This window comes from Pan paniscus, chromosome 5, assembly GCF_029289425.2.
Source record: "Pan paniscus chromosome 5, NHGRI_mPanPan1-v2.0_pri, whole genome shotgun sequence".
Lineage (NCBI taxonomy): Eukaryota > Metazoa > Chordata > Mammalia > Primates > Hominidae > Pan > Pan paniscus.
In genome coordinates, this window is record NC_073254.2 from 179,700,555 (window position 1) to 179,966,698 (window position 266,144).

General features: G+C 43.4%; 7 protein-coding genes, 3 non-coding genes and 1 pseudogene across 16 annotated transcripts; 4 read left to right on the forward strand and 7 right to left on the reverse strand.

Moving 5' to 3' along the window:
* Nucleotides 1-77,672: 77,672 nt before the first annotated feature.
* On the reverse strand, nt 77,673-91,917 carry SOD2 (superoxide dismutase 2). Its single transcript, XM_008959502.4, has 6 exons — nt 91,711-91,917; nt 91,227-91,429; nt 86,692-86,808; nt 83,424-83,603; nt 81,035-81,199; nt 77,673-77,855 (listed from the first exon to the last, which is right to left on the reverse strand). Exons 1-5 carry the CDS (start codon nt 91,731-91,733, stop codon nt 81,054-81,056), a joined length of 669 nt encoding a protein of 222 aa, XP_008957750.1. The 5' UTR covers nt 91,734-91,917; the 3' UTR covers nt 77,673-77,855; nt 81,035-81,053.
* A 5,360-nt stretch (nt 91,918-97,277) lies between these two features.
* LOC100967368 (heterogeneous nuclear ribonucleoprotein H2-like) lies at nt 97,278-123,410 on the reverse strand (annotated as a pseudogene).
* LOC112440268 (U4atac minor spliceosomal RNA) lies at nt 118,061-118,186 on the reverse strand. Its single transcript, XR_003028443.1, has one exon. It is a non-coding gene; the product is annotated as a U4atac minor spliceosomal RNA (small nuclear RNA).
* Nucleotides 123,411-123,551: 141 nt separating the features above from the next.
* WTAP (WT1 associated protein) lies at nt 123,552-153,986 on the forward strand. 4 transcript variants are annotated; one of them, XM_003807392.6, is made up of 8 exons: nt 123,552-124,971; nt 133,962-133,999; nt 136,644-136,699; nt 139,727-139,785; nt 141,307-141,434; nt 145,847-146,025; nt 151,129-151,283; nt 152,702-153,986. In XM_003807392.6, the coding sequence occupies exons 2-8, from the start codon at nt 133,970-133,972 to the stop codon at nt 153,283-153,285; spliced, it is 1,191 nt and encodes a 396-aa protein (XP_003807440.1). In that variant the 5' UTR covers nt 123,552-124,971; nt 133,962-133,969; the 3' UTR covers nt 153,286-153,986. The 4 variants fall into 4 exon arrangements, with proteins under 4 accessions (XP_003807440.1, XP_008957752.1, XP_008957751.1 ...); XM_008959503.5 differs by lacking the exon at nt 123,552-124,971 and adding an exon at nt 125,185-125,397; XM_008959504.5 differs by lacking the exons at nt 151,129-151,283; nt 152,702-153,986 and adding an exon at nt 146,246-147,075.
* A 3,932-nt stretch (nt 153,987-157,918) lies between these two features.
* On the reverse strand, nt 157,919-160,612 carry LOC117980748 (uncharacterized). Its single transcript, XM_063605058.1, has 2 exons — nt 159,830-160,612; nt 157,919-159,311 (listed from the first exon to the last, which is right to left on the reverse strand). The coding sequence occupies exon 1, from the start codon at nt 160,311-160,313 to the stop codon at nt 159,936-159,938; it is 378 nt and encodes a 125-aa protein (XP_063461128.1). The 5' UTR covers nt 160,314-160,612; the 3' UTR covers nt 157,919-159,311; nt 159,830-159,935.
* Nucleotides 159,847-176,908, forward strand: ACAT2 (acetyl-CoA acetyltransferase 2). The gene is made up of 9 exons (XM_003807391.6): nt 159,847-159,978; nt 160,754-160,888; nt 164,849-165,030; nt 166,355-166,472; nt 173,037-173,180; nt 174,018-174,140; nt 175,174-175,328; nt 176,041-176,151; nt 176,516-176,908. Exons 1-9 carry the CDS (start codon nt 159,924-159,926, stop codon nt 176,684-176,686), a joined length of 1,194 nt encoding a protein of 397 aa, XP_003807439.1. The 5' UTR covers nt 159,847-159,923; the 3' UTR covers nt 176,687-176,908.
* On the reverse strand, nt 176,809-188,114 carry TCP1 (t-complex 1). Its single transcript, XM_008959506.5, has 12 exons — nt 187,238-188,114; nt 185,892-185,977; nt 185,577-185,705; nt 183,748-183,845; nt 183,234-183,344; nt 182,514-182,695; nt 181,797-181,923; nt 178,794-178,969; nt 178,300-178,423; nt 177,753-177,945; nt 177,486-177,649; nt 176,809-177,118 (listed from the first exon to the last, which is right to left on the reverse strand). Exons 1-12 carry the CDS (start codon nt 187,299-187,301, stop codon nt 176,902-176,904), a joined length of 1,671 nt encoding a protein of 556 aa, XP_008957754.2. The 5' UTR covers nt 187,302-188,114; the 3' UTR covers nt 176,809-176,901.
* On the reverse strand, nt 178,107-178,238 carry LOC112440254 (small nucleolar RNA SNORA20). The gene has a single exon (XR_003028429.1). It is a non-coding gene; the product is annotated as a small nucleolar RNA SNORA20 (small nucleolar RNA).
* Nucleotides 183,442-183,581, reverse strand: LOC112440258 (small nucleolar RNA SNORA29). The gene has a single exon (XR_003028433.3). It is a non-coding gene; the product is annotated as a small nucleolar RNA SNORA29 (small nucleolar RNA).
* Nucleotides 188,115-188,341: 227 nt separating the features above from the next.
* MRPL18 (mitochondrial ribosomal protein L18) lies at nt 188,342-196,273 on the forward strand. 2 transcript variants are annotated; one of them, XM_003807395.6, is made up of 4 exons: nt 188,342-188,473; nt 188,775-188,961; nt 195,131-195,362; nt 195,896-196,273. In XM_003807395.6, the coding sequence occupies exons 1-4, from the start codon at nt 188,422-188,424 to the stop codon at nt 195,965-195,967; spliced, it is 543 nt and encodes a 180-aa protein (XP_003807443.1). In that variant the 5' UTR covers nt 188,342-188,421; the 3' UTR covers nt 195,968-196,273. The 2 variants fall into 2 exon arrangements, with proteins under 2 accessions (XP_003807443.1, XP_024784772.1); XM_024929004.4 differs by having other exon boundaries at nt 195,131-195,213.
* Nucleotides 196,274-197,526: 1,253 nt separating this feature from the next.
* Nucleotides 197,527-226,517, forward strand: PNLDC1 (PARN like ribonuclease domain containing exonuclease 1). 3 transcript variants are annotated; one of them, XM_003807396.6, is made up of 19 exons: nt 197,527-198,225; nt 198,514-198,670; nt 198,951-199,024; nt 201,114-201,153; nt 201,808-201,931; nt 202,387-202,475; nt 203,822-203,922; nt 206,587-206,663; nt 206,862-207,005; nt 207,866-207,935; nt 209,541-209,626; nt 211,427-211,482; nt 213,798-213,862; nt 214,471-214,524; nt 215,036-215,078; nt 216,485-216,584; nt 216,876-217,051; nt 217,184-217,282; nt 218,384-226,517. In XM_003807396.6, the coding sequence occupies exons 2-19, from the start codon at nt 198,570-198,572 to the stop codon at nt 218,445-218,447; spliced, it is 1,563 nt and encodes a 520-aa protein (XP_003807444.1). In that variant the 5' UTR covers nt 197,527-198,225; nt 198,514-198,569; the 3' UTR covers nt 218,448-226,517. The 3 variants fall into 3 exon arrangements, with proteins under 3 accessions (XP_003807444.1, XP_034819080.1, XP_003807445.1); XM_034963189.3 differs by having other exon boundaries at nt 198,545-198,670; XM_003807397.6 differs by having other exon boundaries at nt 198,613-198,670.
* Nucleotides 226,518-266,144: the final 39,627 nt, after the last annotated feature.

Consider the following 266,144-nt stretch of genomic DNA (forward strand, 5'->3'; position numbering starts at 1 on the left):
TGGCTACTGTGTGAAAAAGTGGTTGTAGGGCCTGTGTTTTTTGCTAGAGCTGCTGTACCAAAGTACCACTACCTGAGTGGGTTGAAACAACAGATACTTATTTTCTCACTGTTCTGGAGGCTTGGACTTCAAAATCAAGGTGTTAGCGAGACCATGCTCCCTCTGAATCCTCTAGGGGACAATCCTTCCTTTCCTCTTCCTAGCTTCTAGTAGTCCCAGGCAGTCCCTGGCCTGTGACAGCATCACTCCGATCTGCCCCATTGTCATGCGGCCATCTTTCCTGTGTAACTCTGTCCCTTCTCCTCTTGCTGTAAAGACACCAGTCCGATCGGATTTGGCCCCACCCTCATAACTTTGTTTCACCTTGATTATATCTGCAAAGGTCCGATTTCTATAACTAAGATTACATTCAAAAATCACCTGAGAGTTAGGACTTGAAGATAGCCTTTGGGGGACATCATTCAACCAATAACAGGGCCAGAGGAGCAGAGGCAGGGGCTTTTAGGAGGGAAGGAAGAGGTGAGATTCTAAACACATTAAATCTTGACTATGTTTCATAACTCTACCCACAAGACTTGTGGAGGGTGAAGGCAAGAGGACAATTGAGAGCGACTTCTAGAATTTCGGATAATGCAACTGGGAAGATGGTGATGCCACTTACTGAGATGGGAGAGTAGGGGGTAGGTCAAGCTTGGAGGGCAAATCAACAGCTCTATTTGGGACATGTTAAATTTCAGATCCCTTCTAAACACCCAAACAGAACTATGAAGAATGTGCTTGGGAGTAACGTCTAGACCTCAGGTGAGGGTCTGGACTGAAAATGTAAATTTGGAAATTAGTAACATGCAGATCTTCATTTTGATTTGAATTCCATCATGAGACCGTTGAGATTTTGAATAAGGAAATAATATTAAAACAAATGATTAAAACTATTTTCATCATCTCATATGTTTCCCAAGAAAGTCATTACTTTAAACTTCCAAGCGAAAAGAATATTTTTTAAGGTGAGTAGATGCCTTGGTTTATGTTGTGTATTTGGAAAAGTGATTGAACCCTGTGTTGCTGGCTTTGTTACTCAAGAACTTCTGAACTCCTGGATTTGGTTATCTGTCAAGGATAGGTATATCTTGTCTGGCACCAATTTTTTTCATATTTTGAACAAATATTTATAAATCTAAAATAAGCTGTAATAAAGAGTCTGGCTCCGTGGATTGGTGGGGCTTTTAAGCCTCACCCATCCCTCTCCAGCTCCCACATCTGAGCAGGCTGATAGGAAGCCTGGGTGTTCCCTCTTTGGCACCAGCAGGACACGCAAGCCGTGCAAGCCCCTTCCCATGCACTGGAACCCTCACCCCAGCCCCACCCATGGCCATAATAAAAACCTCAAGCCAGTCTCCTTTCCCTGCTCTCACAAGACATTTTCAGACCAACCTGGGAAGCTTGCCTTGCTCTCCCCAAAAGCCTGATTGTGTGTGTAATAAACCTTTTTACAGTATCTTTGTATGTGTGTGGCGTCATCAGTCTCAACATCCAAATTTTGGGTGCAAGTCTATCCTGCTTCTTCAAAGCTAACCTCCCAGAAATCAGGGATGAAGCATTGTCTAGGAAAGAAAAGACATGCTTAGCATTACAATATAAAAGAAAAAAGCAGCTTGGGGCCTGATGAAACAGCTGGATCCATGAGAGAGGAATCTCATGAGCCTGGGGTCACTCAGTAAGACCCCCACCTCCTTAGCCTGGCTTTTCCATGAGGCAGTAAGACCCTCCCAACTAGCCACTGCTACAAAAGCCATCGGAGGGAGCCATTCTCCACGGAGCAGCAGCAGCAAAGCATGGGTGGAAAGAGGACGGGGGGCTGGCTGGCCTTCCTTGGGGAATTCTTTTCCAATACAAATCAAAATCTACTTTGCAAGCGAAGTGTTTGTAAATTGTAGAAATTCACCTCATGGTATAGGGGCCAGAGGATGAGTAGGGGAGAAAAAGAGATGAAGAAAGGATTATGAAGCCTTGGCCAGAGTGAGAGGGCCAAAATGACACCCTCTAGCTGGTCGGAATATGACAAAGGATCGAATTACCTGGAAAGCATATGCGTCTGTGGAGTGAATATTCTTTCCTCTAAACCACTCAGAGTTTTCAGGGGAAGTCCTCGGAGAATCAGTAACCTCTAAACACATTACATCTTGACTATGCACCTGTTTCGTACTTGTTAGCAGGAAATGTGCACTAAATTACAGGAACGCACAGCCAGGAAAGAGGGGTCGTGGTCTGAGTGCAAGTGGCAGATGTAAGGGCAACGTGGACAAAACCCATGCAGGTCGCAAAAGACACAAGAAAACACACCCTTTGGTCTGGTTCAGAAGGAAGCAGGAAGGAACACACGGGGACCTTTGGGTGCTATAGAAAGAGGATGAGAGAGCTGGGACTGCACCCTAACGACGGGAAACTCATTGAACAACTCTCTTCCTTGATTTCTCTTCTATAAAATAATGAGGTTAAATTGGATGATCTCTAAAGTCTGAAATCACTACCTTTCCATAATTCATGGTCCCTAAATCAAAAGCATCAGGCTTAACAATCCGAAAGGAGGCAGGGAGGGAATATGACCAGATTCAGTTCCCTTCCAGCAGATCTTTATTATTATTTTTTTCTTTAATCTGTGAGTCCATCTGAACAAGATGCCAACCTTCATACCCCAGGAGTAAAGTAAGATCCCCCACTGAGTCCCGGGGTCCCTGGGAATCCACTGCCCTCCCTGGGGCTGGAGCGCTGGGTGCCAGTCTCCACTCTCCACCACACTCCTCTTTTGACCCCACCACCAGTCACGAGGCCGCTGGGAAATAACTCAATCCCTTCAGCTCCTGGCGATAACTTATACAGGGTTTCTCCACGGGAACTGCCAAAAACATCTAAGCTCCTTCCCGCAGTTGGGAATCGCTGCCCTGCAAACGAAAAAGGAGACTAAACAAGAGCAGGGAGGCGGTGCAGGCCCCCGACAGCGCAGAAGCCGCTGGACCTGCAGCCGACTGAAGCCCACAAAATGCGCACCAGGAAAAGGCTGGTTTCCGCTCTGTTTTTAAAGCATGAGAGAAGCTACTGAGAACTGAAAAGTCAAGTCAGAATGCTTTGAAGGATATATATGTTAATGTTTTTACATTATGCTTTTGGCCAGCAAGCCACCAGAACATCTGTTTCTAGCTAGGAGACTGCTCTCGGGAAACACTTTGGCAAATGTTCCCCTCCCACCTCGGCAGCCCCACCCTTAGGCCAACCTCTCCTCACCGCCAGCTCCACGTAAAAAGCAAGAACAAGGGGCACGAAGTCCAGGAGGTCTGTGGTCCTGGCTGCTGGAGCCCGCGCCTGGCTGTCGGTGCTCAGCGCTGTTTCCATGAGGCTCCCCAGGTGAGGACCTGCCAGAGCACAGCAATGCGGCATGGGCAGGCACCTCCAGGCCTGGCTGGCAGCGCACTGGGAGTGGTCCCCTGGTACCTCTGCGGCAGAAAGAGGATAACAACAGGCTTCCTATCTGAGGCTCACCCCTAGGTCGACGTACCAGGTCTCCAGCTATTATTCTGACTGCCTCCATCTCCAGCTGCTGTGTGATTGCTGGAGCCCCCGTCCTTCACTGTCGGCCCTGGAAACTTCCCAGTGAAAGATACAAGAAACAGGGAGAGGTGGCCGGCTTAGTCCGATTTGTGCTGCTCTAACAGAATACCTGAAACTGGGTAATTTATAAAGGAACAGATATTTATTGCTTACAGTTCTGGAGACTGGGAATGCCAAGATCAAGGGCCTGCATCTGGTAAGGGCCTCCTTGTCGTGTTATCCCATGGAGGAAGGTAGAAGAGCAAGAGAGGAAGGAGGCCGAATTTATCCTCATGTCAGGATCCCATCCTCAATAATGAACCCACTCCCTCAGGAACAGCATTCATCCACTCACTAGAGCAGAGCCCTCATCTTCTAATCACCTCTCTTAAAAGTCCTGCCGCTCAACACAATTGTGTTGGGGATTGAGCTTCCAACACATGAACTTTGGGGACACGTTCAAACCATGGCAATGGCTGTCCTCATGTTGAATATTAACTGAGATAAAGTCTATCTACTAGACTTGAAGACCCTGCAAGAATTACCACTAATTCATATGTCTAAACTGCAATAAATTATAGCAGGAAATAAAATGGAATTTCCAGGAGCTAAATGAGAAGATCTTATGAACACAAAGAAGAAAGCAACAGACACTGGGGTCGGCTTGCATGGGGAGGGTGAGGGAGGAGAGGAGAAGAAAAGGTAACTATTGGGTACTGGGCTTAGTACCTGGGTGATGAAATAATGTGTACAGCAACCCCCCGGGACACGTGTTTACCTATGGAACAAACTTTCACGTGCGCCCCCAAACCTAAAATAAACATTAAACAAATAAAAATAGAAACAGGATGGAATTCTGCTTTGCCTCCTTAACATTATGAGTTTTTTCATAATCTTCTATTTTGTGTGTCTGATATTTGGATCTTTGTAATGTTTGATCATTTCAAACACCAGCTGTATCTTCTCCCTCATCATGGGTATCATGTTATGGAATTCACTTCTCCCTTCTTCTCTGCACACTTAAAGGTCTTTACAAAAATGTTTAAATCTCTTTACCCCCTTTTGTCTATGAAGTTCTTCATCCCATAGAAGGGGTGACAGGCTGGGAGGCTGAAGGACATCATGCATTCTGACAGAGAAATAACACTTTCACTACAAACTGAAAAATGTACCCTCTCGAGTCAGTATTTCCCTCGTGCTATTTACACAGTCCTATGAAATAATGAAACGTGGAAAGATCACTCCACCTTGAGGGCCCAGAAGAGTGAGCGATGGCCCTCTGGCTTCAGGGGAGCCCATGGTTAGCAGGCCACTTAACAGGAGAAGCCCTTCCTGGTTTACAACTTCATCTGTTTCATGTTATCCTCATTTCTTTCCAGACCATTCTTCACCCTCCTTGCCTTCTCCCTACTGGCATCTCAGGCCTGACGTCACGGCTGTGTGTGAGGTGTAAATGTGTGTAGTGTGAATGTGTGTGTGGCGTGAATATATATGTGGTGCATGTGTGGTGTGTGGTGTGTATAGTATGTATGTGTATGTGGTGTGTGGTGTGAACGTGTGTGTGGTGTGTGTGTGTGGTGTGAATGTATACGTGGTGTGTATAGTATGTATGTGTGTGGTGTGTGTGGTGTGAATGTGTATGTGTGTGAGTGGATGGTGGGTGTGGAGTGTGTGGTATATGTGTCTGTGTGTGTGTAGTGTGTGAGTGCATGGGTGGCTGTGGTGTGTGGTGTGAGTGTGTGTGGTGTGTGTGATATATGTTGTGAATGGATAGTGAGTGTGGTGTGTGGTGTGAGTGTGAGTGGATGGTGGGTGTGGTGTGTGAGGTGTGAGTGTGTGTGTGGTGTCTGTTGTATGTGTGCAAGTGGATGGTGAATGTGGTATGTGTGATGTGAATGTGTGTGTGGTGTGTGAGTGGATGGTAGGGGTGGTGTGTACATGGTGTGGTGTGTGTGTGTTTGTGGGTGGGTGTGTGTGTGTGTAGGGGGATGTTCCTCTGGTTCTCACAGCCGCCATGTCAATGTCTTGTTGACGCAAACCTCTGTCTTGGAAGTCAGCTTCTGTCTCCACTGCCAGGTTTCTCGGAGCTTTTAATATGCCAGTGTGCATCATGGAATGTAGTACTTGACACAGGTGCTTATTGGCGGGCAGGGGCCCTGCTGGTCCCGGCCATCAAGTTATCTCTTCTTCTTTAATGTGATTAATACACCTCTTTTGGAAGCCCTATGTTGCCCTCAGAATCACCAAGGAGCATGCAGTTAGTGAGCAAAAATTAAATACCAGCCTCTGGCAAACCTAAATCCAAATATGTCCCCATTACTAAGTACAGTATAGTAGCCCTATAGGCAATGGATGGGACTAACTGCATATAAATGACCGGCTTTGTCACCCAGGTTAGAGTGCAATGGCATGATCTTGGCTCACTGCAACCTTTGCCTCCTGGGTTCGAGCAATTCTCCTGTCTCAGCCTCCTGAGTAGCTGGGATTATAGGCATGCACCACCATGCTTGGCTAATTTTGTACTTTTAGTAGAGACGGGGTTTCACCATGTTGATCAGGCTGGTCTAGAATTCCTGACCTCAGGTGATCCACCTGCCTCAGCCTCCCAAAGTGCTTTCTATCAGAGCATTTTGGAACTTAAAAGTTGTCCTCACTGTTGAGTTGTAAAGATACTTGTCTCAATGGATTAGCATCCTACATGTTCTGCCCTGAAATGTAACCTTAGATAGAAATCTAAGCTTGAACACCCATTGCTCTGCAAGTCCAGGACAAGAGTCTATTGCCAAAACCCTAGCTGAGTTTTCCAGAAAGAGCCCATCTGAAGACTAGGGATGTTCTATCTTCCTCTAATTGCCTGCTAACCTCTTCCCCATTCCACCCTACCAGATCATTCCAAAATGGAGGAGATGAATGCTTTTATAATCCATTAGAGGAAACCCATAGAGGCCTCACCCAAAGCAGATCTGCAGTGAGCATTTGTGTCTAATAAAGATGCTGAAAACTGCCAACTCACCCTCATCAGAACCAGGTGAACAAAAAAAGGGGAAGGGTACTTAATGTGTTTAAGCAGTGCCAGGCAGTGACATAAGATAACTTGTTTGTACCACAAACAGTTTCAAAACATAGGCTTCATTATCTGTTTTACAAATAAGAAAACTCAAGCTCAGAAAGGCTATTTATTTACTTTTTATTATTATTATTATTATTATTATTATTAGAGATGGGATCTCACTGTGTTGCCCAGGCTGGTCCTGAATGCCTGGATTCAAGTGATCCTCCTGCCTTGGCCTCCGAAAGTGTTGGGATTATAGGCATGAGCCACCATGACCAGCCAAAAAGGCTACGTAATTTGTTTATGATCACAGCATTAAAAAAGCCATAATTTGAATTGAAGTTTATTTCTCACCTAGAAGCTTAAACTAATTCCACTATATCCGCTGCTCTGTGCGGTACTTGTTTACGAGGCAAATGAGAATAGAAATGGTTTTTTGGATCAACATCTTTAACCAGGTTGGAGTTTCCTTCTATTTCTAGTTAACTGAGAGATGTTATCATAAATGAATACTGAATCTGACAATGCTTTCTCTTGGTCTATTGCAATGAAAATATGATTTGACTTTAGGTTTTTTTTTTTGTTTTTGCTATGATATTTTGTTGTTTTTCTTTTAGTTTGTTAATGTGGTGAATTATACAGTTTGATTTTTACATTTTAAACCAATTTTGCACTCCTAGGATAAACTCCAGTTGGCTATAACATGTCATTCTTGTTATATATTGTTGGATACAATTTACTAAAAATTTGTTAAGAATTTCTGTAACTATTCTCATGATGATATTAGTCTGTAGTTTTCTTATAATGTCTTTGTCTGGTTTTATTATCCTTTATCATTTATTATAAGGTAATGCTAGCTTCATAGTGTGATATACGAAGTACTCTCTTCTTTAATTGTCTGGAAGAATTTGGGTAGAACTGGAATAATTTTTTTTTGTAAATAATTGGTATGACTCATCAGTGAAACCATCTGTGCTTGAAGTTTTCTATGTGGGAAATTTTATAGCTACGAATTCAATGTTTTTAATACATACAGGACTATTTAAATCATCTATCTCTTTTTGAGTGAGCTTTGGTAATTTACATCTCTCAAGGAATGTGCCCATTTCATCTAAGTTGTCAAATTTATTGGCATAAAATTGTTCACAATAGTCCTTTATTATCTTTTAATATCTGTAGAATCTGTAATGATATCACATCTCTCATTTTTTCTATTGGCAATTTGTGTCTTCTGTCTTTTTTTCCTGGTCAGTATGGCTAAGATTTATTAATTTTATTAATTTTTCTCAAAGATAAATATTCTCTATTGTTTTTCAAGTATATATTTTATTAATTTCTTTATTATTTCCTCTCTTCTATACTTTGAAATTAATTTGCTTTTTAAGAAATCGTTTGTTTCCTGAGTTGGAAAGTGAAGTCATTGATTTAAGACTTTTCTTCTTTTCTGATATAATTTAGTGCCCTAACTTTCCCAAGTACTACTTTAGTGTCATGTCATAAATTGTTATCTGCTGCATTTTCATTTTAATTCTGTTGAAAACACTTTTGAATTCCTCCTTTGAATTCTTTTTTGATTTATGAGGTTTTTTTAGAAGTGTGTTGTTTGATTTTCAAAGATCTGGATTTTCTAGAATTTTTTTTGTTACTGATATCTAATTTAATTTTATTAGATGACAGAACATTTACTGTATAAGTATTCTTATTTTCAACGTATTGAGACTTCTTTTATGGCTAATTATATGATCTATCTTAGTAAATGCTCTGTGTGCACTTGAAAAGAATGTGTATACTGCTATTGTTATGTGGAGTGTTCTATAAATGCCAATTAGGTCAGGTTCATTAACAGTGTTGTTCAGGTCCTCTTCTATATCTTTGACAATTTTTCTGTCAACTTGTTCTTTTCATTATTAATAAAGAGGTATTGAAATCTCTAACATGCTTGTGGCCTGGCTATTTGTCCTTGTAGTTCTATCAGTTTTTGCATTACATGTTTTGAAGCTCTGTTATTAGGCACATAAGTGTTTATAATTGTTATAACCTCTTGAATTGACCCCTTTATCATTATGAAATGATCTTCTTTATTTCTGTTAATTACTTTGTTCTCAAATCTACTTTGTCAGATATCATTATAGCCATCCCAGTTTTCTTTGGATTAATGTTCCCATTAGCATAGTGTTAGCATCCTTTTTTCAATAGTTTTACTCCAATTTGGTGAGAATTAGAAATCTTCTGGACATTTTTTTTTTCTTTTTTAGAGTCTGATTCTAAAAGACAATTGACATTGCCTTTCCTTGGTCTCAGCTACATGGGATACAGTGGAGGTGGGAGGACTTTTCAGGTTCTTCCCAGCCTGTGACACTTCATATCAGTGAGCCTGGTGAGGCTAGGATAGCTCCGTAAGTTCCCATACAGTTAGTTCCCTACTAGAGTTAGAATATTTGACCTATGAACCCCATCTCACCTTTTATCCTATTTGCTTCTGAATCTTCATATTCAGCCCAAGAAAACTCTCTCACTTTCCTGATTGGTCTCACTCTTCTAACTGTAATCATGGCGTATCTAATTAGACAGTACCCAAAGGTAGTATAGGGAACAGGGTGGGGGCCCTTTTATTTGAAGTGGGCTTACAATCATGGGAGAGATTCAGCTGTGAGTGCAGTCAACTCTAAATGATCAACTGGTTGAGATACAACATAAAAAAGAAATTGGAGTTTACTGAGGTAGTGAGGCTGGGGAGGAAGAGAAAGGTAACAAGGTGCCCTGAAGACAATTAGTTAATAACTACAGACATTTATCTTTCTGTCTTGAGAGAGCTAAAAGCACTACCCAGGAGTAAATATTTGTCAGATGTTGGCATTAGCCAACGCTTCTTCTAAGCTCCTCTTCAGCCATTCATCAATGTGATGCAAGCTCTCTGGTGGCCATGGCTCCAGATCTTCTCTTATTGGAACTCACTTTTCGCCTCACCTACTTCTACCCACATATGCATTGCTGCATTCTCTGACTTCATCTTAAAGTTGTCTCTCATTCTTCCCACTAAACTGCTGGAAACAGAGATAGTACAAACCTTACTCCCCAACCCTGAAACCCCAATGTATCTTGATGAGTACTTGTCCCATCCTTTTGCAAGGCCAGTGGGGCTCTGCTGCCACCTAACTTTTCAGACCAGCAGCACACCTTGCAGACCAGAGATTGCAAACTCATAGCCCCAGGCCAAGTCTGTCCTTCTAGGGTATTTATCGGACGATACATTGTACTTGTATCTTTAATTTAAAAAACTTTAAAAGTCAGGATATTTTACATTAAAATGTTAATTTCCAGTGTATCTTGAAGAATCAGAACCTCTGGCAACACAGGATTGGTCTTTCTAAATGGCAACTCTCTTTAAATGGGCACTTGCTCTTCTGGTGGTCACAGTTACCCCCAGCTGGCTTCCCTCACATTCTTTATCTTCTTGGTCCCTATGAACATTTGGCGCTGTTACTTCTGCTGCAGATGGAAACTTGTGCAGGATAAATATGGGCAGATGCTTTTTTTCCTCTTTGTTGGATGTCACAAACATAATGTCCAGATGTAAGAATTATTCTTAAAGGAGCAGGCGTATAAGACATTTGGACTAAATTATAAACTGTAATGACAAAACTCATCATTTTGCTTTGAGAAATATTGCTTTAAGCCATTTCCTTTAGGCTGCTCACCTGCCTCAATTCTCAGAACTATGATTCAGCCCTGTGTTCATCCTTCAGAATTTTTGTTTAAAAGATTTGTTTTAAAACACTTAAATACTGACATACAAACTTTTTTTGGCCACAGCATTTTAAACTAAAATAGTATGGAAAGTACATCCCAAGGAAATTCTGAACCTTAAGAAAATGCATATTTTACCACATGTTTTCAATTATTTTGGAATGAAGTTGAAGCTGTGGAGACCAAGCTTGGCACTGGGAACCATTGGCCTGGTCACCATCCCCACAGCTTTCATCATATGACACACACCAGCCTTCCAAACAGAGCCTTCTGAGGTCAGCTTCCAAGTGTCATCTGGCCCAGTCCAGGACTTTTACAAAGAGAGGAAAATATGTATTATCTACCCTCAAGCTCATGCCCCAGTGAATAAACCAGGATGTGAGATTCAGATGCTTCATTTGTCTTGCACATCGACTCTCAGAGGTGCCAGCTGCCTTCCCACCATCTTCAGGTTTCATTCTTCATTGGAAACAGAAAAGCCTATTAGGGTAAAACTTTATTTTTCTACATGTGTTGGCTTTGAGAGATGGTTTACTTTGAACACCCACCTAGGTTGAATGAGAGTCTTTCCTGACTCAAAAATGGCACAGTATTATTTATGGCCAAGTACAAAGTTTCTTTGGATGAATTATAGCAGAGGGATTCCATGAACCAACACTACATTCAAGGGACACTCGAATGGTCCAGTAGCAGTCGATTTAGTGTGTGCCAGGAGATCTCAAAGAGTCACTCCTTTAGATGTGTAGGGGAAGAATATTTTTTCTTCAACCCCCATAGGTTCTTAGTTGGAATGGACTCCTTATAACAAAAGACAGATTAACAAGAGAAAAACAAACAGAAGCTTATGAACATGTATGTCTTATATATACATGACATGTAAGACACCCAGAGAATGAGTAATTCTCCAAGAGGTAGCCTTGAATTCAGCTTATATAGAGTCTTCAACAAAGAACAGTTAATTTTTAGAGAAGTGACAAAACAAACAAACAAAAAGGACAAAACAAAGGAAAAGTCCCTAGGGGCAGCAACTAGTAAAAGGCAAATAAATGGCAGACAAAGGCTAGTTAGCAAAGCTTGCTCCTATAGATTCTTCTGGTACTATCTACAGACAACAAAGGTCTAAAGTTGTGTTCAGTGGTTAACCTTCACTCTCTCTGGTAGAAGAGCGGCAGGACGCCTTTTGTCTTTGCAAACCTATGTCCCACTTTAGGCAAATCGAGGCGAGCAGAGAGCTCTCCTGCATCTGCTTTCTCTTGTCTTCAGTTCAACAAACCTTCTTGTTCTGGGCTGCACGTTCTGGTCTCCCACAAACAGATGGCATTCCATCCACTCCTCAAGAGGCCTGGCAGTTCTGCAGAAGTGTTCATGGGCTGCCTCAAGGAGGAAAAGCCAAGAATGAGGGCTCAGCCCCCAACCCAGGCCTCAACTAAAGCAGCTCTGTCTTCATCTGATTTAATATTAGTCTTTAGAGTAATGTTTCATTTAAAGAAAAAAATCCATGAACGAAACATTCAAAAACCACTGCTTAGGTACAGATAATATTTGGACACCTAAATACACTCCCACAAAAAGTGTTGTTGTTTTTGAGACACAGTGTCACTCTGTCCCCCAGGCTGGAGTGCAGTGGCATGATCTCAGCTCACTGCAACCTCTGCCTCCTGGGTTCAAGCTATTCTCTTTCCTTAGCCTCCTGAGTAGCTGGGATTACAGGCATGTGCCACCGCACTCGGCTAATTTTTTGTATTTTTAGTAGAGACAGGGTTTCACCACGTAGGCCAGGACGGTCTCAATCTGACCTTGTGATCCACCTGCCTCGGCCTTCCAAAGTGCTGGGATTACAGGTGTGAGCCACCGTGCCTGGCCTTTATTGTTTTTAAACAGCATGCAAGACCTAATATAATCATCCCTCACTCTTAGAGCTATTTATTTCCTGAATTTAGTCATGGAAGTCGAGATTGACGTGTAAGGCTGCTTCTATTGAGAGACTGCTACCAGGCTCACAGTGTCAAATTTCCACTACAGCTTCAATTAATTATATATTTTTTGAGATTTTCATGTTTAACACCAAGCTACAAACATGAAATTTAAGAAAGATTACTGACATACAGAAAATAACATGAACAAAGATTCTATGTATCTGACTCATGTTTAAGCCACATCTAATACTCAAAGTCCCTCAATTCATCATTCTAACAAAGGGAATGGCAACAAATGCACACACATTTGGATTTCTGATCACCTGGCCCACCACTGAAAACATGAAAACACTAGGTTACTTCTGAGTTGAGAACCCGACTAATCTGTTAAAAATGTGAATCCTCCTGTAACTTGCCCCAACAAGCTGTTCTTCAGCTCTAGCTCCTTAATAAGGCGAAGCAGAAAGCTGAGCTCCGAATCCCAAGGGATGCGTCATTTCGGGCCAATGGGATGCCACTATGTGGTTTATTTGTTTTTTTGTTTTGTTTTGTTTTGAGACAGAGTCTTGCTCTGTCACCCACGCTGGAGTGCACTGGCACAATCTTGGCTCACTGCAACCTCCACCTTCCAGGTTCATCAATTCTCCTGCCTCAGCCTCCCGAGTAGCTGGGACTACAGGCACGTGCCACCGCATCTGGCTAATTTTTGTATTTTTAGTAGAGATGGGGTTTCACCATGTTAGCCAGGATGGTCTCGATCTCCTGACCTTGTGATCCGCCCACCTCAGCCTCCCAAAGTGCTGGGATTAGAGGCGTGAGCCACCACACCACACCACACCACACCACACACAGCCCTACGTGTTCTGTAAATGTTTCTCAAGTCCAAAACTAGAACCCTTGGTCTAACACATTTTCCTGTGCTTTGGGGAATATTTATGCTGAATATTTAAAATCTGGACTGTTTAGAAAGTTCTGGTTGTACTTCCACCAAAAGCCCAGTGTCCCAGTGGGTAATACGGAAAGCCAGAAGACAAAAAAAGATGGGCGCCCCAGCAGCAAGGCAGACATATACATCGCGTGCCTCACCACTCACTCACCCTGAGTGCTGAGCTTCACCACTGCTTCTTCCCACAGGTAGCGGAACTGGGGACAGGTGTTGGATAATGTATTAGTCCCTTCTCACATTGTTATAAAGAGCTACCTGAGACTGGGTAATTTATAAAGAAAAGAGGTTTAACTGACTCACAGTTCCACAGGCTGTACAGGAAGCATGGATGGGGAGGCTTCAGGAAACTTACAATTATGGCTGAAGGTGAAGAGGAAGCAGGCATGGCCTTCACATGGCCAGGAGATGGGGGGTGGGTGCTATACACTTCTAAACAAGCAACTCTAGGAGGATGGTGCTAAGCCATTAGAAACCATCCCCATGATCCAATAACCTCCCACCAGGCCCCACCTCCAACACTAACGGTCACAACTCGACATGATATTTGGGTGGGGACATGGAGCCAAACTACATCCACTACATTGGGAAAATGCCCTGAGCTGCTCAGAAACACCATCAGGACTTGGGCTTAGGAGCCAGTTTCTAAAACTATGCCACAACGCAGAAGATCCTATACGATTTCTTTCAAACAGAATCAATATTTCTCACTTTATTTTCCTTTTTGCCAATGTATAAGTTTCTCTTCAATATTTTCTATGTGACCCAACCTCACTTAATTCTGTAAACATTTCTGTTTGACTTTAGCAGACACTCACCACACACAAAGCAACAATAACATGCACACAGGGTGAGCTGAGAGAAGCACTGATACAGAAGAGCACAGGACAAACCAAAGGATGGAGGCTCCATGGGCCCCCACTGCCTGGGTGACAGCAGCTGGAAGGCAGAGGCTATGGACAAAGGGAAGGCCTCTGGAGGCCCCTTTCCCAAACCACAGCCAATCACCAATTTCTACCTGTGTTTAAGGTTGTTCATGTTCTTCTTATCGTAAAGGATGAGTGTGGAAAGATGACATCCTTGAGTCCTGCTAAATCCACCCTCTGTGAGTATAGTTTCTCCATGCAGGAGTAGGCACAAATATCCCAGCCCCTACTACAGGGAGCATAGTGCAGATATCTGCATTTAGCTAGAGGCTAGTCATGTACTTTCTTAAGTCATTACATAGAATTATCAACACATAGGCACTAAGGAAACTTGGTGAAAGTTCAAGGGGGAAAATTATCGAAGTGTAAATATTCCATCTTGTCTTTATTCTCCCATTTTATGAAATCATTTGTTTTCCTTCCTTTTGTCTTTCACTCAGTGATCATATATTTAATCATCATGCCCCAGTGGGGAAGCCAGAGACTCTAGAATGAGGATAGGAGTTGATGTAAAATTTCCAGACATCCATGCACTCACTTGTTCCACTGGACCCAGAAGAGCTGTCAAAAGGCCTCATTGCCCTATAAGTCACAGAAAGGAAGTCCTAGATCCTTTTTTCCTGGGTCTGAAAATGAATTTTGTCAAGAAAGTCTTTCCAATACCATAATGAAGTTCCTTCTTCAACTGTTCAGCCTAGCAGTTGGCTCATAAGGCAAAAAGGAAACAGAGATGGAAAAGTAGCAAGACAGGCTGTTTCTCACGGGCCCCAGGTCCCCAGCACACAGACACTGTTTCACAAAGTGTTGTGGGTGGTCGAAGGGAAAATAGAGCACAGGAAATAAAATTAAAGAAATGAAAGGATTGCCATTTTATCACATCAAAGTTAGGAAAATATATTTTATTTCTTGATTTTACTAAATGAAATGCTTCCACAGCTAACGTTGTTAATTGCTTTTTTTCTATTGATATTTCCATTCTGTGGATTAGTGCTAGAATAGAGCTATGAAAGCAAATAAGCATGTGTGTTGAATGTCACAAAATGTTAAATATTCCTTCACATATTTTTATAAATATCTATGATAATTTATAAATATAATTAAATATATAACTAAAAATAAAACTACCATTTGATCCAGCAACCCCACTACTGGGTATCTATCTGTATTAATCCGTTCTCACACTGCTGCTAAAGACATACCCAAGACTGGATAACTTATAAAGAAAAAGAGGTCTAATGGACTCACAGTTCTACTTGGCTGGGGAGGCCTCACAATCATGGCGGAAGGTGAAAGGCACATCTTACATGGTGGCAGACAAGAGAGAACTTGTGCAGGGAAACTCCCCTTTATAAAACCATCAGATCTCATGAGACTTATTCACTATCACAAGAACAGCACAGCAGAGACTCACCCCCATGATTCAATTACCTCCCACCAGGTCCCTCCCACAACATGTGGGAATAATGGGAGCTACAATTCAAGATGAGATTTGGGTGGGGACACAGCCAAACCATATCACTATCCAAAGGAAAAGTAATCATTTTATCAAAAAGATACCTGCACTCATATGTTTAACACAGCACTATTCACAGCAGTAAAGATGTAGAATCAACCTAAATATCCATCAACAGATGATTGGATGAGGAAAATGTGGTATATATACACCACGAAATACTAGTCAGCCATAAAAAAGAATAAAATTGTGTCTTTTGCAGCAACATAGATGGAACTAGAGGCTGTTATCTTAAGTGAAATAACTCAAACAGAAAGTCAAATATCACATGCTCTCACTTATAAGTGGGAGCTAAATAATGTGAACACATGGACATAGAGTGTGAAATAATTGACATTGGAGACTCAGAAGGGTAGGAAGAGGTGAAGGATGACAAATTTCTTAATGCATACAATGTACATAACACAGGTGATGGTTTTACTAAAAGCCCAGACTTCAACACTATACAATATATCCATGAAACAAAACTACACTTATACCCCTTAAATTTATACAAATAAAAAACATACATTCATTATGTCTTTATGTATATTAGCATGTTTATAAGTTATTGTTTATAAATTAATATAATTAATTATATCATGTTTATTGATTAATAAATTTGATATTAATTATAAGTATTCATGACAGCTTTATAAATATTAGTATACTAATTTTAAAATAAGAAGAGTAGAGAAATAGAAAAATATGACTGAGGGCACATCAGAGGCTTCCCCTATTTCCAGAGGGGCAAAAAAATTGGGGAAATAAGAATGAGGAAGAAGGAGGATGGGTAGCTGGGTGGATAGAAGCAAGGTCCAGGTCTTTTTGTTCTCCTGGCATCATCTCCACTGATGGCAGCAGCCAACTTCTCATTCAATGTCATTCTCCATCGGCCCAGGTAGGGCCAGTGCATTTCCCCTAGAGGAGCATCTTCTCTTGGGAATAGTTCATATTTCAATGCAAAAAAAAGTGATTGTTTATCCTCTCAAAATATGAACAAAGAAAAACTAAGGGTGGGAACAGAAATTTGCAAGTGAAAGCCAGATTGCAGCCTCTTAAGAGTTTTCAAAAGATGATATCATCTCCATACTATGTACTAACGAGCTCTTGATAATCAGTACTATTTCCATTCTTATAATTACAGCAATCTCTTCAAGCTGTCAGAGCTGTGAGCCTCTGATCCCAGTGGGGCTGTGGAGTTACTATCTTCTAGCAGAAAATCCCCATGCCTATAGACAAAACAAGTAAATAAAGTGCTATATGTACCACTGTTTTCAAATGTATGTAAACACTTTGTAAATCATAAAATATAAGGTTATGTAAGGCATTACTAAAATTAATCTGTTTTTATCTTTACTTTTTTTCTGAGTGATTCAACATAAAAAGTATAACTACTACAAAGCAGATGCACTGGAAATGTCATATTTACTTTCTTTAACTCAGCTTAATTCCAATTCTGAGTTCCCATCCCTCTGGACAGGCAGGAAAATTGTTTTCTCCCAAGTTCCCCTCACTCAGATGCAGTTCTAGTGTTCCCTCATCAGTTCTCATTCATTCTCCCCAGAGGTTTCATCAGATGCGGAACTCTTCAGTGAGTCTGGGTAGCAGATGGCTGGAGTCCAGCCCCAGTGGGTGCAGCTGGCAGCTTCTAAGGGCATGCACCTGTTAGGGCCAGCACCACAGAGCTCTGAGCTCCTGCCAGTCTCCTGAACTCTCCCTACTCTAGGCTTCAAATGAGAAGGAAATAAATTACATATGGGAACAAACTCGACATGTCTATCAATTATGTACTATCATCTTATATCAGTTGGGGTCTAACTCGGAAACAAAAGAAACCACACAAGAGTTTTAACAGGGAAACTTTAATATAAAGAAATGCTAATTATAACAGAGGATTAACTACATCCTAGAGATAAATAGAACATAAGGACAAAGATGGGGTTTAATAAATATTTCACTGAAAATTTGATTGAGTGTCATATATGAATTTTTGTCAGTCATAGGGGTAAGGAGAACTTTAAAGAATCCCCAAGGGATGAAGGAGAGTCCTCAAAGAAAAAATCAAAGCTAAAAAGGTGAGGACCCACCTCTCCAAGGCTGGGATTCAGATCTCACTGGAAGAGGTGTGCTTGCAGCCCACAGGATGGTGGAGAAACTCACTGTGTTTTCCTGAGCCAGAGCCAGTCCACCAGAGCTAGGCAGAGGGTGGCAGACAGAGTAACATGAGCTGGGACTGGCAGGCTAGAAGCCTCCCATTGGCTGCTGGTGGTCCAAGCTATGGGCAAGGAGCTGCAGCTGGGACTGGCAATCAGGAAACACCCTGCTAGGGTGAAGGAGGCTCAAGGCTGAGAAGCTGACCACTAAGGTGCCTGCTAGACTCACTGAGAATCTGCCTGTGCGGAGGCCCCTGAAACTCAATGAAGGTGGGCTCCACTGGATGTCCTCCATTCATGCCACAGGCTGCCACAGTAGGATTTAAAAGAAACAAACAGACAAAACCAGAACACTGGAACCTGGAAGTGATGCCCATTCTTCTTTACTGTCCATCTAGTGCCCTCTGCTAACAGAGCTTAACAATATGCCAGCTGCAAAGGGGAGATACTCACAAGGCCCAGCTCCATTATCATAGAGCAGGCAATGAAGGGTGGGGTTAGAGCTGAGAGGCCATAAATAGGTAACTGGCACACCTATAAAGAGATCTAAAAATGTCTTGTGTTACAAACAAGTCCTCATGTTCAAAGCATTCATCATAGACTTTTCATCCTGTTGTCTATGTCTGAGGCCAGGGCCCCAGCTCCGGTGGATATCATGTCTATGAACCGCCATCTCTTCCCAAAAAGACCTACACCACAGACTCCTATTTTCTTTTCCAGGATCCAGTCCTTGTCCCACTCTTCTCCCAGGAACCAGCCTGTTACATGGACCAGATGCCCAAGAACCCAACATATTTAACAAATATGCAACTTGAGGATTAAAAGGCAAAGACTACAAAAGTTCATATATGACACTTAATCAAACTTTCAGTGAAATATTTATTAAACCCCCTTTCTGGTACAGTTGTTCTATAAATATAACTTCCAAAAGTAACTTACATGCTGGAATATATGCTTCTCTGGTAAGAAATAAAATTGAATTATGTTAAACTGCTGCAGCCATCTACAAAGAACACACTTCATCATTACATATTATGCATCCACATACCCAAATGTATCATATTAGTTCTAATGGAAATAAAGTAAATTTTTGGCACTTTTTATAATTTGAATTAAAAGTCTCCATTGAGTTACAAAGTGCTTAGAAATTTTATTCAGAGATATAGATATTGCAAATAAAGAGAAAAATTCGCAAATGACAGTATTATGCCACAAAGGGCAGAAACATTTAAACTATTTTCCCAGATACCAGCAAAAAAAATTAAGATATAATGAAAAAAGACATTATATTATGGAAGTATCAGTAATGGTAAATACTTAAAAAGAACTCTATACCTTTTGCAAGAATAACTAGTGTCCAAAGGGCATTGGTAAAATGATAGTGCTTGAGCCAGTGCCTGATACACAGCAGACTCCCCAAAACATTTACCACATTGACTGAAATTGAAAACTTAAGACATTTTGGCAAACTGACTTTGATTTATCCAATCATATTTAAAGATAAGCAGAGTTGGCCAGGCGTGGTGGCTCACGTCTGTAATCCCTGCACTTTGGGAGACCAAGGCTGGTGGATCACGAGGTCAGGAGTTCAAGACCAGCCTGGCCAACATGGCGGAACCTCATCTCTACTAAAAATACAAAAATTAGCCAGGCGTGGTGGTGCGCATCTGTAGTCCCAGCTATTCGGGAGGCTGAGGCAGGAAAATTGCTTAAACCCAGGAGGCGGAGGTTGCAGTGAGCCGAGATCCTGCCATTGCACTCCAGCCTGGGTGACAGAGCAAGATTCTGTCTCAAAAAAAAAAAAAAAAAAAAAAAAAAAAAGATAAGCAAGGCTAACCTTTAGTAAATATGTCATCTGCAAAGTTTTGTCCACGAGGATCTATGCTTGACAATGTTGTTAGGGGCTGGCTCCCTCTGATAAAGGAGAACTGCCTGTGGCATGTGACTGAAATAGCACGTGTGCAATGTTGAGCGGCATGCCCCCTCACAGCCCAAAAAGGCCAGGGCAGTTGCCTGGGCGGAGTATAGGAGTTGGGATCGGGGGAGGGCGTGAAGGAATCTTTATAAAGCTAGGAAGGAAATCAGACTTGGGGGGTATTGTGGAAACTGATGGAAAGCCCATCGAATCAGAAGCCGCGCGCTTGTGTCTGCAGCAGCACAAGAGGCAGGGCCACTCACCTGGCAGGACTGAGAAGCGCATCTAGACACACTGACACGGCGTGCAGTGGGCAGGCTTATCTAGAGTGTGGGTAAAACTAGAGGCTCCTCAAAGCTTCGCCCGTCTATGGGTGCCAACAAGATCACATTGATTGTAAGAATTCCAAGCAGCACTGGGGCTGGCCTACACTTCCCAACACGAGACCCACCCCCACTCCGCACCTCCAAATCCCACCAACCCCCTCAACCGGCCCCCAGCCCTGCCCACCCACACAGACCTCCCCCTCACTCCCAGGCTTCATATTTCCTGGGGTCCCCTCGGGGTCTCTCACATGTGCCATAAAACGCCCAACCCTCCCCTGCACATTGGTTGATGCCCGGAAGCAGCTCTCCCCTCCAGTGCTGGAGACGCGCAATCCTGCTTCCCCTCCTGCGGAAGGTGAGCATTCTCCCAGACTCAGGCAAACATGCTGGCCTCGCATCTCCCATCATCAATTTGCCAACATACCCAGGCTCCAGTGGGGTCAAGGTTCAGATTCCATCCCAGGAGGCACCTCTTTGGTGGGGACTCCACAAAAGACTGAAGGGATTGGCTTCTGTCCCCCAACCCCACCCACAGCCATCAGCAGCTGCCCTCTTCTGCATTCTTTGATCAGTAAAAGAAGTAACATCTGAATCTTGTAGGAAGCCCTACACACAGGCAACTGTCAGACACACCTCCAGCTACGCCTTCTAGCTTGGTTGCCATCCTTAGGCCCCTCCTACATAAAATTCTGGCATCTCTGCCTCCCAGGATCCCCACCCCGACGCCCACCATAAAGGCTTCTATGTGGCCCATCCTGTTTGGTGATAAATTTGTAGGCACACATCTCCAGCTTTCACAGATTCCAGCCAGGACCCTCGAGCACCTACAGCATAATGCCCCACCAGTCACTACTAGATACTTTCTGAAAGAACAGGTAGGCAGGAAAGCAATCACCTCCCAAACTCTTGCTCCCTTTCTAATGCTATTTCTAAGGTGAACCTTATAAGAAAAAGAATTTTATAATAATAAAGAGCTGGAAAAGATAATGAGCATTTAAAGGATACGAATTTCTCAAGAATTACTCATATAAATTTTCATTTGGCTTTTTTTTTTCAGAGACGTACCCTCTATTTACAGCAGGAGGAATTAGGCAAGAGGATCATCTGGATTTGATCCAAAGTGAGGACCTGAGTTACCTGGACAGGTTTTTTGTTAGATTCAAGTTTTTCGGATCATTTTTCATTTTTGGGGGATGAGTTGGTTGGTTGGTTGGTTAGTTAGCTGATATTTTAAATTGTGAAGGCTAGTTTAGTTTTGACAGAGCAACCATGCTCACGGGTGCTAGCTTTACAAAACAAACAAACAAAAACAAAAAAACTCAGTGACTCAGGGATCAGAAGGGAACATAAATATATCCACCCACCTCTCAAACTTCTAGGACAGACATTAAGGGATTATTTTCCCTTGAAACACCCTAAAAAACAAAAAAAGAAAACAAGGGATGGATGGAGGGAGAGAGGGAGGGAGGGAAAAAAGGAGAGAGAGAGAAGAGAGAAAGGAAAATAAAAGAAAGAGAGAGTGAGAGTACTGGTTTGTGAGGGATTTTTTTAGATAGGAGTGGGGAGACTTCTTTTAAAAATCATTAAAATATGCATATATTCCAAAAGCATAAACAGATGTTGGAGGAGGATTAAGAATTTAGCAATTTGCTATTTTAAAACTTTAGTCCTGTCTATACAAGGCTTCTGGGGGAGAGAGAGAGAGAGACAGAGAGAGAGAGAGAGAGAGAGAGAGAGAGAGAGAGAGAATTGGATCTAAACTCAGAATAGGCAGCTGGGTGGCATGGCCAGAACATTAAAATAAAAGTAGGGTTTGTTCTAAACACAGAGAAAAATGTTTAGAATAATAGAATTATACTCAGCAAAGAAATAAGAGCACAGCTGTTTTATATTCATATTTGAAACACATTACTGCTTTGGGGTTTACTTTTTACTGGACTTTATAAATTGCGAAACTCAGGATTAATTGCCTTTCTACTTGACAATGATTTTGTTCTTTTGTTAAAACACAGGCAGCTTTTGCTCACAGAGAAGTTCTCAACAGAGCAGTCAGCTCCTGAAAGTTGATCATAGCCTCACCGGCTCCAGTACAACACAGTGTATTAAGTATTTAACTAGAAAAGCAAGTTTCTTTGTCCATAATCCTACCGAAGCTGAGTAAAAGTGGAAAAATAATGGTACCCACCTCTTAAGGTTGTTCTGAGAATGAAATGGGTTATCAGCTGTGCAGCAAATGGCTCTGTGTCTGACACATAATAGGAACCCAATAAATGCTAGCTCTAACCTTACTTCTGTCTGGCTACTCTATTTCAAAATTCTTCAAGACCATTCACAGCATTTTCCAACACTTCCTACAAAAGTGGAAAATCTCAGCAATCGGAAATTATAAAATCTCTTTTTAAATAATTTTTTAAACTTTTTTTGAGACAGGGTCCCACCTCAGCCCCCTAAGTAGCTGGGACTACAGGCATGTGCCACCATGCCAGGCTTTTGTTTGTTTTTTGGTAAAAAGGAGGCCTTGCTACTTTGCCCAGCCTAGTCTCAAACTCCTGACCTCAAATGATCCTTCTGCCTTGGCCTCCCAAAGTGCTGGGATTACAGGCATGAGCCACTGCATCTGGCCATCATCCTAAAATGTCACATATCCCATAGGAAAGTGAAAAGTCTACCATATCGGAGAGCTTTAAGCAGTGTACATGCACAAGTATCTGTAAGCAAATCATCTAGAAGAAAATACCAACCAACTGTCTAATAAACTGTTCCTAAACTCCATCACATTTATCTCAAGCATCAAAAAGGAAAATTCTTTTTTCTAAAAGAAAATAGCTTTTTTGAAAATAAGCCTTCCATCAAAAGTCTCCTATTTTAATTATTATTATTATTATTTTTTGAGACAGAGTTTCACTCTTGTTGCCCAGGCCGGAGTGCAATGGCACGATCTCGGCTCACTGCAACCTCTGCCTCCCAGGTTCAAGTGATTCTCCTGCCTCAGCCTCCCAAGTAGCTGGGATTACAGGAGTGTGCCACCATGCCCAGCTAATTTTTTTTTTTTTTTTGTATTTTTAGTAGAGGCAGAGTTTCACCACGTTGGCCAGGCTGGTCTCAAACTCCTGACCTCAGGTGATCAGCCCGCCTCCGCCTCCCAAAGTGTGGGAATTACAGGTGTCAGCCACAGCATTCAGCTAAATTCTTAATTTCAAAAAAAGAAAAGCAGTAAACTCTTCTTACAGTTACCCAATGAAATAAGCTAAGACATCTGAAAGACATATTGTCTTAATCTGTTTTGTGCTACTATAACAGAATACCACAGACTGGGTAATTTAAAAAGAAAAGAAATTCATTCTTTTTAGTTCTGGAGCCTGGGAAATCCAATATCAAGGTACCAGCATCTGGCAAGAGCCTTCTTGCTGTGTCAGCCTATGGTAAAAGGGCAAAGAGAGGGTGAGAGGAGAGCAAGAGGGGACTGAACTCATCTTTTTATAAGGAACCCATTCCCACAATAATGGCATTAATCCATTTATGAAGGCGGTGCCCCCATGACCCAAACACCTTCCATTAGGCCTCACTTCCCAACACCACTGCATTGGGAATCAAATTTGCAACACATGAACGTTGGGGGACACATTCAAATCATAGCAGATACACTGAAATTTCTCTTGCATTTGCACAAATCTCTTCTATCTATTTACCCAGGGGAATGTTTTTCTCACATGGGCCATTAACATGTGAGGAAGAAAAAGGAAAGAAAACAATAAATGCGTAAGTTGAAACAAAACGTATAATGTAGAAATGCAAATATTTGAAAGTCCGCTGCATTTAAAAAGCTGTATTGTGTATAGATGGAGATTTTTCTTTACTCCACTTTCTCCTCACCAATATATGATGCAATATTTTTCATTCAATGTTCACAAAGTAATTTATCATCAGATTGTCAAGTCCTTCACCAGCCTACCATGAGGAATTTGCAACTGCGCATTCTGAATTTGGAGAATCTTATAAACCGATGACAGGAGACTATGATCATACAAGCAAAGAGACAGCTTAGATTTAAGCCAACCAGGGGGATGAAAAAAGAAACAGCTTAGACATCAAGTCACTGTCTTCAGAGCCTCTAACTCCTCTGGCTCTTCAGATGCTCCCAAATCTTCTTCCTCATTGTGGTATTTATCTTAACTGATTTAAAATATGAAAGAAATATTCCAGCTTTTTACAATATTTAAAATAGAAAAAAATGAAAGAGCTTGAACACACAAAAATTGAAGAATAGTTAAATTATGGTTCACCACCCCAGTTGAGTACCAGGAAGACATTTAAAATGATGGTGATTGATACAGTTTGGATATTTGCCTCTTCCAAATATCATGTTGAAACATAATCCCCAATGTTAGAGGTGGGGCCTGGTGGGAGGTGTGTGGGTCATGGGGGCAGATTCTTCATGAATGGCATGGTGTCATCCCCTTCTTGATAAGTGGGTTCTCACTCTATTAGTTCACACGAGAGCTGGTAGTTTAAAAGAGCCTAGCCCCTCCTCCCCTCTCTCTTGCTCCTTCTCTCACCATGGATATGCCCGGCTTCCCCCTTTGCCTTCCGCCATGATTGTGAGCCTCTTGAGCCCTCACCAGAAGCAGATGCTGGACCTGTGCTTCTTGTGCATCCTGCAGAACCATGAGCCAAATAAACCTCTTTTCTTTATAAATTACCCAATCGCAGGTGTTCCTTTATAGCAAAGCAAAATGGACTAATACAGTGATAAAGACTATGGAAAGTGGGAAAATCAGAGCACCTCACACCTTGGGACGTGTGATGGCCATAGTCTGGAAACATAGACAAATTAACATAAGAAATGATGCATTGATATTACATTATAATACATGAAGTGTGAAATAACGTCACATATTATGTTCACTTTGTTTCCTGTCACCGTGATATGCAATCCATCACAGTGCACACAGTGCTAAGGCTGCATTTCCACCTGTACCTGCATCGGTGATGCACTGCCTCAGATGATTTCTGTCTGATTTTTATGACGAAACCTGTGCTGGGCACAGTGGCTCACGTCTGTAATCGCAGCACTTCGGGAGGCCAAGGCAGGAGAATCACTTGAGCCTGGGAGTTTGAGATCAGCCTGAGAAACATGGTGAAACTCTGTGTCTACAAAATATATATATTTTTAATTGGCCAGGCACAGTGGCACATGCCTATAGTCTGAGCTACTCAGGAGGCTGAGGTGGGAAGATCACTTGAGCCCAGGAGGTTAGGATGCAGTGAGCCACGATTGTGCTACTGCACTCCTGCCCAGATAATAAAGTGAGACGCTGCCTCAAAACAAAAAGTTAAATTAAAATTAAATTAACTAAAATTTTAAAAGCCTGTGCTTTTATCTCATTATAGAAGTAATCAAGGGCCTTCAGATCTAGCAAACATGGCACCCTCTCCAGTTGGCCACATCATTCACCAGTTTGGGAAATTAATCATCTCACCACTCTGGCATAATGGGTGCTGTACATTCCTGTTAAAATCATTTCAAATGACTTTCTCCAGTCATTTAACAACAGGCATTAGGATCACTTGAGGCCAGGAGTTTGAGACCAGCCTGGCCAACATGGTGAAACCTCATCTCTACTTTAAAAAATACAAAATTAACCAGGTATGGTGGCGCATTACTGTAATCTCAGCTACTAGGGAAGCTGAGGCACAAGAATTGCTTGAACCCAGGAGGCAGAGGTTGCAGTAAGTTGATAAGGTGCCATTGCAATTGCACTCCAGCCTGGGTGACAGAACAAGATTCTGTCCAAAAAAAAAAAACATTGGCATTAATTGACCACTTTAAAGGGATCAAATACATTGGATGATTGCCTGTATTATCAGACTTTATGGGGCTGTCTATTGACCCAAGGATTCTGACATATCTCAGTGTGGCTTCAGCAGTCTTCAGGGACTCACAAGCCTCCTGGAGAAAGACTTATCCTTAAGGAGAAGGAAATCAGTGTTCAGAGCTTGGCCAAAGAAAAACTCCTTAGATTTAAAGGAAGGTGCAGTTATGAATACAGCCCCTCTCTCTAATTGTCCTCCAAAGAGCTCTCAAGAACAGACTTTCTTGAGACCTAAAGAGAACAGGGCCTTGAATAAAATTGACATTTTTATGAAAATCCTGGGGAGGTACTGAGACACAGCTGTCTTCAGATCATGTAAATGGGGCAGATCCATTGCCCCTCTGAAACAATGGCTCCAAACGTCCTTGGGTAATGAACAGGAAGAATCACAGAGACCATCTGGCTGGCGGAATCTTAGAAGAAGCATATTATGAGAGTCAAGAAATATTTGAGGGTTTCTTACACCATTTGTGAACTCCAAAATTACAATAACGTCCTCCACCATCTTACACATATTTCATCGTCATCTCAACAAACACTGTGACTATGACTGGGAAGTGAAAGGCACCGGGACAGGTGCTTACAGATATCATGAGTATATAATTTATCACCCAACCCAGGAAATTTCTGAAGCTGTAAAAAAGACGCTATCAAGAATGATTCCAGGACGGCAGGTGTAAAAGCCAGGACTGACAAAGGGAAGTCAGTATACAAGATCACCCCATGAATCTACAGGCTGCAGAGAGAAAGCTTTAATCTTTAACTTTAGCCTTTTGTTCTCATCAGTTTTTTTTTAATCCTCTCAGCTCTTGCTCTTGTACGCATATCTTTAGTCAAAGAAAATATGCAGGCTGGCCGGGCATGGTGGCTTACGCCTGTAATCCCAGCACTTTGGGAGGCCGAGATGGGTGGATCATGAGGTCAGGAGATTGAGACCATCCTGGCCAACATGGTAAAACCCCGTCTCTACTAAAAATACAAAAATTAGCTGAGCGTGGTGGCACGTGCCTGTAATCCCAGCTACTCGGGAGGCTGAGGCAGGAGAATCGTTTGAACCCGGGAGGCAGAGGTTGCAGTGAGCTGAGATCGTGCCACTGCACTCCAGCCTGGGCGACAAAGTGAGACTCCGTCTCAAAAAAAAGAAAAGAAAAGAAAAAAGCAGGCTTTCCTAGACATCTTAACCTGCCAAACTAGAAAATCCCTAAATAATAGTCCTATATACATACATTATTTTTATTTTTAAAAATTTTTTATTCTTATTTTTTGAGACAGGGTCTTGCTCTGTCACCCAGTTTGGAGTGCAGTGACACAATCTTGGCTCACCACAGCTTTGACCTCCCGGGCTGAAGCCATCCTTCTGCCGCAGCACCCCCAAGTAGCTGAGACTACAGGCGCACACCACCATGCCTGGCTAGTTGTAGAGACGGGGTTTCGCCATGTTACCCAGGCTGGTCTCAAACTCCTGGACTCAGCCTCCCAAAGTGCTGAGATTACAGGCATAAGCCACTGCACCCAGCCTGAAAAAACAAACAAACAAACAAAAAACAGTTCTTAAATGCAAGGCACCATCCTAGATGTTGAGGAACATGTCACTTGGCTCTTGGAGCTTGCACTCAGGGAGACAGATGATGACTAGGTGGCAAATAAATCATTGAAGAGGTGCCTGATTAAGGTATTACCTCTGGGCATGGAAGAGTCTATTTATTTATTTATTTTAATTTTTTTTTGAGACGGAGTCTTGCTCTGTTTCCCAGGCTGCAGTGCAATGGCACGATCTCGGCTCACTGCAACCTCCACCTCCTGAGTTCAAGCCATTCTCCTGCCTCAGCCTCCCAAGTAGCTGGGATTACAGATGCCCACCACCACACCCGGCAATTTTTTGTATTTTTAGTAGAGACAGGTTTGCCATGCTGGCCAGGCTGGTCTTGAACTTCTGATGTCAGGTGATCCACCCGCCTCAGCCTCCCAAAGTGCTGGGATTACAGGCGTGAGCCACCACACCTGACTGGAAAAGCTTACTTTTAAAAAGAAAGGTCAGGAAAGACATTTCTGAGAAGGTGACATTTGAGAATGTGACATTTGACCTGACTGCAGGACAGCACTGACCAGTCTGACAAACCCCTTCCACAGGCCTACAGTAGTTTTGTTTCCAGCCCTACACCACTTTTCCTGTTTCCTCCCTGCTTTCTTAGATCTCATGGAGTGATGGCAGTAGAAGTGACCCTTCAATGGTTTCCTCATGAGATGGAGTGAATACAGACAAAAACAAAAGAGCTTTCCGTTGCAGGCTTAGGAAAACCATGGGGAATAGAGTTATCACTACCAATCAGCATTGAGCAGCCATAGGGGTGCCTGGAATGAGATGCGCCTGAGTTTGCTTTTAATCATCTACAAAATTATCATGATCTTCCAGGAGTCCTTCGCTTTGAGATCAGTAAAGGAAATTTATACTCAGAGAAAGAGGGAGGACAGACTGTCCTGAGCTGGACTTAAGTGATCACAGTATTCTCTCAACTTTGAGTTCATGTTTACACTGAAGCCAGTGTGTCTCTGACCCCATAAGACTCCTAGCACTATTCCTAGCCTCCGCTGGCCACAGGTCCCACTGACAGATACGTTCTTGTGGTAAGATTTTCCTAGTGGTCAATACGATTCCTCCCACAGGCATATTACATTGCAGTTTCTTATCCCACTGTTCACGGCTAATTAGAATAATCAATGTCTCTCTCTTCCAAACGTTAGCCACATGGGGTCAAGTCAGCATCAAGCTAGTTTTTTATCATAAACTATCCATATTCCTCTTTTCTTCCACATACCAGGTCAAGATTGCTACACCCCTCTCAACTTTTTCCAACATATGAATTTTGGAAACGTAACAAGAAGGAAGAGTGAATAGACTTTTCAACTGCGGACCAGCAAGAGCCAGAGGAAATGGAATAATGAAGCATGTTCTGCTATTGAGCATGGGTCTGTGACCATGTCCAAATGAGGCTTTTGCTTTTTATAGGATGCAGATCACGTCATTCACTCATGCTCCATAAGACCATAAGATTTATCCATGAGACTTATCCATAATATTTGCTCCAAAAGATTTATCCATAATAGCCTATTCTACTCCCCACTTTCTCACTCACTCTTTCCCCCTTTCTCTCTGTGAACCTTCTACTCAAAGCCAGGTTTTCATAAGGGCACATTTATGAGGCTATTGTTCACAGATGATTTACCCAATTTTTCTTTATTAATTCTCCTTTGATTGCTTTCAGATGTTGTCTCCCATTTTTCCAGATAGGTAATATGTTTTTCAATCCTCATCCATACAGTAAAATATTGTCATTTGCCATATTATTTGGATCCTCAATAGATTTTTTTCAGGTATATTTCCTACTACTTGACATCCAGGCAATACCCAATAATAATAGTAAACTCTTAAATAGTATTTACTGTCTTCCAGGCACTGTTTCGAGCACTTTACATTTATTAGCTCATCAGATTCCCCAACAGCCTTGTGAAGTACGTGGTGTTATAACAATTTACAGATGAAGAAACTGAAGCACAGAGAAGTCAAGTAAGTTGCCCAGTGTAAATCCCATACAGGTCTATTGTGTTTGTTCCTTGGCACTCAAACTTAGTAAAATTGCGTAATGTTTTTGTCCATGTTAATTTATCAAATTCCTATTTATCTCTTTCCTGAAACAGAAGAAATAGGTCAGTTCAAAATAATCATTAGGCCGGGCACAGTGGCTCACGCCTGTAATCCCAGCACTTTGGGAGGCCGAGGCGGGCAGACCACAAGGTCAAGAGATCGAGACCATCCTGGCTAACATGGTGAAACTCTGTCTCTACTAAAAATACAACAACAACAACAAAAAATTAGCCGGGCGTGGTGGCGGGTGCCTGTAGTCCCAGCTACTTGGGAGGCTGAGGCAGGAGAATGGCATAAACCCGGGAGGCGGAGCTTACAGTGAGCCAAGATCAGGCCACTGCACTCCAGCCTGGGCGACAGAGCCAGACTCCATCTCAAAAAAAAAAAAAAAAAAAAAAAAAAAAATCATTACCAGTCAAAATGGAACCAGACATCTTTTTCTGATTGACTGATTAAATTGGATTGGTTGTAGCTCTGCTCTTCCAGGAGAATGGATGGGTAGCTCCCTTGTAGGGAAATGACTCTGATTAGCTTTTCCAGGCCACTGAGCTAACTCATTAACATTTAGGATATTTTTTCTGTCCAAATTCTATAGCTTGGCAAAGTGCACTTTTCAAGACCTGCCTCCAGCTTCCTTCCTTCTTTTTTTTTTTTTTTTTAATAATTTCAGCTTTTATTTTAGATTTGGGGGTATATGTGCAGGTTTGTTACCTGGGTATACTGAGTGATGCTGAGGTTTGGGGTACAATTGATCCTGTTACTCAAGTTGTGAGCATGGTACTCAATAGTTAGTTTTGCAGCTCTTGCCCTCCGCTCCATCTCCCCACTCTAGTGGTCCCCAGTGTCTATTGTTGCCATCTTTATGTCCATGAGTACCCAAGGTTTAGGTCCTACTTATAAGTCAGAACATGCTCTATCTGGTTTTCTGTTCCTGCATTAATTCACTTAGGATAATGGCCTCCAGCTGTATCCATATTGCTGCAAAGAACATGGTTTCATTCTTTTTATGGCTGCATAATATTCCATGGTGTATATGTACCAAATTTTCTTTACCCAATCCACTGGTGATGGGCACCTAAGTTGATTCCTTGTCTTTGGTGAATACAGCACTATTTGATGAAGAGTGCTGTAATCCCAGCACTTTGAGAGGCTGAGACAGGCAGATCACCTGAGGTCAGGAGTTTGAGACCAGCCTGGCCAACATGGTGAAACCCCATCTCTACAAAAAATACAAAAATTAGCCGAGCATGATGGCGCACACCTGTAATCCCAGCTACTTGGGAGGTTGAGGCAGGTGAATCGCTGAAATCCAGGAGGCGGAGATTGCAGTGAGCTGAGATCACTGCACTGTACTCCAGCTTGAGTGACAGAGTGAGACTTGGTGAAAGAAAGAAAGAAAGAAAAAGAAAGAAAGAAAGAAAAAGAAAGAAAGAAAGAAAGAGAGAGAAAGAAAGAGAGAGAGAAAGAGAGAGAGAAAGAAAGAAAGAAAGAAAGAAAGAAAGAAAGAAAGAAAGAAAGAAAGAAGAAAGAAAGAAGAAAAGAAAAGAGAGAAAGACAGGCCAGGTGCGGTGGCTCACACCTGTAATCCCAGCACTTCAGGAGGCCGAGCCAGGCATATTGCTTGAGGTCAGGAGTTTAAGACCAGCCTGGCCAACATGGTGAAACCCCATGTCTACTAAAAAATTACAAAAATTATCCAGGCGTGGTGGTGGGAACCTGTAATCCCAGCTACTCAGGAGGCAGAGACATGAGAACTGCTTGAACCCAGGAGGCAGAGGTCACAGTGAGCCTCAGCTCACTGTGATTGCACCAGTGCACACTCCAGCCTGGGCAACAGAGCAAGACTAGTCAAAAAGAAAAAGAAAAAGAAAAAGAAAAACAGCACTCCCCTGCCCCATTTTCCCACCCCCAAGTCTTAGCTCTTTCAACTCTTAATTGTGTCTTCTCCATATTTCTAAACAATATGTTTGTTAAATGAATTAGGATTATGTTCATTTGCAAGTAACAGAAACCCTTCTACAGAGACTTAAACAAGTAAAGAGTGTATTTGTCACACACAAAAAGAAACCCAGGCATGAATCCCAACAGAGCCTTCAGAAGCCAAGCTCCTTTCACCTTTCTATGATGCCATTCTTGGCTTGTGACATTCATTCACATGGTCACAAGGTGGCTGCTGTATCTCCAGGCATTGTGTCCACATCCCAGGAAAAACAGAATGGGGAAGGACAAAGGCATCTTTCCTAGAAAAGCTCTGTTTTTCGTTTGAAAAGGAATACCCACTGCAAAAACTCCTGCCTGTGCCTTCTTTAGTCTTTTCAAGATTGCAAGCTGTTGGGGCTTGTGGGTGGGGTGCGGGTGGGAGGAAGAGTTTTCTGCTCCTTTATATAGCGTCTCTATTTCCTCCAAATTCTTTTTTTCTGTTTGTTCATGTCTTTGCCATTTGTTTCTTACTGATCTGTCTCTAATGTTCGAAACTTTCCCCGAAGTCTTGTGATCTTTGCCTCCTCACTCACGTTTAAGAGTAAATCTCAGACAAAGTGGTTGGAATTACTACGTGCTTGGACAGGACATGTGGACAGAGGTTTTCACTGCAGGGAGAATAAGTGTACATTTTTACTGGACATACACTGTTATCAGTATCTGTAGGCCTTTCACTTGGGCTGCTCAGTTTCCCCAGAGAGAACTCCTCCAGTATCCCGCTGGTGACCTAGGAGCCTGGTTGACATCGTCCTAAACAATGAGTGGGGGAGGCTTTAGGGGATCTCACCATCAGCAGATTTCTCACCTTAACTGTGCCTGGCGTCCCTGAGTCCAGAGTTCTTGTGGTCCAGTCTCTTCACAGAGAACCACACAGTCTTCTGCCAGGAGAAGGAAGGGTAACTACCTGACCACGTTGAACAAAGGGACCCACTTACTTCTGCAGACTTTCAACCAGTCCCCCAGCTTCAGCCCCACCTGCGTCTTCAGAGGATCCTGGGTCTCTGGGTCCTGAGCCTCTCCAGGCCCTGCTGCATGGGCAGCTTTCGCCTGGGCTTCCTTCCCTGCTGCTGTACCTGCTCTGCTAGGTCACTTCCCACTCATCCAGAGGTTTTCTGGCTTCTAGAATATCTCAGCTTCCTCTCTACTCCTGCTTTCTCATTTGCAATGTAAAGCTCTTCAAAATCACTATGTGGTTGTTTGAATGGGAATTCCAGAGAAAGGAGAGGTGCATCCACTAAGTTTATCCAGAAATCACTTTTTCCATATCATGAATGCAGTCATCCCTCGAGGACCAGTGCAAATGTCTGCTCCTCTGTGAAGCTGTCACCAACTTTCTTTCCATCCTTCTCCACCCTAAAGTTAATCCCTTCCTCTCTTACATTTCCACAGCACTCAGCACAATACTCCCATCCTCCCTCTGATCACATCACATCACATCAGGATTAGGGATGCTAGCCCCCAGCTAGAGAACAACCTCGTAAAGGCAAACACATTTTAGCAGTCATCTTTGTATCCCTACCTCCTGCCTGCGTGCTTGACCTAAGTAACTTCTTAACTTTCTGTTTTTTATAAATTAAAAAAGGCTGATATAAAAAATAATGGACTAGGGCCAGGCGCGGTGGCTCACACCTGTAATCCCAGCACTTTGGGAGGCCAAGGCAGGCAGATCACGAGGTCAGGAGTTCAAGACCAGCCTGTCCAACATGGTGAAACCCCATCTCTACTAAAAATACAAAAATTAGCCAGGCATGGTGGCACGTGCCTGTAATCCCAGCTACTTGGGAGGCTGAGGCAGAAGAATCACTTGAACCCAGGAGGTGGAGGTTGCAGTGAGCCAAAACCGCACCACTGCACTGCAGCCTGGTGACACAGGAAGATTCCATCTTAAAAAAAAAAAAAAAAAAAAAAAGGACTAGGAGGCAAGACCTACAGGATTTCAATCCCAGCTGCTGTGCTGAGAGTTATTATCACTTTGTGTGCATTCTCCTGGTTCAAAGCCAGTGCTCAGTAAATGATATTATTCTTATTGTCAGTCTCCCTAAATGGCGCAAATGTCCGTATCTCATAGTAAGTATAATAGGACAGACAACACACTTACCAGGAAGGGGAACTCTAAGATTAGGAAGACACAGCAGGTAGCTTTCAGCCAATATCTCAAGAATAGAATAGGAAAAATTCTGGCATCAGAGCTGGCTTGAGCACTAAGATGGCCAGTTATTTTTATTTTTCAACAGCTTTCTGTGTTGTAAATTAAAAGTAATGTTCACTTTTAGTCAGTAGGTTTTTCTTTAGCCTAAATTACAGTCTTTTAATTAAAAGTATTAGCATGCCTTCCTTAAAATTATTACTAGTTAGTGACTTCAGTTATAAGAAATTTTGTGTAATTATTTCTATGACACACTAGTCTTGTGGATGGCCTCATTTTACAAAAGAAATACAAAAGGCAAAAGCGGTACCTCAGTGGCCAGGATGTACAGAAACAGACATGCCCAGCCTCTCGATGCAAATTCTTTCCTCTAGGTGGCACTGGGGTACGATTGTATTCTAGGAGCTACATCTCATATTTTTAGCAATGGGGTTCATGAGCACTTGTTATTAAACTGAACAATCACACTCATTTACAAGTGATAAGGACCAGAACTGATATCATCTGATTAAATATTGTGCTTACCCTAAAAACCATCCCAGGAAAATGATATGAAGTGATTTGAGAGTCGTTGGTTCCAGTTTTATATGCCGTAATACTCTCAATTCACTTCCACTATAATTGAGCTCACATATTCAAATAAAGAAGAAAGAACAACTGGGTATGGTGGCTCACACCTGTAATCCCAGCACTTTGGGAGGCCGAGGTGGGTGGATCACCTGAGGTCAGGAGTTCGAGACCAGCCTGGCCAACATGGTGAAACCTCATCTCTGCTAAAAATACGAAAATTAGCTGGGTGTGGTAGTGTGCGCCTGTAATCCCAGCTACTAAAGAGGCTGAGGCAGAAGAATCGCTTGGACCCAGGAGGCGGAGGTTGCAGTAAGCCGAGATGACACCACTGCACTCCAGCTGACTCTGTCTCAAAAAAAAAAAAAAAAACAAGTCACAGAAAATTGAGCTCTTTCACTGAAGTTTCACCAGCTATTACAATGCCATAAAATGACGGATCGCTTAGCCCACACTCTCTGAGGATAATGTTTGGACTTCCAGTGGAGATCCCTCATCCGCATTCTTTCTTCTTCAAATGCATAGAAATCTGGGTAAAGTTAGTTATTCACTAGTATATACCCGAGCTCAAAAGCAAGAAAGAGAAAGTGCTAGAAGAAAGAGAAAAGAAGGAACCTTACAGAGTGGGCAGGTTGGAGGAAATCTCCAGCTGGCCTGTAAGGGAGGAAGCAGAGGCACATGGAGAAACACCCTGGGGCAGGCCACCCGAAGGCAGAAACTGAGGATGAAAGAGCCAAGGAGTGCAAGCTCCTGCAGTGGGCCTGGCCCAGGGTGGGGAATTACTGTTACTACTTCAGCAAGAAGAAAATTTAGCCCAGAAGGGAGAAGAGTGCATGAAGCAATGAGCTTAAAACAAACAACAGAAAAGTTGGAAACTCTAAATAAACACCTATCTCAAATATAAAAATAACAACTCCTTTTGAGATTACAAACAAATGTGGAACTAAAATAATAGATAACAACATGGAAGATGATAAGTGGATTCAAAGGGAAGTTGCAGCATTCTAAGGTCGCTGTTCATGAGTAGGATAAAGATATTTATTAACCTTAGACTTTGTTAGAAAAATAAAAATTATATATATGTGAATAGAAATAGAACTTACATTAATAATTTCCAAATCCACAGAAGAACAAGGGAAACTTTTTATAAAAAGAAAGGAAAGAGAAAGAGAGAAAAAAAAGAAAAAGCTCTTTTAGTTCAATAGAATGCAGTAAAGAAAAAATAAGAACTTGGCCAGCATGGTGGCTCATGAATCTCAGTACTTTGAGAGGCTAAGGCAGGAGGATTGCTTGAGCCCAGGAGTTCAAGACCAGCCTGGGCAACATGGCAAAACTCTGTCTCTACAAAAGATAAAAAAAAAATTAGCTGGGCGTGGTGGTGCTTGCCTGTGGTCCCAGCTACTCAGGAGGCTGAGGCGGGAGGATCACTTGAGCCCAGAAGGTTGAGGCTGCAGTGAGCTGTGTTGACGCCACTACCTTTCAGCATGGGTGACAGAGCAAAATGCAATCTCAAAAAAAAAAAAAAAAAAAAAAAAAAAAGAAAGAATAAGAACCAAAGAAAAACATAGTTGACACAAAATAAAATGATAGAAAGAAGTCCAAATGCATAGTAATTATAGTAAATATAAATATATTTTGACTCACTAGTTAAAAGACAGAAACTCCCAGAGGTTTTTTATAGAATATCTAGGCTTTTTATTCAAAAACTGGGCATAAAAATTTGAAAATAAGGCCAATTTAATAGTATTAATTTAGTCCAATAGAATTAAGGCCAACAATACTAATAAAGATAAAAAGGGAGCTAATAATAAAAGGAAAACATAACTAATAAGATGTAGAAATCATAAATTTGCTTCACCTAACAAAATACCCTTGAAATACATATGCCAAAAATTACCAGAATGTAAAAGTACAAATTGACAAATACACAATCATAGTGGTTTTTTTCAACACATCTCCATCAGAAACTGTTCCATTAAGCATGATAAGAGCACAAATGATTCAAGCAATACAATCAATAGCTTGATATACATCCCAATAAATACAATATACAGTCTTTTGTGAAAGCAATTCTCAACGCAGTTCAAAAAAAAATTATATCACATAAACCAGGTCCTGTAATTACAATAACATTACAAACAATAGTAGTTTTTTAATTGAAAAAATAAAAGTACCTTTAGAAATTAAAAGGCAGATTTCTAAAATAATTTATGGTTTAAGGAAAAGCTCACATGAAAGTTACAAATATTTAGTACTAACAACAAAAACGTAAGATATCAACATTTATTTGATGCCACTAAACCAGGAAGCATATTTTAGGAAACAAAAAAGCCAAAACAATGAGATAAAAATCTTCAATCAAAAAGCTAGAGAAGTCACAAACTGAAAAAAATATTTGAAAATCACATATATGGCCGGGCACATATAATATATATAATTACACACCTGTAATCCCAGCACTTTGGGAGGCCAAAGCAGGTGGATCACGAGGTCAGAAGTTCAAGACCAGCCTGGCCAAGATGGTGAAACCCCATCTCTACTAAAACTACAAAAATTAGCCAGGCGCGGTGGCAGGTGCCTGTAATCCCAGCTACTCAGGAGGCTGAGGCAGGACAGTCGCTTGAACCTGGGAGGTGGAGGTTGCAGTGAGCCAAGATTGCGCCACTGCACTCCAGCCTGGGCAACAGAGTGAGACTCCATCTCAAAAAAAAAAGAAAAAAGAAAGAAAATCACATATATGATCAAGTATTTACATCTAGAAAACATAAAGGACTCTCAACACTCAATAATAAGAAAACAAACAACCCAGTGAAAACACTTGGGCAAAGTTGAACAAACGCCTTACCAAAGAGGATACACAGACAGCAAATTAGCATGTGAAAAGAAGCTCAACATCTTTGATGCTGTTTTAATTAGCATACCTAATTAAAACTATAATGAGAGCCTGGGCAAATGGCAAAACCCCATCTCTACAAAAAAATACAAAAATTAGCTGGGCATGGTGGCACACGCTGTAGTCCCAGCTACTCAGGAGGCTGAGGTAGGAGGATTGTTTGAGCCTAGGAGGTCAAGGTTGCAGTGAGCAGAGATTGTGGCACTGCACTCTGGCCTAGGGGACAGAGTGAGACCCCCATCTCCAAAAAAAAAAAAAAAAAAAAAAAAAAACCTATAATGACATGTCACTATATACTAAATTAAAAGAATTGATCATTCGTAGTGTTGGTGATATGTGAACAAGTGTTGGCAGAAAGTTTCTTTAGGAGTCATTCCATGACTAGATATTTATTTATCCAAGAGAAATTAAAACATATGTCCAAACAAAACTTGTACACAAATGTTCATATCACCTTTCTTTATAATAATTAAAAATCTAGTGAATGAGAAAAAAATATTTTCAGCCCACAAAAGTTTGTAGTTAGGCCAGGTGCAGTGGCTCACGCCTATGATCCCCACACTTTGAGAGGCCAAAGTGGGCAGAACACTTGAGACCAGGAGTTCGAGACCAGCCTGGCCAACATAGTGAAACCCCATCTCTACTAAAAATACAAAAATTAGCCAGGTGTGGTGGCACACACCTGTAAACCCAGCTACTCAGGAAGCCGAGGCCAAAGAATCACTTGAACCCGGGAGCCAAGATCATGCCACTGCACTCCAGCCTGGGCCTCAGAGCAAGACTCTGTTTCAAAAAAAAAAAAAAGTTTGCAGTTGGGACAGACTTTTGTAACCAAAGACAGATTAACAAGAGAAAAAGAAATTACTAATGTGCGCAGTGCCTCAGTGGAAAGTGACTTAGGCAGTAGTTTAGGTGTGTGGCTTATATAGTATATCTAATGAAAAAACAATACATTTTAGAAAAGTGACAAGACAAAATAGAACAGTCTCAGGCTTCCAAAGGCAGGAAACTGTGGGAAGGTAAATATAGGAGAAGACAATAATGGAGTAAAGTCTGTTCACAGGTTTCTCTAGTGCCATATCTGAGCTAATAAGGGTTTATCTAATAAAGGAGAATGTACATCCTGTCTTTAGGCAGAAAAGTTGGGGAAGGGGAATAGAAAGACCTTTTGTCTGTAAATTTCTGTCCTGTCTTTTTTTTTTTTTTTTTGAGATGGAGTCTCACTCTGCTACCCAGGCTGGAGTGCAGTGGCACAATCTCAGCTCACCGCAACCTCCGCCTCCCAGGTTCAAGAGATTCTCCTGCCTCAGCCTCCCAAGTAGCTGGGATTACAGGTGCCTGCCACCACACCCGGCTAACTTTTTTATTTTTACTACAGACAAGGTTTCACCATGTTGATCAGGCTGGTCTCAAACTCCTGACCTCAGGCGATCCACACCCCCTTGGCCTCTCAAAGTGCTGGGATTACGGGTGTGAGCTACCACACCCAGCCTCTGTCCTGCTTTTAAGCAAACAGAGAGAAAGCAGAGAACTCTCCTGCATCTTAATTGTCTTTAGCTCAACCATCTTTTATATTTTGGAGAGTTATATCCTGGTCTCTCACACCATAAACAACCCTAATGTCCATCAGTAAATGGATCAACAAACTGTGGTACATCCATACAATGGAATACTGCTATGCAGTGAAGAGGAATGAATTCCTGATACACACAACAGCATGGAGGAATTTCAAAATAATTACACCAAGCAAAATAATCTATACAAAAAGAAATGCCTACTGTATGATTCCACTGATACAAGTTCTAGAAAATACAACCTGCACAGTGATGGAAAATGCTGGAACTCAGATAATGATATCCAAAGTATGACACTTTGACATGCTGAGAGCTTTGAACTAAAGAAGCAGCCTCAGAACCAAGGTCTCTCTGACCTTTCTCCACCCTGCTGTCTATCCTCTTTCTCTCTCAAAGTATGAGAAGGGGCTCTCTCTGAAGTTTTCTTTCTCTGACTAAGGGAAGCTCCTCCAGAAGGAGTGCCATTGTCATGAACTCCTTCCCTGAAATCTGCATTAACCAGAGAAGTTGAACTTGTATTGCAGGAGAGGAGGCAAAAGGTCTCCATCCAGGTCACATGCCCAGACTCTTCACCTATTCTTCTGAAGGCGGCTACCTGAGAGGTTGCCTGCATAATAAGACAGCCTTTGTTTGCAGTGCAGTTCCTCCCCCTATTCTCCCATAGCTTGTCACCATTGCTCTCCAGGAGCCTCCAAGCCCCATTTCTTTCTGTATCTCAAAATGCTATTTAAGCTTCAACCATCTGGCCCATTTTTGAGTCTAATATTCTGTGTGGTTGCTGTGTGCATGTGCACATAATAAACTTGTATGCCTTTTCTCCTGTTTGTCTACTGTCAGTTGATTCCAGAGACTTAAATTATTGAACCTTTAGAGGATGGAAGGAAAGGTCCCTCCACCACTATGAAAGCAAATCATCAGTTGCCGGGATCTGGAGTTGGGAGAGGCAGAAGGAAGCGATTGCCAGGGGCATGAAGAAACTTTCAGGGGTGATGATGCGGTTGTGATTGTGGGGATGGTTTCATGGATATATAAATCAAAACTTATGAAACTGTAAACTAAATAAGTGCAATGTATTGTATAATTAACAATTATACAATATGTGCAATGTGTAATTGACAAATTATACCTCAATGAAACTTGTTTGAAAAAACAGCTTGGTGTCTGTGCAAGCGTTGATTAAAAAAAGATCAGTGAATCAGAACAGTGAGCCCATAAATTGATCTGTATATGTATAAATATAAATATATAATGTATATGTTATATATAAATATACATATATGTATATTTAGAAACTTGGTATAGGAGATAGATGGTATTACCGACAGTGGAGAACTGATGAATCATTCAATTAGTGGTATTGAGGCAGCTGGCTTTTCTTATTGAAAAGTTAAAGTAGATGCATACTTCCAAAATAAATACCAGGTTGATCAAATACTCAAATGTGGAAAGAAGAGGTTAAAATTATCAGTAAAGATGAGGAGCAATGACTCATGCCTGTAACCCCAGCATTTTGGGAGGCCAAGGCAGGAGTATCACTTGATACTCATGGCTGGCCATGAGTTCAAGACCAGCCTGGGAAACATAGCAAGACTCTGTCTCTACAAAAAACAAATAAACAAAATTAACTGGGTGTGGTGCTGCATGCCTATAGACCCAAGTTACTCAGGAGGCTGAGGAGGGAGGATCCCTTGATCCTAGGAGTTCAAGGTTGCAGTGAACTATGATCACACCACTGCCCTCCAGTCTGGGCAATAGAGAAAGACCCTGTCTTAAAAATAAAAAATAAACATGTTCGTGACTAATCCCTTTCCCCAGGCCAATGCAGAGTGAATGTTTAGGGGAAAAAATCTAAGTTGGCAAGTTTCTCACTTTTCTGCAGTTTTTGTTCTCTCTTTAGTTTTCCTTTGGGACTTTCAGGATTAGTTGATCCAGAAGGCAAACAAAAGGATTTCGATAGAAGATAATATAACTGATTCCTAGGAAATAGGACAGAGACATGCATCAGAGTTACAGCTGGCCTTGACTTTCAGCTGAGAGCCTCTTGAGCACCGGCAGGTGACAAAAGCACAGGGATGAGTTGGTGTCATCTTACTCCCACACCACCTCCTTCTTTCCTGCAGGAGCACTTTTCTGCACCTGGGGGAGCAGGACCACTAAGTCTCCATTAATAGAAGCACTCACATGCCCTGAGGTCACATTTATTGCAGTGCCCTCTATGAATCAGATCCCTGCTGGGCTGGCCTGCCCATAATTCAACTCTTATTTTAAAAACTTACAAATCAATAATACAAAGAAAAACTGCCCAATAAAAATATGCCAGGCAATAAATGGGCAAACTTCTTGATTTTCTTTTAGCCAGAACCTCCCAACACAGCCAAGTGCAAGCAGCAGGGTAGCCAGAACAAGGCATTTGGAAGCACCTCAGTTGTCATGTGCAAACTAAAGGAGAGGCCTCCTCTGGGTGGATAAGGTTCAGGGCTGGACTCCACAGCAGCTGAGCTCAGCACCACTCACCCTCTCTGCCAGGTGCCAGGTGCCTTTTGGCCATGCAGAAACGTCATCATTTCCCATTGTATCCCTGGTCAGAATCCCTCTTCCTCAGGTAACAGACCATTCATTAGCCCAGTTTTTCTCATTTGCCATCCTTCTCTCAAGAAGCCTTTTAGACATTGTTTTCCTAATCACTCCCTCCCATAAAGTGGTAATGATACAATAGATAGAAATTATTTAGGCAGATAGTGAGGGCAAAATAGTCCTCAGCAAAACTTCCCTTCTTACGAAAAGCAGCCCAAGAAATCATTTTCCTCTTACAAAGATCAGCCAGAAAGATCGAGCTCCAAACATAGATAAGGAAGCTGGTAGCTTGCATGGGGGAATGCCAGCAGCTGCACCAATAGAAAAAAACCACCTGGGGCCAGGCATGTCCATCGTGGAAGCTCCACCTTCCCTTTTTTGTTAGCATGTGTACAGTAAGGAAGAAATGGGCAACATAGAGAAGCTCAGGCAGAGAACCCACCTGCATAATAAAAGATTGGGGTGGGGGCTGCCAGAGATTCATACCCTATGTAGTTGGCACATCTGGTTCTAGCCACCTCCCCACTAGCTCATCTATAAAAACCCCTGTATTTCCCTGAGGATCAGCAACCAATTTTTTCCCAGACCCCTCTCTGTAGCAGAGAGCTAGTCACTTTCTTTCACCTATTAAATTTCCACTTTTAACCTCACCCTTTGTGTGTCTGCATCCTTGATCTCCATGGCCATGAGAAAACAAACCTCGGATGTTGCCCAGACAATGAGGCTGCTTCAGTAATACACAGATATACTGCATATTGGTCACGGACTGAAGGACTTTAGAGGGCCATAAACCATTGGCATTTCCAAGATTTTTTGCCCCAACTTTTGAATAAACTTTTGCCCCCATAGGGTGATGTTACCCTGTTGAGAGTTCATGCATTAGCTGTTAGCTGTGGAGCCTGTCCTCTGTCACTGGAGGAATCCACTCACCTGCAGTGAGGTTGATCACAGCCTTCACACTGATGGCACTAAGACAACTAGCCGGTACACTCCAAGACCAGGCACCCAGTAACGGTCCTCTGGTACCACCTGCAGGCAGCAGGAACCTGGCATAGACCCCACCGCCTGCTGTGCCCACTCCTCATGCTCCCTCCACCTCACTAACCTCCACTCTTACCTGGTTTTCTTCTATTCTCACACACTGCTTCCTGGTTTGCAGGGAGAGAGAGAGAGAGAGATTCAGCTCACAAGAGAATCTCATGATTTTTGAATGCTTGATGAACAAAACCTCATAGTCTTTAAACTGGCCAGCTGATAAAGTAACAAATTCATTCATGTGCTAATTTGCTCATTCAATCAATGACAGCAGAAGAAGAGGACCCTGTGCTAGGCTCAAGGCTGTGTGTGGGGGAACAGGAGGTTGTCCCGAAACACAGGACAGTGGGGTGTGAGAGGTGCAGCGTCAACTGCAGAAAGAGCTGATGCTTGAGCACAGTCTTGAGGAATGAGCACAACTTGGTTTAGTGAATAATTGGGGACCTTTGTGCACAGACCAGGAAAGCAGATGGGCTTGGGAAACTGCATCATAATACAACAGCCATCGTGTAGAGTAAAGGCATGGAAACTGAGGGACTGAGGATGGTGGACAACGGGCTGGGAGACGCAGGCTGTGCCCAGTTGGTTTGTGTTACTAAATGGATAAGAAAAGATGTGGTGGCTCTTGACAAGTGATGCCTCAGGCTGTGCCCACAGAGAGGGGCAGGACTCCTGGGCCTGCAAGAGTTAAGCAGGGCTCTGCTGGAGGCTGCAGAGAGAGAGATAGCCTGTCAGGCTCAGATGGGACAGGACAGGCTTACAGGGAGACAACTAGACCAGAATCCATCCAGACCCATGGGGCGGATGAAGCCTGAGGGTCTAAGCCTAATGCACTGTCTGATTTTAATAAGTTCAGGAAGTCAAATAGGCATATGCACTTGAAAGTAGATTTGAGCCCATCAAGATTTAGGAAGAAAAGACACAGAAACCACTGGCCAAAGGCCTAAGCTGATTCTAATATGTCTGGTATTTAAGCAGCGACTGTGCAGGAAATCATCAGAGTTCAAATGGACAATCCATCTTCAGACCAGAATGGAGGAGCAGTGGGAATAAGCAGCAGCCAGAATGAGCACATGAGCTTCCAAACAACAGCTTTCTGCATCCTCCTCAATAGGGAAAGAAAAAGAATGGAAAGAAATGAAGTGAAAAATAAAGTCTGGGTCTTCAGTTGGATTTGTGCCTTTTGCTAAAGAGTAGTATTCTATCTTTCCTTCTTTCCCTCCCCATGCTGCAGCAAATACATGGAGAGAGGGTTGACTCCCCCACTGTGTTGCAATAGCATGATTTGAGGGGTTGATACCAGCTCCATGGATGGACTCTCTGGTCTACACTAAACAATTGTAATTTGGTCCTCTAAGTAGAGATTGGTTCAGGAACCTAGGCCTAAGCCCGTTAGGGAATGGATTGATTCAGAAACGGGCATGTGGCTCAATTCAAACCAACGCAATGCAAGAAGTCTGGGTTTCTGGGTTTCTGCTCTTCAGAGAACCACAAGACATAAAACTCTCTCCCACTGGATGTGAACAGAGAAGCACGAAGCCCTGACTGAGCTGCCGCCAAACCACGACTCCTCAGAAAGCTAGTTTGTGGATGAAACTGATATTGCAAATGTCAGAAGATACCTGGATGCTTGAAGACCAACCACACTGAGCTGCTGGATCAAACAGCCCCGGAGTGCACCATAACCTTGGATTTCTGTATGCAAGTCATTTCATTTTCTCTTAAAGCTGACTTGAGTGGAGTTTCTTTTTCTTTGCAATTAAAACACCCTAATGGTCCCCCCTCAATTTGGACGAACCCTCAGTCTCATGGTTCAGCATGCTTCTCACTCAATGATCACCTAAGTGCGGGTGCTTGTCTATTAGCACCTTAAAAATGCAAAATGTGAATTGAAATTTCTAACATGATATTTTTAAGTTTGTTCTTTTATAATCTACAATGTTTCAACAAATTAGTGTTGCACACAATAAAAATTGTGCAATTGCAAGTACACAAACACACAAATACATTATTCCCTCCAAAACGTTGATTTTTTTCCCCCTCGTTAAGATTACACTAAGTAGACAGTAGGGCTCTAGTAAAAACAGTGAGCAAAAACCATAGTAACAGGCATGACACCAAGGATATCACAATAGCCCACATTCTACATGAGTAAATAGTCTGTTTGCTGCGCTACTCTGTGGCCAGGTCTGCTCAACGCTAAACATCTGGTTGAAAACTAATCAAGTAATAATGAGGGTCTCCAAATAGTCATGGCTTTCGGATATGAAATAGAATTTTATATGTTAAAGTTTTCATCCCACAATCTACCTATAACACAGTTTGTTGGAATTAAATTAAAATCTAAATTTTAACATTTGTGTACTTTGCAAATTAAGAGTTAACATATTGTATTCCTCAATTACTCCATAGACCAGAACTAGAAAATAAAACATAAAATTGAAGTCCCTGTACTTTTCCTTAATAAGGTCATCTAAATTTTGAGACTCCTATACATTTTCCAGATGTAGATTCTACATTAATTTCACAATTTAACTTTGAAACATACATTTATTTCAAATGTTCACAGATGTTAGAATTCAAATACTCATATTTAAGACACATACATTCTCTGGCAGTAGTAAATATATACTATATTTTTGAAGAATTCACAGAACACTTCAAAAAATGTTTGTGTAAGGTCGAGGAAAAAAGTAACGACATTTTAACTGAAATCTGCCTCATGACAATTATGAAAGAACAAAAGCAGATAATTAACCTGTTTATTGTAATATAAACACCAGTAAGTTTTAGATAAACTATCTAATGAATGGTCTAGAATATAACAATATGGTAAACATCATCTCCAAACAAATTTTTAAATATTTGACTTAAGTGGAAAATAAAAAGCAATAGTATTGGCATTTGCCCAAGACACTCACTTGCAAGTTCCTGTATTTATTTTCTAGATCGACAGAGTATCTTTCATCTCAAGAATTCCAATGTAATGTCAAAAATCTTGAAAATAACCAGGGGCTAACACACTGCCTAGTTCTCCTCAAAAAACTCCCTAAGAGATTATATATCCATCAACATGTAAGAATCAGCTTAAACAATTATATTTAAAGAATAACTCTTGGAGGCCAGGCACGGTGGCTCACGCCTGTAATCCCAGCACTTTGGAAGGCCGAGACAGGTGGATTGCTTGAGCCCAGGAGATCGAGACCAGCCTGGGCAACATGGCGAAACTCTGTCTCTACAAAAAATACAAAAAATTAGCCGAGTGTGGTGGTGGGCGCCTGTAGTCCCAGCTACTCAGGAGGCTGACGTGGGAGGATCACCTGAGCCAGGGAGGTCAAGGCTGCAATGAGCCATGATCGTGCCACTGCACTCCAGCCTTGGTAACACAGTGAGACCCTGTCTCAGAAAAAAAAAAAAAAAAAAGACTCCTCTCTCTCCCTCCTTCTCTGTCTTTCTCTTTCTTTCTCTCTCTTTCTCTCTCTCTCACACACACACCCCACACGCATGACCACGTACATAAAGAAAAAAATACCAAATTGATTATTTGGATCTGAATAAATAGGCAGTAACTAACTATTTAGCCTAATGTTTTTAAGCTACTATCATCTGATTTATTTTTGGAGACTCTCAAATTTTCTGCCTAGATTATTAAATTTTCACTTCTTCATTTCAGTAATAATCTAACACAGTGAATGCAAGCATGCTCTGGGTTATTTAGATGTGTGATTTCATTTGTGGTTGTGCTTCTTGATTACATGGTCATCAGGTAACATCACTTTAAGTTTGGTGGGCTATGCACAGATAGACTTAATAGATCAAGGTTTTTTTTTTTTTTTTTTTTTTTTGTTGAGACAGAGTCTAGCTCTGTCACTCAGGCTGGAGTGCAGTGGTGCCATCTCTGCTCACTGCAATCTCCCCCTCCCAGGTCAAGTGATTCTCCCACCTCAGCCTCCCAAGTAGCTGAGACTACAGGCATGTACCACCACACCCGGCTAATTTGTTTGTATTTTTAGTAAAGACAGGGTTTCACTATGTTGACCAGGCTGGTCTTGAACTCCTGACCTCAAGTGATCCACCCACCTTGGCCTCCCAAAGTGCTGGGATTATAGACATGAGTCACCGTGCCCAGCCTAAGGATTATTTTTAACTCAGTGAAGGTAAATTTCCTTGCAGACCACAGAAGAAATACATATTTTGCAATATTCTGAATAAAGAAAAGTGTTAGCAGAATTGCACCGCCTCAAGAGTGGAGCCTGCCAAAGACCACAGAGAAGGGGAGGGGCAGACAGGAAGATTGTCAAGGTTAGGTGCAAATTTGTTTCACTGATGCTGTTAATTTGAATTAGATTGGTTTCATAACTTTGTTTGGATTAAATGATACATTAATCTTATTTTACAATTGAACAAGATCTGTGTAAATAGAGACGTATAGGTTTGTATTTTTACATATTCATATTAAATACAATAAAAAATAATTTAAGGTTAAAAAAACAAACAGCTAATTGAGTCTCCTGAATTCTTTCATTTACACACACACACACACACACACGTACACACACACACAATGGGTTTCTTATTAAAATTTACCATTTCTCTGAAATTTCACAACAAATTAGCAGAGTGGGAAATTCCAGACAACTGCTAAATCATGGCCTACCCCAGGCTCCGTGGCCTGCATCTTGCTAGCACAAAATGCAGTCTTACGACATATTCTTAAATACACAGATTTTCATTCAACAATATGTCTGCTTATAGCTCTCCAAACAGAGGTTTCATAACATAGGTTCTCGCATTAAGGGAATAAAAAAATAAAAATAGTCACTCTGATTCAGTTCATTCATTCAACCAATATTTATTAAGTGTACAGTACACTGTAGCAGGTTCTGGGGATACAATGCTAATTTTCTTTTCTTTTTTTTTTAGACGGGATCTCGCTCTGTCTCCCAGGCTGGAGTACAGTGGCACGATTACGGCTCACTGCAGCCTCGAACTCCTGGACTCAAATTATTTTCTCACCTCAGCCTCCCAAATAGCTAGTATTATAGGTGAGCCACCATACCCAGGTAATTTTTTTTTTTTTAAGAGAGGATGTCTCACTATCTTGCTCAGGCTAGTCTCAAACTCCTGGGCTCAGGCAGTTCTCTCACTTTGGCCTTCCAAAGTGCTGAGATTATACGCATGAGTCCCCGCACTCAGCCACAATGCTGATTTTCGAAACAACAGCAAGCCTTGTGCCTTCATGAAGCTTGTGACCAAGTGGAGGAAATAGCTATTAACCACACAATCACATAATCAAGAAGGTAATGACTAACTGTGGTAAGTGCTCCAAGGCCACCTAGTACTTTGAGAAAGTTATACAGACAACCAAGTCAGGCTTCCTCAATCTAACAGTCTATTGCCAAAAAGGAGCCCTTGCTTTGATCTAGGAGTTGATTTAGACTAGCTTTCTGGCTGACAACACAATGAACACAGCTTTAGAAATCACACAAGTCACACTTTAAATAATCTTTCATAATCTTCTCTCTCAACTCTCAGGAACACAGCTGACCCTTACATTGCAATTTAAGGAAAAAAATTTCATGTTGATCCACCAGGAGAAGGAAAAAGAGAAGAAGAGGAAAATGAAGGGGAAGAGGAAGAAAAAAAAGAGATAGAGATGAAGCCTGGCCAACATAGCAAAACCCCATCTCTACTAAAAATACAAAAAATTAGCTGGGCCGTGGTGGCGCACACCTGTAGTCCCAGCTACCCTGGAGAGTGAGGCACAAGAATCACTGGAACTCAAGAGGTGGAGGCTACAGTGAGCTAAGATCACACCATTGCACTCCAGCCTGGGCAATAGAGTGAGACCCTGTCTCAAAAAAAAAAGGGGGAGAGAGAGAGAGAGATGAAAGAAAAGAAAGAAGGAAAAAGGAAAGAAAGGAATGGAGGGAGGTTAAAAGGAAGCAAGGAAGGAAAGAAGAAAGGGAGAGGGTGGGCAAGAGGAGAGAAAGGGAGAAAGGGAGCGGAGAGAGAGAAGGAAGAAGGATGGAGGAAAGGAAGGGCAGAGGGGAAAGAAGAAAGCTGTGATATACAAGCTGAGCAACGTACTCTCAACTCACACCCCATCCAATGGCTCCCATCTCATCAGAGCAAAAGCCAGTGGCCCTCCAGAGGCCAATAAGGCCTCAGGGAACCACTTCCCTAGACAATCTCTCCACCTTGAGCCCTGAGTGGGGATGATCTTCCCTAGATATCTGTGTGTCTCACCCCAACTTTCTTCAAGTGTTCACTCAAATGATGCCTCAGGGAGGCCTATCATGCACCCTTCGTATAATGCCCCCTCTTCCCCACAGTCTCACTCTACTCTGCTCCATAGCACCCTCGCCCTCTCCTGTATTCAGTCATTTCCTTAATTTATTATGTTTCCTGCCTGCTCACCCAATGTCAACTAGAATACAAGCTTCTTGAGGGCAGGGGTTATTTAATGTTTTGTTCATTGCTCTATCACCAGCAAGTTAAATTATGCCTGGCATGTAATAGTCAATCAACAAATACTTATTGAATAAATGAATGAATGAACATTTTGGCAACAGCCTTACCATAATACCACAAGGGACCCCTGTCTTACAATGTTACCCCCATGCAGGCCAAGGACAGTACACAAATGTGCAGTTAATAACTATGTTAAAATAATTTTTAAAAATACATTAAAATATACCTCAGCTGGGTTAGGTGGCTCATGCCTGTAATCCCAACACTTCAGGAGGCCAAGGCCGGAGGATTGCTTGAGCCCAGAAGTCTGAGACCAGCCTGGGCAGCATGGCGAGATGGGATCTCGCCATGTATATATGGAGAGAGAGAGAGTACTTACTATGGGCCAGGCACTGTGTTAAGTGCTGTCCATGAATTATTTGTTTCATCATTGCCACAACCCTGTCAAGGGTATCTTTAACCCATGTTACAGATGAGGAAACTGAGGCAGAGAGGTCAGGTAACCTGCCAGTGGTACACGGCTGGCAAGAGGAAGAGCCAGGATCAGAGCAGGGTTCAGATCAGGGCCATTGGTCTCCACAGCCCAAGCACTCAGCTACTTTCTTCTCCCCACCTGTTCAGTGAATGGAGGCCTACAAAAGGCCGCAATAACTCAATGCACATGGGCAGCAGCCCAGTGGTCTGCCCAGTTCAAGAATAATTTCTAGAGCATCTAGCAAAGTCCAGAGAACAGATAGAATTTATCATCATTATAAAAAAGAAGAGGAAGCCCATGTTGAGGGTGGGGAGAGAGCAAAATCTATCATTTATGGATTACTGTGTAATGTACTAGGCAGTCATGCTTCAGACAAATTCCTATAAGTATTATTTCCTAAATTTGTATAAATATTGGTCAGCAGTTTGGGGTTTTGCTCTGACAATTACCCAAAGTAAAATTACAGTATATGTTACAAATTACGGACAGGTCTACCCTCCTCGTGAACCAATAGGGTTGAGGCAGGGTCTCCAGAATAAACTACAATGTGCCATTCACTCCACAGGAGGTAGCCCGGGATGGCAGCCAGAGGCAGAGCCATCATTTCCCAGGGGATGGTTCCAGGACCCCTAAACACACAAATGGACCCTTGAAGTCCAAGCTGTAGGCCATTAAGGATACCCACAATAATTCTTACCAGGCAAGTGTTTTTAAATGAATTTTACCAAATACTATTTGTAGCTGGGTTTTTTAAATCTTAGTAAAGAGCCAGAAATGTCTTTAAACATTTTTACTTTTCAGAAGCTTAAATAAACTGAACCAATCATGCAGTGTGCTTAGCAACGAGCCTTCAGAATGACAGTCAGGCTTTGGAAGGGGCTACCTTATGTTACACTCCATGATGATCATGAGATGTCTATTTAGACAACTCCTTGTTATTCATAATAAAGCCATCAGCATATGGGGTAATGCTTTCTAGTCTGTTTTCCTCAACTAAAAATATACGCCATCTTAACTGGTAAAAACGATGGACTAAAATAAAATGTGAGAAGGAAACACTCAAGGTGACAACTGTTAGGTTCTAAGTATTCCCCATTTTAAATTGACACGCGCTAGGCGTCAAGCCCTGCGATAAGCTTTCAGGACACAAAAGTGAATAAGAGCCCCATTCCCACCCTGAGAAACTTGAAGTTGTGGAGAAAACAGACCTAGAAGCAGATTAAACCAGCAAGTACCAGAAAGAGAGAGGAGCAGAGGGAGTGATCGATTTGGCCTGGGACCTCAAAAAAAGGCACCATTACACCGAATCACAGAAAATAAGGGGATTTTCCCAGACAGAAGGCACAAGAGAAACATTGGAGGAATCAGGAATTGAGAATTATAACTTACACAAATCGGATTACCTTCTTGTGGGAAGAAACTCCCAGGCAGGAAGTGAAGGGAATAAAATAAAGACACACCATCATGATTGGCATTCGCACGGGCGGTTACCCTACTGCCCCTTCACATGTCCGAAAACTGACTACGGCAACCTGATAACCTAAGTAAGTCAGAACAAAGGATTCAGAAAAAAAAGAACTTGAAGCACGAGCTCTTGCCTTAGGAAATGTTTTCTAGATGGGTAAGAGAAAGGAGAACTATACCAGTGCATTCAAATTGGCATATGATAACAACTGATCCCTGGCAGATTGAGGCTGCCTGTGCAGTACTGTGTATGTAGGCTAAATACTCTACTCAAATGTATCATACAAGACAAATGGAAAGAGTGTTTTTCCATGGTTCCCACTTGCACGGGTCATGTCACGGGTCATGTCAGCATCTAATGCAGGTTTCAAGCCGGTTTTAGTCCAGGTTGTTGGAGGCCAGAGCCAAGGCCAGCTTCGTAGACAGTGGGACCTGTGCAGATGCACGGGGACCATACACAGAAGATCTTTACTTTGTTTAATGCTCTACTGGCACCATCTGGAAATCCTTAATAATTTTATCTTTGAACTTGTGTTTTGGACGTGAAGCCCAACATGACACAGAACATGTGAATGAGCAGAGGAGACAGGCACAATGCCCATGTCTGCAGTTCCCAGATGTCACATGCATAACATTGGCGATGCCCAGGAGCACAGAATTCCTGTAGCCCATGATGAGTGGCATTCGGTGACACCCAAACCAAGTACACAGCAAGTACATGCCACATTTGTGTCAGAGTAACAGGGCACCGACAGCTCCAGGAGCCACACTCTGCATTTCAACTAGAACCTTTTTCCAAAGTAATGAAAGGAACACAAAAGACCAAGGAACCCTATCATGTTCGTTATGACTCGTGTTATTTTGTTTTAACCAGCCAGCTACACAGAAAATAGTGAGGTAGAAGGAAAAGCAAAGAGAGGGCTCCACATCATTCCTTGTCCTTTCCATCCTCCCTTACTCATCAGTAAGCCAAAGGCAGAGAGTGTCATAGAATGTGCATATAACAGGAGGAAATAAAAACAGGTGAGTTAGTGCTGTACGGTGTTTCCACCTTTCTGGTAGGAACAAAATACTCCTGTACGATCCGCAAATTATGCATTGTGTCATTATCAGTGAGTCCCCATATGAGTTAAATGCTCTTATATTTGCATTGAAAACTAGCATTACGGCAAGGCGTGGTGGCTCACACCTGTAATCCCAGCACTTGGGAAGGCTGAGGTGGGCGGATCACCTGAGGTCAGGGGTTCGAGATAAGCCTGGCCAACATGGTGAAAACCCATCTCTACTAAAAATACAAAAGTTAGCTGGGTGTGGTGGCACACGCCCATAGTCCCAGCTACTTGGGAGGTTGAGGCAGGAGAATCGTTTGAACCTGGGAAGCAGAGGTTGCAGTGAGCCGAGATCATGCCACTGCACTCCAGCCTGGGCGACAGAGCAAGACTCCATCTCAAAAAAAAAAAAAAAAGAAAAGAGAAGAAAAGAAAACTATCACTGCACAACATAAAGATGAATGTTAAAATTAATGCTAGTAATTTAAATTTTAAATTATTCTTTCCTTAGAATGGCACTAAATAGCAAACGAAAATACTGTGAAAAGCTAAGAGAGGCTGTGAAAATACAGCAAAGGTCTATATTTCAGTATCTTTAATGGCCCTTTTTTTCTGCTTTTTGAACAAAGGACACCACATTTTCATTTTGCACTGTGCCTTGCAAATTATGTACACAGCTCTTGTGTGAATTCATGGTTTTCAATATATATAAATATAGAAATAAATGTAGCTGTATTTGTCTGATATATGTATATCTATATATGTATACATATATGTATATCTATACATATATGTATACATATGTATATCTATACATATATGTATATATTTTTGTATATGTATACGTACATATAAAAATATCTGTAAGTATGTGTGTATATGTATATATGTATAGCTATACATGTATATCTATATATCTATATAGGTATTTAGCTCTGCCCATCAAAAAGACCCACAAGCAATGATACTCTAATAGCAATGAGCTCACTCGAAACCACTCTACACAAAAAGACCCAGGGCTCTGAGGAGAAATGGCTGCTTTGGGATCAGAGGAAATACAATTTGAACTTTGAACACGTTGTGCCAGAAATTATTGATGGGCATATCAAAAGGTCATAAAAGACATCTCGAAGTACTTTCCACTGACTAAATCTGAAACAATTTGAGCATCAAAATAACCTATTGAAAGAAATAAAAATTCGTCAGTCTATAAATAAATAAATGAATAATTTGAAAGTTTGATAATAAACATGATACATAGTCTCAAAGTAACTCCTCACAAAAGTCCTATTAGCTACAAAGGGAAAGAGAATCTGTTTCCAATGGAGAAGTCTGGCAGACACGAGGAGAATCAAGTGATCAAAGTTAACATCACTGATAATGAGACAAATCAACACGGTGTGCCATCTGATGGTATGCAATAAGATGTCTGCCAAATATGCGTAACTTGAATCTGATATTACAAAATTTAGACAATCCCAAATTGAGGGATATGCTACAAAATAATGCGTGTAATCTCAAAAGTATCAAGGTAATGGAAGACAAGGAAAGACTATGGAGCCAGTCCAGTTTGAAGGATGGTAGGAGATATGATAAGTAAATACTCGGGGTGATTGTGGACTGGGTTTTGCTACAAAGAGCACTATTGGAACAATTGGTGAATGGTATCTGAATGGTATCTGAGGATTACAAGATGGTAATGTATCAGCGTAAATTTCCTGATTTTGATGGCCATATGGTGGCTATGGAGGAGAATGGCCTTGTTTGCTGGAAATGCACATAAAGTATTCAGCGGTGATGGGACGTCACATCAGCAACTTACACCCCAGTGACTCTGGAAAAACTAAGGTTCTTGTACTATAATTGCAACTTTTATGTAAATTTTAGATTGTCTCAGAATAAAAATAATTAAAAAGTTTGATAATGAAAATAAAGTAAAAGATGATCAGTTCTCAGTGAACAAAAAAAAAAGTTCTGGGTAGAGCTCCTGTAATCTCTAGGGTTTACACCTGTAATCCCAGGTACTCAGAAAGCTAAAGCAGGGGGATCTCTTTAGCCCAAGAGTTCAAGACCAGCCTGGGCAACACAGTGAGACTCTGTTTTATCAAAAACAAACAAACAAACAAACAAACAAACAAAAAAAACAACTTCTGGGTAATATGTGTCTTAGGAGAACTCCTTTAAGACTGTTCCAACACCCTGAACCCACTCTGCTTTTAGGTAAAGCTTATTACATGAAAGGCAGAAAAGTGTAGAAATACTGCCACCTACCGGTTATGGAACAAATATATTTAAGTTAATAGAAAAAAAGAATTCTGAGATTTACTTGGTTGATGGAAAATGGAGCTTTTTAGGGACATTAACCTTAGAAGTTGTTGGAGAGCAATGGAAACAGAGGTCTTTTAACCTTGAGGCATGCCTAGGAATTAAATCTGAAACTCAGAGCAGATGGCAGATGGTTTTTTGATTTTCAGATGAGCCCCAGGGCATACTCTAGAATGGGGAATTTAAAGAGAAGAGGTTCATCTAGAGGGTATAATAAAGACAAAATAATTTTTCACTCCCCACCCCAACCTCAACAGCCTTGGCAAAGATGAATTCCCTAGAAAAGAGAAGAAATGGGAGTAGGGTACCAGGCCAGGACTCAAGGAGGGAGAAGACTGCTAGCAAGGCCTAAGCTAACTCGTGGGGCAACTTTGTAAGACCCAGAAGAGGAAGAATATCCTCTTCCTCCGAGCAGGTGCAGCTCCACGGGAGAAGTTTCTGACCTTACCTGGAACTGAGTCAATTTAGAGAGCTGAGTGAATTACAGGGGTAGAAGAAGCAGCGGAAAGGCGCTGGGAGCTCACTGGCCCCCAAGCAGGCCATTCGTGCCTGGCACCACCAGGCACCCTTCGGGAGGGTGGCCGGAGACATGGTGGAGGTGGGGGAAGGATGCCACAGGGAGAAGGAAGTCTCCAGCTGAACTTTGTAACAATTTGAACTGGGTGAGAAGCCTCCTGGCCAGAACTCGGGGGAGGGTGCGAATCTGGTGTGCAGACTCCACAGGCAAGGAAAGAACCAAACCCTTTTCTTTCACAGCTGGGAGGTGGGTAGCCTGGGGCAAATTCTGAAGCCCTGCTGGGGCTGTTGGTGGGAACACTGTGGGAGTGAAACCAGCTCTTCGGATTGCATGGGAGCTGGGTGAGGCCTATGACTCCCGGCTTTCCCCCACTTCCCTGACAATCTGCATGACTCTGCAGAGGCAGCCATAATCCTCCTAAGAACACAACTCCATTGACCTGGGAACCTAACTCCCAACCCCCACAGCAGCAGCAGCAAGACCTGCCCAAGGAGAGTCAGCTCAGACACTCCTAGCCCTGCCCCCACCTGACGGGCCTTCCCTACCTACCCTGGTAACTGAAGACAAAGGGCATATGCTCTGGGGAGTTCTAGGGTCCCGCCCACCGCCAGTTCCTCTCCATACTACCACCACTGATGCTCTCTAGAAAGAGCCACCTCCAGCAGGAGACCAACCAGCACAAAAATAGAACATTAAACCACCAAAGCTAAGAACCCTCACAGAGTCCATTTCACCCCCCTGCCACCTCCACTGGAACAGGTGCTGGTATCCACAGCTGAGAGACCCATAGATGGTTCACATCACAGGACTCTGTGCAGACAACCCCCAATACCAGCCGGAATCCAGCTAGACCCAGAAGAGAGATAACAATTACTGTAGCTCAGCTCACAGCAAGCCACATCCATAGGAAAAGAGGGAGAGTACTACATTAAGGGAATACCCCATGGGACAAAAGAATCTGAACAACAGCCTTCAGCCCTAGACCTTCCCTCTGACAGAACCTACCCAAATGAGAAGGAACCAGAAAACCAATTCTGGTAATATGACAAAACAAGGTTCTTTAACACCCCCAAAAAAATCACACTAGCTCACTAGCAATGGATCCAAACTAAGAAGAAATCCATGATTTACCTGAAAAAGAATTCAGGAGGTTAGTTATTAAGCTAATCAGGGAAGCACCAGAGAAAGGTGAAGCCCAATGCAAGGAACCCCCCCCCCCAAAAAAAAAAAAACAATACAAGAAGTGAAGGGAGAAATATTTAAGGAAATAGATAGCTTCAAGAAAAAACAATCAAAAATTCAGTAAACACTGAACACATTTATAGAAATGCAATATGCTCTGGAAAATCTTAGCAATAGAATTGAACAAGTAGAAGAAAGAAAATCAGATCTCAAAGACAAAGTTGTTGAATTAACCCAATTCAACAAAGACAAAGAAAAAAGAATAAGAAAATATGAACAAAGCTTCCACAAATTCTGGGATTAAGTTAAACGACCAAACCTAAGATTAATTGGTATTCCTGAGGAAGAAGAGAAATCTGAAAGTTTGGAAAATATATTTGGGGGAGTAATCAAGGAAAACTGGCTTTGCTAGAGACCTAGACATCCAAATACAAGAACCACAAAGAACACCTGGGAAATTTATCGTAAAAAGATCATCACCTAGGCACTTTGTCATCAGGTTATCTAAAGTTAAGATGAAGGAAAGAATCTTAACTGCTGTGAGACAAAAGCACCAGGTAACCTATAAAGGAAAACGTATCAGATTAACAGCATATTTCTCAGTAGAAACCCTACAAGCTAGAAAGGATTGGGGCCCAATCTTCAGCCTTCTCAAACAAAACAGTTATCAGCCAAGAATTTTGTATCCAGTGAAACTAAGTATCATTTGTGAAGGAAAGATACAGTCTTTTGCAGACAAACAAATGCTGAGAGAATTCACCACTACCAAGCCACGAATATAAGAACTGCTTAAAGGAACTCTAAATCTTGAAACTAATCCTGGAAACACATCAAAACAGAACCTCTTTAAAGCATAAATCACACAGGACCTATAAAACAAAAATACAAGTTAAGCAAAAACAAAACAAACAAACAAACAAAAAACAAGGTATACAGGCAACAGATAGCATGATGAATGCAATGGTACCTCACGTCTCACTACCAACATTGTAAATGGCCTAAATGCTCCACTTAAAATATACAGAACTGCAGAATAGATAAGAACTCACCAACCAACTATCTGTTTCCTTCAGGAGACTCACCTAACGCATAAGGACTCACATAAAGTAAAGGGGTGGAAAAAGGCATTTCATGCAAATGGACACCAAAAATGACCAGGGGTAGCTATTCTTATATCAAAAAAAACGAACTTTAAAGCAACAGCAGTTAAAACAGACAAAGAGGGACATTATATAATGGTAAAAGGCCTTGTCCAACTGGAAACTATCACAATCCTACACATATATGCACCTAATACTGGAGTTCCCAAATTTATAAAACCTAATAGACCTAAGAAATGAGATAGACAGAAACATAATAATAGTGGGGGACTTCAATACTCCATGGACAGCACTAGACAGGTCATCAAGACAGAAAGTCAACAAAGAAACAATGGATTTAAACTACAGCTTGGAACAAATGGACTTAACAGATATATACAAAACATTTCATTCAACAACTGCAGAATATACATTCTATTCAACAGCACATGGAACTTTCTCTAAGATAGACAATATGATAGGCCATAAAATGAACCTCAATAAATTTAAGAAAATTAAAATTATATCAAGCACCCTTTCAGACCACAGTGGAATAAAACTGGAAATCAACTCAACTCCAAAAGGAACCTTCAAAACCATGCAAATACATGGAAATTAAATAACCTGCTCCTGAATGAGCATTGAGTCAAAAACAAAATCAAGATGAAAATTTTAAAATTCTTCAAACTGAACAACAATAATGACACAACCTATCAAAATCTCTGGGATACAGCTAAGGCAGTGCTAAGAGGAAAGTTCATAGCTCTAAACACCTACATCAAAAAGACTGAAAGAGCACAGATTGACATTCTAAGGTCACACCTCAAGGAACTAGAGAAAGAAGAACAAACCAAACCCAAACCCTGCAGAAGAAAGGAAACAACCAAATCAGAGCAGAACTAAATGAAATTGAAACAAACCCCCACAAAAAATATGAAAGATAAATAAAACGAAAAGCTGGTTCCTTGAAAAGATAAATAAAGTTGATAGACAATTAGCAAAAGTAAACAAGAAAAGAAGAGAGAAAATCCAAATAACCTCATTAAGAAACAGAATGGGAGATATTACAACTGACACCACTGAAATCCAAAAGATGATTCAAGGCTGCTATGAACACCTATATGCACATAACCTAGAAAACCTAGAAGAGATAAATAAATTCCTGGAAAAATACAACCCTCCTAGCTTAAACCAGGAATAATTAGATACAGACCAATAACAAGCAGTGAGACTGAAATGATAATTAAAAGCTTACCAACAACAACAACAAAAAGTCCAGGACCAGATGGATTCAAAGCAGAATTCTACCAGACGTTCAAAGAAAAATTGGTACCAATCCTTTTGACTCTATTCCACAAGATAGAGAAAGAGAGAACCCTCCCTAATTTATTCTATGAAGCCAGCATCACCCAAATACCAAAACCAGGAAAGGACATAACCAAAAAAGAAAACTACAGACTGATATTCCTGATGAACATAGATGCTAAAATCCTTAACAAAATAATAGCTAACCGAATCCAACAACATATCAAAAAGATAATCCACCATGATCAAGTGGGCTTCATACCAGGGATGCAGGGATAGTTTAACATACACAAGTCAATAAATGTAATACACCACATAAACAGAATTAAAAACAAAAATCACAAGATTAACTAAATAGATGCAGAAAAAGCATTTGACAAAATCCAGCATCACTTTTTTTTTTTTTTTGAGATGGAGTCTCACACTGTTGCCCAGGCTGGAGTGCAATGGCACAATCTTGGCTCACTGCAACCTCTGCCTCCTGGGTTCAAGTGATTCTCCTGCCTCAGCCTCCTGAGTAGCTGGGCTTACAGGTGCTCACACCAGGCCTGGCTAATTTTTTGTATTTTTTAGTAGAGACAGGGTTTCACTATGTTGGCCAGGCTGGTCTCGAACTCCTGACCTCGTGATCCACCCGCCTCGGCCTTCCAAAGCACTGGGATTATAGGTGTGAGCCACCGTGCCCAGCCCAGCATCCCTTTATGATTAAAACTCTCAGTAAAATCAGTATACAAGGGACATACCTTAATGTAATAAAAGCCGTCTAGGACAAACCCACAGGCAACATAATACTGAATGGGGAAAAGTTGAAAGCATTCCCTCTGAGAACTGAAACGGGGCAAGGATGCCCACTCTCACCACTCCTCTTCAACACAGTTCTAGAATCCCTAGTCAGAGCAATTGAACAAGAGAAAGAAATAAAGGGCATCCAAATCAGTAAAGAGGAAATCAAACTGTCCCTGTTTACTGACGATATGATTGTTTACCTCAAAAAACCCTGAAGACTCCTCCAGAAAGCTCCTAGAACTTATAAAGGAATTCAGCAGTTTCTGGATACAAGATTAGTGTACACAAATCAGTAGCTCTTATATCCACAACAGCAACCGAACAGAGAATCAAATCAAGAACTCAACCCCTTTTACAATAGCTGCAAAAAAATAAAATAAAATACTTAGGAATATACCTAATCAAGGAGGCAAAAGACCTCTACAAGGAAAACTACAAAACACTGCTGAAAGAAATCACAGACAACACAAACAAATGGAAACACAGCTCATGCTCATGGATAGGTAGAATCAATATTGCGAAGATGACCATACTGCCAAAAGCAATCTACAAATTCAACACAACCCCTATCAAAATACCACCATCATTCTTCACGTAATTAAAAGAAACAATTCTATAATTCATTTGGAACCAAAAAAGAGTCTGCATAGCCAAACAAGACTAAGCAAAAAGAACAAATCTGGAGGCATCACACTACCTGATTTCAAACTATACTATAAGGCCATAGTCACCAAAACAGCGTGGTATTGGTATGAAAATAGGCACATAGAGCAATGGAACAGAATAGAGAACCCAGAAATAAACCCAAATAGTTAAAGCCAACTGATATTTGACAAAGCAAACAAAAACATAAAGTGGGGAAAGGACACCCTTTTCAACAAATGGTGCTGGGATAATTGGCAAGCCACATGAAGGAGAATGAAACTGGATTCTCATCTCTCACCTTACACAAAAATCAACACAAGATGGATTAAAGACTTAAATCTAAGACCTGAAACTATAAAAATTCTAGAAGATAACATTGGAAAACTCCTTCTAAGCATTGGTTTAGGCAAGAATTTCATGACCAAGAACCCAAAAGCAAACGCAATGAAAACGATAAATAGTTGGGACATAATTAAACTAAAGAGCTTCTGCACAGCAAAAGGAACAGTCAGTAGAGTAAACAGACAACTTACAGAGTGGGAGAAAATCTTCATAATGTATACACCTGACAAAGGACTAATATCTAGAATCTGCAACAAACTCAAACAAATCAGTAAGATAAAAATAAGCAATCCCATCAAAAAGTGGGCTAAGGACATGAATAGAAAATTCTCAAAAGAAGATATACAAATGGCCAACAAACATATGAAACAATGCTTAACATCACTAATGATAAGGAAAATGCAAATCAAAACCACAATGTGATACCACCTTACTCCTGCAAGAATGGTCATAATCAAAAAATCAAAAACAATAGATGTTGGCCTGGATGTGGTGATCAGGTAATACTTCTAAACTGCTGGTGGGAATGTAAATTAGTATAGCTGAGAGATGAAGCCAGTTGAGCTTCTGAGTCAGATGGTGACTTGGAGAACTTTTGTGTCTAGCTAAAGGATTGTAAATGCACCAATCAGTGCTCTGTGTCTGGCTAAAGGATTGTAAATGCACTAATCAGCACTCTGTAAAATGGACCAATTAGCACTCTGTAAAATGGACCAATCAGCGCTCTGTAAAAATGGACCAATCAGGAGGATGTGGGTGGGGCCAAATTAGGGAATAAAAGCTGGCCACCTGAGCCAGCAGAGGCAACCCCCTGGGGTCCTTTTCCATGATGTGGAAGCTTTGTTCTTTTGCTCTTCACAATAAATGTTGCTGCTGCTCACTCTTTGGGTCTGCACTACCTTTATGAACTGTAACACTCATCGCAAGGGTCTACGGCTTCATTGCTGAAGTCAACGAGACCATGAACCCACCAAAGGAACAAACAACTCTGGACGCGCCACCTTTAAGAGCTGTAACACTCACTGCGAAGGTCTGCGGTTTCACTCCTGAAGTCAGCGAGACCACAAACCCACCGGGAGGAACAAACGACTCTGGACACACCATCTTTGAGAGCTGTAACACTCACTGCGAGGGTCCGCGGCTTCATTCTTGAAGTCAGCAAGACCAAGAACCCACTGGAAGGATCCAATTCCGGACACACAGCCACTATGGAAAACAGTGTGGAGATTCCTTAAAGAACTAAAAGTAAAACTAACATTTGATCTAGCAATCCCACTACTGGGTATCTACCCAGAGGAAAAGAAGTTATTGTATGAAAAAGATACTTGCACATGGTTTTTTTTTGTTTTTGTTTTTTTGAGATGGAGTTTCACTCTTGTTTCCCAGGCTAGAGTGCAGTGGCATGATCTCAGCTCACCGCAACCTCCACCTCCAGGTTCAACCAATTCTCCTGCCTCAGCCTCCCAGATAGCTGGGATTACAGGCATGCACCATCACACCCAGCTAATTTTTGTAGTTTTAGCAGAGACGGGGCTTCACCATGTGGGCCAGGCCGATTTTGTACTCCTGACCTCAGGTAATTCACCCAGCTAGGCCTCTCAAAGCCCTGGGATTACAGGTGTGAGCTACCGTACCTAGCCCAAGCACACGCATGTTTATAGAAGCACAATTTGCATTGCAAAATTGTGGAACCAACCCAAATGCCCATCAATCAATGAATGGATAAAGAAACTGTAAAATATATATATATATATATATATACTGGAATTACAGGCATGAGCCACCGCACCCGGCCCAAGCACACGCATGTTTCTAGAAGCACAATTTGATTGTGGAACCAACCCAAATGCCCATCAATGAGTGGCTAAAGGAACTGTGATATATATATATACACATATATTCCATCATATATATATATTCCATCATATATATATTCCATCATATATATACCATCATATATATACCATCATATATATATTCCATCATATATATTCCATCATATATACTCCATCATATATATATTGCATCATATATATTCCATCATATATATATTCCATCATATATATATTTGCATCATATATATTCCATCATATATATATTCCATCATATATATTGCATCATATATATACCATCATATACATATATATTCCATCATATACATACATATATATGTATGTATATATATGTACGTATATATGTATGTATATGATGGAATTCTACTCAGCCGTAAAAAGGAATGAATTAACAGCATTTGCAGTGACCTGGATGAGATTGGAGACTATTATTCTAAGTGAAGTAACTCAGGAATGGAAAACCAAACATTGTGTGTTCTCACTGATATGTTAGAGCTAAGCTATGAGGATGCAAAGGCATGAGAATGATGCAATGGACTTTGGGGACTTGGGGGGAAGGGTGGGAGGGGAGCAAGGAATAAAAGACTACAAATACGGTGTCGTGTATACTGCTTAGGTGATGGGTGCACCAAAATCTCACAAATCACAGTAAAGAACTTACATAACAAAATACCACCTCTACCCCAATAATCTATGGAAATTTTTTAAAAAAAAGATTAAATGAAGTCAGAGTAGAGCTTGAATCTGATAGGACTGTAGCTCTCTCTCTTTCTCGCTCTCTCTCTCTCTCGCTCGCTCTCTCTCACTGTCGTGTGAAGAACACAGCAAAAAGTTAGCCAGCTTTTTGCACACCAGGAAGAGAGTCCTTGCCAGGTTCTTGGACGTCCAGCATCAAGAACTATGAGAAAATAATTTTCTCTTGTTTAAGCCACTCAGTCTATGATATTTTGTTATTGCAGCCCAAGCTAAGACAAACACTGTTAACTTCCTGTTGGAAAACTTATTCCATGGAGACAGCTACAACTCCAAAAGACATGGCTATATATCTGTCACTCCAACCTACATGATATTAATTGAGATATCATATTTGATATGCTTTAGTTCAGGAGAATCATAAACCCTGGAATCAATAGGGACCATAGACAATTTCTAGTCTGGGGATTTCAAACTGCATTGTTAGAACCTCTCAGGGCCTGCCACAGGCAGAGGAGAGTTTATATTTGAGCAACTACTACGTACTAGACACAGTGCCTGGAGAGTCACCTACGGTACAAGGTTCCTGTCATCTTGAAGCTTACATTCTAATGGGGAGAGACAGATAATAGACAAATAAAAGAGTAAATAGCCAAGATAATGATAGACTGTCCTATGAAGGAAATAATAGGTTAAATAGGATGGTCAGGGGAGGCCTCTTTGGGAAGTGGGGCCATGAGAAGAAAGAGGAGTAACTTCTTAGGTGGAGGGAACAACAGGTTCCAAGGCCCAAATGTGCAAAAAGGCTGCAGGTGGCCTAGGAAAGATGGAATCCAGAATACCTAGCACATACGGAGCAAAGGGGAGAGGGTGTGAGATGAGACTGCAGAAGCAGGCAAGAGCCAGCCCATGCAAGACCGTGAACATCTTGGTAAGAGGATTTTAGGCTTTATGAGCAAAAGAATGACACTGGACATTTTTCAAGCAGAAGAATGCACAACTGTAGGATTCTCCTGGTTGCTATATAAGGAATGAGTTAAGGGGAGGCAGGAATGGAAGCTGGAAGACCATTTTTGGGGCCTTTGGAGAAATGCAGGTGAGAGAGTATAGGGAGGAGAAGGTTATATTCTGGAGGTAGACTTGCTGCTAAATTGGATAAAGGAAGGGAAAGAAAGAGAAGACTTAAGAGTAACCTAGGCCGAGCACGGTGGCTCATGCCTGTAATTCCAGCACTTTGGGAGGCCAAGGCGGGTGGATCACCTGAGGTCAGGAGTTCGAGACCAGCCTGACCAACATGGAGAAAACCCATCCCTACTAAAAATACAAAATTAGCTGGGTGTGGTGGCACATGCCTGTAACTACTCGGGAGGCTGAGGCAGGAGAATTGTTTGAACTCAGGGGGCAGAGGTTGCAGTGAGCCGAGATTGAGCCACTGCACTCCAGCCTGGGCAAAAAGTGAAACTCCATCTCAAAAAAAAAAAAAAAAAAAAAGAGTAACCTAAATTCTGAGTTCAATCAATTAAGTGTTACCACTCACTGAGGAGAAAGACTCAGAGATGAGCAGATTTGGGAACTGGCAGAATCCAGAGTTCACTTTGGAGCAAGCGAGTTTTGAATGCCTATTAACCACTCCAGTGGAGCAGTGAGATAGGGTGTATGAACTACGAAGTCCAGAGAGTGGAGGCTGCAGCTGGAACTGGAGTGGGGAAGAGTGTAAGTCAGTACTCTTTTGACTGCAAGAGACAAAAATTCAACTCAAGTAGCTTAAGCAAAATAAGTAACTAAACAAAAATTGAATACAATAATATTAGTGAACTTTCAGCTCACATAACCAGTAAACCCAAGGATGGGCTTCAGGCCCAGCTGGACCCAGAGACTCATATAATGCCATGGATGATGCCTCTCTCCATTGCTTGGTTCTTCCTTCCTTGATATACTGGATGAGGTGGCACCATCTCATAGGTCCTCTACACAGGAGTCCAGAGAAAGGGGAAAACACTTTCCCACAGACCATATGCTGAAGCTTCAGGACAATTCTCATTGGCACAAATTGAGTCATAAGCCCATCTCTGAACTTATCATGCATTCAAAAAATAAAAGGAGAACATGACTAGTGTGGGTTGTGAGCCAGTGCAATGGGTCAAACTGGGGAAAGGAAGCCACAGAGCACAGAAATAAACAACCTTACCAACCTCTGATGAAGGGAAAAGTAGTTGCTCCCCAAAAGAATAAGTAGGGTACTTTATCAGACAGTGGGGATGGCTGCTAGATGATGAGTAACGTTAGTTATTGTAACAAGCAAATCCCAACATTTCTATGTCTGAACACATTAAAATGCTATTTCCTGCTCACATAATTTTTCTTTTTTGAGAAAGGGTCTTGCTGTGTCACCCAGGCTGGAGGGCAGTGACATGATCTCAACTCACTGCAGCTTGGCTCTTCCTGGCTCAAGCCACCCTCCCACCTCAGCCTCCTGAGTAGTCGGGACCACAGGCATGAGCCACCATGCCCAACCACTCACGTAATCTGCGTGTTCTTGATCTGGCAGCTTTCTTTGAAGCAGTGATTTGAGGAAACGGGTTTCTTCTCTTCTGTATCTGTGCCAGCTTCAACAAGTGGCTTCTAAATTTCTAACAATAAGCCAGGCATGGTGGCTTATGCCTATAATCCCAGCACTTTGGGAGGCTAAGGCAGGCAGATTGCTTGAGCTGGGGAGTTCGAGACCAGCCTGGGAAAATTGGCAAAACCCCATCTGTATGTAAAAAATAAGACAAAAATAAAATAAAAATTTAAAAACAAACAAAAAAATAAAATAGTAGCACTCACTCCTCTCAAGCCAGCAGAAACGCGTGAAGAAGATTAAGAAGACACACCCATTTCTTCACCACCTCTGGTCACATACAGAACTAGCCATGGGGCCCCACTATGTGAAAGGAAGTCTTACAAAAGTCATACCTGGCTGGGCAACCACTCCCAGCAGCCACTCTGCACAATGGGAGGGAAACCTAAGCCTTTGGTGGACAGCAGCCATGTCTCCCACAGGTGCTGAGCAGACAAGGAGCAGATGTCCATCTCTAGCATCCATCCAGCAGTCCTGCACAGGACGCAGAGTGATCAGCCTGGGCTTACTCCATGCTTTTCTGGGCTGGTCTCTCTCACAGTGAAGCTCCATGTTTATGATTCTTGGCCCTAGATGTATATTAGAATCACTTGTTGCCGGGCGTAGTGGCTCATGCCTGTAATCCCAACACTTGGGAGGCTGAGGTGGGAGGATCACTTGAGCTGAGTTCAAGACCAGCCTGGGCAACACAGAGAAACCTCATCTCTACTAACATTAAAAAAAAAAAAAAAAAAAATCAGCTGGGTTTGGTAGCACATCACATCCCTATAGTCCCACCTACTTGGGAGGGGTGGGCTGAGATGGGAGGATAACTTGAGCCCAAGAGGTTAAGGCTGCAGTGAGCCGTGATTGTGCCACTGCACTCCAGCGTGGGTGACAGAGCAAGGCCCATATCCATGTTCAGACTGATTGAATCAGTCTTTCATGGGTAGAGCCTGGCATCATTATTTGGGTAAAACTCCTTTGAAGTGGCTCTAACGTGTACCCAGGAATGAGAACCATTTGGCTTAAATAAAAGAAAGACACTTGGCTGGGCACAGTGGCTCACGCCTGTAATCCCAGCACTCTGGGAGGCCGAGGTGGGCAGATCATCTGAGGTCAGGAGTTCAAGACCAGCCTGACCAACATGGAGAAACCCTGTCTCTACTAAAAATACAAAATTAGCCAGGCATGGTGGCACATGCCTGTAATCCCAGCTACTCCGGAGGCTGAGGCAGGAGAATTGCTGGAACCTGAGAGGTGCAGGCTGCAGTAAGCCAAGATCGCGCCATTACACTCCAGCCTGGGCAACAAGAGCGAAACTCCATCTCAAAAAAAAAAAGAAAAGAAAACAAAAGAAAAAAAGAAAGACATTTAATAGTTCTCAGTAATAAAGAGAGGAACCAACTGTCTTTTAAAACTGTAGTCTTAAAAATTTGAAGGAAGAAACCCAGTGAATCCCATCTTGGAACAGGTGGCCATCACTATACTGGGGACCATAGCAAAAAAAAAAAAAAAAAAAGAAAAATGTGTCAGACAAAACTACAAATGTTCAGCACGGTGTTCAAACACACACTGGGCATGGCAGCAAGATCAGAGGATGGGAGATGAGAAAGAAGCGGGACTGAAGCCTACACGTTCAAGGAGTTTGTCTCACAAGGAAACTGCAAAATAAAGACCATCCCTGACATGTTGACATTGATGCTGAAAGGGAGAGAGAGCCCTGAAGGCTGGGCGTGGTGGCTCACGCCTGTAATCCCAGCACTTTGGGAGGCCAAGGCGGGCAGATCACCTGAGGTCAGGAGTTAAAGACCAGCCTGACCAACGTGGAGAAACCCCATCTCTACTAAAAATCCAAAATTAGTTGGGTGTGGTGGCGCATGCCTGTAATCCCAGCTACTCTGGAGGCTGAGGCAGGAGAATCGCTGGAACCTGACAGGCGGAGGTTGTGGTAAGCCAAGATTGCACCTTTGCACTCCAGCCTAGGCAACAAAAGTAAAACTCCACCTCAAAAAATAAAAAAAATAAAATAAAAAATAAAAGGAAAGCCCTGGAGGAGTGACTCTTGAGACAGAAGGTTTGACACACTCAAAGTGAGAAAATCGATCACTCAGTATACACCATGCACAGGCCCGAATCTGGCCCCAAATATCTCATTTTGTCTGAAAAAAATGAAAATGTCACTTTCGACACCCCCCCAACCAAAATCTCAATTTGTTTACAAGAACCACTTAAAGAATCTTATTCCTTAACCATTTGATGGTTGAGTTCCCCAAAAATAGAAACTAAAGCCACACACTGTCTTTCATCTGCCCTCTTTGCAGGGGTACATTCACTTTGGGCTCATCCCAGGCATTCTTACAGAAAAGCTTAACCAAATAAAAATAAGCTTTTTAGGGGGTAAAAAACTGTTTTGTAAACAATGATGTACTTTGGGACTAAGGAGAAAATGAAAGGATACATTTAAAACATGTATATCAAGAAGTAAATAAAAACATCAGTGGAATTACTTTATTAAGTCAGAAAATTACAGCATTTTTGTACATGAAAAAGCTTTCCCCCTACAACTAATAAGGTATAAATACAAGGCATTCTGTAGGAATTATCATGCACTGTGGTGGAAAGAACACTAAGGCAGGAAGTGGGTTCCAGAACTAGTCTGGTGAATGTTCCATGTGCTGATGAAAAGAACGTGTGTTCTGCAGCTATTAGAGTGTTCTGCAGCTATTAGAATGCTCTGTAAATGTCAGGTCCATTTGGTGTAAAGTGCAATTTAAATCCAATATTTATTGGTTTTATGTCTAGAAAATCTGTCCAATGCTGAGAGTAGAGTGAAGTCCTCAACTACTATTGTATTAGAGTCTATTTCTCCCTTTAAATCTAATAACATTTGCTTTATATCTGGGTCATCCAGTGTGGGGTACATATATATTTATAATTATAATATCCTCAGGCCTGGCACAGTGGCTCATGCCTATAATCCCAGCACCTTAGGAGGCCAAAGCAGGAGGACTGCTTTGAGACCCAGAGTTTGAGACTAGCCAGGCAACATAGCATAACCCCATCTCTAAAAAAAAATTTTCTTAATAAAAAAATATGATTATATCTTGCATGAATTGATCCTTGTATCATTACATAATGACCTTTTTTCTCTCTTTTTACAGTTTTTGACTTAAAGTCTATTTTATCTCATGTAAGTATAGTTATTTCTGCTCTTTTTTGGCTTCCATTTGTATGCAATATCTTTCTCCATACCTTCACTTTTGGCCTGTCTTTACAGGTGAGGTTTCTTGTAGGCAGCATATAGTCGAGTCATGATGGTGGTTTTTAATCCATTCAGTCAATCTATATCTTTTAAGTGGGAGAATTTAATCCATTTACATTCAAGGTTATCATCAATAGAGGTGCAGACTTTTTAAACAAATCTCTTCCCAGGAGAACCACTTGTTTTTTGAGAGACAGGATCTCTTTCACCCAGACTGGAGTGCAGTGTAGACTCACACTGTAATCACAGCTCACTGTAGACTCCAACTCATGACCTCAAGGGATCCTCCCAACTCAGCCTCTCAAGTAGCTGGGACTATAGGGGTGTGCCAGCATGCCCAGCTAAATTTTAACTTTCTGTAGAGATGGGGTCTTGCTTTGTTGCCCAGGCTGGTCTCAAACTCCTGGACTCAAGAGATCCTCCTGCATTGGCCTCCCAAAGCACAGAGATTACAAGTATAGGCCAACACACTCAGCCTTGATAGGTGAAGACTTACTTGTGTCATTTTTTAAATTGTTTTCTGGTAAAAATGCTAACAGTAACTAGGAGCTAAAAGATTCATTTGCTTTTTTCCTCCAGGCATCCACTCTGAGCCCCAGTGAAGAATGGTGGCAGCTGTAAGCACTACCAGCAAGTATAACCTACTGGTTGGAGAACTTTGTTTAAAGGATATAAGTTGTGTGCCTTCTGTAAATGACGATTTAATAATATCAATATCCATTTATCCTCTATAATCATAGTCAATACACAGAGAAAACCAAAAAATGCCAGACTTGGGTTGGGTTCCAAGATGGCCGAATAGGAACAGCTCCAGTCTACAGCTCCCAGCGTGAGTGACGCAGAAGACAGGTGATTTCTGCATTTCCAACTGAGGTACCAGGTTCATCTCACTGGGGCTTGTTGGACAGTGGGTGTAGGACAGTGGGTGCAGCCCACTGAGCATGAGCTGAAGCAGGGCAAGGCATGGCCTCACCCGGGAAGGCAAGGGGTCAGGGAATTCCCTTTCCTAGCCAAGGGAAGCTGTGACAGACGGCACCTGGAAAATTGGGTCACTCCCACCCTAATACTGCGTTTTTCCAATGGTCTTAGCAAACGGCACACCAGGAGATTATATCCTGTGCATGGCTCGGAGGGTCCCACGCCCATGGAGCCTTGCTCATTGCTAGCACAGCAGTCTGAGATCGAACTGCAAGGTGGCAGTGAGGCTAGGGGAGGGGAGCCCACCATTGCTGAGGCTTCAGTAGGTAAATAAAGCAGCCGGGAAGCTCGAACTGGGTGGAGCCCACTGCAGCTCAAGGAGGCCTGCCTGCCTCTGTAGACTCCACCTCTGGGGGCATGGCATAGCCGAACAAAAGGCAGCAGAAATCTCTGCAGACTTCAATGTCCCTGTCTGACAGCTTTGAAGAGAGTAGTGGTTCTCCCAGCACGGAGTTTGAGATCTAAGAACGGAGAGACTGCCCCCTTAGGTGGGTCCCTGACCCCCGAGTAGCCTAACTGGGAGGCACCCCCAAGAAGGGCAGACTTACACCCCACATGGCCGGGTACCCCTCTGAGATGAAGCTTCCCGAGGAATGATCAGGCAGCAACATTTGCTGTTCAGCAATATTCGCTGTTCTACAGCCTCCACTGTGATACCCAGGCAAACAGGGTCTGGCGTGGACCTCCAGCAAACTCCAACAGACCTGCAGCTGGTGGTCCTGACTATTAGAAGGAAAACTAACAAACAGAAAGGACATCCACACCAAAACCCCATCTGCAAATCACCATCACCAAAGACCAAAGGTAGATAAAACCACAAAGATGGGGAAAAAACAGAGCAGAAAAGCTGAAAATTCTAAAAATCAGATCACCTCTCCCCCTCCAAAGGAACATAGCTCCTTGCCAGCAACAGAACAAAGCTGGATGGAGAATGACTTTGACGAGTTGAGAGAAGAAGGCTTCAGATGATCAAATTTCTCCAAGCTAAAAGAGGAAGTTTGAACCCATCACAAAGAACCTAAAAACCTTGAAAAAAGATTAGACAAATGGCTAACTAGAATAACCAGCATAGAGAAGTCCTTAAATGACCTGATGGAGCTGAAAACCATGGCATGAGAACTACGTGAGGAATGCACAAGCTTCAGTAGCCAATTCGATCAACTGGAAGAAAGGGTATCAGTGATTGAAGATCAAATGAATGAAATGAAGTGAGAAGAGAAGTTTAGAGAAAAAAGAGTAAAAAGAAACGAACAAAGCTTCCAAGAAATATGGGACTATGTGAAAAGACCAAATCTACATCTGATTGGTGTACCTGAAAGTGACGGGGAGAATGGAACTAAGCTGGAAAACACTCTGCAGGATATTATCCAGGAGAACTTCCCCAACCTAGCAAGGGAGGACAACATTCAAATTCAGGAAATACAGAGAACGCCACAAAGATACTCCTTGAGAAGAGCAACTCTAAGACATATAATTGTCAGATTCACCAAAGTTGAAATGAAGGAAAAAATGTTAAGGGCAGCCAGAGAGAAAGGTCAGGTTACCCACAAGGGGAAGCCCATCAGACTAACAGCTGATCTCTCGGCAGAAACTCTACAAGCCAGAAGAGAGTGGGGGTCAATATTCAACGTTCTTGAAGAAAAGAATTTTCAACCCAGAATTTCATATCCAGCCAAACTAAGCTTCATAAGTGAAGGAGAAATAAAATCCTTTACAAACAAGCAAATGCTGAGAGATTTTGTCACCACCAGGCCTGCCTTACAAGAGCTCCTGAAGGAAGCACTAAACATGGAATGGAACAACCAGTACCAGCCACTGCAAAAACATGCCAAATTGTAAAGACCATTGAGGCTAGGAAGAAACTGCATCAACTAACGAGCAAAATAACCAGCGAACATCCTAATGACAGGATCAAATTCACACATAACAATATTAACCTTAAATGTAAATGGGCAAAATGCTCCAATTAAAAGACACAGACTGGCAAACTGGATAAAGAGTCAAGACCCATCAGTGTGCTGTATTCAGGAAACCCATCTCACGTACAGAGACACACACACATAGGCTCAAAATAAAGGGATGGAGGAAGATCTACCAAGCAAACGGAAAACAAAAAAAAAGGCAGGGGTTGCAATCCTAGTCTCTGATAAAACAGACTTTAAACCAACAAAGACCAAAAGAGACAAAGAAGGCCATCACATGATAGTAAAGGGATCAATTCAACAAGAAGAGCTAACTATCTTAAATATATATGCACCCAATACAGGAGCACCCAGATTCATAAACCAAGTCCTTAGAGACCTACAAAGAGATTTAGACTCCCACAAAATAACAATGGGAGACTTTAACACCCCACTGTCAACATTAGACGGATTAACGAGACAGAAAGTTAACAAGGATATCCAGGAATTGAATTCAGCTCTGCACCAAGTGGACTTAATAGACATCTACAGGTATCTGCACCCCAAATCAACAGAATATACAATCTTCTCAGCACCACATCGCACCTATTCCAAAATTGACCACATAGTTGGAAGTAAAGCACTCCTCAGCAAGTGTAAAAGAACAGAAATTACAACATACTGTCTCAGACCACAGTGCAATCAAACTAGAACTCAGGATTAAGAAACTCACTCAAAACCGCTCAACTACATGGAAACTGAACAACCTGCTCCTGAATGACTACTGGGTACATAACAAAATGAAGGCAGAAATAAAGATGTTCTTTGAAACCAACGAGAACAAAGACACAACATACCAGAATCTCTGGGACACATTTAAAGCAGTGTGTAGAGGGAAATTTATAGCACTAAGTGCCCACAAGAGAAAGCAGGAAAGATCTAAAATTGACACTCTAACATCACAATTAAAAAAATTAGAGAAGCAAGAGCAAACACATTCAACAGCTAGCAGAAGACAAGAAATAACTAAGATCAGAGCAGAACTGAAGGAGACAGAGACACAAAAAAACCTTCAAAAAATGAATGAATCCAGGAGCTGGTTTTTTGAAAAGATAAACACAATTGATAGACCGCTGGCAAGACTAATAAAGAAGAAAAGAGAGAAGAATCAAATAGATGCAATAAAAAATGATAAAGTGGATATCACCACCAATCCCACAGAAATACAGAGTACACAGAGAATACTATAAACACCTCTATGCAAATAAACTAGAAAATCTAGACGAAATGGATAAATTCCTGGACACATACACCCTCTCAAAACTAAACCAGGAAGAAGTTTAATCCCTGAATAGACCAATAACAGGCTCTGAAATTGAGGCAATAATTAATAGCCTACCAACCAAAAAAAGTCCAGGACCAGATGGATTCACAGCCGAATTCTACCAGAGGTACAAGGAGGAGCTGGTACCATTCCTTCTGAAACTATTCCAATCAATAGAAAAAGAGGGAATCCTCCCTAACTCATTTTATGAGGCCAGCATCATCCTGATACCAAAGCCTGGCAGAGACATAACAAAAAAAGAGAATTTTAGACCAATATCCCTGATGAAAATCAATGCAAAAATCCTCAATAAAATACTGGCAAACTGAATCCAGCAGCATATCAAAAAGCTTATCCACCATGATCAAGTGGGCTTCATCCCTGGGATGCAAGGCTGGTTCAACATACACAAATCAATAAAAGTAATCCAGCATATAAACAGAACCAAAGACAAAAACCACATGATTATCTCAATAGATGCAGAAAAGGCCTTGGACAAAATTCAACAGCCCTTCATGCTAAAAACTCTCAATGAATTAGGTATTGATGAGACGTATCTCAAAATAATAAGAGCTATCTATGACAAACCCACAGCCAATATCAGACTGAATGGGCAAAAACTGGAAGCATTCCCTTTGAAAACTGGCACAAGACAGGGATGCCCTCTCTCACCACTCCTATTCAACATAGTGTTGGAAGTTCTGGCCAGGGCAATCAGGCAGGAGAAAGAAATAAAGGGTATTCAATAAGGAAAAGAGGAAGTCAAATTGTCCCTGTTTGCAGATGACATGATTTTATATTTAGAAAACCCCATCATCTCAGCCCAAAATCTCCTTAAGCTGATAAGCAACTTCAGCAAAATCTCAGGATACAAAATCAATGTGCAAAAATCACAAGCATTCTTATACACCAATAACAGACAAACAGAGAGCCAAATCATGAGTGAACTCCCATTCACAATTGCTTCAAAGAGAATAAAATACCTAGGAATCCAGCTTACAAGGGATGTGAAGGACCTCTTCAAGGAGAACTACAAACCACTGCTCAATGAAATAAAAGAGGACACAAACAAATGGAAGAACATTCTATGCTCATGGATAGGAAGAATCAATATCGTGAAAATGGCCATACTGCCTAAGGTAATTTATAGATTCAATGCCATCCCCATCAAGCTACCAATGACTTTCTTCATAGAATTGGAAAAAAACTACTTTAAAGTTCATGTGGAACCAAAAAAGAGCCTGCATTGCCAAAACAATTCTAAGCCAAAAGAACAAAGCTGGAGGCATCACGCTACCTGATTTCAAACTATACTACAAGGCTGCAGTAACCAAAACAGCATGGTACTGGTACCAAAACAGAGACATAGACCAATGGAACAGAACAGAGCCCTCAGAAATAATACCACACATCTACAGCTATCTGATCTTTGACAAACCTGACAAAAACAAGAAATGGGGAAAGGATTCCCTATTTAATAAATGGTGCTGGGAAAACTGGCTAGCCATATGTAGAAAGCTGAAACTGGATCCCTTCCTTACACCTTATACAAAAATTAATTCAAGATGGATTAAAGACTTAAATGTTAGACCTAAAACCATAAAAACCCTAGAAGAAAACCTAGGCAGTACCATTCAGGACATAGGCATGGGCAAGGACTTCATGTCTAAAACACCAAAAGCAATGGCAACAGAAGCCAAAATTGACAAATGGGATCTCATTAAACTCAAGAGCTTCTGCACAGCAAAAGAAACTACCATCAGAGTGAACAGGCAACCTACACAATGGGAGAAAATTTTTGCAATCTACTCATCTGACAAAGGGCTAATATCCAGAATCTACAAGGAACTCAAACAAACTTACAAGAAAAAAACAAACCCCATCAAAAAGTAGGTGAAGGATATGAAGAGACACTTCTCAAAAGAAGACATCCATGCAGCTAACAGACACATGAAAAAATGCTCATCATCACGAGCCATCAGAGAAATGCAAATCAAAACCACAATGAGATACCATCTCACACCAGTTAGAATGGCAATCATTAAAAAGTCAGGAAACAACAGGTGCTGGAGAGGATGTGGAGAAATAGGAACACTTTTACACTGGTGGTGGGACTGTAAACTAGTTCAACCATTGTGGAAGACAGTGTGGCGATTCCTCAGGGATCTAGAACTAGAAATACCATTTGACCCAGCCATCCCATTACTGGGTATATACCCAAAGGATTATAAATCATGCTGCTATAAAGACACATGCACACATATATTTATTGTGGCACTGTTAACAATAGCAAAGACTTGGAACCAACCCAAATGTCCATCAATGATAGACTGGTTTAAGAAAATGTGGCACATGTACACCATGGAATACTATGCAGCCATAAAAAAGGAAGAGTTCATGTCCTTTATAGGGACATGGATGAAGCTGGAAACCATCCTTCTCAGCAAACTATTGCAAGGACAAAAAACCAAACACCGCATGTTCTCACTCATAGATGGGAATTGAACAATGAGAACACCTGGACACAGGAAGGGGAATATCACACACCGGGGCCTGTCGAGGGGTGGGGAGAGGGGGAAGGGATAGCATTAGGAGATATACCTAATGTAAATGACGAGTTAATAGGTGCAGCACACCAACATGGCACATGTATACATGTAACAAACCTACATGTTGTACACATGTACCCTAGAACTTAAAGTATAATTAAAAAATAAATAAATAAAAAATAAAATGCCAGAGTTGGCACCTTAAGATCCTCTTTCACAGCAAAGGAGCAGGACTAAAACCAGGCACTTGACCAATATCCCACAGGTGCTTCGGTAAAATCTCCAAGACCAGGACCCAGGTCTTCCAGTACCTAATTCAATGTTCTTTCCATGCCCACACAAAGGCAAGCAGCAGAAGGAGGAGCAAGCATAAGGCCTTCCCAGTCACCACAGCCATGCTGTCAAACCTCTCTGTGGATATGCTGTGTTAACTTCTGAGCCTCGGGGATACCCATATTTACAATATGATAAATACAGTAAGTCACACTGTTTAATATTTGGATATGGGCCCAGACGCACAAATGAACAAGAACCTCATGTCCTGGGACTTCATGGAGCACAAATTATAGTGGGCAGAGAGGCAAACTTGGAATCACCGTGACGCTGGGCATCGAGACTACTGGGTGCAACAATGGGACACACTGAAAGATGACTAGCATGTCACAGGAACTTGAAAGCATTCGTGATCCTTCCTTTTCACAAACTGAGAAATCTTAAATTTTTTTTAATGTGTCCCAGAAGCATCTTGACAACAGAAGCACTCTCATTACTGTAAAGCCCACAATGAATAGCAGACAGCATGACTTCACCCTAGACAGGTCATGCCAACTTCACATCCCTTTCCAAATAGTACGCCAGTACTATATCAAATAGTATACCACTTTAGGAAGAGTGGTACCAGGTGGTAAGCTCCTATATTCCAATGACCAGAGTAAAATATCACCAGAACTTTATGTAAAATACATGTTGTAAAAGTATGATTACTTTATTTTTCAGAGTTAAGGCAATATTCTGTGGTTGGTTAATGTTCTAAGATGTTACAAGGACTTTAAGACACAGGGTCTCACACTGTCACCCAGGCTGGAGTGCAGTAGCACAATCATAGCACACTACAGCTGCAAACTCCTGGGCCTGTGATCCTCCTGCCTTAGCTTCTTAGTAGCTGGGATGATAGGTGTGAGTAACCACACCCAGCTATTATGAGAAATATATAAAATACTATTTGTGATCATGTTATTTATAAGAAATATATATATTGTCTCAATCCTTGCTTGGTCTCTTGGCTCCTAAACCCCTTGAAGTATCTTTTGTTTGCCAATGAAATGATTGGTGGCTGGGAGCCTCTAGGTAGCTTCAGGACGGGGGGCTGCTTACCAGAAAGACCAAGGCAAGATTGGAGGGTTTGGACTCCCAGCCTCAGCCCCCAACCTCCAGAAAGGGGAGAGAGGCTGAAGGTTGAGTTAATCGCCAATTGCCAATGGTAATGCTGACATAATGAAGCCTCTTAAAACCCCAAAGGGTCGGGGTCCAGATGAGCTTCTGGGTAGCTGATGATGTGGAGAGAGCATGAAAGCTCCATACCCCTTCCCACATGCCTTGCCCTGTGCATCTCTTCCATCTGGCTGTTCATCTGTATTCTTTGAAATATCCTTTACAAGCCAGAGGCAGTGGCTCACACCTGTAATCTCAGCACTTTGGGAGGCTGAGGTGGGTGGATGACTTGAGGTCAGGAGTTTGAGACCAGCCTGGCCAACAGAGTGAAACCCCATCTCTACTAAAAATACAAAAATTAGGTGGGCGTGGTGGTGCACACTTGTAATCCCAGCTACTTGGGAGGCTGAGGCATGAGAATCGCTTGAACTCAGGAGGTGGAGGTTGCAGTGAGTTGAGACTGCGCCACCACACTCCAGCCTGGGTGACACAGTGAGACTCCATCTCTAAATAAAAAAATAAATAAATGAAATCTCCTTTACAATAAATTAGTATTGTAACCAATATGTAGTTTTAATAGAGTAATAAAATTAAAAATGGGTAAACATAAGTAGAGTGTTTCTCTGTGTTCTGGGAGCTGCTCTAGCAAATAAATCAAAACCAAGGAAGGGGTCACGGGAACCCCACTTTATAGCCAGTCAGAAGTACAGGGACTTGAGATTGGTATCTGGAGTGGGGGCAGTCTTGTGGGCTGAGCCCTCCACCTGTGGGATCTGACTCCAATTCCAGGTAGACAGTGTCAGAATTGAATTATAGGACATCCAGCTGGTGTCCACTGGACAACCTGGTGTAAAAGTATTGAGTGATATGTGACAACAGCAAAAACACTTTGGTTTTGTCGTATATCCCTAATACTATACTTTTAGGTTATCAGATGATGTTATTACAGATATGACTGGAGATACAGGTCTTGGTCTTAAGAGTAATATTTCAACTACCCATTATTTACTATTCCTTTCCCATGGAAACTCAGTGAAAATGATAGAATATTATAGGATTTTTAATGTTTTTGACATGCAAGCATAATGCAGACCTCTTTGATGGTTGACAGATTCTTTTATTAACAGTCAAAAACTTCACACAATTGGAAAATAAATGTTTCTTCAATGAATAATCAAACAAAAATTATCCAGGACCTTATAGGATTTTCAGTATGTACCAGGCTTGATGCACATCTTAGAAGACAGGACATTATCTTGCTGGGATCATTAGGGTATGACTGAAAATGAGAAACAGTAATTTTTAAAACATTTACCTAATAATAGCTTTCCCAAACAGTAGTTCCCCTGAAATTAAAACAGGAAATACAATTTATGTTTATACCTGGTTTTAGATATGACTCAATATACATAAATTTTAACTTTATGGTTTGGTATTACTTTTTTAAAGGCGCTCAATAGAAATTCAAATCTCACTTTAAGACCATGAATTTCAAGTTGCAATGAAGTGTACAATAAAGTTGTAATTTCTCAACATCAAAGTTTAATTATTACAAAATAGTTCAAGCAACAGATAGAATTTCAAAAACAGTATTTGCTTTGCTTCCTTGTTTTGCTCCAACACTCATCATGCTAAGGTTTTTGAAGCACAGCTATGACTAGGGCAGGCACTGCTGATTCAGTCACAAAAACCCTTCTTGGATGAACAATACTTGTTCTTTTCAGAAGAAAAGCAATTTTACTTTTTCTATTTCTATTATGAAAAACAGAGCTAAACAATTTTTGTATTTTTAGTAGAGACAGGGTTTCACCACGTTGGCCACGCTGGTCTTGAACTCCTTCAAGTGTTCTGCCTGCCTTGGCCTCCCAAAGTGCTGGGATTACAGATGTGAGTCACCCCGCCCAGCCCTAAACAATCTTAAAGTCTCCTTTTCCACCAGATGACTAAAATCTTTAGTGTGTAAATTCCCTTAGTCTCTTAAAATCAATCTATCCAGAAGACAAGAAAGACAAACTTAGTCAAGGAAAGAATGCTTCCTCACTCTCTCACCAGAAAGCCAAAGCAAAAATAGAGCCCCATAGAAATTTCAACATTGAACATTTTTTAAATCTTAAAGCTTAGTAGGAATCAAAAAGCTTTATATAAGTCAGCAGATCTGCAAACCTTGTTAGTTCAATACAAACCATGATCTAGCAGACAACTTATATTCAAAAGCTCATCTTTCAAAAGGTTCCACCTTGCCCATCTATTTAAACAGTCACGACCTTCTTTAGAGAGGCAAGCAGTAATCTTACATGACACATAAAAGCTGTTTCACTGTGACACATATATAATGAAAAGTAATCAGTCTCCAAAGTTTTTCCAATCCACAAGCATGCATACACACACACACATACACACACCACTTTGGTACTCTTGTCTCTAATAATTTTTAAAGCCTACTTTTCTAACTGAATTTTAAAAGTACCTTGAATTTAAATTTTTTTTAAACTTCAGTCTTCAATATTGAAACTGCTAAGTTACCCCATTTTTCCATGAAAAAAAAAAAGAAAAATAAACTTGGGGAAAAAATTAAAAATAAAAAATAAACTTGGGAAAACATTACTAAATAGGTTTAAGAAAAAAGCCTATATAGGCCAGGTGCAGTGGCTCACACCTGTAATCCCAGCACTTTGGGAGGCTGAGCCAGATGGATCACTTGAGGTCAGGAGTTCGAGACCACCCTGGCCAACATGGTGAAACCCTGTCTCTGCTAAAAATACAAAAAGTAGCCAGGTGTGGTAGCATGCACCTGTAATCCCAGCTACTCAGGAGGCTGAGGTGGGACAATCACTTGAACCCGGGAAGTGGAGGTTGCAGTGAGCTGAGGTCGCGCCACTGCACTCCAGCCTGGGCAACAGAGCAAGACTCTGTCTCCAAAAAAAAAGAAGAAAAAAAAAAACGCCTATATAAAGAAAATATTCCAATAGGAGATAAACCTATGTACACAGAGTTGCTCACCCCAGCATTATCTGTAATAACAATTAGAAACAAATGAAATATTCAAAAACAGTAAATTAGGCAGATGATGAAACAACATGGGAAATGCATGAGGCTAAGCCAAATATACAAAAAGATCCCTGTGAGACAGAGCAGGGACCCCTCTTTGGGGTGTGCCAGGGGGATTCCCACAAGCACAGAAATAACGGAGAATCTTGAGTTTCCTTCACAGAAAACTCCAGGCACCCAGCTCGCCCCGAGAAGGAAACCAGCAACCTGATAAGCAAGAAGGTCATAACAGTTTCAAACAATAGCCAGGGAAGTTAGAGTCACCTAGAGACATCCTTAACACCTGCCCCTGAGCTACTTTTCAGAAACCCAGACCCCCACCAAATGGATTCACACAGACGTCAGATAAGGGGGAACACCAGGGACTAAACTCTGACCTCCATTCTTTGCTCTCAGTTTCTTCCTGAGGGGCCTGGCCAGACCTTAATGTTCCTTTCTGCGGACCCCAAGTTTTTAGACAGAGCTTTGCTTCCTTAACCAATCACAAATCAGGGAGTCTTTGAATCCACCATAACCTGTAAGCCCGCCTCCTGCCTACCCCACTTCACCTTTCAGGCCAAACCAATATATAAGCTTCATGTAGTGATTTACAATTTTGGTATACAGCCATACCACCCTGAAGGCACCCGATCTCGACTGATTTACAATTTTGCCTTTAACTTCCGCTTTCCTGAAATTTACCACTGCCTTTAAAAACTCTAGCTTGTAGGTCATCATGGAGATTGGGTCTCAAGCATGAGCTGCCCAATTCTCCTTGCTTGGCGCCCTGCAAATAAACATCCTCCTTTCTCCTGCTGCAAAAACCACCTTTTTGCAGTTTTGCTGTTGAAGTTTGCCTTTACTGTGCAGGTGGAGCAAACCCCAGTTCAGTTCATCTGCTACATTTAAACAGTATACAGCTCTATTTGCAAAAACTATACAGGAACATTTGACCATAACAAAAACCACTGGGTGACATCTACCAGAAGTATCACTGCAGAGGATTACTCGACAAAAAGTGCAATTTTCTATAGAAAGCCGAGTGTTTCCCTTGGGAAAGTGTTAATATTTTATTGTTAAGTAACTGGGGCAGAAGACTAGATTTTCTATAACTGCAACAGAATAGGACTAGAAAGGCATCCCTACAAGTCCCCAAAGTATACGGATGGAATATTTTTGATGGTTTTATAAATGACAATTGTAATTTAGCTCTCTGAAGAAAATGTCCAATCAGATTCAATCACACAAAGCATTTACTATTTTCAATCACTTGCCCAATAACAAAATGTTTAGTAAGAAATTATTCAGAACATTAAGTTGTTTATGAAATAAGTGACTAAGCAACATCAAGAAATGCTACAATAGAGCAGCTTACTGTATTCTGCAGTACTCTATACCACTACAAAAATAGTCATAAAGAGCTTAACATACTCAGCATAACGATCGTGGTTTACTTTTTGCAAGCCATGTATCTTTCAGTTACATTCTCCCAGTTGATTACATTCCAAATAGCTTTTAGATAATCAGGCCTGACATTTTTATACTGAAGGTAGTAAGCGTGCTCCCACACATCAATCCCCAGCAGTGGAATAAGGCCTGTTAGAAAGAAGGGGAAAACAAACCAACCATCAGTTTCAGTCTAAAACATTGCATCTTCTCAATTTCAACTTTTATTATTCTACCCACACAAAATTACCCTTTGTAACAATCTCATTCACTTGTTTTTTTTATATAAGTAGGAAATCTAGATAAGAATGAATATTCCTATAAAATATTTTTAATTCACTGTTTACAAAGAAAATGTGACAAATACTAACAATAAAATAGACTTGGGAAAATTAACAACAGTACTTTAATAGCTATTCTTAAAAATACCAACAAATTAATTCAAGAGCCAATTCCCAGCCTTCCTCATGGTGGTCTTAGGAGCAGCAGGAAGGGTATGTTACCTCTGTGGGAGCAGGCAAAAGCCCACTGAGAACCTCCTCCAAAGGGTCTGGGCACTCACAGGGGTTTACGAGGAACCAGCTCTGCTCCCCAAGGCTAATTTTAATCTTTGGGAATACAGAGCAGTTGGAGGACACAGTGTTTTCAGAAATTAAGTGAGGTAAATGAAGAATTTAGTTCTATCTGTAAAACATCCATTTAAAAAAACTTTTGGTCTGGGCGCAGTGGCTCAGGCCTGTAATCCCAGCACTTTGGGAGGCCGAGGCAGGCAGATCTCTTGAGGTCAGGCGTTCGAGACCAGCCTGGCCAACATGGTGAAACCCCGCCTCTACTAAAAATACAAAAAATTAGCCTGGCGAGGTGGCAGGCACCTGTAATCCCAGCTACTCAGGAAGCTGACGCAGGAGAATTGCTTGAACCTGGGAGGCGGAAGTTGTAGTGAGCCAAGATTGCGCCACTGCACTCCAGCCTGGGCAACAGAATGAGACTCCATCACGCACACACAAAAACACTCAAAATAAATTACAGCTCTCTCTACGAAAACAATTCTTAACCAGTATGTCTTGATCAGTTGTGAGGGAGGTCACTAGTAATTTATTATTAATAATTTCAAGTAGCAAAATTTATTAATGATTTTTATAAACAAAAGGCCATGACATTCCCTTATTTTCCTTCTAATGTGCTTTCCACAGGGAGAGGAAGGAGTGTAGCTGGGACTCACTTACAAATATCAGCCTTTCTGGTCATGCAGCTCTACAAATAACCTGACTCTACAGATCGGTGCTTACAAATTTTTTGTGGCTTTTACAAATTGTTATGCCATTTCACTGTCCCAAAAGAGCTGTTCAGATTCTGCCAAAATCTGAGTCTATCCTGTGAAGTGAGCCACAGATCAAGAGTATTCCAATGTCAGGGGTAGAAGAAGGGGCAGAGAATGACTGTTGTTGATGTGAAGGTATCACTTTAAGTTCAAAGTCCCAACCCTCTGCCAGACAACTCATGGCTCTATTTCCCATACTCTTCAGTGACATTTTTTAAATCCAATTAGGCTCAACAGCAGAAAAGTATTTGGTGAGCCCAGCCTGGCACTTCCAAGCCGAATATTTTCATATACTCTACCAAAGAGCCCCAGAAAGGCAGAAGGTCTGGAAACCTGAGATCTAGTCCCAGTTTAACCTCAAATGCTCAGCAGAGGAGGTAACAGTACAAGCTCTGAAATCAGTCTCTGCTTGTATTTCTTTTCCTCACTCTTGTTCTATAGCTAATTTTTTTTTTATTTTAGTACATATAATTATCTAAGCTGATATTAATTCTCTGTAGAATGAAGCAGGGTTAATAAGTAAAACATTTGGCTGGGCATGGTGGCTCATGCCTGTAATCCCAGCACTTCAGGAGGCCGAGGCAGGCAGATACCTGAGGTCAGGAGTTCAAGACCAGCCTGGCCAACATGGTGAAAACCTGTCTGTACTAAAAACACAAAAATTAGCTGGGCATGGTGGTATGTGCCTGTAATCCCAGCTATTTGGGAGGCTGAGGCAGGAGAATCACTTGAACTCAGGAGGCGGAGGTTGCAGTGAACCGAGATCGCACCACTGCACTCCAGCCTGGGCAACAGTGAGATCTGTCTCAAAAAAAATAAATAAAAATAAAACCTGTTTGTTAATGTACCTATAAAATTACGTGTACTTAATTTTATGAAATATCAGGACTTCTAAAACATTTTTACTTACACAAGACTCTGGGTGTTATCTGTTAAGATTTGCAAATTATTACATGTTCTTAAGTTAAAACACTGTTAGTTTTCCTTATTTCTAGTTGAATGCTTTACAGTAGAGCATCTCTCCCAAATGAAATCACAATTTTTAAATCTAACCTGTTGTTCCTTGCAGTGGATCCTGATTTGGACAAGCAGCAATTTGTAAGTGTCCCCGTTCCTTATTGAAACCAAGCCAACCCCAACCTGAGCCTTGGACACCAACAGATGCAGCCGTCAGCTTCTCCTTAAACTTGTCAAAGGAACCAAAGTCACGTTTGATGGCTTCCAGCAACTCCCCTATTAAAAAAAAAATCCAAAAACACCCACAAATGAACAGATTTCAATAATTACAGTAAAATGTTATATTACATGTATTAAAATATTTTTGTCATAGGGCCCAAGAAATTAGACATCATCAGAATGCGACACCTGGATCTAAGTTTCACAATTTTAATTCACGTTTTTGTTTTTTATAACTTCAACTTTTTTTTTTTTTTCATTTTTTTTTCATTTTTTACCTTTTGAGACGGAGTTTCACTCTTGTTGCCCAGGCTGGAGTGCAATGCCATGATCTCGGGTCACTGCAACCTCTGCCTCCCAGGTTCAAGCAATTCTCCTGCCTTAGCCTCCCGAGCAGCTGCGATTACAGGCATGTGCCATCACGCCCGGCTAATTTTGTGTTTTTAGTAGAGACAGGGTTTCTCCATGTTGGTCAGGCTGGTCTCAAACTCCCAACCTCAGGTGATCCACCCGCCTTGGCCTCCCAAAGTGCTGGGAATACAGGCGTGAGCCACCGTGCCCGGTTCAAATTTTATTTTAAATTCAGAGGGTACATGCACAGGTTTGTTACATGGGTAGCATATGATGCTGAGGTCTGGGGTGCAATTGATCCCATCACCCAGGTAGTGAGCTTAGTATACAACAGTTTTTCACCCCCTCCCCTTCTTTCTCCCTCCCTGCTCTGTCCCCAGTGTCTGTTGTTGCCATTTTTATATCCATAAGTACTCCATGTTTAGCTTCCACTTGCAAGTGAGACATGTGGTATTTGGTTTTCTGTTCCTGGGTTAATTCGCTTAGGATAATGGCCTCCAGCTGCGTAGTTCACATTTTTTAATGAATCGTGTTAGAGGGATTTCCCCACTCACTGTACTATTTTTGTTAGGAAAGAAATACTACTTTCTGTTAGCTTTTTCTTTTCCCTGAATAGAAAATTTTCCTTTGACTTCTACCCTCCTTCTTCTACGCCTCCATTTGGGAATAAAGTTATTGTTCTTCTCCAAGGCAGCCCAGCTCTTCCTGTCTTGATGGGCAGTTTTCTCTATGACTGAACTAAGGGTATACCGTAAGAGCTATAATCCTTTTATTCTGTAGCAATACAGAATATAATTCTAGATTAGTCACATCAACTAAATCAACTGGGTCAAAATCTCACTTCTCTTATTCTACGGGTTTAAAAGTAATCATCTTTGTAAGCACAAATGATGGAATGTGGTACAGATTAAACAAAAATGGCAGCATACCAAAACCACTGGTTGCATATGAATATATCTGATATTCTGGTAACTGACAAAACTTCAACAGTATTAACCGATAGTCTAGAAGACTGAACTCAGAAAAAAAATAAGTTGGCCAGGCACGGTGGCTCACACCTGTAATCTTAGTACTTTGGGAGGCCGAGACAGGTGGATCACCTGAGGTCAGGAGTTCAAAACCAGCCTGACCAACATGGAGAAACTCCTCTCTACTAAAAATACAAAAAAATTAGCCGGGCATGGTGGCAGGCACCTATAATCCCAGCTACTCGGGAGGCTGAGGCAGAGAATCACTTGAACCCGGGATGGGCGGAGGCTGCAGTGAGCCAAGATCAAGCCACTTCACTGTAGCCTGGGCCAAAGAGCTAAACTCCATCTCCAAAATAATAATAAATAAAAACAAAAATAAAGAAAAAGTTGCCCAGTTTCCCATGCTTACTCTCCTCATTCATCATTACCTTAAAATGAAATTGCTTATTTCAAGTGCATAAGATAGGCTGCCTTCCATAACACTGATTAAAAATGAACAATAAAACCATAGAAACTTAGGGTGCATATCCGGAACCCAGAAACAAGAGACAAGAACTACATTTACGCCTCATGCCCTCCCTGGGTGAAGAAGATAATTAAAGTCATCTGGGCCTCCACAAGCTACACAGGAAGTCAAGGAAACAGTGATAGCGAACAAGACCATCTAGCCCTGTACTCTCCTCATTCCCTGAACACTTTTTAAAAATACCCAGAAAACCTAATTTCCTGGAACAACTGACTTTTTATCAGTTAGGAAGAGTGAAAAATAGCAAATGACACTATAATTTAATTCTCAAAACAACACCATTGTTATCCCTGTATCACATAGATGAAAAAAGGTACAGACGGTTAACTATCTAATCCAGGCCCTAGAAACTAGTAGACAGAAAGTTCATCTTTTCTAGACTGGCGCGGTGGCTCACATCCATACCACAGCACTTTGGGAGGCCAAGGTGGGTGGATCACTTGAGGCCAGGAGTTCGAGACCAGCCCCGCCAACATGGTGAAACCCTGTCTCTACCAAAAATATAAAAATTAGCCGGGAGTGATGCCACATGCCTGTAATCCCAGCTACTTGGGTGGCTGAGACACGAGAATTGCATGAACCTGAAAGGCGGAGGTTGCAATGAGCCGACATTGCACCACTGCGCTCCAGCCTGGGCGACTGTAAGACTCCGTCTCAAAAAAAAAAAAGTTCATAAAATGAAGTTTCTCAGTCTTTCCCTAATATGAAGTACCATCCAGAAACCAGAAGGTGGAGTTCATGTGATATTCTATGTGTGCGTGAACATAAAATCTTATGACATAACCCCATGAAAGCATTCTCCATTCCTACTTGTGTCCTTTTGAAAGTTACAACTTTTATCATACTCGTTGTTATGAAAAATATGCCACTATGATACCTCTGGTAAGAATAAGGTAACTTAGGCCAGGCACGGTGGCTCATGCCTGTAATCCCAGCACTTTGGGAGGCCAAGGTGGGCAGATCACGAGGTCAGGAGTTCAAGACCAGCCTGGCCAACATGGTGAATGAAACCTCATCTCTACTAAAAATGCAAAAATTAGCCGGGCGTGGTGGCGGGCGCCTGTAATCCCAGCTACTTGGGAGGCTGAGGCAGGAGAATCACTTGAACCCAGGAAGCGGAGGTTGCAGTGAGCCAAGACTGCGCCACTGTACTCCAGCCTGGGCAACAAGAGCAAAACTCTTGTCTCAAAAAAACAACAAAAAAAACAAAAAACAAGTATAAGGTAACTTCAGTAAATCAACAATCGATTCCTACTGTGCACAAAATGTAGATAAGGGTGCACCAATATATACCAACCTTTGGGTTCTCCACCACCGTTAGGGCTGAGGTTTGTCCAGAAAATGCTATGATTGATATGACCACCACCATTGAACTTCAGTGCAGGCTGAAGAGCTATCTGGGCTGTAACATCTCCTGAAAAGTTAAAATGCAAACACATTTTTTTATAACTCCTACTTTTTCAACCACTGTATACATTATATTTTTTTCTTTGTAAGCTATTAGATAATGGGACCAGCTTATCTATAACATCCGTTTGTCCTAAAATTCAGCACCCCCCCGCCCCAAAATTATTTGTCCCAGACAAGCTGAACAACTGATGAAGGACCTAGCAGAGGTGGAAAAGCTAGAAAATTCACTCCTGGCTGCTAGGCTCAGGGTTCTCTTAGATAGAAGAGATTTTAGGAAATGAAACACCAAAGAGGACAATCAAAATAATAGAATGCTAAAATGTATGGCTCAACATACAGACTGTACAGAAAACCTTCAACTCTCACTTTCAAGACAGACAACGATTCATTGGGAAATATCTCCAAGTCACATTAACAAGAAACTCAACATACTCAAAATTGAACTCCTGATGTTCTACCCCAAACTTACTCCTCCTATTGTCCTCCACGTCTCAGTAAATGCCAGCTCTGTCCCTCAGGACATCCTTGGGAACCTGATGTCATTTTTGACTCCTCTCCCTTCACCCCACATCCAATCCACCAGCATATCCATTAGCAAAGCCAGCTCTACCTTTAAAATACATCCAATCTATATAAAAGCACACAGAGAAAAATAAAAGAAAAAAATAAAACACAAGCAGAACCTAATCCCTTCTCCCTAACTCTACTGCCACCTCATTGGGACAGAGGACCAGTATCTCTCACTGCACTGGTGCCACTATCCCCTCAGTTTTGGGGGGTGGGGGTGGGCCTTGCCCCCTCCAAAGGCTCCCCTTCTCACTGGAGCGAACCCTAGGTGTTTACACTCAGCTACTCTTACTACCAAGAGGCGCTGCACTTGACCCCGTCATTGAGCACGTGCTCACCCAGCTGCAGCCTCACTGGCCTTTTTGCACTCACATGACCAACTCGGATGTTCCCCTCAAGGCTAGCTGAGCACTGCTGCCTCTGCTGAACACTATTCCCCAAGACAGTCTCATGCTGCGTTCCTGTTCCTCCTTCAAGTCTCCACTGAAACATCAACCCCATCAGTGAAGCCTTCTCTAGCCACCATACATGAATTAGCAACTCCCTGCCACCCCTCCCAGACCCTTTACTCCTTCTCAATAGGCCCTGTAACTCCTGGCATACTGCATGGGTACCTTGCCAAACAAGTAGGCAAAATAAAATACTCTTTTCTATGCCTTCAAGAAGCTACAGATTAAATGAACTATTAATATTAGAAAAAAATGGAAATCCTCTTGTTTAATAAATATTTTGTGCATATTATCCACAAGATACCAAGAGAAGCAAAGTAAAGGACACAGAGACCCACTGAGAGCTTTGCTCTCAAGGAGCTTACATTTTGGAAAAAGTTCTCAACTGCTGTTCTGAAAGTGTACGTTAAGAACATATGTCTGGGCCGGGTGCGGTGGCTCACGCCTGTAATCTCAGCACTTTGGGAGGCCGAGGCGGGCAGCTCTCTTCAGGTCAGGATTTCAAGACCGGCCTGGCCAACATGGTGAAACCCTGTCTTCACTAAAAATACAGAAATTAGCCAGGTATGGTGGCGCGTGCCTATAATCCCAGCTACTCAGGAGCATGAGGCAGGAGAATGGCTTGAACCCAGGAGGCAGAGGTTGCAGTGAACCAAGATCACGCCACTGCACTCCAGCCTGGGCGACAGGGCAATACTCCGTCACAGAAAAAAAAAAAAAGGAAGAAAAAGAAAAAAACGTACATACAAGGCCAGGTGAGGTGGCTCACGCCTGTAATCCCAGCACTTTGGGAGGCCGAGATGGGCGGATCACTTGAGGTCAGGAGTTCCAGACCAGCCTGGACGACATGGAAAAACCCTGTCTCACAAAAAGTAGCTAGGCGTGGTGGCGTACGCCTGTAATCCCAGCTACTCAGGAGGCTGAGGCAGGAGAATTGCTTGAACCCAGGAGACGGAGGTTGTAGTGAGCCGAGATCACATCACTGCACTCCAACCTGCGGGACAGACTGAGATTCCGTCAAAAAAAAAAAAAAAAAAAAAAAAAAAGTATGTCTGACTAGGCACGGTGGCTCACACCTGTAATCCCAGCACTCTGGAAGGCCGAGGTGCGTGGATAGGGGAGCCCAGGAATTCAAGAGCAGCCTGGGCAACGTAGTGTGACCCCGTCTGTTTTTTTAGATAGAATTAAAAAAAAATTTTTTTAAAAGGAACATACGTAGACAATGCTGCTTTCTGAAACAAGCTCCAGTTGTTTAGCGATTCAGAAAGGAGAGAACCAACTGATATCTGAATACACAGCTAATCTCAAAGGGTTTTTTAAAGACACCCACTTTTTTTTTCCTTTGCTAGGTTTACAAACAGTTTTTTTATAGATCTGTGTTTCCCTTATTAAATTTTCTTGAGAGTCACTCTAAAAATAGATGTAACTTTTCTATTGTTTTTTAATAAATCAATAGTAACTAAATTTTTAAAATGGGAAAGATACATGCTTAATGAGAGATAATTTAATAATCTTAACATCTTACAGTTTGCTTACTCATTTTAAAATTAATAAAAATTGAGGGCTTAATATCTGCTTTTAAGAACACTTTTCTGAAATTCAACATTTTATTTGGTTTCAGTTTAGTTTTTGCCTCAAATAATAATAAAAGTCAAATGCTTTTTGTTGAAAAATATTCATATTAGTCAGTTAAATGTGATGAGATTATGACATTGTTTTATCTTTTTTCCCCAAGTTTTCAAACATGAAAATCTTTTTAATAATTTTTAAAATATGTTTAAGTAAAAGAAAGCTCTGCAGGTACTCAATCACTTATAAACAATATAGTACAATACAATAAAAAGCTTTTTTCCAGTGGGTTGTATTACATAAGTAAGGCTCTGATTCCACAAGTAAAGGACTGAAATTAAGTTGTTTTTAAAATACTGAAGAGAAAGGTTCCTGGTGTCAGATGTTGCCTTACAGGAAGTACTTTCACAACTGGGGTATTCCCCAGTCTCTCCCCATTACATGTTTCCCAAATTTGTTATTTCCTAAATCACGGGGCCTTTTCCCGTAATTCAAGGTTCGTCTGTCTCAAGTAAATCTTCCAGAATGTGGTAACTTCCTCCTCTTTTAGTCATTTACTTCAAACACAATCAGGCTGAAATACTGCATTTTTCCACTAGATGCCTCCAGTCAACAAGATGTGACTGTCTAAAAATTACTCAACAAATTTCATAACCCCGAAATTCAAAACATTTAAGGAAAAGTAAACATTTTTTACTACGTAGCTTACCAAGCAATACAGAGAGTCTAAAAAACATGACTATCGATTATCTTCCTTGTGCAAACCCCTAACGAATAGATTAAAAAGACAATACTATTTTGTAAAAAACGTTAAAACATAACATTCCCATACACACCCCCAAAAGGCACAGACTCAAAAAGTCCACATACCCCTGGTTTTATCAACCGAGCTCTTGAGAAAAAAAAAAAAACAGTTAACACCATATATTTTAATTGCATTACAAATATGAGTAAATAGTAAATAAAAACAAGCCTGTTTCAGTTTCCCACTAAAGGGCTATTTTCCTTGTGAACTTTGACCCCTAAGGGAAATCAAGAAAAGTATCAAGTCTAAAGATCCTGAACTGTTCCACAGTTAGGTTACTGCTTTTTTGGTAACGCACACCATAATGGTGTGCCTCCTCCTCTCCCACCTGAAGTCAACAAGTGGGCTCAGTGAAGTTTCACCTGCAGGGTAGCTGGGGATGCAGGGAGTCTCCAAGTCCTAGGCTGGAGTCCCGACCCCGTTTGCTCTCAGGAAGATGACAAGGACCATGGTTCCTAGCACGGAGTAGTGTCCTCCTGTCTCCCACCTTCAGTGTGACCTGGCAGTAAGACACCACTCCCACTTCTATCAGGAGGTGACCCTGACACTCAGAGACACCTGCGGACCCGATGATGTCTGGCCACCAGTGGACAGGCGCTCTCAGCCCTCCTGCAAACGGCTGGCACACCTACCTGAGAGACCAAACATTTCCCCAAAGCACATTATACAACAAGAACAATTTCAATTTGCAAAAAAAACGAGTGACACAGTAGAGCTTTCTTTTCAGGCCCTACAATTCACCAGTGCTGGCAATATGTGTAACGGAATGTGGCTCACAACAGTAAGGCAAGCTCCTTCGCAGGACCCCAAGTTCCCTGAGATGACAGAAGTGTGTTCAAACCCATCGAGGCACTCCTTCTACAATGAGGTAGACCATGTGTTTAAAAGAGAGACTATCGTGCCTGGAAAACTCGGAACCGGTACAAATACGAAGCGAGTTCTCCTCCGCGGAGAGGCCCGTCCGTATGGGGCCTGGCTCCCTGGGGTCGCCTCTGCCGGGGACTGCCTCCCGCCGCTCAGCCTGGAACCTACCCTTGGCCAACGCCTCCTGGTACTTCTCCTCGGTGACGTTCAGGTTGTTCACGTAGGCCGCGTGGTGCTTGCTGTGGTGCAGCTGCATGATCTGCGCGTTGATGTGAGGTTCCAGGGCGCCGTAGTCGTAGGGCAGGTCGGGGAGGCTGTGCTTCTGCCTGGAGCCCAGATACCCCAAAGCCGGAGCCAGCTGCCTGCTGGTGCTGAAGACGCGAAAGCACAGCCCGGTCAGTCAGCGCCGCGGGACCGTCTACGCAGGCTGGGCTGCCGAGGAACGGCAGCGCGCGGCGTCCCCCGAGTCCCCGCGTCCCCTCCCTGCGGATCCCCGCTCCAGCCGCCGCGCCGGGCACTCCCGGGAGAACCGCCCGCAGGTGCCCCGGTCCCGCCAGGCCCGGTGCGGCCACTGTCGCCATTGCCGCGGAGGCCCTGCCCGCCGCGAGCCCCTTCGCCCTTGGGGCCGTGACCGGGTCCCCTTTCTTCTCACCCGCACACTGCCCGGCTCAACATGCTGCTAGCGCTGGTGCTACCGCTGATGCCGCCGATCTGCTGAAGCCGCTGCCGAAGCCACCACAGCCACAAGTGCCGCTCCTGCGCCGCCCGCGGGCCTTAAGAAAGCGCGGGGAGCAGCGCCGCGACCCCAGCTGCGCCGCAAGGGCACCGCCGCCCCGCCCCCCCCCGCGGGCCCCGCCCCGCGCCCGCCGCGCCCAACCCCGGGGGTGCCCTGCGTGCCTGTCCCGCCCGCCCGCGCTTGCCGTACACCCCGCGCCCAGGGCACGGGAGAAAGGAGGCTGCAGGCTAGCCTCGGCCTCGGCAACCTCGCTGCCTGTCTGCCGTACTTGAGTGGCGCGCGGCCGAAGGGAGGCGGCCCCTGCCCCCGTGGAGTTGGTACGGCCCGAAGGCCCTGCCTCCGGCTCCGCCCCCTGCGGGTGCCGGCGGGGATCTGGCTGCACGAGGCGGCTGCGGCGCCTGCCCCTGAGTTTTGGTTGAGCTGCGTGGGGGCCGCGGGGTCCAGAGGCCTCACTGCAAAAAGACATTCGTACCCTCCCAGGGCCCCCGTGGCCGTTCCTAGGGAAGACGGGGCCTAGCTGCTGGTCAGCGCCGCCCAGCCGGCCTATGAGCTGAGGGTAGAGCCAGCGCCCTTCCAACCCGTATTCAGTACTCTTGCGCCGTACCCTTGCTTTGCAAGTAAGCCGACCTTGGGACCTATTCCAGGACAGGAGGCACACAGACTTTGTCCCCACCGGCTGCCTAAGAACAGTTCTTGGACACCCACGACGTGCCCGAGACTGCAGGCAGGATTTGCACACATTTATCTTTATTTTTACCCCTAGGGTTGGTATTATTGATTCTAGTAATAGTGAAATCCTTTGAGGTTAAGCAGCTTCTCCTGGGCACAGTTAACTGAGTCAGGACTAGTTCCCACTTTCCTCACTACTAAGCCCTGGCAGTCATGTTTTGTGTGTTTACAGTAACTCTGTGAACCAACTGTTCAGGATAACATAAAAGGACAACAGAGGATTCTTTCCTGCGCTGTCTTGTAGCCTAGTAAGCTGTTAAGCATCAAGTGCTCTCTCAACAGTTAAACAACAATCCTGAATGGTGTGAATCTTCCATGTGTAGAGGTTAGGAAATCTACACTGCCATTGGCGGGAGTTGCCCCTTTATTGAAAAGAATATGATGGAAGGTAGCAGGTGCTGAACCGTTTCCGTTGCTTCTTGCAACCCCTGTACAGCCCTCCGAAGGATGACTAGGCTTCCGGTAAGTGGAATGGGAAAACAGTCAGGCGAAGAGGAACCACCTGAACTTGGCTTCACAACAGGAAGGGCTGGGCTTGTTTACAGACGTCAGAAGAATGTAACTAGGGCTACGTGTTGGGGTGAAAAAGGAAATTCAGGCTGGGACCAGGTTATAGATACTCTTATTTTTTAAATTTATTATTTATTTATTTTTGAGACACAGCCTCGCTCTGTCGCTCAGGCTGGAGTACAGTGTCGCGATGTCGGCTCACTGCAACCTCTGCCTCCCGGGTTCAAGCGATTCTCCTGCCTCAGCCTCCCGAGTAGCTGGAATTACAGGCGTGCACCTCCACGCCCCACTATTTTTTTTTTTTTTTTGTATTTTTGGTAGAGATGGGGTTTCACTATGTTGGTCAGGATGGTCTCGAACACCTGACCTCAAGTGATCTGCCCGCCTCAGCCTTCCAAAGTGCTGGGATTACAGGTAGGAGCCACGGCGCCCGGCCTATAGATACCCTTAAAACGCAGACAAGAGCAGTGGTTTGATGTGGTTGTTAATTGGAAGCTGAGAAACATTTCTGCTGAGGTGAGACACACTGAAAGTGGTTTTTCAGGCAAGGTGGTCTGGCACTGACTTGGGGGGATGAAGGGAGTGCAGGCTAGTTAGGAAGCTGGTACATTCGTCTCAGCAGGAGGTATTGCAGGTCACTTTTAGGGCACTAGCTATGAGAACTGGAAGAAAAGGGCATTTTGAAGGATGAATCCACAGGATTCACAGACAGATCAGTCATTGTAATGGAAAGACTTGATCTAGTGATAATGAAATATTCCTATTAGGAGGCTGAGCTCAGGCTACTTACTTGCACTTCTTGTTTGTATAGAGAGTGATACTTTGAGAGTTTAAAGCGACTCCTAGGACATGCCCTTTAGAACAAGCACCAAACATTGGGGGCCGGTAGGACTGATAGCAGCAGTCAGGTAGAAGAATCTCCAACATCACACCTGTCATCAGCTACATCATTACAAAACACTACCATGACTGTGAGCACATCCAAGGTTGTGGGATATGGGAGGTAAAGAAAAGTTTACCTTGTCTACCACACCCAGTGAACAGGCTCCGTTTTCTTTTTCTTTTTGTCGCCCAGGCTGGAGTGCAGCGGCGTGATCATGGCTTATTGCAGCGACTTGCTGGGCTCATGTCATTCTTCCACCTCAGCCTCCCAAGAAGCTGGAACTACAGGTGCATACCACCATGCCTGGCTAATTTTTTGTATTTTTTGTAGAAACAGAGTTTCTCCATGTTGCCCAGGCTGGCCTCAAACTCCTTGGCTCAAGTGATCCTCCCACCTCAGCCTTCCAAAGTTCTGGGATCTATATAGGCTTGAGCCACCGCACCTGGCTGCCTTTTTTTTAGGTGGCCACTGTAGAGGGTACTGAATGGCCTCAGAAGTTAGATTACAGTCGATTGACATGTGTCCCAAGTTACTCCAGCCAGCTCAGGATGTCCTCTGCAACATCAGGACACCATGAATATGGATTTCCCATAGATAAACTTCCTAAGGCTACATCACAGCCATCCTGAGACCCACCACAGTACAGACCTATATATTGTTTGGAAGAAGCAACCAATGTGGGTTGAGATGAAGTCATTTTGAGCCAGTTATTAACTGCATTCATATTCCAGTAACAGATCCAGCCACAGTTTCTTAAACACAGAAGAGTGTATTCCCTCATGTAACAAAGATCTGGGGCAGTCCTGGGTTGGGATGAAATTCCATTGAGTCATCAAGGATGCAGGCTTTCTGTCTTCAAAGCTGCCTCATGGTCCATAATAGCTTCCACAGCACCAGCAACCTCATCTCCCTTCTAGGCAAGGGGAAGGACAAAAGACTGGGCTCCCACTGTCTCCCCCAACCTTTTTTTATTTTTTCTTTCCGAATCAAGAGTCTTGCTTTGTTGCTGGGCTGGAGTGCAGTGGTGCGATCTCGGCTCACTGCAACCTCCACCTCCTGAGTTCAAGTGATTCTCCTGCCTTAGCCTCCTGAGTAGCTGGGATTACAGGTGCGCGCCACCATGCCTGGCTAATTTTTGTATTTTTAGTGGAGATGGGGTTTCACCATGTTGGCCAGGCTGGTCTCGAACTCCTAGACTGAAGTGATCTGCCTGCCTCAGCCTCCCAAAGTGCTGGGATTACAGGCATGAGCCACCATGCCTGGCCCCACTATCTCCATTGTAAGGATCCTTTGTGGTAGATTCATCCAACAAATTCCACTCGCTGCTCACTGGTCAAGATTTAGGTACAAGGCTACCTAGCACAGCCTAGCCACAAAGGAAGCTGAGAAATGTAGTCAGGTATGGGGCCAGGTGCAGTGGTTCATGCTTGTAATCCCAGCTCTTTGAGAGGCTGAGGTGGGAAGATTGCTTGAGGCCAGGAGTTTGAGACCAGCTTAGGCAACATAGCAAGACTCTGTCTCCACCAAAAAAAAGTAGCCGGGTGTGGTAGCATGTGCCTGCAGTCCTAGCTACGCCAGGAGGCTGAAGGCAGGAGGATCACTTGAGCCCAAGAGTTCATGGCTGCAATGAGCTATGATTATGTCACCTTACTCCAGTCTGGGCAAGAGAGGGAGACCCTGACACACACACACACGCAGTCAGCTGTACACATTTGAAGTCAGAAAAAACTTGCAATTCTGTACCTACAGGAGAAAATGAGTTTAAAAAAATCGTTGTTGCTAAATATCCTCCTATAAGGCATTATTTCCACATGCTTTGACATAAACTGATCATTAATGGAATTACCTTAGCTACATTCTCTTGTTTTTCTTTCTTCCTGCCTGTGGTTTGTGGGTTTTCTGCTTTTTTAAAATTTGGGGTCACAAATCTTATCCAGGCAGGAATCTGAGAATTGGTTGTACCAACCTGTCCTTTGCAAGAGTGGTATTGTTAATAGGACCAAAAGTAGTACTTAAATTGCCAAAATGAAATGATCTAGGCTAAAAGAGAAAATGATTATAGAGCTATATTAAGGTTTCAATGTGAGCTTAATTTTTTTCCCCACTTCGGGCAAAATTGCGATTAGATTGCATCCTCAAAGAACACATTAACTACTGGAAAGGAAAGGATGAGCTTGGTTCAGAACAAAAGTGTTCTGTTAAACAAAGGGATAAAGTGGGCATGTGTGGCAGGTAATCATGAGTTGATTACATCCATAAAGGGCAAAGGGAGTCAGCATCATTGAGCAGATCCTCCATGTTGCTAGCTACTAAGTCAAATGCTTTATTCCTGCTGTAAGCAAAGACAGTGACTTGACCAAGGTCACACATAGAGCTAGTAGGTAGTAAGGGGGATATGAATGTACGGTTGACCCCTGAATGATGCAGTGTCAGGGGTGCTGGTCCCTTCACAGTCAGAAATCTGCGTATAGGCCCAGCACCATGGCTCATGCCTGTAATCCCAACACTTTGGGAGGCCGAGGTGGGCGGATCACCTGAGGTCAGGAAATCGAGATCAGCCTGGCCAACATGGTGAAACCCCATCTCTACTTAAAATACAAAAATTGGCAGGGCCCAGTGGCTCACGCCTATAATCCCAGGACTTTGGGAGGCTGAGGCAGGTGGATCATGAGGTCAGGAATTGGAGACCAGCCTAGCCAATATGGTGAAACTCTGTCTTTACTAAAAATACAAAAATTAGCTAGGCGTGGCGGCACGCACCTGTAGTCCCAGCTACTTGGGAGGCTGAGGCAGAAGAATCGCTTGAACCCGGGAGGCGGAGGCTGCAGTGAGCTGAGATCTTGCCACTGCACTCCAGCCTGGGCGACAGAGTGAGACTCAGTGTCAAAAACAAACAAACAAACAAACAAACAAACAAAAAACAAAACAAAAAAAACACTTGAACCCAGGAGGTGGAGACTGCAGTGAGCTGACATCCTGCCACTGCACTCTGCACTCCAGTCTGGGGAACAGAGCGAGACTCCGTCTCAAAACAAACAAAAAATTAGCCAGGCATGGTGGCAAGCACCTGCAGTCCCAGTTACTCAGGAGACTGAGGCAGGAGAATCGCTTGAGCCTGGGAGGCAAAGGTTGCAGTGAGCTGAGATCGCGCCACTGCACTCCTGCCTGGGTAACAGAGTGAGACCTTGTCTCAAAAAAAAAAAAAAAAAAAAAAAAAAATCCAATAAAACATTTAGAAAAAAAAAAAAAGAAAAGAAATCTGACTGTAACTTTTGACTCCCCAAAAACTTAACCACTAATAGCCTGCTGTTGACCGGCAATATCATAAAGTTTGTACATCACAGAGAGGACAATAACAAAGTTGATTAGCACATATTTTTTATGTATATTGTGTTCTTAAAGTAAGCTAGAGAAAAGAAAAAAATAAGAAAATCAAGGAAGAGAAATTACATTTACTATTCATTAAGCAGAAGTGGATCATCATAAAGGTCTTCATCCTCCTCATCTTTATGGTGAGTAGGCTGAGGAAGAGAGGTTGATCTTGCTGTCTGGAGGGTGGGGGGCGGGGGTCGAGGCAGAAGAAAATCTACATAGAAGTGGACCCATGCAGTTCAAACCCATGTTGTTCAAGGGTCAAGTGTATTGCTGTTAAACCTGTGTAGCTCTGTGCCTTTAAACAGCCGCCACTCCCTCTCCCACATTTTTCACACCCAAAAGAATTGGGCCCAGCCTTATCTAATTGGAGCCCAAGATTTGAAACTTTCTTCCTCCTTCTGTCCCTACACAACTTCCCAACTTATCCCTGTCTCCTCAAATCCTGATTGGCCCGCTGTCCCATCTCTTACACATGACTCTGGTCATCACTCTTGGACCTAAAGCTTGATACTGCTTCTCTGCCCTGACCTTGGTCCATCTGCCCCTTAGATGGCATTTGCTTTGTAGCCTCAGTGAAGACCCAGCTTCCTGGAGTTTCCCTTCACAATGGCCCAGCTCATTCTTCCCAACCTAGTCTAGTGAAAGACTCAGACTTGCTGGGGACCCAGGAGGCCAAAAGAGAAGGCTTGTCCCATATTGAGAGTCCGGCAGAGCCCTCCATAAGGTCCTTTCATGAGGACTTCCTGCAACATCCTGCCTCCTTTATGGAAATGGACACCACCTCTTCCCCATTACTACTCCACGAGAAAAAAAAACAAACAAACATGGTCACTGCATTCTATGTAAGGGTGGGATCTGTCATTATTAAACTGCCAACTTCTAGTTCATATCCCAGGATTTGTCATGGAGTAAGATTGATTTCAGGTGCACAGTTCCAAGAATGACTCTCAAGGGCTACTCAAGCTACTAAAGAGTAGCCCAGACCACTGAGGGCTGTGAGCAAGCATAAGGATCTTGGCTGGCTGAATCTCTGGGCCAGCACAACCCAGGGGCTGCACTCCACACTGTACATCTACTGGGAGCAGCCAAAATAGGTACACAGGAGGAGTGGCCTCGCATACCACCCAGGTCCATGCCAGATTGTGGTCCACTGAGAACAGTATTGATATCACAGTATTTCTGGGAACCTATGTCCCATCTCAGGCAACTCCCAGGACTCAATCCATCTTGGCCTGCATCACCCTCCTCTCGTGCCAGCTTACATCTGCATTTACCCTTTGGTGAGAAATTAGATAAAATCGCATAAAATAAAACTTCATTTTCATGCTAAAGATATTTAGTTTGAGGAACTAGTCAGCTATATGTTGGTACACTAGAGGTGAGCCACTAAAAACGATCACTGTTCAGTTAGATGTGGACAAAACATATTTAAGAGTGGGACAATTATTAAACATTTAAGGGATCAGATTGGTTTGCAGGTGTCTTTAAATGCCACTCCACTTTAGAGAATTAATGGAAATTAGAGACAACACATTACTAGTGTGGTGATGCAGTAGCTCCAGTAATTTTCTGGTTCTTCATCTGAATTCATTTATGTGGTTTAAGTTAAAATGCATTGTTGGCCAGGCGCGGTGGCTCACGCCTGTAATCCGAGCACTTTGGGAGGCAGAGGTGGGTGGATCACAAGGTCAGGCGATCGAGACCATCCTGGCTGACACAGCGAAACCCCATCTCCACTAAAAATACAAAAAATTAGCTGGGTGTGGTGGCAGGCACCTGTAGTCCCAGCTACTCGGGAGGCTGAGGCAGGAGAATGGCATGAACCCAGGAGGCGGAGCTTGCAGTAAGCCAAGATTGCGTCACTGCACTCCAGTCTTGGTGACAGTGCGAGACTCTATCTCAAAAAAAAAAAAAAACAATGCATTGTTAACATGTGTGGCATGTTTTCCAACTCCCATTTTTTTGATGGCATGGATAAGACTTAGTCTCTAAGTACTAAATGAAGAACAAATATCTCTCTGAGTGCACTTTGAAAGTAATGCTTAAATGTCTGGTCTCTGGGACATAACATCTATCTTTGTTAAACTCTGACTTTTTACTGACCTGATTTTCATTTAGGTTCAGTCTAAGCTTTCCAAATCAAGCAGAGACCTAATTTTCTTAAGCTTCCCTGGAACACAATGTAGGATCTCGGCTTTTAGACTGAACTCTAGGAGACAGAAATTCTCAGTGATGGGGTGGTCTGCAAAACCATGAGAAGGAGTCCACTTAAAGCAACTGTCAGGCAAGACAATATGTAAGATTTCCCTGTATTCCACCCACATGCCACCACTGTGAGCAATATAAATATAACCCCACACCTGCTTCCTCTCCAGGCCAATCCCTGGAGATGTGAGAAACCATGGTTAGCATGCTCAAAGATGAGCAGCAGCAGCAGAAGGCAAGACGCTAGAGAAGGCACCTGCCAGCTGCCAACATCTTTCTCCCTCTGTAGGCTGCTGGCCTGCTAGAGGCCTGTGATGAAGTTTTGACTTTAAATCACTTTCAGAGTTTTGGTTCTCACATGGGAGCATTTTGGATAGTGAATTGAGCCTGTGTTCTAACTTAAAGTGATTATAAGACTTTTTATTACTAAAGAACATATATTTTTTAAAAGGTCACGGGACCAAGCTGGGCGTGATAGCACATGCCTATAGTCCCAGCTACTTGGGAGGCTGAGGCCCGAGGATCACCTGAGCCCAGGAGTTCGAGGTTGCAGTGAGCCACGATCATGCCACTGCACTCCAGCCTGGTGACAGAGTGAGACCCTGTTTCAAAAAAAAAAAAAAAAAAAGTCATGGGACCAGCATTTGATCCAGGGACGAAGGAAAAACAAGCCCATGAAGCAAATTTAATGACCTATTGGGCAATAAAGGAATATCACTTCATGATCTCATCCATGAGTCATTGTTACTGTTAATAGTCACACATCAGTGCTATGGTGGAATCTCAAAATCTCCCACATTTTTGGTATTTGAATGGTACCCAACATTTCCAGCTTGAATGTGGACTTTTCCCCAGCAATTTGTATATTCTATGAGTCATTTCAGTGGGGATTTTAGGAGAGAACCTGTGCTCATTCCCCTTCTTGCCGGAGGATCACCCACCCCGTCAGCCCAAGTGTGACCTTTACAGTTAGAAAGTGCTACACACAGCTGCTTTTCTCTCACTTTTTCCTAGAGAACAAGAACAAAATCTCCCTGCCTTGTATCTAAGGTTTTTCCTACTGAGAAAGAGACTTGTTATTCAGTTCAATGGTTTATGGGCATAAAATATGGATGCCCCAAATAAGGGACCTTACTTTATCATATAAATCTGATGAGCTTAAACATACTTTAGATTACATTCTCTGTAGTTAGTTGTGCCTTTATGCTGCTACGCATTTGTAGTGGCTAACACCTGTAATCCCGGTGCTTTGGGAGGCTGAGGCGGGAGGATCCCTTGAAGCCAGGAGTTCAAGACCAGCCTGGGCAGCAAAGCAAGACCCTGTCTGTATAAAATTTTTTTTTTTTTTCTTGAGACTGAGTCTCACTCTGTCACCCAGGCTGGAGTGCAGTGGTGCAATCTCAGCTCACTGTAACCTCCGCCTCCCAGGTTGAAGTGATTCTTGTGCCTCAGCCTCCCTAGGAGCTGGGACTACAGACGTGCACTGCCACACCCAGCTAATTTTTGTATTTTAAGTAGATGGGGTTTCACCATGATGGCCAGGCTGGTCTCAACCTCCCAACCTCAGACAATCTGCCCACCTCCGCGGCCTCCCGAAGTGCTGGGAATACAGGTGTGAGCCACCCTGCCCAGCCTATAAACAATTTTTTAAAAACTCAGCCAGCAGCAATACAGGGAGACTCTATCTCTCCAAAAAAAAAAAAAAAAAAAAAAAAAAGAAAGAAAGAAAGAAAAAAAGCCAGGCATGGTGGTGTGCGCCTGTAGTCCCAGTTACTGAGAGGCTGAGGTGGGAGGATCACTTGAGCCCAGAAGGCAGAGGATGCAGTATGTTGTGATGGCACCACTGCACTCCAGCCTGGGCGACAGAGCAAGACCCTATCTCGAAAAAAAAAAAAGCCAGGTGTTGTGGTATTTGCCTATAGTCCCAGCTACTCAGGAGGCTAAGGTAGGACTGCTTAATCCCAGGGGTTCGAGGCTGCAGTGAGCTCTGATTGCACCACTGCACTCCAGTCTGGCCAACAGTGAAACCTCATCTTTAAAAAAAATGGCTTCCGGCCAGGCATGGTGGCTCACGCCTGTAATCCCAGCACTTTTGAAGGCCGAGGTGGGCGGATCACCTGAGGTTGGGAGTTCGAGACCAGCCTGACCAACATGGAGAAACCCTGTCTCTACAAAAAATACAAAATTAGCCAGGCGTGGTGGCGCATGCCTGTAATCCCAGCTACTTGGGAGGCTGAGGCAGGAGAATAGCTTGAACCCAGGAGGTGGAGGTTGCAGTGGGCCGAGATTGCGCCATTGCACTCCAGCCTGGGCAACAAGAGTGAAGGGCTTCTGTTTTTGTATGTATGGATGGAAATTCTGTTGCGTGTGTTTCAAGGAGTGGACAAAGAAAGCAGCTTACTACATGGAAGTTGAGGCTTTACCTCTTTTTTTTTTTTAAAGGAAGATTTAACAAGTTTCACTTAGTACAATACTTCTAAATGGAAATCACAAGGAAAGATTTAAACCAAAGCCTCAGAATTCCATACAAATGACATGACGAAACTCCTAAAGTATTAGTATTACATCTTAAAATTGTCCCATATGTTAAAAAAAAAAGTAAAAGTATACACTCAAGTGTACACTCACATGCCTTACAGGATATTAAACCAAAAAGCTAGAATTAACAAACATGCCAAATGTTTTCACTTTGAATCGCATACACAGCCCCTATATTTGATGAGCATCCAAACTTTTCAATGTATTTATGGGGTATAAGAGCAACATTTAACACAAGTGAAACTGCATCAACCTAAATATGCTTACTGCTTAGATACACTCCTACAACATAACTAACTTGAAGAAAGCTGAAAATTGTTTTAATAGTTATGGTCAATACTGAACTTTGTTATGTCCTAGATGAATGTTTCAGTGTTCAAAATTACTGAGCTCGAAGTTTTAAAATAATCTTCCACTGTTACAGTAAGCATGAGACACAAGCCTGTAATGCAAAACTGTTAAACTTTTGTTTTCTTTAAAAAGGAAAGGCTGGGCACGGTGGCTCATGCCTGTAATCCCAGCACTTTGGGAAGCTGAGGCATGCAGATCATGAGGTCAAGAGATCAAGATCATCCTGGCCAACACGGTGAAACCCCATCTCTAATAAAAATACAAAAATTAGGAGAGGCGGATCCAAGATGGCCGAATAGGAATAGCTCCAGTCTACGGCTCCCAGCATTAGCGATGCAGAAGACGGGTGATTTCTGCATTTCCAACTGAGGTACTGGGTTCATCTCACTGGGGCTTGTCGGACAGTGGGTGGAGGACAGTGGGTGCAGGGCACTGAGTGTGAGCCGAAGCAGGGCCAGGCATCGCCTCACCCGGGAAGCACAAGGGATCAGGGAATTCACTTTCATAGCCAAGCAAAGCTGTGACAGATGGCACCTGGAAAATCGGTTCACTCCCACCCTAATACTGCGCTTTTCCAATGGTCTTAGCAAACAGCACACCAGGAGATTATATCCTGTGCATGGCTCAGAGGGTGCCACGCCCATGGAGCCTTGCTCACTGCTAGCACAGCAGCCTGAGATCGAACTCCAAGGCAGCAGTGAGGCTAGGGGAGGGGCGCCTGCCATTGCCAAGGCTTGAGCAGGTAAACAAAGCAGCCGGGAAGCTCGAACTGGATGGAGCCCACTGCAGCTCAAGGAGGCCTGCCTGCCTCTGTAGACTCCACCTCTGGGGGCAGGGCATAGCTGAACAAAAGGCAGCAGAAACCTCTGCAGACTTAAATGTCCCTGTCTGACAGCTTTGAAGAGAGCAGTGGTTCTCCCAGCACAGAGTTTGAGATCTGACAACAGACAGACTGCCTCCTCAAGTGGGTCCCTGACCCCTGAGTAGCCTAACTGGGAGGCACCCCCCAGTAGGGGCAGACTGACACCTCACATGGCCAGGTACCCCTCTGAGAGGAAACCTCCAGAGGAACGATCAGGCAGCAACATTTGCTGTTCAGCAATATTCGCTGTTCTGCAGCCTCCACTGCTGATTCCCAGGCAAACAGGGTCTGGAGTGGACCTCCAGCAAACTCCAACAGACCTGCAGCTGAGGGTCCTGTTAGAAGGAAAACCAACAAACAGAAAGGACATCCACTCCAAAACCCTACCTGTACGTCACCGTCATCAAAGAACAAAGGTAGATAAAACCACAAAGATGGGGAAAAAACAGAGCAGAAAAGCTGAAAATTCTAAAAATCAGAGCACCTCTCCACCTCCAAAGGAACACAGCTCCTCACCAGCAATGGAACAAAGCTGGACAGAGAATGACTTTGACGAGTTGAGAGAAGAAGGCTTCAGACGATCAAAGTTCTCCAAGCTAAAGAAGGAAGTCTGAACCCATCGCAAAGAAGTTAAAAACCGTGAAAAAAGATTAGACGAATGGCTAACTAGAATAACTAATGCAGAGAAGTCCTTAAAGGACCTGATGAAGCTGAAAACCATGGCACGAGAACTATGTGACGAATGCATAAGCTTCAGTAGCTGATTCGATCAACTGGAAGAAAGGGTATCAGTGATTGAAGATCAAATGAATGAAATGAAGCAAGAAGAGAAGTTAAGAGAAAAAAGAGTAAAAGAAACAAAGCCTCCAAGAAATATGGGACTATGTGAAAAGACCAAATCTACGTCTGATTGGTGTACCTGAAAGTGACAGGGAGAATGGAACCAAGCTGGAAAACACTCTGCAGGATATTATCCAGGAGAACTTCCCCAACCTAGCAAGGCAGGCCAACATTCAAATTCAGGAAATACAGAGAATGCCACAAAGATACTCCTCAAGAAGAGCAACTCCAAGACACATAATTGTCAGATTCACCGAAGTTGAAATGAAGGAAAAAATGTTAAGGGCAGCCAGAGAGAAAGGTCGGGTTACCCACAAAGGGAAGCCCATCAGACTAACAGCTGATCTCTCGGCAGAAACTCTACAAGCCAGAAGAGAGTGGGGGCCAATATTCAACGTTTTTAAAGAAAAGAATTTTCAACCCAGAATTTCATATCCAGCCAAACTAAGCTTCATAAGTGAAGGAGAAATAAAATCCCTTACAGACAAGCAATTGCTGAGAGATTTTGTCACCACCAGGCCTGCCCTACAAGAGCTCCTGAAGGAAGCACTAAACATAGAAAGGAACAACTGGTACCAGCCACTGCAAAAACATGCCAAATTGTAAAGACCATCGATGCCAGGAAGAAACTGCATCAACTAATGAGCAAAATAACCAGCGAACATCCTAGTGACAGGATCAAATTCACACATAATAATATTAACCTTAAATGTAAATGGGCTAAATGCTCCAATTAAAAGACACAGATTGGCAAATTGGATAAAGAGTCAAGACCCATCAGTGTGCTGTATTCAGGAAACCCATCTCACATGCAGAGACACACATAGGCTCAAAATAAAGGGATGGAGGAAGATCTACCCAGCAAGTGGAATACAAAAAAAGGCAGGCATTGCAATCCTAGTCTCTGATAAAACAGACTTTAAACCAACAAAGATCAAAAGAGACAAAGAAGGCCATTACATAATGGTAAAGGGATCAATTCAACAAGAAGAGCTAACTATCCTAAATATATATGCACCCAATACAGGAGCACCCAGATTCATAAACCAAGTCCTTAGAGACCTACAAAGAGACTTAGACTCCCACACAATAATAATGGAAGACTTTAACACCCCACTGTCAACATTAGACAGATCAACGAGACAGAAAGTTAACAAGGATATCCAGGAATTGAATTCAGCTCTGCACCAAGCGGACTTAATAGACACCTACAGAACTCTCCACCCCAAATCAACAGAATATACATTCTTCTCAGCACCACATCGCACCTATTCCAAAACTGACCACATAGTTGGAAGTAAAGCACTCCTCAGCAAATGTAAAAGAACAGAAATTATAACAAACTGTCTCCCAAACCACAGTGCAATCAAACTAGAACTCAGGATTAAGAAACTCACTCAAAACCGCTCAACTTCATGGAAACTGAACAACCTGCTCCTGAATGACTACTGGGTACATAATGAAATGAAGACAGAAATAAAGATGTTCTTTGAAACCAACGAGAACAAAGACACAACATACCAGAATCTCTGGGACACATTTAAAGCAGTGTGTAGAGAGAAATTTATAGCACTAAATGCCCACAAGAGAAAGCAGGAAAGATCTAAAATTGACACCCTAACATCACAATTAAAAGAACTAGAGAAGCAAGAGCAAACATATTCAAAAACTAGCAGGAGGCAAGAAATAACTAAGATCAGAGCAGAACTGAAGGAGACAGAGACACAAAAAACCCTTCAAAAAAATCAATGAATCCAGAAGCTGGTTTTCTGGAAAGATCACAATTGATAGACCGCTAGCAAGACTACTAAAAAAGAAAAGAGAAGAATCAAATAGACGCAATAAAAAATGTTAAAGGAGATATCACCACCGATCCCACAGAAATACAAACTACCATCAGAGAATACTATAAACACCTCTACGCAAATAAACTAGAAAATCTAGAAGAAATGGATAAATTCCTGGACACATACACCCTCCCAAGACTAAACCACAAAGAAGTTGAATCTCTGAATAGACCAATAACAGGCTCTGAAATTGAGGCAATAATTAATAGCTTACCAACCAAAAAAAGTCCAGGACTAGATGGATTCACAGCCAAATTCTACCAGAGGTACAAGGAGGAGCTGGTACCATTCCTTCTGAAACTATTCCAATCAATAGAAAAAGAGGGAATCCTCCCTAACTCATTTTATGAGGCCAGCATCATCCTGATACCAAAGCCTGGCAGAGACACAACAAAAAAAAGAGAATTTTAGACCAATATCCCTGATGAACATTGATGCAAAAATCCTCAATAAAATCCTGGCAAACTGAATCCAGCAGCACATCCAAAAGTTTATCCACCGTGATCAAGGGGGCGTCATCCCTGGGATGCAAGGCTGGTTCAACATACGCAAACCAATAAATGTAATCCAGCATATAAACAGAACCAAAGACAAAAACCACATGATTATCTCAATAGATGCAGAAAAGGCCTTGGACAAAATCCAACAGCCCTTCATGCTAAAAACTCTCAATAAATTAGGTATTGATGGGATGTATCTCAAAATAATAAGAGCTATTTATGACAAACCCACACCCAATATCATACTGAATGGGCAAAAATTGGAAGCATTCCCTTTGAAAACTGGCACAAGACAGGGATGCCCTCTCTCACCTCTCCTATTCAACATAGTGTTGGAAGTTCTGGCCAGGGCCATCAGGCAGGAGAAAGAAATAAAGGGTATTCAATAAGGAAAAGAGGAAGTCAAATTGTCCCTGTTTGCAGATGACATGATTGTGTATCTAGAAAACCCCATCATCTCAGCCCAAAATCTCCTTAAGCTGATAAGCAACTTCGGCAAAGTCTCAGGATACAAAATCAATATGCAAAAATCACTAGCATTCTTATACATCAATAACAGACAAACAGAGAACAAAATCATGAGTGAACTCCCATTCACAATTGCTTCAAAGAGAATAAAATATCTAGGAATCCAACTTACAAGGGGTGTGAAGGACCTCTTCAAGGAGAACTACAAACCACTGCTCAACAAAATAAAAGAGGACACAAACAAATTGAAGAACATTCCATGGTCATGGATAGGAATAATCAATATCGTGAAAATGGCTATACTGCCCAAGGTAATTTCTACATTCAATGCCATCCCCATCAAGCTACCAATGACTTTCTTCACAGAATTGGAAATAACTACTTTAAAGTTCACATGGAACCAAAAAAGAGCCCACATTGCCAAGTCAATCCTAAGCCAAAAGAACAAAGCTGGAGGCATCATGCTGACTTCAAACTATACTACAAGGCTACAGTAACCAAAACAGCATGGTACTGGTACCAAAACAGAGATATAGACCAATGGAACAGAACAGAGCCCTCAGAAATAATACCACACATCTACAACTATCTGATCTTTGAGAAACCTGACAAAAACAAGAAATGGGGAAAGGATTCCCTATTTAATAAATGGTGCTGGGAAAACTGGCTAGCCATATGTAGAAAGCTGAAACTGGAACCCTTCCTTACACCTTATACAAAACTTAATTCAAGATGGATTAAAGACTTAAATGTTAGACCCAAAACCATAAAAACCCTAGAAGAAAACCTAAGCAATACCATTCAGGACATAGGCATGGGCAAGGACTTCATGACTAAAACACCAAAAGCAATGGCAACAAAAGCCAAAATTGACAGATGGGATCTAATTAACCTAAAGAGCTTCTGCACAGCAAAAGAAACTACCATCAGAGTGAACAGGCAACCTACAAAATGGGAGAAAATTTTTGCAATCTACTCATCTGACAAAGGGCTAATATCCAGAATCCACAAAGAACTCAAACAAATTTACAAGAAAAAAACAAACAACCCCATCAAAAAGTGGGCAAAGGATATGAACAGACACTTCCCAAAAGAAGACATTTATGCATCCAACAGACACATGAAAAAATGCTCACCATCTGTGGCCATCAGAGAAATGCAAATCAAAAGCACAATGAGATATCATCTCACATCAGTAAGAATGGCAATCATTAAAAAAGTCAGGAAACAACAGGTGCTGGAGAGGATGTGGAGAAATAGGAACACTTTTACACTGGTGGTGGGACTGTAAACTAGTTCAACCATTGTGGAAGACAGTGTGGCGATTCCTCAGGGATCTAGAACTAGAAACACCATTTGACCCAGCCATCCCATTACTAGGTATATACCCAAAGGAATATAAATCATGTTGCTATAAAGACACATTCACACGTATGTTTATTGCGGCACTACTCACAATAGCAAAGACCTGGAGCCAACCCAAATGTCCAACAATGATAGACTGGATTAAGAAAATGTGGCACATGTACACCATGGAATACTATGCAGTCATAAAAAATGATGAGTTCATGTCCTTTGTAGGGACATGGATGACGCTGGAAACCATCATTCTCAGCAAACTATCGCAAGGACAAAAAACCAAACACCACATGTTCTCACTCATAGGTGGGAATTGAACAATTGAACTTGGACACAGGAAGAGGAACATCACACACTGGGGCCTGTTGTGGGGTGGGGGGAGGGGGGCCGGATAGCATTAGGAGATATACCTAATGTAAATGTCGAGTTAATGGGTGTAGTACACCAACATGGCACATGCATACATATGTAACAAACCTGCACGTTGTGCACATGTACCCTAGAACTTAAAGTATAAATACATACATATATATATAAAATACAAAAATGAGCTGGGCGTGGTGGCACATGCCTATAGTCCCAGCTACTGGGAGGCTGAGGCAGGAGAAATCACTTGAACCTGGGAGGCAAAGTTGCAGTGAGCCAAGATCGTGGCACTGCACTCCAACCTGGCGACAGAGTTAGACTCTGTCTCAAAAAAAGAGGAGAAAGAAAGACGACAGAGAAGCTGACCAAGAGTGATCAGAATAAATTATATTTCCCATTTACCCATTATACTGGATACACTAGACATCCCTCCCATTCTATTCAACTCCCATAAATGCACTGCTTTTATATCTGGAGTAGCTCTTTAGTGCTCCTTCTCTACCTAACCAAGGTTTGACTGACAGTCACTGGAGTTTTCCTCCAGAACGTGGTCATATCCCCTCATACTGCTCTGATCACCCTAACCACCTCCATAACCACCAGTCACACTGCTCTGACCACCATAACCACCACTCATACTGCTCTGACCTCTATAACCACCACTCAGCTGCTCTGACCTCCATAACCGCCTCCACAACCACCACTCACATTGCTCTGATCACCGTAACCACCTCCATAACCACCACTCACATTGCTCTGATCACCATAACCACCTCCACAACCACCACTCACACTGCTCTGATCACCATAACCACCTCCATAACCACCACTCAGCTGCTCTAACCACCATAACCACCTCCATAACCACCAGTCACACTGCTCTGACCTCCATAACCACCTCCACAACCACCACTCACATTGCTCTGATCACCATAACCACCTCCACAACCACCACTCACATTGCTCTGATCACCATAACCACCTCCACAACCACCACTCACACTGCTCTGATCACCATAACCACCTCCATAACCACCACTCACATTGCTCTGATCACCATAACCACCTCCACAGCCACCACTCACACTGCTCTGATCACCATAACCACCTCCATAACCACCACTCACATTGCTCTGATCACCCTAACCACCTCCATAACCACCACTCACATTGCTCTGATCACCCTAACCACCTCCATAACCACCACTCAGCTGCTCAGACCTCCATAACCACCTCCATAACCACCACTCAGCTGCTCTGACCACCATAACCACCTCCACAACCACCACTCACATTGCTCTGATCACCATAACCACCTCCATAACCACCACTCACATTGCTCTGATCACCCTAACCACCTCCATAACCACCACTCACATTGCTCTGATCACCATAACCACCTCCATAACCACCACTCACACTGCTCTGATCACCCTAACCACCTCCATAACCACCACTCAGCTGCTCTGACCACCATAACCACCTCCACAACCACCACTCACATTGCTCTGATCACCCTAACCACCTCCATAACCACCACTCACACTGCTCTGATCACCATAACCACCTCTATAACCACCACTCACACTGCTCTGATCACCCTAACCGCCTCCATAACCACCACTCACATTGCTCTGATCACCCTAACCACCTCCATAACCACCACTCAGCTGCTCTGACCTCCATAACCACCTCCATAACCACCACTCACACTGCTCTGATCACCCTAACCACCTCCATAACCACCACTCACACTGCTCAGACCACCATAACCACCTCCACAACCACCACTCAGCTGCATAACTAGACTGGTTGGGTAAGCCCATCTCTCCCATCATTTGCCTACCATAAGCACCACCACTTGCCCCTGCTGTAGATTCAAGAAAAGTTCTACATAGGTGTGTTCATAAACCCCCCTACTTGTTCCTACAGCATTTAAAAAGATCTCCATGTACCTGTGCTGCATATTAGCTTTGTCTTTTGCCATAGCTGCCACTGCATCTTCGTGAGCAGCAAACTCAACATCTGCCCTACCAGTAAACTCTGTCATCGCGTCCAATTTCAATATGTACTCTCATGAGGTTAAGAGGTGAATAGAAATTATAACATTCTTAGTGGCTCTGTAAGGTAAACCCCTCGTGTGTACACAGTGCCCTGTGGTGCTCTGGAAACTGGACCCACTATCTCCATATCTATGATCAGACATTCCTGAAAAACAGTAATTGCAGTCTTTTCCAAATCTATCAGACCTAAAGCCATATCCATCATTACAGCCACGATAGTCATCATAGCCCCTATACCCTCCACCATAGGGACCCTGCCTCATCTTTTCAAACCCAGCTCCTCTGCCAATGCTATTATACCTCAGCCAGCCCCTGGCCTATCACTGGGACCTGGCCACTGCACAGCCATGAGCTTCTGAGAGGGATCATAGTAGGTATGAACTTCAGCTTGGCTATTCTAGAAGATTTCAATGTACCTGTGCCCTATTCTTTCCCTGTGTTTCTTCAATGCCGTCTCAGCTATCTCCTGCGAAGCCAACTGCACAAAGGCTTCCCCTGTGCTTCTGCCCTGAAAGTCCACTCACAGTGTTATCCCATTTGGCACAATTTCCAACCCTGAAAAGAAATGAACAATCTCTTCCTTGGACAGCCAAATGGAAGTCCTCTAAGCCAGACGAAGCCATCGTTGGCAGTATCAGGACTATTCAGACCTGTGTGCTTCGATACCCAATCCATTTCAACACTATTAGACTTGAATACTTCAACGTATCTGTGTCCCATGGTTTCTCTGTCTTTAAAGCCAATTTCGCTTCATCTGCAGATTCAAGTTCAACAAATGCTTCACCACTTGGTCTGCCTTCTCCGGTGTAGATGAAACAAATACCTGATGTGCCATTTTGTATTTTGCAATCAGAGAAGTGCATCACTTCATCAGCTGAGCAGGACCAGGATAGGCCCTGGACCTTCACCACGAACCCCTCCCTGCCTTCCGTGCTCAGCATCGTGGCGACTGTTGAGCTCTTGGTGGCAAGTTTGGTGGAATGCAATTTTGGTGTAGTGCGCAATTATCCTCCTTCTGCCTTCAAATGGGCTATAGCAAGATGACAAGCAGAACTACTTCTGCTCACATAAGCAAGTGATCACATGAGCACACCGGCTTTACCTCTAATCTCTGCTGCCATCTGACTTCTCTGTGCCTCTGCTGTCCCATCTGTCACATGAGACTAATACAGGCCCTCACCTCCCTAGATGTCGGGTTGTGAGGACCAAAGAAACATCATCTCTGCCTATACCTTTTCCTCTATTCTTTTTTCCCTCCAGAAACCCAATGACCTTGGACTTCCCTGAGTCCCACACTGATTGACATATTACATACGGATTCTTCCCTCCAAGGGAAGATAAGCCTAGCTTCCATCAGGAACAGACCCGCACATTTCATCAGTCCCTTCTCCTGACTGTACATTCCCTACTTCACTCCCCAGGCAGGGCCTGGGTAGTGAACTTTTAAGAACCAACACTGATTTGACTTCCACCAGCAGGCTCAGCAGCACAGCCTCTAGATGTTTTGCTCGTTTCATCGCCAGGTGGTACTCTTTCCCACGGTACTATAAAGCAATTCCTGTTTTTCACTTTGTTGAAAAGGTGTGCCAAATGACTGCAATTCTGTGTGCCCAGATTATGATAAGCCTACCCTGGTGTCCTGCCTAATTAATCACATCACAGCCCACTGGCATTTTCATCAGAAGCCTTTGCTTGAGTGGAGGGGGGTAGGCTGCAGATTCTTCTCTGTTGTCTGGCTGGAGTAGAGCAGTTACTGTCTAAAGGTTTTCTGTCTTGGTAGACTGCCTCCTTTCTTGGACCTTTAGTTATACATAAGAGGCTTTTGCTGGTGGCTGTTTTTGTCTGTGCTTGTTGATGTGTACAGATTGCTGGCTTCTGGGATATATGAGGCAAAAATGAAACACAGGGAGTCATTCCTGTGTCAGTCCTTGGGTCCTGAAGTCCATAGCCAGTTTGCCTTTCAGTCTTCTTCTGCTTGTTTTACATATAAGATTCAGGATTTTTAGCCATACTTGGTGAGAGGAACATGGAAAAGTATGTCTAGTCCATTTTCCCAGGAGTGGAAATTTCCCAGACTTGTGTTTAGAAAGGGCTTGTTGTGTAGGAGACAGTTTGGATGGGAAGCAAAGATGGGTGGCAGAGGACCAATTGGGGGGCCACTGTTAGTCGACAAGAAAAGCTGAAGACCTGGATTGGCCAGTGGCACTGGGACCCAAATGAGTGGGATAGAGAAAACTATTTACAGGTTAAGAAAAACAGGGAAGAGCAACAAAAACAAGTCTAACAGGAAGTCAGTGTGGTCAACAGTAGAACCATTGCTTAAGGCCCAGTGCTCTCCTCTGGCAGAAGAACGGATTTACAGGTTGTCAACAGTCACATAGTTTTTGAATGGACTGTCTCCTGTCCTAGTGGGTCTTTAATTTGTGGGGAACAAAAAACCGTCCTTTTAAAAACTGAAGAGATTTGACTGAAGGTTTGACCAAACAGGATCTTACCGTTGCATCCATAAGGTTAAACACAATTAGCAAGCAACAGAGGCAAACAGAATAGTATTTTGAAAAGTTCTGAATATAGGCCAGGCATGGTGGCTCACGCCTGTAATCTTAACACTTTGGGAGGTCAAGGTGGGAGAATCACTTGAACCCAGGAGTTTGAGACCAGCCTGGCCAACATGGTGAGACTCCGTCTCCATAAAAAATGCAAAAATTAGCTGGGTATGGTAGTTCACACCTGTAGTCCCAGCTACCTGGGGGGCTGAGGTGGGAGTATCGCTTGAGCCCAGGAGGTGCAGGCTGCAGTGAACTGAGATGACACCACTGGTCTCCAGCCTGGGCAACAGAGCTAGACCCTGTCTCAAGGAAAAAAAAAAAAAAAGTTCTGAAAATAAAATCCTTCAAGACCCTTATATTTTTATTGTAGTTAGGTTTTTGTCTTATAAAAGTTTGGTTTTCTGGAAATGAATAATGACTTTTAAATTTTTGCTTTATTGTGAAACAAGGGCTATGGACATCATAATGTAAAAACAACAACAATAAAGCAAAGTGTCACAGAAAAACCTAGTTTTGCTGGCACCTCTCCATTTTATTTCACTTGTTGATCATGTAAATGCCCTTCCTCTCTAAGTTAGAATGTGTTTGGCTATGGGTAACAGGAATCCTGATGAACAGTGGTTTTAAATATAAGGACATATCTGTTTTACCTAATAAAAAGTACAAGAACTGGCAGTCCCTTGGTGAGTCTGGAAGATTAACAAGGTCATCCCGGACCCAGGGACTTTCCATTCTTGACTCTGAATTCCCAGCAGCCTGCTTTCATTTTCCAACTTGTTGCCTCATCGTCACAAGATGTTTCCTATAGGTGCAAGCAGCACAGCCTCTCACAGCCTAGTAAGAGACAACAAGGAAGGGAGGGGGAAAACATTTCACCTCACGTGCCTCTCTCCGGAAGGAAAATTTTTCTCAGAAGCCCCGAGAGATTTCCTCTGATCCCAGCCAGAACTGCTCAACTGGCCAACTCTGCCTGCAGGAAGACTGAGCACCATCACTATGTGGTAAAGACCATGACAGCCATGCTTGCCTTAGACCAGGGGTTCTCATCAAGGGCATGACGGGAGGGGGCAGTATTGAAAATATAGAAAGGGACACTTTCAGTTGTCACATATACAGAGAGGTGCTGTTGGCATCTAGTGGGTTGGTGTGGGGATGCTAAATGTCCTAAAATGCACAAGATACTTTTCACACACACACAAATTGTCTTGTCCAAAATTCCAGTAGCACACTTGTTGAGAAACACTGGCTTACACCAGCCATAATTCATCTCCTGGCCTGAAGATACTATGACTCAAACACAATTTAGAAGTTCCTAGATTGTGCAAGAGGAGGAACATGGCTCCCAGTAGTGTGTGCCACAATACCCCAGCAGATGTTGGAAGGAGTACAGCAATGCCTAGTCAATCTGGCATGCTAAATCCTTTTCAGAAAGCTGCTATTATTTGTACTGAATGGGCAACTAGGAAAGAATTACAGGGATCAGGACAGGGAAATTACATGCAAAAGGTGCCTTTATTTTTCCTAATGAAGGGATTTTTTTCCAGTAGCTGGACAAGCCTGTTTCCAAGAATAATTGACTCTGAGCTACCCATACCTCTGTTACCTCTGTTGACTAACAGATGCTCCTTACTCCTACCAAGGAGTTCAGAATGTTTAAAACCTAACTCTATCTTTATTTTTTTTACTATTATTATTTTAGAATTAGAGACAGGGTCTTGCTATGTTGCCCAGGAGGGTCTTGAACTCCTGGGTTCAAGGACTTCTCCCACCTCAGTATCCCAAAGTTCTAGGCTTATAGGCATGAGCCACTGTGCCTAACCATAAAATTATTATTTTTATTTGACACATAATAACTGTATATATTCTGGAGTACACTGTGATATTTCCATACATGTATACAATGTGTAGTGATCAAATCAGGGTAATTGGCACATCTATCAATTCAAATATCTATTATTTCTTTGTGCTGAAAATATTCAAAATCTGCTCTTCTATTTGAAAATATACAATAAATTGTTTGTTATTATAGTTACCCAATGGTGCTGTAGAACACTAGCACTTATTCCTCCCATCTAGCTGTACTCTTGTATCTGTTAATAACCTCTGGCTGTCCCCTCCCTACCCCTACCCTTTCCAGCCTCTAGTAACCGCTATTCTACTCTCTACTTCTATGAGATCAACTTTTTTAGCTTTCACCTATCAGTGAGAACATGCAGTATTTCTCTTTCTGTGCTTGGCTTATTTCACTTAATATAATGTCCTCCTGTGGCTAAATAGTATTCATACATATATATGTATGGATATGTATGTGTGTGTGTGTGTGTGTGTGTGTGTGTATATATATATACACTCACACATACACACACATTGTTTTTTCTTTTTCTTTCTCTCTCCTTTTCTCTTTCTTTCTGGGATAGGGTCTCTCCCCTCTGTCACCCAGGCTGGAATGCAGAGGTGCATTCATAGCTCACTATAGCCTTGAACTCCTGGGCTCATAAAATCTTCTCACCTCAGCCTCCCAAGTAGCTGGAACTATAGGCACACACCACCATGCCTGGCTAATTTTTATTTTTTTGTAGAGGTGGGGTCTCACTTTGTTGCCCAGGCTGGTCTCAAACCCTCCTTGAGCAATTCTCCCACTTCTAAATTCCCAGCCTCCTAAAGTGCTGGGATTACAGGTATGAGCCACCATGCCTGGTCATATATACCACATTTTCCTTATCCATTCATCTGTTGATGGACACTTAGGCTGAGTCTTTATCTTGGTTATTGTGAATGGTGCTGCAATATACATGGGAACGCAGATATCTCATCAACATATGAATTTCTGAAATAATATTTTAATAATAGTCTAGTAAAAATTATGATAACAATCTACTGAATTATTTTTTTAAAAAAACTTAGAATGTCAGAAGTCTTTGTGGTCTGCAGAGAAAATGAAGACTAAACATTATAGCTTTAATTATAATTTTAAAAATCTAAATGTTCACTAAATCTGAAAGATTAGATATATTGGGTTATGTTGCATTGCTGCTCACAGTAAAATCTTGTAAGTCAGTATAAAATCCACTAGATTAGAAAAAGAAAAGTAGGCTAGGAAGTTTGGTTTGGCTTCCCTATCTGTAAAACCACAACTGTCTATGCTTGACACAAACTAAGGTAAATAAATAATGTGTCTTAGGCTAATTGCTAACTGTGAATAGGAGATAACCTGGCATAGAAGAGTAGAAAGAGCATTCCAGGCAGAAAGAATGGACTCAGCAGAGGTACTAACTGGTGAAACAGCATGACATGGTCATAGTCACACCAGATGTGAGCTCTTGAGAGCATCGTGGATTAACATTAACATTTTTAACCAACAACTCTGATAATCTCTCCAGGATCCCTGGATTTCTGGGTGCCAATAACAAAAGCTAGACTTACTGTTTTTTTTTCCTCTGTACTTCTGCAATAGATTGAATGTTTGCGTCCACCCAAAATTCATGTTGAAATCTTAACCCCTAATGTGGAGGTAGGTGGTGAGGCCCTTGGAAGGGGATTAGGTCATGAAGGTAGGGCCTTCATGAATGAGATCAGTGCCCTTATAAAAGGGATCCCATAGAGCTCTCTTTTCCTGTTTTCACCACATAAGAGATAAGAGAAGTCGGCTGGCATGGTAACCCATGCCTATAATCCCAGCACTTTGGGAGGCCGAGGCAGGTGGATCACGAGGTCAGGAGTTCAAGACCAGCCTGGCCAACATGGTGAAACTCTGTCTTTATTATGTCTCTACTCATGTCTCTAGCCGAGTACGGTGGCATGTGCCTGTAATCCCAGCTACTCAGGATGCTGAGGTGGGAAAATCGCTTGAACCAAGGAGGCGGAGGTTGCAGTGAGCCGAGATCGGGAGAGGTGGCTTGTGCTTGTGGTCGCAGCTACTGGAGAGGCTGAGACAGGAGGATCACCTGGGCAAAGGAGGTGGAGTCTGCAGTGAGCCAAGATCATGCTACCTCACTCCAGCCTGGGCAACAGAGCAACACCCTTTCTCAAAAAAAAAAAAAAAAAAAAAAAGTTACAGGCTAAGTATTAGGCTGATGGCAAAAAAGTGGCCAATTCACTTAATCTAACTCAGTATTATGGTTTTTTCTTTTCTTTTCTTTTTTTTTTTTTTTTGAGACAGTCTTATTCTGTCCCCCAGGTTGGAGTGCAGTCACGCGATCTTGGCTCACTGCAACCTCCGCCTCCCGGGTTCAAGAGAGTCTCCTGCCTCAGCCTCCCAAGTAGTTGGATTACAAATGTGTGCCACCATACCCGGCTAATTTTTGTATTTTTTAGCAGAGACAGGGTTTCACCATGTTGGCTAGGCTGGTCTCGAACTCCCGACCTCAAGTGATCTGCCTGCCTTGGTCTCCCAAAGTCCTGGGATTACAGGCATGAGACACCATGCCCAGCCTTGCTTTTTTTTTTTTGGTTGGGGGGACAGAGTCTCACTCCGTCTCCCAGGCTGGAGTGCAGTGGCACGATCTCAGCTCATTGCAACCTCTGCCTCCCGGGTTCAAGCGAATCTCCTGTCTCATCCTCTGGAGTAGCTGGGATTATAGGCGCCCGCCACCACGCCCGGCTAATTTTTTTGTGTATATATAAATATATATTTTTTTAGCAAAGACAGAGTTTCACCATGTTGGCCAGGCTGGTCACGAATCTTGACCTCAAATGATCCGCCCACCTCGGCCTCCTAGAGTGCTGGGATTACAGGCGTAAGCCACCGTGCCCAGCCTGTATGTACTTTTTAATACAGTAATAAGTAAATAACTATGTGTGTATGGTAAAGCTGTTTTTCATTTCTCCAAAAACTGCACCAAGGCAAAGCAAAGCTCTAGTTGATTTCGGTGTGTTGTGCAGGAGTTAGCAGTACTGCCCTCACTAGGTACCCATTGGACAGTAGTGCAACCCCAAGAAAAGGATGGTAGTAAGTTAACTTTCATCATGCGTTGGTATTTCATTTGAAATGGTGACTTGAAGCTGGTTAGATACTGAAACTGAGACTATAGTATGCCTAACTCAGCTGCTCAATAACTATTTATTGCTTATAGTCTTATGACTTTTTTTTAGAATAACTATCTTTGCTAGTACTATCAGATTTGCATGACAACCCTTTCTTTTGTATTCTCTGTAAACTGGAGGTTGTCCCACTATTACTGATACTAAATTTGATGGTTTGGTTCAAATGGTGACCACCAGATGGCTCCACTATACAGGTGTATTTTCTTTATCTTTTTTTTTTTTTTTTTTTTTTTTTTTTTTTGAGACAGTGTCTTGTTGTGTCGCCCAGGCTGTACTGCAATGGCGCGATCTCGGCTCAGTGCAACCTCTGCTCCTGGGTTCAAGTGATTCTCCTGCCTCAGCCTCCCAAGGAGCTGGGACTACAGGCACATGCCACTGCACCCGACTAATTTTTTTTTGTATTTTTATTTTTATTTAATTTTTATTTATTTACATTTTTTAATTTTTTTTTTGAGACGGAGTCTCGCTCTGTCACCCAGGCTGGAGTGCAATGGTACAATCTCAGCTCGCTGCAAGCTCCGCCTCCTGGGTTCATGCCATTCTCCTGCCTCAGCCTCCCGAGTAGCTAGGACCACTGGTGACCACCACCACGCCTGGCTAATTTTTTGTATTTTTAGTAGAGATGGGGTTTCACCATGTTAGCCAGGATGGTCTCAATCTCCTGACCTCGTGATCTGCCCGCCTCGGCCTCCCAAAGTGCTGAGATTACAGGCATGAGCCACCGTGCCCAGCCGTTTTATTTATTTATTTTTGAGACGGAGTTTTGCTCTCATTGCCCAGGCTGGAGTGCAATGGTGCGATCTTGGCTCACCACAACCTCCACCTCCTGGGTTCAAGCAATTCTCCTGCCTCAGCCTCCTGAGTAGCTGGGATTACAGGCATGTGCCACCATGCCTGGCTAATTTTGTATTTTTAGTAGAGACGGGGTTTCTCCACGTTGGTCAGGCTGGTCTCGAACTCCCAACCTCAGGTGATCTGCCTGCCTTGGCCTCCCAAAGTGCTGGGATTACAGGATTACAGGCATGAGCCACTGCGGCTGACCTTTTTTTTATTTATTTTTAGTAGAGATGGGGTTTCACTATGTTGCCAGGTTGGTCTTGAACTCCTGACCTCGTGATCTGCTAGCCTCGGCCTCCCAAAGTGCTGGGATTACAGGCGTAAGCCACCACACCCAGCCTGTAATTTCTTTTACAATTAGGTAAGTAGCCTGTAGAGTGATACTTTGATGGCATTTCCCAGCAATCTTTCATCTAAAGGTTTTGAAGTCCATTGATAGTCCTTGTCTGAGTCAATTATTTCATTAAGGTTTGCATCATGGTTATTGTCTAATTCTATATTTTATTTTATACTTATTAGCTGGCATCCTATAGTAAAGAAGAGTTTTCCCTCATTAACTGGGTATAAACCACATTCTTTATTAAAAAAAAAAAAGAAAAAAAAAAACAGGGTAGGTTGGGAGCAGTGGCCCATGCCAGTACTCCCAGAGCTTTGGGAGGTTGAGGTGGGAGCATCACTTGAGCCCAGGAGTTCAAGACCAGCCTGGGCAACATAGCAAGACCGCATCTCTAAAAAAACAAAAAAGCAAGCAAAAACACTTAGCCAGGTATGGTGGCGGGCACCTGTAGTCCCAGCTTCTGACGAGGCACGAGGATCACTTGAGCCCAGGAGGTCAAGACTGCAGTGAGCCATGTTCGTGCCACTGCACTCCAGCCTGGATGACAGAGCAAGACTCTGTCTTAAAAACAAAAACAAATTAAACAAAAAACCAACAGGGTAAATGCTATCTCCCTTTAATAACTAATTTTCAGAGTATCAAATTGGTGTAATAGACACTACCAATGATGGAAAAATAGTTTCCCTCTTCTCATTCTCTCTTCTCTGTACTAGAGAGTAGACTTTTATTTATTCAGTATTTGCAATCAATTGTATTCATTTTCTTTTTGACGCTAAAATTGCCCTAAATTTGCCCCCTGGGAGATCCTTCAAGCTGGCTCCCATGTCTCTAAAATTTATTTTTGAGAGACTGAAAATACAAATGGTAAATGGCCAGAATATACATAAAAACAGAATTCTGACCCATTACCTACAACAACTAGCCCAGTAAACCAACCACTTATTTACCATAAGTGTACTCTCAGCCTGAAAGCCAAACCTGCTATCAACTAGACTTGTAGGAAGTCAGACTGCTATCTCTGGTAGCAATCCAGGAAGCTAAATAATAACTTCTATGACAATCAGCTCAAAATGGCCAGGACTTGATTAAAACTTGACAGCTTCCCTAATTTTTGTCCTCACTTCTAGCTTATGCCCATCCAGAGAAAGCCAAATATGCTCCTTTAACCAAGACCATAGGATGCCAACTTGTAGTTAGCTTCCAGCTTCCCCATGCCAACAGCTTCCAATCAGGCATACCTGTGAAACCTTTCCTTTTGTCCACTGTAAAGCTTTCCCACTCCTCTGCATGCCTTTGAACCTCTGCTAAAACATAAGGGATGATGGCTGACTCCCTTGCTACAGCAAGTTCTCAATTGACTTTGCTTTTCTCATTTGGTTTGCAATAAAATGCATTCTTTACAGTGACACAATTTGATGAATTTTGACAAACGTATACATTCCCACTAACCATGACACAGAACATTTCCATCACCCCCAAAAGTTCTCCCATTTTCCTTTCCAGTCAATTCCTTCTCTCTTCCCCTCCTAACCAACCACTGATCTGCTATCTACCACTATGGATTAGTGTTGTTTGTTCTCCTAACTACAGTTGGCATAGCCTCATTGGTCTAAGCACTTCCTCTGCATTCAGGCACAACGAAATACCTGGCTCATCTTGTACCTTTCCCGTCCCAGAGCTGGAATCAGCCAGTTCTCCAAAGGAGCTCTGGATCTTTTTAGTGGGAAATGGAATTTAGAAACCAAGATCTTGGTGTTAGATGTGCTCACTGTTACTGTAGGGTGACCATGCCTGTACATCCTGGTTCAGCCAGGACTGTTCCAGTTTTAATCTGAAAGTCCAGCATCCAGAGAAAACCCCTCTGTTTGTGGCAAACTAGAACAACTGGTCACCCTAGTGCTTCTAGGCCCTTTCAGTCCACAGAACTAGGACTTTTTTTTGCAGTTTAAACTTTTTTTTCTTTTTGATAGGGTCTATTGCCCAAGCTGTAGTGCACTGGTGAGATCACAGCTCACTGTAACTTTAAACTCCTGGGCTCATTTGGGCCTCTCGCCTCAGCCTCCCAAGTAGCTAGGACTATAGGCACAGGCCACCACCCCTGGCTATTTTATTATTTTGTATTTTGTAGAGACAAGATCTCACTGTGTTGCCCAGGCTGGTCTTGAACTCCTAAGCCACTTTGGCTTCCCAAAGCACTGGGATTACAGGTGTGTGCCACTGCACCCAGCCCTCCAGTTTAAACTCAATACTACAGACTTTTTTTTTCTGAACTTCTTAAAATTCTTTATATTAGTTTCCACCCCCACCCCCGGATGAATGAACTTCTTAAAAATTGTTTTAAATTTTTTAAAAAATGGAGACAGGGTCTTGCTATGTTGCCCAGGCTGGTCTCAAACTCCTGGACTCTAGTGATCCTCCCGCTTTGGCCTATCAAAGTGCTGGGATTACAGGCATCAGCCACACGGCCCTTTTCTGAACTTCTTTGATCTTGCGTTTGTATCTCATTCTCTCATACACTGCACATCTTTGTATATAGTAACATTAAAATACTTATGTTATCCTACCATATACAGTACAGAGTTTTAAAACCACAGTAACAATGTTACCATTAATCATAAATCAGTGAAGGTGAAAGCTCCTGTGCACTTTTTTCATCCTTAGAATACACAGTTGACCCTTGAACAACACTGGTTTGGACTGCCAGGGTCCACCTATATGTGGATTTTTTTCACCCCAACACAGATGAAAAATACGGTGGGGCGAGGGACGGTGGCTCACACCTATAATCCCAGCATTTTGGGAGGCTAGGTGGGAGGATCACTTGAGCCCAGGAGTTCAAGACCAGCCTAGGCAACACAGCTCTCTACAGAAAATAGAAAAAAATTAGCTAGATGTGCTGGCACATGCCTGTGGTCCCAGCTACTCGGGAGGCTGAGATGGGAGGATTGCTTGAGCCCAGGAAGTCAAGGCTGTAGTGAGCCATGATCGTACCACTGCACTCCAGCCTGGACGACAGAGTCAGACCCTGTTCTCAAAAAAGAAAAAAAAAAAAGAAAAGCAAGAGAAGGGAAGGAAGGGAGGGGGGAAGAGAGGGAGGGAGGGAAGAAGGGAGGGAAGAAGAGAGGGAGAGAAAGAAAAAAAGAAAAGAAAAAGAAAGGGAAGGAAGGAAGAAAACAAAACAGAAGTACAGTGGGATGCAAAACACACCTATACAAAGAACCAACTTTCCCTATGCTCAGCTCCGGGACTTTAGTATGCAGATTTCTGTATATGCTCGCAGAAGGTCCTAAATCCAATCTCCTGCATATAAGGAAAGACTACACTATCACAACACAGATACACTACTAGAGTACTGTGTTCAAAAGCTTGGAGGGGCCAGTGGTGGTGGTTCATTCCTGTAATCCCAGCACTTTGGGAGGCCAACCTGCGGGCGGATCACCTGAGGTCAGGAGTTCGAGACCAGCCTGGCCAACATGGTCAAACCCCATCTCTATTAAAAATACAAAAATCAGCAGGGGATGGTGGCGCATGCCTGTAATCCCAGCTATTCAGGAGGCTGAGCTGGGAGAATCGCTTGAACCCAGGAGACAGAGGTTGCAGTGAGCTGAGATTGCACCACTGCACTCCAGCCTGGGCAACACAGCAAGACTGTCTCAAAAAAAAAAAACAAACAAAAACCCAAAGAATAATTATTTTTTCTGTGTATCTTAGTTATATTAGTTAACAGTTAAGTTCATTTGTTTCAATTTGCTTTCAACCTTAGGATTTACTTTGTTTCCTTTTTTATTTACTTTTTTGGCTATGTAAAACTAAAAGTTCAAAGACAGAGAAATCTTGTCTCCACCCCCCACTCTTTATAGGCAACTAAAAATGTTAAGTTTCCAGGATATCCTTCCAATTCCTCCCCGAAAATAAGCATATATACATAAATATTCATATTAAATATAAATATATATTTTTATGTATTTAAGTAAATACATAAAAGCATATATGCTTATTTTTGCTTTTGAATACAGTGAATACTTACTACACTTAAATATTTAAGTGAATACTTAATACAACCTGAGACTCATTCCAAAGCAACACATGATTATTTTCTGAATCTTTTTAATGGTTGCATTGTGTTCTACTGTATGGATGCACCATTCCCAATCAGTTCCCTATTAACGGATATTTGGGTTATCCCTAACTTTTGCTATGACAAATAGCACTGCAATAACCTTGTATACCTATTGTTTCCATGTGTGGAGCTGCACCTTCAGAATAAGGTTAGGGTTAGAAGTATAACTGCAAGGTATAAGAATAAACACAAGTAATTTTGTACTCCGCGGAACTTGAACCATTTTTCCACTCCCACCAGGAAAGGTAATTTCAACGTGTATTTCCATTGTAAGTGAGGTGGAGCGACTTTCTATGTTTAAAGACCATTACGGTATTTTTTCCGAGAATCATCTGTTCATGTCCTTCCCCATTTTCTCCTTTGGCTTTTGCACTTTTTGTTTTCAGTTTTTGAGAGTTCTTGTGATACAAGTTGCAAAGATTTTCTCCAGACTGATCTGATTCACTGGAAATATACTACGACCATCTGGAATGTACTTTAATCTTATCCTAATAAATCACCTTACTACAAGATACTCCTTTGGGGATGAACAGGTTTGATAAAGCCGGCTAAGGACAGACCCATCAAAAGAATTATGTGCTCTTCTAGTAAGTGTTTAGAGACTGTTTCACGTTCTCCAGGTAACACCGCCATCACTCGGCGGTCCAGATGGCAGTCTTGCTTCAGGGAGTCTACTCCACTTGCAGGACCTCTTTGATTGAGTTCACTAAACCTCACAGGGCCGCCTTCCCCGTGTTCCAGTTAGCAAGGGGCCCTCAGCGCCGCGGACACAGCGCAACCTCCGACGCCAGAGAACAATAGCTCCTCGATGCGTCTCCAGAGATGTCAAGGAGGAACGAACCCAGCGGCCAGGAGACTGCACCTCACGACTGATGAGAGGGAAGGCATCGGTTTCTAAGTTCTCAAAACTTACAGGTGAGCTTCTGCTAAGAGTAAACGCCCGCGGCTCGCCGCCCACGGCCTCTCTCTTGAGGTGGCACCTGGTCCTCCGACACGCGGAAGCATCACGGATGAGCGTCACGAAGGCAGAGCGGCCAATCACGCGCCGCCTTCGCCCAGATCCCTCCGCACGAGGCAGCCCCGCAGCCGCAGGTGGCCCCGGCGAGTACTTCCACCTTCCCTTCCCGTGATGCCCCGGGGCTGACCTCCGACCTCGCTGGCCCGCCCCTCCCCTCGGCCGCTTCCCTTACTGAGCTTGCTGAGCTCCGGGGCCCGCGGAGCTCGCGCCAGGCTCCTGGGAAAGGACGGGGAGTGTTACCGGGGAGCAGCTGCTCCATCGTGCCTCGAGGCCCCGATCGGGCTAGGCCGACGGCCTCCCTCCCTTCACCTTTCCTCTCCTGGCGGGGTTCGGCGGCGGGCGAGTGACTGCGGCCACGCCTGAAAGGCGACTCTCCTGTGAGTGGGCCAGAACGCGAACATGGCGGAGCGGGGAGGCTGGCGGGAGGCGGGAGGCGGGAGGCGGGAGGCGGGAGGCGGGAGGCGGGAGGCGGGAGGCGGGAGGCGGGAGGCGGGAGGCAGGAGGCAGTGGCGCTGGCCTGCGGCGCGTTCGGACCGGCTGTGGGGCGGGGCAGGGCGGAGCGGAGCCGTGCGGCGGGGCGGGGCCAGGCGGCGGGGCCTGGTTTCCTCCCTCAGCGCCATTTTGTGGCAGCGAGACCCACAAATAAAGGGGAGCGCAGGGGTTGCGGCGGGACTAGGAGCGCGGCGGGGCCGGCGGCAGAGCTGTCCGGCTGCGCGGTGGCCCGGGGGGCCCGGGCGGCAGGGCAAGCAGCGCGGCCTCGGCCTATGCGACCGGTGGCGCCGGCGCGGCTTCCGCCTGGAGAGGTAGGTGCGGGCCGGCTGGCGGGAGCGGACGCGGGGGACCTCCGGGGCCTGAGGGCTGATGCGCAGCCGCCCCCGGCGGGTAAGGGGCGGGCAGGGCCCGAAAGGCCACACGGGCCTGGTGCGGCACCGGTCTCTCGTGAGCCGCCCTACCTTCCCGCCTGCGGGGAACACTTCCGCCGCTTCGAGGCCATTTTATCTCCGTCCTCCGTCCCCAAGGCCTGGGGTGAGAGGGGTGCTCTGGCGGCCGGAGAGACCGGCCACTCACGGAGGCCGGAGGATGCCCTCCCCGGGCTGAGCGGCGGCGCTCGTTTTTTCCTCGCCTCGGTGTCGCCCCCTTCACCTCCCTTGGGCCTCTCCCGAGGACCTGGCGGCACTAACGAGTTCAGCAAGGAAAAAAAGAAACATTCGTTCCCTACATTTCATGTCACGCAGTAGGATGTTACTACGTTCTCTTGTAGACTTCCATTTTTAAGTGAGTATGAGCATTCTGAGGAAAGAAACTGAATTATTGCAGATTTTTGTGAAATCCAAGTCTTACCTTGGATCCCTGTGAGACAGTTACTAGATTTTTTTTTCACCGTTTTTCATAAGTCTGTGTACACGTAATGGAAAAGCCCGAGTTCTTGTTTTGATAAGAAAGTCACTTGGTTGTTTGATCCCAAAGGATTAGCTTAACATTATCAAGGACTAGCATAACTGTGATTATGTAAAAAAAAAAAAAAACAAAAAAAAACAAAACCAAAAAACTATTATTTAGTCTGGTAGAGAAATACTTCTATGAGTATGTTACAATTGGAAGTTGTATTTGTGCCTATTTTATCTAGTTTTAGTTAATTCCATTGCTTCGGAAGATAAGTGGACGTCATAGATCCATCACAAGTTCTCGTTTTTTGGATTTTAAAATTTTGACCATTAAGTTTTCTACGATAGATAAACATGTTGTGGACATTTAAAACCGTAATTTAAAACTATGAGCGAAAAATCTTTTCAAGGTGGATACATTTTAATTCATTCAAGTAGCATCTGATTAGCCAAGTCGGGGAAAGATTGCAGTCCGCAAGCTGGCTTGTGATAAGGTTGAGGTTACATTTTAAGGGTTTGGGTAGGTGTGTTTCTTACAGTGCTTTTATATGTTAAGGTATCTTAAGCAGACACATGGTTTAAAAGTTCAGTATTTTTAGTACTTTTTTATTGGCAGAATTTGGACAAGCTACCAGAATTGCTAACTCCTAAAGGATAAAAGTAATAATAATAGTGTGTCCCAGGCACTGCTTGTTTTTACATGGCTCTTTTATGTCTAGCTTTTCCAATTCAACGTTGAGTCATGTTTGCTGAAAATACTTTTGTGTATTGTTTGTCAGAAATAAGCTGGTAGAGATGAAACGCAATGTGTAAAAAGCCCTGTGATGTGGAGATGAGCATTGTCACAATTTGTACAGTACATTAAAGCGTTCAAGGTCTCTTATGGTCTTGTATGTAGTATTGAATCCCCTTGAATATATTGTTTAGCAGTTTTGATCATTATGTATTTGCTTCTTGCTCCTCAAAATTGTATGTTAGTTAGTAGGTCCTTCAGCAAAAGAAGACTGAAGATAGTATTTTGGTTTTATTCTTGTTTTTAATTTTTTTAGTTGTCTCCAAATTTTCTGCCTCTAAATATTTTGTTTCTTGTAGTTACTAAGCTTAACACAGAAAAACTTTTCAGTATCTCCACAATAGTATACTTCATTGTGTATTGTGTATAACAAGATGTTCCATCTGACTAAAATATATTGCTGTAAATATTTTCTGCCTTTGAAGATGTAGTTAATAGAATTTAATCTTTTCTAAGTGCACATTGAAGTTGCCTTTTATGTTCATATTATGTTCATATTTTATTTGAAAAATCTGTATAGCATTTTTATTGTGCTGAAAGCATTAATATTTGCAGCACTTTGTGAGACAGGCAAAATTATCTTTTTGCTGACTTGGAAACTGCAAGAGTTAAAAGACTTGCTTGGAATCACACATGGCAGATAGAGGATAAGGAAAAGATGGCCTTTCAGTTCCTCATCAGTACCTTGCTACTACAGTGTCTGAAGATTGGTGTCTTACATTCAGCTATGATTTGTTTCACCAAGGTACCGTGTCTTCTTACTGAAGTTGTTTTGGCTGGCGCTTGCCTCCGTTCAGAGGGAACTGGGTACCTAACTTTATGATGCTAAGAGCCAGGAAGGTACTGGGATCTGGGATGCTAGGCACCTAACCAGTCTAGACTGAACTCCATACTAAGCTGTTTTTCTGTGTTAAGGCATCAAGAGTAGATGGTGGTCCTGATTTTCTGAGATATATTATCTCTGAATTATCTACATAAATAACTGAAACCTTTATGTAATTTTAAAACTAGTCAATCATGTTACCACCCTTTTGAGGGGCACCAAATTTGAGACCCTTACCCCCAATTTATTAATTAATAGCTGTTTTAATCACCTAATAGCTGATCACCTAATGACTAACAGTCATTTTCATCCTGGAAAATGGGAACTAACTTTGACTTTGAAAAGTGCTGTTATTAAATGTGTGATTCATAAGAACTGAGCATATTTTCTTTATTATTTTCCTTCAGGATTCAACTTTGACTCCTAATGATGTTATGGTCATTCTATTTTTCTGATACTAGAATAGATTGCTCTGAGAACCTAGAATATTCATTGCCTTTATGAATCTAGAATTGACTTTAAATGGTTATTGTGTTTGTCATTTGCGCTAAAAAAAAAATTGCCCTGGGGAATACCAAACTTCTCGGTACATTCGTGTGGTGTGAAAGTCAAAATTGCCAATTAGGTTCTATTTTGACCAAATAGTTGAATGTTGTAGACAGTTGTAAATTTTGAACCTGTTCTAATTTGCCTTTTGCCAGATGGCGCATTTAACTTTGTGGCATATCATCGACTTTCAAGGAAAGATTTACTTTTCATCAGATAAAAGTTGAGGAAGGATTTTCTTTCTAAATACTGAGGCTCTGAATTTCCCAAGTTGGATACCCCAGACAGCTAGAGTGATCTTAAAAGTGACTCTGAGAGTTGACTTAGGAAGTGTAGACATTTATCCAAAATCTGTATTTACTCCTGACTTACATTACAAATACAGAATTTTATTTTTAAAGAAAATTTCAATAAAAAGCACCATTTAATTAAAATCTACTCACCATCAAACTTTTTAAAAAGAACATAAGCCAATGTCAGGAGTTGGAGACCAGCCTGGCCAACATAGTGAAACGCTGTCTCTACTAGAAAAAAAAAAAGAAATACAAAAATTAGCTGGGCATGGTGGTGCGTGCCTGTAGTTCCAGCTCCTTGGGAGGCTGAGGCAGTAGAATCGCTTGAACCCGGGAGGCAGAGGTTGCAGTGAGCCGAGATCATGCCCGTGCACTCCAGCCTGGGCAACAGCCTGGGCACTCCATCTCAAAAAAAAGAAAAAAGGAAAAGAAATTTCAATAATTGCAGGCTGGGCATGGTGGCTCACAACTGTAATCCCAGCACTTTTGGAGGCCCAAGCAGGAGGATTCCTGAGCCCAGGAGTTCAAGACCAGCCTGGGCAACATAGCAAGACCTCATCTCTACTAACAAGAAAAAAAAAACAAATTAGCTGGGCGTGGTGGTTCATGCCTGTGATCCCAGCTACAAAGGAGGCTGAGGCAAGAGGATCAGTTGAGCCCAAGAGATGGAGGCTGCAGTGAGCTGTGATCGAGTCACTGCACTCCAGCCTGGGCGACAGAGTGAGACTCTGTCTCAAAAAAAGAGAGGAAAAAAAAGAAAATTTAAGTAACTTCTGTTTAGAATCCTAAATATTGGAGATGCCAAAGAATTCTGCAGTAAGTGTTAGAAACAGTCGGGAGGACAGTATGATTATTATCCTCAACCTGTGGATTATCTCTTCAGGTTTTTCAAGAAACAGAGTCTGTGTTTTTGATGGGGAGAAGAAACTATTAATTAAATGCCCATTTTGTGCCAGTTACCATGCTAAAGATTAATGTCTGTCTTCAGAAATAGCACAGTATTTGGGCCCTGGTTGTGGTAATTCTTTTTGAGATGGGGAAACTGAGGTGCAGAGATTTTGCTACTTTTGTATTTGCAAAGTTGACAACCTGTTTCAGAATACCAAGGTTATCAGAACTTTCTTCATGTGTTTCTCAGTCCTTTTAATGCCCTTTAAAAACAGATTATCATCTCATTTTTTGCTAAGCTTACAGTTAATTTTATTTTAGTGGAATAAGAATATGGATACCTGTCTTTAAGAAGAGAGTAAGCAAGTAAACCTAGGGAAAGTATCAGATTGTAGAACCACATACCGATGATCCTTGCCAAAATCCTGGCATAGGAATTTGAACCCTGGTGTATGAAAAGTCTGCCCTTTGCATACTCAGGTTTCGCATCCCGTGAATGCTGTATTTTTGATCCGAGTACTGTATTTTTTAATCTGAGTTTGATTGAAAAAAATCCACATATAAATGGACCCATGCAGCTAAAACCTGGGTTGTTCAAGGACCAACTATAATAACTTTTATAAGCTGGAATTTATATTGAATAGCATCCATGATACTTTAGTATTACAACTAAAGTTGTACATACTGAGTAGGTAGGATGCCTTAGTAACTAGATAAAAGGTATACCACCTAGCCATAGTGATAAATATAGCTGTTTTCAAACTGTCATTCACAGATCTCTACCACAGTACCTGTTACATGAAGTTCCTGGTTGGTTCTCAAAATTTTATGTTCGTATATACATAGATACAGATACTGATATACCGGTTAAATATGTACAGCTCAAATAGCTAAAATTGTCTTTAAGATTTTTTAAATTAAAAATGTTTTTGGCCGGGCGCAGTAGCTTACACCTGTAATCCCAACACTTTGGGAGGCCAAAGCAGGCGGATTACCTGAGGTGAGGAGTTCGAGACCAGCCTGGTCAACATGGTGAAACTAAAAATACAAAAATTAGCCGGGCATGGTGGCAGGCACCTGTAATCTCAGCTACTCTGGAGGCTGAGGCAGGAGAATCGCTTGAATCCAGGCGGTGGAGGTTGCAGTGAGCCGAGATCACGCCATTGCACTCCAGCCTGGGCAACAGAGACCGGGCGCAGGGGGAGGGGGAGTGTCTCTGTCTGCTTCTTTCTCTCTCTCTCTTTCTGTATATATATATAGTGTGTGTGTGTGTGTGTGTGTGTGTGTGTAAAATTGATATTTAGCTCCAGACAAATGGGAAATTACAAGGAAATGCCAGATTTGATATCTGGGTTCTAAGACTTTGCAGCCTAATGCATGTGTCATGCTAAAATAGAAGTAGTTAGACATGTGGAGTTAAATATGGTGATGGTTTCTCAGATGATTAAAATGACTGCCACCAGGTTGAGGTAGTTACAAAGCAGCTTTCTGTAATGGCAGCAGAGATAATAAACTGGGCAACAAGGGAGGAACCAATTTAAAGAAAAAAGAATAATATACATTTTATATCATAGTAATATGGTTTATGTCTTCATAGGACAGAGTGACTTGCTCAGTGAAACAGACTGTATACAATTAGCTCAGAAACAAATACTGAGGTTTTTATCTGTTTGCTGTATCCCTTGAGAAAGATTAAAGAGGGAAGGCAGGGTGCAGTGGCTCACGCCTGTAATGCCAGCACTTTGGGAGGCCAAGGCAGTTGGATTGCTTGAGCCCAGGAGTTCGAGACCAGCCTGGGCAGCATGGTGAAACCCTGTCTCTACCAAAAAAAAATTACAAAAATTAACTGGGTGTGGTGGCACATGCCTGTAGTCCCAGGTACTCGGGAGGCTGAGGTGGGAGGATCACTTGAGCCTGGGAGGTCAAGATTGCAGTGAGCCATCATCGCACCACTGCACTGTGGTCTAGGTGACAGAGCGAGACTGTCTCAAAAAAAAAAAAAAAAAGCCCAGCACGCTGGCTCATGCCTGTAGTCCCAGCACTTGGGAGGCTGAGGTGGGCAGATCACCTGAGGTCGGGATTTCCAGACCACCCTGACCAACATGGAGAAACCCCGTCTCTACTAAAAATACAAGGAAGTTAGCCGGGCGTGGTGGCGCATGCCTGTAATCCCAGCTACTTGGGAGGCTGAGACAGGAGAATTGCTTGAACCCAGGAGGCGGAGGTTGCGGTGAGCCGAGATCGCGCCATTGCACTCCACCCCGGGCAACAAGAGGGAAACTCCATCTCCAAAAAAAAAGAAGATTAAACAGAGAAAGAAGCAAGCCAGTAATCTAAGATCAATTTATGATTTTTCCTCTAAATTCTGCTTTCTTCAACACAATTTACTTAATCTGAAAACCAGGGTTTAATAACAGTATGATTAGAATGTTTCATTTATAAAGTGGAGTTGAGATTGTACGTAGTATAAAACATGCTGTTGGAAGATTATCTCCTTTTGAGGAATCTCAAAATCAAGTGGGAGAAATCAAGTAGTCTTGGTGTGTGTGTGTTTTCTTTGTTTGTTTTAATGAGAGACAGGGTCTTACCACATTGCCCGGGCTCGGTTCAAACTCCTAGGCTCAAGCAGCTCTCCTGCCTCAGCCTCCCAAAATGCTGGGATTACAAGTGTGAGCCACCACACCAGCCTCAAGTAGCTTTCGAGATGACGCCACAGCACTCCAGCCTGGCAACAGAGTGAGACTCCATCTCAAAAAAAAAAAAAAAAATTCAGTTTAACATACCAAGCTTTTGGTCAAATTTCTAGTAGTTTAGAATTTATAATAAGTATGGGTAATTAAAATAAACCATAAACACTTTAAAGTAAGGGAAGATTCATGAGTATACTATTAGAAATAATAACTAGGGCTGGGCGTGATCCTTCCACAGGTAGTTCTAGCTACTTGGGAGGCTGAGATGAGAGTATGACTTGAGCCCAAGAGTTCAAGACTAGCCTGGGCACTATGGTGGGTCCCCATCTCTTAAGAAAGAAAGAATAGGAAAAACTAAATTAGTATAAGAACTAATTACTTAATTTGTATAAGTTATGAATATGCCAAATGCAATTTAGATGCTTTTTCAAAAGAGCACTGGTACTCAGAACCCTGATTCAATTTTTTAATCCTCATAGAATTTTTATATAAAGATTTTATGTTTGTCAGGTTAGCTCTTCATGTCGTATACTTTTTTTTTCCAACCTTGTATTTTAATGTGGTGTTTATGTTTATTACACATTTTTTCTTTGTCTTTTTTTTTTTTAGTGTGTGGATTTGTAGTTTAATGAATAATAGCTGCTATTAGCATTCGTTCTAAAAAACAGCATAATAAAGTGTTCCCTACTTGAATTCATTAACCTATCTTTGAAACAGGGTTAAGTGAATTTTGTATAATAAAGAAGCTAATTTTGAGATACAGAATATTTGGCATAAAATTAAATACTGTAGGAATATTTTTATTAAGGTGTGACATACATGTGTATGTGAGTTTTTGTTGTTTGTTTGTTTGAGATGGAGTCTCTGTTGCCCAGGCTGGAATGCAGTGGCGCACCATCTCGGCTCACTGCAACCTCCGCCTCCCAGGTTCAGGCGATTCCTGCCTCAGTCTCCCTAGTAGCTGAGATTACAGGCGTGTGCCACTACGCCGGGCTAATTTTTTTAATTTTTTGGTAGAGACCGAGTTTCACCATGTTGGCCAGACTTGTCTTGAACTTCTGACCTCAAGTGATCCACCCACCAGCCTCCCAAAATGCTGGGATTACAGTCGTGAGCCATCACGCCCAACCAGTGTAACATATATTTTAAAATATGTAATAGGATGGGCGTGGTGGTTCATGCCTGTAATCCCAGCACTTTGGGAGGCCAAGGCGGACGGGTTGCAATGTCAGGAGTTCGAGACCAGCCTGACCAACACGGTGAAACCCCGTCTCTACTAAAAATACAAAAATTAGCCAGATGTGGTGGCACGCACCTGTAGTCCCATCTATTTAGGGGGCTGAGGCAGGAGAATTGCTTGAACCCTGGAGGCGGAGGTTGCAGTGAGCTGAGATCGCGCCACTGCACTCCATCCTGGGCGACAGAGTGAGACTGTGTCTCAAAAAAAATAAAAATAAAATATATAATATGTCTAAAAAACTATTGGGCAGTAGTAAATTATGGCTGTGGTAGGTACTACCTTACTTTAACAACATAATGCTGTAAAAGGAAAGACTTAAACTGGTATTACCCTTTTATAGCTCCTTAGCAATATGCATAGGATACTACTTGAGGTCATTATATTTCTCTTCACCCTTTATGGCGACATCAAATGATTTGAATGGCTGATCAGCTTTTTTACGAGGGAATTTTTAAAAACTACCCAATAACTATAATAATGGAAGATGTTAACAAAGGAAGATCTGGGTACAGAGTATATAGGAACTCTGTAATATCTTTGCCACTTTTTTGTAAATCTAAAACTATTTTAAAATTGTTTATTTAAATTCTAATTATTCAACAGTAATTTAGTTCACTAATAAATTGATTTGAAAGAGTCAGTATTTTTTATTCCTACTTTCACTGGAAGAAAATCAATTGAACTTGTTTTCCGCAACTTTTTTTTTTAGGATTCAAGATGACCAACGAAGAACCTCTTCCTAAGAAGGTATGGGTTTTGGTTTTGGGTTTCTTTGTTTTGTTTTGGGTTTTTTGGGGGTTTTTTTAAGCACTTTTAAAAAAAATAGACTTGAAGGGATTATCGTTGTTTGCTTATTTTTCATTTATTTGCCTTTATAACAATAATAGCATTGGAGTTGTACAGTGTGCCAGATATTGTATCTTATATCCAGTATATTTTTTAGAATATTTTCAGATTTTGGAAAACTTTAGTTATAATAATATTCCCATGGTCTACTCTTAATGTTCATTATGTAAATATTTCCAGGTACATATATACAAATAATGTCAAAAATGGACATTATATTATTATTCTTTTCCTAGTGTAAATCCCTTTGATTGTAATTAAAAACTACTTTATTAAAAAAATGATTATAGCTAATTTTCAAATTCTTTTTCTCTGAAGTTTTGTTGTCTAGTCTCAAATCTCCCCCTGTTGTGCATTCCTACCTTGAGTTTAATTACTCTTACATACACACACACACACACACAGTGGCTGTTATAAAAGAGGTAACATCGTCTCTAGGAGGAATTTGTGATTCAATTGGGAAAGCTTACTAAACTTAATATTTAAGTGAATAATTTAGATATTACAGAAGTTTCCTATTGTGGAGTCAGATTACTCATAAAATGAATAAAGGATTGTATTATGCTTTCATAATCTGAGAATTACTGTGTACTCCCTCTGGTACCCTTTGATTTTCCTCCCTTGGAACAGGGTCTTGCTCTCTTGCCCAGGTTGGAGTGCAGTGGTGCAATCTTGGCTTACTGCAGTCTCCGCCTCCTGGGCTCAAGCGATCATCCCACCTCGGCCTCCTGAGTATCTGGGGGCTACAAGTACGTGCCACCACGCCCAGCTAATTTTTGTATTTCTTGTAGAGATGGGGTTTTACCATGTTGCCCAGGCTGGTCTCGAACTCCTGGGCTCAAGAGATAGCCACCTGCCTCTGCCTTCCAAAGTGCTGGGATAATAGGCATGAGCTGCCTCTGGCAGCCTTTCAATATATTACATTATAATAGTTCCCTCATTCCATTTTATGATAATACTATTTTACTGGTTAGTATTATAATTTGAAACATTTTTAAGGAAAAAAATTTAAGTGTCTTGTAAGGGAATACTAATAAAGCCTTTATTTTATTTTTATTTTTTATTTTCTGAGACAGAGTCTCACTCTGTCGCCCATGCTGGAGTGCAGTGGTACAATCTTGGCTCATTGTGGCCTCATACCCCAGCTTATGCGATCCTCCCACCTCTGCCCCCCAAAGTAGCTCAGACTACAGGTGTGCCACTACGCCTGGCTAATTTTTGTATTTTTTGGTAGAGATGGAGTTTTGCCATGTTACCCAGGCTGATCTTGAACTCCCGAGTTCAAGATATACTCCCGCCTCAGTCTCCCAAAGTGCAGGAGGCATGAGCCACAATGCCCAGCCAAAGCCTTAATTTTATACTGAGGTAGGAGAGGTATCTCACCTTTACAGCCTTTATTTGGTGTAGTGAATATACTGTTTCTCAGTTTTTGAAGCATGTTAGCTTATGCCCTTCTTTCAGCTTTTTGTTTTGAAATAATTATAGATTCATAGGAAGTTGCAAATAAATGTACAGAGAGGTTCTGTGCAACTTTCACTGAGCCTGCTTCATTGTTAACATCTTGCGTGACTAGCAGACATCTCTAATAGCTATGAAAATCAGGGAATTGACATTGGTACAATCCACAGAGCTTATTCACATTTCACGTTATACTTGCACTGTTATTGGGGGAAGTGGGGAAGAGCTATATGCACTATTATCATGTCTAGCTTTGTGTAACCATCATTAATCAAGATACATATCTGAACTATCACCATAAAGCTTCATCGAGTTATTCTTTTATAGCCACATATACCCCGTCCCTCTCCATGCCTGACCCCTGGCAACCACTAATTTATCTCCATTTGTATAATTGTTACTTCAGAGTGTTACATAAATGTAATCATGTAGTATGCATCTTTTTGAGACTATTTTTTTTCTTCCACTTAGCACAGTTTCCTTAAGGCTTATACAAATTGTTTCATGTATCAGTAGTCCTGTTTCTTTTTATTGCTTAAAGTGTTCCATGGTGTGGCTGTATGATAGTTTAATCATTTGCCTGTTAAAGGACATTTGGATAGTTTTCAGTTTTTTAGCTTTTACAAGTAAAGCTGCTTGCATGTTTTCATTTCTTTGAGATACATGTTTAAGAGTGCAACTGCTGAGTTATATGGCACATTCATTTTTAGTTGTATTAATAAAAGGAACTGCTATACTTCTTCAGATACCATTTTTACATTCTCACCTGCAGTGTAGGAAACTTCAGTTTCTCTGAATCCTCACCAGCGTTTGGTGTTGCCACTAATTTTTATTTTAGCCATTCTAATCAGTGTGTGGTGATACCTGGGGTTTTAATGTGCATTTTCCTAATGATGATGCCCATTGTTAAGATACCAAATAGTTTACCTTAAAAAAAAAAACTTTTGTAATAAAATACTTTTTTAAAAAATCATAATATGTACTGAGCCGTTTAAATCTCACACTTGGGAGATGTTTCATAGGTCTCATTATAGAACTTTGTGTCTTCAGGAAGATCACTAAATTCATATTGTAATTCTCTTTATAGGTTCGATTGAGTGAAACAGACTTCAAAGTTATGGCAAGAGATGAGTTAATTCTAAGGTAAAATGTTCTCTGTTCAAAAACAAAGTCTTTCTATAGAACATTATATTGTGACTCTACACTGTAATTGTCTTTGTGCCAGATACTGTTTTTAATGTTGTTCTATCCTCAAATAATTTAATGTACTTTTTGAGCATACTATGACCTATTTCTTATATTAACACCGAGGAAAACGTAACACTTTAAAGAACTACTAGGAAGCTATAAGTTTAACAAATATATGGCTTGTTTTGTGTAGTTTTTCCTTTCGTGTTTTAACATTTGAAAAAGAAATGTAATCCTAAAAGATGCACTTATATTTATGGAAGAAATACATAATTTACTAATGAAGTGAGGTTACTTTTTCTTATTAGTGTGACCTTCACCAGCTCATATAACTTCATACTCTTCATTTTCTCATCTGTAAGTTGAAGAGGTTGGGTTAAGTTATTGTTAAAGGTGACTTCCAGTTCTGAATTTCTGCGGTTATCTTGTAAATGTCTTACAAAAGCAGATTGTCAAGTACAACGTATAATCTTTTTAGATTGTGTAAGAAATCAGGAAGTAGGATGTTCTGTGTTTTATAATTTAAATATATTCTTTCTGTATTTTATTGCTATGGTTAGTAAGTTTCTTGATAACTTAGATAAAAATAAAATGAGTATTTTAACAGGCTGAAAGCGGAGGAGAGAAAAGATGTTTTGTGAGATAGGCTAACACAGATTTTGTTGTTTCCTAGAGTGTGACAATTTCCTACTTTCACCTTTGGACAGCTACTGTATTATGAACACACTTTTTACCTTTTTTTTTTTTTTTTTGCCATAATCTCATACATAGGACAGTTTCCATTGCATACCTTTGTCTTTCTGCACATAAAATTTAAATTTTTGTTATTCTAAAACACTTCTGTCTTATGCTGAAGTATATACTTAAGAGACACTACTACTCAATGCTGGGGTTTTTTTTGTTTGTTTTAATGTGCATATAAATTATAATAGAGGTGAGGTGCTGCTCAGGCTGGTCTTGAATGCCTGGCCTGAAGTGATTCTCTCACCTTGGCCTCCCAAAGTGCTGGGATTACAGGCATGGGCCACCATGCCTGGCCATGATTTTTTTTTTCCCTATCTCTGGCATTGTATACTTTTTTTAATGCCTTCTTACATAATTGCTCTGGTTAGTCTGTGCAGTCATTTTTTTGATTTAACTGTAGGAGGGGAAAAATCAGTAATCTTAATAAAGAATCATAGAAATGTTTTATTTTAAGATACCTTTAAGGTTTCTAAATCATATGCAGTGTATTTCCTTGAGGTCAGTTTAACATCTTTCCTTAGGGAATTCATGTAAGACTTTTAGGTGAGTTTTTTCTCTTTGATTCCCTTGGAGATTTTAAACCAGCTGCTACTTATTTAACTAGTCTGTGCCTTCTATCCTTGTGATATACATGTTCTTGCTTCAGTTTTTATATTTTTCTGTACTTCTAAAATAAATCGTTCTTTTATAGCCTCCACTGAAGATCTTTCTCTATACATCCCCAAATATTTGGTAAACTGTACGTGTCCTAGGTTGTAAGTGCCATAAAAATAAAGCATGGCCTTGGCTGAACATCAGTGTTTACATAGAAAGTGGATTAGTTTGGTATTAGGAAGGTTTTTCTTTTTCTTTTCTTTTTTTTTTTTTTTTAAGACAGAGTCTCGCTCTGTCACCAGGCTGGAATGCAGTTGCGCGATCTCGGCTCACTGCAGCTGCCGCCTCCCGGTCAAGCGGTTCTCCTGCCTCAGCCTCCCAAGTAGCTGGGACTACGGGCATGCGCCACCATGCCCTGCTAATTTTTTTGTATTTTCAGTAGAGACGGGATTTCACTGTGTTGGCCAGGATGGTCTTGATTTCTTGACCTCATGATCTGCCCGCCTCGGCCTCCCAAAGTGCTGGGATTACAGGCACGAGCCTTTTTGTTCATTATGTTGTAATATTAATAACTCATGACAAGCCTGTTTTTAAGATTATAAAATGGTTTTCTAAAGCCAAATTTTAATTAATTGTACCTGAAGAGCAGCTTGAAAACATGGCTCTTAAGTATGCAGGATAGCAGACATTCAGGGCAGGGTGCTTTCCATTAGGAACTGCCTAATAAGACTAGGAAAAATCTTTATTGCTAAGAGGACCTAGCAGTGTATATATTCAGGGTAGAGAAGTATAATGAAGAACAACGGTCCCCTTGTATTCTGATAGCATATGGCATTTATGCAGGTTTCTGACAGTTAGATGTGATTGTTAAATTACAGTCTTGAAAAATGTTATATTCTCCCCCTGTGTTTACAGGCAGAAATTGATACTACCTTGAGAAGAGTCACATGGTATTTTCCCAAAAGAGCCAAGATAAAGAACCTTCAATTCTACATAATGAGGCACATTTCTAATATGCCTTTTGTTCTAAGTGGACAACATATGAAAGCAGCAGTAGGATTTTTTTTTCAGCTTCTATAATCCAGGATTATCCTGAACATCAGTGATATCAAAGTGAATCTGGGGTTTGATCTCACCCAGAGCATGCTTGGCATGTTCTCAGCAGAAAACACCTTCTCTATATATCTCCTTTTACCTGTTTCCTGTAAAATGGGAAGGAATAATGAGGGACTATTTTATTATCAGTTAAACTAGATTTAGGCCGGGTGTGGTGACTCAGGCCTGTAATTTCAGCAGTTTGGGAGGCCAGGGTGTGAGGATCATTTGAGCTCGGGAGTTCAAGACCAGCCTGGGCAACATAGTGAGACCCCATCTCTACAAAAAAATGAGCCATGTGCCTTTGGTCCCAGCTATACAGGAAGCTGAGGCAGGGACATCGCTTGAGCCCAGACCCTGTTTGCGCCACACTGCACTCCAGCCTGGGGGACAGAGCGAGACACTGTCTAAAAAAAACTAGATTTAAAATGAAAAATCCAGAAGAATGATCAGTATTACTAAAATCTGTGAGTTTATAGATATCTTCTAGTTTATTTAATAAAAACTATTTTATCGTAACAACTAATGTATGGATTTTTTTTTTATTAGATGGAAACAATATGAAGCATATGTACAAGCTTTGGAGGGCAAGTACACAGATCTTAACTGTAAGTTTGAGTTTTAGCTTCCTAAAGACTGAATAATCTCCTTTTGATTGTTAAAATCAAAAGGATAATTGTTTTTATTAAAGCAAATGTAATTTTTCTCGTGTTTTATTATAAGAACTGTACATAGGCACTGTGTTGGGTGCAAGAAAATATAAAGATGAATGAGACACAGTCTCAGTCATTGGAGAAGACAGAGGTGTAATACTCATGTAATGGCATGACTTAGCAAAATTATATGCAAGGTTCTGAGTATAGATGCAGTAACTCAGAACTACTTGAAACTTTTCTTACTTGTCCCTAACCCCTTCTGCATAGGAATTTGACTTGAAGCATGAGTTACTAGTCTAGAAGAGAAATAAACAGAAGCAACCAGTAACAGATTTATGACAGCTTAAATCAATATATATAACTTAATTTAATATATACAGATTTTTTTAAATCTGCTGAAAATAACAGCGTTTATCATTTTAAGCCATTTTAGTCTCACTTTTTACTGTTTGAATCACATACTATTTGTTGAGTATAAAAACCAATATATATTGTTTTCTAACTTCAGAAGGGTTAATACCCTGAAATTCTAATTTTGCGTGACTGTGTTACCCATAGAAGTCATGAACATTATGAAAGTTTAAGGCTAGGCACAGTGGCTCACACCTATAATCCCAGCACTTTGGGAGGCCAAGGTGGGAAGATCACTTGAGCCCAGGAGTTTGAGACCAGCATAGGCAACATAGGGAGACCTTGTCTCTACAAAAAAAAAAAAGAGTCAGGAGGATCACTAGAGCCCGGGAGGTCAAGGCTGCAGTGAGCCCTGATTGTGCCACTGGACTCCTGCCTGGGTAACAGAATAAGATCCTGCCTCAAGTTTAAAATACGAATTGTCCAGCAGTTATTACTATTTTATTTATTTATTTGTTTGTTTGAGACAGGGTCTCGCACTGTTGCCCAGGCTGGAGTGCAGTGGCACAATCTGGGCTTAGTGCAACCTCTGCCTCCCAGGTTCAAGTCATTCACCTGCCTCAGCCTCCCAAGTAGCTGGGATTACAGACATGCATCACCACGACTGGCTAATTTTGTATTTTTAGTAGAGACGGTGTTTCACCGTGTTGGTTAGGCTGGTCTGAAACTCCTGACCTCAGGTGATCTACCTGCCTCAGCCTCCCGAAGTGCTGGGATTACAGGCGTGAGCCTCTCTGCCCAGACAGCATTTTTATATTAAATAGGTTAAAACATACTAATCAGGATTTTGTGAATACTGTATAACACAGATGTTTTCTGTCTTCTGTTGGGAATAGATGAAACTATAAAAACATAATTTAGTTAGTAGTCATGGAGCACTATGACACCATTGTCTCCTAAAGGAGCTCTCATGACCAGGAAAAAATTCGCCTGTTATAAAAGTAGTTAGGATGGAAACTAAAGACTTGATTAATTTTTTGACCCTAGTTCTTATTGTTCTTGACAGAGGTATTTAGAACTTGATCTTAAAATTGTATTTATAATTTTTTTTTGAATCATCAGCTAATGATGTAACTGGCCTAAGAGAGTCTGAAGAAAAACTAAAGCAACAACAGCAGGAGTCTGCACGCAGGGAAAACATCCTTGTAATGCGACTAGCAACCAAGGAACAAGAGATGCAAGAGTGTACTGTAAGTATTTCAAGTTATATAAATGTCTTTAGTTGAGGAATTGGTTTTTAGTCCACATTATTACATGTTAATTTTAAACATTTAATGCTAAATATAAGAGCTTATCTTTTATAGGTACGTACGCTTTGAGCTTTAAGAATACTAGATGAAAAATTTTGATAATGTCTCATTTAGACTGTTTTTTATGGCCAAGAAGGCAAAGTTTTAAGTTTTTTTTGAAATTTTCATGCCTTATAAGTATTAGTTCATCAATTCCAGACATTTTTCAGATACCTTGGTGTCTGAGGATGTAATCAATAAAAGAGCATTTGCTCTTTATTGCTTTACTTTCACTGATTAGGAAAGCCATCTGAGGACTTTATCTCTGCTCTCTTGTCCCCTCTGTGTATAGAACTGTTTTTCCTAGTGTCAGCAACCTCTTTAGTGTCTCCTTTTTAATTGTTAGAACTTTGATGTGTACTGTGTAGTATTTACTATGTCTACGTAGATCTGAAATCTAGTGACATAATTGATCATCCAGCTCTGGTAGTTTAGGCTCAATCTTACGGTGTAATTATACAAAATAATTAGAGACAGCTGTATCCTTGTTTCTGATTTTAAAATCTGAATGTTTCTTCAATTCTTTTTGTACTCTCCATTCATTTGGTACATATAGAAGTCTTCTTATGTGTTATTAAAGTCTTCTAAGATAGTATTCTGGTCATTGGAGACACCAAAAATCTATGGGCACAGTCCTGTTCCTGTTTCTTTTGCCAATAGAATGTTCCTTAAGGTTCAGTCACAGTCCTTTTACTTCCCTTACAGAGATTGTTTAAATTTCCACAAAAGCACGTATTTACTCTTCTTTCACTTGTTACTAAATGACTTCTTCACATTTTACTTTGCTAAAGGCTGGCTTTTATCATTTTCTTTACTTTTTTTTCCCACTAACCCCCCCGCCCTTTTCTTGAGACAGGGCCTCTCTCTCATCCAGGCTGGAGTGCAGTGGTGTAATCACACCTCACTTCAGCTTCCCGAGTAACTGATTTCAGGTGTGCGCCACCAAGCGCAGCTAATTTCTTAATTTTTGTAGAGATGAGGTCTTCCCTATGTTGCCCAGGCTGGTCTTGAACTGCTGTACTTTGGCAATCCTTACTCCTTGGCCTCCCAAAACTGTTGGGATTATAGGTGTGAGCCATCGCACCTGGCCCATTATCATTTTCTCTACCTTCTTAACACATTTTGTCCTTTTGTTTTTATCAGTTTTGTTGTAATTCTTACCACCACTGATACTTCTTTCTCCATAGTTACTAATGAATGTTTTAACAAATTTCCCTTTACACGAAAAATGGATCTTACCTTTAGACTGCTAGCACTTGGGAGATAGAGTGTGAATAGAAGGTGTTGATGGTAATATCTCATAGGATCAGAATGTCTTGAATTCCATTTCTCTTCCGGATTCCTACTCTTGACATCACAGTTGATGTGTGCACATCACAATGTTTGTGCTATTCATGCACATCTGATTCTCCATCTGTCCTCTATGCGCTGGCAGTTTTGATCATATTACGCCTGGTCAAGGCCTTCGGTGATACCTCATCACTCTTGTCTCCTCGACCTGGATTTTAAGGTTATTTCAACTATAATGGAACCTAACCTTTTCCAGCTTTTTTTTTTTTTTTTTTAAACAGCTGTCACCTGCATACGCCAGCTGAACAACTTCCTGTTCTTCCAATTATAATACAAGTGAGGTTTTGCAGACAGGGCAGGGCAGCAGGAGCAAAATCACAAGGAAAGGTCAAGATTATATATGGCAGATGAGGATAAAGTTTCAGGTGAGAGTGAAAAAAGATGAGGTCAGCCTGGAATCTTGGGTATTCTAGAAGAGAGGGGACTACTGAAGAATTTTTCAGCCAAGAGATGTATGTGATGGATCAGATTTAGATTTACATTTCAGGTAGATCACTCTGACTTGAATATGAAAGACAGATTTGAGAGGAACAGGACTTTAAGCAAGAAAACCAATTGTGAGGCTGTTAAAATAGTTCACATGAAATACATGAAGCCACTGGTGGTAGCAGACAGGACAGAATAGGTGTTTTGGAGGCACAATCAATGGGACTTGTTTAGTTTGGATGCTGTTGTGGAAGGAATGAAAAAAATCTAGGGAGGAATCACAGCTTCAGATTTGTCTTGTTTGACTGAGTAACGATGCTACTAGGATAGATCCTACAAAGATCAAATTTTAAAAGAAGAGTAGAGTGTGGTGTTAGGAAAACAGGAAATCCAGCATTCCCTCCTCCTTCCCCAAAATACAAAGTGATTCAAACAAAGGCATACATAAAGTTCTGTACAATACGAATTTAAAATTGTTCGTTAGATTTGGCAGTTAAGAGGTTGTTGGCCAAGGAAGCCAAAAGATGTTGGATACCCCTGCTCTAGAGGAACTGTCAAGTGGGAAGTGAGAGAAACTGAATTTAAAGAGTAGAAAGAATGGGAGTGATGTACTATAGGAGTTTGGAGGGAATAGGTTAAGCGAATGGTTGAAAGGATTGGCCCTGAGAAGGAGGGTTTCTTACCCTCTTGAGTGAAAAATAGTGGAAAGGTTTGTATTAGGTACCTGTCCTTTAAAACAGAGCTGCTGCATTTACCCTTGGTGTTTCAAATTAAGCTAAGCTTAGAAAAAATAAAATATACATCCTTAGGAATCTATTTGTGTAGATCTTTTGTTTGTCCAGCATACTAACTCATCCATTTGATCTTTTAATAATAATGCTTTATTTCTTTGTCTACATGCAGTCTTTGCCAAGTACATCAGTAGTCAATTTAGTTTTGAGCGTAAGGCATAAATTAGCCACGTGGTTACTATATTCTTAAGTATATACTGTATTCTTAACTATATTTTATTTTGTTGGTAAGTAAAATCTGTCATTTTTGTTCACCTCAGTGGTATTTCTGTTTTTCATTTAGTCTTTTGCCAATCAACTCAAAATAGATTTAGGAATAAAACTAACTTTGAAAACACTTTACTCAGTGTTCTCTTCCCTAGAACATGGAATTTATTCTAGTCAGATTCACCTCTCTTTTCATGAATGAAAGTGTTGACTATTGGGTCTTTGTAAAGCTAAATAGTAACTGAGTCTCAGTCAGTGCTGTAGACTGTTTTAATCAGTCGTGTCAGTACATGGAGTGCACTGTAAGTCATGGTTTATTCTCGCTCTGTTATCTTAGCAGCTGGCTTCACATTGACTATGCAGTTGTACTAGATTTTTGCTCAGTGAAACAAATATATTCCCAAACCACTTAGTATATTTGTTCCTTTTACTAAATTTATATTAGAAAATTTTAACTCTAATCCTGTTTAAGCCTTAGTATGGAGTTAGATCTTGGGCCAGATCTACTTTGAGTATGAAGAAAATGATGAATTTAATGCTAATAACTATATTTCATATTTTAGAAATGTATTTTTAGTGTGCTAGTAAATAGCACAACTGAAGTCGAAATTGAAGGTTTCATATGTAAGTAGAAGGGTTCTGGTATGGTGGAAAAAGCTCTAGACTGGGAATCAGAAGGCCGGAGAACTAGAATTGTAGTCCCGCTATGGCACTGAACTAAACAGTTGGGTTATTTAATCTCAAAATAAGCAGTTTGGATTAGGTTAGTTACTTTCCAGCTTTACAATTCTATGATTCGGATCTATTCAGAAGGGGAAAAATATGAATTATACTTTATTTTGGCTTAAGGTCCTATAGAGTTTTGCTTTTATAAAGCTGTAACAGCAACTCTTGTAGCTATAAGTATTGTATATTTTTTCCTTTAGAAATTCAAATGTGTATTTTAAGTTATAATCTTGCACCTGATGTATTTTTAGGGGACTTTACATAGAATAATTTCCATAGGTAAAAAATTAAGCAAACCAAAAGACTTCATTAACTCTTAGGTAATTAATATTTTAAACTTTGCTTTTTTCCAGTGGGTTGTCAGCATTTTTAGTAAATATAATGTTGATTTTTGTTTGTTTTTTGGTAATGTTTGGATTGTAAAGTAAAATGTATGTAGCCACTTTAAAGTTAAGTCCCAGATTTGGAGATGTAATCAAATGGCCTCAATTCCTAAGTGAGTAACCTTAAATAAATAGTTATTTTTTTAATTGACAAATAAGTTTTTTACATATTCAAGGACTACTACATAGTGATGTTTCAATACATATAATGTATAGTGATCAGATCGGGGTAATTAGCATATTCATCAAATAGTTTTTAGTCTGTACTTTTTCTAGAAAGTTTTAAGATTTTTCTAGAGAATTTCAGGATCAAAGAGGGGAGGAGCTTAATGAAAGAGTTGGTAAATCAAGTGAATGGAGGGAGTTTTCCCCACCTTTTTATGTATGTTTCCTTTGATTTGGTCGTAATTGTTTCTTTTGCTTTGCACAGACTCAAATCCAGTACCTCAAGCAAGTCCAGCAGCCGAGCGTTGCCCAACTGAGATCAACAATGGTAGACCCAGCGATCAACTTGTTTTTCCTAAAAATGAAAGGTGAACTGGAACAGACTAAAGACAAACTGGAACAAGCCCAAAATGAACTGAGTGCCTGGAAGTTTACGCCTGATAGGTAAACAAATCATACTCCCCAGTCAAGACTTCCCTGACAGTCCCACTACGAGAAAGCTGTGGTGGGACAGCCAAGTACTCGTTTCCACACCAAGACTCAGACTTTTTGAGCCAAAAAAAAGCCACATTCTTACACTGTCCAGCTTGTAATGGTTAATGTAAAACTTACCAGATGAACCTTGTGTTTCAGCTTTTTTCTTTTCCCCTTCCCCTTGCTTCAGAGGCCTGATGGCGTCGGACTATTCCGAAGAAGTGGCCACCTCCGAAAAATTCCCCTTCTAGAACATGTAGACACTTGAGAAATGTTTCTGTTTGAAGAAAATAGAGGGAGAAACAGAAGTCTTAAGTCTGTGGCACACTGTGTCTTCAGACAGTTTGAAGGAATGAAAACCTAGAGATTTTAAATCATGAATTGAACATGTAAAATTCCAGTAAAATGTAAAAACGGAATATGCATCGCTCTTAACCTTGAGCATAGTGACTTAGAGACACTGTGTATCAGTTTTGCCAATAAGACTGTGGACTTCATGATTGTTGTTGAACTTCTGGGTCAAAACTCAAATGAGGTGAATTTTGCCTTTAAAGGGTTTATTTGCTGAGAACCAACTTTCAATAGTCATGAGAGAATCAAATAATAGATGTCCGTACAAGTAGCGCATATATTTAACCATTTAGTTTGGGGCTCTATATTACTTGCTTGAGCCTTAATCAATGTGGTTTTATTCAATGGTTTGTTCTTTGAATGGTTGCAAAAACTGTAGATAATCTTACTGAGGACTGTACAAACATGAAGGTGTGGTATCAAACTTCAGGTTGAAACTGTTTGAAGCATTATAAACATTCATTTCACAACTAGATTGTATAAGGATATTAGCTGTGATGAGACTCACTGCATTATTTTTTTTAGTGAATTTTATGAAATCCCCGTTCCATTCAACAGGCACATGTTTAAAAGAGCTTTGTCGTTGGTGTTAATGGGGGAATGTGTTCCTTCATTGTATTTGGGCCTTTTGTATTGCACTCTTGATATTAAATTAAATGTGCCTTGAAATAGTTGGTTTTTTTTTTTAAGTTCAAAGAATATTATGATGATTTTGTTGTACTCTTTAACATTTTAATTTGGGGCGGGGAGGGCCTGTTGAGAGCAGATTCATTTTGGAAATACTGTTGCTGTGCTCTTCAAAGTGAAGGAAAAGGCGCTGTGCCTCATTTTTAAAAGACCTACATAAAAGACAAGGAGACTTGACACTTGTTACTTTTATGACACTTTGTCCCAGGGTATTGCAGTAGAAAGTAATGTGGGACAGCTTCACAGGGTGTCTGCCAGAAGATAATGTGTTGGAACTGTGGGCTGGCCTAAGTAAGACATTTTGTGAATTGAAAAAAGGTATAGTGATCATTTCTAGCAAATTCATTTAATCATTTAGATAAATGAGGCATTATTTTCTTCATGCTTCCATCCAATCCTGGAGGTGAATTTTTTCCGTCAGATCATTCTATAAGTCACCAATTCAAATTTTCGCTTGGTGATAATGGAGTCTAAGATGAGTGGAAGATAAATGTTCCAGCTTGTCCCAACGTTTAAGTGCAGTTTTAACAAGGGTGACTTAAGTTCTCTCTTAATCATTCAAATCAATTGTAAGTATCATATGTTTGTGCTTTAGGGAACTGATTGTGGGGCAGAGGGTGGGTTGAAGAAGTGGTTTGTGTGACTTTTCAGCAAGAAATCTGCTTCTAAAATTCTCACTATTTGTGAGGGTTGGAGGGTAAGTAACCAGATCTGTTTGAAATTAGCTTATGTGCTTGCATTAAGGCTTTTGTAAATATTTTATGCCATTTAAGTTCACAGTAGAAATGGCCTAAGTATCTTTTTAGTAGATTTTAGTAGAAGAGTAATCCATAAAATGTATTATTAACATGTACTCAAATTGAGCAGGCATCTTTCTTTGACACTTAGATAACAGTCATGAGTTCTATGGTTTTTTTCTTGTCATTGTTAAAGTTTTCTCTTTTAATAAGATAATACATGCTTATGTATAAAATTGAAATACTGTAGAGAAAGGGGGAGATGAAAAGTGAGTGTCACTCCCGGATGTGACCTTGACATCCTCATTCTCTTCTCCAAGAGCAGTAACTGCTATTACTTTTTCTTGGGTATCATCAAGATAATTTCTATGCATATACAGTTATTTTATGTATATTGTTTTAAACAAATGTGATCATACCATAAACACAGATGAGTTGCACCTTGTTTTTTTTTACTTGGTCTCTTTGGCATTTTTCCATTTTTTAATGTATCTAGACAACTACATTTTTAATGGTTACATAGTATATTTCCGTTATATTAAGGAATCATAATTTATTTGAATCACTTATAAATGGATTTTTTTTCTATAAAATTGGCTGTAAGCCAGAGTATATCAGGTACTATAAATACATCACTAATTTGAAACAAATAATGGCTCAGGCAATCCCCTGTCTGGAATATTTCCAGTGGTGGAATGGGTTTTGCTTTGGGTTGCGTGCGCGTGCACGCACGTGTGTGTCTTCGCTTTACTGTTTTTCTGTTCTAATTTTGAGGAAGAAAGATTCCCAGAAATAACCTGTCCAGTTCAGTTAAAATATTTCATTCATGTGAGAATGCACACATTTTAGAGTGTTTAGAGGTATATCTTTCAAAGTGCTTTCTATTATGTTTGTGGGTTAATCGATTTTAGGAATGGGTTGATTTTTTTGTTTGTAATTTTAAAAAATTATTTCAAAAACAACTACTTGTAATTAAATTATTTTTTCAAAACTGATTTTGTTAAAATTTATTTTACTAATCACTAGTTTTAAATGTGATATGACTATCTTAGCTTAGACATTTATTTATTAAAAGGTATGACTTTTTAAACGAAACCTTTTTTGCATTAGAATTTGTGACATTTTTATATGGGGTTAAGTCAGGTCACAAATTAATGTATCTTACAGTTGTCTTTTTCTACTCTTTAAAATTCATATAGTAAGAAGGTTAGTTGTAAACACCAGTGAAATATATATACTTTGCAAGAAGACAGTTTTGAGAGCATAGGCAGTAAAGTGGAAGGAATTCCATTGTTTTTGACAATCTTGCATATCTCTCATTTTCCCATTGTTTAATTTCTAAGTGGATGTTCAGTGGAGGCTAACGCCTGAGAGTGCTGATGGGAAATGGTGGAAATCAGGAGCTACAGTAGCAGTGAACAAGAACACCAGCTAATAAAGTTATCATGTCAAAGAATAAAGCCTTTACCTCATGCTCACTGGTGGCTTTCACCCTCGGGCTCCTCTGAGCAGTAGTAACACAGGTTGAACTCTTCACGTATTTTCTGGAAGGAAGCTTAATTACAGACTTTTCCTTGAATTACATTAGGTTAGAAAACATGCAGCCAGGCACGGTGGCTCATGCTTGTAATCCCAACACTTTGGAAGGCTGATGTAGGCAGATCACTTGAGCTTAGGAGTTTGAGACCAGCCTGGGCAACAAGGCGAAACCCCATCTCTACTAAAAATCCAAAATTAGCTGGGGGTGCTCGTGCACACCTATAGTCCCCGGGTACTCCGGAGGCTGAGGTGGGAGGATCACCTGAGCCTGGGGACGTCAAGGCTCCAGTGAGCTGAGATCACGCCACTGCACTCCAGCCTGGCAACACAGTGAGACCCCCATCTCAAAAAAAAAAAAAAAATGCTGTAGGTGAAAGAACCATGCAACACTTCAAAGATTGATAAAATATTTACAAAATGCTCTCATTTTTAAAGTTATATGGCATACTGAAGTAGTGTATCAGGCAAGTGAAAGCCTCACTTAGAAGAAGGAAAGACTAGAATTTAAAAAATGTTTTAACCCATAAGGTCATCCTGGACTTACCCCAAGGACAAGAATGTCACACTGTCTTTATCCAAGTCTCAAAGGTAAATATCACAATTATTTACTTAGATCCCTTTAAAAGTGATCATTTCTTTTTTTTTTCTTTTTTGTCTTCATAAATAATTACAAGAACAAGCAAATAATTTCTCCTTTTATTGCTGAGGCTAAAGAAAAGCAGTAAAATTTTATTGGGAAACATTTGAGCTTTTCATTACATATTTGCAATTGCTATGTATGTGCACATAGGTTCTATAGTATGTTGCACTAGCATTTGGAAACTATAATCTGTGGAAAGTGTGACACTCCTAGATTGGCAGATATTTGCGTGTTTGAATTGTGATACGTGACCACTGGTCTTATTTTTGTGTCAAAAGGATGATCTTTTCCAATAAAGTCTTAAGTCTTTAAAAAAAAAAAAAAACCTTAACTGCTGAATGTGCCTCAATTAATATAATAGATAATATTCTTGAGAGTTATGGAAGATGGATGTACCAGAAAACTTCCCTCTCTCCTCCTCTTTTTTGAGACAGGGTCCCTGTTTCCGAAGCTGGAATGCAGTGGCATGGTCACAGCGTCAACCACTTGGGCTTAAGCAGTCCTCTCACCTCAGCCTTTCCAGAGGCTGGCACTACAAGCATGTGTGCCTGGCTACTTTTTAAAAATTTTTTTGTAGAGTTGGAGTCTCACTATGTTGCCCATGCTGGAGGACTTCCTGTTAAGGAAAATCCTTATTAAATGTTTTTCTAGCAAGAATAAGTACTCTCATTCATTTTTATTTGTAGGTACTGATTTTCATAAATATTTGTGATTGATGTTGCATGTACCTTTTCAAGAACTTTTCTGATAAAGCGCTAGATTCCTTAGTGTAATAATATTGGTATAGCCAAGGTGTGTGTTAATTAACTGGCTCTGTTTCCATTTCAAATGATAATTTGAGATGAAAATAGATGGATTTCAGAATTGATTATTGATGTAATAGAAACAAGGTGTAGCTGTTTGGGCACTTTTTGTTTAGGGTTTATTTTTGCTGCTGTGTTGGCAAAATACTGAAATGCAGAAGATGGATGTGTCCCAGAAAAGAAGATGGTAATTATGGGGAAGCATCTGCTGTGATATAGTTATGTTTGTATGTGTTACATCTATCACTGTAATAATTGTAAGCAAAGACAGAGAGTTTTGTCTTCATTTTGTGATGGATGGCTCTTTCCTTTGCAGCCAAACAGGGAAAAAGTTAATGGCGAAGTGTCGAATGCTTATCCAGGAGAATCAAGAGCTTGGAAGGCAGCTGTCCCAGGGACGTATTGCACAACTTGAAGCAGAGTTGGCTTTACAGAAGAAATATAGTGAGGAGCTTAAAAGCAGTCAGGATGGTAAGGGGTTTGTTTCTTTTTGGAACGTTCTCTCAACTTTGCATTGGCTTTTTAAAACTGCCAGTCATGAATATTATAGGTTAGATTCTGTACATTGTTAACCTCTGCCCTATGATTGTATATTATTGTGAGTGAAGCATTTTTAGTTGAGTCCGCAAACAAAGCCATATAATTTTAGTTTGTTTATCCCCACCCTCCTAATTCTTTATTGTTCAAAATTTCTTACGTTTTTGTTTTTAGTTGGGGGTAGGATTTGGTAAAAGATAAAAGGGTGTTGTATTACTTAACAAGATGGACAAATTTGTATTCATTGTTTGAAAGGGAGAATAAGCATTTCTTGTTAAGTGTAAATCTTAGAAACATGGGCAGTTTTCAGCGATCTGAAAGTAATAAAGTTGATTGTATCTGTGAAGGTTTTGTTAGTGAATAAGAGATTTAATCTTTAAATTTGCTGAGATAAACAAAACTTGTCAGCCTCCATCCTTTTTAGTGCAAGTGTAGCTGTATCTCTGTTTCTCTTCTTTGTAAGTTGCATTATTAATAAGGAAAATATCCAAATTCTTTGAAATTTTAAATTGAAAATTAGTGTCTCTGGTTAATTGCAAAGATGATCAGTAGCCAAGTAATTTCTTCTGAACTACCTACCTTTTCAAAATCTTCAGGAATTATTTCCTGTGACTTTTGTCGTTTTATATGTAACAGTCCTTGGTTGAGAACATGGGCCTCTTTGGAGTGTTATAGAGGACCACACTATCCTTAAGGATCAGACTTGCTATGGAACTAAGGCACTGGGTCAGGAATAAGGGGATTGGCCATAGTGGGCCCATAGGTAAACGTGAGTCAAACTTTGGGGCTGTAATCAGGCATATGGCAAGATGGATCAAAACAATTTTAACTTGGTTGCTTAATACAGTTGCCCTCGGTATCCATGGTGGATTGGTGTCAGGACCTCCCACAGTAAGCCCCTCATATAAAATGATGTCAGATTTACATATAAACCTATGTACATCTTCCCCTTTGAGCCATCTCTAGATTAACAGTACCTAATACAATATAAATGCTAGGAAAATAGTTATTTTACTGTATTGTTTGGGGGATAATGACAAGAAAAAAAAATCTGTACATGTTCAGTATAGACCCAGTTTTTTCTTCCTTGAATATTTTCCTTCTACAGTTGGTTGAATTCATTGTTGCATGTGGAGGGCCAACTGTATATTATTTTAAGTATCTGACTTCCCCCAAAACAAACTCAGTCATATTTTAAGATTCCAAGCAAAATTTTTAAATGTAGTGTGATTTTAGAATTGTATTTGTTTACTTGAGCGTTTATTGACTCCCTTGCTTTGTGGCAGGCACTAAAGAAACATTTTTCAATGTTATAAACGATATTAAAGTTGGTCTGACTCTCCTTTGCACAGAACTGAATGACTTCATCATCCAGCTTGATGAAGAAGTAGAGGGTATGCAGAGTACCATTCTAGTTCTGCAGCAGCAGCTGAAGGAGACACGCCAGCAGTTGGCTCAGTACCAGCAGCAGCAGTCTCAGGCCTCTGCCCCAAGTACCAGCAGGACTACAGCTTCTGAACCTGTAGAACAGTCAGAGGCCACAAGTAAAGACTGCAGTCGTCTGACAAACGGACCAAGTAATGGTAGCTCCTCCCGCCAGAGGACGTCTGGGTCTGGATTTCACAGGGAGGGCAACACAACCGAAGATGACTTTCCTTCTTCTCCAGGGAATGGTAATAAGTCCTCCAACAGCTCAGAGGAGAGAACTGGCAGAGGAGGTAGTGGTTACGTAAATCAACTCAGTGCGGGGTATGAAAGTGTAGACTCTCCCACGGGCAGTGAAAACTCTCTCACACACCAATCAAATGACACAGACTCCAGTCATGACCCTCAAGAGGAGAAAGCAGTGAGTGGGAAAGGTAATCGAACTGTGGGTTCCCGCCACGTTCAGAATGGCTTGGACTCAAGTGTAAATGTACAGGGTTCAGTTTTATAATATTTTTTCAGCAAATTTTTATACAGTGTCATTTAATTTGGGAGAGGATACTGTCCAGAAAATTAATGCATACTTTTGTCACAATTTGCCTTTTTGTGGGTGTACGTTTTGGTTTTTTTTTGTTGTTTTTTTCTTTGTTTTTTTTTTTTTTTCTTTCTTTTTTTTTTTTTGCTTCAATACTTCTGCCGCTTTGGAAATTGTAACAGTTAATTAATTTGAATGTTGCTAAAAGGACATTTTGTGTAGGGTCGAGTTATTTTTATATGAGTTAATGTGAAATTGTAAATGGAAATTTTTCCTTAAAATACAACACAATGATGTCTGTATAAATCTATGTCTGTTTAGAATCTGTGCTGTGTAAGGGCATTCGTACTCATGCTGTTACTGTACTTATGCACCATTCAGACTTGTTAGAGTAGATGTGGGTTTATGACTGCCAAGTTTGCCCAGTACAGTAGTTTTTTATCACTAAAAGTTGGACTCATTGATGGAGTCCTGTAGTAGTTTCAGTGTTAGATACAGTTTTTTCCACCATACATCTGTGCATTTTCTCTTTAGGTGACTGTTTAAGAAATTTGTGTGCATAGTTACTCAGTTTTTATGAACTGTTGTATCCTGTTAATGCATATTGCTCTGTGACTCCAGTATATCTTACCTGTACTGACCAAACCTAAATAAAGATTTTTATTGTAACTCCTTAATTAGCTTTTTTGTTTTGTTTTGGGTGTATGTTTAGCATTTGTCATTTTCATTGAGTCATTGGATTTCTACTCATTATCCTTCAAGTACCACAACAGTCAAACTTAAGACCAAGCATCGATGACGATTTTGCACACAATTTTTAATTTATGCCTTATTTTGCAAAACGGAGCTGGAGTTTAGGGCTACACTTAAAATTTTTTCTTGATTTATAATTGTTACAAAATATTTTAAAATACAGAAAAGTATAAAGAAAATAGTCATCTATTTCTTAGGCTTTTTTTTTTTTTTTTTTTAATTGAGACAGGGTCTTGCTTTGTCACTTAGGCTCAAGTGCAGTGGTGCAGTCATGGCTCACTGCAGCCTCAAAGTCCTAGACTCAAGTGATCCTCCCACTTCAGGCTTCCGAGTACCTGAGACTATAGGCATATACTACCACACCCAGCTACATTTATTTTAATTTTAGTAGAGACAAGGCCTCGCTATGTTGCACAGGCTGGCCTCAAACTCCTGGCCCCAAGGGATCCTTCTGCCTTGGCTTCCCAACGTGTTGGGATTGCAGGAGTGAGCTACAGCTCCTGGTCCTTTTTGAGTTTTGTTTGAAAAGCAGGGTTTGTTTTTTGTGACCTGATTTCAAGTAGAGTATCTTTGTAGTCAGGGATGTTTGTTTTAAAACGCTGGCCAGTACTACTGATTTTTACTAACAACATATCTGGTAATATTATATGAGTAAGGGGTGTTAGAATGTAGGTAGGAGAAAATGTTTTTACGGTGGAAGAATGTCAAAGTTTGCTCCATTTTCTCAGAGGTAATTAAGTATAAAAGTATGATATTGAATGGCCTTCAAATGTGTAGCTTTCATATATGGTTGAAATGAAATTCCATTTCTGCTAAAAGCAAAGTATTGTTTTAGACACATAACTTGTAATACAATCAAGGAACCTTGGGAGTGGAGTTATAATACTTGAAAACTGAGGTACAACTTATTTGAAAGTAATTGCTGCTTTTGCTTGTTTAGCTGATACAGGTATATCCGGTCTTCAGCAGTATGTTAAATACTGCACTGTCTCTTGATTAACCTTTTCTTTTTTTTCTTTTTCTTTTTCTCTTTTTTTTTTTTGCGAGAGTCTCGCTCTGCCACCCAGGCTGGAGTGCAGTGGCACCATCGTGGCTCACTGCAACCTCTACCTCCCAGATTCAAGCAATTCTCCTGCCTCAGACTCCTGAGTAGCTGGGATTACAGGCGTGTGCCACCATGCCCAGCTTATTTTTGTATTTTTAGAAGAGATGGGTTTTCACTGTGTTGGCCAGGCTGGTCTCGAACTCCTGACCTTGTGATCCACCCACCTCGGCCTCCCAAAGTGCTGGGATTACAGGTGTGAGCCACCGCGCCCAACCTTGATTAACCTTTTCTACAGTCTGCTCAAGTGAGTAAAAAATCCTATACGATTTTTAATTTGCATGTGATTAAACATTTTGGTGTTTGATATATCAGATACTGTGTTTGGCTTTTGTTATGTACATCCTTCAACTTGACCAATTTAAACAAAAATGTAATTTCTCTGTCCTGTTGGTGTAATGTAATCAAGAGTTTGTGATAGGAAATTAATTTTTCAACCAGTGATACAATTTTATGACTGAATTTAATATGGACCTGTTAATGTGACATTTTCATGTTTCTGTTGAGTCTGCCTTGATGAATAACTCAGAGCACTTATTCTGTGGTACATAGAGTCAGTATTTCTCATTTCTGGAATTGGATGCTTTATTTTCTGGTATGCCTGTGATAAGAGAGGTGATAGAGTGGCTTCTGCATCTAATTGGTTTGAATCCTGGTGTTACACTTAACTGATTTGGGCAAATGTATCCTCGAGGCTCGATATTTTGTTTTGTTTTTCTCCCCTGTAAGAGCACTCACTGCTGTCTTAGCTTGGGCTGCTGTGAAAAAAAAAACCACAGACTGGGTGGCTTTACACGCGCATTCCTCACTGTTTTTGGAGGCTGGGAAGTCTAAAGATCACAGTGCCCCCTGATTGGTGCCCCAGTTTGGTTCCTGGTAGGAGTCCTCATACAGAGAGCGCAATAGATGTCAGTTTCCTTGGCTCCTCAGGTGTATTGGATACAACTGACTACTCCAGTTTTTGAGACACTTTTGCAAAACAATGTAAAGCCATTCCTTCTGACAACTTTCTTTCTCAGATGTTCCCTCTTTCATGAGTAGTTATGCCCTGTACTCAAATCATTGCCTGCTGCTCTACGTCACTGTCTTGGGAGTTCACCTATCCCTGTGGTTATAGTGAACACTTTCATAATCCCAGGTAATGTCATTAACTGATCTGGACCCATCATGGGGTGGCTGTGCTGAGGGAGTGTTGAGCTAGCCCCTAGTGGTAAGGAGTACACTGCTGACCTCCATCCTATGACAATTCCACTTTGGTGATTCACTGTTCCCCTCATGGAGACCAAGGAGGAATTTGCTGCATGGTAGGTTGGTGAATCCAGCCTGTAGCAAAGACCTGGCTTGGACTCCTGCAACTCTTTATGAAACTTAACCAAGAATGATTGCATCTTCCAGCGGGGGAAGATGCTGAGAAGGCCCCTTCAGGATAAACTGGCTCCATAGCACTGCTGTAATGGTGGCTCCTCATGAGTAAGCACTTGGAGATTTTTGTGGCTTCCTGCCCACTCACCCTGCTCACCAGTCCAGGTAGTTTATGATTTGAGATCTAGATGTAATTTTATTTCTTTTTTTTTTTTTTTTGAGATGGAGTTTCGCTCTTGTTGCCCAGGCTGGAGTACAATGGTGCAATCTCGGCCCACCACAACCTCCGCCTCCCAGGTTCAAGCAATTTTCCTGCCTTAGCCTCCCTAGTAGCTGGGATTTACAGGCATGTGGCACCACGCCCAGCTAATTTTGTATTTTTAGTAGAGACAGAGTTTCTGCATGTTGGTTAGGCAGGTCTTGAACTCCCGACCTCAGGTGATCTGCCCGCCTCGGCCTCCCAAAGTGCTGGGATTACAGGCATGAGCCACCGCGGCCGGCCAAGATGTAATTTTAAAAATTATCTTCCAGCTGGCCGGGCGCGGTGGCTCACGCCTGTAATCCCAGCACTTTGGGAGGCCGAGGTGGGCGGATCACAAGGTCAGGAGTTCGAGATCAGCCTGACTAACACGGTGAAATCCCGTCTTTACTAAAAATACAAAAATTAGCTGGGCATGGTGGCACAGGCCTGTAATCCCAGCTACTCAGGAGTCTGAGGCAGAAGAATCGCTTGAACCCGGGAGGTGGAGGTTGTGGTGAGCCGAGATAGCGCCACTGCACTCCAGCCTGGGTGACAGAGCGAGACTCCGTTTCAAAAAAAAAAAAAAATTCCTCTTCTTTCCTTCATTCATTATTCTTAGTCCCTGTCTGTCTCATATGAGTAGATAATCATATGAGTAGCTATAATGAGGACTCCTCAGGGGACAGATTCTGTTTGGCCACTCAGCAGAAGCATGCAATTACCTTCTCAAGATTGGCTCCTAAACTTACTCTAGATAGAGCCTTCAGGCAGGAAACTCTATATCCCTTGGCTCCAGAAGAATATATTCATACTCATTCAAATGTGCCAGGCACTGGCCATAAAGAATATTGGTGTTCATTCATAACTGCCTATAATGTGCTAGGAGCTGTGCATAAAGCAGTGTAACAGGATCATCTTGGAAAGCTTATGTAGTCAGTAGAGGAGACAGATAAACTACGAATTACATGGTAAATTGAAAGAGGAAGTTAGGGGTAAGATGCTGCACCAAATGCAGGAGATTGGAAGGTTTTTCTGGAAGAAGTGATGTTTAGGGGGAGTTTCAGAGGTAAATTTCTGGTTTGGTTAACAGAAGATAGTTTCACTGCTCACTGAGATTACAGAAGAAACAGGCTGGAAGAGTTTGGTTTCAATATGTCAAATTTGATGTGCTTATAGGAAATTTTATTTATTCGAGACAGTTTCTCTCTGTCGCTCAGGCTGGAGTGCAGTGGTGTGATCTCGGCTCATTGAAACCTCTGCCTCCTAGGTTCAAGCGATTTTCCCATGTCAGCCTCCCCAGTAGCTGGGATTACAGGCGCACGGCACCACGCCCGGCTAATTTTTCTATTTTATGGTAGAAACGGGATATCACCATGTTGGCCAGGCTGGTCTCAAACTGCTGACCTCAAATGATCCGCCCTCCTCGGCCTCCCAAAGTGCTGGGATTACAGGTGTGAGCCAAGGTGCCCGACCTGATGTGCTTGTAAGAATTTAAATGAAGAGGGTCAGTCAGCTTAGGAGACGAGGTTAGATGTAAGGATTTCAGACTTGTCAGTATACAGGTGGTGATTGATGCCGTAGGAATGACTGGTATTACCCAGGGAGCTGGTGCAAAGTAGGAGCCTTGGGGAACATGTTAAGGGGATGTGAGAGTAAGCCCACAAAGACTCAGAAGTGGCCAGGGAGTAAGGGGAAAATGGGATAGAATAGAGCAAAAGCCACGGGAGGCATTCCTTGAATTCCTTGGACTCAGATATGTTAGGGGACAGGAAACACATTGAAGACAACTGAAAAGAAGAGACTTAAGTGTGCTGCTGAGTTCTTAGCAGAGTAGACGGCTGATTTCACCACTATTCCAGACCCTAAAGATTTCTCCTGAAATTGCACTGTTACGCAATTTTTTTCCTTCTCTATTGCCCCGCCTCTGGGGCCTACACTCTTTATCTTCTCTGATTTATCTGACCCATCCGCATATCTCTGCAAAGTCTTAATGTAGGTTTCCAGGATTTAATGATTCTTTCAATCAACTTTAAAGTTCTTCAGGAAGATTCTCCAGGTCCGTCAACAGTTTTCCCCTTCATGACTTTGTGACAAAGCTTTCTTGTTCCACTATCCAGGTGTTCCCAACAAGTTGCTGTAATGGTAGCCCCTCATAAGCTTGCCTGGAAACCGTAGAAAGCTGAGAAAAATTATGAACTTTGCCCAGTAAGAGGCTGGGAAGTCAGAAAGGGTTTTAAACAAAACTGATCCCACTTGTTACATGCTCCTTTCACTGTCCAAACGTCAACCAAAGGAACTTTTGTGACGCTAAGACGCTCCCGGCGTCCTCACCCGTTCACAGCCAAAGTTGATCTTAGAAGGCAGGGGGCTCGTACCGAGACGCTCCTAGCAAGCCCCTCACGCGAGCGAATGACTGGCGCCAGGCGAAACGCATAGGACCTCCCGAAGCCGCCGAGAGCAAAAGGACCCATCAGAGCTGTGCTGAGACCCGCCGCGGGCCGGGCTCGCACTCGAGATTCTCGCCCGTGGGATTCCAGTCCTGAGCTGAACGAGAGATAAGTCTTTGTCACCCCCCAGTCTTTACTGTTTCGAGAAACCCTAAGATTAAAAAAAAAAAAAAGCCCAAAACGTCAAGTCGGGGAACTCCAACATTGGGGTGTCCAGAAACACTGGGGTTTCAGGCGCTCTGTAAATGCGTCCGGGGTCCGCGGTTCTGCCCGCAGGCCCAGACCCCGGCCTCACTTGCGCCCCGCGCCCCGCGCCCGGCCTCACTTGCGCCCCGCGCCCCGCGCCCGGCCTCACTTGCGCCCCGCGCCCCGCGCCCGGCCTCACTTGCGCCCCGCGCCCCGCGCCCCGCGCCCCGCGCCCCGCGCCCCGCGCCCCGCGCCCCGCGCCCCGCGCCCCGCGCCCCGCGCCCCGCGCCCCGCGCCCCGCGCCCCGCGCCCCGCGCCCCGCGCCCCCCGCGCGCCTCCGCCCGCCCCTGCTCCGGCCTTGCGCCTGCGCACAGTGGGATGCGCGGGGAGGTGGTGCGCGGGGAGGTGGAGGGAGAGGGGCGGGGCTACCTCAGGTCCCGCCCGCCGCAGGCCTGTGGGCTGCGAGGACGAGCTTTGCCTAGCTTGCAGGCAGCGCAGGGCAGACGGCAGCAGGAGAAGCAAGATGAATGCAGGCTCAGATCCCGTGGTCATCGTCTCGGCGGCGCGGACCATCATAGGTGAGTGGCCGGCGGAAGCCGCGCAGAGTCCGAGGCGCCTGCTGCTTCGGCAGGAGCGCCGAGGGCCGGACTTGTGTAGGAGAGGGGCGTATGTGGAGGAAGCCGGTCAGGCCAAGCCGCGAGGACCCGCGGGATCCCTGGAACCCTGCGCCTCCCGCGTTCCCTGACCTGGTGCTACAGCCCCACCCTCTCCTCTCCCGATGTGCGCACTCCGTCCCTCGTGCTTGGATTGGCTCCCGGGATAGAGCCATCGCGTGGCCTGCCTCTCCCATTGGTTGGCGTAGGGAGGTGTTCTCCTCCGGGGCCCCTGATTGGCCGGCTCCGGGAGGCGCCATCGGTAATGCCTGCGGCAGGGGCGGAACTGCTAGGTGGTCTGAGCCCGGCTTTGGGCTGGGGTCGGGCTGTCACACAATGGCTAGAAGTCGTGACTTCGTCTCCTTCGTGCCGCATGGTTTTCAACGCCCTTGACCCGCCGGTTCCTTTTGTTTGGGAAGCATGGGGTCGCATCCAGTCCTTCGGATTTGGGGAATAGAAGGGCTACAGCGGCGTCCCTAGGCCGTTCTGGAGGTCGCCTGTCCAGCCCTCGGCTGCTGCGAGTTGTGGCACCCACCTTGACCTTTGCTCAGACCAGCAGGTGTAGGAACGTGTGGGAGGAGAGGGCACTGCCTCCTCGCGTGGCCTTGCCAAACAGGGTCATGAGGCCCCCCTGCTCGTAGGTGGTTTCTGTATTACCCGCCGGCTTGTGATGTCCACGCTCTCCGCCTTTCTATTGTAGGTTCCTTCAGTGGTGCCTTAGCTGCTGTTCCTGTCCAGGACCTGGGCTCCACTGTCATCAAAGAAGTCTTGAAGAGGGCCACTGTGGCTCCGGAAGATGTGTCTGAGGTCATCTTTGGACATGTTTTGGCAGCAGGTAAGTCTCAGTGATTCCAGGAGAAGTCAGGCTTATTAGAAACAGCCCATAAACACACACACACACACTCTCTCTCACACACTCACACACTCTCTCACTCACTCAAGTTCTTGCCTCCTTGCTTTTGCTCAGAGTTCCCTCTGTTATGATTCCTCCTGTTGGCCCCCTTCTTCCAGCCCTGTCAGTAGCTTCTATCCAGCTTGAGACTCAGCTTCTTGGCCAGGCAGGGTGGCTCCCGCCTGTAATCCCAGCACTTTGGGAGGTGGAGGAGGAAGGATCACTTGAGTCCAGAAGTTTGAGACTAGCCTGGGTAACAAAGCAAGACCCCGTCTCTACAAAAAATAAAATAGCCAGGTATGATGGCCTGTGCCTCCCAGCTACTGGAGAGGCTGAGGTGGGAGGATCACTTGAGCCCAGGAGTTTGAGACTGCAGTGATTGTGTCACTGCACTCCGTCATGGGTGACAGAGTGAGACCCCTTCTCTAAACAAACAAAAAGACTTAGCTTCATTAATATGCTTTTTGTGAATGAACTTAGACCACTGACCTACACTACCTACACTGCCTTTTCTTTTCCTTTTTTTTTTTTTTTTTTTTTTTTTTTTGAGACGGAGTCTCTCTCTGTGGCCCAGGCTGGAGTGCAGTGGCGTGATCTCGGCTCACTGCAAGCTCCGTCTCCCGGTTTCACGCCATTCTCCTGCCTCAGCCTCCCGAGTAGCTGGGACTACAGGCGGCCCACTGCCTTTTCATTCTTACAAAGCAGGGCCGGCCGGGCCCGGTGGCTCACGCCTGTAATCCCAGCACTTTGGGAGGCCGAGGTGGGCGGATCATGAGGTCAGGAGATCAAGACCATCCTGGCTGACACGGTGAAACCCCGTTTCTACTAAAAATACAAAAAATTAGCCGGGTGTGGTGGCGGGCGCCTGTATTCCCAGCTACTTGGGAGGCTGAGACAGGAGAATGGCGTGAACCCGGGAGGCGGAGCTTGCAGTGAGCTGAGATTGTGCCACTGCACTCCATTCAGCCTGGGCAACAGAGTGAGACTCCTTTTAAAAAAAAAAAAAGAAGAAGAAGCAGTAGGGCCAGCCTGATGCATAGGAAAGTATGCCTGCTCCTCCTTACTACCTCAAAGTGTCACTCATTCAACAAAAATGTATTCAGTTCCTCCTATGTGCCCCATACTGTGCTTAGTGCTGGGAGTATGGTTCCAACAATACAGGTAAGTTCCCTGCCCTCTTAGGGCTCAGTTCTGAGCTTGGAAAATAGGTGCCACATCATGCCCCTTGCAAATGGGGCATATCACTCCCTAGAGGAATATAGCTGAGTCCTGAGAGTGCCCCCATCTTCTGATTCTTTGGGTTTGAACACTCGTAATTAATTAATTAATTAATTATTATTATTATTATTTAAAGAGACAGGGTCTTACTCTGTCGTCCAGGCTGGAATGCAGTGGTGTAATCGTAGCCCACTATAACCTCAAACTCCTGGGCTCTACGGTATCCTCCCACCTCAGCCTCTGGAGTAGCTGGGATTACAGGAGCAGGCCACCACACCTGGCTAATTTTTAAAATTTTTTTGTAGAAGTGGAGTCTGTCTGTTGCCTAGGCGTGAGTGCAATGGCTGTTCACAGGCACAATCATGGTGCACCATGCCCTTGAACTTCTGAGCTAGCTGGGACTACCGGTGCATGTCTACTAAGTTTAAGGCTTTTAAAGCACTGTGCTAAATGCTTTCCTTTCATTACCTCATTTAATCTTCCTCAGAAGTCTGTTATATCCTATTATCTTCATTTTACAAATGAATAAATGAGAGTTTAAGAGGTTAAATGACTTACCAGGGTCACAGTTTGAAGTGGAGCTAGCACTTGAACTTAGATCTGTCCTATTCCTTGAGCCAGATACCTTCTACAATCATGTAACAAATGTTTATTGAGCACCTACTTTGTGCCAGGCACCATTTTAGCAGCTGGAGATAAGCAATGTTCATATCAGATAGAAATTCTCATTCTCATGAAGCTCGTAGTATGCTAAATGCTAGCATTATTAATTGTGTTAGCACCTCATTTCTTTTTCTTTTTTTTTTTTTTTTTTTTGAGATGGAGTCCCACTCTGTTGCCCAGGCTGGAGTGCAGTGACACAATCTTGGCTCACTGCAACCTCTGCCTCCCGGGTTCCAGTGATTCTTCTGCCTCAGCCTCCCAAGTGACTGGGATTACAGGTGCCTGCCACTGTGCCCAGCTAATTTTTGTATTTTTAGTAGAGATGGGGTTTCAACATGTTGGCCAGGCTGGTCTCGAACTTCTGACCTCAAGTTATCCACCCGCCTCGGCCTCCCAAAGTGCTGGGATTACAGGCATGAGCCACCATGCCCAGCCCTGTACCTCATTTCTTCTTTTTCTTTTTTTTGAGATGGAGTCTCACTCTGTCGCCCAGGCTGGTGGAGTGCAGCCGTACAATCTCGGCTCACTGCAACCTCTGTCTCTCAGGTTCAAGCAATTCTCCTGCCTCAGCCTCCTGAGTAGCTGGGATTACAGGCGTGCACCACCATGCCCAGCTAATTTTTGTATTTTTAGTAGAGAGGGGGGGTTTCACCATATTGTCCAGGCTGGTCTCAAACTCCTGACCTCAAGTAATGCGCCACCCCCCGCCGCCGGCCTCCCAAAGTGCTGGGATTACAGGTGTGAGCCACTGCTCACAGCCTGAGGCACCGCACTGGGCCTGTCTTTTTAATATGTATATGATCCTGCATATGTTTTCAGTCTCAAGTAACCTTACCCGTTTTTAGTTTCCAGCCTAATCCCAGATTGATAACATTGTGATGAATATAATCTCTAAGTTTTTATCAGCGACTTATTTGCTAGTTCTTCCCCACAAACTCACCAAGGAAGGGTGGTAGGTTTGAGTATATCTGAAACTGGGAATAGAGTAACCACTTTATAAACATTTACCATTGACTCTGATAACAGACAATGGCGATTGAGAATATTTGAAACTTTTAACTCCATTCTCTTCTGTGCTACTTTAAGTAAATTATGTATTTCTTCCCAACTAAAGGAAGTCCCATAGTTGAATTATGAAAAGATATTTGTGTTTCAGTACTCAGAATGAGAAAAAAAGGTATTTGTGAATTCTGAGTTTGTATATATTTTGTTATATAACCATTTAAGCATAGTGTAATGAATACTAAGCAAGAACAGAACTGCTTATTATCAAAGGTTTTCCTTTTTAAGTAACTCTTTTTCTTCTCAAGTGTCTTAAGCCATGATCTTGGGAGCAAATGGCCCTAGTTAGAAACACTGATAATGCCTAGGTTATATCCTGTGTTTATTAGACATAGGTTTGATAATGCTTATTTAAGCCCCCCCCTTTTTTTTTTGAGACGGAGTTTCGCCCTTGTTGCCCAGGCTGGAGTGTAATGGTGTGATCTCAGCTCACCGCAACCTCCGCTTCCCAGGTTCAAGCAATTCTCCTGCCTCAGCCTCCCTAGTAACTAGGATTACACTCATGCGCCACCACGCCTAGCTAATTTTGTATTTTTAGTACAGACGGAGTTTCTCCATGTTGGTCAGGCTGGTCTCAAACTCCCGACCTCAGGTGATCTGCCCTCCTTGGCCTCCCAAAGTGCTGGGATTACAGGCATGAGCCACCGCACCCGGCTATTTAAGCCATATCAAAAGATGAGGATGACACTTCTTTCTTAATGTATTAATGACTTCTTTATGGAGGAGAAAGCTAACATCTATGAAATACCTACAGAGCAGCACAAGGCAGTATATATTCAAGGGCTAGACTGTGACAGGTGGAGAGTGTATACAGGCCTTTTTGCCTCCAGGGGGCACTTACTTGACCTGTAGGCTTTCAGAAGTGGCAGGTAACCCAACTGGCAATTTTCCACACACTTTCACTGTGACATTTTGTCTTTCTCCTTGATTGCTAAGAGTCCTCTGTGTTCCTCTTTCTAGGCTGTGGGCAGAATCCTGTTAGACAAGCCAGTGTGGGTGCAGGAATTCCCTACTCTGTTCCAGCATGGAGCTGCCAGATGATCTGTGGGTCAGGCCTAAAAGCTGTGTGCCTTGCAGTCCAGTCAATAGGGATAGGAGACTCCAGCATTGTGGTTGCAGGAGGCATGGAAAATATGAGCAAGGTAAGGCCTCTCTGATGAGGTGGCTTTCACTGACCTCACACTGAGAAACTCATGTCTATGCCAGAACAGAGTAAACAGATGCATAGCAGAGCTGGAACCAAACAGTGAACAAATACACAGAAATGACAACCTTGATCCCTACTTGAATGTGAAGTATTCTTCAGTTTGGGTGGGAGATCCGGGTTGATAAGAAGTTTATCAACCAGTGTGATTGGAACCGAATATACTTTTTCTAAACTATTAATGAAGCATGTAATATTTTCTGAATTAAATTCATATTAGTTGCTTGATGTCCTTGGTTTTAAATTTCTTTCCCATTGTGAGTAAAAGGCAAAAAACAGATGTTGCCACTTACCTTCCTGCACATGACAAGGAGATCCTGGGGACCAGACTTCTTGACCTTTTCAGGGTATAGAACATGTAAAAGAGGACCACCAAGTGGTGCCCTTCTCCAGTAGGTTTGCCAGGCATGATTTGTTTCACCAAGTTCCATACCTCAAATTGGCATAGTGGTTGAAAGAAAAACTATATCCCCTGCTTCCTGCTGATGCAGCTCAGGGGCTGAGGTGCAGATTCCCTAGATAGAAGCTGATTCAGCCCAGCCATTGCTGAGGTTCAGGAGGAGGCAGGCTAAAGGTAACAAAAATAATCGGAGTGATTTTGATGGGATGACACTGACATCTGTGTAGTACTTTACCAGGTGCTTTTGTACATGTGTTCACAACAGCCCCATATAGGGTAGATGATATCATTCCCAGTTTACAGGTAAGGAAACTGAGGACCAGAGCCAGCATTCAAATACAACTCTTCCGACTCTAAGTCCAATCAATGACTCTTTCCATTCTAATATACCGGCTGTTGAGTTGGTGAGAGTTAAGACTGGCCGCTACTCAGAAATCCCTCCCCATCATTTAGTTAGCCTGATTATTCTCACTGTAGACATTATGTCATCCATTGAAATAGGTAACACATTGTTAGCTTTACTTAAGCCCTTAGAAGATTTCTTCATTTAACAGATAATTAATTGCCTCGATGGAAAGAATAAATGGAATTCTTAAGGAAACAGGACACAGAATGGGTAGGTTTAAGGGAGAATTGAAAATGGGTAGGTAGGAGAGTAATGGTTCCCAACAATAGGAAAGATGAAGTCTGCTAATTCCAGGGGTCTTTAGACCTTGGCCTGGCTGAGGACCTAGAACTGGGGAGAAGGGCTGCAAAGGGGCCTAGATGAAGACTTAGGAAATACTAGATAATTTTGAGTTGTATTCTGGGGAGAAGACTAATTGCAACTAAGCCTAAATCCATTTTTATTTCTGACTTCTAGGCTCCTCACTTGGCTTACTTGAGAACAGGAGTAAAGATAGGTGAGATGCCACTGACTGACAGTATACTCTGTGATGGTCTTACAGATGCATTTCACAACTGTCATATGGGTATTACAGGTAAGGCAGACATGGCTGAAACTGTATTAGCTTTAAAAAGGTTAAAAAGACCATATAATAATCTGCTTCTTAGGTGCTTTCGTCCTTATGGCCAGAGACTGTCTTAAGGATTTTTATATCCCTTCTTTGATTAACTGAAGTGAAGTAAGTATTCTCTTCTTTGTGAACTCTTGATTATCAGAGAATGTTAGAAGTGGGAAGTACCTCAGAGTTCTTCTGGATCAACCCCTCATTTTACCAAATGAAGAAACAGGGCCCACAAATAGTGCTTGTGTGGCAGAGGTAGTAACAGAGATAAACCAGTTGTTTTTTTGGTACCTAGCTGTACTTTTTGTACTACACAATTGGGTTATTGGTCATTCATGCTGAAGGGTCCTGTGGTCTAAGTTTAATGCAAAGCAACTGGGAAATCAAAAGCACTCTTGTCTTTAGTATACATGTAAAACTTAGGAAACAGAATAGACATTTAAGAGTTAAAGAATCAAACCCTGAGAAGTTAAGCACCTTGCTCAAATGCATGCAGCAATGGCTCTGGTTTTATGTAACACATAAATATGTGAAAAAGGTAATGGGGAAAAGTACAAGATTCCAAGAGGGAACTGTGTGCATGAATGCTAGGAAGGAAGGAAGGGCTTAGGGATATGGGAAGCAATGAGAAGCTCAAGGCATCTTGACCACTTCTCGACTTAGAGCCACAACAGAGAAGGCTATAAAAACACAGGCAGACAATGGAAGACACTGTGTGACCAACTGCCTCAACCATAACTAGAGGTGGTCATTAAAAATTCAGATCCCGAGCCCTTTCCAAGGTGTACTGTGGATTGAATTGTACTCTTCCAGCCTCCAGAACTGTAAGAAAATAAATTGCTCTTCTTTAGAAAAAAAGAAAAAGAAAAAAGGCTCAGGTCACGATGGAGTAATTGACAAAGATTAGATTTCCTACTATAAACAAGCATAAAACTTGTGAAAATATATAAAGCCACTGTTTTATATATGTCAGGTTTTGACTAATACTCATGTAAGACTGAGATCCTTGAGAGAAGGGAAAACCCCACTGTCACTGTCTCTACCCGGGGCACTTCCCAAACTGTGTTATGGAGAGGCAGAGCCTAAGCTGGAAACAGTGGTCTCAGTGATCTGAAGAAGCAGAGAATTTGGGGCTTCTGAGATGGCTGGAGTTTGTGGGGCAGAATAAGGGGGAGAAGAAAAAAAGAGCTCCAGAAATCTGCAAAAGGCTCCCCTTAAGTCTTTGATCAAATACTAAGCTTGTAGATAACAGCTTACAAGGCCTAGTAGAAAAGAGCTGCAAGGGAGAGATGAACTGGAGATTTTATAGATTACTAGGAGATAAAAGTTCTGGACAAGCGAGTGGAAACCTTACTGAACCCCTTGGACACTCCATTGACATCTCAGAAAGACCACAGTTTAGGGGTAGGGCCAAAGCCATAGAGTAAAAGCTACTCTAGACCCAAACTAATAAGCTTAAAAACAAGCCTCAAAAGGATCAAGGTGATTTGCCAGTATTTTGACTGCTTGTGGAAACAAAACTCAATATATTCTCTAAAGATAATAAAATCTCTATGTCCAGTTATGTAGCAACTATAATGTTCAGCATGCAATGAGAACTTTCTAGATACACAAAGAATTAGGAAAATATAGCTTACAACCAGGGTGGAAAAAAACCACAACAGTCAACAGACCCTGCAATACTAGAATTATCAGATGAGGATCTTAAAGGCTCTATTTTACATATGTTTAAAGATACAAAGGAAAATATAATCTTCATAGAGGAATAGATGTGGACATCTCAGGAGTAAAAGGAAAAAATATAAACAAGAACCAAATAGAAATTCTAGAACTTGCAAAGTACACAATCTGAAATTAAGAATTCACTGGGATGGGGCCGGGCATGGTGGCTCACACCTGTAATCCCAGCACCTTGGGAGGCTGAGGTGGGGGGATCACTTGAGGCTGGGGGTTTGAGACTAGGCTGAGCAACATAGTTAGACCTCATCTCTAAAAAAAAAGAAAAAAAAATTCTGAATGGCCTTAACAGCATCTTGGAGACAGAAGAAAAAGGGTCAGGAAGTTTGAAGATAGATCATATACACAACCTGAAGAACACAGAGAAAAATAATGAAGAATAAATGAACAGGCCAGGCACGGTAGCTCACGCTTGTAATCCCAGCACTTTGGGAGGCCAAGCCGGGTAGATCATCTGAGGTCAGGAGTTCAAGACCAGCCTGGCCAACATGGGGAAACTCTGTCTCTACTAAAAATACAAAAATGAGCTGGATGTGGTGGCCCATGCCTGTAATCCCAACTACTTGGGAGGCTGAGGCAGAAGAATAGCTTGAACCCAGGAGGTGGAGGTTGCAGCAAGCTGAGATCACACCATTGCGCTCCAGCCTGGGTAACAAACAAAACTCTGTCTCAAAAAATTAAATTAAATTAAATTAAATTAAAAAATAGGCCAGGTGTGGTGGCTCATGCCTGTAATCCCAGCACTTTGGGAGGCCAACGCAGGCAGATCACCTGAGGTCGGGAGTTTGAGACCCACATGACCAACATGGAGAAACTCCATCTCTACTAAAAATACAAAATTAGCCAGGCTGGTGGCGCATGCCTGTAATCCCAGCTACTCGGGAGGCTGAGGCAGGAGAATCGCTTGAACCTGGGAGGCGGAGGTTGCGTTGAGCTGAGATCACGCCATTGCACTCCAGCCTGAGCAACAAGAATGAAACTCCGTCTCAAAAAAATAAAATATAAATGAACAGAGCCTTGGTGGTCTGCAGGACAAAATAAATAGGACTAGCATGCATGGAATAGGAATCTCATACATAAGGAAGAGAGAGAATGGGGCAGAAAAAAACTGAAGAAAATTTCCACATTTGGTGTGAAAAGAAGTTCAAAGACCAAGATGGACAAGGGAAAAATTACACCTTAGCAAATTGTAGCAAAAAGTTAAAAAAAGATCATGCCACTGCACTCCAGTCTGGGCAACAGAGTGAGACTCTGTCTCAAAAAAAAAAAAAAAAAAGGAAAAAAAAAAAACCAAGAGTGAAAGTGAAGAGCCATTTTTAGATGAAGGAAAATGAATTGCCTGCACACCTACACTACAAGAAATACTAAAGGAGCCAGGCATGGTGGTATGTGCCTGTAGTCCCACCTACTCAAGAGCTGAGGCAGGAGATTGCTTGAGTCCAAGAGTTTGAGTCTAGCCTGGGCAATGCTATCATAGTCTACTATGATTGCACCTGTGAGTATCTACTGCATTCCAGTCTGGGTAACATAGTGACACAACAACAACAACAACAAAAGAATAGCTTCCAGCCGGGCGCGGTGGCTCACGCCTGTAATCCTAGCACTTTGGGAGGCCGAGGCGGGCGGATCATGAGGTCAGGAGATTGAGACCATCCTGGCTAACACGGTGAAACCCCATCTCTACTAAAACTACAAAAAATTAGCCAGGTGTTGCAGCAGGCGCCTGTAGTCCCAGCTACTCTGGAGGCCAAGGGAGGAGACTTGCTTGAACCTAAGACGTGGAGGTTGCAGTAAGCTGAGATATTGCACCATTGCACTCCAGCCTGGGCAACAAGAATGAAACTCCATCTCTAAATAAATAAATAAATAAATAGTGTAAATAAATACTGTATAAAATGCAAAGCACTCAGAATAGCCAAAACAATTTTGAAGTCAGAAAATAGCACTTACATGCTCTGATTTTAACATTACCTATAAAGCTGTTGTAAACAAGACAATGTGGTTTTGGCATAAGGACAGAGAAAGAGAACAGAGTTCAGAAATAGACCCAGACTTATGCTCGTTTTCAACAAAGGCATCAATGGAATGAAATGGAGAAATTAAAGTCTTTTCAACAAATGGTGCTGGAACAACAGATTACTCACATGGGAAAGATGAACCTAGATCCCTACCTCACACCCTATATAAAAGCTAATTTGAGATAAATCATGGATTTAAAAATAAAAGCAAAAAATGTAAAGCTTCTAGAAGTAGATATAAGAGAATAGCTTTTACAGGGTGCAGTGGCAGGTGCCTATAGTCCCAGCTACTAGGGAGGCTGTGGTGGGAGGATCACTTGAGGCCAGCAGTTTGAGGTTGTATAGTATACTATGGTTGATTTTGCCTGTTAGTAGCTGCTGCACTCCAGCCTGGTCAACATAGTGAGACATCATCGAACAAAAAAAAAAAAAAAAAAGAAAAACAGCTTGATAAGTAAAGACAAGACATAGAAAGCAAAGCAATAACTTTTTTTTTTTTTTTTTTTTGTGGAGACGGGTCTCACTCTGGCACCCAGATTGGAGTGCAGTGGCTCAATCTTGGCTCACTGCAACCCCCACCTCAGCCTCCTGGGTAGCTGGGACCACAGGTACTCACCACCATGCCTGGCTAATTTTTTGTATTTTTTGTAGAAATGGGGTTTCACCATGTTGCCCAGGCTGGCCTCAAACTCCTGAGCTCAAGGGATCCTCCCACCTCAGCCTCCCAAAGTGCTGGGATTACAGGTGTGACCCACCAAACCTGGCCAATTCTCACATTTGTAGAAGAGAGTTACAAATACGGAAAGGGAGAAGAATGTAGCTTGTGGTGTTAGGTTGCATTTTGGAGAACTCAAAATGCAGTATGAACTCAAGGTGTTACCATGAGTGTGTGTGTATATGTAAAATTATAAATAATACATATGGAAGTTTCTACTGAACAGACCTAGAAACAATGACAAACCAGTAACAACAAGCAGTCCTGACACCCAGATCTTTTAAATACATTTATGCACTAAAAGGAACTAAGGTTGTTTGGAGAAATGGCCCTTTCCAAGGCTAGGGAAAAAATGCTAAAAAATTAAGGACATGCTCAGGGACATGTTGAAAGTACACAGGAGGCAGCCTACGGGGCTTCCACTTTCCTGTAGTGGAATTTTGAACAATTTGAGCATCAGAGTCAGTAATGATAGTAATGGGTTGTAACTGCCCAAATTTTGAACAATTTCAGTGTGCAAATAAGTAATGATAGTAATGGGTTGTAACTGCCCAAATTTTGAACAATTTCAGCGTGCAAATAAGTAATGATAGTAATGGGTTATAACTGCCCAAGTATTGAAAAATTTCAGCATCAAAGTAAGTAATGAGAGTAATGAGTTATAACTTATTCAATAAAATGAAAATGTATGAGTCCATCCTGATATAAATAACTGAATAAATGGGAGAAAAGGAAAAGGTTTTCTTTATGGTAAAATGCCAATTAATATCTTACCAATAGAAGGAATGTTGGAGTTAGAAAGTCATGAATGAATGCTAAAACTAGTGGGTGAAAATATGATGGGGAAGAAGATATTTTGATAATCCAAAAAGAACCTCTGATAAATTATTGATTACTTATAAATGAAAAAATGGTACCTTTAAAAGCTAGCAACCTGGTGAATACCAAACCATTTTAACCAAGTGATCAAAGATAACATCACCTGGGATAAACTGATTGTCATTTGTGTCCTAATAAGACTCACTGAGAAAAATCATACTATCATTCAGTGGTATACCTGCCTTTTGGCAGAATCTTAATCTAATTCTGAGGAAACATCAGACAAATCAAAATTGATGACCCTTAACAAAAGAACTGGCCCATGTTCTTCAAAAATATCAAGCTTAAGAAGCATAGTCTGAAGAACTGTTACAGACAAAAGCAAACTAGAGAGATTGATAGTTGTACAATGCATGCTTCTTTATTGGCTCAAATAAAGGAGCTAGAAGGACATTACTGGAATATAGGTGAAATTTGAATGTGGACCGAGGATTAGATAATAGTGTTTGATTCATGTTAAATTTCCTGATTTTTGTTTTGTTTTGTGAGACAGGGTCACCCAGGCTGGAGTGCAGAGGCACAATCATGGCTCACTGCAGCCTTGAACTCCTAGGCTCAAGTGATCCTTCTGCCTCAGCCTCCCAAGCAGCTAGGACTACTAGCTACATGGCACACACACCATGCCCGGCTAAATTTATTTTTAATGGAGACAGGGTCTCGCTGTGCCCAGGCTGGTCTCAAACTCCTGGGCTCAAGTGATCCTCCCACCTCGGCCTCCCAAAATGCTGGGATTACAGGTGTGAGCCGCCACACTTGGCCCAATTTCTTGAGTTTTATAACTGTGCTTATGTAAGAAAGTGGCCTTGTTTTGGGGAAGTATACACTGAAATTAAAATTTAAGAGTAAGAAGGCATTGTATCTCCAACTTTCTCTCAGATGGTTCAGAAAGAAAATATTAAAGCAAATGGAGGGAAAATATAAATGGTGACTCTGGGTGAAGGAAATTTCTGTAAGTTTACAATTATATAGAAAGGGAAGGAGAGAAGTATGACTCCTGAGAGTCACTGCAACATTTCCAAACCAACTGCCAGTGGCAGGCAGGGCCACCCCACACAGAGCATTGCACAGGCCACCATGAGCCTGCTAGCATGTGTGGTCAGTCAGTGCTTGGTCAAATGTGGACGACTTGAGCTATCAAATGCCAGTTCATGAAAATGTTAGTTTTTTGCTGTTTTTCTCCTTTCCCAGCTGAAAATGTAGCCAAAAAATGGCAAGTGAGTAGAGAAGATCAGGACAAGGTTGCAGTTCTGTCCCAGAACAGGACAGAGAATGCACAGAAAGCTGGCCATTTTGACAAAGAGATTGTACCAGTTTTGGTGTCAACTAGAAAAGGTGAGTATATCATAGTGGTTTAAACATCAACCTATTTATAGGTAAGAGTAACATCTAAAAGAGTAATACATAGGAATCTTTAGCAATTATATCTTAGTTATGTTTTTCAGGTTGCAAATATATGTCCTGGATACATGAATGTGGGGAGGGGGTATGCTGGGTTTTACAGGACACGGTAACATGGGACCCATGTCAGCACTCAAGCACTCTTGGTTCCAGAGCGTCCATGACCACTGTGCACACACAGCAGGTTTCATGAGAAGCTGGAGCACTGGCTCATGGTTGTTAGGAGGCACCAGCTGACCTGTTTCCTGTATAGGCTCAACCTCCTCAGAAGTGGACACCCATTACTTCTCGCTGTTTCTGTGTGATCTCCATTTCACATTTCTAAAGGGTGGATCTTTTGGGGTCACTCGCTATTTTCTAATACAGAATGCTCCTGTCAAGCTCCCTTATTGATAACTGATATCTCTTATGTCCTGCCAGCAGTGCACGATTGGCTTTGAGACTCCCTGATCCACTCACTCGTAACCAGCCAAGTACTATGACCCAAACTATAGCAGAATTTGGCACAAACAGGTCCCTGGTAGCTACTTTCCTCAGGAAGGCCTATGGATTTGGAGAAAACAGGTGTCTCATAAGGACATACTCATAAATTGTTTTCATGTACAATAATTCTTGTGTGTACTTTCCTCCTGTTGTCATCAAAGTGGTCACATATTAAAACTTTTCTGCTAAATATGAATCCTCATGTTTAATAGCAGAGAACCCACCATTCCCAGCACACTTACTTCTGTCTCTGGACTAACCTTGAGTAATTGGTTTTCCTTTGCTTAGGTCTTACTGAAGTTAAAACAGATGAGTTTCCTCGCCATGGGAGCAACATGGAAGCCATGTCCAAGCTAAAGCCTTACTTTCTTACTGATGGAACGGGAACAGTCACCCCAGCCAATGCTTCAGGTTAGATTTTCTGAAGGACATCTGGGGGAATACTATGTTCTATAATGTCTACCGAGTGAATATTTTTCTCTTTATTTATATACAAAAGTACTATTTTTTGGGACAGGGACTCACTCTGCCAGCCAGGTTCGTGTGCAGCAATATGGTCATTGCTCACTTGCAGCCTCAAACTCCTGGGCTCAAGTGAGCCCCCTGCCTTAACCTCCCAAGTAGCTGGGGGACTACAGGCATGAGCCACCACACCCAACTCAATATTTATGTACAAAATTATTCTTAAAACAGTTTAAGGAAACATGTCATTTCTCTGTATTTGATCATTGACTTAACCTATACTGAAAGAATTAATTTGGTTTCTTGACATCCCCACTAGACATACAAATGAAGAAGTAAATTAGGGAACTTCAGTTTATCTACCTTTGTATTTTTCCAGTACCAGAAACTCCCAATACCTCCTTGTGAAGCCCAGGCTTATTCTTCCATTTCCTGTCAAGAGATCTCCCCTCCCCAACTGCTGTAATCCTTTTTCTTTTTGAGACGGAGCCTCACTCTGTCGCCCAGGCTGGAATGCAGTGGTGCAATCTTGGCTCACTGCAATCTCCGCCTCCCAGGTTCAAGCAATTCTCCTGTCTCAGCCTCCTGAGTGGCTGGGACTACAGGCGCACACCACCACACTGGCTGATTTTTCTATTTTAAGTAGAGATGGCTTTCACCCTATTGGTCAGGCTGGTCTCAAACTCCTGACCTCAGGTGATTCACCCTCCTCCACCTCCCAAAGTGCTGGGATTACAGGCGTGAGCCACCACGCCCAGCCCCGACTACTGTAATCCTACCACTTTCTCTAGTTGGAAAGTTTTGTGGTCAATATATTGCCAAACATAATTTCTATGTATACTGTAAAGTCTGTTGAATTATAGTAAATGCCTTAGCCAACAGGTAAAATCATTTAACTCATGTCTTCAGGTGGTAAAGAAGCCACAGATATGTAACTGAGGTTAATAAGCATGGTAGAAATTAAGTCACTCATATTTTACAGGAATAAATGATGGTGCTGCAGCTGTCGTTCTTATGAAGAAGTCAGAAGCTGATAAACGTGGGCTTACACCTTTAGCACGGATAGTTTCCTGGTCCCAAGTGGGTGTGGAGCCTTCCATTATGGGAATAGGACCAATTCCAGCCATAAAGCAAGCTGTGAGTATAATCCTATTCCCTTTTATGAAATTTGTCTTCCTGTTAGCCTTAAATGAGCTTATTCATGTAGTTAGCTCTAGTCTTTCCCTACCAGAAGAGTAACCAAGAGCATTTATTTCTATTTTTGAGATAAGGTCTTGCTCTGTTGTCCAGGCTGGAGTGCAGTGGCACCATCATAGCTCACTGCAGCCTCAAAACTCCTAGGCTCAAATATTCCTCCTGCCTTAGCCTCCCGTTACCTCGAACTACAGGTGCACCACGCCTTCTTCATTTCGTAGAGACAAGGTCTATGTCGCCCAGGCTGGTTTTGAACTCCTGAGTTCAATTGATCCTCTTGCTTTAGGCTCCCCAAGTGTTGAGATATCAGGTGTGAGCCACTACCCCCAGCCACTGAGAGCATTTGGATCACATGCTTTCTAGGGGAACTGATTCTGTTACATTAGCCTTAGGTACACATAACAGATGCTACTGGTTCAAAATTTAAGACAATTTAGAATTTCTAAGGGATCTTTTAGATCACATCCTTAACCTTTTGGATGGAATGGACGTCACTAAGGCAAAAATGTGTGAGAATGTCACTGTATTAACCTAAGAACAAACCAAAGTAGCAGTTACCAGTATCATGCAGCATATATTTATGTTGACAAAGAATGGTTTAACTTTAGCCTTTCCACCCAAGTTTAGACCTCTTTTCTATGAATCTTTCCTCTAGGTTACAAAAGCAGGTTGGTCACTGGAAGATGTTGACATATTTGAAATCAATGAAGCCTTTGCAGCCGTCTCTGCTGCAATAGTTAAAGAACTTGGATTAAACCCAGAGAAGGTAAAGATGCACAAGTAACCCTGAGAGCTTACTAGTGAATTTCACAATCCAATTTTAAGATAGTATCTTCTAGGTGTTGGCCATGTGGGTAATAGTTAAAGAAATACTAGTTACTAGGACTGAGTTCATTACTTCCCAAGGTAAAAAAAAAAAAAAGACATTAGCTTACTTGGCATAAAAGGAACGAGGTAAGATAGGCAGGGATGAATTTTCACAAAGGTGTAAATTTATTCCTAAGCAGTTAAAATGAAAATTTGAGTTTGAAAGGGTAGCATGCTGATACATTAAGAGGAAAAAGACAAGTTTAAGATTTTAAACTGTGTCCACAGAAGAATAAACAATCTAAATCTTTTCTCCCCCTTAGGTCAATATTGAAGGAGGGGCTATAGCCTTGGGCCACCCTCTTGGAGCATCTGGCTGTCGAATTCTTGTGACCCTGTTACACACACTGGAGAGAACAGGCGGAAGTCGTGGTGTTGCAGCCCTGTGCATTGGGGGTGGGATGGGAATAGCAATGTGTGTTCAGAGAGAATGAATTGCTTAAACTTTGAACAACCTCAATTTCTTTTTAAACAAATAAAGTACTAGGTTGCAATATGTGAAATCAGAGGACCAAAGTACAGATGGAAACCATTTCCTACATCACAAAAACCCAAGTTTACAGCTTGTACTTTACTTTAATGTGTAATACTCAACTCAAGGTACAAGACAATTGCATTTAACATTGTTATAAATAAAAGAGACATCAGATCAATCATTAAGGGCTCCAGAGTGAACAGCATCTTCATAACTTCCATGTTTATCATCTTTACTTTCTGGATGTAATTTAATAAGATCATCAATTCGAAGAATGGTGATTGCAGCTTCTGTTGCAAATTTCAAACTCTTAACTTTAACTATGGTTGGTTCAAACACCCCTGCTTGTTTGTTGTCTCGAGGTTTACCATTGCTCAAATCAAGACCAATCCTGCAATTAAGAAAGAATTATTAAACGGCCGCTTACAATTTCATTAGGTGGCCTATTAACTCCAGCATTTCATTCTAGTATTAAGCTAGATTTTTAAATCAGACTAGAGATCTTGTAGGTAGTCTTTCTACCAAAAGAAGCAGGGAGAGATTAGCAATCACAGTTAACTAAGACACACCAGTGCTAATAATTAGTCATTATCCCTTGAATTACAGTGACTGAACAACAAATGCTTGCTGTGAAGTTTTTCATGTTAAGTATTTGACAAGTCTGTTACTTATGTTTGCTGACATGTAATTGACTACTATCCTTTTTAATGCAACCTGTTCTGCAGAGGTTAACAAAGAGCGGGAAACTGTATGCTTACCATTTTAGATTTTTACGTTCTGGGTTAACCTGGGCCTCATTATGAAAAGCTCTTAATTTTGCAACCAGATCTGTGGAGTCCTGGGCAGCATTAACTGCTAGTGTATTGGGAATAACAAGAAGTGATCTTGCAAACTCTGCAATCGCAAGCTGTTCCCGAGACCCCTAGGAAAAGAAGAAAATTAGGTGACTTCACAAAAGGGAAAAAAAAATTAAAGTCCACAGCTACTGCTCTCAGGCCTCTAAGACAAGAAATGACTGTTCTTACCATGCTGGTTGCATAGTTTTCAAGGTATATGGAAAGGGCTGCTTCTACAGCACCCCCACCGGGAACCACAGATTTTGACTCCAAAACTCTCTTCACTACACAAAGTGCATCATGTAAAGAGCGCTCCATCTCATCACACATGAAATCATTTGCCCCACGTAAGATAATCGATGCAGATGTACGAGCCTTAGTACTGTTCAAAACAAAAGTGCAATTCTTGTAATAGCATTTTTAAAAAATTTTTTTTGCCAAGACCATCAATTTCTCAAAAAAATGGCATTTTAATAAAATAAGTCTACATAAAGTTCCCTTAAGTCCTGCCTACACAGGATATTTAGATATACTATACAGAAACAATGTCTAGTCCATGCAGAAGAGATGAAAATGGTTACTTCATCTCAATTTACAGTGGCCCAATGTTATTTTATCCCATGCGTATAACTGCTCGTATCACTGTGAGACTACAAGCAGCAAATAAATGGGAAGAAAACCTACTTTTACTTAACAAAATCGGTATAACTTTACAATTTTAGAAAGTAGCTCTTACTTTTTGATTAAGATCAGCTCATCATCACAAATTCTCTCCTGTACCACTTCTTCTGCCTGTCCCAACATTGCAGCTTCAAAAGTTTCTTCACCTTCCAAATTGGCCAGGGTTGACAGAATAGTTGCTAATAAGAGAGTTACAAAGCATCTGTGAATATTGCTCTTTCATGATTTTAATATCCTTGGACTCAGTAGCATTTGTGATAAAAGTGCTATATTACAAGTTTAGAATTTAGTTAGGCAGCACACGGTAACTCCTTTTATCCTAAGATGGAACTATGTCATTTTAGAAATGAACAAATTCAGTTCATAAATTTCCAACAAAATTTCTCCAGTTACATGAAAAATGGCTCTATAAATGTGTTGGTAGCACAAAGCATTAAGAGAATATAAATGTTTTTGAGCTGTTTTCTGTCAATATTCCAATGTAAAAAGACCTTTGATGGGGTCAGGGATAATAAAAGTATTTTATGTGACAGCCAGCACAAGACATACCTCCAGAAGCTTTGGCAATGCGTTTAAGGTCCCTTTTTAAAACTCTTCTAACTGCCATAGCACCAGCCTCCACAAAATACTTCAGACACATATCATCAATTCCACCAGTGGTTAGAATAACATTGGCACCAGTTGCCAGGATCTTCTGAATTCTCTCCTTGGTGATATCTGATTCTCTGAAAAGTATTTTTGTAACCTGAGTTACCTTCTGTGATTTTTAAAAATAATTTAACTTCCATTAAGTATTTATCACAAGATAATCATAGATCAAATTGTATTATCCTTTGTTATCTCTGACCAGAATTTAAATTAGTCCAATTCATGGAAAATTTGAAGGAATTAAAAATTACCACTTAGCTCTCCCCAACCCAAATTTGAATTACTAATTGAGAACTATGGTTAAACAGGGAACACAGGTCCTGCCTTCAAGGATCTAGTGGGGAGAGGGATTACCAATCACACTCCAGGGCAAGTGTCACTAAAGTGGTATGCAGAGATTACAAGCACATAAAAGACATAAATTTAGCCTAGGAGGTGGACAATGAAGACGAGTCCAGGCCAAGCGCAGTGGCTCACGCCTATAATCCCAGCACTTTGGGAGGCTGAGGCGGGCAGATCACCTGAGGTCAGGAGTTCGAGACCAACCTGGCCAACACGGTGAAACCACCTCTACTAAAAATACAAAAATTAGTTGGGCCTGGTGGCGGGCGCCTGTAATCCCAGATACTCAGGAGACTGAGGCTGGAGTATCACTTAAACCCGGAAGGCGGAGGTCGCAGTGAGCCGAGACCGTGCCACTGCACTCCAGCCTGGGCAACAAGAGCAAAACTCCGTCTCAAAAACAAACAAACAAACAAAAACAGGAGTCCAGAGTTGAAAGCACAAAAGAAGGTAGAACCAGAAAAGTGAAAAACCTTGCAGGTTACACCAAACAATCTAGATACTAAGCTTAATATCTCTAAGCAAGACTAGTATATCATCTGTGTTTTCAAAAGGATTCCCTGATTATCAATGTGGAAATTGCACTGAATGGCTGAAGACAAGAAGATAATAACATGAGATATAAGCTGAAAGACAACCTAAACAGAAAAGTCAAATTTTATGGCTTGGGTGACTCCTGGAGTAAAATAAATAGCAAGAGTTTTGGGGGCAGGATGGGAAATGAGAGTTAATTGAGGACAAGATTAAGTTTGAAGTCTCTGCTGTTACTCAGGTGAAGCTCCCAGGAGGTAGTCACTTACATCATGGAAACCATAAACTATGGGAGATCCAGATTTGCAGAGTCAATATGAGTGAAGCCATGTGAATAGATCATTCGAAGAATTTTTAAAGTAAAATGAATTACAGATCAAGCTCAAAAGCAGCTTGTCTACTAAACAAGTACTGTGTGCTACACACTGTTATATAAACTCATGGTAAAAACTGTAATAAGCCCCAGGAAGAAAAAATACAGGAAGTTACAACAGAATATAATTTAGATTGAAGAAGAAAGAAAAGCTTCTCTAAGAGACTAGCTTGGGTGTGTTTCTACAACAGTCTAGGCAAGCAAATGAAAAGTAGGTAAATTTAATTTGGAGGTAGAAATCAAGCGGTCTTGGTGACAGATTAGGAGAAAAAGTGTTGGTAAAAAGGAGGAGTTAAGGACATTTCCTAGTTTTCTGCCTGTGTGAAGGACTCCCCATCACTAAAATGGTCAAAAGCAGATTTGCGGTATTATCACAAGTTCAGTTTTAGACATGTTCACTTTGAGATGCTTGAAAAGCATTCTCCTAGATAGAGGTATGTGTGTTTGGAGCTTAGAGGAACAGCTGAAAGAGTCTCTGGCATAGAGAGGTAATACATGAAGTCATGGGAACAAAGAGGCTATCCTGGAGAGTATTATGACATGGTCCAGACAAAGCAGCATCACAAAGCCTTCCATCCCCGAAAGCATTTCAAGAAGGACATAATCAAAGGGTTGCTAAAGGTCAAGTAAGAGGAAGGCTGAAAATGTCTTCCGAATTTCACACTAGAGACCTTAACATGCAGTCCCTCAAATGGAGAACAGGGCTGAAAAGGGATGAGAAGAAAAGCACCAGAGAAGTTTTGTGTAGTAAACCACTCATGACATCTGCCTGTAAAGATGTACGATAGGGAGTACCTATAGCACAAGGATGTACGAAGAAGCTTGAAGGACAAAAGAGCCACACGAAGAATCCAGGAAAGAGCATAATTAGTTGAAAATACAAGTATGAAACAAGAATCAAAGACAAGGCTCTAGAGCAGAAGGAAACAGACTCTAGAACACTTACTGTAGAGGGACTGGCTTTGATGGAAGAAAGGACACTTTGTTGTATGAGGAAGGAAGGAAAAAAGAATACCCGTGCAGACTGATTTAAAAGATGACAGCACATTTCTTACTCTTGGCAAAGCTTTCTTGTAGGTCTGGTTTAACTACTGTTTAAACTATTCTTTTTTTTTTTGAGACAGGGTCTCGCTGTCACCCAGGTTGGAGTGCAGTGGTACAATCACAGCTCACTGCAGCCTCAACCTCCTGGGCTTCAGATTCTTGCCACCTCAGCCTCTCAAAGTGTTGCGATTACAGGCATGAGCCACTGTGCCCAGCCTAAACAATTTATTGTTTTAAGTGACTGTCAGGCAGTCAAATCTATAGCAATGGTCACACTACCTCCACCATTAGCTCTTCTGGCATGCCAACCACTAATATCACCTACACCTCCAGTATCTAGCAAACAGCAGGTTACAGTCAATACTATACTGCTGAGTTCTGTACCGCTTTGAGGAAATTAGATTCCTGTCTTTTACATCTTTAATATTAATAGACTCATACAATCAAAATTCCACAAAAAGGCCGATTTTCATATAGGTTGTATAACCCCAAATCCCTCTAAAAACACCACCAGGCTAATTTTTCTGGAAGTAAAATAGTTTGACTTGGCTAAAAATGTTAAAGTCCTCCAAGACACTCACACTTAAAAGGCCAAAAATAATCTCTCAACATACCTCTGTCTAATTTGGTCCAGTTTTTCAGGGTCTGTAATGACCACCTGTACACCAAGCTTCATTTTTGTTTTTTGCAGGCTGAAGTCAAGGCAAGCAATTTTTGCATTTACGATTCTCTTGGGCATGCCTACAATTGAACATAAGATTAAGTTAATACGTCTATCCTTAAAAGCATAATAAAGAGTACCTATAATCAATTGTATGTAAACACACAAATTTAGACTAATTCATTGCATTTTATCTTAGAAAAATTTTATGGCATTAAATGCACGTAATTTCTTTTAATTCACATTCCTTCTACCATGTTGTATGTGCTTTAAATCACAAAAAGATGTACTGCACATAATCCACAAAAAACCATTTTTTTTTTTTTTGAGACGGAGTCTCACTCTGTAGCCCAGGCTGGAGTGCAGTGGTGTGATCTTGGCTCACTGCAATCTCCGCCTCCCAGGTTCCAGTGATTCTCCTTCCTCAGCCTCCCAAGTAGCTGGGACTACAGGCAGGTGCCACCATGCCCAGCTAATTTTTGTATTTTTTAGTAGAGATGAGGTTTCACCATATTGGACAGGCTGCTCTCAAACTCCTGCCCTCGTGATCCACCTGACTCGGCCTCCCAAAGTGCTGGGATTACAGGCATGAGCCACCGCGCCCAGCCAAAAGAAAAGCTAGTTTTAATCTGTAGCAATCTCATTCTATAAACCAAATCCCAAACCTTACCCTGGGATCCCACCACACAGTTGAGTGCATAGCCACTGATGAGCATACTCTCCATTTGACTTCTCCCATGGGCTTTCAAAATATTAACAGAGTTGACTGGATAGCGTGGCTGGCCTCTTATGTCTGTGTATTTAATAGCAAGTACAGCATCTACTACCATGTTAGCAAAGAAATCACCATTTCTACGCCAAAAGTTAAGGACAGTAACAGGTTTGGAATGGACAAAGGGTACACACGTGAACAATCAAGGGTAATTTCAAGGGACTTCCTTTTAGTAATCTAATCTATTAAAGAAGCAAGCATTACTTGTCACCAAAATGTTATAACATTATCACTATCTGCAATTCATATCACTTTTAGACATGCTTTTTATCACCTTTTCACCCTAAAAAAGCAGGGAAGGCAACAGGTAATTTCAATACAGCATTACTCCTCTCTATTGATATCAATTTGCATAAAATTGGTTATTCAAAATTTTATTTCACAAAATTGATACTGCTGCTACTACGCACGCGTGCGCGCAACACATGCGCACACACGCACCCCCTCCAGAGACAGGGTCTTGCTATGTTGCCCACATTGGACTGGCACTCCTGGGTTCAATTAATACTCCTACCTCAGCCTCCTTAGTAGCTGGGACTACAGGCACATACCACCATGCCCATCTCAAAGTCTTATGCTTTAAAAAGTCTAAATTTTATCTGACAACCACAAGGATACATTCCAATGATTTTGGAAGACATGGATGTCTTAGCAGCATTAATCAGGCAATCTCTTCCCAGTTCATCTGTGTTAACAATTAGGTTTTCATTGATATAACGCACTGCTTCCCTGTTTAAAAGTGTGGGGGAGAAAAATGCTTATAAAGTCACTACTCAAACTCTTTGCATTCATCATGCTTAACACAGAGCCAAAATGTCGTAAGTAATAATATCTGTTCAGCCATTTCATATAGGAGGAGGACATGAAAAAACCCTCCCTCTTCAGATCATGGCAAGTTTAATCTATCCCATAAGCATAGCCACTAAAATCTATTATTAGGAGAAAATGTGGTAGTCAAATGGGAAAAAAGATACTGGTCCAAGTTTTTAACTTCAAATATTACTACTTAAATGCTAAAACATTTAAATTGAAGGTTTTCAAATTAAAATTTAGTTATTAATCAAAACGTTAAGACAACACAGTTTACAACTATTACATCAAAAAAAATTTCTCTGAATGCAAACAATCTTACTTGCAAGCAAGTCGATAGCCACTAATAACTGATGTGGGATGAATTTTCTGTTTGACTAATTCATCTGCATTTTTTAGGAGTTCTGCTGCAATAATAACCTGTTGAGAAAACATTCACTGATCTGAGTGTGCCGGATATTCAACATGTGCAATACATATGAAATGACACTAAAATGGCCATATATTATTAACCAAAATGGTAGTGATGAAATGAATTAACTGGTTATTAGAAACCTGGGGGTGAAGGGAGAAGAACGCTACAAAACACTCTAAGTCCTCCACGTTACTCATAAATTCTTGGAAACTGCCACTTTAAGCAAAACAATGGACAGCAATTTCTCAAATACAGTTGTTTATTGTAACGCTGATGGGGGGAGGAAAACTTGTTTTTTTATACATCATCTTTCCTCTTAAAGTCAGTTTCCATGAAGCCACTGTGGATGTTCAGTGAGGTCTTATTGTATTATAAATGCAAATGGCCAAAACTGGGTAGGAGCCAGAAAAATGTTCTAAGAAACTAGTTCAGCAATACAACCGTAAAAGACAACACATCTATTACCTTTAGAGACAGTGCTCAACAGAAGCTAAACCGAGTGTGACTATTCACATGACCCATATTAGGCTATTATTTTATTAAAAAAAGATAGTTCTTCAAGTTGATAAAACACTAAGAAATATTTTTAAAGCAAAAAGACTGTCAGCTTCTTATGGGAGGAAAACTACATTTGTTAATCACATTATTGTAAGTTAGACAAAGATCATATTCATATTTTAGGAGGAGATTCCATTCTTTCATGGCTAAAGTTTAATCTAGAAATACATTTTCCCCACAAACTATCTAGTTTCTCCAGAATTAACATCTTTCTCACCAAACAATAGTGTTTCTACTATACCAGCATGCTGGATGATCTATGAAGAGTTTATACTGTGTATCACATTTACTGACTCAGTAAGATCACACTGTCATATCATGATGTATTTATTAATTTCTCACACTCCCATTTTGAATTCCTGAGATTACCTGTCAGGATTTAAAAAATAGAACAGGCTGAGTGCAGCTCATGCGTGTAATCCCAGCACTACAGAGGCCGAGAAAGGAGGATCACTTGAGGCCAGGAGTTCAAGACCAGCCTGGGCAACATAGCGAGACCCTGTCTCTTAAAAAAAAAAAAAAAAAAAAAAAGAGGTTTTTAATTAGTTGCTTGTGGTGGCACATGCCTGCAATCCCAAGCACTCTGGGAGGCTAAGGCAGGAGGATTGCTTGAACCCAGGAGTTCCAGGCTGCAGTGAGATATGACAGCACTGCAGCACTTCAGACTGTGCTACAGATGGTCTCTAAAAATAATATAAAAACATTGTTTCTCCCCCAGATTGGTAAACCTTTTATCCTCTAAATAATCAGAAAAGTTGAGAGCTTTCCAAGTCTCAAGGGGTGATGGGGGAGGAAACAAGACTTTTGAGAGACCATAAAAAAATCTGTGTGATGTCTGAATACTGCCATAAAAGGAAAAATAAGCCCTCAAAACTTGTGAATACCAACATTTAAAACAATGGGGCTATGTCAAATGAACTCAAATTCTTTCCTACTTAAACTGTACAAACTAGCTGTAACTATCAACTTACAAATTTTGTTTCTGAATCTGTACCTAAGAAGCTTATTTCCCCTCTTAAATGTGTAACTTCTTTTGTTTTTTCTTCTTGCTCAATCTTCTGGGCATTCAGAATATGTAACTTATTTCTGACACAGCACAAATGACCCACTTATGGCTTCGACTTTCTGAAAGTCGGTCGTTTTTAGAAAAATGATCATTCTTTAGCCAGTCTACCTACCACTGAAGTAGTTCCATCTCCAACTTCTTTGTCTTGCAGATCAGCCAGCTCACAAAGAACTTTAGCTGCAGGATGTTCTACCTCCAGTAACTTCAGGATGGTTGCACCATCGTTAGTAATGGTTACATCCTAAGAAATTCGCAGGAAAAAATATGAACCACTTATAGAAATCAACACAGCCCCATTATAATACACGTTCACCTTTAATATCACCTTCCAGTACGTGGATTCTGATAAAGTCAAAGAAAGAACATAGCAAAACACTGAAGATAGTTTTACTTTAAGGAAACTAACACAACAGTTATGTGTACTTACACCAATATCATCCACCAACATTTTATCCAAGCCAACTGGACCAAGAGAACTTTTTACAATATTGGCAATCGAAGCTGCAGCCATAACTGTAGACAATCAATTAAAAATAAAAAAGAAATGAGGATAAGCCACAACTCTGAAAGACAGTAATTTCAGCCTAAAGGTAAAAGACATCCAACAGCCCCCGTATTTCCCAAATCTACAAATCTGTGTTAATTATTTAAAAACCACCTACTAAGAGTGTAAATGGGGCCAGACACTGTGGCTCACAGGTGTAATCCCAACACTGCGAGGCCGAGGCAGGAGGATCGCTTGATGCCAGGAGTTTGAGACCCCTTTGGGCAACATAGCGAAACCCATTTCTACAAAAAATGAAAACAAAGCCGGATGCGGCGGCGCGGGCCTGTGCTTGGAGAATGCAGTGAGCTATGATAGCACTCTCGTCTGGGCGACAGGTGGGACCCTGTCCCTAAACAAAGCGAGCCTATTTGGCACAGCTTTGATGCGGGGTGGAATGTGATGGCGGGGAAAAAAAAAAAAGTAATAACCACCAATTTCATGCTCTGCCACTTCGTACAGCTATACCAGCCTTTTCCTTCAGATTCTGCAAGTTTTTTGCTCATTAAAACTCTCTTTAACTGTGAGGAGAGAAATCGGTAGTCAACGGGGAAGGTGGTGACTTTCAGATTTGTTTACGAAAAAAATTAGGAATCTATCAAGAAACAGTAAGCTCTGTAGGTATCCAAAGGCCCGACAGCAAACGCTCTGCTAAGTTAGCGCTGCCGTCTCCTGGGGTCAATGCACTCGAGTGGCGTTTCCTGGGCTAACTCTACTGTAAGAAGCTGTCAACCCGGATACAGCTGGACGCCGGGCGCCCGACCTCGAATGCAGCTGCGGGCGGACAGGGCACCGGGCTCATCCGAGGGCGCGCGGATGGACCTACTCTTTTTCTGGTAAATGGTCCTAAAATGAAACCTGGCGTTTAACATGGACACTCAGGGGGTCGCCCTGAAACAAAAAGGGGTGCGAGGCGTGGCCCGCACGTGCGAGCCCGGGAGGCCCGCTTTCCCGCGGAGAGCGCGTTTCCAACGCCGCCCCGGACACCACATCCACGCGTTGCCGGTCTCAAAACCCTGCCGCGCGCTCCGGGGCTCCTCCTCGCTGTGGGAAAAGTGGGGCCACAGCGCCCTGCCCCAGAGAACGGCGGGTGGGCTGGGTCCGGCTGCGGGGCCCCGAGGCCCTTTCTGCGGAGGTAAAGGAGAGGCACGAGGGCAGCCGGGGTCCGGTCGCGGTGGGACTCGGCCCTCCCCGGCCGCAAACCCGACCCAGGCCCGGCCCGCCCTTACCGTTCTGGGAGCGGATCGTTTCCCCAGTGCTGCGGTCACCGAACACGGACAAAGGCCCCTCCATCTTCACGGCAGCGATACACGTCGAATTCTGCTTACACCGCGGGCAACCAGTATCGCGGCCCCTCGGCCGACCGGCGACCACAGCAGTGGCTGCGACGGCGTGGAGCGTACCCGAGCGATGTCCCAGGAGCTACTGGGTAACACACCACCCCACCCGCTTCCCGGCTGCCCCGGCCTGGCCGCGGGGCACGGCGGGAAGGAAAAAGAGGCAGGGGCAACAGGGAGAGAAACGGGACTGTGACGGAAGTGAGGCTCCGGGGAAGGGGCGGGCTCGGCATTTTTGTCCAATTAGATAGCCGATGGGAAGGGCGCGAAAGCGGAGAACGGAAGTCGGATGTTGGACCGCTGGGAAGAGATTGAACCTTCGCCTCAAACGATGTTGCGCAGACGCAGTGGGCCATTCTAGTGCCTTCTAGAAAAGGTTGTAAGAAGGGTGGAGCTTGGAGCTGGGGTGTAACTGGAGGGGCGGGCCCTTCTCCAAGTTAGAGTTGGGGTTCTGAGCGAGTCGTGCGTTTTAGGTTTAGTGTCTTTTCCTTGTCCCTGCTCGGGGAGCGTGAGGCAGATCGGCCGGCTTTGCTCCAGGCCTCAGGAGTGTAAGTTTAAGGGCGCAAACCTGGGTGGGACGGGGCAGTTTTTCCAGCGGGCCATACGGGAAAATTTTTGGTTCGAGGAAGACAACCACCCTTTTTAAGGAGAAAACTACATCTTGCCCTGCCTCATTCCTACGCGGTGCCCAGGTGGGGTGTGTGTGGACCAGTCAATGACCGCCCAAGCTCTCGGAGTAGAAAAACCCAAACATGGTTTTGTGGGGTGTGTGCCTTTGACCCCGGACTTAAGCAAAAAGCGTGGTCTTGGGCGTAGCTACGAGGTGGTTGGTGGGCTCCAGGGCCTGCGTGCCCCTCGACGTGAGCGATGATTGGCGGTGCAGGATAACAGATCGCCCTCTTGGCCACTCAGTGGCAGGGGACTTGCTACTTCCGGGTCGGCGGCGTCTGGCGTGGAGAGTTTGGGGATCTACAGCAGCCAAAGGCTTGTCCCTGACTTTATATGGCTGCGCCTGGCGAGCGACTGAGTCGTCCGTGAGGAAAAAGAGGCGAGGCTTTTCCGAGATCGTCTCAGCGATGGCGCTTCGGTCGCGGTTTTGGGGGTTGTTCTCGGTTTGCAGGAACCCTGGTAATTAGTCTTGCCCCCCTTCTCCCAGCTCACTCGCCAGGGCTTGCACAGTACATTGGAACGTGCGGGTTCTATTTTGTATTCGACGTGCCGGATCGAAATAGAGCTCGCGGCACTGCGAAGACCACAGTAGGAAGTTAAGGACGGGGTCAGTGCTGACTCCACCCTGTGGGCATACGTATTTTTCGTCCCCTCGGGCCTAAAGATTGGGGGTGTAAAAGCGGATAGACGTTAGAGCGGGTTCGTGCGCTGTCCGTATCCGTCATTTTTAAGCCCTGTGCGGTTGTTTCCCGTTGTCCAGGGTGCAGGTTCGCAGCCCTGTCAACCAGCTCCGAGCCGGCAGCGAAACCTGAAGTGGACCCTGTGGAAAATGAAGCTGTCGCCCCAGAATTCACCAACCGGAACCCCCGGAACCTGGAGCTTTTATCTGTAGCCAGGAAAGAGCGGGGCTGGCGGACGGTGTTTCCCTCCCGTGAGTTCTGGCACAGGTAATTAAATCTGCTTGTGATTGACAAAGGCAGTGCACCCTACAGACTATTTTCATTCATTCAACTCCAGGCACTCTCCCAGGTAGCTGCCATGCGGCGGGTAGAGGCAGGGTTCGCGGAGGGGCTGGAACAAACAACAAATAGGTGTGATGGGGGCTATTTAAAGAGGATGTTACAGTAGCGGACAGGATACCTGCTAAGGCCTGTCTGAGGTGACATTTAAGAAGGTGAGATCTGAAAGAGGAAGAAGCCGAGTCATCTGCCAGAAAGAGCAGTCCTAGCAAAGGAAACTGCTGGGGTGAGGAACTGAAGGGCTTGTGGATCTGAAGCTCAATGGGCAGAGGATGAATGGCCCAAGATGAACATGGAGGGGTAAGGAGGCGACAGATGATTAGCTTTGTAAGTCAAGATGAGCACTTTAGACTTTATTTTCATTATAGTGGGAAACTACGAGAGGATTTAAAGCTTGAGCCCGAATTGGTTTTTCAAGATCATTCTGGCTGGGCGCAGTGTCTCATGCCTGTAATCCCAGCACTTTAGGGAGCCAGCCGAGGAAGGCGGATCATCTGAGGTCAGGAGTTTGAGACCAACCTGGCCAACATGGTGAAACCCCGTCTCTACTAAAAATATAAAAATTAGAGGGGCGTGGTGGTGCACGCCTGTAATCCCAGCTACACTCCAGTGGCTGAGGCACGAGAATCACTTGAACCCAGGAGGCGGAGGTTGCAGTGAGCTGAGCGCCTGGGCGACACAGCAAAATTCTGTCTCAAAAAAAAAAAAAATCATTCTAGCTGCTTTTTGGAAGATTAAATTTTTGAGGGAGCAGGACTTGAAGAAAGACCAGTTAGGAGTCTAGTATGACTTGAGATACTTTGTTATAAAGGTGGTTGTTTAATGAACACTTATATTTGCCAGGAATTATGCTACTTGCTTTATATGTTTTTTCTCATTTAATCCTTAAAATTACATCATGAAGCAGTTATAATTTCCCCCATTTTACAGGATCAAAGAAATTGAGGTTTAGGGAGACATGATTAGTAAGTGCCAGAGCTAAGATTTACATATGTTTTAACTGACCTCAGAGCCAGGACGCTAAGTTACTACCACTATACTACAGCATGTAAGTGTTTATCAGGTTTATCTGCTGCTTATCTGCTTGGTGAGGATTTTTTAGAATTTCTTAAGGACTTCTTAAGTACTATATAAAGTTATAAGAGTAAATTGGAAATCATTATTGTGTGATGTATTATTTATTTATTGAACAAGCATCGTACCTGTATTACTTGCTAGGCATTGTGTTAGAGGCAGGAGTTACAAAGATAAAGTAGATGTTATCCCTGTCATCAAAAGTCTTAAGTTTCATAGTGGAAAGTGGAATGGGGATAATGATGTGTTACAGTTGCTGTGATACATTTTTACTCATAGAGGAGGGAGTCCAAGAAAGGGAGTAGGCAGTTCACTTTTTAAATAATCTGGATCTTAAGGCTAAAAATCTTTTGAAACACCCAACCTATTACTTTCTTTTTTCTTTGTTTTTGAGACAGTGTCTGGGTCTGTTGCCCAGGCTAGAATGCAGTGGTATGATATCTGCTTACTGCATCCTTGACTTCCCTGGGCTCCAGCAATCTTCCCACCTCAGCCTCCTGAGTGGCTGGGACTAGAGGCGCATGCCACTACTCCCAGCTAATTTGTTTTGTTTTGTTTGAGACAAGCTCTGGCTCTGTCACCCAGGCTGGAGTGCAGTGGTACAGTATCAGCTCGCTGCAACCTCTGCCTCCCAGGCTCAAACGATTCTCCCATCTCAGCTTCCTGAGCATCTGGGACTGCAGGCACACACCACCATGCCCGGCTAATTTTTTTCTTTTTCTTTTTCTTTTTTTTTCTGGTATTTTTTTTGTAGAGATGGGGTTTCGCCGCTGCCCAGGCTGGTCTCGAGCTCTTGAGCTCAAGAGATCTGCCTGATTCAGCCTCCCAAAGTGCTGGGATTACAGGCGTGAGCCACTGCACTCGGCCCCAACGTATTACTTTGATTTAATATTTGGATCATTAAAAATAACTAAAGATGTATTTCCTCATTTTTTCTCTGTCTGCCTTACTCGCAATATTAAAAGTAGAGAATTTCAGAATATTATAGTAGGAAATGACCTTTGACATAATGAATCGGGCCCTTCATTGAACAAATGGTTTAAGACGTGTCAGCAAATTACGGCCCGTGGGCCAAAGGTAGTTTGTGAGCTAAAAACGTGTTTTTACTTTTTTAAGTTAAAAAAAAAAAATCAAAAGAATATTTTGTGGCTTGGGAAAATTAAATGAAAATCAAATTTCGTTGCCCAGGTTCTTAGAACATAGCTGTACCTACTCTCATTTGTTTACGCATCACCTGGCTGTTCTAGCACTACAATGGCTGAGTCGAACAGTTTCAACAGAAGCTATTGGACCTAGAAAGCCTAAAATATTTACTATCTGGCACTTTGTGGAAAAAGATTGTTGACTCCTGGTTTAACAGATTGTGATTTTTGGCCGGGCGCGGTGGCTCATGCTTGTAATCCCAGCACTTTGGGAGGTCGAGGTGGGCGGATCACGAGGTCAGGAGATCAAGACCATCCTGGCTAACACCGTGAAACCCCGTCTCTACTAAAAATACACAAAAAAATTAGCCAGGCATGGTGGCAGGCGCCTGTAGTCCCAGCTACTAGGGAGGCTGAGACAGGAGAGTGGCGTGAACCTGGGAGGCGGAGCTTGCAGTGAGCAGATATCGCGCCACTGCACTCCAGCCTGGGCGACAGAGTGAGACTGCGTCTCAAAAAAAAAAAAAAAGAGATTGTGATTTTTTACTAGAGCCACCAGGAAAACCAGGAGTAGACTCCATATTTCCAAATCTAATGCCTCTTCTATTTCACATTGAGAATCTTCTGATTTGGGTGTGTTTTCTTTAACTTAAACTTGACTTTTTAAAGTATAACATATACGTATGTTATAAAATCCAAAGGGAGTACAGTTTCTTGTGTGTCCTTCTAAAGATTGTCTGTGCATATAAGCAAAAACTGTTAAAAACAATAAATCTTAGCATACGATAAACACTTCCGCATCTTTCTTCACCACCACCCTCAACCACCCCAAGCACGCACTTAAAAATACATCTTGGAGATTCTTCATGGCAGTTAAGAGCATTGACTCTGGAGCCAGACACTGGGACTTAAACCATGGCTCCATTACTTACTAGTTTTAATCTTTTTCAAGTTACTTAACCTTTCTGTGTTAGTTTCTGCAGCTAAAAAAAAATATAGAAAAAATAATAGAATTGAGACATAAGCTTTATCTATAAACCGTTAAGACAGGCCTGGCATATACTAAGTGCTCAGTAAATGTTAACTATTATCTTCATCATTATAAAGCATTATTTCATTCATTTCATTAACTGTATGGAATACTATTGCATGGATTTTACTTAACTCGCTCCTAGAGGGTGATTATCTTTTATGATTACAATGTTGCATCAAATTGTCTTGTCCATGCATTTTGTTAGTGAGATTGAGCATATTTTTGTGAATTTGAGTCATTAATATTTTTCTTTTCTGTGAACAGTCTGTTCAGATAATGCTTTGCCTATTAAGTTATGAAGGGGTGGGTTGCCCCTCCTCACCTGTGGGTGTTTCTCGTTAGGTGGAACGAGAGACTTGGAAAAGAAAAAGACACAAAGTATAGAGAAAGAAATAAGGGGACCCAGGGAACCAGCGTTCAGCATATGGAGGATCCCGCAAGCCTCTGAGTTCCCTTAGTATTTATTGATCATTCGTGGGTGTTTCTCCGAGAGGGGGATGTGTCAGGGTCACAAGACAATAGTGGGGAGAGGGTCAGCAGACAAACATGTGAACAAAGGTCTTTGCATCATAGACAAGGTAAAGAATCAAGTGCTGTGCTTTTAGATATGCATCCACATAAACATCTCAATGCTTTACAGAGCAGTATTGCTGCCTGCATGTCCCACCTCCAGCCCTAAGGCGGTTTTTCCCTAACTCAGTAGATGGAACGTACAATCGGGTTTTATACCGAGACAGTCCATTGCCCAGGGACAGGCAGGAGACAGACGCCTTCCTCTTGTCTCAACTGCAAGAGGCATGCCTTCCTCTTATACTAATCCTCCTCAGCACAGACCCTTTACGGGTGTCAGGCTGGGGGACGGTCAGGTCTTTCCCTTCCCACGAGGCCATATTTCAGTCTATCACATGGGGAGAAACCTTGGACAATACCTGGCTTTCCTAGGCAGAGGTCCCTGGGGCCTTCCAGTGTTTGTGTCCCTGGGTACTTGAGATTAGGGAGTGGTGATGACTCTTAAGGAGCATGCTGCCTTCAAGCATCTGTTTAACAAAGCACATCTTGCACAACTCTTAATCCATTTAACCCTGAGTTTGACATAGCACATGTTTCAGAGAGCAGGGGGTTGGGGGTAAGGTCACAGATTAACAGAATCTCAAGGCAGAAGAATTTTTCTTAGTACAGAACAAAATGGAGTCTCCTATGTCTACTTCTTTCTACACAGACACAGTAACAATCTGATCTCTCTTGCTTTTCCCCACGTTATTGATCATTTTCTTGTTAATTATAGGAGGCTTTTAACATATTGTGTAAATTAGCTCTTTGAACAATATATGAGTTTAAAATATTTTTTCTTTTTATATTTTTGTGACAGGGTTTCACTCTGTCACCCAGGCTGGAGTGCAGGGCATTATCACGGCTCACTGCAGCCACAACCTCCCGGGCTCAAACAATCTTCCCACCTCAGCCTCCCAAGTAGCTGGGACTACAGGTGCACACCGTCACGCCTGGCTGATTTTTTCTATTTTTTGTAGAGACAGAGTGTCACTGTGTTGCCTGGGCTGGTCTTGAACTCCTTGGCTCTAGCAGTCCTCCTGCCTCAGCCTTCCAAAGTGCTGGGATTACAAGCATGAGTCACATGCCCAGCCTAAAATATTTTTTGTTTCATTGCTTTTCTTTTGACTTCATTTTACTTTTTTTTTTTTTAACCATGCAGCAAATTTTGTCCATCATTTTTTTATGCCATATGAGGGGCTGGGCATGGTGGCTCAGCCTGTAACCCCAGCACATTAGGAGGCTGAGGTGGGTAGACTGCTTGAGCTTAGGAGTTCGAGACGAGCCTGGGCAATATGGCAAACCTTGTCTCTACAAAAAAATACAAAAATTAGCTGGGTGCAGTGGCATGCACCTGTAGTCCCAGCCACTTGGGAGGTTGAGGTGGAAGGATGACTTGAACCCAGGAGGCAGAGGCTGCTGTGAGCCAAGTTCGTGCCTCTGTACTCTAGCCTGAGAGACAGAGGCAGACCCTGTCTCAAAAAAAAAAAAAAAAAAAAAAATGGCCATATGAAGCTGGACACAGTGGCTCATGCCTGTAATCCCAGTGCTTTGGGAGGTTGAGAAGGGTGGGTCACTTGAGGCCAGGAGTTTGACACCAGCCTTGGCAACATAGGGAGACCCTGTCTCTACAAAATAAAATAAAAATTATCTTGGTGCAGTGGCATGCACCTGTAATGCCAACTACTTGGGAGACTAAGGCAGGAGAGTTGCTTGAGCCTAGGGGTTTGAGGCTACAGTGAGCTGTGGTTGCACTGCTGTACTCCGAGCTGGGTGACAGTGAGACCCTGTTTCTGAAAAATAATAAAAGCCATATGACATGGTTTGATGTCATATTTAAATATGCATACCTTGAGATTATAAAAAAATTTCTCATGTTTTCTTCTAGTACTGTTATGATTTCAGTTTTTGCATTTAAATTTTTGCTCCATCTTATATTTATTTTGGTGCTAGCTATAAATAAAAGCAAAGAGTAAGTATATCCACATCATGCATATGTTCAGTAACTTAGCTCTGTCTCTTCAAATCTCTTTTTGAAGTAGATCTGTAAGTAAAACTCAGCTCTTCAGAAACAAATTTCTTCATGATGCTTGAACTATTTAGTTTGTTATTATTGAGGATATTCTCATAAAGGCGGAGGAAAAACACTTTTCCCAAGCAAAATCCAAGTTAAATATGTTGAAGTAAATTAACCAAACACTGGATTGTTGAAAAATATTTAGTCATTTATTCACCTCAATTAATGTAACTTTAGGATACAGATTCTTCTGTGATTTTATTATCTTCTCACCCCATTTAGGTTGCGAGTTATAAGGACTCAGCATCATGTAGAAGCACTTGTGGAGCATCAGAATGGCAAGGTTGTGGTTTCGGCCTCCACTCGTGAGTGGGCTATTAAAAAGCACCTTTATAGTACCAGAAATGTGGTGGCTTGTGAGAGTATAGGACGAGTGCTGGCACAGAGATGCTTAGAGGCGGGAATCAACTTCATGGTCTACCAACCAACCCCGTGGGAGGCAGCCTCAGACTCGGTATTTTTGCTTTCATGTACTTATTGGAAAGGTATTGTGTTAATTCTTGGCATTAGATAACTTACATAATAATAACAGTTTTTACTTACCAAATACTTTCCATGTGTCAGACCCTTTGGTGAGTACTCAACAGTGTTACTTCATTTAATCCTCACATCAGTCCATAGGGTAGGGACTAGTACTATCATTCTATACAGAAATAAACTGAGGCTTACTTGCCCAGAGTCAGTGTATGGTGGATTTCAAACCCAGGGTGACTGATTCTGTAGTCCATGATGTCAGCCACTGTATTTCCTGTTCATATATTGACATCTTGTCCATATAATATTTTGAAATGCTGCTGAACCTTGACATCTCTACATTTCCTTTTTACTTACATCATAATTAAGATCACTTTCTGAAAAACCGTTGTAGGCTGGGAAGTTAGCAAGAACAAATCCATTTATTTCTGTCTTTTGGAAGGTGAAAGTATTTTCAGCCTACTCGTGCTGCTGACTTAATCTTTTCCTTTTTTTTCTGATTTTCAAAACCAGATGAAACGACTACAAAGTGCCATGACAGAAGGTGGTGTGGTTCTACGGGAACCTCAGAGAATCTATGAATAAATGGAAGCATTAATTGTTTTGAACATGTAAATATAAATCTGTCAGCCACTACAGCCATCAAAAGAGAGCATCTGGAAGAACAGCCAGCTTGGAAGTTTTACAGCAATAATGTTGCAGTGGAATATTATTTGTAGTTAAGGTCATCCTCCTCCCCTTTCTGTTTTTTTAAATCAAGAACTACATTCTGCCCCTCTCTTGGGCTTCAGAAGCATCTAAGAAAAGCAGTCATCAATTATAATTAACTTTCAAAGGGCAAGTCAGAAGTTGTTTATAAATTACAAAATAAAGGCATATTATGAACTCTTATTTTCTGGTTATATGACATTGAGCTCACTGTGGCAGTGGAGCACATATGAGGTTGATGTAAAGCACTTATTACTGTGTCTAGTTCATGGCGAGTGATCTCAGTGAATGACAGTTGTTTGCTGCTCAGATTGTGGGGTGTTTTTTAAAATAGGAAATGTCAGTATCAGTCTAAGCTTATTATAGAACAGTCAGTATGTGAAAATGAAAGGACCAAATGCCAACCTCACTTGGACTCTTGGTTCCCAACAGTAAGAGAAACAAATTTGAAAGAGGAAGGAGGTGGCATCAGGAGCTGAAAGCAGAGGTGGAAATGGTTGGGGTTAGTGGGCGCTCAATTTGCCATGAAGTGAACATTTTATTAGATAGGAGATGGAACTTGAAATGCATGCAAGTTAATCTAAAATTTGAGCTTGGGTAGATGGGAATCATGGCAGTTCTCTGAAAGGAGCTGATTAAGGTGTTAATTTTTGGCTATTTGATAAATGTGAGGAAAAACCTGTAGGCAGTTAAGGTGGCTTCTAGAGCATTGTTTTCCAGTTTTTTTAATGTATACCCCAATTAAACGTTTGTTTAGAAGTGAAATATGTTACTTCTGCCAATTTGAGTATTCAATGTGTTATTTTAAATGGAACACAAATCTGTATGAAGTATGATTTGTTCTGAGAGGTCTTCAGAATCAAATGGCTTAATAGTCCCCTTTTGCTTAATTAATGTCCCGGAGAGGCATTTAAAAGTATAATTGAAGATCGGATGCAGTGCCTCACACCTGTAATCCCAGCACGTTAGGAGGCTGAAGCAGGTGGATCACTTGAGGCCAGGAATTCGAGACCAGCCTGGCCAATACGGTTGAACCCTATCTCTACTAAAAACAAAAATGAGTTGGGCGTGGTGGTGCATGCCTGTAATCCCAGCTGTTCCGGAGGCTGAGGCGGGAGAATCGCTTGAACTCAGGAGGTGGAGATTGCAGAGAGCCGAGATGGCACCACTGCACTCCAGCCTGGGTGACAGAGTGAGACCCTGTCTCAAAAGGAAAAAATAAAAAAGTATAATGGTAATGTTTTCTCCGCTAACCTTAAAGATTGATTTGAGCACCTCACTTTGAGGACCATAGTTCCAAAACGCTGTTCAAGTAGAAGCCTAGAATTCAAGGGAGGACACTGTAAGGAAGACCATGGACTAGTTGCACTGGAAACAGTAACAAAAGTAAAAATTAAGCTCACATGTATGTGATGGTGTAGGTAGGGATTTCCGCAAGGAGTGAGTGCACGAGATAATCCCTGGGGAACAAGGATTCCTTCAATTTAATGGGCAGTTCTTGAGGCTTTGCAAAGTTTGATTGCAGGTGTGAAGACAGTGGTAAGGTGGACAGCAGAATGAGGAAAAAGATGTCCAGGGGCGTGGGAGAGGGAATGGGGACAGACATACTGGCAGTGATGGAGAAGTTGGGAAGAGGTGATTTAGAAGACCGTGAGCCGCAGCAAAGGATCTGCTTATTGCAGTTGCGTCCGGTGTTGTTCCTGCTCCGCTTTTCTGATTTCACCCTTTCTGGGGACTCTGTCTTCCTCTCCTGCCACGCCTCTTAACATTCTAAGTCCATGTAAATGACATTCTCACGTTAAGGGCTGCAAAGAAATTGCTGAGGAGCCAGGTAAACAGGCTTTGATTGCAATTGCAATCAAACCTCTGTAGCAAATCGTACAATTAAAACACCCGCAGGCAGGTGTGGGCGACGCCAGCGGCACACGGGGAAGCTGGGCACGTGGGGCGGAGGCAGCTGCCTGGTTTCCATGCGTGCGCCCTTTAAGACCCGGCGGCGCGACCGAAGCGCGTGGGCAGCACGTGATAGCGCTGGGCGACTCCGCGGAGCTGCGCGGCCATGGACGTGGGCGCCGACGAGTTCGAGGAGAGCCTTCCCCTGCTGCAGGAGCTCGTCCAGGAGGCCGACTTCGTGGGTGAGGAGCCTGGGATTCGCGGCTGTGCCAGACAGAGCCCCTTGCCCCGGGCGAGCTTGGGGAGGGGGTGGCGGGACGGTTGCCAGGCCCCAGGGCCTCAGAGAGGGCCTCGGGAAGGACAGGGGGGCTTCCTTCTCCAGCCCCGGGGCAGTGGGACTTTGAGCAGCAAGTACACTCCGAGCCCCAGTCCCTTGTTGGCCAGAGCCCCGTGCGCCCAGGTACCTGGCTGCTCCTTGCCTTGGTTCCTCCATTTTCCCTTCCTGACCTCACTTGGCTTCTTGAGCGCAGAGGTGAGCGCGGGTGCTTTGGCCGCCTGCAGATCTACAGTGTGAGAAGTGCTGGCGATGTTCTGCACCCGAGGACTGCTATTTTTTGCCTTCCTGGCAGGTCTGGACATAGAGTTCACGGGCCTTCGTTCTAACCTGTCTGGGCCCCAGCAGATCAGGTAAAACTAAAGCTGTGTCCCCTCTGTATAAGATCCTGGCCAGACCAGCACTGTTTCTGGCCAGCAGCCTGTTGGCATTTGGGGGGCAGGACGTTTTGTGTGGCTTGCTCCTACGTGTTGGAGGACCTTACTTTCTGTCCACTAAATGATGGTAGTGCTCCCTAGTTGTTGTAACAAGGAAAAAATCCTCCCCCGTTGCGAGTGGTGGTCCTGCCGCGGAGGCCATAGTGCCGGGATGGGATGTCATTGCTCGTGGAATGAGATGCCTGTTTGTTCACAGTCTTTTTGATTTGCCATCGGAGTGGTATCTGAAGACCCGTCAGAGTGTTCAGCAATTTACAATCTGTCAGATTGGTGAGTTTAATATCCAGCTGTTAGAGTTTTTCAAGAAGGTATTTTTATTGTCGTTGGATTTCCTACTGTAAAAACAGCTCTGAGATTTTTCAAGGATATTGAGTATCGTTTTGTATGCTTGTTTTGTGTTGGGCCATTTTATACATATGGAATCAACACTTCAGAGCAAACCAAATTTAGCAGCATTGTTTCCGTGCTTAAATAAGTCAGTATTAAGGAACACTCACTGTTACTCTTTCAAGTAAAACTGTGTGTGTGCGATTTTTATTTTATTTTTTGAGACAGGGTCTTGCTCTGTCACCAAGGCTGGAGTGCAGTAGCATAGTCTTAGCTCACTGCAGCCTAGACTTCCTGGGCTCAAGTGATCCTAGCACGTCAGCCTCCTGAGTAAACTGGGCCTACAGGCTCACCACCACACCTAGCTAATTTTTAAATTTTTTGTTCAGATGGGTTTTCGCCATGTTGCCCAGGCTGGTCTTGACTTCCTGGGCTCGAGCAATCTTTCTGCCTCTGCCTCTCAAAGTGATAGAATTATAAGCATGAGCAACCACACCTGGCCTGTGATTTTTTTTTTTCTTAAGAAAATTTACACACAAAAATAATTTTTTTTAAGGTCATCTCAGTTTCAGAAAGTTTTTTTTTTTCCTTGATGGGATTTGGAGATCTTTCTGTATTGGTTCATACAGATCTATTTGTTGATTTAGTTATTAGTTTATTTTCTGAGTTGGAGTCTCGCTCTATTGCCCAGGCTGGAGTGCAGTAGCGCGATGTGGGCTCACCGCAACCTCCATCACCCAGGTTCGGGTGATTCTCCTGCCTCAGCCTCCAGAGCAGCTGGGATTACAGGCAATTGCCACCAGGCCTGGCTAATTTTTGTATTTTTAGTAGTGATGGGGTTTCACCATGTTGGCCAGGCTGGTCAAGACAGAGCTGTTAACAGTTGCGTAATGCAGTTTCTTTTACAACTACTCAATCCTGCTTTTATAATGTGAAATTAGCTATAGGGAATACATGAAGAAATGAGCATGGCTCCATTCCAGTAAAATGTTATTGTATTTACAGAAACAGACCCTGGGCCAGATTTTACTTTTCTGGGTTTGTCTGTGCCCTCTCCCGCACCATTGGGTTTTTGCTGTGTTGCCCAGGCTGGGCTCAAACTTTTGGGCTCTGGAGATCCTCCAGTCTCAGCTTCTGAAGTAGCTGGGAGTGCTGCCATGCCCAACCCCTGCTTTTACTATGAATGATGCTGAACGTGTGTGTTTTCCTCTCTATCCTGATCCTTTGCTACTTTTCTGTTACGGTTTTTTTTTTGTTCGTTTGTTTATTTTTAATTATAAGACCTCTCTGAGAAGTATAGGAAACAGTTGTAGTTATGTTTCCATTGTTGTACCCAAATTTGGTTGGGGGGAAGGGGGACAGAGTCTTGCTCTGTTGCCCAGGCTGGAGTGCAGGGGCACGATCTTGGCTCCCTGCAACACCCGTGCCTCCCAGGCCCAAGCAATTCTCCTGCCTCAGCCTCCTGAGTAGCTGGGATTACAGGTGTGCGCCACCACACCTAGCTAATTTTTGTATTTTTAGTAGAGACAGGGTTTCACCATGTTGGTCAGGCTGGTCTCCAATTCCTGACCTCAAGTGATCCACCTGCCTAGGTCTCCCAAAGTGTTGGAATTACAGGCATAATCCACCACACCTGGCCTGAAGTCTTTTTTTTTTTTTTTTTAACTTTGCATATGGTTTTCTTTGAGGGGGGAGGAATAGACATTTTAAATGAGTTAAATATATAAATCTTAATGGTTTTTGGTATTTTCTGTGGTTAGTTTTAAAACTATGAGAATGTCATTTTAATATTTACTTCTGTATTTGAAGAATAGGCCACAATTAGATTTTAGCAAATTCAGTGTGAATTACAATTTGACATTTCTCATGCTTCCAGTCTGTCTTTTCTTTTTTGTCATTAAAGATGTTATCCTGTTGTACAGCCCACATAGTATCTGTGGGCGCAAAGTACTGTTTGAATTGTTTTTGTCTTTGTAGTGAAATTCAGGTTGCTTTTCCTTGGCATTCATTCCCTCTACGGTCATTCTTCCAGGATTGTCTGTGTTTTCCGCTATTGAAGGAGAGGCAAACAAGTACGTATCAAGAGCTTCTGCAAACATAGGTGCTTCCCACCTGTGTTCCACAGCTGCCCCCTTCAAATTCTGCCTCAGGTGTCCTGATCACTTTTGCCCTGGATGTTCCGTATTCTCTCCTGTGTCTGTTCCTCCACTCGCTCTGCCCTCTGCGGATTCCAGCTTGTCTTTGATGTCTCTCTGGAAGCAGTACCTTTCCCGCCAGCCTCACTCTGTACCTTAAGTGCTCCTTTCCCCATTTCCATTGTCTCCAGTGTGCACTTATATTAATAAAAGCGCCTGACACAGTGTGGCGTAATGAAAGTGATGTTTAAACTACCTGACACAGTAGGCAGAAAGGATGCCCCAACTATCAGGATGCCTCCCCACCCCCCATGAGCAGTTGAGGGTGCCAGCCTGCACGCCCTAACCTGACATCCCTGGGCAGCTTGTGGAGGGGCTGTCTCTGTGGTAGACCCTGGCCCTGAAGGCAGGCTCTCTGCCTTTTTCATTTAGCACCCCCAGTGCCAATCATAGCTCCTGAAACACAGCAGACACTCGGGCACACTCAGATTCTTCTTGCCTAAAAGAAAGAGCCCACCCTGAAGCCGGCCCTGGGAGCCAGAGTTTTTTAAATGGTTGTGGCTTTTTCTCTGTATGTTTGTTTTATTATAGGTATATAGCCCATTCGTGTAACTTCTATCTCTTCCCTACAACGTTTGGGATTTTGGACTCAGAATTCTCCTTCCAGGCTTCCAGTGTTCAGTTTTTGAATCAGTATGGCTTCAACTATAACAAGGTATGGCATTGGGGAAGGGAACAGGAATGTCTTTTGTTTTTGAGATGGAGTCTCGCTCTGTTGCCCAGGCTGGAGTGCAGTGGTGCAATCTTCGCCTCCCGGGTTCAAGTGATTTTCCTGCTTCAGCCTCCCGAGTAGCTGGGATTACAGGCACCCGCCACCACGCCCAGCTAATTCTTTTTGTATTTTTAGTAGAGACGGGGTTTCACCATGTTGGTCAGGCTGGTCTTGAACTCCTAGCCTCAAGCAATCCACCTGCCTCGGCCTCCCAAAGTGCTGAGGTTATAGGCATGAGCCACCGCACCCGGCCTGGGAATGTCTTACAAGTGATCTAGACTAACTGGCTTATACAGCCCGTCTCCTTTCCCCTTTCTACCTGTCCTCGTGAAATCAGGCACAGAGGATCCCTCTGACTTGTCTCCTTGTTCTGTTTCTTGTTCTGTTTCTGTCTTAAGTTTCTCAAAAACGGAATCCCATATATGAATGAAGAACAGGAGAAGAAAATTAGACACGATATCCTGACTGGGAACTGGAGAGTTCGCAGGTATGGCCTGTTTCTCCAGGTGCCTTTTTGTTTCCTTGTTGCTGTTGTCTGCATTTCCCGTGGGCGGGCCTGCTGTTTCCAGGAGTGTGGTGACCTCCATCCGTGCTTGGCGGGGATGGCTTCAGCTGCCTGTGCAGCTGGCACTGCTCTCCCTGTGCCCCAACTGAGAATGGCTTTCACCTGTCTCCATCATGTTCCACTCCCTCATGAACCTCTCACTGCGTTGAGTGTGAGTTTCAGTGTTTAAAAAGAAAAAGAAACTGACTCCTAATTTGGAACTCAAAGAAACAAGAATTCCATTCCAGTGCTAGAGGAGAAGAAATCGTTCTGTTGGACTTGCTGTGAGATGTTATGTTGATCCCCCATGTGATCTTCTGAGGGATTTTTCAAGGATATCTCTCGGGCAACCTTGACTGTGCCAGTCATACTGGGCACTGACTTCAGATGTGTGCCTTGGTTAGGCTGTGTCTGCACTGCTGTGCCTGACCCTGCTCCCCTAGGCCGGGACCTCTGCCTTTTTACTTTGGCTGTCTGTGCCAGCCCCAGTCTCCAAAACCTCGTATTCCTGTAGAGCTGGGGTCAGGAGTGACCACAGCGAGAGCAACAGCATTGTGGGTAGACGGACCGGGGGCCTTGGGGCTGGTACCCTCACCTGGAGCCAAGTGCTGTCAGCTAGGTGTGGGTTTGAACAAGGTATGGAAGCTCTTTGCCTTTATCAGGAAAGGGGGAGATTAAATGAACATCTGAAATGCGATGAGTGATGATCTCTTCCAGATAATTCTGTTATGTTGGAGGAATTTTTGTCTCTTTGTATTTTTCCTGCTGGTTTTCATATAAAAATGTAGCTTTTTGTAAGGGAAAAACAAGTTGAATTTTTAACCTTCTTTCATTTTCAAGAGTTGGAGAAAGGCCTTTTCTTATCTCAAAATGATATTAGGTTCTGTTTCTGATGCAAGAGGCAATGTGTTTACCAAAGTCCTTGTCTTTTCCTGATTATCCCAGATAGAGACTTTATCACCCCTGAAAGCTGAATAAAGAAGACGGTCCTGATAGCAATGCTTGGTATTGGCTAGATACCAATAACTTTTCCTCCATACATCCTAGTGAAGCAGGAGGGGATTGAATATATGCCTGGATCCTATGGAAGGTTGTGGGCTATTCTTCCAATTGTTTGGCTTCCTATTGCATAAGAGCCTCAGAGAAGAAATCGTCTTCTTTTGGTCCATTTTCTTTGTAGATTGCAACATGAAAACCAGAGGGTTCAGAAACTGCTCTCATGTTAACATAGTCTTGCGGTTCTGATGTGTTTTTCTCTGACATGTTCACTTTCATGCGCCCATTTTCAGCTCTCCGGATAAAGACCAAATCAAGGTGGTGATTGACCAAGTGACGCGGTGGCTGGAGCTGGCCAAGGAAGGCGACTGGATGACTCTTCCTGGGATCACTGGTAGGCAGGGGCTGTTCCTCCCAACGCAGGAGCATTGGGACAGGTCACTGTCACCTGCCAGGAGTTGGGGGAAACACACCCTTTCTTGGGATCCTGGTCCCAAGTGCCTCATGACTGAGTCTGATGCCAGCATTTGTTTGGCAGTTACAGAGTCTTTGTGGTTAAAGTTCTGACCTGCATTCACACGTTGAAGGCTTTTGACATACTTTGGGTTTCAAGGCTGAGAAGGTCAAGTTCCATTCCTGAGCCATTCCTTTTATCTCAGTCCTGGGTGCCCTGTATTATCTTGACTTTTGTTAATCACTAAGCTTTTCCCCCACCATGTGGTGTGGAGCCACAGTGAACACGCCGTAGCTTAGCAGCTCTCAGAGGCTGGTCTATGGATCCTAGAGTCTCTGGGACCCTTTCCAATGGGTATGTGAGGTCAAAATGGTTTTCCAAGTATCCCTCAGCTGTACTTGCTGTTGTCATTGTGCCATTTGCATTGGTGCCCAAGCGATGTCGGACAAAGCTGCTGGCATCTCAGCACACATTAAGGCAGGAGCATCATACCGTGTTCTTCATTACCACTTACTCTCAGTTAAAAATGGAAAGGCCAATCTTACTAGCAGCCTCCTTGATGAAAAAGTAATATTCTTGGTTGTATTAAATCTCAATCTTTTGATTACTCATCTTTTAAATATATGTCAATATAGGTATGTAAAAAATAAGTATGCATAAAACATTCCTTAGGTGTGTGCCAAAATACAGTGTCAAGGAAAAGTGCTTGTGCAGTCTTTTGAGAGCTGAATTAGCTGCCTTTTTTTTTTTTTTTTTTTTTTTTTTTTTTTTTGAAGATATAGTTTTGCTCTTGTTGCCCGGGCTGGAGTGCAATGGCACGATCTCAGCTCACTGCAATCTCCGCCTCCTGGGTTCAAGTGATTGTCCTGCCTCAGCCTCCTGAGTAGCTGGGATTACAGGTGCCCGCCACCATGCCCGGCTAATTTTTGCATTTTTAGTAGAGATGGGGTTTAACCATGTTGGCCGGGTTAGTCTCAAACTCTTGACCTCAGGTGATCCTCCCACCTTGGCCTCCCAAAGTGGTGGGATAACAGGCATGAGCCACCGCACCCGGCCCCATGAAATATCATTTTTACTGGAAAGAACTGATTGGTTGCTTAGACTTGAAGGTTTCACAATCATTTTCTCAATGAAAAGAGCTTGTTGGCCGGGTACAGTGACTCATGCTTGTAATTCCAGCATTTTGGGAGGCCAAGGCAATGAGCTAAGATGATGCCACTGCACTCCAGCCTGAGCAACACAATGAGACTCTGTTTCAAAGGAAAAAAAAAAGCCTGTCACTTCAAGGAAGATAACTTGCAGTATTTCCTAGTGATAAAATTACAGCTTTCAATCAACTGGAATTTTGAAGAATTTACATGTGCCACCGTAAGCTTGACAGCTTCCCAGTACCACAACCTTTCTGATGAGATCAGTGATCATATTTTCCAATGTCTTCTGTTGGTATTGTGTAATAAAATGTGCAAACATTTGGGAGACCTACATAACCCTGCCAACCAGCATTTTCCAGATTACTAGCACATAATGTTACTATTGTGCGCTATCTTATCTCATAGATAAGAGATCTATTCTAGGTGTGAGATAGGCCAGTGGATTGTAATGTAGCAGTACAATAAAACTCATTAATGATGGTTTCAGATTCCACAGTGCAATTAATCTTTAAGAAACTACCACTTGTTGAGTTTGGTACAGTTTTAAAGAATATCCAAAGTCATTTGATAAGGCTAGTAATTCTGTTCCCTTTTCCACCTACATATCTGCTTGAGGCTGGATTTTTTTTTTTTCTTTTTTTTTTGAGAAGGAGTCTTACTCTGTTGCCCAAGCTGGAGTGCAGTGGCACCATCTTGGCTCACTACAACCTCCGCCTCCCGGGTTCAAGGGATTCTCCTGCCTCAGCCTCCTGAGTAGCTGGGATTACAGGCATCTGCCACCATGCCTGGCTAATTTCTGTATTTTTAGTAGAGTCAGGGTTTCACCGTGTTGGCCAGGTTGGTCTCGAACTCCTGACCTCAGGTGATCCGCCCTCCTCAGCCTCCAAAAGTGCTGGGATTACAGGCATGAGCCACCGCGCCCAGCCGTGAGGCTGGATTTTCTTATGTTTCAGTGATCACAACATATCAACAGATTGGATGCAAATGCCGATACAACATTCCAGCCAAATGTTAGAGATTTGCAAAAATGTAGAACAGTGTCACTCTTCTCGCTAAGTTTTTGTTTTAGAAAATAGTTATTTTTTATAAGTGTTATTTTTGTTCATGTATAATGGGTTTTTGTTACTTAAAAAACTTCTTTAAATGTAAGAGTTTTAATTTCTAACATGTTTAATATCAATAGCTGTAACTCACATAAACACAAGCTCTATGGCATCCCCAACTTAAAAGTGGCCCTGAGATTAAAAAAAAAAAAAAAAAACTCTTAGAATGCTGCCCCAGATCCCATCATGACAGGCCAGGCCCTGCCACATGGCTCATGGGCTTGGGCACCCTTCAAGCTGCCTTTCCACTTGACCTTTCCATCTCAGCTTCTGCTCCTCCGGGGCTTCTCTTGTGGGGAACATGCCACACGGTTCCAGGTGCTGTGTGCCCCTGTGTTTCCCTGCTGCAGGCTTCCAGGCCTTTGAGGTCCAACTGGTGCTGAGGCAGGCCCTCCCCAACATCTGGACGGTGCTGAAAGATGAGGGGGTGAGTTCTCACTGAGAACGGGGCATCAGTGGCTCCATTGTTTCTCTCTCATAATTGGCCAAATCTGGCCTCTGAAAAGCTTTTATCTTGCATGCTGCTAGTTTTTCCCCCTTTCCTTTTGTTTAGAGATGCAGAGCCATTTCTTTAGGCCTCATTCCTAGTAACCCAGGATTCAGGGAATTTGTCCCTGCTTTTCAGGTGGTAGTGAAGAAAGTGAGTAAACAACATCGTTGGTATCTTCAGAACACCTCTTGTGACCGAGAGAGCTGTTGGAAGGAAAATATTCTTCTCTCAGCAAGGGGTTTTTCTGTCTTTTTCCAAATGCTGGTGAAAGCCCAGAAGGTAGGAAAACATGTCTCTTTTCTTGGCCTAAAGGCAGTCTTTAGTATTTCTGGTCATAGATACTAAAGGCTCCTTCAACAACAAGATAAAATTCTTTGAGATAAGTGATTCCTTCTCATGAATTTTTTCATGTTTTACTTTCAGATAGCATCTCACCTGTCACCCAGGCAGGAAGGAGTGCAGTGGCATGAACACGGTTCACTGCAGCCTTGACCTCCCAGGCTTAAGTGAAACTCATACCTCAGCTTCCTGAGTAGCTGGGACTACAGGCACATGCCACCATACCTGGCTAATTTTTTTTTTTTTTTGGTAGAGACGGGATCTCGCAGTGTTGCCCAGGGTGGTCTCGAACTCCTGGGATCAAGTAATCTGCCTGCCTTGGCCTCCTAAAATGGTGGGATTATAGGCATGAGCCACTGCACCTGGCCTTCCCTCTCATTTATAACTAGCTTCCTGGATCTAACCTTGCCTTCACCAAATCATGATAGGTTAATTTGGGGCAAGAGTATCCATAAGAAACAGTACGACTTCTCTGCTCCTTTCCGTAACACAGGAATTTCAGTACTAACTGACCTAAGACTCTCTGGGGAAACTGCAAGTGCCTGCTTCACAGTATAGGTTTCCAGTGCAGACCCTGCCTTACGTGCCTCCTACTTGTGAATTGTTTTCTTTTTTCTTTTTGCTGGCGTTTAAGCGGTTGAACTACCTTTCACGGAGGCAAAGGAAGGTTAGAATGGAACTGTCAAGTGATGAGAATTGCAGTGGGTTCTAACGCTATATCTTTTGCAAGAAACTGTTAGTCTGTAGTGTCTGGATTACATTTTTTTATTTTCTCTCACCTGTTGATTTACTCCAAGTAGCCCTTAGTGGGACATAATATGATGATGGACCTGCTGCACCTCCATGAGAAGTTCTTCAGACCCCTCCCAGGTAGGGGCAAACCTGTCATTTCTCTTCCTTCACGCTAGTTTGCCATCTGGCAGAGGGATTGGTACACAATCATACCCCTGAGGCAGCTCCTAAAATGCCCATTCCTCCCCAGTGTCTGCAGGTTTCTGGAGAGTTCGGGCAGAGGCCTGTACTCTGATCTGTTACTGTCTCCCCAGAGTGGAAAACCAGGAGACTTTGTCAAGGGGGAAAAAATTTAAATTTGAATTGATACCCCTCTCCCCATTACTGAAGCTGTTCAGAGTTATTGTATGAAACTTGGCAAAATCAGAAATGCATGAAGTCAGAAGTCACCTTTAATCAGCTAGTATCCTGAATTTTTATATATTTGATTACACTATTTGATTTTTGTTTGGCTTTTTTTCCACTTACCCAAAGCATTATTTTATGTTGTTAAAAACCTAATAAATGCTGCTTCAGTGTCATGTGACACTGTCTTCTGGCTGTCCCCTACTGTTTCATGGTTGATTCCATTATTGGACATTCAGTGGTGCAGCCTAGTGGGTAAAGTGGGGCCTCGAGCCTTGGTGATCTCATCCATCCTACACTCACTACGTGCGTAGTCTCCAGCGAGTTGACATTACCTTAATTGTAAGATTGGGATAATAGTGCCAATATCAGAGTTGTGAGATTAAATGAATTAACAAACGTACAAAGAACACTAGTCTAGATTACAAGGGGTAAGAAAGTTTTAGGAGCCATTTCCCCAAGAAACAATGAAACACCTGAGTTTGGGCATATTGAGAGAGTTGGAGAATTAGCAGTGAAATTAATAATACGCATTCACCAAAAAACTAAGTACAACAAAATAAGCGCTGGGAGAACAAAAGCTGTGCAAGAAAGGAGAAGTCATTGTAGCCACCACAGAGCCTTTTGTGAATGACGCGCGTGGGGCGATACGGGCATGTGTGTGGAGGTGGAATGAGAGGGGTCATCACCCTCTCAGCCGGTGGGAGGTCGGGAGTGAGGTGTCTAACACCACACCATGCATGTGCGAGAGAGATGGGAATAAATACCAAAAGGAAAAGAACTGCGAGTGGTTGCCTTTGGGGAGTAGGAAATGGGAGAGTAGCGGGAAGAGATCACAGGGTTTTGTTTTTAGTGTGTGTGTTTTGCAATAAACCTCTTTAGGTGCAGGTATAACTGATAACTTTACCAACTGAGTTCTTGCATAAATTTTCTTTTATCAGGACACTTTACTAGTTATAATTTTTGATTTTTTTTCTTGGATTTTTCTCTGAGCAATTATTTACAAATGATATCATGTCTGCTTTTCTGATAATACTTCTATTTTTAAGTCTTATCCCATCGGCTAGAGCTTCGAAAACTACATTAACTAAGGTTGGCAATAGAATGCATCCTGAATTTAATAGAAAACCGTTCGGCCTTTACTATTAAAAGTGGTGATGGCAGCTTGATCTGAGTTTAGAAATCCTTAGTGGCTAGGATTAATGGTGTTTTCAATTCCTGTTTTGTTTCAGTTTGCTTTATTAATCAGTGCCAGTGGCAAGCTAGGTTCAAGAATGTTCCTTCCCATTTTTGCCAACAAACAAATTCACTCTTGACTACCTGGGTTTTTCCCCTCAGAAAGCTACAATCAGTTTAAGCAGAATATCCACAGCCTGTTTCCTGTTCTCATTGATACCAAGAGCGTAACAAAGGATATCTGGAAGGTAATGAATAGAACTGCTTTGGGTTAAGAACTGCTTTTTCCATACCAGTAACACTTAGCTTTCTCTTGTGGGGTTTTTTTTCTTGTGTTTTTTTTGTTTTTTTTGTTTTGTTTTGTTTGAGAGGGAGTCTTGCTCTCAAAGCCAGGCTGGAGTGCAATGGTGCGATCTCAGCTCACTGCAACCTTTGACTCCCTTGTTCAAGCGATTCTCCTGCCTCAGCCTCCTGAGTAGCTGGGATTACAGGTGCGCACCACCATGCCCTGCTAATTTTTTTGTATTTTTAGTAAAGACGGGGTTTCACCATGTTAGCCAGGATCGTCTTGATCTCCTGACCTCATGATCCACCCGCCTGGGCCTCCCAAAGTGCTGGGATTACAGGGGTGAGCCACTGCGCCCGGCCTGCCACTTGTGTTTTTTAAAGTTGTTCCTTGATTGCTTTTCTCTCTTCAAACCAGTATCAGTTTCCTTTTGTATTTTGTCACCTGTGCATCATTGTATTAGCTTATATATGACTTATTCCCTTTCTCTCACTCCAGTTTCCACATTTTGACTTATTTGTATAGAGTTTTTGTGCTTATTTAGATCAGACAACAGAACAACTTATTTTAGAACTTGATGCATGCCTTAGGAATATTTGCAACATGTGTACAGAGCACTGGGGGGAGGGGGTTCCCTCCTGAAGAATCTTGAGAAAACCTCTTCTTCATTGAGCCCTCCAGTCGTGGGTTCTCAGTCCTGACAACATGTTGGAATCACATGGAAAGTTGAAAATGCTGATAGCCAGGCTGCACTGGCAGCTTTTTGTCCGACCTAGAGTGGGGCCAGGTGGTATTTCTAAAGCTCCCCGGGTGATTCTGTTGTGGAGTCGAGGCTGTGTACTATGCGTAGAGAAAAGCGACCCGACTGGTTTAAATGCTGCTTAGAAACGAAGCTGAGAATAGCCAGGCACAGTGGCTCACACCTGTAATCCCAGCATTTTGGGAGGCTGAGGTAGGTGAATGGCTTGAGCCCAGGAGTTTGAGACTAGTCTGAGCAACATGGGTGAAACTCCATCTCTACAAAAAATACAAAAATTACCTGGGCATGTTGGTGCACACCTCCAGTCCTGGCTACTTGGGAGGCGTAAGTGGGAGGATCACTTAAAGCCCGAGAAGTGGAGATTGCAGTGAGCTGAGATTGCACCCCTGTATTCCAGCCTGGGCAACAGAGGAAGACCCTGTCTCAAGGGGAAAAAAAACAACAACTGAAGAACAGAGAAGGGGGCATCAGATCAATCTTGTGAAGCCTTAGAGTGATCCCTTACAAGTGAATTATCCAGCAAGGATGCCGCCCAGATGGGAGTGGGGTGTGTGGTCTGTCTTTGCCCAGAGGCTGTTATTATTTGTAGTTGGCATATTTCCAGCTACTATGAACTTTTAGGGTTTAGTAACCAGGCATTGCCCCAAAGCCCTCTAGGCCTTAGAATGCCTGTATGCTCCATGTATGTCCCTGGCCTTTGTCCTCGTGCCTTGCTTTCCTGTGTTTATGGGTAATCTGTTGAACACATTTTCTAAGGGAGATAGTGTGTGTAGAGTTTTTTTCTAGCCTGGGTTTTTGAGAGTCCTTCTAGGAAACCCAGGAATACTGCGTACCCTGACATCCTAACTAAGGAATAAGGATGGTTGCACCATTTGAAGAGAAAGAGGAGGTTGTAGGAGTGAGCATTTTCCAGGCCGTTTTAATGACCATTTGGTACTGCCTGAAACAGAGAATAAACAAAAGCTTAAATGTTTTCCTCTGGTTTGTTTTCCATCATTGCAGGAGATGAATTTCCCGAGGGTGTCGAATCTTTCGGAAGTCTATGAAGTCCTAAACAGGTGAGGACGGCGATTCCTGGCGCTACTGCTGGAGCGGCCTTGGTGGCCTCCCTGTGCCCCGCAGGCCTTCGGGCTCTCTAGGCGCGCCCACCATTCACAGTGATGCCTGCTTGGGGCTTGGTCTCCTCCAGCTCCTCCTGCTTCATGGCCCCCCTCCTCCCATGACCCTCTTGCCTCCGTTTCCAAAGAGAGAGAAGCCAGAGACAGGAAATCTCTCAACCCCTGCCCCTCAAACAGTTGCGTGATTACTGTCCCCTTTTTCATTGTCTCGCCCCCGTCACCAGCAAATGGAGCACCTTCCCTGTGCAAGGCCAGGCAGGAGGAGCTGCCACCTACTCGTCACCTTCACCCCTGCTCAGCAACTCCCCATCCCTACCTGCCGCTTCCCGGGGTGTCTCCACCTCTTTCTGTCTCCCTCTCATTTCCTTCCACATCAACAAGTGTTCTCCCAACTTAACGACAAAGCCTCCTGAACTCTCCACGCTCCTCTTCCCTCAGCCCACGGCAGGCAGGGCCTTGTCTCCTTCACTCTGCTCTCCGCAGGGGCACCCAGAGCCGCCGGTCTGTCCCCAGTCAGCAGGACAAGGCCCGAGAGGCATTTGGAACAGGGATGGCACCCTGTTCTGGATGTGTGTGTGCGATTTTTTTAAACCCATTCCTTGTGATTCGTGTTCTCTACCTGTCTCCTAAGTTTTCTCTCAAGGGCCCCTCCTCAACCATGTTCCTGCTCATTCCCAGACTCCCATGTGGCCTCGTCCAACCCCTGGGCTTCAACTCCCAGCTCCTGTGTACGGCTGTGGTCCAGACCTCAGCATCTAGGACACTGCGTTTACCAGCTGTCTTCTTGATGTTCCCACCCTACATGACCTATGGGCACCTTCAACTTGACCCTCCTCTCTGTCCCTCAAGCACACTCTAGTGCCTGCAAATTCAGAAGTCTTGATGGTACTAGGCATGATACTGAGGACTGTGTGTGCATGAGAGGGCAAAGCGGGGAGAGAGCTTTGTTGTAAATGCACAGGCTCTGATTCCAGGCTTCCTGGGTTTAAATCCCAGCTTTGCCACTCACTGGTTCTGTGAGTGACCTTGAGAGAATTACTTAATCTCTCTGTGCCTCAGTTAAACTATCTGTGAGATGAGAAAATAGTGTGTAACTCCAAGGTTGTTGTGAGGATTAAATGAGTTTGTAGATGTGGAAGGACTTAGAACAGCCCCTTGCATGTAGTCCAGGTCTGTTGAACCTTAGCTGCTGTTGACAACTATCCCAATCCTAAAGGACAGCTCATGGCACACCCACGACGACGATGCCTGTTTTACAGATGGGGACATTAGGGGTCAGGAGGCTAAGCACATGAGGTTCCAGAACATCTTATTGAAAACCAGTGAAGCAAAGGTTTCCTTGTCACACGCCATCTCCATTCACCCAGGTCCTGGAGCCAAGACCTAGAAGGGGTCACAGAGCTGAGTTGCTCACATCTATTGAGTCGAGTTTTATGGACTTGACCCTGTAAGTCTCTCAAACCTCTCCTTTCTCTGCATTCTCAGGATTATTGTCTTTTCATTCCAACCAAGGAACTGTGGTAGTAGCCCCTGAGTGGTGTCCCAGCCTTGTGGCCTGCCCTCTTCATACCCCACACCGCCCCTTGAGTGATGATCTAGAATGTGAATTTGAATGGGCTCTTTTTTCTGATCAGTCTTTCTGTGGTTTCTGAAGCCCCTGCCTGTTGTAGGGGCTCCTCCCCACCCTCTTGGCCCTCCCTTCACACAAAGGCTTCAGCCCCACTTCTCAGCTCACCTCTCCTGGGGTCAGACCTCCTCCTTTTCCACACTGTCTTTGCCTGCTCGAAATGCCTGCCGTCTCCCCATTCCTTGAACTCCATTGGATCATGTGGTTTGGGACTCTCCATGAGTGCTGTCTGCCTCCAGAAGCCTGCAGGGTCCTGGCGTGACTGTCATGCCTCAGGCCTTGCGTTTACAAGAGACAGGCATAATTGTCTCTGTAGTTGTCACTAGACAGGCCACTAGACAGCTCCGGAGGACAGAGACAGTATCTTGTCTATCTTGGTGCCTGGGCTCAAGTGAAGCATTTGATAAATGCCTGGAGTAACTCCACTGGGGCCTCCTGCACCATTGTTCTTTCCCCTTTCCTGTTGCCCAGTTACTAAGATCTTACCTGTCCATGCTTAGATTTGCACCTTAAAGATATGTCCTCAGTACATTTAAAAAATTTATATTAACTTAAGGGACTGAGGGGGAATACAAGAAGGGATTACTTTCAGCAAATTGTTTTTTATTCTATTTTTCTTTTCCAATAGTGACTTGAATCCCACCAAGAATTCTGGACCAGAGATTGTTCACGCGAGCAGGTGTGAGAAATATGGTACGTTCCCATGAGCCCATAATCCTTGCACAGTCGGCAGAGTGCTGAGGTGCTCAGCTGAGCTTGTCCTTAACCCTGGTTCCCCCACACCCCTCCCCACCCCCCCGCCACACCCCTCCCCACCCCCCCGCCACACCCCTCCCCTCCCCCCACCTCTCCCTGCCCCCCCACACCCCTCCCCGCCCCCCACACCCCTCCCCACCCCCCCACACCCCTCCCCTCCCCCACCACCTCTCCCCTCCCCCACCACCTCTCCCCCTGCCCCGCCCCAGACAGCAGGGGAGGGGGAGGTTTGTGTGGGGTTTTCCTTCACTCTGCTTACTCCATGTAACTCCTGCCCCAAATGAGCGAGCCCAGAATGCATCCAAGAGCCCTGGGAGTTGTCTGTTTCCTCCTTAATGTGGTCCTTAGTCTATAAGGCAGCTCTGATCTTGGGGCTTTCTCCACCGTGGGGAGGACCAAGGTGAAGTTGGTGTGTGGGCCTGGAGAAGGGTATGCAGGACCATGGGAGGTTGTACGAGCCGCAGCCACTGTGGATGGTGAGCTAGGATGGGGCGTGTTTCTAATGACTGCTCAATTCTCTCTCCTCCTGGTGGAAAATGCCTCAGTTGAGACAAAGTGCCCCCACGAAGCCGCGTATGATGCCTTCCTCTGTGGGTCAGGTAAGGATTGCGGTTCCTTTAAAAGGAAACTCACTTTTTTTTTTTTTTTTTTCTGAGACAGGGTCTCACTCTTGCCCAGGCTAGAGTACAGTGGTGAGGATCTCGGCTCACTGCAGCCTCTACCTCCTGGGCTCAGGTGATCCTCCCATCTCAGCTTCCCGAGTAGCTGGGACTACAGGTGCATGCCACCATGCCTGGCTGGGAATACAGGTGCATGCCACCACGCCTGGCTAATTTTTGTATTTTTTGTAGAGATGGGGTTTCACCATGCTGCCCAGGCTGGTCTCAAACTCCTGGGTTCAAGCAATCCACCCGCCTCGGCCTCCCAAGGTGCTGGGATTACAGGCATGAGCCACCACACCCAGCTGGAGACTCACTTTTTGTTGGCAGTATGCCCCTGCCGTCCCTAGATTCTGCATTTATTTCAGATTGGCTTGCACATAATGAGATAAAGCATAAGCATGCACATTTTGATAAGCTCTATTGCATTTCTGTCTTTTTTCCTTCCTAGTTCTTTTGAAAGTGGCACACTTGCTTCTACAAAAGATATACCAGTAAGTGTTCTTTCTTTTCATCCTACTATTCAATCGGTGGTCAGGATTTATTGGGCCCTTGCTGGAAGCCAACACCTCTCCAGTCCCAGGGTTCTACCAAAGAACGGAGAATGTGAGTTGTCACTGGTATAGAAATCTTGTCCCTGACTGGGCAGCAGCCCACAAATGGCCCTGTGCCACAGGAGTAGCCCTTCCTACCACCCCTGTGCCTGCCTGTATGGGTCCTGGCCCCCTCATCCCCGCAGATGTCAGGAGGCCAAGGCAGTGGGGTTAGGCTTAGGTTCTGACACCTGTCTCAGTCCTTCCCAGCCTGGTGTGTGCTTGATTGTCTCTCACTTGCTTTCTTATAGCCATGTAAGCAACAGTGAGGTATGAGGAGAAAGTGTTCAGGTCAATGAATGACATATCCTTTGTTGGGGGCACATAGGCTAGGGAGAGACTAGTGGAACCCCACATTGGAATCTTCAGTGCATTTCCCCATGGCAACACCATCTTTGATGCCTGCAGCCCTGGGCACGTAGGCACCAGAAACACATTAGCAGCGTGCACGCTACAGCACCGTCCTTGGCATGCACGTTAGTTAAGTAGGACTTAGCCAGCCAGGTGAAGGAGCCCATCAAAATTCTAATGTGTGCTTTGGGATTGATGTAGAAATATCTTTTTGGACTATAATCTATTAACTTGGGTACTGCCTATATTTGTCCATTTTAGCAGTGGATGTTATAAATACAAAAGTTCTGTGACACATGGATGGGAAGCTTATTTCTTAAATGTGCCAGCCTAACCCCCTCTCTTGTGGTTTGACTGTTAAAGGGCCCCCTGGTAAGTACGTGTGTGCTGGACAGTGAAGGAGCTAGCAGTAGTGGGGCACCTCAGTGCCTGGTGTCACACATCTTTTATTTCTTTTAATCCTCATGGCCTAAAAGCCCTCCCTGCCTGTCTGTGTGGCCCGTGGTTTTGCTGGGGCCCTACGCTCAGGTATGTGTGCTCCCTGGACAGAGGGGGCACTGGCAGTGGGAGGAGGCTGTGGGATGAGGGATGCCCTTTTGGAATCAAAGGTGATGTCTTACCAAGGGGGGACAGCATGGGGCTTTCTCTGAATAGTGGCCTCGCGCTGATTCTCTGAGCCTATTGCTGTTTGTCAGCAGTGGGACCCTCGCCAAACCATCACCAGCAGATGGTGACTGTCTGGAAGCTCTTCTTCTATGTGGCCATGGAGAATGCTTTTAGACTTGCCAGCTGGGGAAGCACCCAACCAGAGCCCCAAGACTTGTGAGGGCAGGAGGGAGGGAGAGCCGTCCGAGGGAGTGTCCTTCTCCTGTTCTGTCACCGGATTCTTGGCTGTGGCCGAGGAAGTGGATGAACTTCCGTGCGCCCGACAGCTTTGGGGTTTTCTGTCCTTGCAGCATCGACCCCGTGCCCAAGTCATCCTTTCCTCAGTACCTTGACGTGCTGGCTCCTTACGTGAACCAAGTGAACCTCATCCGAGCGGGGGTCCCGAAGATCGTGAGTAGATCTCATTTGGCCCCCTCACCCCATTCAGAGTTCAGAGGCTTTGCTGGGAAGCGGCCAGTGCTCTCTGGGACTCGTGAGAGGGATTTCAGTGGTCGCTGAGATGAGAGCTGGGTTTTTCTTTCCTCTCATGTTTCTCCACCAAAGCCAACATGGACTCATCCTTCCTTCTCTTCCCCTCCCTGCCCCAAGCAGAGCCTTTCCTAGTTTCTTTTGAGATCTTCGGACTGGATAAGAAGTCAGGAAGAACTGTGGAAAATCTCTTGTGTTCTGCATGTTTTCTAGAATTTTTCTGGTCCAGATTATCCCAGTATCCGACCTCCCATCCTCATCCTCAGCGTCAAAAGGTGGCCTGTGGTCAGCGAGCAGCAAGTCTACCATACGTTTCAGAATCTCTGCAAGTTTGATGTCAGGCGACTCACAAGAAGCCAGTTCTTACTCCTGACCAATAAGTTTAAGGAGTAGGTGCCTCTAAGTCCGCGTCCCCCACCCCTCCTGCGTTCATCCCTGTATCTCTCTGACTCCACCCGCCTGATCACAGCAGGCAGCGCCATCCTGCTGCCTGGCTGACCACAGCAAACTTGTTTTGGCAGTGCGCGGAACATCCTGAAGGAGTACCGGGACCACCCGACCCTGTGCATCTCCCTGTACCGCTACTGGAGGCACTCCCCAAACGTCAACTGCCTGCTCCAGTAAGTGACAGGCTGAGGCCACCTGCCTGTCCTGGGGTCCTGGAGTGCCAGGGGTCCCAGCATCCCAGCGTGGTCTGACTCGAGCACAGCTCACTTGCTGGTGTGTGTTGCCAAGGGGCTTGTGTTGACGAGTGTGGTGCCCTGAATGTCCTTCAGTGATGCCGCGTGTCTGTCGAGCACCTGCTGTGCTGGGCACCATCGTAGTTCTAGGGCCTCGTCAGTGAAGCAGAAAATCCCTGCTCTCATGGAGCTCACGTGCTGGGGGAGACAAACAGGATAAACAAATGGACCCTATAATGTGTTGGGTGACAAGTGTTTATTAAAAATGAGAGAAGGGTCAGGAGTGGGTGGCAGGCTGCAGTTCAAAGGAGCTGATGGGGGTCCTCATTAGAGACTTGGAGTGAGCCAGGCGGAGGGGGCAGCAGGACGGAGCCTTCCAGTCAGGAGGCGCCCGGAGAGTCACGGGGAGAGGCCATTGTGAGCAAAACAGCAAGGAGGGGGATGCAGGAGAAGGAACCAGTGCCCCCCAGCTGGGGGCCACCCAGGGAGGACGTGGGCTTCTCTCAGGAGAGAGGGAATCGCGGAAGTTACAGCAAGAAGGTCTATAACCCGACTCAGGTTGTCTTCCGTGTTGGGGTAGACTGTGGAGGCGAGACGCTGTGAGAGCAGTCAGGAAGGAGATGCTTCAGCTGGGTCACAGCTCGGTGCAGCCAGGGGCAGCGGGGTGGAGTCAGCGACAGACCAGAGAAGGATCAAGTGCGAATCCAGGGTTTGAGTCCTGAACAGCTGGAAAGGCAGAGTTGCTGTCAGTTGAGCTGGGTGAGGTTCTGGCTTGCGGGTTAGGGGCACATCCGTTAGAAAACAGCATTGCTGAGGAAGCACAGTGAGCTCCGAGGCAAACCCTTTTTCTTTCAACCTGCGGTTTGCATCCCAGAGCCAGCCTGACCTCGAGAGGCAGAAGTTCAGTGTTGTCATCGGGAGAGTGACAGAGAGAAAGAACATCTGAGTGCACGGGGCTGGGAAGGAGGAGGGGCAAGCCTGTGTCGGTGCCTCTCGGCCTGCTGGGTGCCCCGGCCACTGACACATGTCATTGTCTTGCAGAGTCTGTGGCATAGTGACTGCCTGGGCCCTTCTCGCGTTCATCCTTGGAAGATCTGGTCCCTGAGCGCAGCGAGGCCTCCTGCGGCCACCCTCGGGTCCCCATGCTCTCTGGGAGGTGTGCTGGGTGTGTTCGTGTAAATCAGATTCTGTTTGCAGATGGATCTGTTTGGTATTTTCTAGAAATTCTGTTATGTCCTGAACGTGAAATTCTGTCAACACTCTCAATGATAAATCAGTCCTTAGATATCGTACCTGTATGTGTAGTCAGAACTTTTCTTGCTATAAATGCAGGCGGAGCAGTCAGCACCTCGAGATTTAAGCTAATGTCTCAGGAGCAGGTCATTGTGCTAGGAGCTGGACACCAGATGAAGAAAAGGGGACGTTATTTCTGGGGGAAAAACTAATGGCTTATTATTGGCTGTTGTTGACTTAGTTCTGAGAAATGGCCTTCCTAAGTTTAGTAAAGGAAGGATGTGAAGCTTGGAAGAGGGGAAGTCGTGTGCACTGGGGACATTTTTGACAAGTGTTATAAACCGTAAGACATCCACGTGCATTTAGAAACAATGACCCGCAGCCACGGTGTGCGCCTTCGATGTTGGCACAATGGGACACTGTGTCCTCCGCAGTGGTCTGCACTACACTCAGCTTTCTCGGTAACTTTTCTCTGTGGGGATCTCGACTCGGCTGGGCTCTTTGCTCAACCTGGAGCTTCACTTGCGGGCTCTGCAAAGCTGATTGAAATTTAGCCTGGGAGACATTTTTCCTCTAGAGAAACAAGCGTTAGTGGTGGTAGCTGTCCACAGGGGGGTTTGGGAACTGCTTTTCCAGAGGTCGCACCCCTTTCCTGAGGGGTGAGGGGCCCAGTGGCCCTACAGGATCCTTTGCGACTTATGATCTGACCGGCCACGCCACACTCGGAACAGCAGCTGTTTCCTCATCTGCTCAAACCGCATTGTCAGGGCAGTGTCAGGGTGTTGGGTATTTTTTTTGTTTGGTTGGTTGGTTTTTTTTCATTGAAAGTAACTTGTTTTGAGACAGGGTCTCTGTCGCCCAGGTTGCAGTGCAGTGGCACAATTGTGGCTCACTGCGGCTGCAGCTTCTACCTCCAGGGCTCAAGCAATCCTCCCACCTCAGCCTCTCGAGTAGCTGGCACCACGGATACATGCCACCACACATGACTAATCTAAAACAATTGTTTTTGTAGTGATGGGGTCTCCCTATGTTGCCCAGGCTGATCTTGAACTCCTGGCTTCAGGCCATCCTTCTGCCTCAGCCTCCCAGAGTGCTGGGATTACAGGCGTGAGCCACCACGCCAGGCTGATTGAACGTAACTTCGCTGAGAATTCCACTTTTCTTTCATGGGCTTTGGGCTTGACTGTGTTTGGGTAAGCCCTGCTTTAAGTACTCTTGCGAGCCCCTCTCAGCTGCCTGTCTTGAGGGCTGTTTGGCATCCCAGAGGTGGAGCAGGGCCGGGCGCTGTAAGCTGTTCCACAGTGCTCTGGAGTTGGAGGCACACAGCACTTTCGTAAGGCCTTGTTCATTCACCTCTTCTCTGTTCAGCGTGTCTTCACTGGGCACCTGGTGCATGCCCTTCGGTGCACCATGCTATGGGCAGGGTCCTCATGTCCATGGTGACCTGGCTGACCCCACAGCCCTGCGTCGTGCCTGCTGTTGCCTAGGGCAGCCCTGAGCTGGAAGAGCTGGAAGCTGTGCCACAGCCAGGCTTTGCTGATCAAGTTTACTTTCTGAGCAGTGCTCAGGCGCTGCTGACCAGGGCACTGCTCAGAAATGCTGAGTGGTTCGGGGCCTCCTGCCGTTAGCAGCTCTTGCCCTGCCTAGATGGCGGTGAGGGAACGAGGCAGGCTCTGAGTCTCTCCCAAGGTGCTCTCCCCGCTCCCCTAGCTCTTCAAGGCTGTGTTTTACCTGCAGGTCTCCCTCCAATCAGTAAATGAATAAAACCGAAACAAGGCAAAAAGCCAGCCATTCTTCTCTCCTTCCCTAACTCTATCCCCTCTCCCTGTGGCCCAGCTGGTCTTTCCCTCTCCACCCAGGCTTTCGAGCACGTGCTTTCCATCGTTCCCGCCCCTGCTGTCCGGGGCCCAGCCAGTCATTAGGGCTCCCTGGCTTCCCTCTCACTCCTCCACGGCCCTGGGTGGTGCAGCTCCTCTGGATGCTCTCCCCAAGTCTCTGGTCACTCTCTTCTCGATTGCCCTCAACTCTTCCCCTGGCCCTTTAGATGTTGGTGTTCAAGGACCTGGCACCATCCGCCATGACAGTGCCGGGCCCCAGCATGACTCTGAAGTTTGTTCTCAGCTAACGTCTCTCTCCTGGGTCCTAGTTCACCTACTGAGCCTCTAGATTTTCCCACAGACACGCCAAGCTCCACACAGGCAGGATGGATCACTTTCCCTCCAACTCACCTGCCTCGATGGAGGTTGTGAGCACCTCCCCAGCTGTAGCTTCCAGCTCCTAAACTCCCCCCTCCTCCCTGCTCAGCCTCTGAGCAGCCACTCACTTGCAGCTCCTAGACTCTCCCCGATCCCTGCCCCTCCTCTGAGCAGCCACTCACTGGCAGCTTCTGTCTTCGTGCAGTCCTCCTGGCTGTCCAGACCCCTTTCACATTACCTAGACAGTTTCAGGGTCTCCTCAGTTCTGGGAGAGCCCTGCCTGCCTCCTCTTCTCCCTTTTCTGCTGTGGCCCTCATGGACATAAGTGGGCTCCAGAAGGCAAATCTGGTCATCTCTCCTGCCCAAGCTCCTTCTGTGGATTCTGCCCCAAGTCCACAAGCCCTTTCTCTCTGTATTTGGGGCCCTGCTGTATCTCTGGTCCCCCACGGGTGTCTGTCCTTGGGATCACTGTTTCTCTTCCTCTTCTCTGAGCCACTCACCACTTGACCCAGCTCAGTGGACATCTCCTCTAGGTTCTAGGTCACTGTTGCCTGCTGTACCTGTCAGGTGTCGGGGGCTCAACCTGTCTGAGTGCCTCTTGCCTGTCCCTGCTAGAGCACTTGGTGCTGTGTGGCAGTGTCCCCTGGCCTGGCCCTGCACAGGTGGGCAGTGGAGTTCTGGAACCTGCAGGGGCTCTCAGTATCCTCACAAGCCAGTGCTCCCCATGGCTGGAGGCTCTGCTGTGTTTTTCGACAGGGATTTGAGTTTGTTGCTGCTGCTCAGGTGAGGTGCTTTGAAAATGGCCTTGAGTAACTGATGTGCTTCTGCAGCAGAGGGAAAAGACAAATGGCAGCCTCCGAATCTGCCCAGCCCAGGGTGTTCTCACTGACCCACACGACCTGATCACTTAGAAGTGATGTGATTTCATGTCCTTGTTCTTACAATTTTGGTGCTTGTTTGTGGTTTAAATTATTTCTGTGAGATTTTTGGTATGAGAAAGAAAGTGACTAGAAATAGCCTTAAATGATCTTAAAATTAGCTAATCTTTCTCTTTACATCCTTCAGGTACTAAGTTCAGGCTGCCGTAACAAAAATACCATAGACAGGGTGGCTTAAAAAACAGAATCTTATTTCTCACAGTTCTGGAGGCTGGGAACTCTGAGAGCCGGCGCCAGCTGAACTGGCTCCTGGAGAGTGCTCTCTTCCTGGGCTTGTGGAGGGCTGCCTTCTTGATGCATCCTGGCGTGGCAGAGACAGCAAACATCTCTCTCACGTCTCTTCTTGTAAGGGCACTAATCCAATAAGAGGGCCCCACCCTCATCACCTCATCACCTCCCAAAAGGCCTCACCTAAGACCATCCCCTTAGGGGTTAGGATTTCAACCTGGGAATTCGGGGGAAACACAAACATTCAGTCCATAGCAAGTATCTTTCCTTTTCTCTGAAAGATACAGAGGTTCATATCATTTATTGTTACTACAGAAAGCTTTTCTCTTTCTCTGTGGTCTTTTTAGCTCATGAGACAGCAATACTAATTTTCTTGGCATGAAGTATGTGGTAGAGGTTGTAAATTTTGAGATACTTTCTAAGGGGAAAAAAAGGCTGTTACTTTCTAACCACTAAAATCCTTTGTGTAATTTTCTATAAGTTTGTCTGAAAATCCACTGTAAGACTAATTAAAACCTCATTTTGTTGTATGGTGGTGACTTGCCAAATTAAAAATTATCTGGGGCCAGGCATGGTGGCTCACGTTTGTAATCCCAGCACTCTGGTAGGCTGAGGTGGGCAGATCACATGAGGTCAGGAGTTCGAGACCAGCCTGGGCAACATGTTGAGCCCCTATCTCCACCAAAAAATACAAAAATTAGCTGGAAGCAAGGTGGAGTGGCTCACATCTGTAATCCCAGCACTTTGGGAGGCCGAGGCGGGTGGATCACCTGCAGCCAGGAGTTCGAGACCAGCCTGGCCAACATGGTAAAACCCTGTCTCTACAAAAATACAAAAAATTAGCCAGGCATGGTGGCGGGCACCTGTAATCCCAGCTACTCGAGGGGGCTGAGGCAGGAGAATCACGTGGTGAACCCAAGAGGCAGAGGTTGCAATGAGCCGAGATCGCGCCATTGCACTCCAGCCTGGGCAACAACAGAGAAACTCCATCTCTAAAATAAATAAATAAATATAAAAATAAAAATTAGCCAGGCGCGGGCATGCCTGTGCTCCCAGCTACTCAGGGGGCTGAGGCCGGAGAATCGCTTGAACCCGGGAGGCAAAGGTTGCAGTGAGCCGAGATCGTGCCACTGCATTCCAGCCTGGGCAAGAGAGTGAGACTCTATCTCAAAAAAAAAAAAAAAAAATTATTTGGGAAAATGTAACAATCAGGAAACTTCTGAAAAAGATAAGTGACCAAGATGACTTGTCCCACCTGCCGTATGGGAGTACATTGATCCAAGCTGTGCATTTTCTACCATTTTCACATCGTTGAGATTGGGTTATTTCTTACAGTCAATGGTGTGTGTTACTTTAATTGGTGTTTTCTTAATGTGCACAAAATTGGTGCCTTTGTAATTGCATGTTGATGAGACTATGGCATAAAGTTATAATTAATACATTGTGAGATTGGCATAGTAATAGAATCTAGGTAAGAAATAGACTGAGTGCATCTGGGAATTTTGCTGTGATAAAGGTACCATATTAAATCTGGGACAAAGAGCCGTTTAGGAAAAAAAGCCAATTCTTTAGTCCTTACACCAAAATAAATTAGACATGTCATATATTTAAGGTTAAGAAAGGCAAATCATATAAAAGGAAATGAAAACGATTTAATCTTGGGATGAAGAAGGGCTTTCTAAGCATGAAACAAAAGCTTCAAGTGGTAATTAAATAGTTGATTGATTTGGTGCAACCATGTCTCATGTTGTCTGAGACATCCTTCACTGGAGAGTGACCACTGTTTTGTGTTCCACTAAGGGATAAATGCTGCCGGGGAGGTTTTTGTCCCTCATCCTAAGATACACCCTGATCTCAAAGATGTTGAAATGGAGGGAAAGTACGTCTTGGAATGGGTGAAATACAGAAAAATACGCTTACTTACAACCAAAAATCTAAAAACCACCCAAAACTACATGAACATGGGAAGCAAGCATTGTCACGGTGGGTTAGTTGCAGGACCGTTTTGGCAAAACTGGGGTGGCCTTGCTGCTGCCACTGCAACTGCTACTCTAGTTTTTGGCGGTTTACCCTGAGGGGGTTACGAGGATGCTGCTGGTGGTGGTGGACGAGAAGCAGGAGCCGGCACTGGGGCCGGGTGGTCTGCAGACTCTCGTCCTCTCCTGCGCCTCCTCACGTCGGTTAGAGCCATCGGCCCTCCTCTGTCCCCTTGTACTTTCAAGTGATTATCATAATGTAGAGAGGTAGATTTGTGTCCCTAACTCCCCAGTGTGCCTTCCCTACAATGCAGCTTCTCTCCAGAGCGGGGTGCCTCCTGCTCATGTGGGCTGGCAGCACCACTGAGGGCCTGGGGCTGGCCCAGTCCCTGCCCACTGTCTAGTGAGGTGACAGTACACAAGCAATGGCTGTAAAGGTCAGCATGTCCTGGCTAGGGAGGGGCTGGGGCGTCCCCGCCAAGGGCACCTAATCCAGAACAATTCCTAAGGATGAGCGACAGGGAGGATGTTTTTGTCATGAGCACCGGAAAACCACTGTGTTAGTCTGTTCTCCCACTGCTATAAAGAAATACCCAAGACTGGGTAATTTATAGGAAAAGAGGTTTGATTGGCTCACAGTTCTGCAGGCTGTACAGGAAGTGTGGTGCTAGCATCTGCTTCTGGGGAGGCCTCAGGAAGCTTTTACTCATGACGGAAGGTGAAGCAGGAACAGGCTTCAGATAGTGGATGCAGGAGAAAGAGAGGAGGCGGAGGGGGAAGGTGCCACACACTTCTAAACAACCAGATCTCGGGTGAACTCAGAGCCAGAGCTCACTCATCACCCAAGGGATGGCCCAGGCTGTTCATGAGAACTCTGGCCCCGTGAGCCGGACACCTCCCACTAGACCCCACCTTCAGCATTGGGGATTATAATTCAACATGAAATTTGAGGGGGGACAAATATCCAAACTGTATCAACCACGTACAGTGTGGTCATGAGGACACTGGAAAAACCTGAGAAGGTGCACCCCAAAATGTTAGGGAATGACATTGCTGAGCAATTACTGCACACCCGATGCTGAATAAAGTCCTTTGCAGTTATTAATTCATGTGCTCCTCACAGTAACCTTCCAAGTAAGTACTCTCACTGCCCAGTGACCTTCCAAGTACTGTCACTGTGCCCGCATAGGACGGAGACGCCTGACACCCACAGGGCGGGTGCTTGGCCTTGGCACGCCCCGGCCAGCGGTGGGCAGCTTCTCTTGATGCCACACTGCCTGCAGGGTCATGAGTTATTTCAATTTTCTTATTTTTTTTTGTTTTATATTGGAGTTGTCTATCGTGAATATATATGGTGTAATTTCAAACTGGTTTAAAAAAACAAGGCAAGTCAGGCAGCATCCACAGGACTGCAGCTCGTGCCTCAGGCTCAGGCTCAGCCCCGGCGCCTCCTGGCGGAGTGGGGCCCTGGGGCTCTCCCGGGCTGCTCTTTGGCTGCGGCTTCTGTTCCAGCTGCAGCCGTGTGGCTCTTGTGTCCCACCTGTCATCTTGAGACTCGTCCAGCTCTTGAAACCACAGTTGGTGCTGAGCTGCTGCAGCACTCCAGGTATGGAGGGAGGAGTGGTTCTCAAAAGACTGTTTCTCTTCTCCATAGGAACAGAGCTATAGAGTATTTGTCCTTTCTTGCACTGCTATAAAGAAATACCTGCCAGGCACGGTGGCTCACACCTGTAATCCCAGCACTTTGGGAGGCCGAGGCATGCAGATTACTTGAGGTCAGGAGTTCGAGACCAGCCTGGCCAACATGGTGAAACCCTGTCTCTACTAAAAATGTAAAAATTAGCAGGCGTGGTGGCATGAGCCTATAATCCCAGCTACTTAGGAGGCTGAGGCAGGAGAATCACTTGAACCCAGGAGGCGGACATTGCAGTGAGCTGCGATCGTGCCACTACACTCCAGTCTGGGCGACAGAGTAAGATTCTCTCAAAAAAAAAAAAAAAGAAAAAAAAATACCTGAGACTGGGTAATTTATAAAGAAAAGAGGTTTGACTCACGGTTCCCTAGATTGTACTGGTAACATGGCTGGGGAGGCCTCAGGAAACAAAATCATGGCAGAAGGCGAAGGGGAAGCCCGCACATCTTACATGGCTGGAGCAGGAGGAAGACAGAAGGGGGAGGTGCCACACTCTTTTAAACAACCAGAGAACTCACTGGCACAAGAGCAGCAGGGGGCCGTTCACCCCCAGGATCCAATCATCTCCCACCAGGCCCCTCCCCCAACACTGGGGATCCCAATTCCACGTGACACTTGGGCGGGGCAAAGAGCCAAACCATATCAAGCATCGTCTGCTGCCTGTTTTTATGGCCAAAGAACTCGAGTGATCTGGATCTTTGGATTGCTGACCTTTAAATAACTCGGACTGTTGTTCTGTGATGGAATCTGGGGGATGGTGGTGGTTGGCAGGAAACACTAATAACCTGTAATCCATCATCTCTCCCCTCTTCTAACACCTGTGATTATTCCTGTGTAGGCAAGAAAAGGTGTACTATATAAGGTATTCTCAGTTACCCTTTAAAAAGACTAATAAAATATGTTAAAATGTTATCTCTCGAGGGGCTCCTGGTGATTTCGAATTTCTTTGTCATATATTTTTCTGTACTATAAAAATCTTGAGTGTGCATCCCTTCAAAACCAGAAATGTACTCTTTTTAAAAAATTAGTACACAGAACTTAGCATCTGAGTGACGACAGTTATATTTTAAAAGTGAAATTGGCCGTGCGTGGTAGCTCACGCCTGTAATCTCAGCACTTTGGGAGGCCGTGGCAGGTAGATCACCTGAGGTCAGGAGTTCAAGACCAGCTTGGCCAACATGGTGAAACCCCGTATCTACTAAAAAAAAATACAAAAATTAGCTGGGTGTGGTGGTGAGTGCCTGTCATCCCAGCTACTCAGGAGGCTGAAGCAGGAGAATCACTTGAATTCAGGAGGCGGAGGCTGTAGTGAGCTGAGATCACGCCACTGCTCTCCATCCTGGGCGACAAGAGTGAAACTCCATCTCAAAAAATAAAAAATGAAAGTGAACTTAAAGGCCGGGCACAGTGGCTCACACATGTAATTCCAGCACTTAGGCTGAGGCAGCTGGATTGCCTGAGCTCAGGAGTTCCATCCCAGGCTGGGCAACATGGCAAAACCCCATCTCTACCAAAAATACAAAAAGTTAGCCGGGCATCATGGTACCCACCTGTGGTCCCAGCTACTCAGGAGAATGAGGTGGGAGGACCACTTGAGCCTGGGAGGTAGAGGTTGCAGTGAGCCAAGATCACGCACCACTGTACTCCAGCCTGACAGAGTGAGACCCTGTCTCCAAAAAAAAAAGAAAAAAAAAGTGAACTTAAAGCTGAAAGAAAATGCACAGAAGTCTTGGTGGGGGCTACCCAGAGTAGGTGGACCATATGGTTTTATTTTCTGTATTTTTAGGGATCTTTTTACCATTTTTTTTTTTTACAATGAGCATGTATTTCTATCACTTTAAGCATGAAAATGCATTAAAATTTTTTTGTTGAAAATAGAGCTCTCTTGTCCTGCTTGTGGGAACAGCCCTGTGAAATATTTTTAGTTCTTATTTAATTGCATTTTACTGGACACAGTCACGCCTACTTCTTTACATTAGTTTCCTATTTCCTCCTGTAACAAGTCATCACAAATGTAGTGGCTTAAAATAGCACACAATTACCATTTTGCATTTCTGGAGGTTAGAAGTCCAACACAGCTCTCGGGGCTAAAATCAAGACGTCGGGGCGGAAGGGCTGTGTGCCCTTCCAGAGGCCTCAGAGAGAAGCTGCTTCCTCCCCTTTTCCAGCTTCTAGAGGTCACCCACATTCCCAGGATCGTGGCCCTGTTCCTCCATCTTCAGCAGCAGCAATGTGGAATCTCTCTGATCGATCTTTCTGTAGCTTCGTCTCCTCTGACCACAGCAGGGAATGCTTTGCCATGCTTTAAGACCCGTGTGATTAGGCGGACCCTCCTCCGCGGATGACCCTGGATAATCTCCCCATCTCAAAGCCCTTAATTATGTCTGTAGAGTCCCTCTTGCCACATCAGGTGCCATACTCGCAGGTTCTGGGGTTAGGCTGTGGGCACTGGGCATCTTTGGGGAGCCATTATTCTGCCTGCCACATTCTCCAGTGACACACTGATGAAGCACCTGCCCAGGTAAGTGCTATTCCTACCTCATACTCCCCAGTGAGTGGGGTTAGCCCTGCGCAGTGAGTGGGGTTAGCCCTGCCCAGGAAGCAGGGTCTGATGCGGCCGAGCTGGTTACAGGCCTTGCAGACTGCGTGGCCACCACGGTGACCCAGCACCCACCATCCACACAGTCTCCTGCGTCGCTGTTCTGGAAGCTCTGCCGCGGTGCTGGATGGCTTCAGCCCCGATTTCAGCATTCGGAAGCTCCCCTAGAGGTCCCTCATTCTGCCCCATCCCTGCCCCAGCTCTTGCTATTGTTTGCCTTTATCCCTTTTTCCTACAAGAAGAACCAGATTCAAACATTTGCCTGCCGGCAATAGTGTTTCTGAGGAAGACACTGTGAGGGGAACTGCGGGCCGAGCCTGCTCTGAGCGCAAGATAGTAGGAGAGCTCTCTGGCACACAGCTGCCTACTCTGTCCCTACTCTCCCCTGGGAGAGAATCCCTGGTGTAGACTTAGTCCTAATCCTCAGAAGAGCTCCCCCAGTGTGTGATGTGGCTCTGCCAAAGATCGTGAGAAAGTGGAGATCCAAAAACAAGTATTCTCTGGGCAGCACAAGCCAGATAAAGTTGTTCTCAAGTTGGCTCTGGCTGGGTTTGTGGAGGGCACAGAGGCTTTGACATGTGAGCTTGTAAAGATGATTTCTTTCCCATCCCAGGGAGCTGCCCAAACCTTCCTCGCCGCTGAGGCCGTGTCCTCAGCCCAGTGGAGCAGCAGCAGTGGCCGCTGCCTGCGTGACCCTGCTGAGACCTGTGCTCGTAGTCAGATGGGATGTTCTGAACTCCTGGAAGCCAGAGGTTATAGTTTTTTAAAGACTAAAAAAGGAATATTGTATTGTGTAAAACAGAAAAGGAAGGGAAGCACTCATTCTCCCATTCCCTTATTGATCAATTTGGGCTTGTTCCTGTCTCTAAAATCTGCATGTGTTTTATACTGGAAGACCCTGGAGCGCAGGCTTTCATTCCATGCAAATGTACCTGCTCTGTACCAGGCACTGTTCCAGATGCCCCGGCTGCAGCCATTAAAGCAAAGATTCAGGAATTTGCATTTGTGTGTAGTCATTAGACAAGCAACGAGATGAGAGTGCCTGTGAGGTGATCAAGTGCTGGTTACAGAGAAACTTGGAGGAGAAGTCAGGTGCTGCCTTCCAGTGCTCAGGCAGGGTGCGCAGAGAAGGGGATGCCTAAGCAGAGACCTGGCAGAGATCAGGGCTGAGACACCTGCCCGGCTGTGGACAGAGCTCCAGGCTCTGTCTGGCCCAGGGCCCAGTGGAAGCACCTGGCCCTGCAAAGAGGCTCCAGCCACCAGGATGGCTGAGAGAACTTGGGTGGGTGAGGCAGGAGCCAAGGCCAGGGAAGAAGTGGAGGGCCGGTCAGGTGGGGCACAGAAGGCACTGGTGATTGCTTTGACTTCTCAGCAGAGGTATGAGCCATTGAGGGGCTGCCAGCTCAGGGTGATAAGGTCTGGCTGACTAGGGAAGGAGGAAGGCAAAAGAGGTGGCTGTGGCCCAGTGGGGAGGTGTGCAGGGGTTCTAGATCTGGGTGTATTTTGACAGTGGAGCTGCTATGATGTCCTGACAGAGTGAATGTGGATTTAAGAGAAAGAGGGGTCAAGAATGATAAAGTTTTGGCCTGAGCCAAGGTGTGGAGTTGAGGTAGAAGGTGGGACTTGACTCCGGAGGCAGGGCTCAGACACCGGGCCAAACTGAGGACTAGCTAAAACAGGTTATAGGGGAAGCAGTTTTCCAGAAAACACACCCATCAGTGTGCCATGTCAGTTTACCATTGCCATGGCAACACCCCAAAATTATTGCCCCTTTCCATGGCAATGACCTAGTGATCAGGAAGTTACCACCCTCATCCTAGAAATTGCTGCATAAACCGCCCCCTAATTCATGTATAATTAAAAGTGGGTATAAATATTAGTGCAGCCCTAAATCTGAGCTGCTCCTCTGGACACACTTCCTGGAGAGTGCCCTGTACCGCAAGGAGCAGTGCCTCTGCTGCTCCTGGATGCTGTGGCTTCAATACAAGTTGCTGTTGAACACCACTGGGTACCTCTTGAATTCTTTCCTGGGGGAAGCCAAGAACCCTCCCGGGCTAAGTCCCAATTTTGGGCTTCACCTGTCATGCATCAGAGTTGCCATCTGGTTGTATCTAAATTGTTTTATCTCTGTGCCTGTGAATGACACAATGCTGTTGTTTCTCCTTTATTGGGGATTAGGGAAAGCAGAAAGGTGGAAGAAGGAGATGAGAGCCTCATCCAGAGCTGCAGGGCCAGGCTGAGGGCCAGGGTGCCTGGGTTCCCTAACAATGCACACCCCTCCCTTTAAATTTCCTATTTTGTGGGCATAATGGTTCACACCTGTAATCCCAACACTTTGGGAGGCTGAGGCAGGAGGATTGCTTGAGCCCAGGAGTTCGAGATCAGCCTGGGCAACATAAGGAGACTCCATGTCTAAAAATGTAATAATAGTAAATTTCTTATTTTGTGTGTTTTATCATGTATGCAATATATTAGTACATGGAATACATGTATGTACCTTATTAATACATGTGCACAGCCAGGGTTTGTCCTCAGCTTTGTTTCAGTGATAAGGAAACAGGATTGAAATAGTTTGGAGACCGTTTGCTCTAGTAATTTCCCTGGGTTCAACGTCAACATGAGGAGTTTGACAGGGATTTATGAGAAGCCTTGGAGGCTGGTCCATGGTTAGCCACACCCAGACCTGTAGGCACAATGTCTTCAAGATCTGATGAAGTCTGACGCTACCTCCTGAAAGGGACACCCTCAATCCTGGCCGTCTTCTCTTCAGCTATTTTTTGGGTGGAGCAGAAAAGAGGTTTAACTGGCGGGTGAAATTGCACATACTTCACAGCTGGTGCCTCTCTTCTTTGGCTGGCAGTAAGGGAAGGAAGGCCCTCTGCAGCATAAAGCACACTCATCATGCCTAATCAGCGCAAGCAGGCAGGAAACAATTGGAGCCTATCAGAAGGCAGAGTTGGACACTCCTAGCGTGAAAAAAGCATTCAAAGTATTTATTCACTTATTTTATTAGAGACAGGGTCTCAGTCTGTTGCCCAGGCTGGAGTGCAGGCACATGATCATAGCTCACTGCAGTCTTCAACTCCTGGGCTCAAGTGATCTCCCTGCCTCAGCCTCCTTAGTAGTTGGGACTACTGGCACCCACCACTGCTCCTTATTAATTTTGAAAAAAAATTAGAAATGGAATCTTGCCATGTGGCCCAGGCTAGTCTCAAACTCCTGGCCTCAAACAGTCCTCCTGCCTCAGCCTGCCAAGAAGCTGGGATTATGGGCTCAAGTCATCATGCCCAGCCAAAGTACTTATATTTAATATAAGATTTCAATCAGTTCTATCTGAGGACCTAATTGGAGAGGGCCCTGGCACTTAGGAAGTCCAGCTCTATAAAAATTGGAGCTGCAAAGCTCCAGTGGTTAGTCAGAGTCCAAGCTTCCATGATCCTGCTCACCAGATTTCTACCATGGGAAGCACATTCTGAAATTTGCCTCACTGCTTGTTCTAGTGGCCAGTCTGAGAACCTCCACAAAGCTTCACTCTAGAGATTTAAAGGGTTATAAATACAGCCAAAATGAATTCACAAACCATGAGCTCAAATGTGCACATGTAAGTTCCTTTAACTCAATTTAATTCCTTGCTGCAAGCTCCCATTCTGCCCAATGCAGAACCCATAATTTAGGCAATGCCAGATAAACGCTGCACATTCAGGGCTGTTTCCCTTTGGTGTCCACCCTCCTCCCTACCCTAAGACAGAGGCTAAGCTCTGAGAGGCAGATGCAAAGGGCATGAAGTCGGGGGAGAGGGGTGGGGGGTCAGTTTGGACTTCTCTCTGTCCTGATTCTTAGCCAGCAGCCTTTGGGGTGTGACTTACCTGGGTGGCCTTCATACGCTCCCACCTGTACGTGGGCTGGGAGGCAGGGGCTTCCTCTGTGATCTCTGTGGTGATGGGCCACCCAATCTCTGCCACTGGCTGCCCTTATCTCAGCTGAAAGGCCCCCAGAGGTGCTTCAGGTCCCTCATATTCTCTCTTCTTCCTCTCCTCCCCACTGCCGCCCCCCACCCCTTCCCCATCCCCCACCGTTTCCTGTGGCAGGTGGAAGGGCTGTCTGGCTTCCTGCACACCCCTACAGCTCACTCTGGATACCTCTTGTAGCCTCTCTGTGAATGTCACATGAGGGACCCTGGTGAGGCTGCCATGTCAACTACCTGAGTTCTAGAAAGACCAACCAGGTGACAGGTACGCTCTGCGTGAGAATCTATTAAGAAAAAAATTATCCAAAATGTGGATGTCAGGCAAAAACAAGCCACGTGACTTTTTTTTTCTTTCTTTCTTTTTTCTGGAGACAGGTTCTTGCTTGTTACCCAGGCTGAAATGCAGTGGGGCACAACTGTAGCTCACTGCAGCCTCAAACTCTTGGGCTCAAGCAATCCTCCCATCTCAGCCTCCCAAGTAGCTGGGACCACAGATGTACATTACAATGCCCATCTAATTTTTTAGGTTTTTTTTTTTTTTTGTAGAGATGAGGTCTATGTTGCCCAGGCTGTCCTTGAACCCCTGGACTCAAACTCCTGGCCTCAAGCAATCCTCACACTTCAGCTTCCCAAAGTGCTAGGATTGCAGGTGTGAGCCACTGCGCCCAACCCACATGACTTTCATTGTCATACAAACAAGCTCACCTGGAGTCATTTTATTTTAAGCCAATGTAACTTTGATTGGCTTATTAGTTTCTACCGATTAGAGGCCAAACATTTTACAATCCTGTAAAGTTAGGTGTTCACTTTTTGAAAACTGATAAGATACAAATAATTCTTGTCCAATAACAACAAAAATAGTTCTTGCTCATAGGAGACAATAACCCCAAAACCTGTGGTTTTATTGTCCTATAGGACACTAATCAGTCTATATGTAGCTTTGCAATTTCCCTCTAGCATTCTCTTTGTTGTTTTTGTTCACTTACCAATTCACACTTCAGTCTCTCACCTCCCCTTTAAACTGGTTCCCATCGTTATTGCGAGGCCTGGAGGCACCTATCTTCATTCTCACTCCTTCCCTGCCCAACGCCAGGGATCCAGCAACAGACAAAAACCCAAGTTTTCCTAACTCTTTCCTGGCTCCTTTTTCCTCCACCTGAAGTGGAGGTGCTGCAGGTGCTGCCTGAGAAGCCAAGAGGCCTGGAGGAGAGGAGGAGGGAAAGCAGTTTTGTTGAATAAGACAGACTTGCAAATCTTTCCTGTTTTATTTTTAGCTTAAAAGCCAATAACTGATTTCTTTGTTTCTCTGGTTCGCCCATTGCTCACCACGTCTAAATGAGAAAGTACATTTCAAGGCCACCATACAATTGTCCAAAAAGGCCTTCAATATGGAGTAATCCACTTTATTATCCCATGGCTGCTCTCCTGCCTGGCTGCCCAGATGGGGTAGGGGGAGCCTACAGTAAACAGCACATGAGAGAAGGAATATATCAATGGATCTTCACATAATCCTAATACATGAGATTTGTATCTGAGAAGGCCCCGGGCAGTCTGTTTTCTTCTCAATTTCATTGCCATTGGCCAGGAATTTTCTTGAATGCCCAACTGTCTTTATCAAGACAGGAATTGGGATACAATTTGCTCAAACATTAAAGAAAATGGTTGTTGATTTGCCAGTAGTCAGTTGGCAAGAGAAGAAAAACTTTTCTCTATTTCTTTATTTGTAAAATGGCAATAATGTAACAGGATACATTTTGGAGATTTTATTTTATTTCTATTATTATTATTATTATTATTATTTTAGTTTTTAGTAGAGGCGGGGTTTCACCATGTTGGCCAGGCTTGTCTAGAACTCCTGACTTCAGGTGATCCACCTGCCTCGGCCTCCCAAAATGCTGGGATTACAGACGTGAGTCACCGCGCCTGGCCATTTTGGAGATTTTAAAGCTGAGGTTCCTGCTCCTCCTATCACAGCTCTTTATCCACCATAATCAGGAATATTAACTGTCCCAGGGGGATGGTAGTCTATAGCCTCTACCAAAAAGTCAAATTCTTGGCTTCTGAGCCAAGAATTAATCTATGTAGGATTTTGGAAGACAGAACAGAGGCAACTGTATGAAAGCCAGAGTGCTTTTGATTTGCAAAGCTGACTCTTGAGAGAGGTTTTACTTCATGTTTTTCACAATGCTGAAAACTTGGCATGGCGTATCCCCCGCAGAGCCTCCTGGATGCTGCCCAGTTTGTGAGGGAAGTCATGGGTAGAAAAATGCACGATGATAAGGAGCCGTTTTCCATCCAAGAAGAGATACGTGCTCGAGCAGCCGCGCGGGGGAGGCCAGGGCTGGAAGGCCCAGGGTCTCCGAGGAGCTGTAGAAAAGAAGCCTGGAGGGACCCCGGAGCAGAAAGGCTACTGGGTGCTTCCCAGGGAGTGAGTGAGACCCCACAACAAACAGGAACGGCGAGGCGTGGCGGGGGGGTGGGCCGAGGGCAGGAGCTGCTAAGTGTCCTGCGACTTTCTATCAGGCAGCTTCGCATCAGGAAACCATAGCCCACTTTAGGGAGTTGGATGCGCTGTTTCAGTTCTACAGACGATGGAAGAGCCAAAAGGCTGCACAGGGAACGAGAGGTGCCCCAGAGCTTAGTAACACCCGAAATCCCCATGGCCCCTTGGGAGGGCTGGGAGGGAGGCGGGTGCTGCGGGGGCTGTGGAGGTCCTGCAGGTGCTGCCTGAGAAGCCAAGAGACTGGGTGAGAATGGATGACATCAGCTGGCTCCCCCATTCCTCCTGCCCCCACCTCCCCGCAGGGCATCCCACTGACTGAATCCAGCTGACCGTAGCTGGCAAGTCACCTGGGGCGGGGGGCCTCGAGACAGAGCGTGAGAAAAGTGAGGTGTGGCTCTCAGGGCGCAGAACTAGCTCGCCCCAAGGGGACCATATCAGCTCTGGGGGACCAACGATGTAGGAGGGGAGCGCCACGCGAGCAGGAGCCCACGCCAGGACGTAGGATCTCGGCAAGGAGGCAGTGCATGACTGTGAGGACCAGCAAGAAACAGATTTCACAGAAGCCAGCAGAGGAAGCCAGAGGACCGGGTGCTCCTTCCCTGTGGCAGGAGCAGGAACCATCCGCCCTCCCCAGAGGGCTGCCATCACCTCCAGGGAGACGGGGAAGCGTCGGAGGAAGGGACTCCTGAGAAACTGAGTTCTGAATTGGTAGGACTGAATATTTTCGACCTCACGACCTAGGAAATGGAGTTATTTTTAATCGTGGAGAAATTATGAAGGGACATTTCTTCACATCCAAGTCTGTGGTTGTGAAAGTAGTGCCAGTAGTGTTAATGTCAACCTTGCCGTTTTCGTGTTTGGTGAGATGGTGTATGTGCGATGCTTACAGTGGCCCGGTGCAGTGGCTCACTTTGGAAGGCCGAGGCAGGGGGATTGCTTGAGCCAGGGAGTTTGAGACCAGCCGGGGCAACACAATGAGACCTCCATCTCCACAAAAAATTTTAAAAATTAGATGGGTGTGGTGGTGCATGCCTGTAGTCCTAGCTACTTGGGATGCTGGGGTGGGAGGATCTTTTGAGTCCAGGAGTTGGAGCAGGCTGCAATGAACTATGATTGTACCACTGCACTCCAGCCTGGGCTACAGAGCGGCATCCTGTCTCCAAAAAAAAAAAAAAGCTCAGCACAGGTGCATACAGTGGTAATTATTATCCCTTTCTAATCAACTAAAAATATATTTCATGTGTGAGTTTGTTACTAAACACCAGGGGTTCAGTCTAGGTCACCTTGCTTACTGCACAGAAAGCTAATACTGAGACAAAAAGTATTGCCAGGGAAGAAGGCTCTAATGTATTATGGATGATACCAGCTGTAGAATCCAGAGCCAAACCTCAAATCCATCCCTCCCTCCCAACTAACGTCAGGGGTTTATACAGCCAGGAAGAAAAACAGGCAGGGCAAGGAAAAGGAGTTGGTTAACAGGTAGGAGGTGGTTGAATGGGTTGGGGGAGGGGGCTCTAGCCTCTCATGGTAGATACTTGTAGGAAATCAGGAATTAGGGAGTAGTAAGGAAGAGTTGGTCAACAGGCAGCAGATGTGTCTTGTTGTGCAAATATAAGTTTCTCAAGCTTCAGTTCTATGGGCATCCAGCTTATTGGAAGATTGGACCTGTTTCAATTTCAAGTACAGCCTATGATGCTTTTCTCTCCAGGCAGAGTCAGTGCATGCAAAGCCCCATTCAACCTCCAGGTCTCAGCCTAAGTGTCGTCTCCCCAGAAGGGCTTGCCCTCCTCCCCAGGTCAGCATTACTCCCATTATCCTACTCTGTGACAGCACCTTGTGCTTTTCTTTCACCGCGTTTGTCACGGTGTTGGAAATGACATGTGTGTTTGTTTGATGTTTGTCTTCCACCCTCCTGTCCTGCCACCGTAAGCCCCATGAGAGTGGCAACCTGGCTGATTTTGTTGTTCATGTTATTCCCAGTGCTAGCCCAGGCCTGACACAGCGTGGGTGCCTAATATTTGCTGAATGGAAGAAATGAATGAGTGGAGGAATAGGGATACTGTGAAGATGAAGTGAAACAATCCGGTAGACCACCACACAGCACACACAAGTACTTCCTAATAGTAGCCATGATTATTAGATCTACTGTGTGCTCAGTATGAAAATTCAAAGGGTCCTTGGATAACATAAAGCCCTTAAAAGAAATTAAGAGATCCTCAAATTATCTTATTCTTCTGAATCACCCTATATCATCAGTCCAACTCATAGGGATGACTCATAGTTAGGACTTCCGTGATAAGAGTTAAGGTGAGAAGACAGCAGTCTCTTCTCTAAAGTCTGGAGTATCCATCTAAAGAAGGATCATAGAAAGGGCCTAACTATATTACAATCTAAACGAGGGCCCCAAATTCCCATTTTGCTTTTTTTTTTTTTTTTTTTTTTTGAGACGGAGTCTTGCTCTGTCACCCAGGCTGGAGTACAGTGGTGTGATCTCAGCTCACTGCAACCTCCACCTCCCAGGTTCAAGTGATTCTCCTGACTCAGCCTCCCAAGTAGCTGAGACTACAGGCGCCCGCCACCACGCATGGCTAATTTCTTTGTATTTTTAGTAGAGACAGGGTTTCACCATGTTAGCCGGGATGGTCTTGATCTCCTGACCTCGTGATCCACCCGCCTCGGCCTCACAAAGTGCTGGGATTACAGGAGTGAGCTGGCCCCATTTTGCTTTGAATAGCTTTCTCGGCTTATTTTGGCAGGTAATTTGCCCAGATTTAGTTAGTCTACATCCAGTAAGTAAACTAAGGTATTCACTGAGAGGTTCATTTGCAACCTATTCATTTTAGTGGGTTGATTTGGAAGTTACATTCTCAAATTCCAGCTTTTCATGGGTGCGTTAATGTTTTTCTATGATAGTGGTAGGCAACTGCTAACTGCTGCTCTGAAAGTCTTCAAGATCAAAGTCATCTGAGCGGGGCTTTAAGCCGTGCAAATTTATTTTTCATTCACAAGCCATGGAAGACTCAGAACAGTTTGTTTGTGTGTATGTGTGTGTGTTGGTTTTTTTTGTTTTGTTTTGTTTTTTGTGTTTGTTTTGTGTGTGTGTTTTTTTTTGAGATGAGTTTCGCTCTGTCGCCAGGCTGGAGCACAGTGGCATGATCTCGGCTCACTGCAACCTCCACCTCCTGGTCCAAGCGATTCTCCTGCTTCAGCCTCCCGAGTAGCTGGGACTACAAGTGCCCGCCACCACGCCTGGCTAATTTTTTGTATTTTTAGTAGAGACAGGGTTTCACCATGTTGGTCAGACTGGTCTCGAACTCCTGACCTCTTGATCCGCCTGCCTCAGCCTCCCAAAGTGCTGGGATTACAGGCGTGAGCCACCATACCTGGTCCTCAGAACAGTTTTCTAAGTAAATCCCTGTCTCGACCTGCCAGGGCTCCCGTGACCTACCTTCATGCACAGATGGAATGGTTGTCTTTCTAAGTATAAATCTTCATTAGGGTTCTTAATTTTCACAAAAGGTTCTTTCTTCATCTCATCTGATCAGTTAATTTTTGATGTTTGTGAGTCAACCTTCAGTCTGGCTAAGCATGTGTCTTGCTTGTCCAAGCCTTTAGTCAGTATACACCTGGGCTGCTCTCTACTCAATTTTGATTAAATATTCCCCTGGAAAAGTTTAGGAACATAATTGAAGAATTTGTTGTACATCTCATCTCTTAGATATTCTGTTAACTCCATGGGACCCAGCTGGATTATCAGAAAGTCTACCCACCCCGACCCCCCTAGAAGTGTATTCTCTGTGTAACTTTAAAAGAGACATAAGATAAATCCATATGGTAGAATATTATTTGGCAATCAAAAGAAATGAAGTATACACATGCTAAAACATGGATTGAAAACACTGTGCTAAGTGAAAGCCAGTGACAAAAGACCACATATGGTATGATTCCATTTATATGAAATTTCCAGAATGAGCAAATCTATAGAGACAGAAATGTGTGGTGGTCAGGGAGTAGGGAATGACTGCTAATGGGTACATGCTTTTTCCTAGGGATGATAAAATGTTCTAAAGTTAGGTTGTGGTAATGGTTGCACAGTTCTGTGAATATGCCAAAAGCCACTGAATTATACATTTTAAATGGGTGAATTTCATGATATGTGAATTATATTCCAGTAAAAATGTTTAAAAGGGTCATAAGAGGCTGGGCGTGGTGGCTCACCCCTGTAATCTCAGCACTTTGGGAGGTGGAGGCAGGTGGATCACCTGAGGTCAGGAGTTTGAGACCAGCCTGGCCAACATAGTGAAACCCCGTCTCTACTGAAAATACAAAAATTAGCCAGACATGGTGGCACACTCTTGTAATCCCAGCTACCTGGGAAGTTGAGGCAGGAAAATCACAGAGGTTGCAGTGAGCCGAGATCATGCCAATGCACTCCAGCCTGGGTGACAGAGCGAGACTCCATCTCAAAAAAAAAAAAAAAAAGGTCTGGGCACAGTCGCTCACGCCTGTAATCCCAAATCCTAGCACTTTGGGAGGCCGAGGCTGGTGGATCATCTGAGATTGGGTAACACTGTGAAACCCTGTCTCTACTAAAAATACAAAATTAGCTGGGCGTGGTCGTGGGCACCTGTAATCCCACCTACTTGGGAGGCTGAGGCAGTAGAATCGCTTGAACCCAGCAGGTGGAAGTTGCAGTGAGCTGGAATTGCGCTACTGCACTCCAGCCTCAGCAACAGAGTGAGATTTCGTCTTCAAAAAAAAAAAAAAGAGTCATAAGAAACACCATCTCAGGCAACCCACTTGGGTCCCCTTCCACGCTGTGAAAGCTTTGTTCTTTCGCTCTTCATAATAAATCTTGCTGCTGCTCAAAAAAAAAAAAAAAAGAAAAAAGAAAAAGAAACACCATCTGATGACTCCAGAGTTGCACTTATTGCAAAGTTGATTTTGAAGGCTTTGTTCACTACATCTCTAGGAAGATCCATCGTAGAAATTCTATTCCGACTGAAGTTGTGTGTCTCCTCCCTATTCCTACTATGTCTCCTGGTCAGGAATGACTGGGCCCATAGTGATGCAAGTCACCAGCACTGCTGTGTTTTTCCCTCTGCTTTGACTCTAGGAAGCTTAGAGCCCAGAGGCTGGTGCAATGGTCTGCGTATTTACTCCTATATTTTCCCCACAGCCTTCGTCTCCCATTCTACCTATGCTTTTCTGCTTTTCACTTTTATCTCTATCCACATTTTCATTTAATTTATTTGTATTAGCCACTTTGCATCCTTTGTGAAATAAAGGCAAGTAAAAGAAACAAACACACACCTATGGACATTCCTTAGAGATGCCTACAGACAATGTCCTCCTTCAATCTTCCCCATTATCTTACGATGTGCCTGGCAGGTGAAACACTTACTCCTCTTCAACAGTCGGACAGAAAAGAACCACTCTCACCATTTGGTTTTGGAGTGACCACTAGATGACCTATTTTAACTAGCCACTAGGCGGCCTATTTGCATGAAGGTTCCAGAACCCTCTGGACACAAAGAAAGGGAGACTTTGACGACTCTCCACATTGAATGGTCAGGTAGGTCTGACTTGGAATCAGGCACTCTGGTGTTTGCACTTTTGACTAACAAACAAATAATGAAATGCCATTTAAAAAATCTAGTAGGTTGATGACTTTGTATAATGTATACCAAATATTTTTGTTAAACATATGACAACTCTACCCCTAAAATAAATAGCTAACTCCTAGAAAAATTCTGTGCTTTTAAGATCAAAGTTTAGGAAAAGGTAATTTCATTTACTTCCAGAAGGAGTAGAAAGGTAACAATAAATACAGTAATGAATATAATCATTAGAACCACTTATTAGAAACAAAAAAGACATATAATAGCACCCAAAATAAAGAACTAAAAGCAAGTTTCCACCGATCAATGTTGCGGTTGCTGTAAACACAATTATTTTCTCTTTTGGGTTATCTATAGGACTTTTTTTTCCTTTGTTCCTTTTTTTTTTTTTTTTTTTTTTTTTGAGACGGAGTCTCACTTTGTCGCCCAGGCTGGAGTGCAGTGGCGCAATCTCGGCTCTCTGCAAGCTCCGCCTCCCGGGTTCACGCCATTCTCCTGCCTCAGCCTCCTGAGTAGCTGGGATTACAGGCACGTGCCACCACGCCAGGCTAATTTTTTGTATTTTTAGTAGAGACAGGGTTTCACTGTGTTGGCCAGATTGGTCTTGATCTCCTGACTTTGTGATCTGCCCATCTCGGCCTCCCAAAGTGCTGGGATTACAAGCGTGAGCCACCACCACCCTGACCTTTTTTTTTTTTTGAGACGGAGCCTCACTCTGTCACCAGGCTGGAGTGCAGTGGTGCGATCTCGGCTCACTGCAACATGTGACTCCCTGGTTCAAGCGATTCTCCTGCCTCAGCCTCCTGAGTAGCTGGAATTATAGGCACATGCCACCACACCCAGCTAATTTTTGCATTTTTAGTAGAGACGGGGTTTCACCATGTTGGCCAGGCTGGTCTCAATTTCCTGACCTCATGATCCGCCCACCTCAGCCTCCCAAAGTGCTGGGATTACAGGCTGTGAACCACCACGCCCAGCCTTTTTTTTTTTTTTTTTTTTTTTTTTTTTTGAGATAGGGTCTTGCTCTGTCGTCCAGGCTGGAGTGCAATTGTGTGACCTTGGCTCACTGCAGCCTCTACCTCCCAGATTTAAGCAATTCTTGTGCCTCAGCCTCCCGAGTAGCTGGGATTACAGATGTGCGCCACCACGCCTGGCTAATTTTTGTATTTTTAGTAGAGATGGTGTTTCGCCATGTTGGCCAGGCTGGTCTCGAACTCCTGACCTCAAGTGATCCACCCATCTCGGCCTCCAAAAGTTCTGGGATTACGGGCGTGAGCCACCCCTCCTGGCCTCTATAGACCTTTTCTGTAGCAATATCCTCTTAAAAACATTCAGTGGGTATATTAATGTCACAAAGTTTCATTTTTCCTGCCTGGTTTCTTTCTAGATTATCTTCAAGAAAGATAACAGAACAGAATTATTTTCTTTCTTTCTCCTCAATCATTTCCATTTGACTTTTCTTTGCATTTGATTTTCTTATTTTTATTTTTTTGAGATGGGATCTCACTCTGTTGCCCAGGCTAGAGTGCAGTGGTGCAACCATAGCTCACTGTAGCCTCAATCTTCCCAGGCTCAAGTGATCCTCCTGCCTAGGCCCCCCGGCATAGCTGAGGCTACAGGTGTGTACCACCATGCCTGGCTAATGTTAAATTTTTTTATACACAGTCTTTCTATGTTGCTGAGGCTGATCTCAGCCTCCTGAGATCAAGCAGTCCTCTCACGTTGGCCTCCCAAAGTGCTGGGATTACAGGTGTGAGCCACTGCACTTGGCACATTTGATTTCCATTAACACTGTCCCTTCCTTCATTACCACCCATGCAGAATGCTTCTGCTACTACTGAAATGGTTTTGCTTTCTGTTGAGTACAAAGCCAAGGCCTAGAGTGGTGATAGAAGGGCCCTGGGTGGACAGTGAGTAGATGCTGTGGCACACAGCTCTCGCCACTACACTCCAGCCTGGGTGACAGAGTGAGACTCCATCTCAAAAAACAAAAAACAACCACCACTTGTGATTCTTATAAGGCTCTTAGATTAAAACTTTTCAAATTGTTGACAACAGTAGCTCTCTTCACTGACAGTGGCTGTGGTAAGTCCTTCCTGGGACTGAAATGTGATCCCTGTGCTGGGGTTTGGGGGGTGGGGGGAGGCAGATGCTGTTGGTGTCCCCTCCTACTGAGGAGGGACTGAAATGTTGCACACTTGGGTGAGTTCCTCAGGGCCACAGAGCCAGTGAGTCTGGAGCCGGGCAGGATCTGAACCCAGGACCTGCTGCCCTGGTGCGTGGGGACAGGGCGTGGTGGCATTTCCCTCTCTGGGTGATGATCCTGAGGGGTCTTGGGCAGACTGAGGGCATGAGGGGCTCTTTGCTTCCTCTGCCTTCCATCCCCAGGCCGAGAGGTGGGGTGGGGCCGTGGGACAGGTTTTGAGACGGGGCTCGCCAGCGGGCAGTCCATGGTGTCTCAGTCCCACAGCTGTATTGACTGGATCATGTGGACAGCAAGCTACCAGGCTAGATTTTAAGTGCAGCTGTATGTGACTAGGTCACAGGGAGAGCAGGCTTCAGGTTACATTTGAAGTGTCACAGTGTTCCCAGTTCAGCCCGCAGTCAATCTGGAAAGGGTGGCACAGCCATTTCCAACACCTGCCACCTCTCAAGTTCAGAACCACTGTCTACCTGCCCTCACCCACTCAGCCCTACCCAGGGCTGGCCATCAAAAGTTGTTCTCTGTCAGGCAGTCACTGACTGTGGTAGCTTTGTCTCTCCAGGGCCTTGGATGGGGGCATGCTGGTCCTCTGTGTCACTCTGATTAAGGGAGGGGGATGGTTGGGCTCTTGGCTTCTCTCTCCTATGAGGCTGTGGGATCCTTAGGAGTTTGCTTCACCCTTTCCCTACCCCGCCTTCCCCTTGAGCCCTCCTTCCTGTCCCCTAGGCTCTTCTGGTGCCATCCAAGCGGCAGAGGCCCAGTGCCGGCTCTCCTGGGAGGCACGAGGCCTGCAGTGGCGCCACTCTCAGCCCTGGGCTTATGGCCTGGCCCTGCCTGCAGCCTCCTGGCTCCAGCCCAGCTGCCCTTGGAGGCGCCTTTCCATGCCAGGTTGAGAGGAAGGGAGGCATCCTTTACAGCAAGTTGGGGGTGCTGTGCCCAGCTTGGCTCAGTCCTCTTACCCCTCCCCGCTGGGTGCCCCTGCCTGGGCTGCTCTGGAAAGGAAATCGCCGCCTGCATTCCTGGCAGATGCCCCCTCTTAGGAGTTGAACTGTGTCCCCCAAAAGATATGTTCAAGTCCTGATCCCACCCCTCTGTGAATGTGACCTTACTTGGAAATAGGGTCTTTGCAGATGTAATTGGTTAAGATGAGGTCACTAGGGCGGTCCCTTGGCCTGGGCAGTGCGTTTGCAGGTGAGGTGTTAAGTGTCCTGGTGTTCCCAGCTCACGCCACCTCCTTCTCGCCCGGAAGCTCAGGAGTGCCCTGGCTCCCTGGAGACTGCACCTCCGTCTCTGCACCCGCACACCCCTAACGCCCATCCTTGCTTTTTCTCTTTAGCTTTTCCCATAGCCCAACGCTGCCTATATTATCTAATCCTTTCTTTTTCTTTTTCTTTTTGGTATATCTTCCTCCATAGATTTTTTCCCCAATTCAACAAAAATTTATTGAGCACCGACTGTGTCCACAGGAACTCCCTAGGCTTTCAGCTGGGGCACTGCAATGAATCGGTCACGATTCCCCAGGTGTCCCCTGAAACATCACTTTTTTTGTTTGTTTAATTGTCTTTCCACTAGAGTTGAATCATTCTGCAAGCAGGGATTTCTGCTGTGTCTATCGTTGTGTCCCAAGGGCTTAGGGTGGCATGTGTCATCAGTCGGCTCTCAATGCGTATCTGCGGCTGAGTCATGGACGAATGGCTGTGGGAGAGGCGCTTATGGGGGCTTCCCGCTTCCACTGGGCACTCGAGAGCCCACCCTGCAGCTCAGTCCCGAACCTTCTCGATCTCAGGACTCCATGATCTCAGGGTCTCCGCTCGGAGGAGCAGCCCTCTCCGAGAACAGCCAGTGTCTCCTGACTCAGGGACAGGGACCTGAGGAGTACCCACACAGGCCCAGGCCAGCTCTTTCCTTTCCCATGCCGGTTGGGGGCAGGAGGGCACATCTGAAAAGTGCTGAACACTCTCTAAACAGTTGGTCAGTAGTTCAACCTCTCCGCCAGCACCTTCTCATAAAGGGAAAAGCAAGGGCGGTGGGGTTGGTGTCATGTTTTCTGTCTAATCTACCATGTATCCACTGGGGCATAGGATTGTGGAAGTGAGGAAAAAGATGGGAGGAGGGGCAAGGACTGGTTAGGCAGTTGGAATAAGTGAGTTTATCCAGAAAGACAGTGATTCAGGCTGGTACAAAATTACAATGCTGACTTAACGTGCTGTGCCTTGTTTGCACTGTGGTAACTTGACAGTATTTTTATCTCCTATGGTATTTTGTTAAACTTATGTATGTATTTATTCATTTTTAGAGACAGGGTCTTCTATGTTGCCCAGGCTGGCCTTGAACTCCTGGGCTCAAAGGATCCTCTTGCCTTAGCTTCCTGAGTAGCTGGGACTACAGGCGCATACCACCGCACACAGCTATGCAATGATTTTAATACTTATCTGTATGGGAGCTCTTACATCGCTATAGTTTCCAGAAATTTTGGAATTGAGAACGTGTATCCAATTGTTGGCTATCGATTCTGAGTGTAGCTCCTAACTGCAGTGTATGAACATTGGCCTCTACTGAGCTCTGCAGTTGGTGTGTGATTTTGGGTGCTATAGCTGGGTATTTTTCAGACTCCAGAAGCAAGGCTAATTAGAAACATCTTTACCTTTGTAACCTGCCACCAAAATCATTTGTTAAGTGCACACTGGGAGGGGAAAGGAAAGTTAAATGGTCCTTGCCCTCTGCAGCTATTACATAAGACAAGCAATAATGACAGAGATTTCCAGGGAATACAATGCAAAACATTACTATTGCTTCATTATATGTGAACGCAGAAGTGTTACGAGCTAATGACCATTAGTAGTGACAAACTGGATGTAGAAATTAATTTATTCATGGAGCCTAATAAGTTTATTAATAATTCTGAGTTAGATATTTACAAAGCACTCAGTAACATTTTGTGGTGCCCCTGCTAGCACAGTGATAGATATATAGGTAGGCAGGTAGGTAGACAGATACTAGCACTTGACAGCTGGATAGAAACATAGACATCTAGGTAGATGTAGTATGATTCCTGTCCTCAAATAGCTTATTGTCTACCCAGGAGGCTGTGCTAACACACATAAAACAACAAGCAAACAATAAATGAATATATGGCACTAACTAAATCAATCAGCAATGTAATGGGAGATACCAGAAGGCATGATATGGTTTGGCTCTGTGTCCCCACCCAAATCTCATCTTGAATTGTACTCCCATAATTCCCATGTGTTGTGGGAGAGACCCCATTGGAGATAATTGAATCATGGGGGTGGTTCCCCCATACTGTTCTCATGGAAGTGAGTAAGTCTCACCAGATCTGATGGTTTTAACAGGGGTTTCTGCTTTTGTATCTTCCTCATTCTCTCTTTGCCTGCTGCCATCTGTGTAAGACGGGACTTGCTCCTCCTTGCTTTCCACCATGATTGTGAGGCTTCCCCAGCCACGTGGAACTGTAAGTCCAATTAAATCTCTTCTTTTTTAAATTGCTCAGTCTCGGGTATGACTTTATCAGCAGCATGAAAATGGACTAATACAGTTAATTGGTACCAGTAGAGTTGCTGAAAAGATACCTGAAAATGTGGAAAAGACTTTGGAACTGGGTAACAGGCAGAGTTTGGAACAGTTTGGAGGGCTCAGAAGAAGACAGGAAGATGTGGGAAAGTTTGGAACTTCCTAGAGAATTGTTAAATGGCTTTAACAAAAATGCTGATGGTTATATGAACAATAAGGTCCAGGCTAAGGTGGTCTCAGATGGAAACGAGGAACTTGTTGGGAACTGAAGCAAAGGTGACTCTTGTTATGTTTTAGCAAAGAGACTTGCAGCATTTTGCCCCTGCCCTAGAGATTTGTGGAACTTTGAACTTGAGAGAGATGCTTTAGGGTATCTGGCAGAAAAAAATTCTAAGCAGCAAAGCATTCAAGAGGTGACTTGGGTGCTGTTAAAGGCATTCAGTTTTAAAAGGGAAACAGTATAAAAGTTTGGAAAATTTGCAGCCTGACTATGTGATAGAAAAGCAAATCCTATTTTCTGAGGTGAAATTCAAGCCAGCTGCAGAAATTTGCATAAGTAACAAGGAGCCTAACATTAATCCCCAAGACAATGGGGAAAATGTCTCCAGGGCATGTTAGAGGTCTTCACAGCAGCCCCTCCCATCACAGGCCCAGAGGCCTAGGAGGAAATAATGGTTTTGTGGGCCAGGCCCAGGATCCCCAAGCTGTGTGCAGCCTAGGGACTTTGTGTCCCGCATCACAGCCACTCCAGCTGTGGCTCTAAAAAGCCAATGTAGTTCAGGTGCAGTGGCTTATGCCTGTAATCCCAGCACTTTGGGAGGCTGAGGTGGGCGGATCACGAGGTCAGGAGTTCGAGACCAGCCTGACCAACGTGGTGAAATCTTGTCTGTACTAAAAATGCAAAAATTAGCCGAGTGCGGTGGTGTGCACCTGTAATCCCAGCTACTCAAGAGGCTGAGGCAGGAGAATCACTTGAACCCAGGAGGCAGAGGTTGCAATGAGTTGAGATCACGCCATTGCACTCCAGCCTGGGCAACAAAGCGAGACTCTGTCTCAGAAAAAAAAAAAAAGTCAGTGTAGAGCTTGGGCCATGGCTTCAGAGGGTGCAAGCCCCAAGCCTTGGCAACTTCCATGTGGTGTTGAGCCTGCGGGTGCACAGAAGTCAAGAATTGGGGATTTGGGAACCTCCACCTAGATTTCAGAAGATGTATGGAAACATCTGGATGCCCAGGCAGAAGTTTGCTGCAGGGGCGGGGCTCTCATGGAAAACCTCTGCTAGGGCAGTGTGGAAGGGAAATGTGGGGTCAGAGCCCCCACACAGAGGCCCTACTGGGGCACTGCCTAGTGGAGCTGTGAGAAGAGGGCTACCGTACTCTAAACCCCAGAATGGTAGATCCACTGACAGATTACACTGTGTGCCTGGAAAAGCCACAGACACTCAACACCAGCCTGTGAAAGCGGCTGGGAGGGAGGCTGTACCTTGTAAAGCCACAGGGACAGAGCTGCCCAAGACCACAGTAACCTACCTTTTGCATCAGCGTGACCTAGATGTGAGACATGGAGTCAAAGGAGGTCATTTTGGAGCTTTAAGATTTGATGGCCCTGCTGGATTTCTGACTTGCATGAGGCCTGTAGTCCCTTCGTTTTGGCCAATTTCTCCCATTTGGAACAGTTGTATTTACCCAATGTCTGTACCCCCATTGTATCTAGGAAATAACTAGCTTGCTTTTGATTTTACAGGCTCATAGGCAGAAGGGACCTGCCTTGTTTCAGATGAGACTTTGGACTGTGGACTTTTTGGTTAATGCTGAAGTGAGTTAAGACTTTGGGGGACTGTTGGGAAGGCATGATTGGTTTTGAAATGTGAGGACATGAGATTTGGCAGAGGCCAGGGGTGAAATGATATGGTTTGGCTCTGTGTCCCCACCCAAATGTCATCTTGAATTGTACTCTCATAATCCCCACATGTTGTGGGAGGGACCTGGTGGGAGATCAATTGAATCACAGGGGCGGTTCCCCCATACTGTTCTCATGGTAGTGAATAAGTCTCACAAGATCTGATGGTTTTATCAGGGGTTTCTGCTTTTGCATCTTCCTCATTCTCTCTTTGTCTGCTGCCATCCATGTAAGACAGAACTTGCTCCTCCTTGCCTTCTGCCATGATTGTGAGGCTTCCCCAGTCATGTGGAACTGTAAGTCCAATTAAACCTCTTTCTTTTGTAAATTGCCTAGTCTTGGGTATGTCTTTATCAGCAGCATGAAAACGGACTAATGCAAGGCAGGAATTACAAAATTCTTATATGTGGAATCTAATAATGCCAAACTTACAGAAGCTGAGAGTAGAATGGTAATTACCAGGGTCTGGGCAGGGGCTGGAGGGATTGGGGAGATGTTGGCCAAACAGTACAAAGTTTCAGTTAGACAGGAGGAATAAGTTTTCAAAGTCTATTGCACAGCATGGTGACCAGTTAATAACAATGTATTATGTATGTCAAAATTGCTAATAGAGTAGATTTTAAACATTCTCACTATAAAAAATTATAGGTAGGTAAAGTGATGGATATGTTAATTAGCTTGATATAATCATTTCACAGTGTATACATGTATCAAAACATCACATCATACCCCACAAATGTATATGATTATTTATTCATTTGTTTATTTATTTTTGAGACAGGGTCTCACTCTGTCATCCAGGCTGGAGTTCAGTGGCACCATCATGGCTCACTGCAGCCTCAATCTCCTGGACTCACTCAATCCTCCCACCTCAGCCCCCCAATTAGCTGGGACTACATGCAAGTGCTACCACACCCAGATAATTTTTGTATTTTTAGTAGAGACAGGGTTTTACCATGTAGTCCAGGCTGGTCACAAACTCCTGGGCTCAAGTGATCCACCTGCCTCAGCCTCTCAAAGCACTGGGATTACAGGCATGGCCACCATACCTAGCCTACAATTATTATTTGTCAATTAAAAATAAAAATTTTGGAAAAGAAGGCAAGAGTTATAAGATAACATTTGCTGAATGCCTCTGAGGTGCCCAAAACTGCTTGGTGCTGGAAATACAGAGGTGAGTAAGACATAGCCTTAGCCTCAAGGGTCACTAGCCTGCAGGGCCAAGGGGACCCAGACTCCTGCAAAGCTATTAGACATCTTCCCGGAGTCTTGAGCCATGCCTTTCACAGTAGGTGCTTGAGATAAGTTTGTGGAATAAGTAAAAATATAAATGTAACAATAATATAATAATAGTGTTTGCCATCATTATTTTCTAGAAGGAATAGAGATATTTTATGGATGGAAGCTGCTACTTAAATAAGCAATTACTTATACAGAAATTAAAATATACATTTAGAGATGCCTTAGGTTTTTTAAATTTATTTATTTATTTTTTTAAGATACAGTCTCACTCTGTCGCCCAAGCTGGAGTGTGGTGGTGCGATCTTGACTCACTGCAACCCAGCCTCCCAGGTTCAAGTGATTCTCCTGCCTCAGCCTCCTGAGTAGCTGGGACCACAGGCTGTGCCACCATGCCCAGCTAATATTTTTGTATTTTTAATAGAGACAGAGTTTCGCCATATTGACCAGGCTGGTCTCAAACTCCTGACCTCAAGTGATCCTCCCTCTTGGCCTCCCAAAGTGCTGGGATTACAGGCGTGAGCCACTGTGCCCAGCCAGATGCCCTAAGTTTTTTATATCCCCCAAAAGCTATTTGACCTAAAAATGACACAGAATGTTAGAAAAAGAACAGAGTCTCAGTTAAGAGCTTCCAGATCTGATCTGGGATTTCCAAACTTTTTCAAAAATTCATTTCCAAACTTTCAAAAAGCCTCCTTTGACATCCAGTTGGAGCTTATGAGTTTCTTTTAATCGTTTTAGTGAACTTACATTTATTTATACCCACTTCCATCATTGCCGTGGTTCACCAAAACAGGATGAATACTGAAGGCTGAAATAAATAACTGCAGACTGCAGGGGAAGTGTAACTATAGCAATGAATTAAAACCCATATTAGCAAACAACACAATTACTATATGGTCACGTAAAGTCACTTGAGGTAATTCATAAATTTCTTTCTGAGCTTCCTGGCAGTCAAAGCAAAAAGAGAAAAATGCTTAGCTTTAAGGGTTATACTTATAGGTTCATAGGTATTCAGAAGAAGCATAATTTTCCTGATCCTGAGATTTTTTTTTTTTTTTTGAGACAGTGTCTCGCTCTATCACTCAGGCTGGAGTGCAATGGTGTGATCTCAGCTCACTGCAACCTCCACCTCCCAGGTTCAAGCGATTATCCTGCCTCAGCCTCCCGAGTAGCTGAGACTAAAGGCGCCCGCCACCACGCCCAGCTAATTTTTATATTTTTTAATAGAGATGGGGTTTCACCATGTTGGCCAGGATGGTCTCGATCTCTTGACCTTGTGATCCGCCTGCCTCGGCCTCCCAAAGTGCTGGGATTACAGGTGTGAACCACCGCTCCTGGCTGATCCTGAGATCTCTTAAAGATGACACACCGCATGATGTGATGGGTGACATTCTGAACTCCATCTCATTGACAAATAGAGCAGGAAAGTTACTAGGGCAATTTCTTACCATGTTTCTCAGGGCAAGCCAAATACATCCCATCAAAGGGCAATTTTGTAAAGGCAACCTTCAAGAGAATGACACAGTGCTTTCTGACTACTCAGCTCCGAAGTGGCCTGATTTCCCTTCAGAGTAAAATCTCCAGTGTCTGGAGGCACAGAGAGATGGAGCCTTTGTTCTTCTGGCGGGGATTTATGATTATGCTTTCTCCCGTTGCCTTATTGACGAGGATGGGATTCCAGAGAGTGCAAGGTAGTATTCACAGTTGGGAGTTTGGAGGGGACATTCTCTGTAGCTGTGAAGACATCCTCTTCACTCTGTCAGCCGGGCAAAAGGCAGGTTAAAGTTCTCTTCTCAACACAGAGGAACCAGCCCAAGTAGCTGTTTATTCTCCTATCAGCAGTTTTTGTCAATGCCCTTCTCGCCACCCTCTGGCTGGCTATAAAATCACAATTTTGTTTATTTTAGGCTTTGCTGTTTGTATAGGTTAAAATTGTGTTCTGTTACTCTAATTTTACATTTTTGATTACTAGTGAGTTACAACTATTTTTATGTTTGCAGGCCATTTGTTTTGCTTGTGTGTTTGTGTGGTACGTTTGGGTTATAAATTACCTACCATGTCCTTTACCTTTTTAATCTGTTGGTGTCCTAATGTTTTTCTTCTTAATTTAATTGGGCATTCTATATTTTAAGGGATATTCACCCATTGTCATATTTATTAAAAATACATTTTCTAATTTACGTCTTACAATGCACATTCTCACCTTGTGTTAGAACTGTCCAAACACCACCAAATCATAGAACATTCAGTAAAATTCCTGGTTGAGTAGAATTAAATTTTTTTTTTTTGAGATGGAGTCTCACTGTGTTGCCCAGGATGGAGTACAGTAGCATAATCTCAGCTCACTGCAACCTCCGCCTCCTGGGGTCAGGTGATTCTCGTGCCTCAGCCTCCCGAGTAGCTGGGATTACAGGTGCGCACCACCACGCCCAGCTAATTTTTTTATTTTTATTTTTGTAATTTCAGTAGAGACAGGGTTTCACTATATTGGCCAGGCTGGTCTTGAACTCCTGATCTCAGGTGATCCACCTGCCTTGGCCTCCCAAAGTTCTGGGATTACAGGCATGAGCCACTGTACCCAGCATAGTAGAATTAAATTGAAGAAGGATTTATTATGTGACAATCAGGATGGACCAGGAGATTATCTCAGTAAGAAAATGGAAGAATGAGCAAAATCTATAAATAGTCCTGGAAAGTGCCTTGGACTCAGCTGGCTTAAAATAGTGAAGTCCATCAGTAGTGCCTTGGGACTGTGGCAGAATGTTTTCTTTGTGATTAAAAAAAAAAATCAAGCACTCATTCCAAAAAGAATTGGCAACATTCAAAATCTGCTACTCAGTAATAAATTGAGGAATGATAGATGGTGGGCTGGAGAGATTGTGTAATAGCTGTTTGCCAAAATACTCTAGAAAAATACATGATTTTGTTTTTTATACATTTTGCAAAGAAAATGTTTATCAGTGCTTTACATTTTATGCATGGATGTATACATACTCCATGTTAAGAACACCAAACAGAAAGAAAAAAAGTGAAAATTTCCATGTTCAAGTCAAGCTACAATAATTCTTTTTGAAGCTTCTGATAGGAGGCCTTTTTTTTTTTTTTTTTAGATGGAGTCTTCCTCTGTCACCCAAGCTGAAGTGTAGTGGCATCATGGCTTATGTAGCCTCGACCTCCCAGGCTCAAGTGATCCTCCCACCTCAGAGGATGAGACGTTCTTAAAGGACTTTTGGGACATCTCTTCTATTTCCCACTCCATCCCAGAATGAGTTCTTAACAAGTGCACAATAAGGACATCTCTGTAGGATATTCCTGTAGTCTTTCCATAACTATTAATATGCACTCTCGTGCTCCAGCAATAGTTCCTATTCCTAAGGGGAAAAAAATGGTTTCCCTCTGATGAACAGTGCAAGATTTAAAAAGGAGATACAAGTGAAAGAAAGTGGGGAGTGGTGTCAAAGGCAGCATGAAAAATAGTTTACAGTGCTACCTCTCAAGGACTGTCCTTGACATTATGGTTGTAAGCATGGGCTTGGGGGTTAGACTCCTTGGGTCCTAGCATGGCTCCGTCACATCTATGCTCTGCAACTTTACTAAACCTTTCTAAGCCTCACTCCTTCATGTCATGGTAGAACAACAATATTGGCTCACAAGTGTCAAGAAGATTAAATGAGACAACGTATGTAACACGTAGCTCAGTGCCTGGAATATAGTAAGTGTTCAAAAATGTCAGCTCTCGCAAAACCAGCAATGGCAAAGTAGAGCTCATGGACATCGTATGGTATTGTTAGAATTATTAATTCCTAGGAGGAACTGAGGAATTTCTTTTTTAATCTTAGATGAGCTACCAGGAAGGAAAATAGATAAGTGACTTCAGAACAGTGTTATCTTTTCCCACACTGAGATGACATAGAATAGTCTTCTCCCAAGGACATCCTAGCTGAAGGCCGTTGGGGGTGAAGAAGGTTGTGCAACTTTCTCACTCAAGCCTGGCACTGGTTTTTCTTCCAAGGCCTTTTTCTGTTTTTGACAATGAATGTTCAACATTATCTACTTCCAGTTTGGATGAGCATTTTGCTCTCTACACCACTGTCCCATCCAGCCACCATCTTCTCAATATACATGGACCTGATTTTTAATTAGGTTCATTTTTCTTCATTTTTCCCTTTTATTTTTAGTTGACACAATATAATTGTGCATATGTATGGGATAGAGAGTGATATTTTGATATATGTATATGTGTGGAGTGATCAAAATGGTAATTAACATATCTATTACCTCAAACATTTGTCATTTGTGTTGTGAACATTCAAAATACTCTCTTCAAGCTTTTAAAAAATACTCAACACATTGGTTATCTGTATTTACCCTATGCTGCTGCAGAACACCAGAACTCATTCCTCCCATCTAGCTGAAATTTAGTGTTCCTTAACCAACCTCTCCCTATCCTCCTCGCCCCCTACCTTTCCTAGCCTCTATAGTGCCCACAATTCTACCTTCTACTTTTATGAGCTCCCACATATGAGTGAGGACATGTGGTATTCTTGTGTACAAGAATTTTGCTTGAATATAATGTCTTCTTATTGTGCTCTAATTGAATGTCTTCCAGGCTCATCCATGTTTCTGTGAATGACAAGATTTCATTCTTTTTATGGTTGAATAGTATCCCATTATACACACACACACACACACACACACACACCTATTTATCTATCTTAGATATATAATCTTTCTTTTTTTTTTTTTTTTTTTTGAGACGGAGTCTCGCTCTGTCGCCCAGGCTGGAGTGCAGTGGCGCGATCTCGGCTCACTGCAAGCTCTGCCTCCCGGGTTCACGCCATTCTCCTGCCTCAGCCTCCCGAGTAGCTGGGACTACAGGCGCCCGCTACCACGCCCAGCTAATTTTTTGTATTTTTAGTAGAGACGGGGTTTCACCGTGTTAGCCAGGATGGTCTCGATCTCCTGACCTCGTGATCCGCCCGCCTCGGCCTCCCAAAGTGCTGGGATTACAGGCGTGAGCCACCGCGCCCGGCCGATATATAATCTTTCTTAACTCATTCATCTGTTAATGGACATTTATGTTGATTCCGTATCTTAGTATTGTGAATAGTGCTGCAGTAAATGTGGGAATGCAGGTATTCCTTTAATACGCCAATTTTCTTTCTTTTGGATAAATACTCAGTAGTGGGATTGCTGGATCATATGGTAGCTCTATTTTTGGTTTTCTGAAAAATTCCACACTGTTTTCTATAATGTCCATAATAATTTATCTTCCTACTAATAGTCTGGTAAGAGTTCTCTTTTCTCCACATCCTTGCCAGCATTTGTTATTTTTTGTCTTTTCGATGTAGCCATTTGTTTTTTTTGTTTTGTTTTGTTTTTTGTTTGTTTGTTTGTTTTTCTCAAGACCAAGTCTCACTCTGTCACCCAGGCTGAAGTGCAGTGGCGCGATCTTGGCTCACTGCAACCTCTATCTCCTGGGTTTCAGCGATTCTCCTGCCTCAGCCTTCCAAGTAGCTGGGATTACAGGTGTGTGCCACCACACCCAGCTAATTTTTGCATTTTTAGTAGAGACAGGATTTCACCATGTTGGCCAGGCTGGTCTCGAACTCCTGACCTCAGGTGATCCACCTATCTCGGCCTCTCAAAGTGCTGGGATTACAGGCATGAGCCATCATGCCCAGCCGATATAGCCATTCTAACTGGGGTAAGATGATATCTCATTGTGGTATTAGTTTGCAATTCCCTGATGATTAGTGATGTTGAGTATTTTTTCATACACCTGTTGGCCATTTGTATGTCTTTGAGAAATGTCTGTTCAGCTCACTTGCCCATTTTTCATTGGATTATTTGTGGTTTTTTTGTTTGCTTTGCTGTTGAGTTCCTTGTATATTCTAGATATTAATTACTTGTTGGATGAACAGTTAGCAAATATTTTCTGTCATTCTGTAGGTAGTCTCTTCACCCTGTTGATTGTTCCTTTGCTGTATAGAAGCCTTTTAGTTTAACATAGTCTCATTTGTCTATTTTTATTTTTGTTACTTGTGCTTTTAAAGTCTCAGCCATAAAATCTTTGCCTAGACTTATGCCCTGAAGCATTTCCCCTGCTTTCGTCAAGTAATTTTATAGTTTTAGGTTTATGTTTAAATATTTAATCCATTTTGAGTTGGTTTTTATATAGTTCTTATTTGTGTATCCCCACCAGTGAGTTTTATACTTTTGTGTATTTTCATTATGGTAGATATTGCCCTTTCTCTTCTAGATGTTCTTCTTTAAGCATTTTTTATAGGGCTGGTCTAGTGGTGATGAATTTCCTGTTTTTGTTTGTCTAAGAAAGACTATTTCTCCTTCATATCTAATGGATAGATTTAGTGGGTGTGGAGAAGTTTATCCTTTTTTCCTTTTTTTCCCTCCTTTCAGCACCTTGAATATATCATCCCATTCTTTCCTGTAAGGTTTCTGGTAGCCTGTAAGGTTTCTGCTAAGAAATCTGCTGCTAGTCTGATGGGGATTGCCTTAAATATATCTTGACTTTTTTCTCTTGCTGTTCTCTTTGTCTTTTACTTTTGACAGTTTGACTATAATGTGCCTCCAATAAACCTTTTTGGATTAAATCTATCTGGGACTCTTTGAGTTGCCTGTCTGGATATTTTCATCTCTTCCAAGACTTGTGAAGTTTTTAGTGATTATTTCCTTAAATAGGTTTTCTATGCTGTTTCCCATCCCTTTTCCTGTAGAACAAATTTTATGAAAATGTGTTTGGTTTACAGTATCTCAAATGTCACATAGGCTTTCTTCATTCTTTTTTTTTTCCTTTTTTCTTTTTTCTTTCTTTTGTTTGACTGAATTATTTCAAAAGACCTATCTTCAAGTTCAAAAATTCTTTCTTCTGCTCAATTTATTGTTGAAGCACTTCAGATCCAGGATTTCTGTTTGGTTCTTTTTTATATCTATCTGTTTGTTCAATTGCTCATTCAGATTATGAATTATTTTTCTGATTTTCTTGTATTATCTATCCGTGTTCTCTTGTAACAACTGGCCATTATTTTAAATTCCTTTTCAGGCATTTCATATATTTCCTTTTCTTTGGAATCTGTTACTGGAGAATTATTTTGTTCTTTTGTCAGTGTCATGTTTCCTTGCTTTTTTTCTGTTTCCTTTGTCCTTATGTTAACATGTGTGCACCTGGTATAATACTTGCTTCTTCAAATTTTATGCAATGGCTTTCATAGGAAATAATTTTCCCTGTAAATGTATCTGTAGTGTTGGTTGGGTAGGGTGTTTTGGCTTTGATTCTGGATGGGCACAGTAATGTAGTCTCTGTATGATTTATTCAGCTTTAATCAATGTCAGTGGGGTCTGTGTGTTCTTCAGTGGCTTAGGCTGTGGTTATTAGTGGAGGCTGTGGCAAGGCTTTTCTGGGGACAAGAACATCAGGTAGGTTGGTCCTTGGTCCCCTGGGTAACATAAGCAGCCATCAGTGGTAGTAGGAGGGGGCCTGGGTATACTAGTTATTGGGCCCCTAGGCAGTGCTTGCAGCACTGGTGGTGGCAGTGCTAATGGCAAGCTGGCCCTCAGGTCCCTGGGCAGTGCTTGTGGCACTGGCAATGGCAGTAGTGATGGCAGGCTGGCCCTCGGGCCCTGGGTGGCACACATTGGTGCTGGTGGCTAGTTAGGTTTTCATTTTTATGATAACAATGTAAACATTTTCATCTAAGGGTCAAGTGGCTTATTGTGATTATTTTATTTTTTCTTGGACAAATTCTTGTTTTCCCTAGTTACATATTGCCTTGTATTTTTCACTTTCACAGTTTCCTATGTATTTATTCTTATTTTTGCTTATACTATGCTCATTTTTTCCATTTAGTATGTCACGTGCCTAGCAATACATTTTTTTTAAAATACTCAAACATATTGAGTAATCTGTTCTGACTTTTCCTGGGAACGCTTCCTCATGGAGCACCTTGTCAGACTTCCTCCCTCTCAGCTAGCCCTCTGTGGGCCCATGTCCCTTCCATTACCTGGGCTTTTCTTGACTGCTTTTTGTGTTGAGGATTCCATGGGTTCTTTCCTGTAGCCAGTCTATGAAGGACTTTAAAGGAAAGGGTATGAGGGAGATGACATTTTTAAAACTTTGTATTATGATAAATTTTCAACAAAACCAAAGTAGAGAAAAGAGCATCAGAAGCTCTCATGTGTCCTTTTCCAAGTTTCCACAATCATCAACATAAGGCCAATATTGTTTCAGCTAAACTCCTTCCCACTCCCTTTAACCCATGGATATTTTAATGCAAATTCCAGATATCATATATTTCATCTGTAAATGTTTTATTATGCATTTCTATTTAAAGACCTCTGGGCATGGTGGCTCATGCCTGTAATCCCAGTACTTTGGGAGGCCAACGTGGATCACTTGAGCCAAGAAATTCAAGACCAGCCTGGGCAACATAGCGAGACCCCCACCTCTACAAAAAGTTTAAAAATTAGCCAGATATGGTGTTGGGTGTCTGTAGTCCCAGCTAGTCAGGAGGCTTAGGTGGGAGGATCGCTTGAGCCTGGGAGGTTGAGGCTGCAGTGAACTGTGATCACTCCATCACACTCTAGCCTGGGTGACAGAATGAGACCTTGTCTCAAAAAATTAAAATAAATAAATAAATAAATAAAACTTATAAAGAAAACTCCTAACCACAATGCCACAATGCCATTACCACGCCTGAAAAAATTAGCACTATTCTCTAAAGTCATCAAATATTCACTTGGTATCATACATGTGTTAGCTTTTTAAAAATACAATTAGTTTGAATCAGCATTCAAATAAGATTTGATTATGATTAGTTATATCTCTTAAGCCTCTTTTAACCTATAACTCTTTTAACCTTTTAACCTATAACTTCCTTTTTTCTTGCAATATTTTTGTTGAAGAAACCTGGTCATTTTTGGCTGTGTCTCCACATGCATTTAACCTGTTCCTCTGTCTTGGTGTTCTAGAGCCTCCATCTATTTCAGGTCTGATTTTATTTTGGCAAGATTATTTCACATGGATGTACTTCCAGCCATCAGATTGACTCCTCTCTTTCTGTGGCGCTATCAGCCATTGATAATTACCTGAATCAACCAAAAGCAGTTTTACCCTGACCCCCACCCCACCTAGGGACATTTGGCAATGTCTGAAGACATTTTTGATTGTCCTGACTAGGGAGGAAGGATGCTACTGGCATCCAGTGGGTAGAAGACAGGGATGCTGCTATATATCCTACAACAGTCAGGACAGCCCCCTAACCCCCAACAAATACAATAATGTGTTGATTAACAACAGGGATACACTCAGAGAAATGTGTCGTTAGGAGACTTCATCATTGTGCAAACACCATAGAAGGCATTTAGGCAAACCTAGGTGTCATAGCCTAGTATACACCTAGGCTATATGGTATAGCCTACAAATCTAGGCTACAAATCTGTGTAGCCTGCTACTATACTGAATACTGTATGCGACTGTAACACAATGGTAAGTATTTGTGTATCTAGACATAGAAAAGGTACAGCAAAAATACAATATTAAAACATTACGGGACCACCGTCATGTATGCAGTCCATCATTCACTGAAATGTCATTTTGCAGTGTGTGACTGTAATTATCTAATCTAAATTGTCAATAGTGCTGAGATTCAAAATCTTTGATAAGATCTGTTTATTCCTTAGAGTTTCAAAGGGGGTTATGTTCTGCTTCTATTATGTCTTCTTTACTTATTAGCTGGAACGGGGCCAACATATATTAGGATTTTGACACATTTACTTCATCTATGCCCTTCCTCTTTTTTTGTTGTGGTTGAAGGATTGAAAAGCAAATCCCACACATCATCTTATTAATCCCAAACATACTAAAAAATATGGACATTTTCTTACATAGTCATAATGCTTTTATCGCACCTAACAAAATTAGCAACAATCTTGGTATCCATATTCAAATTTACCTCAGTAAATGTGAACTACATATTTACAAATGCTGAACTACAGCATTTTCCCTTTTTATTTTTCAAAATTAGGATTCAAAAAAATCCACATGTTGTATTTTTAGTGGTTCTGCCTTAAGAACTTTCTAACCTAAAGCAGTGGAGGTGTCTGTGTAAGCCCTTGTATGTCTGCAATATTTTTCTTCTACCCTCATATTTGACTCATAGTTTTGTTGGTATAGTGTACAACGTGGCTGCCTTCCTAGGATTCATTTAAACTTCCTCCTTCCTGATAAAATCCCAATCTTATTTGGATGTCCATTCCTCCCTCTTCAGCCACATGCCTCAAGAGAGGCTCATTCTCGAGGAGAGCATGGGTAGTCTAAGTGTATTTCACCCATCTGGACAGATTGGTTGAACCATGAGCATGCGATTCTTGGCTCTAAACCCTGAGGGGATATATATAGTTTTTTTGTTTTGAGACGGAGTCTCGTTCTGTCGCCCAGGCTGGAGTGCAGTGGTGTGATCTCGGCTCACTGCAACCTCTGCCTCCCGGGTTCAAGCGATTCTCCTACCTCAGCCTCCCAAGTAGCTGAGATTACAGGCATCAGCCAAAACGCCTGGCTAATTTTTGTATTTTTAGTAGAGATGGGATTTCACCATGTTGGCCAGGCTGGTCTCGAACTCTTGACCTCAAGTGATCTGCCCGCCTCAGCCTCCCAAAGTCCTGGGATTACAGGTGTGAGCCACTGCACCCAGCCTGAAATGTCCTTTATTCTAAAAGAGAGACACTCAGACATGTTTCTTTTCTGGGCATCATCAGGTCTGGATGAGACGCTGGAACTGCACCTCTCACCTCAGGACCCATCTCAGAGTTAGCCTGACCCTAAAGATGCCAAAACAGAAAGAAGGAGAGAACCTGGCCCAGCCACTCCTGGACCTGGTCTGTCTTTGTGCTTATTTATATAGCAAGAAAATATAACTTATTTTTAAAACCCTGTTCAAATGGTGGCTGCTCTTATTTGCAGCTGAAACATCCTCATGGATAGACATGGGTATAGAATTTTAGGTTGAAAACATTTTTTTCCTTAGGATTCTGGTATCATTGCTCCAATGCTTGCTTTAAAAAATACTTCTATTTCGAAATAGATTAAGAGGAAGTTGTAAAATTAGTACATAGAGGTTCCACGTACCCTCCCCAGTTTCCCCCAGTGGATACATCCTACATAACTATAGTTAAATATACCAGGAAGGTGACTTGGGTTCCAATACTTTCTTATGTTCAGTATCATTGTTGGAAAGTCAATGCCATGATGAGTCCTTTTCTCTTTTTAATGTAACCTAATTTTTCTCTGTGGAAGCCTCCAGCATCTTCTTCTTAGCCCTGATGTTCTGAAATTTATTGACGGCATGCCTTGATGTGGTCTTTTTTCATTCATTGCTCTGAACATTCTGAGTCTAGAGGCTTGTGGCTTTAGGGTCCTGGAAAATTTATGGTATTATGTATTTGACAATTTCCTGTCCTCTGTCTTTATTTCTTCTTTGAAGCGTGTTTTGGTGCTGAGCTCCCTGGATTGCTCTCTGATGACTTTATCTTTTGTTTTCTGTTTCCCATCTTTGCCACTTTGTTCTCTTCTGTGTCTGACATCGCCTCCACCTCTGTTCTGTCCCTCCTGGTCCTGGTTCCTTGTTTTCTTCTCAGAGGGGTCTCAGGATGAATTGGCCCATGTATGAGTTTTCTGTTGTTGGCCTAATAAATCCCCCTAAAGTCAGCAGTTGAAAACAGCACACATTTATTATCTCAGTTTCCACCAGTTGGAGTCCAGTTATGGGGCCACTGGGCTGTCTATTGAGGTCTCCCCAGGCTGACATCAAGATATTGGCTGAGGCTGGGGTCTCCTCTGAGGCCCAGGACCCATTCAGGTTGTTGGTAGAACTTGGGTTCTTGTAGTTGTAGGGCTGAGGTTCCCACCTCCTAGGGGGTGCCCCCCATTTCCTGGCAGGTGGCCCTCTCCACCTGGGTAGTTTGTTTCTTCAAGGCCAGAAGGAGAAGGGGAGTATCTGCTGTGCTTCCTGTGTCTTACCTCTAGACACACCAGGACAACATCCCTTTTGATCAACTCAAAGTTAACTGATGAGGGGCCACACTCCAGGGGAGGGAATGCTATAAGGTGTGTACACCAGGGGGCGGGAATTGGAGGCTACCTTAGGATCCTTCAGCCCACAGTACCCTCATGTGCTCTTCTCATGCATCTCTGATTACAGCCTCTTGTTCTCACTCCCCACATTTTGTCCCTAGTTCCTGTCTGGCAACATTACCTCTCCTATCCTTTCTGTCTTTTCACTTCATCTTAGTGGTTCTTTTTTTTTTTTTTTTTTTTTTGCAGGTTGGGGGGCATGAATGTTTGTGGTTCGTTTACGATGTTTAACTCAAAGTCCTTGAGCAGTTAAATTTTTGAAGGTGTGAGTTTTTTCTTAATGAGTAATGCAGAGTGTTTCAATGCAACACACTCTTGTCTGAGAATTTATCGCTGAACAGCCTACTGAACAACTTTTAGATAAAACCTACCTGAGGGAAAAAAATTCAAGTCACCACTTGATGGCACCAAAAAACAAGGAATTTAAAGGGGCTTCTCTGCCTGCTGATGTGTCACATAGAGCTTCATTTTCCCAAATGTGAGGGAGAAATGCTATTTATTTATTTATTTAGAGACGGGGTCTGGCTCTGTTGCCCTGGCTGGAGTGCAGTGGTGCGATCACAGCTCACTGCAGCCTCAACTTCCTGGGCTCAAGCAATTCTCCCACCTCAGCCTCCTGAGTAGCTGGGACTACAGACACACACAACCATGTCTGCCTAATTTTTTTCTATTTTTTGTAGAGACACAGTCTCGCTATAATGCTGGTCTCTAACTCTTGGGCTCAAGTGAACCTCCCATTTTAGCCTCCCAAAGTGCTGGGATTACAGGCCTGAGCCACCGTGCCTGCCTGGGGATGCTATTCTTTGAGATACGTGTTGATAAGCTTTTGTTAGAAGAGCTTGTTACCGTGGTCTTTACCCTGAGGCTGAGGCTCCCTCCCCTGAGAAGCTGCACCACCTGGGACAGATATAATTGCCTGGCTGGAGTCTCACACAGGGTTTTATTTTTTATTTTTAATTTTTAAAAAATTTATTATTATTATACTTTAAGTTCTAGGGTACATGTGCACAACGTGCAGGTTTGTTACATATGTATACATGTGCCATGTTGGTGTGCTGCACCCATTAACTCGTCATTTAGCATTAGGTATATCTCCTAATGCTATCCCTACCCCCGCCCCCCACCCCACAACCGTCCCCGGTGTGTGATGTTCCCCTTCCTGTGTCCATGTGTTCTCATTGTTCAATTCCCACCTGTGAGTGAGAACATGCGGTGTTTGGTTTTTTGTCCTTGCGATAGTTTGCTGAGAATGATGGTTTCCAGTTTCATCCATGTCCCTACAAAGGACATGAACTCATCATTTTTTATGGCTGCATAGTATTCCATGGTGTATATGTGCCACATTTTCTTAATCCAGTCTATCGTTGTTGGACATTTAGGTTGGTTCCAAGTCTTTGCTATTGTGAATAGTGCCACTATAAACATATGTCACACAGGGTTTTTAAAAAGTTCATTGCAGCTGGGCATGGTGGCTCACACCTGTAATTCCAGCACTTTGGGAGGCCGAGGCGGGCCGATCATGAGGTCAAGAGATCAAGACCAGGACATGGATGAAGCTGGAAACCATCATTCTCAGCAAACTATCGCAAGGACAGAAAACCAAACACCACATGTTCTCACTCATAGTGGGAGCTGAACAATGAGAACACATGGACACAGGGAGGGGAACATCACACACTGGGGCCTGTGGGGGAATGGGGGTGCTGGGGAGGGATGGCATTAGGAGAAATACCTAATGTAGGTGACAGGTTGATGGGTGCAGAAAACCACCATGGCACATGTATACCTGTGTAACATAACTGCACATTCTGCACATGTACCCCAGAACTTAAAGTATAATAATAATAATAATAATAATAATAATAATAATAAGAGATCGAGACCATCCTGGCCAACATGGTGAAACCCCCTTCTACTAAAAATCCAAAAATTGGCAGGAGACTTGCTTGAACCCGGGAGGCAGAGGTTGCAGTGAGCCGAGATCATGCCACTGCACTCCAGCCTGGCAACAGAGTGAGACTCCGTCTCAAAAAAAAAAAGTTCATTGCAGATACCACTGAAGGACAGGAGTTCTGGGAACTTCTGAGACCGAGCTGTAAATATCAGAATGTCTGGCCTGAAGGACTAAAGCACGGAGTGTTAATTTTCAGACAGACTGTGGGGATGCGGGGTGAGGAGGGGACGAGGTCCTAGAAAGGGAAAACCAACTGTGCTTCCTTCTACTGTCACACACTTCACATCAGACACCAAATAGGCAGGGTTTTCTGACACCAACCAATTCTCCATTTTTCTGTGGATGCCAGCTGGATGTCCTACGATTTAATCCAGTTCTGACACCATCTGCCTGGAGTTAGCATCGGATCTCACAGGTGGAGGGCTCAGCCCCACAAGGCTGCCCTGCTTCAGATGCCAATCGCAGGTCCGGGCCTCCCTTCTGACTCCTGACTGGCCGGCTATGAACTGTGGATTCCCACAGCCCCCTCCTTGAATTCGATCGTTTGCTAGAATGGCTCACGGAACTCAGGGAAACACTTTACTTTTGTTTACCTGTTTATTATGGAGAATACAACTTAGGAACAGCCAAATCGCACTGGGCAAGGAGGGGAAAGGGTCACGAAGGCCCAGTACTTCCGTGTGTTCATCAACCCAGAAGCTCTGAGAACTACGTCCTTTTGGGTTTTTACAGAGGCCTCATTACGTAGACACGATTGATTCCAACATTGCCTCCTCAGAGGCTGGGGAGTGGGGCTGAAAGTTCCAGTCTCCTCATCATCTGGTTGGTTTCTGTGGTAATCAACCCCAACCTTAGGCCTTTCCAAAAGTCACTTCACTCACACAAACTCATGAAGCAAGAATAGCCTCCCTACAAGCAACAAGAGATGCTCCTTTTTCACCTTTGTAGCTCCAGAGCTGTTCAGGAACTGGAGACAAAACCTAAATATTGTAACAAAAGCTGCTCCTGTCATTCTTATCACTTAGAAAAGTACAAGAGTTTTAGGAGCTGTGGCTGGGAGCCAGGGACAACACCACAATGCGTGTTTTTTTTTTTTTTTTTTTTTTTGGGACGGAGTTTTGCTCTGTCGCCCAGACTGGAGTGCACTGGTACAATCTCGGCTCACCTCAACCTCTGCCTCCTGGGTTCAAGCGATTCTCCTGCCTCAGCCTCTTGAATAGCTGGGATTACAGGTACCCGACACCACGCCCGGCTAATTTTTGTATTTTTAGTAGAGACGGGGTTTCACCATGTTGGCCAGCCTGATCTTGAACTCCTGATCTCGTATTTCTTATGATCCCACAGTATCACCAGAGCCTGCTAGTGCTGCCAGTAGGCCCTGGAGAAAGGAGGCCGAGGTGGACTGGGTGCAGACCCTCCCCATGCTCAGACTCCAGGGTGGTCGGCCCAGAAGCTTCCAGAGCCTGGAGGTGAGGCAGCAGTGTTCTGCTTCCTGCCTGGAAGGCCAGTGGGGGTGCTGAGGAGCCTTGAGTCCCTGGGTGGCCGCAGGCTGGTGGAGTGTGTGTTGGCAGGAGCCTGCAACAGCGTCCTGGGAGGCTGCATCTGCCACAATTCACAGAGAAGATGCACACAAGCTCCCCTGTATCACTGTGCGGGGGCTCGGGAGGTGACCGGGAACGAAGTGCTCGTGTGTCTGTCTTGGAGAGATGTCGGGTGGGGCAGGGGTTGTCTCAAAGCCAGGAGAGACAGCTGAGGGAGAGCAAGGCCTGGAAACAGGGGCGCCTTAGGCCTGCCTGTCACCTCAACTGCAGGGGCCACGCTGCCCAGGGCCTGGCTGTGCCTGGGGTCTGCCTCTGCCCAGCTTCCTGGGGGCTCCCTCCAGGGTGCTGCAGAGGTGTGGGGCCGGCCTGGTTCCTGGGACACCGCTGACAGCCAGCCCGGGCTCAGGGACGCCTTGTGGCCTCTTGGAGCCTTCCCTGGGCCACAGGCAGGCCAGTCCCCCTCACCAGCCCTAACGCTTCCTGCCCCTGCCCCTGGCAGGCCTCTCCAGCTCTCTGGGTCCTGCGCGTTCAGCCGCCTCTGTGTAAGCGCCCTGAGGACCAGGTCTCCAAAGCCCCTGATGCCACAGGCGCCCCCGCAATGCATGCAGGCCCAGCATGCAGGCCTCTGATCTGCAAAGGGGAAAGGAGAGGAAAGATTTCAGAGAGAACAGCCCTGCATGGAGTTGGAACCTTGAAATGACTGAATTTAGAACCAGAGTTGCCTGCTTACCGGAAAGGAGCTACTCAAACAGAAGAGACAGAGTGACATTGAGGTGCCAAGATGAAGTATGTTTCCCGAACAAAGTGGGTATAGGAATTTGAGAGCAAATAGCTCCACTCTAGAAAATTAAAGACGGGCGTATTTCTGCATATCGGGGCCAGAGTGAAGGAACCTCCGCCGGCTTCACTGCACATTAAAGATCCCCCGGGCTGCTCTTGCCTCATGAATCTGATGCCCCCTGAGCAACCTCTCACCCTTCGGCACTGCTCAGGTGGGCTCTGTGCTGCTGTGCAGTGGAGCAGGTGGGAAAGGAATCCGCTGTCCCTCCAAAATTCACGTTTACCCAGAACCTCAGAATGTGAGTTTGTTTGGAAATAAGCTCCTTGCAGATGTGATTAAGGCTCCAGCTGAGGTTATACTGGATTAAGGCAGGCCCTAAATCCAAGGAGAGAGCCTTGTAAGAGACAGAAAAAGACATACAGAGACAAGAGGAAAGAGGCCAGGGAGATGGGGCAGAGACTGGAGTGATGCTGCCACGAGCCAAGGAATGCTGGAAGCCACCAGAAGTGGGAGGGGGTGAGGAAGACCCTTCCCTAGAGACTTCAGCGGGACC

Bases quoted from the DNA above. Each gene is read 5' to 3' on its own strand.
- SOD2 (XM_008959502.4), bottom strand. From the start codon at position 91,733: ATGTTGAGCCGGGCAGTGTGCGG. The intron at 86,809-91,226 runs GTAGGTTCCAGG...TTAACTTTTCAG, and splicing joins CCAGGAGGCGTTGGCCAAGG to GAGATGTTACAGCCCAGATA. The intron at 83,604-86,691 runs GTTGGTATATAT...TTTTTTTAATAG, and splicing joins CGGTGGTGGAGAACCCAAAG to GGGAGTTGCTGGAAGCCATC.
- LOC117980748 (XM_063605058.1), bottom strand. From the start codon at position 160,313: ATGGCGCCTCCCGGAGCCGGCCAATCAGGGGCCCCGGAGGAGAACACC.
- MRPL18 (XM_003807395.6), top strand. From the start codon at position 188,422: ATGGCGCTTCGGTCGCGGTTTTGGGGGTTGTTCTCGGTTTGCAGGAAC. The intron at 188,474-188,774 runs GTAATTAGTCTT...CCCGTTGTCCAG, and splicing joins CTCGGTTTGCAGGAACCCTG to GGTGCAGGTTCGCAGCCCTG. The intron at 195,363-195,895 runs GTATTTTTGCTT...TTTCAAAACCAG, and splicing joins GGGAGGCAGCCTCAGACTCG to ATGAAACGACTACAAAGTGC.
- ACAT2 (XM_003807391.6), top strand. From the start codon at position 159,924: ATGAATGCAGGCTCAGATCCCGTGGTCATCGTCTCGGCGGCGCGGACC. The intron at 166,473-173,036 runs GTAAGGCAGACA...CTCCTTTCCCAG, and splicing joins CTGTCATATGGGTATTACAG to CTGAAAATGTAGCCAAAAAA. The intron at 173,181-174,017 runs GTGAGTATATCA...TCCTTTGCTTAG, and splicing joins TTTGGTGTCAACTAGAAAAG to GTCTTACTGAAGTTAAAACA.
- WTAP (XM_003807392.6), top strand. From the start codon at position 133,970: ATGACCAACGAAGAACCTCTTCCTAAGAAG. The intron at 134,000-136,643 runs GTATGGGTTTTG...TTCTCTTTATAG, and splicing joins AAGAACCTCTTCCTAAGAAG to GTTCGATTGAGTGAAACAGA. The intron at 139,786-141,306 runs GTAAGTTTGAGT...TTGAATCATCAG, and splicing joins CAAGTACACAGATCTTAACT to CTAATGATGTAACTGGCCTA.
- PNLDC1 (XM_003807397.6), top strand. From the start codon at position 198,150: ATGGACGTGGGCGCCGACGAGTTCGAGGAGAGCCTTCCCCTGCTGCAG. The intron at 206,664-206,861 runs GTGAGTTCTCAC...CCTGCTTTTCAG, and splicing joins CGGTGCTGAAAGATGAGGGG to GTGGTAGTGAAGAAAGTGAG. The intron at 214,525-215,035 runs GTAAGGATTGCG...TTTCCTTCCTAG, and splicing joins TGCCTTCCTCTGTGGGTCAG to TTCTTTTGAAAGTGGCACAC.
- TCP1 (XM_008959506.5), bottom strand. From the start codon at position 187,301: ATGGAGGGGCCTTTGTCCGTGTTCGGTGACCGCAGCACTGGGGAAACG. The intron at 183,345-183,747 runs GTAAGATTGTTT...ACTTTTAAACAG, and splicing joins GGCTATCGACTTGCTTGCAA to GGAAGCAGTGCGTTATATCA. The intron at 177,650-177,752 runs GTAAGAACAGTC...TTCTTTTCCTAG, and splicing joins AAAACTATGCAACCAGCATG to GGGTCTCGGGAACAGCTTGC.